General features: G+C 39.0%; 26 protein-coding genes, 1 long non-coding RNA gene and 2 pseudogenes across 38 annotated transcripts in view; 8 read left to right on the plus strand and 21 right to left on the minus strand.

Moving 5' to 3' along the window:
- LOC144642793 (uncharacterized) overlaps window positions 1-55,267 on the minus strand; it is a 59,427-nt gene extending 4,160 nt beyond the window's left edge. Inside the window, exons 1-11 of one of the 3 annotated variants that reach the window (XM_078501872.1) lie at window positions 55,079-55,267; window positions 50,864-50,936; window positions 33,355-33,381; window positions 32,998-33,041; window positions 32,754-32,810; window positions 32,611-32,664; window positions 32,465-32,518; window positions 32,306-32,359; window positions 32,125-32,178; window positions 12,351-12,579; window positions 11,517-12,190 (exon numbers count right to left, since the gene is read on the minus strand). In XM_078501872.1, coding sequence (XP_078357998.1) covers window positions 11,565-12,190; window positions 12,351-12,579; window positions 32,125-32,178; window positions 32,306-32,359; window positions 32,465-32,518; window positions 32,611-32,664; window positions 32,754-32,810; window positions 32,998-33,041; window positions 33,355-33,381; window positions 50,864-50,936; window positions 55,079-55,171 — 1,365 coding nt within the window. In that variant the 5' untranslated portion in view covers window positions 55,172-55,267 and the 3' untranslated portion in view covers window positions 11,517-11,564. Of the gene's footprint in view, window positions 1-11,442; window positions 12,191-12,350; window positions 12,580-28,577; window positions 29,354-30,165; window positions 30,395-32,124; window positions 32,179-32,305; window positions 32,360-32,464; window positions 32,519-32,610; window positions 32,665-32,753; window positions 32,811-32,997; window positions 33,042-33,354; window positions 33,382-33,487; window positions 33,561-40,480; window positions 40,571-50,863; window positions 50,937-55,078 lie in introns of those variants that run through there. The other 2 variants (XM_078501871.1, XM_078501874.1) reach the window with 2 other exon arrangements.
- Window positions 1-70,026, minus strand: part of LOC144642787 (uncharacterized) — a 74,094-nt gene extending 4,068 nt beyond the window's left edge. The window contains exons 1-9 of the mRNA XM_078501859.1: window positions 69,926-70,026; window positions 69,675-69,747; window positions 69,562-69,588; window positions 69,036-69,062; window positions 68,616-68,668; window positions 67,412-67,640; window positions 39,175-39,218; window positions 37,954-38,182; window positions 25,905-25,948 (exon numbers count right to left, since the gene is read on the minus strand). Of these exons, the coding sequence (XP_078357985.1) occupies window positions 25,905-25,948; window positions 37,954-38,182; window positions 39,175-39,218; window positions 67,412-67,640; window positions 68,616-68,668; window positions 69,036-69,062; window positions 69,562-69,588; window positions 69,675-69,747; window positions 69,926-70,006 (807 nt within the window). The 5' untranslated portion in view covers window positions 70,007-70,026. The remainder of the gene's footprint in view (window positions 1-25,904; window positions 25,949-37,953; window positions 38,183-39,174; window positions 39,219-67,411; window positions 67,641-68,615; window positions 68,669-69,035; window positions 69,063-69,561; window positions 69,589-69,674; window positions 69,748-69,925) is intronic.
- LOC144642849 (uncharacterized) lies at window positions 1,146-4,885 on the minus strand. The gene is made up of 11 exons (XM_078501948.1): window positions 4,776-4,885; window positions 4,549-4,621; window positions 4,405-4,431; window positions 3,562-3,614; window positions 3,335-3,391; window positions 3,179-3,232; window positions 3,034-3,087; window positions 2,889-2,942; window positions 2,737-2,790; window positions 2,400-2,628; window positions 1,146-1,878 (listed from the first exon to the last, which is right to left on the minus strand). The coding sequence occupies exons 1-11, from the start codon at window positions 4,854-4,856 to the stop codon at window positions 1,250-1,252; spliced, it is 1,365 nt and encodes a 454-aa protein (XP_078358074.1). The 5' UTR covers window positions 4,857-4,885; the 3' UTR covers window positions 1,146-1,249.
- LOC144642838 (uncharacterized) lies at window positions 12,767-22,224 on the minus strand. 4 transcript variants are annotated; one of them, XR_013568786.1, is made up of 8 exons: window positions 22,087-22,224; window positions 21,671-21,743; window positions 21,535-21,561; window positions 21,015-21,058; window positions 20,656-20,878; window positions 13,321-13,393; window positions 13,197-13,223; window positions 12,767-12,828 (listed from the first exon to the last, which is right to left on the minus strand). XR_013568786.1 is itself a non-coding variant. In XM_078501939.1 (7 exons), the coding sequence occupies exons 1-6, from the start codon at window positions 22,177-22,179 to the stop codon at window positions 13,359-13,361; spliced, it is 495 nt and encodes a 164-aa protein (XP_078358065.1). In that variant the 5' UTR covers window positions 22,180-22,224; the 3' UTR covers window positions 12,851-13,223; window positions 13,321-13,358. The 4 variants fall into 4 exon arrangements, 3 of the variants coding, with proteins under 3 accessions (XP_078358065.1, XP_078358064.1, XP_078358063.1); XM_078501939.1 differs by lacking the exon at window positions 12,767-12,828 and having other exon boundaries at window positions 12,851-13,223; XM_078501938.1 differs by lacking the exon at window positions 12,767-12,828 and having other exon boundaries at window positions 12,851-13,393.
- On the minus strand, window positions 23,710-26,710 carry LOC144642839 (uncharacterized). The gene is made up of 3 exons (XM_078501940.1): window positions 26,642-26,710; window positions 24,697-26,557; window positions 23,710-24,501 (listed from the first exon to the last, which is right to left on the minus strand). Exon 3 carries the CDS (start codon window positions 24,419-24,421, stop codon window positions 23,873-23,875), a length of 549 nt encoding a protein of 182 aa, XP_078358066.1. The 5' UTR covers window positions 24,422-24,501; window positions 24,697-26,557; window positions 26,642-26,710; the 3' UTR covers window positions 23,710-23,872.
- LOC144642801 (uncharacterized) lies at window positions 42,157-45,107 on the minus strand. 2 transcript variants are annotated; one of them, XM_078501884.1, is made up of 8 exons: window positions 44,983-45,107; window positions 44,756-44,828; window positions 44,635-44,661; window positions 44,223-44,275; window positions 43,855-43,911; window positions 43,704-43,748; window positions 43,048-43,276; window positions 42,157-42,898 (listed from the first exon to the last, which is right to left on the minus strand). In XM_078501884.1, exons 1-8 carry the CDS (start codon window positions 45,061-45,063, stop codon window positions 42,270-42,272), a joined length of 1,194 nt encoding a protein of 397 aa, XP_078358010.1. In that variant the 5' UTR covers window positions 45,064-45,107; the 3' UTR covers window positions 42,157-42,269. The 2 variants fall into 2 exon arrangements, with proteins under 2 accessions (XP_078358010.1, XP_078358009.1); XM_078501883.1 differs by having other exon boundaries at window positions 43,048-43,309.
- Window positions 47,537-50,712, minus strand: LOC144642828 (fibrinogen-like protein A). The gene is made up of 4 exons (XM_078501918.1): window positions 50,367-50,712; window positions 49,397-49,450; window positions 48,676-48,898; window positions 47,537-48,471 (listed from the first exon to the last, which is right to left on the minus strand). The coding sequence occupies exons 3-4, from the start codon at window positions 48,815-48,817 to the stop codon at window positions 47,843-47,845; spliced, it is 771 nt and encodes a 256-aa protein (XP_078358044.1). The 5' UTR covers window positions 48,818-48,898; window positions 49,397-49,450; window positions 50,367-50,712; the 3' UTR covers window positions 47,537-47,842.
- Window positions 52,592-61,184, minus strand: LOC144642797 (uncharacterized). Of its 2 annotated transcripts, none has more exons than XM_078501877.1 (10): window positions 61,078-61,184; window positions 60,849-60,921; window positions 60,708-60,734; window positions 60,358-60,401; window positions 60,111-60,167; window positions 59,942-59,995; window positions 59,799-59,852; window positions 59,651-59,695; window positions 58,909-59,137; window positions 52,592-53,448 (listed from the first exon to the last, which is right to left on the minus strand). In XM_078501877.1, the coding sequence occupies exons 1-10, from the start codon at window positions 61,156-61,158 to the stop codon at window positions 52,817-52,819; spliced, it is 1,296 nt and encodes a 431-aa protein (XP_078358003.1). In that variant the 5' UTR covers window positions 61,159-61,184; the 3' UTR covers window positions 52,592-52,816. The 2 variants fall into 2 exon arrangements, with proteins under 2 accessions (XP_078358003.1, XP_078358004.1); XM_078501878.1 differs by lacking the exon at window positions 52,592-53,448 and adding an exon at window positions 57,994-58,801.
- A 1,516-nt stretch (window positions 70,027-71,542) lies between the features above and the next one.
- LOC144642803 (uncharacterized) lies at window positions 71,543-75,490 on the minus strand (annotated as a pseudogene). The gene is made up of 8 exons (XR_013568784.1): window positions 75,387-75,490; window positions 75,151-75,223; window positions 75,030-75,056; window positions 74,266-74,318; window positions 73,191-73,247; window positions 73,031-73,084; window positions 72,514-72,742; window positions 71,543-72,292 (listed from the first exon to the last, which is right to left on the minus strand). The product of XR_013568784.1 is annotated as an uncharacterized LOC144642803 (transcript).
- A 1,229-nt stretch (window positions 75,491-76,719) lies between these two features.
- LOC144640829 (ectonucleoside triphosphate diphosphohydrolase 4-like) lies at window positions 76,720-90,597 on the minus strand. Its single transcript, XM_078499901.1, has 6 exons — window positions 90,553-90,597; window positions 87,655-87,827; window positions 81,751-82,057; window positions 81,066-81,148; window positions 78,623-78,784; window positions 76,720-77,292 (listed from the first exon to the last, which is right to left on the minus strand). The coding sequence occupies exons 1-6, from the start codon at window positions 90,595-90,597 to the stop codon at window positions 77,052-77,054; spliced, it is 1,011 nt and encodes a 336-aa protein (XP_078356027.1). The 3' UTR covers window positions 76,720-77,051.
- A 4,583-nt stretch (window positions 90,598-95,180) lies between these two features.
- On the minus strand, window positions 95,181-98,784 carry LOC144642806 (uncharacterized). The gene is made up of 7 exons (XM_078501887.1): window positions 98,420-98,784; window positions 98,184-98,256; window positions 98,060-98,086; window positions 97,638-97,690; window positions 97,272-97,328; window positions 96,155-96,383; window positions 95,181-95,994 (listed from the first exon to the last, which is right to left on the minus strand). Exons 1-7 carry the CDS (start codon window positions 98,498-98,500, stop codon window positions 95,369-95,371), a joined length of 1,146 nt encoding a protein of 381 aa, XP_078358013.1. The 5' UTR covers window positions 98,501-98,784; the 3' UTR covers window positions 95,181-95,368.
- A 1,020-nt stretch (window positions 98,785-99,804) lies between these two features.
- Window positions 99,805-108,520, minus strand: LOC144642783 (ectonucleoside triphosphate diphosphohydrolase 4-like). The gene is made up of 10 exons (XM_078501853.1): window positions 108,320-108,520; window positions 106,725-107,146; window positions 105,742-105,996; window positions 105,207-105,272; window positions 104,268-104,377; window positions 103,316-103,488; window positions 102,344-102,650; window positions 101,514-101,596; window positions 100,499-100,660; window positions 99,805-100,123 (listed from the first exon to the last, which is right to left on the minus strand). The coding sequence occupies exons 1-10, from the start codon at window positions 108,328-108,330 to the stop codon at window positions 99,883-99,885; spliced, it is 1,830 nt and encodes a 609-aa protein (XP_078357979.1). The 5' UTR covers window positions 108,331-108,520; the 3' UTR covers window positions 99,805-99,882.
- A 96-nt stretch (window positions 108,521-108,616) lies between these two features.
- LOC144642731 (T-complex protein 1 subunit eta-like) lies at window positions 108,617-122,808 on the plus strand. The gene is made up of 10 exons (XM_078501778.1): window positions 108,617-108,709; window positions 108,887-109,040; window positions 109,146-109,252; window positions 111,754-111,879; window positions 112,051-112,103; window positions 113,582-113,918; window positions 117,680-117,813; window positions 120,123-120,275; window positions 121,475-121,815; window positions 122,380-122,808. Exons 1-10 carry the CDS (start codon window positions 108,704-108,706, stop codon window positions 122,598-122,600), a joined length of 1,632 nt encoding a protein of 543 aa, XP_078357904.1. The 5' UTR covers window positions 108,617-108,703; the 3' UTR covers window positions 122,601-122,808.
- LOC144644959 (5S ribosomal RNA) lies at window positions 110,772-110,887 on the plus strand (annotated as a pseudogene).
- A 2,128-nt stretch (window positions 122,809-124,936) lies between the features above and the next one.
- LOC144642732 (guanine nucleotide-binding protein G(o) subunit alpha-like) lies at window positions 124,937-138,645 on the minus strand. Of its 2 annotated transcripts, XM_078501780.1 has the most exons (8): window positions 138,512-138,645; window positions 133,684-133,970; window positions 131,049-131,239; window positions 129,662-129,825; window positions 127,818-127,946; window positions 126,747-126,876; window positions 126,007-126,160; window positions 124,937-125,404 (listed from the first exon to the last, which is right to left on the minus strand). In XM_078501780.1, the coding sequence occupies exons 2-8, from the start codon at window positions 133,823-133,825 to the stop codon at window positions 125,220-125,222; spliced, it is 1,095 nt and encodes a 364-aa protein (XP_078357906.1). In that variant the 5' UTR covers window positions 133,826-133,970; window positions 138,512-138,645; the 3' UTR covers window positions 124,937-125,219. The 2 variants fall into 2 exon arrangements, with proteins under 2 accessions (XP_078357906.1, XP_078357905.1); XM_078501779.1 differs by lacking the exon at window positions 138,512-138,645 and having other exon boundaries at window positions 133,684-134,108.
- A 5,147-nt stretch (window positions 138,646-143,792) lies between these two features.
- On the minus strand, window positions 143,793-144,292 carry LOC144640842 (uncharacterized). The gene is made up of 2 exons (XM_078499909.1): window positions 144,271-144,292; window positions 143,793-144,136 (listed from the first exon to the last, which is right to left on the minus strand). Exons 1-2 carry the CDS (start codon window positions 144,290-144,292, stop codon window positions 143,793-143,795), a joined length of 366 nt encoding a protein of 121 aa, XP_078356035.1.
- Window positions 144,293-145,341: 1,049 nt separating this feature from the next.
- On the plus strand, window positions 145,342-216,438 carry LOC144642857 (uncharacterized). 2 transcript variants are annotated; one of them, XR_013568804.1, is made up of 3 exons: window positions 145,342-145,560; window positions 145,726-145,816; window positions 215,607-216,438. It is a non-coding gene; the product is annotated as an uncharacterized LOC144642857 (long non-coding RNA). The 2 variants fall into 2 exon arrangements; XR_013568803.1 differs by lacking the exon at window positions 215,607-216,438 and adding an exon at window positions 196,649-196,779.
- Window positions 146,674-148,783, plus strand: LOC144642734 (uncharacterized). 2 transcript variants are annotated; one of them, XM_078501784.1, is made up of 2 exons: window positions 146,674-147,478; window positions 148,675-148,783. In XM_078501784.1, the coding sequence occupies exons 1-2, from the start codon at window positions 146,675-146,677 to the stop codon at window positions 148,765-148,767; spliced, it is 897 nt and encodes a 298-aa protein (XP_078357910.1). In that variant the 5' UTR covers window position 146,674; the 3' UTR covers window positions 148,768-148,783. The 2 variants fall into 2 exon arrangements, with proteins under 2 accessions (XP_078357910.1, XP_078357909.1); XM_078501783.1 differs by lacking the exon at window positions 148,675-148,783 and adding an exon at window positions 147,834-148,152.
- On the minus strand, window positions 149,206-152,278 carry LOC144642735 (uncharacterized). Its single transcript, XM_078501785.1, has 4 exons — window positions 152,148-152,278; window positions 151,292-151,514; window positions 150,872-150,918; window positions 149,206-150,560 (listed from the first exon to the last, which is right to left on the minus strand). Exons 1-4 carry the CDS (start codon window positions 152,256-152,258, stop codon window positions 150,261-150,263), a joined length of 681 nt encoding a protein of 226 aa, XP_078357911.1. The 5' UTR covers window positions 152,259-152,278; the 3' UTR covers window positions 149,206-150,260.
- On the minus strand, window positions 152,257-155,899 carry LOC144642733 (uncharacterized). The gene is made up of 4 exons (XM_078501781.1): window positions 154,561-155,899; window positions 153,492-153,819; window positions 152,687-153,114; window positions 152,257-152,381 (listed from the first exon to the last, which is right to left on the minus strand). Exons 1-4 carry the CDS (start codon window positions 155,852-155,854, stop codon window positions 152,314-152,316), a joined length of 2,118 nt encoding a protein of 705 aa, XP_078357907.1. The 5' UTR covers window positions 155,855-155,899; the 3' UTR covers window positions 152,257-152,313.
- Window positions 188,916-190,544, minus strand: LOC144637766 (uncharacterized). Its single transcript, XM_078496845.1, has 4 exons — window positions 190,185-190,544; window positions 190,009-190,119; window positions 189,365-189,831; window positions 188,916-189,327 (listed from the first exon to the last, which is right to left on the minus strand). The coding sequence occupies exons 1-4, from the start codon at window positions 190,542-190,544 to the stop codon at window positions 189,138-189,140; spliced, it is 1,128 nt and encodes a 375-aa protein (XP_078352971.1). The 3' UTR covers window positions 188,916-189,137.
- LOC144637776 (uncharacterized) lies at window positions 199,903-200,809 on the minus strand. The gene has a single exon (XM_078496859.1). It carries the CDS (start codon window positions 200,807-200,809, stop codon window positions 199,997-199,999), a length of 813 nt encoding a protein of 270 aa, XP_078352985.1. The 3' UTR covers window positions 199,903-199,996.
- Window positions 216,439-219,633: 3,195 nt separating the features above from the next.
- Window positions 219,634-222,576, plus strand: LOC144642736 (hematopoietically-expressed homeobox protein HHEX-like). Its single transcript, XM_078501786.1, has 2 exons — window positions 219,634-220,892; window positions 221,552-222,576. The coding sequence occupies exons 1-2, from the start codon at window positions 220,601-220,603 to the stop codon at window positions 221,839-221,841; spliced, it is 582 nt and encodes a 193-aa protein (XP_078357912.1). The 5' UTR covers window positions 219,634-220,600; the 3' UTR covers window positions 221,842-222,576.
- Window positions 222,577-237,549: 14,973 nt separating this feature from the next.
- Window positions 237,550-257,439, plus strand: LOC144642798 (glycerol-3-phosphate acyltransferase 4-like). Its single transcript, XM_078501879.1, has 15 exons — window positions 237,550-237,686; window positions 238,009-238,054; window positions 239,860-239,984; window positions 240,505-240,547; window positions 241,414-241,468; window positions 242,833-242,898; window positions 249,501-249,575; window positions 249,951-250,040; window positions 250,629-250,722; window positions 251,603-251,718; window positions 252,252-252,307; window positions 253,098-253,183; window positions 253,785-253,913; window positions 255,035-255,114; window positions 255,917-257,439. Exons 1-15 carry the CDS (start codon window positions 237,555-237,557, stop codon window positions 256,002-256,004), a joined length of 1,281 nt encoding a protein of 426 aa, XP_078358005.1. The 5' UTR covers window positions 237,550-237,554; the 3' UTR covers window positions 256,005-257,439.
- Window positions 242,955-244,645, plus strand: LOC144642791 (uncharacterized). The gene has a single exon (XM_078501869.1). It carries the CDS (start codon window positions 242,993-242,995, stop codon window positions 244,529-244,531), a length of 1,539 nt encoding a protein of 512 aa, XP_078357995.1. The 5' UTR covers window positions 242,955-242,992; the 3' UTR covers window positions 244,532-244,645.
- LOC144637786 (uncharacterized) lies at window positions 246,033-248,113 on the minus strand. Its single transcript, XM_078496870.1, has 2 exons — window positions 247,872-248,113; window positions 246,033-247,698 (listed from the first exon to the last, which is right to left on the minus strand). The coding sequence occupies exons 1-2, from the start codon at window positions 248,051-248,053 to the stop codon at window positions 246,033-246,035; spliced, it is 1,848 nt and encodes a 615-aa protein (XP_078352996.1). The 5' UTR covers window positions 248,054-248,113.
- Window positions 257,440-258,179: 740 nt separating the features above from the next.
- On the minus strand, window positions 258,180-270,150 carry LOC144642817 (dehydrogenase/reductase SDR family member 7-like). Its single transcript, XM_078501905.1, has 7 exons — window positions 269,877-270,150; window positions 267,538-267,662; window positions 264,862-265,054; window positions 264,176-264,222; window positions 262,224-262,343; window positions 261,333-261,508; window positions 258,180-260,619 (listed from the first exon to the last, which is right to left on the minus strand). Exons 1-7 carry the CDS (start codon window positions 270,148-270,150, stop codon window positions 260,541-260,543), a joined length of 1,014 nt encoding a protein of 337 aa, XP_078358031.1. The 3' UTR covers window positions 258,180-260,540.
- Window positions 270,151-271,218: 1,068 nt separating this feature from the next.
- On the plus strand, window positions 271,219-278,679 carry LOC144642819 (dehydrogenase/reductase SDR family member 7-like). The gene is made up of 7 exons (XM_078501906.1): window positions 271,219-271,525; window positions 272,927-273,051; window positions 274,461-274,653; window positions 274,886-274,932; window positions 275,359-275,478; window positions 276,093-276,268; window positions 278,026-278,679. Exons 1-7 carry the CDS (start codon window positions 271,252-271,254, stop codon window positions 278,084-278,086), a joined length of 996 nt encoding a protein of 331 aa, XP_078358032.1. The 5' UTR covers window positions 271,219-271,251; the 3' UTR covers window positions 278,087-278,679.
- The window catches only part of LOC144642802 (alpha-(1,3)-fucosyltransferase B-like), a 2,955-nt gene continuing 238 nt past the window's right edge, over window positions 278,655-281,371 (minus strand). The window contains exons 1-2 of the mRNA XM_078501885.1: window positions 280,860-281,371; window positions 278,655-280,014 (exon numbers count right to left, since the gene is read on the minus strand). The exon at window positions 280,860-281,371 is cut by the window's right edge and continues 238 nt beyond it. Coding sequence (XP_078358011.1) covers window positions 278,776-279,987 — 1,212 coding nt within the window. The 5' untranslated portion in view covers window positions 279,988-280,014; window positions 280,860-281,371 and the 3' untranslated portion in view covers window positions 278,655-278,775. The remainder of the gene's footprint in view (window positions 280,015-280,859) is intronic.

Below are 281,371 nucleotides of genomic sequence, written 5' to 3' on the forward strand. Positions count from 1 at the left end.
TCTGGGGACGAGTATATGTTCTCCGCAATCCTTTCTGCCAGAATTCCAGTCAAAAAGAAAAGAAGAAGCAGATCGCGGTACAGCAGCCAGGAGTTATTATCTTACAAGGGAACAGCCAGACAAAAGTGAGAAAGAAAAAAAAGAAGAAAAAGAAAAGAGAGAAAAAAAAAAGAAAAAGAGGGCAGAAAAAGAGAAGAAAAAGAGAAGAAAACTGAGAGAAGCCTCGAGCCAAAGTAGTCCATACTTACCGGAGCTTATCGCGGTTTCTGTAGCATTAACCGGCTGGAATATTTCTATTCCCCTCTGAATGGGATGCTAGTCCATCGCATGGTACCTCCCAGCATTATGCAGCCGGTACCCATTTATACACCTGGTTTGAAAAAGGCACAACACAACGCAATGTTCCCGGCCAGGGCTCGAACCTGGACCACTCGATCAGGAGTCCGGCACATGTACACTAACCATTAGGCCACTGCGCCTCTCATTGATTAAAAATAAAACAATATTTTTTTTGCCACTCCGGCAAGAAAGCGTTCGCGGCATCACTGTCATTGATCATTCTTGCCATTCCGTTTTACCAGTTGTTGTCAGTAGTTACCACACAAATGTGGCCTTTGTACGTTTTTACATTTCACAGTTTTCTCTACACCTTGACACCGCATCTTTAACTTAACTTTGTATACACTATATCATAATGAAACTAAACTTACAAGAGAAAGTGTTGCTTACTTGTGACGATTCAAAAACGTTTTTAGTTGCTAGAAACTGAACTAATCTTTTTGATTTATAAAACCAAATTGCAATAAAAATAAAACTATTTTGCCCATTAGACGCTTATCTCCAAATTGATGGTCAAGGTAACTCGAATGTTAAAAAGGAGAACTTTCAAACTCAAAGGAAGCCTTGCATAGCTCTGATAGTAACGGCCCCTGAAAAATAGGGATCTTTTTTTTTTTTAAAAAAAAGTACGAGATAAAATTTCACTGTCTTTAGCAAATTCGAAAGGGCTTTCGCTATGGTGGCGATCTTCCAAAACTAGTAGCGACCGCCAAACGCGACTCGAAGTGTTATAAGAACCATGGAAATAAGTGGAAAGATAAAAACAACAAACAAGTAACTGTTGAAACAGTTTTATTTCATCCGGCTACAGAGTTAAAGCATCCTTTAAATTGACCAAGCTTGTTCTTCTCACTTATCTCAACCCCAACACCTTTTTTTACTCGACTTGGGTTTAGTTTTCAGTTTGTTTTTATCGCACCATCACCCAGATTGGTTTGTTCAGATAACAGTAGCCCGCGATACACTTGGTGCCACGCGCCTTGCTGTCGTCAGAAGTGACGTAGTTATTTGTGGGGTCGGGGCCGTTCTTCCACATGTCAAGCCACTTGTCAGAGTCTGCGTGATATTCCGAAATCCCGCTGCTTGAATAAATAGCCAATCTGGATATTGTACCAAATCCCACAGCGGGACTTTTCTTGTTATGATCCGCTGGGCTGTACTTGTAAAACCCATACACGTTCTTTGTCAACGAAGCAGATTTTCCCATTAAGAACTTTTCGAACTCTGTTTTGTCGTTTTGTGGTGCGCCTGCTTTCCTGTTGTAAATGACCCGGATGGTGTTGACGTCAGCAAACCGGAACATAACTTCTTTCCAGTCCCCCATGTCAGGGTGGATATGACTCGCGGCATCTGCGTACTTAGTTTTAGCGGCCAATGTTGAGAAACTAGGTTTAATGAATGGGAAGCTTGAAGAGACCTTTGTGGCGACTAGGGTCCAACCTCCACGCTCAGTTTTCATGTCGCAAAAAGCTTGGAACGAGTCATCTGCTGAGCCACCGTTTGGGTCGATCCAGTAAAGTCCACTGCCACGACTCTGACCTGAAATGAAAGAAATTTTGATTAGAAGAAAACTTCATCTATTATGGCTGGCGACTGTTTTAGTGCAATTTTGAATATAAAGAAATAAATAATAAATAAATATGAAATGGGATTATTTTGGTTTGTGTTCGGTAGCTCCCGCATTCTCGTCCCCATAGCCCTTTCGTTTCTCTTAGCCGGCTTGGCACGAGAAAACGAAGGGCTCTGGGGACATAGGATTTTTGAATTAATTCGAATTTTTTGACTGGCTGTTTGGAACAAAGAATTCCTAAACGGAAGTCGAAAACCAAACGACTCTCTCATACATTCTTCTGAAACGTCATGACTGCATACATGAAGACCGGAAGTCCTAGAATCTAGGACTGGAAATCCTGTATCCCCAGAGCCCTTCGTTTCCTCGTGCCAAGGCCCAGTCGGCTAAGAGAAACGAAAGGGCTATGGGGACGAGAATGTAGCTCCCGATGGCAAAAACAACACTCATCTTGTTTTCAAATTTCGTTGTTGCTCCATTTTAAAGTCACCTGAGTTCAAAACATCCCTACAGTGACGGCCTGGGTTAGAGGCCACGTGACCCTTCCCAGCAGTCAGCATTGGCAACCAAACGCGGCCATCGCAGAGTTGTAAGGCCTTCTGGGAGGTACTGTAACGAACGGTGCCGGCGATACGGTGTGCACATTTCTCAGCGGTGTCAGTAAACTTGATTGCACCACGTGGCGGTTTGGCAGATGAACCAGCTTCGCCTTTTTGGCCCTGAATAAAAAATGAAACAACGAGCTTTTAACTCCATCTCCTACAAAGTCAAAATTTCAATTTGACACTAACAGGTTTTGCCGTTCTGTAATGCAGAGATTTACCAACCTTTGCGCCATTTATCCCGTCATTTCCTCTTAATCCTCGCGGGCCTTTCTCCCCCTAAAAGAAATAAAAGGTAATTCTGCGATAGTTGAATCATTTCTTATATTATAAAGTTTTTAATTCAACTCAAACCAAAAACAACATCCTGTACCAACCTTTGTACCGTTTATCCCGTCATTTCCTCTTAATCCTTGCTGGCCTTTCTCTCCCTAAAACAAAGAAATGGTAATTTTGCGATAACAGAATCATTTCATATAATAGAAAGATTCAACTCATCCAAAACCAACATTGTGTACCAACCTTTGTACCGTTTATCCCGTCATTTCCTCTTAATCCTTGCTGGCCTTTCTCTCCCTAAAACAAAGAAATGGTAATTTTGCGATAACAGAATCATTTCATATGATAGAAAGATTCAACTCATCCAAAACCAACATTGTGTACCAACCTTTGTACCGTTTATTCCGTCATTTCCATTCAATCCTTGTTTACCTTTTTGTCCCTAAAATTAAAGAAAATGCCGTCCTTTCCGTACCTTAATAATTTCATGGAACAAAAAATTAAACTTTTACAACAACTGATAAAATGCAAGAGATTCACCAACCTTTGTACCGTTTATTCCTCCGTTTCCTTGCAAAATTCCTGGCTTTCCTTTTTCTCCCTAAAATAGAGAAAAAAATTATCACTTGCACTGCGATTCAATTCTACAGATTTCTTCAAGAAATTAAGATATTTGTCCGTGGAGAATAAGGTCCACAAAATTTTTGATCATTTAGAATCTTTTTTAATTCTCCATCTTTAAATTAACAACATTCAGTTTTTTTTACCAACCTTCACTCCGTTTCTCCCGTCGCGTCCGTCACGGCCCCGGGGGGGGCACTCCCCTATATGGCCTATACGGGGACGTGCCGCTGGATAGGGTATGGTTTTTGACTCCTCCGGTCCTGAACAGGGTATATAATTTCAAGCTCCTCTGTCCTAAACAGGGCCTGAAGCTGTCCTAGACAGGGTATGGCTGCAAGACTGTCGTCCATGTATTTACATTGTTTTCGCTTTCGCTTCAATAAAAAGCATTATTTTATTCGGCCGGATAGGCGCCCGGGGATAGGCGTTTTTGCATTTCAATGCTTCAAACATCGCGTATGGGACGCAATCACCATAAAGCGTAAATGATTGTTGATGTTGTCCTTTGTCCTAAATAGGGTCTTAGAATAGGGGGTGTTGTCCTACACAGGGTAGGCATTTTAAGTTTTTATTGTCCTAAACAGGGTCAGGGTTTCAAACCTCCAGCGGCACCCCTATACCTAAACTTAGGTCAAGTACCCCCCCCCCCGGGGTCACGGCCATCCTTTCCTTGGATCAAGACAAAAGAAAGAAGATTGTTTAGTTCTTTTTCCTTTTATAATTATGAACAACGCAAGCATACTAGCAGAAAAAAGTAGAGAAAACCTGGAGTCTTCGCCTGCTTTAACTGACTAACAATTTTTTGAGCAGCTTTCAACAAATGATTTATTAAAGATTCTTCGATCGAAAACTGAAACGAACAGCTTGCTAGAACTCGGACTAAAAATTAACTGCTTCAGTTGCCTAACTTATCGAAACTGAACGAAAATTATTTTTCGACTTCTGACAAAATTCCACTGTTGTCAATATTGAAATTTTTATTTCTGATACCATCTTTGCCATCCCGACCGTCTCTACCTGAAAAAAAAAAAAAGTAAAAATGCTCAAATTAGCTAAAAATTCATACCCAAGAAAAGCGTGATTCAAAGCAACTGAATAATACAGGATTCTGAAAGCAATATTTCCCGCTCTCACCGTCGCGGCAGTAGCAGCATTCTTTTAAGGACGTCTTTCCACACTGGTTTTGCTGTGCCCCGTTTACAGAAGCCTAAAAAAATTAACCCTGTTGCATTAATATCGATAATGTCGGAGCTTCAAGAGCAAATCGAACATTTTTTGCAAAGCGCGCAATGTAAAATTGCCAAAAGTTTCCAGTTGTAATAAATGCCCTTCAACTTTTTAGAGGTCAACTTTCAAATTACCTTTTTAGTCGATTGGTTCTGAGTGCTTGCAAAAGAACGCAAGATAAAAACCAAAATTAACACAAAAAGCAAGCGAAACATTTTAGCTTCCTCTCCTTTGTAAAAGTTGTGCTTACAATGAAACAACTTGGCGATAAATGAATATTTTTATGTCGGAAATTATGTTTACTCTATAGAAAAACGAGAAAAAACGGCATGAGCAAGTAGCTAGACTATCTTTATTATGATAATTTAGTTGATGCGTTTTTTCAGTACAAGAAACAATCAAAGTTTTCCTATTTTAACTTCCTTTTTTACTAGTCTCTCATTTCTTAATTTATATTTCTCATATAGGTGTGAATTCAAAATTATCGAAGTGGATCTGGCGTAATTTTCGCCAAAAAATCCTCTGTTAATATAAATACTCACTCCACTGTTTATTTGGATTTGCTATGACATTTGTGTGACTTGATGGTTGACAGTAGAGTTGCGTTACAAAGATGTCACGCTTTCACGTGTCAATCTTTCTGTGGGACGGGAGGCGACATGAAATCACAGCATCCCCTTTCACCTCGCGACCCGTATCGCGGCTCGCGCCCACGGCCGAGATCGCGACTCGCACTAGGAAAGCTGAAGACTGGTCCTAGTCCCCTGATCCCTGTGCTCAGCATTCTCGTTCCAAGAGCCACTTGTCGTTTTTAGCCGGCGAAGCCTGTGCACGAGAAACAAGTGTCTCTGGGGACACATAATTTGATTGCCCAAATTTAAAAAAAAGAAGTAATCAATCAAATGACCCGTATTAAAATCCCTTTGTTCTACGATAGTTTGAAACGGTTGACTTGATTGGCTAAGTTTGAAACTCCCTTTGTTCAAATCTAGCCAATGAAATCATGTGTCCCCAGAGCCACTTGTTTCTTGTGCACAGGCTTCGCCGTCTGAGATGGACAAGCGGCTCTGGGAACGAGAATGTTCTCCACAATACTTACTGCCAGAATTTCTGTCGGAGAAAAAGAAGCAGATCGCGGTACAGCAGCCAGGAGTTATAAGCATCACGGTCATTGATCATTCTTGCTATTCCGTTTTACCAGTTTTTGTCAGTGGATACCACACAAGGGCGGCCTCGATCAGTACGTTTTCTCTATTAATTCGCAGCTTTTTCTATACCTTGACACCGCATTTTTAACTTTACAGTGTATACACTATATCATAATGAATCTAAACGTACAAGAAAAAGTGTTGCTTATTTGTGACGATTCAGAAACGCTTTCAGTTGCTAAAGACTGAGCTTATTAATCGGGCGTGGCCGATTTATAGTTTACCCTTTGGTCGTCCTAGAGCATAGTCTCCTGTCGGCCAAAAAGACGGGGATAGCTTGGGGTTGCTACAAAACCGCTACGGATGACGCATACCGCAATGGTTTTCATTTTAGTTTTGACAGGAAATCGTTTCAGGCACACTTGGTCGACTTTTGGGTTAATGTGTAATCAGGTTGTGTTTTTTTGCTTCGGCGGAAGGACAGAGAAAAAAGCTTACGGGGCAAAGTACAGTATGGGGCCCAGTTCTCGGCCACTTTTGACGTAAACTTGTATTTCTTACCTCAGAAGAACCGCAGGAACTTGAAATTTCTCCCAGAGCTAGCTACATTATTCATCTTTTTGGTGTAAAGCTATCGACCGGTCAAAAATTAATTTGCCCGAGCAATAATAAAAATAAAAGCTCCATTTGTGGGCCCAGTTCTCGGCCACCTTGGCCCAGTTCTCGGCCACTAAAAAGCTTGTGCGTAATTATCTGTAAAAAAAATGCTCAATTAATTTTCACAGTCATAAAATCACTCTGTAAACCTATTTATGTTATATCGATCCCAAATTATTTTTATGAGGCTTTGTTTTACTTTAGAAAAGAAGGATTTTAACGCGCCTAGTTGCCTATGTGCAGGTTCTGGCAAAACCGCATTGTGTGACCCGTGCATTTAGATGGTTTATTTTGCAGTGAAAAGGTCTTGAAAGATTTAGGTGTTGTAGAAATAATAGACAAGACAAGAGTCAGCTCAAAACTTAGAGATAAGATTGAACTTTATTTTTAAAACATTTATTTCTTTCATTCTGGCAGCAGCAGATGAAATTATATTAAAAACCAAGCGCTAAGCTGTGATAGCGAGCAGGGTGGCCGAGAACTGGCAAATACGCAAACGTCGCAAGAAAAAATTTCGAAGTAAATTAAGACCAAAAAATACAACGGTTCAACGAAAAGTTAACTAAAGCAGAAAGCTGAATTATTCTACGTTTCACATGCCAAAAATTAGCTCGTATGGTGGGGGCTTTTGGATAAAATACGAATTTAACTACATCCATGAATTTTAAGGAGCCGTAAACAAACAAATTTTTCGGGAATGCAAATTCACCTACCTCCGCGTAAACTCGACGTGTGAGCTTTCTATATCGAATTGAACGATCAAACTCAAGATACTTAAAGCACATGAATCAGTCTATCGTTTGAAGGAAATACCTTTTTCTTTTAATTCAACTGGAGTGTGAAAAAACGCGTTAAACACAAAGTGGCCGAGAACTGGACCCGGCCGAGAACTGGGCCCCATACTGTACTGATATTCACCATTGTGAAATTGCACTTACTTTGACAAGTTAAAGTTATTTTTGTAAATGAAAAAGGTAACGTCATTGATGTCACGCAGTGTTTTTTTTTAGCAAACTAGATGGTTTGCTGGTTTCTGACTATGAATGGGGGTGTGATCTTGCGGTATATTTTTTGAGCCTGACTCCGCCGTAAAACTTTTTTTTTATTTAGCAAGAACTGTGTCGATTTTCACTCTGAACAATTGGTCGTCAAGTCGTTTGTCACAAAGAGTAGAATGTTTGTACAGCATGTTTTGGAATTATTTTAGATTTGGTTAGTAAGACGCTTCTGAAGACCCGAGCAAAACATTGGGAATGTACAGTATTAATAGGAACTTGAATGGAATTTTTCACAAGTTGGATAAAGGTATCAACTGAAAAAAATGGAATTCAAAATGAGAACTTGGATTTTGTTGTAATTAAATTTTATCGCGGATTGGATGCATAATATCACGGCTTTGAAAGTCTTCAAATAATTAGAAAGGTTCCTTTCTTCCTTTTGATCTTATTGTTATTTTCATGTATTGATTATTCGAAAGTGGTTTTCGTTGATACGAAAAAAAAAACGGGTTTTCACTGAATTGCTTGAAGTATTTTTAGACGTGATAATATTGGCTTAATCAAATTACATTGTGCACGAAATATTTGTTATTCTTTTGTCTTGAAACTTTGAGGAAATTGAAATTTTTGTTTGACAGTAGTGTATGAAAGGCATTTTATAGAACTGAATAAAAAATAAGAAACATTGATAAAGGTTATTTCAAAGATTTATTTTGCCTGATTTTGAAGGGTTTCAGGAGTTTTAAAGAGTGCTGGTAAACGGCTGTATGTTGTTTGTGATTACAGATCTTATTTAGTTTCGAACGCTCTAATTTTTGAAAGGTTAAAACAGGTTAAAACCGGGCGGTTTCATGAGTTTTTTGGGTAGAAAGGTACGGTGGTGGTCAAAAAAAATGTTTAGAAAGGAATGACTGTAGTAGCACGTAAGTCGGAGGTTTGCGTGAGTCACGGGGTATAGTATGCGTGAGCTGGATTTCCGGCGTCATAACGGCATGTTTTGTTTACTGAAAGATACACTCGACGTTTAGTTAGCTTAGTCGGCTTGGGAAACTATTTTAAAAATGAATGTTGTAATAGTTAATTAATAGTAATCTAGAATTAACCCACTCTCGATTGGAGTCTGTTCTGGATTCGCGCTACCTTTTCGCCGCGAAGGAATTTTATAAAATTTCGCTAGTGGAAAGAGGTACTGTAAGAACAGTATCAATAACTCAAAAGGAGGAACTTCTTTGTAGCTCTGAATTAAGACGTATGATAAAATTTTAGAATAAGAAACTTTCGATATATGGTTTTCATATTGTTTTTGTCAATTTCCTTTTGTGGCAGATTTTTTGAGAATCAGCTTTTCTTTCGTGTGATGACAGACACAGGACAGAACGAGAGGTGGATGAGAAAGATGCCGAAGATGAATAGGCACCGAAAAACGACAAGAACCGTCAAGGACTTATCTTTAGAGGGCGGGGAGTTTTGGCATACTGTATTTCGAGGACTGGACTGGACTAGTAAAACGCGGACTAGTAAAACGCGGACTTGTAAAACGAGGACTAGTATAACGCGGACTAGTAAAGCGCGGACTTGTAAAACGAGGACTAGTAAAACGCGGACTCAGGTAAAACGCGGACTTGTAAAAGGCGGACTAGTAAAACGCGGACTAGTAAAACGCGGACTTGTAAAACGCGGACTAGTAAAACGCGGACTTGTAAAACGCGGACTTGTAAAACGAGGGCTTGTTAAGCACGGACTTGTAGAACGCGGACTTGTAAAACAAGCGCTTGTAAATCGGATAAAACTAAACGGTTTAGCAAGCGAAACAATTTGTGTTTGAAGCTCTTGTGTGTTTCTTCGACGGCATATTTCTAGCTTTTTTGAGCACTCTATGGTCTGTTTTAGCGTGGAGATGTTTTTGCAGTATAGCACATGTTCGTTCTGCAAACCCCTACTAAAACAACGGGATTGATGCTATGAGTTGTGTGCATATGTTTCTTTCTTTCCACTACTTGACGTCTGTTGAGTGCAGTCGTTTGTATTGCTCGCACGAGGTAGAACGGGGCCCGTCCAGAAATCAACAGTCAATGGTAAATAAAGGTGACGGGCCTACACGACTCCTACGTTCGTGACATTAGAATATTTGCCGTTAAATGTTTAAATTCGGTCTTTCGACCTTATTTGCTTCTGACTTCTTTCTGAGGGTACTGTTTTAATTTGGGGGCAGTATGTGATAAATAAAGGTGACGGGCCTACACGACTCCTACGTTCGTGACATTAGAACATTTGCCGTTATATGTTCAAATTCGGTCTTTCGACCTTATTTGCTTCTGACTTCTTTCTGAGGTTACTGTTTTTTTGAGACATTATGTATTGTAGAGAGCCGTAAGATGATTGTGGCTAAGGAAGTGTCTAGAGGCGTTTTACAAGTCCGCGTTTTACTAGTCCGCGTCTTACTAGTCCGCGTTTTACCAGACCAGTCCAGTCCAGTCCACAACTTAAAGACACATCAAGACCACCCCACTGTGAATTGCCATAGCACAGACAAAATTATAGTCAATATCTTATATGTTTTTAAGAGAATTACATAAGAACCAAGGCATGTCTTGTCTTGCCTTACATTGACATGCAATAATTTGGAAATACTAAGCTCGTAACAGTTTAAGACAGAATCCATCAGGAATTTGAGTAACATTAATTTTAGTTACGCAAAAATTGAGCACCAGAATAATTTAAATCCTTGTGTTCTTTCATACCTTGTTAAAGGCTTGACATGTGATAACACCAACATAACACCAACAACAGTTCTTTATCAGTGGGGATTGAAGAAAAAAATGGAAACATCATCACACAGTTGACCCCCATGCAAAAACACTCCAGGATGTCACGGGACTGTTTGGTGTCCGTCTGCCAATTTCTAACTTCAAATTCCAATGTTAAATTCACATTAAATTTTCAATATTTCTTAGTTGTCTAAATTTTACTAATTCTTTTTAAAAAAACTATCACCTGCCAAACATCCCCAAAAATCACTCAAAAAATTACAAAATACCGCAATACATAGATACATGGGATGAGTGAAGTTTCCTTGGATTCCTTGAAACACCAACAAGATATTTCCGTTTAAGGTGGCTGATAATGGGTTTCAGTATTTCCCAGTCCTTAGTTCAGGACTAAAAGCCTTCATCAATTGCTATTACAGTAATGGTATGAAACAAATGTTCAATCATTCATCAACAAGTTGTGATCATTTTCTTGACAATAGTAGTTCCCCGTTAAACAGTTGTAGTACTGTCCCATCAAAGTGCAATGCCTGGAAAATACCGAAAAGCACACGACCTTCAGGTGAAACCGCACCTTACAGTATTACCAATACACTGCACTTTGCTAAGTCTTAAAACTTTACATTTTCTAGTCGTCTACTTCAATCGTTTATTTGTATTGTGTGAAATACATTTATAAATTGAAACCATCATGTCGTTAAGTAATAATGCAATCTCGACAACGTTCTAGATATTATATTATGCACACTAATACAGCTCATGCAAGCCCTGTGACTTACACAAACACAGTCGGACTGAGTGCTACTTAAGTAACTGCTTCGTGGTTTCTGCTGTACTGAACCCTGCCTTTCAAGGCAAAGCGCCCGATTTTAAGCTTCTCAAGCTTCTCAATGTTCTTGTCTTTTATGAAACCAAATTGCAATAAAAAAAGACGATTTTGCCAATTAGACGCTTACTTCCTAAATGATGGTCAAGGCAACTCGAATGATAAAAAGCAGAATTTAAAAACTCTCAAAAGAAGCGTTGTATAGCTCTGATAGTAACGGCTGTCTTTTGAAAAAATAAGTCACTGTCTTTAACAAATCCGGAAGGCCTTTCGCTACCGTGGCGACCCTCCGAAACAAGTCGCAACCCCCAAACGCGACTTGAAGTGTTATGAGAAACATTGGAAATAACAGATACATCTTAACCACATGGGAAGATAAAAAGAACAAACAAGTAACTGTTGAAACATTTTTATTTCATCCTTTACATTGACCAAGCTTGCTCTTCTCATGATCACAATTTGTTCTAATCCCCAACACCTTGTTTTAACTTGACAGCACCTTAGGCTTAAAGTTTTCAGTTTGTTTCTATGGCACCATTACCCAGATTGGTTTGTTCAGATAACAGTAGCCCGCGATACACTTGGTGCCAAGCGCCTTGCTGTCGTCAGAAGTGACGTAGTTGTTTGAGGGGTCAGCACCATGCCACATATCAAGCCACTTGTCAGTGCCAGCGTGGAGTTCCCCAATCCCTCTGTTTGAATATAAGTGCAATCTGGATATTGTGGCGAAACCCACAGCGGGACTTCTCTTGTTATTATCTGCTGGGCTGTACTTGTAAAACCCGTACACGTTCTTAATGAACGATCCAGATGTCCCCATTAAGAACTTCTCGAACTCTGTTTTGTCGTTTTGTGGTGCGCCCGCCTTCCTGTTGTAAATGACCCGGATGGTGTTGACGTCAGCAAACCGGAACATAACTTCTTCCCAGTCCCCCATGTCAGGGTGGATATGACTCGCGGCATCTGCGTACTTAGTTTTGGCGGCCATTGACGAGAATACAGTTTTGATGAAGAGGAAGCTTGTGGAGACCTTTGTGGCAACTAGGGTCCAACCTCCAAGCTCAGTTTCCATGTCGCAAAATGCCTGGAACGAGTCATCCGTTGAGCCACCGTTTGGATCGATCCAGTAAAATCCGCTGCCACGACTCTGACCTGAGCAAATTTAAGATGAAACAGTGATAAAAGTAAAAAAAATTATAGTGGAATGGAAACACATTTCGGTAATAATTTTTGCCTAAATGAATAACGAATTTAATGAATAACATTATTCGATGTATGTTTGAGCGCGATTTCAAATTACGCGTGAACTCACCTAAATTTAAAATATCTAAACAGTGACGGCCTGGGTTATTGGCAACCTGACCTTTCCCAGCGGTCACCAATGGCAACCATGCGCTTCCATCACAGAGCTCTAGAGCATTCTGGGAAGAATTGTAACGGACGGTGCCAGCGGTATGCAGTGAACAGTTCTCAGCGGTGTCACTAAACTTGATTGCTCCATGTTGGGGTTTTCCTGGTAAACCGCGTTCGCCTTTTTGGCCCTAAAAAAGGAAAAAAAAAAAACGACAAAAAATTCTAACCCCGTAAATTAAAAAAAAAGCAAAACAAACTAAGCCTTGGCCACTTTCAACTTATTCAGTTTGGAGGGAAGGGGGTGGGTTGGGATTTATTATTTAAAAAGATTTTACGTTTCAAAAGTTTTCTGGGGCGTATTTATCCAACAGAATTTTTACCAACCTTCACTCCGTTTCTCCCGTCGCGTCCATCACGGCCATCTTTTCCAGGGAGACCTTGGATTGAGAGAAGACTGAATAAAAATCGTGAATACCTCTAAAGGTTTATTCTCGATAAAACGCTCTTCGGCGAAATAGTATATAGTCTTAGCCAAAACTGCGATTTTCAAGAATCTTAAAACATATGCAAAATGATTTATTGAATTGTTCTAGGCGATTTTTCGATAAACTGAGGTTACTCAGGCAGTTAGAAGATCAGACTTACAGTTATCTTATGTTTGCCACTATTGAAATATATTTTAACTGCTTTGTCGAGTTTGGTTATCTGAGCGAGACGCCTTTTGGAGTTTCCAGTTTACGAAGCGTGAGTCATCTTCCGCGGGTCTTGAAATCGAAAAACTGCGTTAGTAAATAACTATTCTCACCGTTTTGACCATCCCTACCGTCTCTACCTAAAATAAAGAAGGAAAAATTGCCATAGGTACGAAAACACGAGGAAAGGTGAAAACATCGAGGGTTCTAATTAAAAGCATTATTTTTTGTTCTCACCGTCGCGACCGTTGCAGCATTCTTTCAAGGTAGACTTCTTACACTGGTTTTGCTGTGTCGCGTTTGCAGAAACCTAAATAACCAAAAAATGATACCGTAAAACCGCCAGAAAGCATATTTAACGCGCTCGGAGTTCTAGAATTCACAGTGAATAATGAAAGAATGAGTCGCGAAATCGAATCGTCTACAGAAAATATGCCCGTTAACTTTTCGGCTACAAACTTGCCTTGTTGGTCGATTCATTCTGAGCGTTTGTCAAAGAACGCAAGGTAAAAAACAAAACGAAAGTAAAAAATAAGCGAAACATTTTAACTGCCTTTTCCTTCGTCAGGATTTCGCTTTAGTGAAAGAAATCAATATTTTCTATTTGCTTACCGTATACTCACACTCGAACACGAAAAAACGGCACGACCAAGTAGCTAGACTTGATTTGTTATGGTAAATCGAATGCTAAAAACAATTAATAACAATCACAATGGATAATAAGTGAGGCGTAAAGAGGCTTGTTTCGGTGAAAGAACTATGAGATCTCTATCTTTCCTTTTTTCACAAAATGTGGCAGCATTACTTGAGAAGACGACAAATTTTACCGAATTCTGACCAAAAAAAAACACAGAGCAAATGGGGAGAGGTACATTGAACAAATAAATTCACTCGGTCACACATTAAGATTCACTGTATCGCTTCTTTATTTATTCAATAAGCTATATTATGACCAAAAGTCACGCACCGTGTAAGTTTCCATAGCAATGCCAACCCAAACGCGACCCCACGCCAAAAAGCCACGCGCAGAGTCAAAAGTCGACTTGTGGAAAGTCTATCTCGTTTTCATGTTGACATGCCAAAAAAGCAACGCCGAAAAGCAACGCGCAATTTTGTAAAAGAATTTTCGTAAAGCCTTTTCCACTAATATTTTCCCATTTGTTAGTATCCTCTTTAGAATCATGAAATCTCTTTACTCGGAGCAGAGTCGAAGATCGTCCGTGTGGAAAAAACTATCTCGTTTCCATGTTGACATGTGCTAGGATGGTCTAAGTTGCCTGTGCATGGAAGGAAAGATCCATTGAGCGATCTCTTATGCGAAGTTACAATTTAGTGTTGTGAGCAGAAGAACGCAGCAGCAAGCGAGGACGTGGCGGAGCGCGGAATGGAAAACAAACCGACAGCCCTGTCGACGACTAGCGCGCAGTTCTTAAACGCCGTTGCGTTCTGGTTGTGACGTGGAACAACGCAGAACGCGCGAATGCAGAAAGATCTCCGCCTGTTTCACGCCGCTAAACGGCATGAAACAACAGCTAGAAATCCTTGTGCAGGCTGGAAATACTTTGGGCCCTTCTTTCATTTCTACTTCTGGTTCTGACATTGTCAGATCACAGCTGCATTTTGCAACTTCCACGTCGCGACAAGAACACAACGGCGTTCAAGAACTGAGCGCTAGTCGCCGCTTCATCTTTTCCAAATCTGCTTGGTGTGCATGCATGAAGCTGGGACACAACTGAGTGTGCCTTTATTAAAGATTTTCTCTTACTAGGGGGTTAACAATTTAAAGTTGTCTGGGGCTAGGACCACAACTTGAGTGTGCTCTTACAGTAAGTGTTCCATTAAGGCTGGTTTTAACTGCGCAAAGCAAAAAAAGAAGAGCATAATAAGGAATACACTCTGACTCTTATGCCGTCCTCACAAGCCCCAAGCATAGGCACGAGAGAACAAACAATTCTGTTTTCGCATTTTAAAGTAGCGTGACAGTGACTGCCTTTCTTTTATTTTTTGGGAATTGCATTATCCAGTGACATTTTAAAACTTACTTCCTTCGAAACTTCAGAAAAACAACAAAACGTACAAGCCAAATTAAAAAAAGAATCAAAATCAAGGCAAAAAACCGAAATATTTTGACTCGCTTTCCATTACCCGGTTTTTGTTGTTGCTTATTTTCTTTACACAAAACCGAAACAGGAAAAATACGGTGCGACCGAGCTAGGAGATCTTTGTCATAATAAATCAGTTGAATGTTGAGCAGTTCTATTTTTATACATATATCGTCACAATGAATGTCAAGTAAGGTGTAATGAATACTTTGTTTTAGTGAATGGGCAACCGACTTTATCGTCACTCACAAGGCTAGTCCTAGTCCTTTAATCCCTCTTCTCCTTTGAAGGGAATGGGACGAGTACAAGACTGAAGTCTCGGGCCGCTTGCCATTGAAAACAAAGGCTATGTATATATATGTTCATTTGGGAAAGAAGACATTACAAATGATTTTTTTCACCTTGTATCTGTTTTAAAAGTCTTGTTTACTAAATTAACGCCGATAGTGAACAGCTCAGAAATACTAGATAATATGTTCAGTAAAAGGTAAAGTCTGTCTCCGAGCCATGAGGCCCATACAGCCGGAGCTTATCCCGGTTTCCGTAGCATTAAGCGACTAGGAGCATTGCTACTCCCCCCTGGATGGGATGCAGTAAATTCGCCGGTACCCATTTATACACCTGGGTGGAGAGAGGCACTATGAGAGTAAAGTGTCTTGCCCAAGAACACAACGCAGCGCCCCGGCCAGGCCTCGAACCCGGGCCGTTCGACTCGGAGTCGAGCGCGCTAACCATTAGGCCACCGCGCCTCCCACAGATAATATGTTCAGTACTCGAAGATATTTCCTTATTGATTATGTCCAAGTTCTTTATTTTTATTCTTCTTTTAATTTTAAATTTCATTTCATTAAGGGTGCAAGTAAAGTGGCTGTTGTTGTCTGTGTTGTACTCTAGCTTTACTGTAAGTTTAAATTGATCACCAGTATTTCTAAGCTGTTCACTATCGGCATTTATTCAGGCAAGATGTCCCTCTGGTTTATTTAAAAAACACCTTCTCCTTTTATAGCTGATTGATTACTCAATACCTCAAACTGTTGTTAAAACGTTAACTTAAACGGTCTTTTGTTAAAATTTTATTAAGGAAAACTAGTCTAGTCCTTACGCAAAAAAAAAAGCACGGAGAGCGTGATGAAAAACAGCTGAACAAGTTTTTATTTTTTCCAGATACAAAAGTTAAGGATCCCTTAAATTTAACAATTTGCTTCAAATATTTCATTATTTTTTCCTTACGTTTGCTATATCGTTACATCCCCTTACACCTTATTTTAACCTGAAAGCGTCTTTCCTAAGTTTTAAACTAAAGTTTGTTTCTATCGCACCATCACCCAGATTGGTTTGTTCAGATAACAGTAGCCCGCGATACACTTGTTTCCAACTGCCTTGCTATCGTCGGAAGTGACGTAATTGGGTCTGTCATCAAGACCAGTCCACATGTCAATCCACTTATCAGTGCCATAATGCCATTCCGAGATACCATAGTCTGAATCGAGTGCCAATCTGGATATTGTGGCAAAACTCACAGCAGGAGTTCGCGTGTTATGATCTGTTGGGCTGTACTTGTAAAATCCATACACGTCCTTAGACTTCGGATGAAGTGATTTCCCTCATTAAGAACGTCTCGAACTGTGTTTTACCGTTTTGCGGTGCGCCTGCCTTCCTGTTGTAAATGACCCGGATGTTGTTGACGTCAGGGTGGATATGACTCGCGGCATCTGCGTATTTAGTTTTAGCGCTCAGTTTCCATGTCGCAAAAAGCCTGGAACGAGTCATCTGTTGAGCCACCGTTTGGATCGATCCAGTAAAGTCCGTTACCACGACTCTGAACTGAACGCCGAATGAAAAATGAAATTGTGGTAAAAGAAAATGTTGAATGTTTTTTTGCGCACGCAAAAGTTGTTATTCAAATTTTTTACCTGTGGTGAAATAAATAAAAAAATGCGCTTTATCATAAGTAAGATTACGTTACGTTTTACGTGGAGTCAAAAATCCCCCAGAGTTTTTTGTCGTCTGGATTATTGGCTAATTTCGAATAATTTAAACGATCTTGTAAAATCAACTGATATAGTCGCTGCCATAAGAACAGATCATGACGCAATTGCCTTAGAATTTGAAGAGATAGATAAAGAGCTTAAAGGCCCTGGTTTTTAGAAGATGAACTGTTCCTTTCTTACAGATAAAGAATATGTAGATAGTGTTACGAAAATGATTCCAATTTGGACGGCAGAAGGACAAACAGAACTTTCAGACGACCGTAGCGCTTGGGATTGGATTAAATATAACATTAGAGCGCATACTATATTGCATTCGAAAAAGAGAGCGAAAGAAAGGGTCGAGAAAGAAAGAAATCTTCAAAATGAACTCGACAAGGCAAAGAAAACATTAGATAAAACGTTAAGTGATTCCAACACTTTTCACTATCACGCAGCTCGGGAAAAACTAGAAGCATTCTATGAAGAGAAAACAAAAGGAATAATTATACGTGCACGTGCCCGATGGCACGAACATGGTGAAAAAAGTACAAAATATTTCTTGAACTTAGAGAAAAGAAATCATGTCAAGAAATGTATACGAAAATTATACATTAATGGTGCAATTAACACAGATCCGACTTACATTTTAAGGGAACAGGAACGTTTTTATTGTGATTTATATAAAAGTGGCAATAACGATCCAGACATTGCCCTAAAAAGGTCCACCTTTTTAGGTGATTTAAATATACCAAAACTTTCCGAGGAACAGAAAAGAGCGTGTGAGGGTAAAATCTCGCTAGAAGAATGTTCTTGTCTCCTTGATAGCTTTCGCGATAACAAAACACCAGGAAACGATGGCATTCCTATTGAATTCTATAAAAAATTCTGGCCTCTAATTGGCGACAGTTTTATAAGATGTGCAAATGAGTGTTTTGAAAAAGGTGAGTTGTCCTGCTCCCAAAAACAAGCGGTGATCACTCTTATCGAGAAGAAAGGAAAAGATCGCTCACTCCTTGAAAATTGGCGCCCAATTTCCCTTGTTAATGTTGATACGAAAATTATGTCAAAAGTAATAGCTTCAAGAATTAAAAATGTTTTACCCGAGATTATTCATCACAACCAGACAGGATACGTCAAGGATCGCTTTATAGGCGAAACTATTCGATCTATTTACGATGTAATGGACTACACTGTCGAAGAAAACATCCCAGGCCTCATGATTTTTATTGATTTCAAAAAAGCTTTTGACAGTGTAGAGTGGGATTTTCTTTTGAAATGCCTAGAAGCTTTTAATTTTGGCCCAGACTTCATTCGCTGGGTCAAAACGTTTTATAAAAACATACAAAGCTGCACCATTAACAATGGTACTGCTTCACGATATTTTACGCTCGAGCGAGGTGTCCGGCAGGGAGATCCACTCTTCCCTTACCTTTTTATATTAGTCGTTGAAACTCTGGCAATCGCTATGCGTCAAAACAAAAGTATTAAAGGAATAATGATCGAGAACGAGGAAACTAAGCTTTTACAATATGCAGATGATACAACTGCAGTGCTCTCAGACATTAATTCAGCAGAAACATTGTTTGAGTTATTGGATAGTTTTAAAGCGATTTCGGGACTTGAGATAAACTGTACAAAAACCGAAGGCATGTGGATTGGATCATCTAAGGAAAACAAAACGAAACCCTTCGGAATCAAATGGCCGAATGAACCGATTAAGGCCCTTGGAGTGTATTTCACTTATGATCAGAAACTGCTTAAAGAAAAGAATTTCATTGAAAGATTGGACAGCATCAAAAAGCTTATCAACATTTGGTCCTCAAGAGGCCTATCAATTTACGGAAAGGTGACAATTATAAAATCATTTCTCAGATTTCTAATCCCAAAATTTGTTTACACATGCTCGCTTTTGCCCACACCTAACGAATTGGTTAAACAATTGAATCAATTGCTATTTAAATTCCTGTGGAAAGGAACAGACAAAGTAACACGCTTGTCAGCAATAAATGAATATGGGAAAGGTGGCCTAAAAATGATCGACCTAGAGAGCATGGTTAAATCTTTAAGATTAGCATGGCTAAAACGAATATTTTATGGCAATGATGGAACATGGAAGCAGTACTTAAAACACCAATTAAAATCCATTGGGGGTCTTTTCTTTTTTAATTGTAACTACGATGTTAACGATTATACAATCTCTTCCCAGTTTTATCGTGAACTGTTATTGTGGTGGTCGCAATTCCGCGAAAATTTTGCTACCGAAAGGAACTGGCAAAACATCATTTGGAATAACAAAGAAATACGAATAGACAACAAGCCTGTTTATTACAAAAATTATGTTGAATCTGGAATCATCTGTATAAAGGATCTGCTATTCAATTTAAACAATATTGACTCCTTTGACCGCGTTTCATATAAAATAAGTAAAACTAATTTTTTACAATGGGCAGGCCTTCGCCACTCTATACTCAACCTTTCAAAAGGTAGATATGCATGCCCGCCACTTACATCTCCTTCATTTTTCATTGACCACAACATCTTCGACGTGAAGAAAAAGAAATCAAAAGATTATTATTCGCTTCTTGTTATGAACAAAGCACAGCCTCCTAATATTGTTCATAAATGGAAAAGCGATTTCAATATTTCGGATGATCAACTACGAGAATTTTTCACATTACCTCATTCCGTTGTACTCGAATCATATGTAAAGGCCTTTCAGTACAAACTACTTAACAATATTCTTTACACGAACACGAAATTACACAAAATTGGTTACAGAACAAATGATTTATGTACTTTCTGTGAGGCGGAACCAGAAACTTTGTATCACTTTTTTTACCAGTGCTCCCGCGTCAGGCAGTTTTGGAATGATTTTGAATCTTACTGGTACCTCTTATCAAATCAAGCAGTTCGTCTTACTTTGCAAAACGTTTTGTTTGGAATAATATCAAAACAATGCCCTTCACTTGATTTACTAAATTATTTTATTATTATTGGAAAATTGTTTTTGTGGGACTGCAGAAGAAACCAAACATATCCTAAAATTCAAGGTTATCAGAACAAAATACTTACTAAATATGAAACTGAAAAGAAAATTAATAAGAAAAGATATTTCGAAAAGAAGTGGATATATTCTCCCAGATAATAAGTAAGGAATTATAGTGCTAGATTCGCTTTTTTTTTTTCGTGTGTTTGTTGCTTATTTCTTTTTGTTGCGTGTATTAATTTCGATTATTAAAAGTCCAAACTATTGATGTAAACTTGCTATATGGAAAATATTATCATCTGTTACTTAATTGTAAATTAACACTTGTTACTTTTTTTTATTCCAATCACCTATGTAATGCTAAGTGTGTAAATATCAATAAAGGAAAAAATTAAAAAAAAAAAAAAAAAAAAAAAAATAAGTAAGATTATTTTGGAGCTTATCTTTTCGCGCGAATTTTGGCGGGACATGAAGTACATGACCTTATCTAATTCGTATTCTATTTGAAACTCACCTGATTTTAAAATATCCAAACATTGACGGCCTTGTTTATTAGCCACGTGATCCTTCCCAGCAGTCACCAATGACAACCAAGCGCTTTCATCACAAAGTTGCAAAGAACTCTGGGAATTACTGTAACGCACAGTGCCAGCGGTACGCATTGTGCAGTTGTCAGCGGTGTCAGTGATCGCACCATGCGGTTGTTTACCTGATAAACCAGGCTCACCTTTTTGGCCCTGAAAGTGAAACGTTCATTACATCCAAGTTAGTTTGCGAAACGATGATTTCTTCGATTATTTATTTTCTTGTGCTTAGCTAAGGAAGTTTAAAAACAGAAACAATGAAACTCGACGTTCATGTTTTGTCACCAACCTTCACTCCGGTTTTTCCGTCGCCTCCATCATGGCCATCTTTTCCTTTAATCAAGAGAGAAATAAAGGAGATTCTTTCACTCTTTTTTTATTTATTAGAGAACTTAGTAGTAGCGAGCTCGAGGTCAACAGAAAAAAGTCAAATTCTCGCCTGTAACTTAAGCTGAGTTGCGATGGGAGAAAACTGAAACATTTTTGTAATTTTTATCTTGGGAAGAAAAGCCTGGAAGAAATTCTTAAAATGTAGACTGTTGATTTATTTTCTTCAATCGAAACTATAATAATCACATTACAACAAACTATATTATATAGCAATATTATGTATATTATATATATTATATTACATTACAATAAACTATATTAACTATATTACAAACCGTATAATGATCACATTACAACTTGGAAAAAGAAAGCTGAGTTAAAAAGACAATTGCCTGCCACTGAAAAATAATTAATTTCTCGAACACTGCGGATAAGCTTCAACTCTTGCCAACAATACAATATTTATTTATTTACGATACCGTTTCTGCCATCCCGACCGTCTTTTCCTGAAAAAAAAAAAAGGAACAAGAAAATATACCAGAGATATAAAACTCAACGCGAGAAAACACTAACTAAATAACACTGGATTCCAAAAACATAATTTTTCGTTCTCACCGTCGCGACACATGCAGCATTTTTTCAAGAAAGGCTTTTCACACTGGATTTGCTGTGTGCCATTTGCAGAAACCTTAAAAATAAACCCGCTCTATTAATACCAAGGCTCGAAAAGACAGTTGAACATTTTTAAGATCCCTTGCGGAAATGAAGTATTGCAACAAAATTTATTTAAGGCTGATTTTCATAAGGACAAGCTCAAGCTCAAGCCCGAGTCTAAGCATAAGTGAATAAGAAGGCAAACACGCTCATTATTTTTATCCTGTTTCCCAGTGCCACAAGCACAAGCACACTTCGTTCTTCTTGTGCTTGCTGCTTATCCTTATGCCTTGTAAAAGCCACCCTTTACAAGAATAAATCAACTATAGACAAAATAATTTGCCCCTCAACTTTTCATAGGTCAACATTAAACTTGCCTTTTTAGTCGACTTGTTCGGTGTACTTGCAAAACAACGGAAGATAAAAACCAAAATCAGCAAATAAACCAAGCGAGTTATTTTAACTTCCATTCCAAGTGTCTGCTACAGCGAAAGAGCTCATCGATAAATCATTGGTTTTAACGCAAAAAAATAATATTTATACTTAAAAGGGTTACAACAGCATGAACCAGTGGCTAGACTGTATTAATGTTTCCCCGTATTTGGAGTTGCGTTTCAGTATTAGCGTCTTACACGATGTTTCAGTTTTTAAAGCTATAAGCAGTGCATGTTGTAGGTTTCAATATCTCATTGAGGCTCTCGCTGTATTTTTTCATAATATATTTGTGGTTATGAGAAATGCTTCATTGTTGGTAAGTTTGAGTTTGTCGTCCTTGCTCCGGCGGGAGGGTTTTTATCCGAATTCTTCGGTTTTCCTATATACAAAGACCACCAACTCTCCAAATTCCAGCTCGATCACGATGCATGCACGCATTCTTTTAAAGGGTATCTGCCCCTGTGTGACATGGAAAAGTAAAAATAAATTTTCATTTTTTCCCGCCATCAAGGTTATCATTTTATTATCAAGGTTATTATGTTAGAGAATTTTTCAACAAACTGCTTTAATTGAAACACAGAGGATAACAACAAGTGTACCTCTGTGTACTTTGCATGACCATAATACAAACAGTTTTGCAAAAGCAATAAAATAAAAAGGAAAACAAAGATATATAAAAAAACTGAGGGCTTGAGCGATTACGACGACTCAACTGAGATCAGTCTCAAACTAACAAAAGAGCGTAGTTACATCCCCAGCATTATAGCGCTCAACTTCTTCTTAGAACTTTGTGGGAATAATATAACAAGAGAAAACATCATAGTACTGGCCCTAAAAGGTACAATATAACAGAATTATATAGAACGCACAGAAATAGTCATTTAGAAGTGTTAAAATTCAATTTTATAATAAACTGTACTGGCAGTTTGGCGAATAGATTGCCTGTAATTTGCGGGCTTCGCTCGACAAAGACAATTTTCCACAATTAAATTCAGTTTGCCACCTGAATTCTTCTTCTAATTTCTGTTGTTTCTCTTGAACAAGCTGAGAAAATTTAAATTTTTCTTTCTCGGTAGGTTTAATAGCCATACATTTCTGACGCTATGAAGATAAAATAAATGTGAGAAGTTGAAAGCGCTTTTATTCAAACGGCGCTTGAAGTGCTGAGAGCAAACAATGAAAACGGCGCGAACAGTTGAATGGTATCCAGTTTTGATTGACTGTTTTCGTTATTTTCTTGTTTCTGATTGATTCACGGCAGCGGGTTAAAATATATTCTAGCCCGCTGAAGTTCTTATTTTAGCCCGCAAAATACGCCACAATACCCGATGAAGCGAGGAGTTATTGTCTTGAGCTCTAGAACATTTATAATAACTGTTTGATAGAAAAACGGAACGCCTAGTAAAAAGTAAAAAAAAAGAATGGAACAGATTGCAGCACTTCGAAAAAAAAGTGGAAAAAGGATAATCATAAGTGATTAAGTAAAATTAGGAAAGAGTTATTTTCTCTTTAAATAATAACAGAATAAAAAATATCTCAGACTAGAATTGTTAAAAAGCCATTTATTTCGTAACCAGTAACACAGTTTTTAAAAGCATTTTTACTAGCTCATGTTGCGATACAAAAGCGACTTGATAGTCTTCTCTATCTTTACACATTTTACTTAAGACACCTTCACCTTATGTTAGCTTGACAGTGCATGGCTTAGTTTTCAGCTAAAGTTTATTTCTATCGCACCATCACCCAGATTGGTTTGTTCAGATAACAGTAGCCCGCGATACACTTGGTGCCACGCGCCCTGCTGTCGTCGGAAGTGACGTAGCTGTTTGAGCCGTCAGCATGATGCCACATGTCAAGCCACTTGTCAGAGTCCGCAAAAAATTCCGAAATTCCACGGGTTGAACCGATAGCCAATCTGGTTATTGTGCCAAACCCCACAGCGGGTGTTCTCTTGTTGTGATCTGCGGGGCTGTACTTGTAAAATCCGTACACCTTCTTGTCCATATAGGTAGCAGATTTTCCCATTAAGAACTCGTCAAAGTCACTTTTGTCTTTCTGTGGTGCGCCTGCTTTCCTGTTGTAAATAACCCGAATGGTATTGACGTCAGCAAAGCGAAACATAACCTCTTCCCAGTCCCGCATGTCAGGGTGGATATGACTCGCGGCATCTGCGTACTTAGTTTTGGCGGCCAATGTTGAAAATCCAGTTTTGATGAAGGGGAAGCTTGGGGAGACCTTTGTGGCAACTAGGGTCCAACCTCCACGCTCAGTGTTCATGTCACAAAAAGCCTGGAACGAGTCATCTGTTGAGCCACCGTTTGGATCGATCCAGTAAAATCCGCTGCCACGACTCTGACCTGAACAAATGGAAAACTAACTCTGATTAAAAAAATAATTATAGCGGGATGCTGGTTTTTACTTATTTCGTCTTAATTATGAATAGGTTTCAATAAAAATTTGCATCTATAATGAATGTAAATATTCTCGTTAGTAACATTATTTGATGATTTCAAAAGGCGCGTGTTTAACTTTCTGCTCCATTAGAAACTCACCTGAATTTAAAATATCCAAACAGTGACGGCCTGGGTTAGAGGCCACGTGACCTTTCCCAGCAGTCAGTACTGATAACCAAGCGCTTCCATCACAGAGCTGTAAAGCATTCTGGGAAGAACTGTAGCGAACCGTGCCAGCGGTATGTAGAGAACAAGTGTCAGCGGTGTAACTGAACTTGATTGCACCATGGGAAGGATTTGATGATGAGCCAGGTTCGCCTTTTTTGCCCTAACATGAAAGTATCAGCAAACAAAGAATGCGTTATCAGTAAAAAAACAGTGCATGTTATTAGCGAGTCACTGAATATTTCTCGGAAACCTCATTTTAATCTGCAGAAGAATACCAAGAATTATTCTTGTCCATGTTCCGAGAATAAAGCCGGCTTTTCTTTTGCAATGGTAAGCACTCACTTTAAGTTCAGAAGCTGTAGAATTAGGGTACTGTGTTACATTTGACTGTGAACGGTTTGTCAAGAACAAAATAACAGGAATTAAAAAAGTACAACATTGGCGAATGGATCATCTCGTTCATGAAATCTACCTAGTACATCAATATAGAGATATAAAGTAAATTTTCGTTGAAGGAAGAAGGAAGCCATTATAATTTCCAGGTGTTTTTCCTCTTCACAAGGACAAAACTTGAAAAAGTCAGCCTGACTTTTCAAGTTGAGATCTAAAATTTCTGATGGCATCACAGTCATCTCTTCAGTACACTTGCATGGTGATTTTTAACAAAATTGGACCGCTATTCGTAGTTTCCATCATGAGAGGATCTCTCTTGTTTCCATATATCTTTAGGCTCTTGAGTTTTTGAAGTGAAACTGGTGACAGTGTCCCTTTGAAAGACTTCACTCTGATCTTCAGCTGCTTGGAAGATTTTGCTGCCTTCACCGTCACATCTCAGTAAATTCTTCAAAAAATATCGATACATTACCCTGCAGACATGTGATTAGAAAAACGAAAATCATCAACTAGGAGAGATTGTCTTGGTGTACCATAGGTTTCTCACATTTATATAAATCCGGAAGTTTATAGAAGTGATGTTTTCATTTTGAGCCTGAATAGCGTCATAAACGCATTAATAGCTAAGATTTACTGTAACTCAAAGGAAAAGAACTAGTCTAACTTTTCTATGGGGCAGGTTTTCATAACGTAACGTTAAATATATCAGTTCTTTCGTTTTACAACATCTCAGTGTTATTTCCAACCTTCAGTCCATTTTTCCCGTCGCGTCCGTCACGACCGTCTTTTCCTTGAAGACCTTGGTACAAAAGAAAAAAGTCGCTGTTTTGAGCTTAGTGTAAAAGACGTTGATTAAGCAGAGTTCAATAAATAAATATTTTGCCATTGAATGTCACTGACTGTCTGTTTATTCGAACGTATGCATGGAGCATCTTAGCAGATTAAAGTCCGAATCAATACTGAAATTTTTCTTCGATCGAAAACTGAAATGAAGAAGTTTGTAAAACTTAGAAAATAAATGCCCATCCCGACCATCTTTACCTGAAATAAAAAGAGAAATGCTCTTGTCAGTAAAAATACTTCCAGCTCAAAAAGGAAGGGGGTGAATAGGGGTACAGAAACCTGCTAAGTCCGTCAAATGACCACTATTACTATGTACTATCCGCGATCAGAGATTCCTGACATGAAAAGTCCGAAATCCGCGCCAAAATTCTAATCTAATCCGAGATCTACAGTATTTTCGAAATCCGTGAATCCACTCAATGACTCGCAAAAATTCGCTTTCCGGGCGCGCTATTAGACCGAATCCGTCGATCCACGAACCTTTACACCTCCCCCTAAAAATAGACTATCTCAAATAATTATTGCTTACCGTTTTGCCCATCCCTACCGTCTCTACCTAAAACGGAGAAGGAAAAAATATTATTAGTCTGCAACACAAGCGTGAAATACGACAAAGATTCTAAAAGCATTTTTTCCTCACCGTCGCGACAATTAAAGCATTCTTTCATGGTCGACTTTCCACATTGGTTTTGCTGTGTCCCATTTACAGAAGCCTGAAAAATAAACCCCTGTCGCATAAATATCGAGAATGTCGGAGCTCTGAGAGCAAATTGAACATTTCTTACAAAGCGCGCGGCAATGTAAAATTGCCAAAATTAAGTTTCCAGTTGTAAGACCAAATCGTCCACAAAGAATAAATGTCCTTCAACTTTTAAGAGGTCAAATTTCAAATTACCTTTTTGGTCGATTGGTTTCGAGTGTTTGCAAAAGAATGCAAGATAAAAACCAAAATTAACACAAAAAGCAAACGAAACATTTTAGCTACCTCTCCTATGTAAAAGTTTTGCTTACAATGAAAGAACTTGGCGATATAGTATATTTTTAAGCCGGGAATGATGTTTACTCTATAGTCAAACGAGAAAAAACGGCATGAGCAAGTAGCTAGACTGTCTTTATTATGATAATTTAGTTGATGAGTTGCTTCAGTACAAAACAACGATCAAAGTTTTCCTATTTTACCTTCTTTTTACTAGTCTTTCTCATTTCTTAATTGATGGGCTCCTGATATTTCTCATATGGGTGTGAATTTATAAAAATAATCGAAGCGGATCTTGCGTAATTTTCGACAAAGGTAATCCTCTAAGAATACAGAGTCAATAGAAACGTGTTCGAATAAAAATATTCACTCCAAGGTTTATTTGGATTGGCAATGACATTTGTGTGACTTGAAGGTTGACAATAGAGTTGCGTTACTAAGATGTCACGCTTTCACGTGTCGGTTTTTCTGTGGGACGGAAGGCGACACTGGATCAGCATCCTCTTTCACCTCGCGACCCGTATCGAGACTCGTGCCCGCGGCCGGGATCGCGACTCGCACTACTAAAGCTGAAGACTTGGCCGAGTTCCCCGATCCCTGTTCTCGGCATTCTCGTTCCCAGAGCCGCTTGTCTCTCTAAGCCGGCGAAGCCTGTGCACGAGAAACAAGTGGCTCTGGGGATACATGATTTGATTGGCTGGATTTAAAAAAAAGAACCAATCAATTAAATGAACAGTTATAAAATCCCTTTGTTCTCCGAGAGTTTGAAACTGTTGACTTGATTGGCTAAGTTTAAAACTCACTTTATTATTAGCTAGCCAATCAAATCATGTGTCCCCAAAGCCAATTGTTTCTCGTGCACAGGCTCAGCCGGCTGAGAGGGACAAGCGGCTCTGCGGACGAGAATATGTTCTCCGCAATACTTCCTGCCAGAATTCCAGTCAAAAAGAGAGAAGAAGCTAATCGCGGTACAGCAGCCAGGAGTTATTATCTTACAAGGGAACAACTAATCATTGATTTAAAATAGAATATTTTTTTTGGCAGCGAGAAAGCGTTAGCATCACTGACATTGATCATTCTTTCTATTTTCTTTTTCCAGTTCTTGTCAGTGGATACCACACAAGGGCGGCTTCTGCGCGATTTCTCTATCATTTCACAGTTTTCTCTATACCATGACACATTGTATACACTATATCATAATGAAACTAAACTTTCGGAATGGTAAACTTTGGTAAATGAAACTTACAAGGAAAAGGGTTGCTGATTTGATACTATTCAAAAACGTTTTTAGTTGCTAAAATCTGGGCTTATCTTTATGAAACCAAATTGCAACAAAAAATAAAACGATTTTGCCGATTAGACGCTTATCTCCAAAATGATGGTTAAGGCAACCCAAATAAGCCCCCGGAAAGAAGCAATCTTTAAAGAGTACGGGAATAAATTTCACTGTCTTTAGCAAATCCGGAAGGGCTTTCGCTACGGTGGCGACCCTCCAAAACTAGTAGCGACCCCTAAACGCGACTTGAAGTGTTATGAAAAACAATGGAAATAAAAGATACATCTAAGCCAGATGGAAGGATAAAAATAACAAACAAGTAACTGTGGAAACAGTTTTATTTCATCCCGTTACAGAGTTAAAGCATCCAAGGTTGCTCTTCTCGCTTATCATATCACAGTTTGCTATAAATCCCAACACCTTATTTTAACATAACAGCACAGCACCTAAGGCAAACTTTTCAGTTTGTTTCTATCGCACCATCACCCAGATTGGTTTGTTCAGATAACAGTAGCCCGCGATACACTTGGTGCCACGCGCCCTGCTGTCGTCGGAAGTGACGTAGTTGTTTGTGGAGTCGGGGCCGGTCCACATATTAAGCCACTTGTCTGTGCCAGCGTACCATTCCGAAATCGCATGGTTAGAATAGAAGTGCAACTTAGATATTGTGGCAAAACCTTGAGCGGGACTTCTCTTGTTATTATCTGCTGGGCTGTACTTGTAAAACCCATGTACGTCCTTCATCAACGAAGCAGTTTTTCCCATTAAGAACTCTTCGAACTCTTTTTTGTTGTTTTGTGGTGCGCCTGCCTTCCTGTTGTAAATAACCCGGATGGTGTTGACGTCACTAAACCGGAACATGACTTCTTCCCAGTCCCCCATGGCAGGGTGGATATGACTCGCGGCATCTGCGAACTTAGTTTTGGCGGCCAATGCTGAGAATCCAGTTTTGATGAAACCTCTGAAACTAGGAGAAACCTTGGTGGCAAATAAGGTCCAACCTCCACGCTCAGTGTCCATGTCGCAAAAAGCCTGGAACGAGTCATCTGTTGAGCCACCGTTTGGATCGATCCAGTAAAGTCCGCTGCCACGACTCTGACCTGAATGAATTGAAAACGAAATTTTGATTAAAGCAGCTATAGCTGGATGCTTTTTACTTATTTCGTCGTATGAATAGGTTTCAGTAAAAATCAATTTAAATGAATAAATAATCGTATTGCTGGTTTTCACTGTCACGCAATCAAAAAATAAATTCGAAACCATTCAACTACATAAGCTATGAATTTCAAATACACTAGACGATAAATAGATAAACAATTTCTCCAAGTTTCAGGTCTGTGCGGTGTACCGTTCGCAAGTTATTTGCCGAAGCTTTCCACGCAAATTTATAAAGCTTAGTATGGAGATACCATAAATGTACATGTGTCCTTTCGAGGACACAAATATATGGCCGCCGTGATGTCAGAGAAACCATCTGGAACTCAATTCTGTTTACAACAGCGGCAATCTTTGGCTCATGAGCTAGTACAGTTTCACATGAACACCAATTATTATATCTGAAATGTTCAATCTGCTGAAAAAGGAAAGGAAAGGCCTTTTTTTAAACATAACAGATTTGTCACGGCACTCAGCTTGATATCACATACGACGGAGAACTCAAATATTCAAAATGCTCCGTTTAAAAAACGAATGACACTATCGATCTGGAAATTTGCAAAAAGATATATTTTTAGTTTATCTTACGTCTAATGACAACGAAAATTTAGTAGGCCTAGTGATTTTTGATTTGAGAATTTTATGACGTAACATGAAAACCAAGAATTACAAACATAATTTGGTGTGTGTTTAAGTGCGATTTCAAAAGGCGCGTAATCAACTTTCTTAATTTGCTGCTGCTCTTTTAAAATTTTACCTGAATTCAAAATATCCAGACAGTGACGGCCTGGATCATAAGCCACGTGACCTTTTCTTGCAATCACCAAGGGAAACCAAGCGCTTCCATCGCAGAGTTCCAAGGCTTTCTGGGAAGTATTGTAACGGACGGTGCCAGCGGTACGCAGTGAACAATTCTCAGCGGTGTCACTAAACTTGATTGCACCATGTGGAGATTTTCCGGGTAAACCACGTTCTCCTTTATGGCCCTGACAAAAAGAAAAAACCATCAAATGACTAAATAAATGACTAGATAAATTATAAATGACAAGGGAGGCTCTGAAAAATAAATGGCAAAACAATTATTTCTTTCAATATGTCCTTTCTTGAGTTGCACAACACTTGTGAAGGTAAAAGTGCCCGTTTTTCGTTGGCAAACAAGCATGAGAGGACTCTTGGCTGGACGTTACGAGTGATAAGAGAAATTACAGTAATCAGAGTAAGCCTGGTGATCGTTGAAATTCATGTTTATTACTTACGAATGAAGATTGGCACGTAACTTTTTTAGAGCGCTACAACTAACTGCACTATAACTGTTGAGCACATTTTTTCGAAAGGCACATGTACGGGCATTCCAACAAGCAAATTGTCGGAAAATGTGGTAATTTGGAACACTCTGCTGTAAACTGTTGATGTATGAGGAATTTAAAAATCCATACACCCACTTTTGCACCGTTTATTTCAGTCATCTCCTATCACAGTCGGGGGAATAAGTGCCAGTTCTGTTAAATCTTCGCTGAAGCACTCGAAGAGTTTCCGAATTATTTCATCCAATCAAAAACTAGCGCGAGCGCTCACGAGTATTCCGAAAGCAATCGCGCAAGTAAATACGTTATGTTGCCGAAACCGGCGGGCTCAGTCACTTCTCGGAGGAGTGATGTCGCCATCTATTGGCACTTGTTCCCCCGACTGTATTAATTCGTGCTCGCCTTTGACGACCTAAAGCCCGGACCCTAAAGCCGGGTTTACTCGGGTAATTTTCATATGAGAATTTTTATGTGACAAATATATTTGATCGTGTAGTTGACACAACAATTATTTGTCAGCAGTTCAAAGTTAAGTGCGCCAGTAATGACCATGGACAGCAGAGACACGCACAGAGATATGCGCGCACAGTGCCCAGTCGAAGATTAAGTGGGAGATTGAGAGATTGGGGACCACATATGCTGACGCAATATTTGCCACATTTTTTGTGACGAGTCGTCTACACGAGCAATTTTTTGTGTGCGCAGAGACCCATATTAAGTTTTTTTTAAAAAGTGTACCTCCCTATGATTCGTATTTTACAAAGCGTTTGCACATTCGTTTCCATTAAGTACCATATTTGGAAAATCGCGAGAGAAAACTAATCAAAATTGCAATGTTTTGGATTTTAAAAAATCAAAGCGCGCACTAGCTCGCGCTCGATGGCGTAATCTTGTAAGCTTGGTTAAATAAAGTTAAATTTTGGTTAAATTATCCTGTTTCATCATCGTTAAGTAGTCTGGAGAACTTCACTTGGATACACTTAATGAATTTCTTTAGTTTCCGGTACGAACATTTGCGGCGCTTAGGTCGGAATTCAAGTAACTCACCGCAAAACCGAAAATGTTGTTCCATGAAGCATTTGCGTACAAACTCTTCGTGTTTCCAAATTTGGTACTTTACTTGGCAAAAGTGAATATTTAAACGCTGTGAACGCGCGTTACACGTTTCAACCCCTATGACTTTCTGGTATGTGACAACTTTTATTTGTCACATAAAAGCGAACACGCCAGCTTTCAGCAAATATATTTGTCACATAAAATTGGACAATTTTCCTCTACACGAGCAAATGAAAATTGTCACATAAAAATTGCTCGTGTAAACTAGCCTTAAAAGTAAAAAAATATGTTTTTTATACTTTATCTTGCAAAAACTAGATCATTGCTTGGAAAATAATAACGAAAGATTCACCAACCTTTGTTCCGTTGATCCCGTCACTTCCTCGAATTCCTTGCTCGCCTTTGACACCCTACATAAAAATTAACATTAGTTTTTTTATTAATTTTTAATAGGAATCAATCTTTAGCCAAACGTTGAATACAAGGACTTAAAAAACTGACCTTTTACAATAATAACGCACAAAAAGATAAATTAACCTTTGTGCCATTTATTCCGTAATTTCCGGTTAAACCTCGCTCGCCTTTCTCCCCCTGCAATAGAAAACAACAACGAGCTTTTTACCCCATCGCGTAAAAAGTCAAAATTTCAAGTTGACAAACAGATATTGTCGTTCTTCAATGTAGAGATTCACCAACCTTTGTACCATTTATCCCGTCATTTCTTCTTAATCCTTGTTGGCCTTTCTCTCCCTAAAACAATGAAAATAGAATCTTGTGATACCACAATCATTACACGTAATATAATGTTTCAACACGAACCAAAAACAACATTGTGTACCAACCTTTGTACCGTTTATTCCTTCATTTCCGTTCAGTCCTTGTTCACCTTTTTGTCCCTAAAATCAAAGAAAATACCGTCCTTTCCGTAACTGAATCATTTCATGGAACAGAAATCAAACTCTTACAACAAATAAAAATAACCAACCTTTGCACCGTTTATTCCTCCGTCTCCTTGCCAAACTCCTGGCTTTCCTTTTTCTCCCTAAAATAGAAAAAAGAATTATCACTTGCACTGCGATGCAATTCTACAGATTTCTTCTACAAAATAAGATAATTTTAGATGAATAGAAAGCTCAAATACTCAAAATTTCCCGATTAATCCATCTCTCCATCTCCATCTCCATCTCTCTCTTTTCCTTTATTAACAACATTCAATTTTTTTTACTAACCTTCACTCCGTTTCTCCCGTCGCGTCCGTCACGGCCATCCTTTCCTTCGATCAAGACAAAAGAAAGGAAATAGTTTAAACTCTCTCCTTTTATAATTATGAAATAACGCAAGTAAACTAGCACAGGTAAGTAGAGAAAAAGTGGATTTTTTGCCTGCCTTAACTGAATTACAATTTTTGAGCAGCTTTCAACAAATGATTTGAAAGTTTCTACGATCGAAAACTGAAACAAACAGCTTGCTAGAACTCGTACTAAAAAATAACTGCTTCAGTTGCCTAACTTATAGAAACTGTCTTGGCTTGTCCAGAATGAAAATTATTCAACTGTTGCCAATTTTACAATATTTATTTTTGATACCGTTCTTGCCATCCCGACCGTCTCTTCCTGAAAAAAAGGAACAAGAAAATATACCAATGAGATGAAATTCAACGCAAGAAAAGCGTAAAACACTAACTGAATGGATTCTAAAAGCATGATGTTTAGCTCTCACCGTCGCGACACATGCAAAATTCTTTCGAGAACGACTTTTCACACTGGATTTGCTGTGTGTCATTTGCAGAAACCTGAAAAATAAACCCACTCTATCAAAATCAAGGCTCTAAAAAAAGACAGTTGAAGATTTCTAAGATCCCTTTTGGAAATGTAGAATTGCAACGGTGTTGAGTTAAGGCTGGTTTTCACTAAGGACAAGCACAAGCTCAAGCACGAGTCTAAGCATTAGCAAATAAAAAGAACAAACACACTCATTCTTTTTATCCTGTTTCCAAGTGCCACAAGCATAAGCACATTTCGTTCTTCTTGTGATTATGCTTATTCTCATGCCTCGTGAAAGCCAAACTTTACCAGACTAAATCATCTATAGACAGAATATATGCCCTTGAACTTTTCACAGGTCAATTTTAAACTTGCCTTTTCAGTCGATTTATTCGGTGTATTTGCAAAAGAACGGAGGATGAAAACCAAAATCAACACACAAAACAAGCGAGGCATTTTGACTTCCTCTCGAAGTCTTTGCTACAGCAAAAGAGCTGAACAGTAAATGATAGGTTTTAATGCAAAGTAATATTTATACTCAAACGGGTTACAACAGCATGAACCAGCGGCCACACTGAATCAATGTTTCCGTATTTGGAGTTGTTTTTCAGTATAAGCGTCTTACATGATGTTTCAGTTTTTAAAGCTATAAGCAGTGTATGTTGTATGTTTCAATATCTCAGTGAGGCTGTAGCTGTAATTTTTCATCATATATTTGTGGTTATGAGAAATGCTTCATTGTTTGGTGAGTTTGAGTTTGTCGTCCTTGCTCCGAGGGTTTTTATCCGAATTCTTCGGTTTTCCTATATACAAAAACCACCAACTCTCCAAATTCCAGCTCGATCACGATGCACACATTCAAAAGTAAAACTAAATTTTTCGTTTTTCTCGCCATCAAGGTTATTATTTCAGAGAATTTTTCAGCGAACTGCTTTAATTGAAACACAGAGGATATAAACAACAAGTGTACATCTGTGTACTTTGCATGACCATAATACAGACAGTTTTGCAAAAGCAATAAAATAAAAAAATAGGTCACCAAGGGTGACATGAGTCTAATGCCGTATGGCATAGTGATACAGATTGCGCGGTTTTCGTAAGCCGGTTAAAATTGGTTAGAGGTTTGTGTTCGGGAGTTAAATTTAAAATGCTTATAGCAAGCTAGGGGCATCGTGGATGATTATGGATGAAAAAAAAAAACAGTCATAAATGTTATATGCTTCACAAAATTTAAAGTATGAACAGGAGTTGATGTTACTTCTTCCGTATTGTCCGTAAAAGCAGAAACGATTAAACATTTGGACAAGATTGCGTGACGATTTACAAAAAGCATGTTCATTACAACAAGGGTTGAAGAACTTCACATCGTTTTCTTTCAGATTTTTCACCATTTTGATGATGACTCTTGAAACAGATTTTGCAATAAAAGCACTTGAAATAGTGACTGTTACTCCATTGTACTGTAAGCACTTAGTGACATATTTTTCTAAAAACGGGTGTAAATGCTCACGTCAATATAATGATGACCTTTTGAACGCTGAAAACTAGGCAATTATTATCGAGCTACCATACACAGGAGCGAAGACTGTTTATCATGATGTACAAATTTCGCGAATCATCACTTCCATATCAATGTAACCATTTTATGATTTTTCTAGCTGTAAGAAGAACTTAAGATCTCTGAGAGTCGCAAAAGCATGAAATTCGATTTCAGTGTATGGCAAAGGCCGGGACAGTGTAATACTGCAAAGCGGCCAAACAAACGCATTTTGATTTAGTCGCGTAACTTGATTTACATTTATCCATGTACATCTTTTATTTTTGAAGGTTTTTGTTTGCACTGTAAAGAAAAAATTGGTCAAAATTCGAATGACTTAAATACAAAATACGAGGTAAAGTTTTCTATTTTTTAAAACAAAATAAATATTTGGTCGCATTGTGTAAATAAACGCGAGTCGCCGTCGAAATATTTTTTCTCAAAGACGTCTTGCTTTTTAAGCAAGACGAAAACACAAGTGCTTAACTGAACTGAAAACGAAGATTTGTTTTCACAAAAAGCTTACAAATGTCTTAACTGGAAAATTATTACGTCCTGTTCAAGTGTTGAATAATCGTGACTTGAGAAAGAACTTTTAATTATGCGTGGGAACACGTGTCGCTGATTGGCTGTTTTTAATTGAAACTAATCGTGCGTGTCCGTACGGAGTCCGTTCTTGCAGCTGATCATTGTTTTCTACATTACAGCGAACGATTATCGATCCCGAACCATTCCCTTGGGATTGCTAACAGCTTTTTTCATATAACAAAGAGTCTAATGCGCATGCGCAAAGCGCACGCAAGCATTAGACTCAAAAAAGGAAAACAAAGATATATAAAAAACTGAGGGCTTGAGCGATCACGACGACTCAACTGAGATCAATCTCAACTAACAAAAAAGCGTTGTTACATCCCCAGCTTTATAGCGCTCAACTGCTTCTTAGAACTTTGTGGGGATAATATAACAAGAGAAAACATCATAGAACTGGCCCTAAAATGGAAAAAATACAGAATTAAATAGACCGCAAAGAAATAGCCATTTAGAAGTGTTAAAATCCAATTTTATAATTAATAAACTGTACTGGCAATTTGGTGTATAAACTGCCTGTACTGAGCGGGTTTCGCTCGACAAAGACAATTTTACACAATTAAATTCGGTTTGCCACCTGGATTCTTCTTCTAATTTCTTTTGTTTCTCTTGAACGAACTGAGAAAATTTAGATTTTTTTTTCTCGGTTGGTTTAATAGCCATGCATTTCTGACGCTATAAAGATAAAGGAAATGCATGTTAGAAGTTGAAAGCGCTTTTATTCAAACGGCGCTTGAAGTGCTGAGAGCAAACAATGAAAACGGCGCGAACAGTTGAATGGTATCCAGTTTTGATTGACTGTTTTCGTTGTTTTCTTGTTTCTGATTGATCCACGGCAGCGGGCTAAAATATATTTGAGCCCGGTGAATTTCCCATTTTAGCCCGCAAAATACGCCACAATGCCCGATGAAAAAATTAGCAATAGACAATTGACAGGGGCCAGGTAATTTAAAATTATAAATTGGATGGCACTTTCCAAAACCGATGTAATCCAAATTATCCAGTTGGTGCAATTACTGCTTTACAAATATCGTTAAAAATAATACAGCTCCATGAACAAGATGTAGGGGATTGATAGAAGCGAGGAGTTATTGTCTTGAGCTCTAGAGCATTTATAATAACTGTTTGATAGAAAAGCAAAGCGGAACGCCTAGTAAAAAGTGGAAAAGAATGGAACAGATTGCAGCACTTCGAAAAAGTGGAAAAAGGGTAATCGTAAGTGATTAAGTAAAATTAGGAAAAAGTTATTTTCTCTTTAAATAATAACAGAATAAAGAATATCACAGACTAGAATTGTTAAAAAGCCATTTATTTCGTAACCAGTTACACAGTTTTTAAAAGCATTTTTACTAGCTCATGTTGCGATACAAAAGCGACTTGATAGTTTTCTCTATCGTTACACATTTTACTTAAGACACCTACACCTTATTTTAGCTTGACAGTGCCATGGCTTAGTTTTCAGTTAAAGTTTATTTCTATCGCACCATCACCCAGATTGGTTTGTTCAGATAACAGTAGCCCGCGATGCACTTGGTGCCACGCGCCCTGCTGTCGTCGGAAGTGACATAGTTGTTTGTGCTGTCAGCACCACTCCACATGTCAAGCCACTTGTCGGTGCCACCATGGTTTTCCGATATCCCATATTTTAAATAGACGGCCAACAAGGATATTGTAGCAAAACCTACAGCGGGAGTTCTCTTGTTATGATCTGCTGGGCTGTACTTGTAAAACCCGAACACGTTCTTGTCCATCGAAGCAGATTTCCCCATCAACAACTTTTCAAATTCCTCTTTGTTGTTTTGTGGTGCACCCGCCTTCCTGTTGTAAATAACCCGGATGGTGTTGACGTCAGCAAACCGGAACATGACTTCTTTCCAGTCCTCCATGTCAGGGTGGATATGACTCGCGGCATCTGCGTACTTAGTTTTAGCGGCCACTGTTGAGAAACTAGTTTTGATAAAGATGAACCTTGAGGAGACCTTTGTAGCTACTAGGGTCCAACCTCCACGCTCAGTTTCCATGTCACAAAAAGCCTGGAACGAGTCATCTGTTGAGCCACCGTTTGGATCGATCCAGTAAAATCCGCTGCCACGACTCTGACCTGAACAAATGGAAAACTAACTCTGGTTAAAAAAAATAATTATAGCGGGATGCTGGTTTTTACTTATTTTGTCTTAATTATGAACAGGTTTCAATAAAAATTTGCATCTATAATGAATGTAAATATTCTCGTTAGTAGCATTATTTGAGGATTTCAAAAGGCGCGTGTTAAACTTTCTGCTCCATTAGAAACTCACCTGAATTTAAAATATCCAAACAGTGACTGCCTGGGTTAGAGGCCACGTGACCTTTCCCAGCAGTCAGTACTGATAACCAAGCGCTTCCATCACAGAGTTGTAAAGCATTCTGGGAAGAACTGTAGCGAACCGTGCCAGCGGTATGAAGAGAACAAGTGTCAGCGGTGTAACTGAACTTGATTGCACCGTGGGAAGGATTTGATGATGAGCCAGGTTCACCTTTTTTGCCCTAACATGAAAGTAACAGCAAACAAAGAATGAGTTATAAATAAAAAAAAACCAGTGCGTGTTATTAGCGAATCACTGAATATTTCTCGGAAACCTCATTTTAATCTGCAGGGGAATACCAAGAATTATTCTTGTCCATGTTCCGAGAATAATGCCGGCTTTTCTTTTGCAATGGTTAGCACTCACTTTAAGTTCAGAAGCTGTAGAATTAGGGTACTGTGTTACATTTGACTGCGAACGGTTTGTCAAGAACAAAATAACAGGAATTAAAGAAGTACAACATTGGCGAATGGATAATCTTGTTCATGAAATCTACCTAGTACATCAATATAGAGATATAAAGTAAATTTTCGTTGAAGGAAGAAGGGAGCCATTATAATTTCTAGGTGTTTTTCCTCTTTACAAGGAAAATTTGAAAAAGTCAGCCTGACTTTTCAAGTTGAGATCTAAAATTTCTGATGGCATCACAGTCATCTCTTCAGTACACTTGCATGGTTATTTTTAACAAAATTGGACCGCTATTCGTAGTTTCCATCATGAGAGGATCTCTCTTGTTTCCATATATCTTTAGGCTCTTGAGTTTTTGAAGTGAAACTGGTGACAGTGTCCCTTTGAAAGACTTCACTCTGATCTTCAGCTGCTTGGAAGATTTTGCTGCCTTCACCGTCACATCTCAGTAAATTCTCCTAAAAATATCGATACATTACCCAGCAGACATGTGATTAGAATAACGAAAATCAGCAATTAGGAGAGATTGTCTTGGTGTAACATAAGTTTCTCACAACTAACATTAAGGTAATGTCCGAAAGTTAATAACGACAATTAATGTTTTCATCTTGAACCGGAATAGCGTCAGTAACGCATTGATAGCTAAGATTTACTGTAACTCAACGGTAAAGAACTAGTCTAACTTTTCTATGGCGCAGGTTTTCATAACGTAACGTTAAATATATCAGTTCTTTCGTTTTACAACATCTCAGTTTTATCCCCAACCTTCAGTCCATTTTTCCCGTTGCGTCCGTCACGACCGTCTTTTCCTTGAAGACCTTGGATCAAAAGAAAAAGTCACTGTTTTGAGCTTTGAGTAAGAGACCTTAATTAAGTCGAGTTCAATAGATAAAAATCTTGCCGTTGACTGTCGCTGTCTTGATTTGCATGAGAGTCTGACGTGTGTGTTTATTTGAACGTATGGAGCATCCGTGAAGATAAGAGCTTGCTACGCAATTTTATACCGAATCAATACTGAAATTTTTCTTCGATCGAGAACTGAAATAAAGAAGTTTGTAAAACTTAGAAAAATAAAAGGACAACTATATGCCACTGGAGAGATATTTCAGAACGAAACTGAATTAATTTCTCGACAACTGACTGAGTTGAATTTTTGTCAACATTAAAATACTCGTTTCAGATACCATTTCGACCATCCCGGCCATCTTTACCTGAAAATAAAAAAAATATGCTCTTATCAGTAAAAAAACTTCCAGCTCAAAAAGGAGGGGGAGAAAGGGGTACGCAAATCCGCCGATCCGTTCTTATTTTTTTGGCTAAATCCGTCAAACCCCCCTATTTTCGTTCAAAAATAAACCGAATCCACATTACTTGCCCTTTTTTGTGGTATATTTTACTGCAACGAACACTAGATGCTTTTTTTATGCCAATTTGTAAAAGAAGCGTCGTTTTGATGCTTATTTTGCGACAACTTCGCCAACATACCCGACCAAAATGATCCGAACTTCGTTTCTTAGTACAATCCACAATCCGCGCCGAAATTCTAAGCTCAGTCCGAGATATACAGTATTTTCGAAATCCAAGAATCCACTTAATGACTCGCAAAAATCCGCTTTCCTGGCGCGCTTTTAGACCGAATCCGTCAATCCACGAACCTTTACACTGCACCCCCCTAGAAACAGACTATCTCAAATAATTATTGCTTACCGTTTTGCCCATCCCTACCGTCTCTACCTAAAACGGTGAACGAAAAAAATATTATTAGTCCGCAACACAAGCGTGAAATACGACAAGGATTTTAAAAGCATTTTTTTCCTCACCGTCGCGACAATTACAGCATTCTTTTATGGACGTCTTTCCACATTGGTTTTGCTGTGTCCCGTTTACAGAAACCTGAAAAATTAACCCCTGTTGCATAAATATCGAGAATGTCGTAGCTCTAAGAGCAGAGTGAACATTTCTTACAAAGCGCGCGGCAATGTAAAATTGCCAACAGTTTCCAGTTGTAAGGCCAAATCGTCCACAAAGAATAAATGCACTTCAACTTTTCAGAGGTCGACTTTCAAATTACCTTTTTAGTCGATTGGTTTTGTGTACTTGCAAAAGAACGCAAGATAAAAACCAAAGTTATCACAAAAAGCAAACGAAACATTTTAGCTTCCTCTCCTTTGTAAAAGTTTTGCTTTCAATGAAAGAACTTGGCGATATAGTAATATTTTTAAGCCGGGAATTATGTTTACTTTATAGTCAAACGAGAAAAAAGGGCATGAGCAAGTAGCTAGACTGTCTTTATTATGATAATTTAGTTGGTAAGTTGTTTTAGTACAAAACACGATCAGAGTTTTCCTAAAATTTTTTTTAACTAGTTTTTCTCATTTCTTAATGTATATTTCTCATATGAGTGTGAATTTAAAACAATTAAAGCGGATCTGGTGTAATTTTCGACAAATAAATCCTTTAAGAGTTAATAGAAACGTGTGTAAATAAAAATAATCACTCCACGGTTTATTTGGATTTGCTATGACATTTGGTTTACTTGATGATTAACAATAGAGTTGCGTTACAAAGATGTCACGCTTTCACGTGTCAATCTTTCTGTGGGACGGGAGGCGACAGGCGAGCGTTCCCGTTCTCCTCGCGACCCACATCGCGACTCGCGTGACAAAAGCAGGAGCCTGGTCCAAGTCCCTCGATCCCTGTTCTCCGCATTCTCGTTCCCAGAGCCGCTTGTCCCTCTAAGCCGGCGAAGCCTGTGCACGAGAAACAAGTGGCTCTGGGAACACATGTTTTTATTGGGTGGATTTTAACAAAAGAAGCAGTCAATCAAATTAACCGTTTTAAAATCCCTTTGTTCTCCAAGGTTTGAAACTTCCTTTGTAAAAATCTAGCCAATGAAATCATGTGTCCCCAGAGCCACTTTTTTCTCGTGCACAGGCTCAGCCGGCTGAGAGGGAAAAGCGGCTCTGCGGAGGAGCATATGTTTTCCGCAATACTTCCTGCCAGAATTCCAATCAAAAAGAGAAGAAGCTAATCGCGGTACAGTAGACAGGAGTTCTTATATTACAAGGGAACAACTAATTACTGGTTAAAAACTAAATATTTTTCTTTTGCCCGCGAGAAAGCATTATCATCACTGTAATTGATCATTCTTTCTATTTTCTTTTTTCAGTTCTTGTCAGAGGATACCACACAAGAGCGGCCTCTGTACGTTTTCTCTATCATTTCACAGTTTTCTCTATACCTTGACACCGCATTTTTAACTTAACATTGTATACACTAAATCATATTGAAACTAAACTTACAAGAGAAAGTGTTGCTTATTTGTGACGATTCAGAAACGCTTTTAGTTGCTAAAGACTGAGCTCATCTTTTATGAAACCAAATTGCAACAAAAAATAAGACAATTTTGGCGGTCAGACGCTTATTTCCTAGATGATTGTGGTGTCAAGGCAACTCGAATGAAAAAAGCATAACTCAAAAACTCTCAAAAGAAGCGTTGTATAGCTCTGATAGTAACGGCCCCCGGAAAGAAACGATCTTTTAAAAGTACGGGAAAAAATTTCATTGTCTTTAGCAAATCCGGAAGGCCTTTCGCTACAGTGGCCACCCTCCGAAACAAGTAGCGACCCCAAAACGCTACTTGAAGTGTTATGAAAAGTAATGGAAGTAAAAGATTCATCTTAATCAAATGGGAAGATAAAAAGAACAAACAAGTAACTGTTGAAACAGTTTTATTTCATCCCGTTACAAAGTTAAACCTTCTTTTACAATGACCAAGCTTCCTCTTCTCACTTATCATATGACAGTTTGTTCTAATCCCCAACACCTTATTATTATATGGCTTAGTTTTCAGTTTGTTTCTATCGCACCATCACCCAGATTGGTTTGTTCAGATAACAGTAGCCCGCGATACACTTGGTGCCACGCGCCCTGCTGTTGTCGGAAGTGACGTAGTTGTTTCCTAAGCCATCACCAGTGTTCCACATGTCAAACCACTTGTCAGTGTCTGCGTGATATTCCGAAATCCCACGGTCTAAACTGATAGCCAATCTGCCAATCGTGTCAAATCCCACAGCGGGACTTCTTTTGTTTTGATCTGCCGGGCTGTATTTATAAAATCCGTGCACTTTCATACCACTTGAAGCAGATTTCCCAATTAGAAACTTCTCGAACTCTGTTTTGCCGTATTGTGGTGCGCCCGCCTTCCTGTTGTAAATGACCCGGATGGTGTTGACGTCAGCAAACCGGAACAAGACTTCTTCCCAGTTCCCCATGTTAGGGTGAATATGACTCGCGGCATCCGAGTACTTAGTTTTGGCGGCCATTGTTGAGAATCCAGTTTTGATGAAGAGGAAGCTAGACGAGACCTTTGTGGCAACTAGGGTCCAGCCTCCACGCTCAGTGTCCATGTCGCAGAAAGCCTGGAACGAGTCAGCTGTTGAGCCACCGCTTGGATCGATCCAGTAAAGTCCGCTGCCACGACTCTGACCTGAACGAGTTGAAAATGAAACTCTGATTAAAAGAAAAAAATATAGCGGGATGCAAACACATTTCGGTAATAATTTTTACTTAAACTAAATAAAGAATCTCATTATTCGTGTGTGTTTGGGAACGATTTCAAAATGTGCGTCAACTCACCCGAATTTAAAATATCCAAACAGTGACGGCCTGGGTTATTGGCAACCTGACCTTTCCCAGCTGTCACCAATGGCAACCATGCACTTCCATCACAGAGCTGTAGAGCATTCTGGGAAGAATTGTAACGGACAGTGCCAGCGGTATGCAGTGAACAGTTCTCAGCGGTGTCACTAAACTTGATTGCACCATGTTGGGGTTTTCCTGGTAAACCGCGTTCGCCTTTCTGGCCCTGAAAAAGGCAGATGACAAGGCAAAAAAATGCCTTGAAAGTAAGTATCTATAATTTCGTCTAACACCATAAATTTCCAAAAAGAAGTCCTGGCCACTTTTAACTACTTTTGGGAGTTGTGGGGGGGGGGGGGGGGGGGGCGCTTATTACTGAAGAAAACTTGTGTCCCAAAAGTTGTTTGGATCCTATTTTGTGCCAGAAAAGTTTTGGTAAAATAGAAGAGTAAAACACTCCCGCTAAACGTCTTAAACTAGCAGTACAATCGCTGAATGCACATCAAATATTTGTGAACTGACTTAATCAGTGTAAACAAGCTCTTGAGTAGGATGGTGATCACTGGAAGAAATTATATCTCTCTTTACGAACTATGAAACTTGACAAGGGCAAATCGCCTGATGTTAGCAACATTAATAAAAGATTCGCCAACCTTTGTGCCGTTAATTCCTCTTAAACCTTGCTCGCCTTTTTCACCCTAAAATGAAGAATAGGTTAATCTTTCCATCACAAAAACTAGTGTCGATTATAAACTTGAACTTTCCTCGAAAAAAATTTAGTCTAATAAACAGAAATCCACAAACTTTTGCACCGTTTTCTCCGCCACTTCCTCCAAAAAACCCTGTGTCGCCTTTATCACCCTAAAATAAGGGAAACATCGCACTGAATTAAGATTCCTGACTTCACTTTGTTTTCGTCCGATATCTAAGATTTTGTAGTCGAACCTTTCAATAGCACCTTTTAAACCCACCTTAACTGTTTTTCAATATCTATGCATTTTCAGGCAGGCGGATGATAGGAACAAAGAAAACATCAACTAGCTAGAAGACACTATCTTGAAATCCACTGAATTCTCTAAACTTACTTATGTTTCAAGTTAGTGCGTTTTGGTTAAGAATTGCGCGATCTTTTTTTAAGGTAATAAAGCAACAATTCGCGAATTTTTACAAACCTTCACTCCGTTTCTCCCGTCGCGTCCATCACGGCCATCTTTTCCAGGGAGACCTTGGATTAAGAGAAGACTGAATAAAAATCGTGAATACCTCTAGAGGTTTATTCTCGTGTACGCTTGAATCGCTCGATTGTTGGCGAACTAGTCTTAGCCAAAACTGCGATTTATTGAATTGTTCAAGGCGATTTTTCGATAAACTGAGGTTACTCAGGCAGTTAGAAGGTCAGACTTACATTAATCTTATATTTGCCTCATTGAAATATATTTTAACTGCTTTGTCGAGTTTGGTTATCTGAGTGAGAGAACTTTTGACAGAGACAGTTGTTGGTGCCTGGCGTTTCCAGTTTAAGCGTGAGCCATCTTACGCCGGTCTTGAAATCGAAAAACTGCGTTAGTAAATAACTATTCTTACCATTTTGACCATCCCTACCGTCTCTACCTAAAATAAAGAAGGAAATATTGACGTGAGAAGGAAAACAGGAGAAAAAGGTGAAAAACTACGAGGATTCTAAAAGGATTAGTTCTGTTCTCACCGTCGCGACCGTTGCAGCATTCTTTCAAGGAAGACTTCTCACACTGGCTTTGCTGCGTCGCGTTTGCAGAAACCTAAATAACAAAAAAAATGATACCGTAAAACCGCTAGAAAGCATATTCAAGGCGCGCGGAGTTCTAGAATTCACAGTGAGTAATGAAAGAATGAGTTGCGAAATCGAATCGTCTACAGCAAATATGCCCGTTAACTTTTCGGCTACAAACTTGCCTTGTTGGTCGATTCATTTTGAGCATTTGTCAAAGAACGCAAGGTAAAAACCAAAACGAACGTAAAAAATAGGCGAAACATTTTTACTCCCTCTCCTTGGACAGGATTTCGCTTCAATGACAGAAATCAATATTTTGTATCTGTTTACCGTATACTCAAACACGAAAATACGGCGCGACCAAATAGCAAGACTTGATTTAAATAATACTATTAAACAATACTATTAAAAACAATTAATGTAAACCACAATGGATACTTAATGAGGCGTTAAGAGACTTGTTTCAGTGAAAGAGCCAAAAGATCTGAATTTTACTCTTTTCTACATACATGTAGCAACATTACCTATTAAACGATTACGAGTTTGACCGAATTCTGATAAAAAAAAATACAAAGCGAATGGGGTGGGGGAACTTTGAACAAATAAATCCACTGGGTCACACATTTAGATTCAGTGTCGCTTGTTAATTTATTCACTTCGCTTTATTATGACCAGAAGTCACGCGCCTTGCGCTTTTCCATAGTAATGCCAACCCGCACGCGAGCCCACGCCAAAAACCCACGTGCAATTTCGTTAAAGAATATTCGTAATTCGCTTTGCACTTATATCTTCCCATATGTTAGTTTTCTCTTTAGAATCATCAAATCTCTCAACTCAGCGTAGAGTCGAAGGTCGTCTTGTGGAAAGACTCCCCATGGCCGGGGAGGAGGGGCACTCCCATATATGAGCTACATAGGTATTTGCCGCTGTGCAAGGTTTTCAAGCAGTTTAGTCTGGGAAAGGATATAAAAATCAGAGAGATTTGGTCTAGAGTGAGGTATCATTTTCGGGAAACTGATCAGTGGTAAGAAGAATTAAGTCCAGAATAGGAATAGAAACTCAGAAAAGAAAAAGGCTTTCCTAAACGTAAATAAAATCATCACGGCAACGTTGTTGACAGGTTTTAATTTCCTTTAAAAGCACTAATAGTGATACAGTTCTAAAACAAACCAGGTCTGGGATAGGGTAGGGATTTTCGATGTCTAGTCTAGTGTAGGGTTGCAAAATCAGCTGAACATGGTCTGGTATAGGGAAAGGGCTTCAGGGTCCCAGCGGCACACCCCACGCCCCAAAAATAGGAGTGTCCCCCCGGGGGTTCCCATGTTGACATGTGCTAATTTGGTCTAAGTTGCCTGTGCATGGAAGGAAGGATACATTTAGTGATCTCTTATGCGAGGTTACAATGTACTGTTGTAAGCAGAAGAACGCGGTGTAAACAGAAGACAAAGCGGCGCACTATCGACGACTAACAGTTTTTGAACGTCGTTGCGTTCTGGTTGTGACGTGGAACAACGCAGTGCTCGCGAACGCAGAGAGATTTCCGCCTGTTTTACGACGCTGAACGGCATGAAACAACAGCGAGAAATTAGTGTGGGGGCTGGAAATAGTTTGGGCCCTTCTTTCATTTCTTCTTCTGGTTCTGACATTGTCAGATCACAACTTCATTTTGCACATTCCACGTCGCGACAAGAACACAACGGCGTTCAAGAACTGTGCGCTAGTCGCCGCTTCATCTTTTCTAAGTCTGCTTGGTGTGCATGCATGTAGCCGGGACACAACTGAGTGTGCTCTTACAGTAAGTGTTCCATTAAGGCTGGTTTTAACTGCGCAAAGCACAAAAAGAAGAGCATAATAAGGAATACACTCTCTGACTCTTATGCCGTCCTCACAAGCCCCAAGCATAGGCACGAGGGAACAAACGATTCTGTTTTCGCATTTTAAAGTAGCGTGACAGTGACAGTGACTGCCTTTCTTTTATTTTTTGGGGAATTGCATTATCCAGTGACATTTTAAAACTTACTTCCTTCGAAACTTCAGAAAAACAACAAAACGTACAAGCCAAATTAAAAAAGAATCAAAATCAAGGCAAAAAAACGAAATATTTTGACTCCCTTTCCTTTACCCGGTTTTTGTTGTTGCTTATGTTCTTTACACAAAACCGAGATAGGAAAAATACGGTGCGACAAAGCTAGGAGATCTTTGTCATAATAAATCAGTTGAATGTTGAGCAGTTCTATTTTTATACATGTATCGTCACAATGAATGTCAAGTAAAGTGTAATGAATACTTTGTTTCAGTGAATGGGCAACCGAATGTATCGTCACACGACTGAAGTCCAGCGGACCGGCTGCCATTGAAGGCTATGTGTATGTGTTAATTTGGGAAAGAAGACATTACAAATGATTTTTTTTCACCTTCAATGTATCTGTTTTAAAAGTCTTGTTTACTAAATTAGCGCCGATAGTGAACAGCTTAGAAATACTAGATAATATGTTCAGTACTCGAAGATATTTCCTTACTGATTATGTCCAAGTTCTTTATTTTTATTCTTCTTTTAATTTTAAATTTCATAAGGGTGCAAATAAAGTTGTTGTTGTTGTTGTTGTTGTACTCTAGCTTTACTGTAAGTTTAAATTGAACACCAGTATTTCTAAGCTGTTCACTATCGGCATTTATTCAGACAAGATGTTCCTCTGGTTTATTTAAAAAAACACCTTCTCCTTTTATAGCTGATTGATTAGACAACACCTCAAACTGTTGTTAAAACGTTAACTAAAACGGTCTTTTGTTAAAATTTTATTAAGGAAAACTTGTCTAGTCCTAACGCAAAAAAAGCACGGAGAGCGTGATGAAAAACAGCTGAACAAGTTTTTATTTTTTCCAGATACAAAAGTTATGGATCCCTTAAATTTAACAAGTTGCTTCAAATATTTCATTATTTTTTCCTTAAGTTTGCTATATCGTTACACATTTTGATCCCCTTACACCTTATATATTTTAACCTGACAGCGTCTTTGCTAAGTTTTAAGCTAAAGTTTGTTTTTATCGCACCATCACCCAGATTGGTTTGTTCAGATAACAGTAGCCCGCGATACACTTGTTTCCAACTGCCTTGCTATCGTCGGAAGTGACGTAATTGGGTCTGTCATCAAGACCAGTCCACATGTCAATCCACTTGTCAGTACCATAATGCCATTCCGAGATACCATAGTCTGAATCGAGTGCCAATCTGGATATTGTGGCAAAACTCACAGCAGGATTTCTCTTGTTATGATCTGCTGGGCTGTACTTGTAAAATCCATACACGTCCTTAGACTTCGGATGAAGCGATTTCCCCATTAAAAACATCTCAAACTGTGTTTTGCCTATTTGTGGTGCTCCCGCCTTCCTGTTGTAAATGACCCGGATGTTGTTGACGTCAGCAAACCGGAACATAACTTCTTCCCAGTCCCCCATGTCAGGGTGGATATGACTCGCGGCATCTGCGTTCTTAGTTTTGGCGGCCAATGTTGAGAATCTAGGTTTAAAGAATGGGAAGCTTGGGGAGACCTTTGTGGCAACTAGAGTCCAACCTCCACGCTCAGTTTCCATGTCGCAGAAAGCCTGAAACGAGTCATCTGTTGAGCCACCGTTTGGATCGATCCAGTAAAGTCCGCTGCCACGTCTCTGACCTGAACGAATGAAAAATGAAATTGTGATTAAAACAATTTGCAATTTTTACTGTCTTATGCAAACGTTTTGGATACAATATTTTGTTGAAGTCAATTTTTCAACCTGTTTTATCATATTTAAGATTATTTTTGGGATCATTTTTGTGCGCGAATTTAAGTGGAAGATGACCTTATCTATAAATTTGTAATCCTTTTGAAACTCACCAGATTTTAAAATATCCAAACAGTGACGTTTATAAGCCACGTGACCTTTCCCAGCAGTTACCAATGACAACCACGTGCTTCCATCACAGAGTTGCAAAGATTTCTGGGAATTACTGTAACGCACAGTGCCAGCGGTACGCATTGTGCAGTTGTCAGTGGTGTCACTAAACTTGATCGCGCCATGTGGTTGTTTAGCAGATAAACCAGGTTCCCCTTTTTGGCCCTGAAAAGTGAAAAGTTCATTGCATCCAAGTTAGTTTGCGAAGCGATGATTTCTTCGAATATTTATTTTCTTGTGCTTAGCTCAGGAAATTTTAAAACATAAACAATGAAACTCGCCGTTCATAATGGAGAAGGATGCGAAACCGGCTTTGCATGTTACGAGTGATACACCCAACTTTTGCGAGCTCTTCCTGATAACTTTTTGCCAAGATTTAGCGTTAAGCACAATTTTCTACCCGAGAAGCCAACCAAAGGATCCGAATTAGCAAACATTTAAAAGTGTATTTCGAACATTTTGAGCACTAAGTACATCTTCAGTAAGGTTTAAAGAAATTGAAAGACCATCCGCCCACTTTGGTATCATTTGTTTCATCTTTTTCTCACATTTCCACGATTGATTTGTAATTTTAAACACTTGCTTGCTTTGGCACCCTAATATAATTGTTTTATCTTATAATTAAATCATTTAGTTGAAGATAATAGCGAAGTATTTACCAACCTTCGTACCGTTGATCCTGTCTTTTCCTCGAACTCCTTGCTCGCCTTTGACCCCCTGTGTAGGAAATATCATTTTTTGGATTATTTTATAAACGGAATCACTTCTGCCTTACGTCGAATACGAGGACATTAAAAACTAAATTTTTACACGTACAATAATAACAGGAGATTCACCAACCTATTTGTTTGTTTATAAAGGAAATGAAACTTTCCAAGGATTGGCTCAGCTTTAAGTGGTCACGTGACTGACCACGTCCTTAATTGTAAAAAATATGAGCACGTACAACAAAACTCTTGTTTTCTCTCTCAAAACCTTTACCTCACCTGGCCAAACGTCCTGCTAAACGGGGATTCTGAAAAATGTTTATTGCTTTTTCGACATCATTTCGTTTTTTGCTTAGTCCCATTTCCTCTCCAAAGGAAAGACGTTGTAATTGAAACATAAGAAATAAATTTGTAAATTTCTGATTAGTTTTCTATACTTGGTGGTTACAGACATTCGCAGAAATCTAAATTAGTCAATCGTTACATTTGCAAGTTCTCGTAAACTTGGATTGAAATTTCTATCAATAATTGGGTGTGGTATGTCAAGTGACCGAGCAGGAATGTCCTTTTTACCAAAAAATGAAACATTTCGTACAAATACTTCACCTTATGCAAGTTTATCAACGATAGTTGAATACATTTTAGATTAGACCAACCCCTCCAAAATTTAGCCTGACCCTTGCCTTAATTCACTTGAGCAGTGTCGTGCCAAGGAAGGCAAAAGGGGTTCAGATGTATAACACAATGTTTAGAACCAATGTACTGCTTATTAATTCGCTTGCTTGGTGTTTTTGTTGCCTTCTCCGTCGTGGTTTACTTAACTCCCTTATTAACAGAACCCTCTTCCACCACAAGCTTTTTTGATTAATCAGGATCTAGTCCTTTTATCTCTTTTTCTTTTACAACCTGTCAGTTTTATCACCAACCTTCACTCCGGGTTTTCCGTCGCGTCCATCACGGCCATCGTTTCCTTGAATCAAGAGAAAAATAAAGCAGATTCTTTAACTCTCTTTTTCTACGAGAAATTAGTTAAGTCGAGATCAGCAGACAAGGGGAGATTCTCGCCTTTAACTTAACCTGTGTTGATTTACATGGGAGAAAACTGAAGACGCTTTGTAGTACTGAAGACGCTTTGTAGTATCTTGCGAAGAAAAGCCTGAACAAAATTCTTACAATGTAGATACTCTTTTTTTTTCTTTTCTTTAATTGAAACTGAAAAAATTACTTTAGAACTTGGTAAAAGAAAGCCGGGCTGAGGAGACAATTGCCTGCCACTAATGATACCGTTCTTGCCATCCCGATCGTCTCTTCCTGAAAAAAGAAACAAGAAAATATCCCAGTGAGATAAAACTCAACTGCGAGAAACTAACTGATGAATAACTGAATTACATTGAATTCTAAAAGCATGATTTTTGGTTCTCACCGTCGCGACATATGCAGCATTCTTTCGAGATAGACTTTTCGCATTGAATTTGCTGTGTGCCATTTGCAGAAACCTTAAAAATAAACCCACTCTATTCAGTAACACCGAGGCTCGAAAAGACAGTTGAACATTTCTAAGAGTCCTTGCGGAAATGAAGAATTGCAACAAATTTTAATTAAGGCTTGTTTTCATAAGAACAAGGACAAGTAAAAGCTCAAGCACGAGTCTAAGCATAAATGAATAAGAAAAACAAACACACTCATTCTTTTTATCCTGTCTCCAAATGGCATAAGCATAAGCACATTTCGTTCTTCTTGTGCTTATGCTAATCATTATGCCTCGTGAAAGCCAACCTTTACAGGAATAAATCATATTTGCATATATAGACAGAATATATGCCCCTCAACTTTTCACTGGTCAACTTTAAACTTGCCTTGTTAGTCGATTTGTTCGGTGATAAAAACAAAAATCAACTCATAACACATGCGACGCATTTTAGCTTCCGTCATAGGTGGGTTGAGTTTGTCGAGTTTGAGATTTTCGTCCCTACTGCAAGGGTTTTTTTCTCCGTATTCTCCGGTTTTCTTACCTTTTACAAAACTGGACCATTAACACTCCAAATTCCAGTTTGATCTCGCGAAGCATGCTCACTTTGTAACGCGTTCTCGGCTTTGGATCTCCCCCGGGTGACATGGGGAAGCAGTAAAATTACATTTTCATTTTTTCTGGCCTTTAAGTTTATTTTAGAGGATTTGTTTACAAACAAACTGGCTATAAAATCGGGAAAACTGGTATTGAAACACATAGAATAACATCGAGTGTACATCGGTGTACTTTGCATGACCATAAAAAACTGAGGGCTTTTGCGATTACGGAGTGCGAAAGATGACTCAACTAAGATTAGACTCAACTAACATAAGAGGGTTTTTAGATCCCTAGCTTAGCGCGCAACTGCTACTTAGAACTTCGTGGGGATAATAAAACAAGAGAAACATCATAGTACTGGCCCTGAAAGGAAAAAAATACAGAATTTTATGCACTGCAAAGAAATATTCAGTTAGAAGGTGTATTGAAATGTATTGTACAATAAACTATACTAGTAGTTTGGCGTATAAATTGCTTGTAATGAGCGGTTTCGCTCGACAAAGACGATTATACACAATTAAATTCAGTTTGCCACCTGAATTCTTCTTCTAATTTCTGTTGTTTCTCTTAAACGAGTTCCTCCTCGGTAGGTTTAATAGCCATGCATTTCTGTCGCTGTGTAGCTAGAATAGTTAGAAGTTGAAACCACTTTTATTCAAACGGCACTTGAAGTGCTGGGAGCACGCAATGAAAACGGCGCGAACAGTTAGGTGGTTTACAGTTTAAATTTGCCGGCGTCGCTATTTTCTTGTTTCTAATTGGTTCACGTCATCAGGTAAAAATATTCTAGCCCGCAGAATTCTCCATTTTAGCCTGAAAATGCCTGATGAAATAATAAAAATAATAATGGATGTTTTGTCAGGGGCTTTTTTGAAATCACAAATCAGCTGGCGCTCTCAAAAACAGATGTAACCCAGTTGATGTAATTAATGTGTTACATCTTTTTTAAAAAGTAACACGGTTCCATAAACAAGGGTGGGGATTAATAGAAGCGGAGTGTTAAAGAGAAGAATAGAACAGATTGCAGCACTTCGGAAAAATGTAAAAAAACAATCATAAGTGATTGAGTAAAGGTGGGGAAAAGTTATGTTCTTTAAAGGAATAATAAGTAGTATACAGAATTATGAATATCAAGGCTAGAATTGTTAAAAATCCATTTATTTCGTGACCAGTTACACAATTTTTAAAAGCATTTTTACTAGCTCATGTTACGATTTAAAAGCGACTTGATAGTCTTCTCTATCGTTACACATTCACCTTATTTTGACTTGTCAGCGTCTTTGCTAAGTTTTCAACTAAAATTTGTTTCTATCGCACCATCACCCAGATTGGTTTGTTCAGATAACAGTAGCCCGCGATACACTTGGTGCCACGCGCCTTGCTGTCGTCAGAAGTGACGTAGTTGTTTCCGTTGCTGTCAGCACCAGTCCACATGTCAAGCCACTTGTCAGTACCTTCGTGCCATTCCGAAATCCCATGACTTGTATAGAAGTGCCAACCGGGATATTGTGGCGAAACCTTGAGCGGGATTTCTCTGGTTATTATCTGCTGGGCTGTACTTGTAAAACCCGTGCACGTTCTTAGACTTAAGAAGAAGTATTTTTCCATTAAGAACTTCTCGAACTCTTTTTTGTCGTTTTGTGGTGCGCCTGCCTTCCTGTTGTAAATGACCCGGATGGTGTTGACGTCAGCAAACCGGAACATGACTTCTTCCCAGTCCCCCATGTCAGGGTGGATATGACTCGCGGCATCTGCGTATTTAGTTTTAGCGGCCAATGTTGAGAATGTAGGTTTAATGAATGGGAAGTTCGGCGAAACCTTTGTGGCAACTAAGGTCCAACCTCCGCGCTCAGTTTCCATGTCGCAAAAAGCCTGGAACGAGTCATCTGTTGAGCCACCGTTTGGATCGATCCAGTAAAGTCCGTTACCACGACTCTGACCTGAACGCCGAATGAAAAATGAAATTGTGGTAAAAGAAAATGTTGAATGTTTTTTTGCGCACGCAAAAGTTGTTATCCAATTTTTTTACCTGTGGTGAAATAAATAAATAAATGCGCTTTATCATAAGTAAGATTATTTTGGAGCTAATTTTTTCGCGCGAATTTTGGCGGGACATGACCTTATCTAATTCGTAATCTATTTGAAACTCACCTGATTTTAAAATATCCAAACATTGACGGCCTTGTTTATTAGCCACTTGACCTTTCCCAGCAGTCACCAACGACAACCAAGCGCTTCCATCACAAAGTTGCAAAGAACTCTGGGAATTACTGTAACGCACAGTGCCAACGGTACGCATTGTGCAGTTGTCAGCGGTGTCAGTGAACTTGATCGCACCATGCAGTTGTTTACCTGATAAACCAGGCTCACCTTTTTGGCCCTGAAAGTGAAACGTTCATTACATCCAAGTTAGTTTGCGAAACGATGATTTCTTCGATTATTTATTTTCTTGTGCTTAGCTAAGGAAGTTTAAAAACAGAAACAATGAAACTCGACGTTCATGTTTTGTCGCCAACCTTCACTCCGGTTTTTCCGTCGCCTCCATCATGGCCATCTTTTCCTTTAATCAAGAGAGAAATAAAGGAGATTCTTTCACTCTTTTTTTATTTATTAGAGAACTTAGTAGAAGTGAGCTCGAGGTCAACAGAAAAAAGTCAAATTCTCGCCTGTAATATAATTTAAGCTGAGTTGGTTAAGATGAGAGAAAACTGAAACATTTTTGTAATTTTTATCTTGGGAAGAAAAGCCTGATAGAAATTCTTAAAATGTAATGATTGTTGATTTATTTTCTTCAATCGAAACTATAATAATCACATTGCAACACACTATATTATATTACAATATTATGTATATTATATATATTATATTACATTACAATAAACTATATTAACTATATTACAAACCGTATAATGATCACATTACAACTTGGAAAAAAGAAAGCTGGGTTAAAACTGCCTGCCACTGAAAAAATAATTAATTTCTCGAACACTGCGGATAAGCTTCAACTCTTGCCAACAATACAATATTTATTTACGATACCGTTTCTGCCATCCCGACCGTCTTTTCCTGAAAAAAAAAACAAAAAAAAAACAAGAAAATATACCAGCGATATAAAACTCAACGCGAGAAAACACTAACTAAATAACACTGGATTCCAAAAACATGATTTTTCGTCCTCACCGTCGCGACACATGCAGCATTTTTTCAAGAAAGGCTTTTCACACTTGATTTGCTCTGTGCCATTTGCAGAAACCTTAAAAATAAACCCGATCTATTAATACCAAGGCTCAAAAAGACAGTTGAACATTTCTAAGATCCCTTGCGGAAATGCAGAATTGCAACAAAATTTATTTAAGGCTGATTTTCATAAGGACAATGAATAAGAAGGACAAACACGCTCATTATTTTTATCCTGTTTCTCAGTGCCACAAGTATAAGCACATTTCGTTCTTCTTGTGCTTGCTGCTTATCCTTATGCCTTGTAAAAGCCACCATTAACAAGAATAAATCAACTATATATAGACAAAAAAATTTGCCCCTCAACTTTTCATAGGTCAACATTAAACTTGCCTTTTTAGTCGATTTGTTCGGTGTACTTGCAAAACAACAAAAGAAAAAAACCAAAATCAACAAATAAACCAAGCGAGGCATTTTAACTTCCATTCCAAGTGTCTGCTACAGCGAAAGAGCTCATCGATAAATCATTGGTGTTAACGCAAAATAATATTTAAACTCAAACGGGTAACAACAGCATGAACCAGCGGCTAGACTGTATTATTTAAAAATGTTTCCGTATTTGGAGTTGTGTTTCAGAATAAGCGTGCTACACGATGTTTCAGTTTATAAAGCTATAAGCAGTACATGTTGTATGTTTCAATATCTCAGTGAGGCTGCAGCTGTAATTTTTCATTATATGTTTGTGGTTAGGGGTGGACCATTAGATTTTTGATGGGGGGGTTGTGCAAATCCCAAAAAAAATATCGAGCATGTGCTTCTGGTTTAAAAAAAAATCATGCAGAATTGTTAAGAAGGAAAAAAATATCGAGCAGCCGTAATCAGAGCGTGGCAAAGGATTTTTGCGTGACGCATGACGGCCCCTGAAGTAGCTGTGAGTCACACTGGGCATCGCATATTTTAATGCGTGATTTGGTATTTTGCAAGCGCGTGACGCGTGATTTACCAATTAGATTTCCTATTAAAGTGAACCCTCTGATCCAGAAGGGCATTATGATTCAAAGAGGTTCATGCATTCAGATTCAAAACATCTTTCCGAACATCCACCTGTTGTTGCGAATTGCATGTACAATTCCAGTGACATTAGCAGACAACGAGTGCTCAAACAGCACTCTAAAACTAGTCAAGGGCCACCTTCGAACGACGATGACAACCGAGACTCTCGGGCCTGGCTTAAATGAGTAGCCATTACGAAAAGCCTGTCGATTACGATGCTATAGTTCAGAAATTTGCCGAACAACAACCTCATAGAATGTTACTCGTTGATCCAATTTTTGAGAAATAGCGAAGACAAATATATTACAGTGATTTCAGTTTCATTTTCTAAGAGTCAGTTGATCTTGTACTGTAAAGTCTTAAACGTAGTCCTTGTTTAATAAAATTTAAACCGTCCACAATCACCCCTCAAAAAGCTGGAAACCGCATTTCCGAGGACTTCAATTTCAAAATTTCCCGGGGGAGCATGCCCCCGTACCCCCCTAGAAGGGTCTGCCTTCGGTGGCCCATTTTTTGAACCCCCTTGTTAGAATCCTGGATGCCCAAGGAGTTGGAACCATTACATGCAAGTCTGGAGGCTTTTCTGAGTAGCGTTACGTAATTAGCAGGAAAAAACGTTCGCTTGCCCAGTGGGTAAGTGATGCATAACATCCACTAGCCTGACAGTAAAATCCACTAGCCCCAGGCTAGTGGAGATGCATTTCTTTGTACATTGAATAAAGATGAAACTTTTTACTGCTTTGAAAAAGATGTAAACTTTAAAAGGCATTGCGTGTTAAGTGGTTTTTAATAGGGTGAATTATGTCAATTATGAGTGGCTGGTGATGGTCAAGTTAACTTCAAAATTTGTGTTCCAAATTTCCATTAAAAAAATATCGTGCAAGAACCTGAAGATTAAAAAAAAAATTCTGCAGGGCTGGAAGAATAAAAAAAAATATCTAGCAGCCTAAAAATCTTGCAACCCCCCCATCAAAAATCAAATGGTCCACCCCTTATGAGAAATGCTTCATTGTTGGTAAGGTTGAGTTTGTCGTCCTTGCTCCGGCGGGAGCAAGGACGGTTTTTATCCGAATTCTTCGGTTTTCCTATATACAAAGACCACCAACTCTCCAAATTCCAGCTCGATCACGATGCATGCACGCATTCCTTTAAAGGGTATCTCCCCCCGTGTGACATGGAAAAGTAAAAATAAATTTTCATTTTTTCCCGCCATCAAGGTTATCATTTTATTATCAAGGTTATTATGTTAGAAAATATTTCAGCAAACTGCTTTAATTGAAACACAGAGGATAACAACAAGTGCACCTCTGTGTACTTTGCATGACCATAATACAGACAGTTTTGCAAAAGCAATAAAATATAAAAAAGGAAAACAAAGACATAAAAAACTGAGGACTTGTGAGATTACGACGACTCAACTGAGATCAGTCTCAAACTAACAAAAGAGCGTTGTTAGATCCCCAGCATTATAGCGCTCAAATGCTTCTTAGAACTTTGTGGGGATAATATAACAAGAGAAAACATCATAGTACTGGCCGTAAAAGGGAAATAGTACAGAATTATATAGACCGCTAAGAAATAGCCATTTAGAAGTGTTAACATTCAATATTATAATAAACTGTACTGGCAGTTTGGCGTATAGATTGCCTGTAATTTGCGGGCTTCGCTCGACAAAGACAATTTTACACAATTAAATTCAGTTTGCCACCTGAATTCTTCTTCTAATTTCTGTTGTTTCTCTTGAACAAGCTGAGAAAATTCAAAATTTTCTTTCTCGGTAGGTTTAATAGCCATACATTTCTGACGCTATGAAGATAAAATAAATGTGAGGAGTTGAAAGCGCTTTTATTCAAACGGCGCTTGAAGTGCTGAGAGCAAACAATGAAAACGGCGCGAACAGTTGAATGGTATCCAGTTTTGATTGACTGTTTTCGTTATTTCTTGTTTCTTGATTCACGGCAGCGGGTTAAAATATATTCTAGCCCGCTGAAGTTCTTATTTTAGCCCGCAAAATACGCCACAATACCCGATGAAGCGAGGAGTTATTGTCTTGAGCTCTAGAACATTTATAATAACTGTTTGATAGAAAAACGGAACGCTTAGTAAAAAGTAAAAAAAAAAAAAGAATGGAACAGACACAGATTGCAGCACTTCGAAAAAGTGGAAAAAGGATAATCATAAGTGATTAAGTAAAATTAGGAAAGAGTTATTTTCTCTTTAAATAATAACAGAATAAAAAAATATCTCAGACTAGAATTGTTAAAAAGCCATTTATTTCGTAACCAGTAACACAGTTTTTAAAAGCATTTTTACTAGCTCATGTTTCGATACAAAAGCGACTTGATAGTCTTCTCTATCGTTACACATTTTACTCAAGACACCTACACCTTATTTTAGCTTGACAGTGCATGGCTAAGTTTTCAACTAAAGTTTGTTTCTATCGCACCATCACCCAAATTGGTTTGCTCAGATAACAGTAGCCCGCGATACACTTGGTGCCACGCGCCTTGCTGGCGTCGGAAGTGACGTAGTTGTTTGTGGGGTCAGCTGTGCACCATATGTCAAGCCACTTGTCAGTGTCTCCGTGATATTCCGAAATCCCACGGTCTGAGCCAATAGCCAATCTGCCAATCGTGCCAAATCCCACAGCGGGACTTCTTTTGTTTTTATCTACTGGGCTGTATTTATAAAATCCGTGCACTTTCAAGCCAGTTAAAGCAGATTTCCCGATTAAGAAATTCTCGAACTCTGTTTTGTCGTTTTGTGGTGCGCCTGCCTTTCTGTTGTATATAACCCGGATGGTGTTGACGTCAGCAAACCGGAACATAGCCTCTTCCCAGTCCCCCATGTCAGGGTGGATATGACTCGCGGCATCTGCGTACTTAGTTTTGGCGGCCAATGTTGAGAAACTAGTGTTGATGAAGAGGAAGTTTGGGGAGACCTTTGTGGCTACTAGGGTCCAACCTCCACGCTCAGTTTCCATGTCGCAAAAAGCTTGGAACGAGTCACCTGCTGAGCCACCATTTGGATCGATCCAGTAAAGTCCGCTGCCACGACTTTGAGCTGAACAAATTGAAGATGAAACTCTGATTAAAAGAATTATTATAGCGGGATGTAAACACATTTTCGATGTCTGTTTGAAGGCGACTTCAAAATGCGCGTGAACTCACCTGAATTTAAAATATCCAAACAGTGACGGCCTGGGATAGAGGCCACCTGACCTTTTCTTTCAATCACCAATGGCAACCATGCGCTGCCATCACAGAGTTCCAAGGCTTTCTGGGTACTATTGTAACGGACGGTGCCAGCGGTATGCAGTGAACAGTTCTCAGCGGTGTCACTAAACTTGATTGCTCCTTGTGGAGATTTTCCGGGTAAACCACTTTCTCCTTTTTGGCCCTGAAAAAAGAAAACAACCAAAAATCGATCACTCAATCAACAATTAGAATATGTACTTTTCTTCAGCTGCACAAAACTTCTGGAGGAAAATAAGTGAACTCATTTATGTTGGTTGACTATTGCAAACAAGTTAGTGAAATCTCTTGAGTGGAAGTAACAAGTAATAAAAGAAACGGCTTCCCATCTAATTTGTCGAATTTTAGTAACCAGGAAAAGTGATCCGTGATCGGTGAATGTGCTTGCGAATCGGATGATTACCACCCAACTGTTTTAAGCATTGCAGAACTTCGTATCTTTCAATAACTTGATCAATAAAACAGGGAATGATCCACCAATTTTCAGTGCACTAATGATCTCGTAGATTCATCTTTCCCGTCGATTTCCTCCTTTCGAAATCTTTCCGCGCCTTAACCTTCTACAAAGGAAACATTATTTTTTTAAACGGAATCCCTTCAGTCTTAGGCGAATGCATGTGAAGAACCTACTGAACTGAAAATGAAGAGATAAACTAACCTTTATTCCGTAATTTCCTGTTAAACCTTGCTCTCCTTTCTCCCCCTACAATAAAAAAACAACAAGCTTTTAACTCCATCTCCTAAGAAGTCAAAATTTCAATTTGACAAACAGAAATCGTCGTTTTGTAATGTAAAGATTCACCAACCTTTGTACCATTTATCCCGTCAATTCCTCTTAATCCTTGCTGGCCTTTCTCCCCCTAAAACAGTGAAAAAAAATTTGTGATGCCTCAATCATTACACGTAATATAAAGTTCAACTCAAACCAAAAACAACATTGAGTACCAACCTTTGTACCGTTTATTCCATCATTTCCATTCAGTCCTTGTTCACCTTTTTGTCCCTAAAATAAAAAAAATAAATAAATAAATAAATACCGTCCTCTCCACAACTGAATCATTTATTGAAACAGAAAATCGAACTTTGACAACAAATAAAAATACAAGAGATTCACCAACCTTTGCACCGATTATTCCTTCCTTTCCTTGCAAAACTTCTGGCTTTCCTTTTTCTCCCTAAAATGGAGAAAAAGAATTATCACTTGCACTGCGATTCAATTCTTCAGATTTCTTATTAAAAAAATAAGAACATTGTCGATGAACAGAAAGCTGAAATACTCGAATATTTGAAATTAATCAACATCTTTTCTTTATTTTCCATCTCTCTCTTTTTCTTTATTAACAATGTTCATTTTTTTTTACCAACCTTCACTCCGTTTCTCCCGTCGCGTCCATCCCGGCCATCCTTCCCTTGGATCAAGACAAAAGAAAAAAGATAGTTTACTTCTTTCTTCTTTTATAATTATGAAACAACGCAAGCATACTAGCAGAAGAAAGTAGAGAAAAACTGGATTTTTCGCCTGCTTTAACTGACTTACAATTTTTGAGCAGCTCTTAACGAATAATTTAAAGTTTCTTCGATCAAAAACTGAAACGAACAGCTTGCTAGAACTCGGACTAAAAAATTGCCTAACTTATTGAAACTGAACGAATATTATTTTTCGACTTCTGACAAAATTCCACTGTTGCCAATGTTGAAATTTTTATTTCTGATACCGTCTTTGCCATCCCGACCGTCTCTACCTGAAAACAAAAAATAAAAATGCTCAAATTAGCTAAAAATTCATACACAAGAAAAGCGTGATTCAAAGCAACTGAATAACACCGGATTCTGAAAGCAATATTTCCCGCTCTCACCGTCGCGGCAGTAGCAGCATTCTTTTAAGGACGTCTTTCCACATTGGTTTTGCTGTGTCCCGTTTACTGAAGCCTGGAAAATAAACCCCTGTTGCATAAATATCGAGAATGTCGTAGATCTAAGAGCAAACTGAACATTTCTTAGAAAGCGCGCTCAATGTAAAATTGCCAAAAGTTTCCAGTTGTAACAAATGCCCTTCAACTTTTCAGAGGTCAACTTTCAAATTACCTTTTTTGTCGATTGGTTCTGAGTGCTTGCAAAAGAACGCAAGATAAAAACCAAAGTTAACACAAAAAGCAAGCGAAACATTTTAGCTTCCTCTCCTTTGTTAAAGTTTTGCTTTCAATGAAAGAACTTGGCGATAAATTAATATTTTTAAGTCGGGGATTATGTTTACTCTATAGTAAAACGAGAAAAAACGGCATGAGCAAGTAGCTAGACTGTCTTTATTATGATAATTTCGTTGGTAAGTTGTTTCAGTACAAGAAAACAATCAAAGATTTCCTATTTTAACTTTCTTTTTACTAGTCTTTCTCATTTCTTAATTTATATTTCTCATGTAGGTGTGAATTTAAAATAATCGAAGCGGATCTGATCTAATTTTTGACAAATAAATCCTCTGAGAAAACAGAGTCAATTGAAACGTGTGCTAATAGAAATACTCACTCCACTGTTTATTTGGATTTGCTATGTCATTTGTGTGACTAGATGGTTGACAACAGAGTTGCGTTACAAAGATTTCAGGCTTTCACGTGTCAATATTTTTGTGGGACGGGAGGCGACACGCGAGCGTCCCCTTTTTTCTTGCGACCCGAATCGCAAATCTCGCCCGCGGGCCGGCAGATCGCAACTCGTACTACAAGTAAAGCCTTGTTCTAGTCCACCGAATCCTGTTCTCCGCTTCTGAACGATACTTTCGGCTGGAATTCTAGCCTAAAAATTAGAAGGAGCAGATCGCTGTACAGCAGCCAGGGGTAATTATCAATGATAACAAATCTGTTAAAACTATAGTTTTTTTTGCAGAAAGATCCTTCTTGCCATTTCGTTTTTCCAGTTCTTGTCATGGATACCAAACAAGAGCGGCTTCTCTACGTTTTCCCATGATCATTTCACAGTTTTCTCTATACCTTGACTTGTAACACAATTTTAACTTAACAGTGTATACACTAAATCATGCGATCATATTAAAACTATAAAACTTACAAGAGAAAGTGTTACTTATTTGTGACGATTCAGAAACACTTTTAGTTGCTAAAAATTGAGCTAATCTTTTTTGAAACCAAATTGGAATAAAAAATAAGACGATTCTGCCGATTAGACGCTTATCTCCAAAATGATCGTCAAGGCCAACTCGAATGATAAAAAGCAGAACTCGAAAACTCTCAAATGAAGAGTTGTATAGCTCTGATAGTAACGGTCCCCGGAAAGAAGCAATCTTTTAAAAGTACGGGAAAAAAATTCAAGTTCACTGTCTTTAGCAAATCCGTAAGGGCTTTCGCTACGGTGGCGACCCTCCAAAACGCATCATCAAATGAGGACGCGGTGGAGCGCGGAATAGAAGACAAAGCGACATCCCTGTCGACAACTAGCGCACAGTTCTTGAACGCCGTTGTGCTCTGATAACGACGTGGAACAACACGGAGCCCGCGAATCCAGAGAGATTTTCGCCAGTTCAAGCCGCTGAACGGCATGAAACAACAGCCAGAAATCCGTGTGCTTTCATAAGCTTAGAATTGTTTGGGCACTAATTGTTTTCCACTTTTTCCACTAATTTGTTTTTTTTCGGTTCTGTACAGGCCCGCAAATGATCCCGGCCCGCAAATGATCCCGGGACAGCAAATGATCCCCAAATTGGACCGCAAATGATCCCAGGACCGGAAATGATCCCCAAATTGAACCGTAAATGATCCCTTGACCGGAAACAGTCGCCCGACCGTAAACAATGGATTTGCGTGGACTAAAGAATCTGGACAGGGGATTTAACATTTATTTGAACCAGTTTTTTTCTTTATAATACAGCAATAACAAAAACAATTAACGCCAGAGAATGTTTCGTATTTGAACGATTTTAATTCAAAACTGATATATCGATATAGCTGCTACATATGTACTGATTACTGAACTAAAACGCGACATAAAGTTTAACAATCCAACCAACAGAAATAAGAACTCTCTCTAAAAAAATATTTATTGCAGCGAAATGCTTTTAGCTGATAGCCATTCATTCACACGCATCACGCAGCGTTTAATTAAAGCGACAATGTCTAGACGAAAAGTCACGGAAAAGTCTAGAAGAAATTTGAGTTTTGTTGCTTACTGCAATCACCTCCGCCTCTTGTTCTTGAGCTACTCTCTTTCGAAATCTGTGGTTTATTTTTTCCTTCAAATGTCTTTATCAGGTCACTGAAATAAATTCTGACACAGGATTTGAGCTACGGTTTCGCGTAACTTTCAGTGCAGGGGCGGAGATGATTGACAGTAAGAAATTTGCACGTGCAAAAGTGACAGCTCTACGTGTGCGGTATGCAAATAAATCTACCCAGAGACGCTGTGATAATACCTCAATCGCTTACTGTAATAACTTAATATTTGCAAGAGCGAATTGTGAAGGAAAATGTGTTTTCAAATAATGGCTTATAAACTACAGGTGTGTCATAACCTCCGAAATTCGCACGTAGAAATTTTGTGCGCTTCCAAGGAAAAGGAAGCTCGTGTTTACCTTGGCAGCATTGTACAGGAAAAAATTCAAAGTGATTAATTAGACAGCAGAGACATCTTCGAAGATTCATGTATATTTTTGCGATGCATTTTCTAAACGAAAAACTTAAATTTTCACATGTTAATTAATTTCGCACGGTATTTTTACCGCTTTTTATCGTTGCGTTTTTGCAACGGCGCTTGTCTTTTATAAATATCACCATCCGTAGACTATTTATAAAGTCCACGCCATTCTGAATATTTTGTTGTATCATTTACACGAATCATTTCCGGTACTGGGATCATTTGCGGTCCAAATTGGGATCATTTGCGGTCCCAGGATCATTTGCGGGCCGGGATCATTTGCGGGCCTGTACAGTTCAGACATAGCCCGATCACAACTTCACTTCAACTTCCACGTCGCGACAAAAACGCAACGGCGTTCAATAACTGAGCGCTAGTCGCCGCTTCACCTTTTTAAAATCTGCTTGGTGTGCATGCATGTAGCCGGGACACAACTGAGTGTGCCTTTATTAAAGATTTTCTCTTACTAGGGGGTTAACAATTTAGAGTTGTCTGTGGCTAGGACCACAACTTGAGTGTGCTCTTACAGTAAGTGTTCCATTAAGGCTGGTTTTAACTGCGCAAAGCACAAAAAGAAGAGCATAATAAGGAATACACTCTCTGACTCTTATACCGTCCTCACAAGCCCCAAGCATGGGCACGAGGGAACAAACAATTCTGTTTTCGCATTTTAAAGTAGCGTGACAGTGACTGCTCTTCTTTTATTTTTTGGGAATTGCATTATCCAGTGACATTTTAAAACTTACTTCCTTCGAAACTTCAGAAAAACAATGCAACAAAACGCTTAAACGTACAAGCCAAATTAAAAAAGAATCAAAATCAAGGCAAAAAACCGAAATATTTTGACTCCCTTTCCTGTATCCGGTTTTTGTTGTTGCTTATGTTCTTTACACAAAACCGAAACAGGAAAAATACGGTGCGACCGAGCTAGGAGATCTTTGTCATAATAAATCAGTTGAATGTTGAGCAGTTCTATTTTTATACATGTATTGTCACAATGAATGTCAAGTAAGGTGTAATGAATACTTTGTTTTAGTAAATGGGCAACCGACTGTATCGTCACACACAAGGCTAGTCCTAGTCCCTAATCCCTCTTCTGCTTTGAAGGGAATGGGACGAGTACAAGACTGAAGTCTCGAGCCGCTTGCCATTGAAAACAAACGGCTATGTGTATGTGTTAATTTTTTCCACCTTCAATGTATCTGTTTTAAAAGTCTTGTTTACTAAATTAGCGCCGATAGTGAACAGCTTAGAAATATTAGATAATATGTTCAGTACTAGGCATAAATAGATTGTGCTCGGCAACTTTTGAGCAACTTTTAGCGTTTTGAGCAACTTTTTGTAGTACCAGCAACCTAGGGCAACTTTTTCCTTCCTTGGCATACTTTCAGCAACAAATTGATATAAAACCGATCCAAACCATAAAAGGTAATTTACGGATTTGATTAAAACTGTTTTAATCAAAACTGATTTTATTAAAACTAAGGAAATACAATAAAATGACAATAAAATAACACTTGCTTTACGCCCACGAAATCTAGACAGCGGCTATCTATCTAACGGGCGCTTAAACCCAGCGGTTATTCGCTGCAACATAGAGTCTGCCGCCGGCCATCTTAGACCATTTTGGTATTAACTGAAGTGCGAGTCACTTATGGCATCGCAATCAGATGAAATTTCAGACGAGGAAAATGGACATAATTTAGACATTGACCACATTGGGGTTGCCATAGACGCTGTGGCAACTCTTAGTAAACCTGCAAGTGTTTCAATTTTCTAAAAAACGCAAAATTCACTCTAGAGAGCAAGCAACTTTTCTAAATTGTGGTGGCAACTTTTTGATATTTGAGCAACTTAAGAGCAACTTTTGGGTATATTGTGAAGCAACTTTTCCTGAATTTACTAGCACAATCTATTCATGCCTATTCAGTACTCGAAGATATTTACTTATTGATTATGTCCAAGATATTTATTTTTTTATTCTTCTTTTAATTTTACATTTCATTTCATTAAGGGTGCAAATAAAGTTGTTGTTGTTGTTGTTGTTGTTGTTGTTGTACTCTAGCTTTACTGTAAGTTTAAATTGATCACCAGTATTTCTAAGCTGTTCACTATCGGCATTTTTTCAGACAAGATGTTCCTCTGGTTTATTTAAAAAACACCTTCTCCTTTTATAGCTGATTGATTAGACAACACCTCAAACTGTTGTTAAAACGTTAACTAAAACGGTCTTTTGTTAAAATTTTATTAAGGAAAACTAGTCTAGTCCTAACGCAAAAAAGCACGGAGAGCGTGATGAAAAACAGCTGAACAAGTTTTTATTTTTTCCAGATACAAAAGTTAAGGATCCCTTAAATTTAACAATTTGCTTCAAATATTTCATTATTTTTTCCTTACGTTTGCTATATCGTTACACATTTTGATCCCCTTACACCTTATTTTAACCTGACAGCGTCTTTGCTAAGCTTTCAACTTTAGTTTGTTTCTATCGCACCATCACCCAGATTGGTTTGTTGAGATAACAGAAGCCCGCGATACACTTGGTTCCAACTGCCATGTTATCATCGGAAGTGACGTAATTGTTTCTACTGTCCAGAGTAGTCCACATGTCAATCCACTTATCAGTGCCATAATGCCATTCCGAGATGCCATAGTCTGACTGGATTGCTAATCTGGATATTGTGGCAAAACCGACAGCGGGAGTTCTCTTGTTATGGTCTGCTGGGCTGTACTTGTAAAATCCGTACACTTTCTTGTCCATCGAAGCAGATTTCCCCATTAAGAACTCGTCGAAGTCGCTTTTGTCGTTTTGTGGTGCGCCTGCCTTCCTGTTGTAAATAGCCCGAATGTTGTTGACGTCAGCAAAGCGGAACAGAACTTCTTCCCAGTCCCCCATAGCAGGGTGGATATGACTCGCGGCATCTGCATACTTACTTTTGGCGGCCATTGTTGAGAATTTAATTGCGATGAAGCAAAAGCTTGGCGAAACCTTTGTGGCAACCAGGGTCCAACCTCCACGCTCGGTTTCCATGTCGCAAAAAGCTTGGAACGAGTCATCTGTTGAGCCACTGTTTGGATCGATCCAGTAAAGTCCACTGCCACGACTCTGACCTGAACGAGTTGAAAATAAAACTCTGAGTAAAGAAAAAATTATAGCGGAGTACTTTCTGACTTATTTCGTCTTATGAACAGGTTTCAATAAAAATTTGCATCTATAATGAATGTAAATAAAAAATAACACGCAAAGGCCATCGCAACATTGGATAAAAACTCTTTGTTGGCAAAACACCATATGCTTAACGACCATCAAATAGATTTGGAGAGCGTCGAAATTGTTGACAGGTCAACGGTGTGGAAACAACGACTAATTCTTGAAGCTTGGCATTCTGTGCGAGATAGGAACGCTATAAACGAACACATAGCGCCACCTAACGTTTACAATAGCATTAAGAATTGATAGACTCATTAAGAATGCTCTAGAGACTTTTGTTGCACTCGGAAAGTTCATTTAGTTTTTATCACACATTCGTTACATATTTTAACAGGACGCCGTTGAACATTTGCATTTTTATCTTGCTGAAAAAGACAACAGTAGGGGCCAAAATGTCCAAAAATAATATTTTTAGCCAGTGTCAACTTATTAATTCGAATTTTTAACATGCCTGGCTACAACCCGAACATTTTTAACATAATTTCTAACATGATTTGGTGTGTTTGAGCGCGATTTCAAAAGGCGCCTGATCAGCTTTCTTAATTTATTGCTCTTCCATTTAAAACTCACCGGAATTTAAAATATCCAAACAGTGACTGCCTGGGTTAGAGGCCACGTGACCTTTCCCAGCAGTCAGTACTGACAACCAAACGCTTCCATCACAGAGTTGTAAAGCATTCTGGGAAGAACTGTAGCGAACCGTGCCAGCGGTATGAAGCGAACAAGTGTCAGCGGTGTAACTGAACTTGATTGCACCGTGGAAAGGATTTGATGATGAGCCAGGTTCACCTTTTTTGCCCTAAAATGAAAGTAACAGCAAACAAAGAATGCGTTATCAATAAAAAAGCCAGTGCGTATTTATGGTATGATGAATTAACAAAACGAGCGTTCTTTGTGTTATGTTATTGCACCTCCTGGCAATTAAGGGGTAACTTGACAAGGGGTTTTTTGGGGGTTATTTTTGGTCCTGGGATTTTTTTGGGTAATGTCGGAAGACTTAGGGATTTTTTTGGGTCCTGAGTTTTGCCTCCATTCGATCATCCCCGTCATTTACAAGCCGGAGTACCCCCCTGGGCCTCGTTCATGAAATCTACCTAGTACATCAATATAGAGATATAAAGTAAATTTTCGTTGAAGGAAGAAGGGAGCCATTATAATTTCTAGGTGTTTTTCCTTTTCACAAGGACAAAACTTGAAAAAGTCAGCCTGACTTTTCAAGTTGAGATCTAAAATTTCTGATGGCATCACAGTCATCTCTTCAGTACACTTGCATGGTTATTTTTAACAAAATTGGACCGCTATTCGTAGTTTCCATCATGAGAGGATCTCTCTTGTTTCCATATATCTTTAGGCTCTTGAGTTTTTGAAGTGAAACTGGTGACAGTGTCCCTTTGAAAGACTTCACTCTGATCTTCAGCTGCTTGGAAGATTTTGCTGCCTTTACCGTCATATCTCAGTAAATTCTCCTAAAAATATCGATACATTACCCAGCATACATGTGATTCGGAATAACGAAAATCAGCAATTAGGAGAGATTGTCTTGGTGTAACATAAGTTTCTCACAACTAACATTAAGGTAATGTCCGAAAGTTAATAACGACAATTAATGTTTTCATCTTGAACCGGAATAGCGTCAGTAACGCATTGATAGCTAAGATTTACTGTAACTCAACGGTAAAGAACTAGTCTAACTTTTCTATGGCGCAGGTTTTCATAACGTAACGTTAAATATATCAGTTCTTTCGTTTTACAACATCTCAGTGTTATTTCCAACCTTCAGTCCATTTTTCCCGTCGCGTCCGTCACGACCGTCTTTTCCTTGAAGACCTTGGATCAAAAGAAAAAAGTCGCTGTTTTGAGCTTTGAGTAAGAGACCTTAATTAAGTCGAGTTCAATAGATAAAAATCTTGCCGTTGACTGTCGCTGTCTTGATTTGCACGAGAGTCTGACGTGTGTGTTTATTTGAACGTATGGAGCATCCGTGAAGATAAGAGCTTGCTACGCAATTTTATACCGAATCAATACTGAAATTTTTCTTCGATCGAGAACTGAAATAAAGAAGTTTGTAAAACTTAGAAAAATAAAAGGACAACTATATGCCACAGGAGAGATATTTCAGAACGAAACTGAATTAATTTCTCGACAACTGACTGAGTTGAATTTTTGTCAACATTAAAATACTCGTTTCAGATACCATTTTGACCATCCCGGCCATCTTTACCTGAAAATAAAAAAAATATGCTCTTATCAGTAAAAAAACTTCCAGCTCAAAAAGGAGGGGTAGAAAGGGGTACGCAAATCCGCCGATCCGTTCTTATTTTTTTGGCTAAATCCGTCAAACCCCCCTATTTTCGTTCAAAAATAAACCGAATCCACATTACTTGCCCTTTTTTGTGGTATATTTTACTGCAACGAACACTAGATGCTTTTTTTATGCCAATTTGTAAAAGAAGTGTCGTTTTGATGCTTATTTTGCGACAACTTCGCCAACATACCCGACCAAAATGATCCGAACTTCGTTTCTTAGTACAATCCACAATCCGCGCCGAAATTCTAAGCTCAGTCCGAGATATACAGTATTTTCGAAATCCAAGAATCCACTTAATGACTCGCGAAAATCCGCTTTCCTGGCGCGCTTTTAGACCGAATCCGTCGATCCACGAACCTTTACACTGCACCCCCCTAGAAATATTAGACTATCTCAAATAATTATTGCTTACCGTTTTGCCCATCCCTACCGTCTCTACCTAAAACGGAGAACGAAAAAAATATTATTAGTCCGCAACACAAGCGTGAAATACGACAAGGATTTTAAAAGCATTTTTTTCCTCACCGTCGCGACAATTACAGCATTCTTTTATGGACGTCTTTCCACATTGGTTTTGCTGTGTCCCGTTTACAGAAACCTGAAAAATAAACCCCTGTTGCATAAATATCGAGAATGTCGTAGCTCTAAGAGCAGAGTGAACATTTCTTACAAAGCGCGCGGCAATGTAAAATTGCCAACAGTTTCCAGTTGTAAGGCCAAATCGTCCACAAAGAATAAATGCCCTTCAACTTTTCAGAGGTCGACTTTCAAATTACCTTTTTAGTCGATTGGTTCTGTGTACTTGCAAAAGAACGCAAGATAAAAACCAAAATTAACACAAAAAGCAAGCGAAACATTTTAGCTTCCTCTCCTTTGTAAAAGTTTTGCTTTCAATGAAAGAACTTGGCGATATATTAATATTTTTAAGCCGGGAATTATGTTTACTCTATAGTCAAACGAGAAAAAACGGCATGAGCAAGTAGCTAGACTGTCTTTATTATGATAATTTAGTTGGTAAGTTGTTACAGTGAAGGAACGATCAGAGGTTTCCTGTTTTTGAATACTTTTAACTAGTCTTTCTCATTTCTAAATTTATATTTCTCGTATGGGTAAGAATTTAAAATAATCGAAGCGGATTCGGTGTAATTTTCGACAAAAAAATCCTCTAAGAATACAGAGACAATAGAAACTTGTGCAAATAAAAATACTCGTTCCAAGGTTTATTTGGATTTGCTATGACATTTGTGTGACTTGATGGTTGACAACAAAGTTGCGTTACAAAGATGTCACACTTTTACGTGTCAATCTCTCTGTGGGACGGGAGGCGACACGGGATCAGCATCCCCTTTCACCTCGCGACCCGTATCGCGACTCGTGCCCGCGGCCGAGATCGCGACTCGCACTAGGAAAGCTGAAGACTGTTCCTAGTCCCCCGATCCCTGTGCTCGGCATTCTCGTACCCAGAGCTGCTTGTCCCTCTTAGCCGGCGAAGCCTGTGTACGAGAAACAAGTGTCTCTGGGGAAGTTTGATTGCCTAAATTTAAAAAAAAGAAGTAATCAATCAAATGACCCGTATTAAAATCCCTTTGTTCTACGATAGTTTAAAACGGTTGACTTGATTGGCTAAGTTTGAAACTCCCTTTGTTCAAATCTAGCCAATGAAATCATGTGTCTCCAGAACCACTTGTTTCTCGTGCTCAGGCTTCGCCGGCTGAGAGGGACAAGCGGCTCTGGGGACGAGAATGTTCTCCACAATACTTTCTGCCAGAATTTCTGTCGGAGAAAAAGAAGCAGATCGCGGTACAGCAGCCAGGAGTTATAAGCATCACGGTCATTGATCATTCTTGCTATTCCGTTTTACCAGTTTTTGTCAGTGGATACCACACAAGGGCGGCCTCGATCAGTACGTTTTCTCTATTAATTCGCAGCTTTCTCTATACCTTGACACCGCATTTTAAACTTTACAGTGTATACACTATATCATAATGAATCTAAACGTACAAGAAAAAGTGTTGCTTATTTGTGACGATTCAGAAACGCTTTCAGTTGCTAAAGACTGAGCTTATCTTTTATGAAACCAAATTGCAATAAAAAAGACGATTTTGCCAATTAGACGCTTACTTCCTAAATGATGGTCAAGGCAACTCGAATGATAAAAAGCAGAATTTAAAAACTCTCAAAAGAAGCGTTGTATAGCTCTGATAGTAACGGCTGTCTTTTGAAAAAATAAGTCACTGTCTTTAACAAATCCGGAAGGCCTTTCGCTACGGTGGCGACCCTCCGAAACAAGTCGCAACCCCCAAACTCGACTTGAAGTGTTATGAGAAACATTGGAAATAACAGATACATCTTAACCACATGGGAAGATAAAAAGAACAAACAAGTAACTGTTGAAACATTTTTATTTCATCCTTTACATTGACCAAGCTTGCTCTTCTCATGATCACAATTTGTTCTAATCCCCAACATCTTGTTTTAACTTGACAGCACCTTAGGCTTAAAGTTTTCAGTTTGTTTCTATCGCACCATCACCCAGATTGGTTTGTTCAGATAACAGTAGCCCGCGATACACTTGGTGCCACGCGCCTTGCTGTCGTCAGAAGTGACGTAGTTGTTTGTGGGGTCAGCAGTATACCACATGTCAAGCCACTTGTCAGTGCCAGCGTGGAGTTCCGAAATCCCTTCCTTTGAACGAAAATAAAACGGAGATATTGTGGCAAAACCCACAGCCGGGTTTCTCTGGTTCTTATCTGCTGGGCTGTACTTGAAAAACCCGTACTCGTTCTTTCCCATGTTCGCATATGTTCCCATTAAGAACTTCTCGAACCCTGTTTTACCGTTTTGTGGTGCGCCTGCCTTCCTGTTGTCAATTACCCGGATGGTGTTGACGTCAGCAAACCGGAACATGGCTTCTTCCCAGTCCCTCATGTCAAGGTGGATATGACTCGCGGCATCTGCGTACTTAGTTTTGGCGGCCATTGTTGAGAAACTAGTTTTGATGAAGAGGACGTTTGGGGAGACCTTTGTGGCAATTAGGGTCCAGCCTCCACTCTCAGTGTCCATGTCGCAAAAAGCCTGGAACGAGTCATCTGTTGAGCCACCGTTTGGATCGATCCAGTAAAGTCCGCTGCCACGACTCTGACCTGAGGGAATAGAAAATGAAATCCTGATTAAAGAAATAATTAAAGCGGGATGCCTTTTTACTTATTTTGTCTTTTGTTAAGGTTTTAGTAAAAATTTTCATCTAAAATGAATAAACAAATAAGTAACGTCATTTACTTTGTGTTTAAGCGCGATTTTTAAAAGGCAGCTAAAGGCGCCTGATTAACTTTCTTAATTCAATGCTGCTCCATTGAAAACTCACCTGAATCTAAAATATCCAAACAGTGGCGGCCTGGGTTAGAGTCCACGTGACCTTTTCTTGCAGTCACCAAGCGAAACCATGTGCTGCCATCACAGAGTTCCAAGGCCTTCTGGGAAGTATTGTAACGAACGGTTCCAGCGGTTATCAGTGAACAGTTCTCAGCGGAGTCACTAAACTTGAATGCACTTTATTGGGGTTTTCCTGGCAAACCGCGTTCGCCTTTTTGGCCCTAAAAAAGGAAAAAATAGTAATTTCTTCTAACCCCGTACATTAAAAAAAAAAAAACAAGCTAAGCCTTGACCACTTTTAACTTGTTCAGTTTGGAGGGAAGGGGGTGGGTTGGGGTTTATTATTACAAAAGATTTTACGTTTCAAAAGTTTTTTCGAGCGTATTTATTAAGTGCTGATAATAACAGACTCGTTTCTTCGAAGTAGAGTATTGACCGAAATGAAGCATGAAAAGAGCAAAACAACTGACGTAAGCTGCAATAAGCTGTAGTACAAAAAATTCATCAACCTTTGTACCGTTTATCCCGTCATTTCCTCTCAAACCTTGCTCGCCTTTTTCACCCTAAAATGAAGAATAGGTTAATCTTTCCATCACAGCAAATAGTGTCGATTATAAACTTGAACTTTCCTCAAACAAATTTTTGTCTAATGAGCAGAAATCCTCAAACCTTTGCACCGTTTTCTCCGCCATTTCCTCCAGAAAACACTGTGTCGCCTTTATCACCCTAAAATAAAGGAAACATTGCACTGAATTAAGATTCCTGACTTCACTTTGTTTTCTTCTGATTTCTAAGATTTTGCAGTCAAACCTTTCAATAGCAAGTCTTAAACCCACCTGAACTGTTATAATAATAATAATAATAATAATAATAATAATAATAATAATAATAATAATAATAATAATAATAATAACAGACAGGAAAATAACAGCCAACAGACCAGATATAGTGATTAAAGATCACAAAACGAAAACCTGTAAATTTATTGACATGGCAGTACCATCAGACAGAAACACATCCGTGAAATATAAGGACTCGGAAATCGAAACAGGCCGAATGTGGGGCATGAGAACGGAAACGATACCAGTTATCATTGGAGCACTTGGAGCTATCAAAAAGGGACTAGAGAGTTGTATTGGAAGAATCCCCGTCCAAATAAGCATCAGTGAACTACAGAAGCTAACCTTGCTGGGTACAGCGCATATTTTGAGGAGGGTGTTGTCAAGCTAAAAACTGACTACCCTTTAGTGCCCCAGGACCATGGTTTGGTCCCGGCGCTAAGGACTTTAAGCAAACATTACGTAAGGAACATAATAATAATAATAATAATAATAATAATAATAATAATAATAATAATAATAATAATAATAACAACAACTTTATTAACGTGTCAAATCTGTAGTAGCTGAGGGGAAAAGTCCCCTCTACTAATTGTGGACACCTAACCTGCCTAACTAAAAACGTAATTAATATATATAAAATAGAAAATATTTATATACATTTAAAAAAAAAACCTAAGTACAAATATATTAAAATTTTTCAATATCCGTACATTTTCAGGCACGCGGATGATGGGAACAAAGAAAACATCAACTAGCTAGAAGACACTATCTTGAAATCCATTGAATTCTCAGAACTTACTTATGTTTCAAGTTTGTGCGTTTTGGTTAATGGTTAATCTGGCTTGCGAATCGCGCGATCATCTTTTAAGGTAATAAAGTAACAATTTGCGATTTTTACCAACCTTCACTCCGTTTCTCCCGTCGCGTCCGTCACGGCCATCTTTCCCAGGGAGACCTTAATTGAGAGAAGAGAGAAATAAATTTGTTTAGCCGTATCTGTATTTTTATGTAAATTATCCTGGGAATTTTCCCGACGGTAAACAAATCGTCTCAGTTGAATTTTCCCGTGACAGAGGAGAGTGAATTAAATTCGTGAATATCTCGAGAGGTTTATTCTTGTTAAAACTCTTGAAATCCAGGCCCCATTGTCGGCGAGCTGGTCTTAGCGAAAACTGCGATTTTCAAAAATCTTTGTACAACATAACACAAAATGATTTTTGTGAAAAACTGCCTCAGCATTAAACGGACGGTGACACTGCGCTCTGAACTGCGCCAAAAAATAATTTTGCGATAAACTTAAAGTTTATTTAAACATGAGGTTTTGAACCTGTAGAAATCTTGCTTATTACTTTGGGCAAAATGTTAGGATTTCGTAAAACCTTAAGAACGAATATTACTGTCATTGAAATATAAATCCCTAAATTGTATTTTTCAAGGCGATTTTTCGAGGTTACTCGTGCAGTTAGAAGATCAAAGTTGCAGCTATCTTATGTTTGCCACTATTGAAATATTTGTTAACTGGTTTGTCGGGGTTGTTTATTCGAGTTAACGTGAGAGAATTTTTCACAAAGATGGTTGTTGGTGATTCGCGTTTCTAGTTTAGGTGCGAGTCATCTTCCGCAGGCCTTGAAATCGAAAAACTGCATTAGTATATAACTATTCTTACCATTTTGACCATCCCTGCCGTCTCTACCTGAAATAAAGAAGAAAATATTGCCGTCAGTACGAAAACAGGAGAAAAAAGTAAAAAACTACGAGGATTCTAAAAGCATTTTTTCTTTTCTCACCGTCGCGACCGTTGCCGCATTCTTTCAAGGTAGACTTCTCACACTGGCTTTGCTGTGTCGCGTTTGCAGAAACCTAAATAACCGAAAAAATGATGCCGTCAAACCGCTAGAAAGCATATTCAAGGCGCGCGGAGTTCCAAATTTGCAGTGAATAATGAAAGAATAAGTTGCGAAATCGAATCGTCTACAGAAGAAACTTTAAAATATGCCTATTAGCTTTTCGGCTTCAAACTTGCCTTGTTGGTCGATTCATTTTGAGCGTTTGTCAAAGAACGCAAGGTAAAAACCAAAACGAACGCAAAAATCAAGCGAAACATTTTAACTCCCTCTTTTTAGACAGCTTTCGCTTCAATGACAGAAATCAATATTTTGTATCTGTTTACCGTATACTGAAACATGAAAAAACGGCGCGACCAAGTAGCTAGACTTGATTTGTTATGGTAAATTGAATGCTAAAACAACACTTTTAAAAACAATTAATAACAATCACAATGGATACTAAGTGAGGCGTAAAAAGGCTTGTTTCGGTGAAAGAACTATGAGATCTGTATCTTTCCTTAATATTTTACATGATGTAGCAGCAGTACTTGAGAAGATTACAAATTTTACCGAATTCTGACCAAAAAAAAAAAAAAAAAAACAGAAACAGAGCAAATGGGGAGAGGTACATTGAACAAATAAATTCACTCGGTCACACATTGAGATTCACTACATCGCTTGTTTATTTATTCACTTTGCTTTTTTATGACCAGAAGTCACGCTCCGTGCACGTTTCCATAGCAATATGCCAACCCGCACGCGACCCCACGCCAAAGAGCAACGCGCGGTATCGTTTCGCCTTGAATTTTTGTAAAGCCCTTTCCACTAATATTTTTCAGTATGTTAGTTACCTAACATACCTCAAAAATCTTGTAACTCGGCCCAGAGTCGAAGGATGTTGAAAGTCTATCTCGTTCCCAGCCGCGATTGCCATGTGTCGAGTTGCCCTTGGGAGGAAGGCAGGATCTATTTTGCGATCTTTCATGGGAACGCGAACGCGGAGAGATTTTTGCCTGTTTCAAGCCGCTGAACGGCATGAAACAAAACCAGAATATCCGTTATATTCGCCGGCTTGGAATAGTCTGTGGTTGAAAATTCTTGTGCACAACTTAATTTCGACTTCCGGGTTTGACGTGGCCAATCTCGCCACAAGATTGATCACAACTACACTTGTTTGTGACCAGAACGCAACGGCTTTCTAGAACTGTACGCTTGTCGTCCACAGGGCGTCGCTTTGTCTTCGCTCAATCTGTTTGGTGTGTGGACGGGACCACAGCTTAGTGTCTCCATATACAATGCGTTTCCTTACTGTATAATTTCTGAGACTCGAACACAGCTCAGTGTCCCTTATGGAGAACGTTCCTTGTGGCCCTGCTAAGAATGCGATGCGATTTGGAATGTGTGTGTGTGGGGGGGGGGGGGGGGGGGAGAGGAGGGGGGGGACGCCGCATAAATAATCTCTGCTGGGGTAGGTTTAAAGACTGGTAGGGCAGTTTTCACTTGAGTGTCGAAAGTAATTCGCGTTTGCATTGCTACGCTTAGTAATAAGTTTAAAACTCTCGCGCTACTTTCTCAGCTAATCAGAAGTAAAACCAAAACCAATCGTGACTCACTTTGCGCACTTTTTCCCGCGCTTCGTGCCGGATACATGTATTTGCTTCGAGTTTTGATTGGTTTACTGGATTGTCTGAGTTCTTTGTGATTGGCTTAGATTACTTTGGTTTTTGTTTTACGACACTCAATTAAAAAATGCTCCAAGGCATAGTAACCATCAACCATTGCAGCTTTTTTCTTCTTTGTACAATCAACTTTATTTTTCTATAATAATTCTGTTTAAGTCTCTTATATTATCTTGTATTCTCTCATCTCGTAGGAATCTTTTCAGTGTTTGGAATGACGTCAACATTATACAGCACTGGTGTCGAGTCGTAAGGCCAGAAGCTAGACGTTTTGCTCATGCGCCGTAGACGCCTGCAGTAAAGCAATATGGCGGCCAGTACAGTCACACTACACACGAGGAAAATGATACGAAACTGTAGCTCACTGACGTAACTCCAGAAGGCGTGATAAGAGCTCTTGTACTGCGAATGCAACTGGACTTCCCTGTAAATAAAAACACACAAAGATTATTGAGATCTAAATTTCACTTTGGAAACAACAGCGAAACCTTACAACGGCTCCCCTCTTCCTTTAAGGCCCGCTAATACAGGCAACATTTTTGTTCAACTTGTCTCGCAACATTGTTGCATTGCAAGTTGAACGAGTTGTTGCCCGTATTACAACCGCGCGCTCAACTTGTCTCGCAACAAATTTCGATCTTGCAAGTTGCAGCAACATGTTGCACAAAGTACAACCGAGTTCTACTTTTTGAAACATTTTTTGTTTCAAATTGCAACACCGAATTTGTTGCGAGACAAGTTGAGCGCGCGGTAGTAATACGGGCAACAACTCGTTCAACTTGCAATGCAACAATGTTGCGAGACAAGTTGAACAAAAATGTTTCCCGTATTACCGGGCCTTTAACAACAATTTACAGTGTACTTAGTTTATATCTGCATCTTGATGTTCTAGGTGCATTTCACGTACGAGCTAAAGTCATAGTGCCTCGCCAATGTTTGTACTTTTCCCTGAAATGCAGAAAAATCCCCGTGACACCGCTCCTCTAATTTAAACCAAGTTTAACAAAGTGAAAATCAGCAACAGAAAACTGGAAGACTGAATTTTGCATAGGCATTAGGATTCAAGTAAGCTCTTATTTATGTTTTTATTGTGATACATTTGAAGAGGACAAACCTCAGTTAGCAAACAAAACAGCCTTAAAACATGTTGGTATGAATGGGGTACAAAATTCAAACCCAAAGGACAAATGCCACGAAAACAATAGCAGAAGTTATACCATTGATAAAAAGTAATAAATAAATAAATAAATAAATAAATAACCTTTATTTAGACAAGGTGAGGATTAACGATCGAATACCCGATTCCCTCTATAGCGCGCGCCTGCAGGGAATCACGGTAGTTGTATTCATCAAACCATGCGCGAGACTCAGCAGTGATGCAAGTTGCTGAGCCTCGCGTATGGTTTGATTAATACAACTACCGTGATTCCCTGCAGGCGCGCGCTATAGAGGGAATCGGGTATTGGAATTTGTAAGTGTTGGTTTTTGTGGAGCAAGGACGATAACCAACAACAGACTCCACCCACATATGACGCCGGGGAGGCGAGCACTCTCATCACTGCGCCATCTCTGATCGTACCTTGATGAGCAAAGGTGCTAGTCGCTTTATATGGAAACACCTCAGTTACTTCATAAACCTAGAGATTCCGGTTCCATCGCTACATTACGCAAGAAATCTTTCTGAGAAAACCATGATCGACCATCAGAAAAATCACAGGGGAGATCCTGGTAAATGTTACAGTTAAGTACTGTACCTTAGGGGAAGAAACCTAGTGCGGTAGAGGATAGCACCAAGTGTCCACTGTACTTCCTTATCACCGATGTAGAAGGCAGAGCGAAGATTGCTGTAGTTTTGAGGAAATTTAAAACCTTGGTGAAGAACCGTTGTCATCCAAGCAGCTTTGAAACACTGAAACCTAAAAACAAATCATAACAATTTCACTTAAGAAACCAACAGCAACAGTCTTTGTTTGCAACTATCTGCAAAATTATTTTGTTTGCAAATATCCAATTTATAACGATATAAGTCAACTCTCGCCTTGCGGACACCCCGCTATTACGGACGCTCGATATTTCGGACAAAATTCAGATCCCCGGCGAAAGTTATAGAGGTTTGACTGAAAATGACTCCCGCTATTACGGAATTACGGACACTTTCGTGGTACCAAAAGAACAATTTTATTGTTTTGACTCTCGATAAAGCGGACACCATGAACTTCTCACATAACGTTATCACGGAAAATTGCAGTGTGTTAAATACTATTTGTCGAAACACACTTCAGAAGTCTTCTGCAATAATTATTTTTGCATCAATTGCTTCAGTAGCTGTACACCAGACTTTGCTTTTTCACTTCAGCTTGCGCCCTTTTCTTCCAGACAACTCCTTTGGAGAAACCAAACCCTCAAACCCTCGACCATTGTCATTCTCCATACCTAACGACTACTGAGTTGTTTCACGACTGTTGATAAGCTTGTCATAACCCATACTATTTAAGGTCATTGCCCCGAAATAAAACTGAACATAGATTTTTAACCAAACTTCGCCTACTGGTTTATTACTTCAAGGGAACTTAAATTTTGAAATAAAAAAGGGGGGTCACCAGATTCGTTTAGGAGCAGGAAGACCATGTATATTCCATATAATTCCTTTATAATTCCTCTGCGAGTACTGGCAAAGTACACTTTTTTGCGATAATTTATTTTTCAAACACATGAATTGATCTGTTTTCATTTTACAGAAAGAATTTGATCGCTACACCCAAAATATGAGAAAAAATTGATAGGTCACCAGGCTCGTTTAGGAGAAAGTGACAATTTACTTCTCTCGCGGACTAAGCCGCATAGAAAAAAGCCGCCATTTTGTTGATGTGCTCGCGCGCGCGCGCGCTAATTACGCGTAAAATTCTGCGCAGTAAGGATGCGCAATGCAAAACAGGGCAATGACCTTAAGGTCGCGGGGGACACCTTAGGCTTATCATTGTGCATTTATTTAAAGCGTATGCACGAAGTACAACGACTGACATCGACAACTTTACGAGATATTTATGACTGGATAAAAATATGGGCGCGTGCGCGTGATTTGTAAAAAATTCCTGTTTCTTTGATATATTAACCAATTTAAACAACACTTAGCGATATACGTTCATATAGATTGTAGGAAGTCTTTAAGCTTATTTTCATTTTAATTTGAATATTTCTGCAACTCAGAGTAATCACAAAATATTCGGCATAAACAATCGTGTCCTATTAAAAACGCATTGTTCTCGCCGTAAAAGCGTGGAATATAATTACCATAATTACATCTCTCCTTGGCAAAATGATCGTATTTAGGTCGGGACACCTTCGGAAATCTCAAAGTTTTGACTTTTCCGACAATTTTGTGGCAGAGAATACAGCACGGATACAGAACTTCATGACTTGCCACTGCAGATAGATAAACTATGAATACTGTAGTGTGTCATAACAGAAGCGGAATTTTAAAAGAGCGCTTTTAGAAAGAGGTAGAAGACATTAAATTCAAATTTGCGCACTTAAACCGCCGTAATTTGCTGGCAAACTTTAAATTTTAAAATCCGCTTCTGTTATGACACTCTAGAGGTATTGACTGATTAGTTTTTGACAAGATCCCAGTGTGCTGTCTTCTACTCGTTCCGCAAACTCTGCCACAAAATCATGTTTTTCCCAATTTGGCACTCACGAGGCTATAACATCGACGTTAAATGCAATCTACCAGATAAAAGACGACATTCACAATCTTTCATCAATTCTTTATGTCTCTGTAAAATTTGAGCTTAATCGCACCCATAACAGCTTAGAAATAAGCGTTTTAAAAGATGCAGGTCAAGCAAAATTTCCCTTCATGAATTTATTCATGCAGTTGGTATCCCCCGCGACCTTAACCTTTGTTAACGCCATTTTTTCCCTCACACCCCGCTATTACGGACTCTCGCTATTACGGACACTAAACGAAGTCCCGAGCGTGTCCGCTATAACGAGAGTTGACTGTAATTATAAGTGCATCTATGCTAAGTATCCCAATTTTAAATTAAAGGGACAGTGTCATGAAAAGTCAACTTTTCCCCTAAACGTATATTCGTCCTCCATATTTTTATCGAACCCAGTATGTTTACGACAGAGGAACTACATAACAAAATACGTAAATTTCACGTAAATTATTCGAAACAAAAAGTGTCTTACTTGAGTCTATGAGCGTCTGCAAAAGGGTAGAGCCCCTTAGAATGACGTGACACAAGAACTGACCAACGAGTGCTGCAGAATTCCTGAAAACAGAAAGCATTTGACAAATAAGAGATGAAATGACCGAGCACGCACTCTTATAAACCATCTAAACGCAATTCTTTGCGACGAGGCTAAGGTTTAACGGTTTTCAAATAAATGTGATACAGCAGTTATGAAGTCACAGGCCAGGGATGCAAACAATAAATTTTTTCGTTGATTTGCTCAATTGAACAACAGTAATATTTCATTTTATATTTTTAATTTTCTTTTTAGGTTTCCTTGTTTCCTCAACAAATGTTGCGTTATATTGTAGCATGACATCCGATAAATGACATACGATACGCGAGAGCAAGCTTAAGGTCTTGCTCACAGCGACCCTGTATATTAAAAGATTTAAGAAATTCCCATCAACTAAATCTAATCGAATATTATTAGTCCCTTTCGTTTATACATTGAAGTATTCCTTTTTAACTGCGCGGGAGTAATTGACTTTTGCGTTCTACACAGCGATTTCTTGTTAAGTCAAACTTGATTTCTGTTCGATCGCACGAAACAGACAACAGAAAAAAAGATTCTGTCCATCGCCTCATGACATGAAGCGTTGACTAACGTCATCGCTTAAAAATAATCTAACAAATCTTACCTCTACAGCTTGTTTCATGTCACTTGCACTGTACTGTCCCCCAATTCTCAGCACGTCGTGCATGGAGTACCAGTACTCCGAAAAGCCATAAAATTCCACGTTCTTGTAATCAATACGAGGCTGATAGACTGCGTTAAATGAACACGGTTTCTTTGGACATGGCTTGGTGGTGTTGAGAAGAGGAAGAATAAGCTTTTGACATTTGAGATATTCCCCTGTTCCTAGAAAGCTGTACTGTTTTCCCTTGTGTGTTCCTTGCTCTGTGCATTCACTTGGCAAACAAGGGTCGAGATAAGCACCTGATGAACTGTGTACACAAAATTAAAAAAGAAAAAAAAATTAATGGTGTTGTGGAGTTTGGGGGTGTGATGGCCTAATGGTTAGTGTGCTGTGTTCTTAATGTGAAAAAAACCTCTCACCTTCCGCCCCAAAGCAATTTCTGAATACGCTATAAGTACATGTACATTTTGTATGGGGGCAAATGGGGGCATTTGAGCATAGTGGCCCATAAGTAGTATTAGTATTTTTATTAATTTTAGGGCCATTTAGTAATTTAATTTTTATAAATATTGTAATGCGCAAGTGAAAATCCTTGATTGATACTTGCACAATATAAGTTCATTAATTATTACTATTAAGGCCAGTGCATATCATCGGTTACCATAGCAAGTCCAGCACATTGACCATAAGGCCTGCCACCATGCCTTCCTAGGGAGTTCTATATTTTAGACGGTTTTTATTCAGACAAGAGTTATCACAAAAAAAGTTGTGAAGGCTATTTAGTGCATCTAGGCCCGCACTTTCTTACCTGTGGTTACCACTAGTTTATTTCTTTTCATAGAATGCCCAATTCCCTCTATGGTGTGTGACTGCAGGGAATCATGGTAGTTGTATTCATTGTTGCTAAGTCTTGCGTTCGATGAATACAATAACAATGATTCCCTGCAGGCACGTTCCATAGCGGGAATTACTCAGCCATACAATAAAGGCATGAATTACAGTAATACTTATTTTTACAATACCATATTTTCTCGTTTAAATGCCCCCGGCGTTTATTTCAAACTTGGCCCGATAGAGCCGGCGTTTATTTGATTCCAGGAGTTTGTTCAAGCCCTATGTTTCTAAAAAATGATTTTTATTCATTATTTTTGACAGCAATACATTTAGACATTATTTGTAAAGCATGTTAAGAGTGTGCCCGTGAGAGAACAGGGCAGAACCAGGTAACAAGTGATACAGCTCATATCACCGATTTCGCCCAAACTTAGCATAAATGTTGGGTATGGTGAGCTATTTACTGTGGCAAAACATCAACTCAAAATATTTTATTCCCTTCAAGTTATGGCACCTTTTGAAAAAATGGCCATTTTTCACTAATTTATGCATATTTAATTAGCTGACTTTGATTGACCAGTTCCACAAGAAAAAAAGACTTCTGAAAATAAAATTCACTGCGTTATATTCTGTGGTTATTAGGCTTTAAGTGCAATAATTCACTTCAACCGTCTGATTTGATTTCTTCTCCTCAAACGGTCTTTTGGAAGGTACACATTTCGTACAGTTGGAAATAGCCTTTAACTAGTGCCCAATATCTCCCATGAGCAACAACTTATATACATTATTCTTACATGGGTAATGAAATCCATCATTAAACTTCACAAAAATGCCACAAAATGTCTGGGGACTTCAATATTTTATTAGTAATGAGGAACTAAACACACGTGACTTAACGATTTCTTGCTATTTCATCAAAATTCACCGAAACACAAAAGCCATTTATTTGCCTCAATTTGGCATAAAATCGGTACGAAATAGCTAATCAAGCATAAATCTATAGATAACAATCAAAATATTGGCGAAGAAAAGGCAGTTGGGACATTTTTCGGAGCGTTTTCAGAGCCATATAATTCGGCAATGTTGTGATAGCAAATGTAAAAATAGCAGCGAAAGATTTTCTTCACAAGCTCGCTCAATTCAACATTAGGCACATCAAAGTTAAGAAACAAGAAAGTAATACTACATACATGCCACTTATCGACACACAGATGCTTCCTTTTGAAGAATTTGTTCTTCCTCGCTGCACTTCGATTCTTCGATCGATCTCAATTGACATGTACTGTTGCTTTGAGGCGCGATGAACTTAGCCAATACATCGTGGTTCATTCTTCGTGAAAGGTGTAAACAGGTTGTCAATAAAGTCATTCAAAGAGCTGTTCAAAGTTCACGGAAGGACACTTGTCTCAGCCAGTTTGCATGAAATAAATTTAACTAGAAAATAAACAGCCGCCATGTTGAATTTCTACCTTTGAGCCTGCCGTTTCAGTCAGCGGTACGGCCGTTCACTGGGTATCACGCGTCCATCACGCGTGACCACACGCGCGATCATTTGCTTTTCCTCCGCGAGTGTTCGTTGGATGCGTTTGTGATGAAAATGAGAATATTTTCAAATTGTCGTAGGGAAAACAATTTCCTCCGCTACAGCTTGACGTGTTTATCGCAATGTGATGCTGAACGAACTCTAGGGTGCTTACCATTTGTTGGAGAGAACCGGTTGGAATGACCACTGAAAAATGGAAAGGCTTCTTTCCAAAATTAGCAAACTAACCGAAATAGATGTCGCTTACCATTTGTAGCTCAGTTTCCTGTTATTTCTTTCCGTTGTTGGGAGACTTGAAGGATGGGAGACTAGAACTGGGAAACCTTACAAATGGTAATTAAATTTCTGACGTTCCGTCAATTTCCGAAGAGATTTTCCAGAAAAAAAACTGTTCCATTTGACTTTCACCGAAACAGGGTTCTTGATTTTTTGTTCAACGGTCGGCATGCACGAAAACCAAATCAAAATAATGGTTTATGTTCCAAAATGACGCTAAATGGCGGTATTAAACTGCTCCGACGTCTCGGCAATACTGCCTTTTTTTGGAGTGGCACCCTGAAGAAGGCAGTATTGCCGAAACGTCGGAGCAGTTTTATACCGCCATTTAGCGTCATTTTGGAGCATAAACAATTATGTTTAGCATAAAAGACGCTACACATAACTCAACAATGCACGAGGAGAAAGTTTTTATTTCTTTTATGAAATGTTAAAGAAATTGCGCGCGCTAAAACTCGTGACGTAAGCAGCGTGCATTATATACTACTTATTAACCGAGAGTGAGGTCATTACAGGGGAATCTCAGACCGAGACCTTGATGTATTGACCGAGCGATAGCGAGGGTACGTTTTTAGCGCCACTCTAAACTGAAATATCTAAAAAACACCGAGGTGAAACTCGCTCTCGCTCTCTGTGGCTCTCTCGTCGCTCATACTAAAGAAGTATCGGTATGCTAATATTTTTCTTTCAGTTGTTGAAAAGATAGTTACATTTTGTCGGAATTTTTTGTCGTTCTCGCAATTGCGCTAGTAGCTTTTACTCACAACTCAAAAAACCATATAAAAACCGCCGAGCCAAGAAAATTTTTAATAATGCCCGGTCATTACAAGAAAATAATGCCCGCTCAGCAGCCAATCAAAGCGCGTACTATTGTAGCCATATAATAAAACTCGATAAAGCACGCGCGTGACGTATGCAGCGTGCTTTATTGAGCTATAATGAATTCAAACTGACCAATCACAGCGCGCGCAATTACTCGGACATTTTATAATTAGTTTTAATGCGGGGTTTAAGCACTCTACAAAAGTCTGCATTCGCGTCTTTGTAACTCACATAGCCACTTGAATTGAGTCGGTGATGAAGAAAATTATCATTTGAAGCCGCAATTCGTCACTTGCAATGTGGGCATTCAAGAGGAAAAATTTGTCCCCATAAAAGCCCTTTTCTAAAACAAAACTGCCGTAATGACGTTTATCGGTAAATGGACAGATGGAGAACTTTGTGGGATCCCGAAAAAGAGAGTGGGTACAAATTCAGTCTCCTAGCTACCAAAGTGTAATATAATATAGACGATTTGAACAGAAGGAATAGATGTACACAGGCCAGGCTAACAACCTGACCGCCATTTCTTCGAATGTCCATATTCACCCCCTCCCCCACCTCCTAAAAAAGACAGAAACAACCAAAAAAACAATAAACATACTAGTTTTAACCTGATATAAGATGGAAAAACTTGCTCTGATTATTTAATGGTTTCCGACATTTCAGAGCTCAATTTCAGAGCATCAAAACCGATTGCATCGCATACATTACACTGCATCCAGTGTATTTCTCTTCAACTATTTAGCAAAAAAATTCAATGGAGAAGTTGAAAAAATTCTCACTTTTACAAGAAACGTACACTACTTATAAGGCTAAGATCAAGCCCCGGTTGTTCAGAGGGTAGATAACGCCATGCGCTACTTATTCCGACGAAAACAAACATTTGCGGAGGAAAAGCAAATGAACACGAGTGTGTATAGCTGTGTATAGCTGTGTTGGGCTATGTATAGGCGTGTATAGCTGTGTAGGGCTAGGCTATGTATCCCTTCTATGAATATCCCTATATAGGATTTAGTAAAACAACTATATGATGACTACACTACGTACTTGCCCCAGTGAACGCCCGTACCGCTGACTGAAACGGCAGGCTCAAAGGTAGAAATACAACATGGCGGCTGTTTATTTTCCAGTTAAATTTATTTCATGCAAACTGGCTGAGACAAGTGTCCTTCCGTGAACTTTGAACAGCTCTTTGAATGACTTTATTGACAACCTGTTTACACCTTTCACGAAGAATGAACCACGATGTATTGGCTAAGTTCATCGCGCCTCAAAGCAACAGTACATGTCAATTGAGATCGATCGAAGAATCGAAGTGCAGCGAGGAAGAACAAATTCTTCAAAAGGAAGCATCTGTGTGTCGATAAGTGGCATGTATGTAGTATTACTTTCTTGTTTCTTAACTTTGATGTGCCTAATGTTGAATTGAGCGAGCTTGTGAAGAAAATCTTTCGCTGCTATTTTTACATTTGCTATCACAACATTGCCGAATTATATGGCTCTGAAAACGCTCCGAAAAATGTCCCAACTGCCTTTTCTTCGCCAATATTTTGATTGTTATCTATAGATTTATGCTTGATTAGCTATTTCGTACCGATTTTATGCCAAATTGAGGCAAATAAATGGCTTTTGTGTTTCGGTGAATTTTGATGAAATAGCAAGAAATCGTTAAGTCACGTGTGTTTAGTTCCTCATTACTAATAAAATATTGAAGTCCCCAGACATTTTGTGGCATTTTTGTGAAGTTTAATGATGGATTTCATTACCCATGTAAGAATAATGTATATAAGTTGTTGCTCATGGGAGATATTGGGCACTAGTTAAAGGCTATTTCCAACAGTACGAAATGTGTACCTTCCAAAAGACCGTTTGAGGAGAAGAAATCAAATCAGACGGTTGAAGTGAATTATTGTACTTAAAGCCTAATAACCACAGAATATAACGCAGTGAATTTTATTTTCAGAAGTCTTTTTTTCTTGTGGAACTGGTCAATCAAAGTCAGCTAATTAAATATGCATAAATTAGTGAAAAATGGCCATTTTTTCAAAAGGTGCCATAACTTGAAGGGAATAAAATATTTTGAGTTGATGTTTTGCCACAGTAAATAGCTCACCATACCCAACATTAATGCTAAGTTTGGGCAAAATCGGTGATATGAGCTGTATCACCTGTTGCCTGGTCCTCTTATGGACACATTCTTAAACCTTTAATTATTGTTTAAGGGGTTTATTTTCAAATACAGCTTGGAGACCCGGCGTTTATTCGGGGCCTGGCGTTTAATCGAGAAAATACGGTACACTGTATATAATGGGATTGTTATAGTTAACAATAATTATTAGATAACAAGATTGAGTTTTCTGCAAGCGATAGTCAATGAGTGATAACCAAGTCAACTTTGCTACCACTAATATTTCATGTATCATACTTACGGATCAATCTGCAGTGTACCATTCCGAGTGATGACAAGTTCTGTGTATCTGTCCCGTGCAGCATTACCCCCAAACCCAAGAAATGTGGCAACATAGAGATGGTAGTTGTGTATAGTCTGGTGTGAGTCACAGCCAAGGTTAACTTGTGCACTCAGCTCTGATGGAACCCATACCTGCCGCATAAGCAAAAATTTACAATTTTATAATGAAGACAAGTAAAACTACTTACAACCTAAAGCAAGGCAAAAATAAACTAATACCGGTAGCTAGCATTGTAACTTATAACTGGCTCTGCCACTTATTACTAGCACTGCCATTTACCAAAATTACTTAAAACTATGTGGTACAGTTCTTGATAATGTGTTTTTGTTTTTAACAGTCAAGTCAGGGACCGCGGAGGGGGAGGGACTGGTAGGACTATAGCCCTACCACTTTTTTGGTCGGGTTGATATTTTAGGGCTCTGGAAGAAAAAGATAATAAAATTATAATATATGGCTACAGGTAAGCCTAAAAGCGGAGCTCAACGTTAACATTTATTTAAAAATAGGTCACCAAGGGTGACATGAGTCTAATGCTTTATGGCATAGTGATACAGATTGCGCGGTTTTCGTAAGCCGGTTAACATTGGTTAGAGGTATGTGTTCGGGAGCTTAAAATGCTTATAGCAAGCTAGGGGCGTCGTGGATGATTATGGATGAAAACGAAACGGTCATAAATGTTATATGCTTCACAGAATTTAAAGTATGAACAGGAGTTGATGTTACTTCTTCCGTATTGTCCGTATAAGCAGAAACGATTAAACATTTGGACAAGATTGCGTGACGATTTACAAAAAGTATGCTCATTACAACAAGGGTTGAATAACTTCACATCGTTTTCTTTCAGATGTTTCACCATTTTGATGATGACTCTTGAAACAGATTTTGCAATAAAAGCACTTGAAATAGTGACTGTTACTCCATTGTACTTTAAACACTGAGTGACAGATTTTCCTAAAACCGGGTTTAAATGCTCACGTCAATATAATAATGACCTTTTGAACGCTGGAAGGCAATTATTATTGAGCTACGATACACAGGAGCGAAGACTGTTTATCATGATGTACAAATTTTGCGAATCATCACTTCCATATTACTGTAACCATTTTATGATTTTTATAGCTGTAAGAAGAACTTAAGAGCGCTAAGAGTCATAAAAGCATGAAATTCGATTTCAGTGTATGGCAATGACATGCAAAGGCCGGGACAGTGTAATACTGCAAAGCGGCCAAACAAACTCGTTTTGATTTATAATTAGTCACGTAACTTGATTTAAACTTATCCATGTACATCTTTTATTTTTGAAGGTTTTTGTTTGCACTGTGAAAGAAAAAAATTCGAATGACTTAAATACAAAATACGAGGTAAAGTTTTCTGTTTTCTCAAAATAAACATTTGGTCGCATTGTGTAAATAAACGCGAATCGCCGTCGAAATATTTTTTCTCAAAGACGTCTTGCTTTTTAAGCAAGACGAAAACACAAGTGCTTAAGTGATCTTTAAACGAAGTTTTTTTTTTCACAAAAAGCTTACAAATGCCTTAACTGGAAAATTATGTCGTCTTGTGCAAGTGTTGAATAATCGTGACTTGAAAAAGAACTTTTAATTATGCGTGGGAACACGTGTCGCTGATTGGCTGTTTTTAATTGAAACTAATCGTCCGTGTCCGTACGGAGTCCGATCTTGCAGCTGGTCATTGTTTTCTACATTACAGCGAACGATTATCGATCCCGAACCATTCCCTTGGGATTGCTAACAGCTTTTTTCATACTACAAAGAGTCTAATGCGCATGCGCAAAGCGCACGCAAGCGTTAGACTCAAAAAATGACCTAAATTGCAAACCTTGCCCACACGGAATCTATCAAAACTGCGTTTAGAAAGTAAAAACATCATGAAATTTTCATTTTCTGTCATAAAATCAGGCTCAGCAATATTCAGTAGAGGTTGTTAGCTTGCATCAGGGTCCTGTCTTTTTCTTCAGCGGACTTGATCTATGTAGTGCTTAGCTTTGTATTAACACAATCATTTGCTAAAGTTATTGTATTCTTGATGATGACAGCCGCAGATTCAACAGCAAACATCAGGCAACAGAAACAAGCAAACTTGACTTGCACAAGGAATATCATTTTAAAATTTTTCGGGTCTCCCCGCAAACAATTTTCGTTTTCCAAAATTTCACGGACTGATATAAATGACTTTAGAGGGCATCGTGGGAGAAAGCAAGTTCTCTGTCGCTCTTTTTACTCGCATTTTTATTTAGCCTACACAGTAAACACCGCGCAACAAATTTCCCGCGCCAGTTTTCATATCATAACTTCGCTTAGATCTAACTGAACCGTCCACATCATCCAGTCGATGGAAAATTACGTCAATTGCTTGCTGTACGAAAAATGCCACCAGAGACCAATAAAACTAAAATTTCACCGTGTAGCGATTAAACGAGCCACAATTTTTTTGCGTAAAGGCGCATCAAGGTTCGATACACTCACACTTGAAAAAAGACAAACAAAATAGAGCAGTTGGATAATAAACCTCTCAGATCTTTTGCTGTGCAGTGTCGCTGAGAAATTTTACCCGTTGGCCACATTTTGTCTTGCCCTGCGAGCTTTATTTGCTGCTTGTAATTTCCTTTCTTTTCTTTAACCACAGGCGAGAAACCTCCTCGTCCTCCTCTGGCCTAATCCGTGCTTACGTACAGGGCTGGCGGCGACCCGCAAAATTTCCGAAGGCGCGCTCGGGAGCTCCGCTATGAATTTCACCTGATAAATGGCGGAAAAGTGACCCCTAATGTCTTAACCAGCTTTTTAGCCCTACCACTTCAAAATGGTCTCCGCGGTCCCTGCAAGTACAAGTACTTACAGACTTTCCAACTTCAAAAGCAATTTGTGCAGACCTTCCGCCCATGTCAAGGGATCCCACAGTACTCTTTCGACGAACATCGGAAACACTGTTGTTCAAACCTAGTACATCTGTGATACAAACATACAGAAAAGAATACAAAATGTATTTCATTACATGCACATAATAATTATATGCCTTAAGTATTGTTACTTATTTTCAAGGGTCTTTATTTTTGGCGATTTTCACGATTTTGAAAATATCACAAAAATTAAAGTCCCATGAAAATTTACTCTTAACGTTTCTGATATAATTTAATTGTTTTAACATATTTTTGGCCTAACTGCGAAATTTAAGTCAGTGAAATATACCCGTTCCATTTATGCAAAATTATGCTCCAACGAAAATTTAAGTAACAATAAGGTAGCATTATATGTGAATTTCTTCCTAACGCAAGGGGATCCAGCCGTGGATGCAAATCAGGCTAAAGCAAAAATTAATGAGAAGCACTTCCTGATAAAGTTTTTGCTTTTACCAGTACATTGTGATTTCTGAACTCTATGAAGGGACTTGAAGGAGTCTGAAGTTGAAGGAAAGTACAATACAGCTCAGGGTGAACAATGCAGATACAGTACCATAATACATACATGTACTGTAGTAGGGTGCATTTATTGAAAAAAATTAAAAGCAAATTACTTAATATTCTCATACCTTTGGAATCATGAGAATGATAAAATCGTCCTAGCTCGAAATTAACACCAATCCATAAATAAATACCTGTGAAAACCAAAGACTCTTAGACGTAGTTTATTTTCATTCCAAGAGAATTGGAAGTGACCTGTTCATGTTCCATCTAGCAGATCAATCATCATGTAACTGCAGTTTCTCTGGCATAAAGTAATGAGGAACAAGGAGCATCGGAACTCCTTTGGAATGGCATGACACAGTACCACTGGTCCAATGTAAGTAGACACCTTCGCACAAGGTCTATGCATTTTGCATCTCGAGATATTAGATTACCATGAGACTACTGAGCCTGGGCAATCTCATCTCAAAAACCATGACATCTCTCAAGAGGCCATCATTTTCTCCAGCATCAAATAACTAGGGCTATGGATTATTGGTACATGTATGTTGTCCTGGGTGGCATGCTATAGTACTGGTCAAAATTAATGTAAGTCATTGACACCTTCCAACAAGATGCATCTCTTGCCTCAAGAAATGGACTTCTTCTGAGAAAATTGAGAAACAATTCATGAATGAAGAGACAAGACAATATTAACTCAAAGAGGCCATCGAAATTTGCAAAATAATGTCCATTACAGAGTGGATACGCAGTGGTTGCAGGGTGGATACGCAATGGGTGCAGAATGGATACGCAGTGGATACAGCGAGGATACGCAGTGGATACAGAGTGGATACGCAGTGGGTGGCAGAGTGGATACGCAGAGGATACAGAGTGGATACACAGTGGGTGCAAAGTGGACACGCAGGGGGTTAAGAGTGGATACGAGGTGGATGCAAAGTGAATACGAGGTGGATGCAAAGTGGATACGCAGTGGGTGCAAAATGGGTTCGCAGTTCATACAGAACGCAGTGGGTGCAGAGATGCAAGATGGATACGCAGTGGATACAGAGTGGATACGCAGTGGGTGCAAAGTGGATTTTGTGGATACAGAGTGGATACGCAGTGAATAAAGAGTGGATACGCGGTGGTTACAGAGTAGATACGCAGTGAATAAAGAGTGGATACGCGGTGGTTACAGAGTGGATACCCAGTGGTTGCAGGGTGGATACGCAATGGGTGCAGAATGGATACGCAGTGGATACAGCGTGGATACGCAGTGGATACAGAGTGGATACGCAGTGGATACAGCGTGGATACGCAGTGGATACAGAGTGGATACGCAGTGGATGCAAAGTGGATACGAAGTGGGGGGCAGAGTGGATACGCAGTAGATACAGAGTGGATACGCAGTGGGTGGCAGAGTGGATACGCAGTGGATACAGAGTGGATACGCAGTGGGTGCAAAGTGGATACGCAGTGGATACAGAGTGAATACGCAGTGGGTGCAAAGTGGATACGCAGTGGATACAGAGTGGATACCCAGTGGGTGCAAAGTGGATACGCAGTGGATACAGAGTGGATACGCAGTGGGTGCAAAGTGAATACGTAGTGGGTGAGAGTGGATACGCGGTGGGTGCAGAATGTATACGCAGTGAATGCAGAGTGGATACGCAGTGGGTGCAGAATGTATACGCAGTTGGTGCTAAGTGGACACGCAATGGGTCGAAAATTGGATGCGCAGTGGGTGAAGAGTGGATACGCGGTGGGTGCAGAATGTATACCCAGTGGATGCAGAGTGGATACGCGGTGGGTGCAGAATGTATACGCAGTGGATGCAAAGTGGATACGCAGTGGATACAGAGTGGATACGCAGTGGATACAGAGTGGATACGCAGTGGGTGCAAAGTGGATACGCAGTGGATACAGAGTGGATACGCAGTGGATACAGAGTGTATACGCAGTGGATACAGAGTGTATACGCAGTGGGTGCAAAATGGATACGCAGTGGGGGCAAAGTGGATACGCAGTGGATACAGAGTGGATACGCGGTGTGTGCAAAGTGGATACGCAGTGGAAGCAAAGTGGATACGCAGTGAGTGCAGAGTGGATACGCAGTGTGTGCAAAGTGGATACGCAGTGGAAGCAAAGTGGATACGTAGTGGGTGCAAAGTGGATACGCAGTGGGTGCAAAGTGGATACGCAGTGGATACAGAGTGGATACGCAGTGGATACAGAGTGGATACGTAGTGCGTGCCAAGTGGATACGCAGTTTATACAGAGTGGACACGCAGTGGATGCAAAGTGGATACGCAGTGGGTGCAAAGTGGATACGCAGTGGATACAGAGTGGATACGCAGTGGGTGTAAAGTAGATACGAAGTGGATACAGAGTGGATACGCAGTGGGTGCAAAGTGGATACGCAGTGGATACAGAGTGGATACGCAGTGGATACAGAGTGGATACGCAGTGGGTGCAAAGTGGATACGCAGTGGATGCAAAGTGGATACGCAGTGGGTGCAAAGTGGATACGCAGTGGATACAGAGTTTATACGCAGTGGATACAGAGTGGATAGGCAGTGGATGGAGAGTGGATAGGCAGTGGATGCAGAGTGGATACGCAGTGGGAGAAGAGTGGATACGCAATGGATACAGAATGGATAGGCAGTGGATGCAGAGTGGATACGCAGTGGATACAGAGTGGATAGGCAGTGGATACAGAGTGGATAGGCAGTGGATACAGAGTGGATACGCAGTGGTTGCAGAGTGGATACGCAGTGGTTACAGATTGGATAGGCAGTGAATACAGAGTGGATAGGCAGTGGATACAGAGTGGATACGCAGTGGGTGCAGAGTGGATACGCAGTGGATACAGAGTGGATAGGCAGTGGATACAGAGTGGATAGGCAGTGGATGCAGAGGGGATACGCAGTGGGTGCAGAGTGGATACGCAGTGGATACAGAGTGGATAGGCAGTTGATGCAGAGTGGATACGCAGTGGGAGAAGAGTGGATACGCAATGGGTGCAGAATGGATACGCAGTGGATACAGCGTGGATACGCAGTGGATACAGAGTGGATGCGCAGTGGGTGGAAAGTGGACACGAAGATTGTGAAGAGTGCATACGCGGTGGGTGCAGAATGGATACGATTTGGATATATAGTGGATACGCAGTGTGTTTAGAGTGGATACGCGGTGGATATAGGGTGGATACGCAGTGGATACAGAGTGGATACGTAGTGGATACAGTGTGGATACGCAGTGGATACAGAATGGATACGCAGTGGATGCAAAGTGGATACGCAGTGGGAGAAGAGTGGATACGCAGTGGGTGCGAAGTGGACACGCAGTGGGTTAAGAGCGGATACACGGTGTGTGCAGAATGAATACGACGTGGATACAGAGTGGATACGTAGTGAATACAGGGTGGATACGTAGTGGATACAGAGTGGATACGCAGTGGGTGAAGAGTGGATACGCAGTGGGTGCAGAATGGATACGCAGTGGTTCCAGAATGGATACAGAGTGGATAGGCAGTGAATAAAGAGTGGATACAGAATGGATACGCAGTGGATACACAGTGGGAGGAAAGTGGATACGCAGTTGTTACTGCGTGGATACGGAGTGGATACAGAATGGATACGCAGTGGATGCAAAGTGGATACGCAGTGGGTGAAGAGTGGATAAGCAATGCACATTGCTGTCAGACAAAATTAAAATTTGATGAATAGATAACTCCAAAACAATTCATAAATAATTGCCTACAATTGCTTTTCTGTCAATGAAATGTTTTTTCTTGGCACCTTGAGAAGGGAGTCGGGGGTGTGGGGGATTGATAGAAGCGAAAGGTGATTGAAGACTTACTTGTTGAGAACTAGACCATTAACGGTAACTGTCTAATAGAAAAACAGAACGCCTAGCCAAAAGTGGAAAATAATGAAGCAGAAAAAAGTAGATAAACGAGAGTTATGCCTGATTGGCATGAGTAAAAGTAGCAAAAGGTAATAATCTTCAAAGGAAACAAGGAAAAAAACATCACACACTGGAATTGTCAAAAAACCTATTTTTTTCTTGACCATTTACACCTTTTTTAGCATTTTTTTAAAATTGATCAGTTTTGCTGTTCAATGTTCTACTAGCCGTATGTTACGATACAAGAGCGACTCGATAGTTTTCACTATCTTTTACAGTTTGCTATAATTTTATATTATACCCATGCACCTTGTTTAATTTTGTCAGAAAGTTAGGCCGAATGTTTTAAACTGTCTGTTTCTATCGCACCATCACCCAGATTGGTTTGTTCAGATAACAGTAGCCCGCGATACACTTGGTGCCACGCGCCTTGCTGTCGTCAGAAAAGACGTAGTTGTTTGTGCGATCAACAACGTACCACATGTCAAGCCACTTGTCAGTGCCAAGGAAACTTTCCGCAATCCCAGTGTTGAAATTAATAGAAAATTGACCAACAGTGCCAAACCCCACAGCGGGACTTCTTTTGTTATGATCTGCTGGGCTGTACTTGTAAAACCCGTACACTATTCTGCCAGTTGAAGCAAATTTCCCCATAAAGAACTTCTCGAACTCTGTTTTGTCGTTTTGTGGTGCGCCTGCCTTCCTGTTGTAAATAACACAGATGGTGTTGACGTCAGCAAACCGGAACATGAGTTCTTTCCAGTCCACCATGGCAGGGTGGATGTGACTCGCGGCATCTGCGTACTTCGTTTTGGCGGCCAATGTTGAGAATCCAGTTTTGATAAAGAGAAATCCTGGGGAGACCTTTGTGGCGACTAGGGTCCAACCTCCACGCTCAGTTTCCATGTCGCAAAAAGCTTGGAACGAATCATCTGTTGAGCCACCGTTTGGATTGATCCAGTAAAGTCCGCTGCCACGACTCTGACCTGAGCAAATGGAAGATGAAACAGTGATAAAAAGAAAAAAATTGAGCGGGATGGAAACACATTTCGGGAATAATTTTTACCTAAAATGAATAAAGAATCTCATTAATAAGATAATTCGATGTGTATTTAAGCGCGATTTTAAAAATGTGCGTGAACTCACCTGAATTTAAAATATCCAAACAGTGACGGCCTGGGTTGTTAGCCACGTGACCTTTCCCAGCAGTCACCAATGGCAACCAGGCGCTTCCGTCACAGAGTTCCAAGGCTTTCTGGGAAGTATTGTAACGGACGGTGCCAGCGGTATGGAGTGAACAGTTCTCAGCGGTGTGACTAAACTTGATTGCACCATTTTGGGGTTTTCCTGGCAAACCGCGGTCGCCTTTCTGACCCTAAAAAAGATGACAAGGCAAGGAAATGCATTGAAAGTAAGTATCTATAATTTCGTCTAACACCGTAAATTTCCAAAAAGAAGGTCTGGCCACTTTTAAATACTTTTTTGGGGGACGGGGTTGACGGGGGGGGGGGGGCGCTTATTACTAAAGAGAATTTGTGTCTCAACAGTTGTTGGTTGTTAGGATCTTATTTTGTGTCAGGTTTTGGTAAAAAAGAAGAGTAAAACACTCCCGCTAAACGTCTTAAGGAGGCTCGGTGTGGTTTCTTTATCCCTAGGGTGGTTGTTTTTAAAATGAAAATTATCATGGAACCCAATCTTCGATTTTTGCCAAAATACACCATAATGATCAAGTTAATTTGACCAAAGTTTAATTTTTTACTGGTCACTTAGTCACAAAGGTTACCATAGCAATCATTGTCGTTTTCTTTTGTTTTCAAACAAGCCTAATTTTCTCGAAATCTAGATTGACACTAAGTATTAAGTTTTTGATATGTTAAAGTTTAGTAGATTAACTAACTTTTGACGAAATTTTAGAAAAATCTGTAAGAGCGTTTTCAAGTAAATCAAGAATGAAGTTTTAAGAAAAATCCCGTGTTAATGTGAAATAGGCGCTTTTTTATTGTTTCATAGTATTTGAACGCTGTCATTCAAAATGAAATATAAATACTTACACCATCAAAGACCGTTAACTAAAAGAGAGAGAGTTTTTGCTTTGCTTTTTTTCAAATATATCGCCTGCCAATTGTAGGAAACTACGAGAAGTTACAAAAAACTTTATTCTTGATTTACTCTTAAACGCTCTTACAGTTTTTTCTAAAATGTCGATTATAAACTTGAACTTTCCTCGAAAAATTTATAGTTTAATAAACAGAAATTCACAAACCTTTGTACCGTTTTCTCTGCCATTTCCTCCAAAAAACCCTGTGTCGCCTTTATCACCCTAAAATAAAGGAAACATCGCACTGAATTAAGATTCCTGACTTCACTTTGTTTTCTTCCGATTTCTAAGATTTTGCAGTCAAACCTTTCAATAGCACCTTTTAAACCCACCTTAACTGTTTTCAATATCTATGCATTTTCAGGCAGGCGGATGATAGGAACAAAGAAAACATCAACTAGCTAGAAGACACTATCTTGAAATCCATTGAATTCTCTAAACTTACTTATGTTTCAAGTTTATGCGTTTTGGTTAAGAATTGCGCGATCTTTTTTAAGGTAATAAAGCAACAATTCGCGAATTTTTACCAACCTTCACTCCGTTTCTCCCGTCGCGTCCATCACGGCCATCTTTTCCAGGGAGACCTTGGATTGAGAGAAGACTGAATAAAAATCGTGAATACCTCTTAAGGTTTATTCTCGATAAAACGCTCTTCGGCGAAATAGTATATAGTCTTAGCCAAAACTGCGATTTTCAAGAATCTTAAAACATATGCAAAATGATTTATTGAATTGTTCTAGGCGATTTTTCGATAAACTGAGGTTACTCAGGCAGTTAGAAGATCAGACTTACAGTTATCTTATGTTTGCCACTATTGAAATATATTTTCACTGCTTTTGTCGAGTTTGGTTATCTGAGCGAGAGACCTTTTGGAGTTTCCAGTTTACGAAGCGTGAGTCATCTTCCGCGGGTCTTGAAATCGAAAAACTGCGTTAGTAAATAACTATTCTCACCGTTTTGACCATCCCTACCGTCTCTACCTAAAATAAAGAAGGAAAAATTGCCATAAGTACGAAAACACGAGGAAAGGTGAAAACATCGAGGGTTCTAATTAAAAGCATTATTTTTTGTTCTCACCGTCACGACCGTTGCAGCATTCTTTCAAAGAAGACTTCTCACACTGGCTTTGCTGTGTCGCGTTTGCAGAAACCTAAATAACCGAAAAAATGATACCGTCAAACCGCTAGAAAGCATATTCAAGGCGCGCGGAGTTCCAAATTTGCAGTGAATATTGAAAGAATGAGTTGCGAAATCGAATCGTCTACAGAAGAAACTTTAAAATATGCCTATTAGTTTTTCGGCTTCAAACTTGCCTTGTTGGTCGATTCATTTTGAGCGTTTGTCAAAGAACGCAAGGCAAAAACCAAAACGAACGCAAAAATCAAGCGAAACATTTTAACTCCCTCTTTTTAGACAGGCTATCGCTTCAATGACAGAAATCAATATTTTGTATCTGTTTACCGTATACTGAAACATGAAAAAACGGCGCGACCAAGTAGCTAGACTTATTTGTTATGGTAAATTGAATGCTAAAACAATACTATTAAAAACAATTAATAACAATCACAATGGATACTAAGTGAGGCGAAAAAAGGCTTGTTTCGGTGAAACAACTATGAGATCTGTATCTTTCCTTTTTTCACAAAATGTGGCAGCATTACTTTAGAAGATGACAAATTTTACCGAATTCTGACCAAAAACAAAAAGAGCAAGTAGAGAGAGGTACATTGAACAAATAAATTCACTCGATTACACATTTAGATTCACTGTATCGCTTGTTTATTTATTCACTTCGCTTTATTATGACCAGAAGTCACGCGCCATGCACGTTTCCATAGCAATGCCAACTCGCACGCGACCCCATGCCAAAAAGCCACGCGCAATTTCGTTCCTATAGTTTTTGTAAGTTTTTTCCACTAATATTTTCCCATATGTTAGTTTCCTCTTTAGAATAATGAAATAGTTGTTCATAATCTCGTAACTCGGCGCAGTCTTAGGTCGACTTGTTGAATCGAAAGTCTATCTCGTTCCCAGCCGCGATTGCCATGTGCCAAGTTTCCCGAGGAAGGGAGGGACGGAGGATCCATTAAGCGATCTCAATATAGTGTTGTAGGCAGAACGCAACATCAAGCAAGGACGCGACGGAGCGCGAAATTAGTTTAGCCTTTGAACGCAAAGAGATTTCCGTCTGTTTCGAGCCGCTAAACGGCATGAAACAAAACCAGAATCCCGCCTAAAGGCTCGTGTGTATACCGAGAAAATACAAGTGACAAGTGGGATTTGCCATAGTATTCGCCTGCTTGAAAGATTCTGAAGCTGCCAATCTCACTACAAGATTGATCACAACTTCACTTTGCGAGCAGAACGTAACAGCTTTCTAGAACTGTTCGCTGGTCGTCCACAGAGCGGCGTCGCTTTGTCTTCGCTCAATCTGTTTGGTGTGTGGACGGAACCACAACTTAGTGTCTCCATATACAATAAGTTCCCTAATAGGGAGGTAAAAATGTAAAAATTTGTATGTAGCTAGGTACACAGCTCAGTGCCCCCTTACGGGAGGTATCGCCCTACTAAGGATTCGATGCGATTTGAACACATTTCGCTACAACAGGGTATTTTAAATGGGAGAGGGGGTGGAGGGGGGGGGGGGGGGGGGCATAAATACCTCTGTGCTGGCAAAGTAAACACCAGTCATTACAGCTTTTTTTCGTCTTTGTACAATCAACTTTATTTTTCTATAATAATTCTGTTTAAGTCTCTTATATTATCTTGTATTCTCTCATCTCATAGGAATCTTCTCAGTGTTCGGAATCACGTCAACATTGTACAACACTGGTGTCGAGTCGTACTGCCAGAAGCTAGACGTTTTGCTCATGCGCCGTAGACGCCTGCAGTAAAGCAATATGGCGGCCAGTACAGTCACACTACACACGAGAAAAATTATACGAAACTGAAGTTCGCTGACGTAACTCCAGAAGGCGTGATAAGAGCTCTTGTACTGCGAATGCAATTGGACTTCCCTGTAAATTAAAAATGCATAAAGATTATTGAGATCTAAATTTCGCATTATTTTGCATCATTGACACATTGATAAATGCAAAGCAGACAGACGTTATATCGTATAGATGGTAAGAAGAAAAAGCATGGACATGGACAAATGCCACGAAAATAACAGCAGTAAAAATTAAGAGAAAAAGAATTATACCAATGATAAGCAAAGGTTCGAGACGCTTTTTATGGAAACACCTCAGATACTTCACAAACCTAGAGATTTCGGTTCTATTGTTACACTACGCAAGAAATCTTACTGGGAAAACCGTCGACTATCAGAAAAAACGTCGGGAAATCTTGGCGTGTCTCGTTAAATATAGAAATGTTACAGTTAAGTACTGTACCTTAGGGGAAGGAACCTAGTGCGGTAGAGGATGGCGCCAAGTGTCCACTGTACTTCCTTATCACCGATGTAGAAGGCAGAGCGAAGATTGCTGTAGTTTTGAGGAAATTTAAAACCTTGGTGAAGAACTGTTGTCATCCAAGCTGCTTTGAAACACTGAAACCTAAAAACAAACAACAATCTTCACTTTAAAAAAATCCACTCTTTAGGTAAACTTCAGCAAACGTAGATTCGTTCTCTCTTCATATTTTGATTGATCCCAAGCATAGGCGTACGGGCAACTTCGGACCTGGGGGGGGGGGGGGGGAGAGACCTAATTGCCCGAAAAAAAAATGACATGCATGGACAACGAAACGTGCATTGAAATAGTTGTGTACAAACCTCAACTTGCCTGCTTGCTTCAAGGAAACGATAGTTCTTTTATTAATTTTCGTGGCGTTGCCCGAAGATGTCAATGCACTGTATCCTTTTTCTTCGGAAATATTTTATTTATCCACTCCTGAGTTCAGCAAAAATTAACGAATTTTTGGGCAGCCATTTTACATTGTTTTTCTCTCACTTGAAAGTTACGTAAAAGCGTGTCGATTAAATGGATTAAAAAACATTTTGTTGAAAGTTTTGAGCTAGCCCTTTTAACATTTGAGTCAAAGAACTAGCTTTATCACATTTGTAGCAGCTTTGTTTCAAGGTGTTACACTGGATCCACCGCGCGCAAACGCTCGAGCTACGGAGAAACCTAACTTTTGGTCGCCCTCGCCAATTTCCTTCTTACTTCAAAATGATTGATTGCAACTGAATCAAACTGAGGGGTCACACAGAATTTGCGAGAAAAACATAAAGGAATGAGAAATAAGTTAGACTTTTAAACCACGAAGTTATATTTCCAATACTTTTTTTTCTATTGATGTAATTCGTTTCCAACGTAATGTTGAGATCCCAAGGTTTATGATAAAGGGACCAATTACAAAAAAAAACATGAACTTAACGTAATTATGCGATACATGAAATGTTCTTACTTAAGCCTATGAGCGTCTGCAAAAGGGTAGAGTCCTTTAGAATGACGCGACACAAGAACTGACCAACGAGTGCTGCAGAATTCCTGAAAACAGACAGCATTTGACAAATAAGAGATGAAATGACCGAGCACGCACTCTTATAAACCATCTAAAAGTAGACTACGAGCAGTCCCTATTTTTTCGCAGAGTCCGTCGAGCTTGAAGCGAAATTTTTTTCGATTTTTTCGCCTCAAGCTCGACGGACTCTGCGAAAAAATAGGGACTACTGCTCGTAGTCTAATCTAAAAGCAATTCTTTGCGACGAGGCTAAGGTTTAACGGTTTTCAAATAAATGTGATACATTAGTTATGAAGTCACAGGCCAAGGATGCAAACAATACATATTTTCGTTGATTTGCTCAATTGAACAACAGTAATATTTCATTTTATATTTTTAATTTTCTTTTTAGGTTTCCTTTTGTTTCCTCAACAAAGGTTGCGTTATATTGTAGCATGACATCCGATAAATGACATACGATACGCGAGAGCAAGCTTAAGGTCAAACGGTGTCTTGCTCACAGCGACCCTGTATATAAAAAGATTTAAGAAATTCCCATCAACTAAATCTAATCGAATATTATTAGTCCCTTTCGTTTATACATTGAAGTATTCCTTTTTAACTGCGCGGGAGTAATTGACTTTTGCGTTCTACACAGCGATTTCTTGTTAAGTCAAACTTGATTTCTGTTCGATCGCACGAAACAGACAACAGAAAAAAAGATTCTGTCCATCGCCTCATGACATGAAGCGTTGACTAACGTCATCGCTTAAAAATAATCTAACAAATCTTACCTCTACAGCTTGTTTCATGTCACTTGCACTGTACTGTCCCCCAATTCTCAGCACGTCGTGCATGGAGTACCAGTACTCCGAAAAGCCATAAAATTCCACGTTCTTGTAATCAATACGAGGCTGGTAGACTGCGTTAAATGAACAAGGTTTCTTTGGACATGGCTTGGTGGTGTTGAGAAGAGGAAGAATAAGCTTTTGACATTTGAGATATTCTCCTGTTCCTAGAAAGCTGTATTGTTTTCCCTTATGGGTTCCTTGCTCTGTGCATTCACTAGGCAAGCAAGGATCAAGATACGCACCTGATGAACTGTGTACACAAAATTCAAAAAGAAAAACAAATTAATGGTGTTGTGGAGTACTGGCCTAATGGTTAGTGTGCTGTATTCTGAAAGTGGAAAAAAAAACTTTCTCTCCCAAAACAATTTCTGAATGTACTAGTTACAAATAGTTTGTTCAGGGTATTTGAGACTTGTGGCTCATACAGCCAGTGCATGTCATTGGTTTCTGTAGCTTAAAGCAGCATTTTTAAGGTATTTCTACTGCCTGCTTGATGGGATGCCAGTCCATTGCAGGGTTACCCCCAGTACCCATTTATACACCTGGGTGGAGAGAGGCACTATGAGAGTTAAGTGTCTTGCCCAAGAGCACAACAGTAACCCCAGTCACAGCTTGAATCCAAATCACTCGGTTTAAAGTCCAGCCCATTGGCCATAAGGCCACCATGTACCTTCCAAGGGGGTTCTATGGGGCTGGATTCGGTTTTGTTGATTTTTCTTTCCATAAAATTAAGACATGACAGCATTTTACTCAGGCATCCATAAAAGCATGAATTACTAATCCTTGCAATTATTATGTAATGAAAATTATATAGTTAACAATTAGATAACAAGCTTATGTTTTCTGCAAGTGATGGACAATGAGTGAAAACCACGTCATCTTTGCTACCACTAATATTTCATGTGTCATACTTACGGATCAATCTGCACTGTACCATTCCGAGTGATGACAAGTTCTGTGTATCTGTCCCGTGCAGCATTACCCCCAAACCCAAGAAATGTAGCAACATAGAGATGATAGTTGTGTATAGTCTGGTGTGAGTCGCAGCCAAGGTTGACTTGTGCACTTAGCTCTGATGGAACCCATACCTGCCGCATAACACAGAGAAATGTTACACACTGCCTCATGGCCGCGTGGGTTGGACTCTTTACATGGCACTGACAGAGGCACTTTATTCAAGTTGGTACTGCTTAGGGTTTTCCATTCCAAATTTTCATATTTGTCTTGTAGTTTATTTTTATCTTCAGTTTAAAATTTTTCAAACCACTTTGATTTTTATCCACCTTTGTTTCAGATTACGATAATGAACGTAAGACAATAAAAAATAAATATCAAACTGGTTTGAAAAATTTAAAACCGAAGATAAAATTGAACCACAGCATTTGCATCATATTATGTCTCCTCTTATGGTACATATTTTTCAAAGTAAACCACAAATAAATAGGAGCTAATAATTGTCAAGAAATGAAATATACAGCAATTGCATTTGGTTCTTGTTCTACATGTACCAATGTCACTTATCATCAGCAATAAATTAAATTCTACTTTCAGGGTAAAATATACTCAAAAATAATAGCCATATCCCGAAAAGTGGATTGTGGAACCATTTACACTGTAGAAATGTTTTGTCAAAATTAATTACATCCAGGTACCCTCCCCTGGGTCTATGTCAAGCAAAAATTTACAATTTTATAACGAAGACAAGAAAAATTACTTTTAAAAACAAGGCAAAAATAAAGAACTAGCACTGCAACTTATAACTGGCTCTGCCACTTATAACTAGCACTGTCATTTACCTGAATTACTTAAAACTATGTGGTACAGTCCTTGATAAATAAGTTGTTTTTCTGACCAGTCAAGTACTTACAGATTTTCCAACTTCAAAAGCAATTTGTGCAGACCCTCCACCCATGTCAAGTGATCCCACAGTACTCTTTCGATGAACATCAGATACGCTATTGTTCAAACCCGGTGCATCTGTGATACAAACATACAGAAAAGAATACAAAAATTAATGTATTTCATTACATGTACATAATAATTATATGCCTTAAGTATTGTTACTTATTTTCACGGGTTTTAATTTTTGGCGATTTTCGCGATTTTTTGAAAATATCGCAAAAATTAAAGACCCATAAAAATTTACTCTTAACGTTTCTGACTTATTTTTAATTGTTTTAACATATTTTTGGCCTAACTGCGAAATTTAAGTCTGTGAAATATACCCATTCCAGTAATGCAAAATTAAGTTCCAACAAAAATAAGTAACAATAAGGTAGCATTGCATGAGAATTTCTTTTTTTTTTTCTTTTTAAACCGGTACAGAGTATTTTTTTTGCAACACAAACACACACAAAAAAAACATAATTACATACTTAAACTACTGACAATACTCACAATACTTATGTTATCAAGGACGATTTTAACAACATTTACAGTATAATTGCTTCCGCTACTTACAATACTAAGACGTCTCCTATACGTTACATTACAATACAATACCGCTACATTACTAATATATCTTCTCTCTTCCTAACGCAAGGGGATCCAGCCATGGATGCAAAACAGGCTAAAGCAAAAATAATTTAATGGAAAGCACTTCCTGATGAATTTTTTGCTTTTACCGGTACATTCAGTGATTTCTGAACTCTATGAAGGGACTTGAAGGAGTCTGAGGTTGAAGGAAAGTGCAATACAGCTCAGAGTGAACAATGCAGAGATACCATAATAAATGTTCATGTAGTAGGGTGCATTTAATGTAAAAAAAAAATAAATAAATAAAGCAATGAAATAACTCATTCTCTACCTTTGGAATCATGTGAATGATCAAATCGTCCTAACTCAAAATTAACCCCAATCCATGAATAAATACCTGTGAAAACAAAAGACTCTTAGTGTAGTTTAATTTCATTTCCAAAAGAAATGGAAGTGACCTGTTCATGTTCCGATAGCATTAAGCGGCTAGGAAAATTTCTACTCCCCCCTGGATGGGATGTTAGTCCATCGCAGGGTACCCCCCCCCCCCCAGCATTATTTCACTGGTACCCATTTACATGTATACATCTGGATGGAGAGAGGCACTATGAGAGTTAAGTGTCTTGCCAAAGAACACAACACAGTGACCCTAGCCAGGGCTTCAACCTAAACCGCTCTATCCGGAGTCCGGCGCAGTAAACATTAGGCCACCATGCCTCCCATAACTTGTCAAACACAACACAACAACTCCAGCCAGGGTCAAACCTGACGCTAAACAGAATAAGGACAATTTGCCTTTCCAGTAACAGAGTATCAACAAACTTCAACTATAACTGGAGCAAAAGCACTTTCAGTAAATTATATACCTTCTTGCTTTCCTGTGATAACCTCAACATGTGAAGACGTGAAATGAAAGTTATATTTTAAAGGAATGTCCACCCTCAAGTCATCTAAAATAGCTTCCTGGTCTGCGAGGGAAAGCATTCGCATTCCAGCAGTAGCTAAGACATAAAGTGGTGTCTCTTTGTGTTTGTGTTCCGGAATTTGTTGCGCAGCAAAAGACAGGAGTGGGTCAATGTAGGAAGAAGCTTCTGATGGCCGATCAACTTGACTGGATATCCCTTGAATCAAAAGAAATATATTCCATTATGAGACCCTGTTTGGGAAAAGCAGGCTTTATGAAAATAGCATGTCACTGGCGTTTTTTCGTTGCAAATGCATTTTCATTGTTTTGAAAATGCATTGAAGAACATTTCCAATTTCTTTTAAAAAAAGGTTGGCAAAATCATTTTGAAAAATTGTCAATGTGTTTTCAAACATTCAAAAACAATGATTAAGGCATTCAACGAAATTTCCAAGCATTAAATTAGAAGCATTCACGGGACCGTTGCTTCACTGTACCAGTTTTTGAAATTTGTCTATGGCATAATATATGGCAAAGGAGTAATAAAAAAGCAAACATTTAATTAAGAATGGTTCCAACTGATAAAGATGAGAACAAATATTTTCAAACGACAATTTTTAAAACAACTTTGCCATTTTTTTCAAACTGTGTTGTCCATGACATAGCTCCTTTAAACCCTTTTGCTTTAAAGTTATCAAAAATAGCTTCATTTCACTGACTGTTGCAATAAAACAACATCAAAAAATAAATATACTCATAGGCGACCAGCTCTAACCACGACCACTTGTTCGAATCCCAGCGTGGTCACCTACGAGAGATTTGTTTTTGTTGCCTTGGGTGTTTTATGTAGAATCCTTCGTTTTTCACTTAGTCCGTACCTTGTGCAATATTTTGTCAGTACAGCCCTTGCTCTCACTTCTAAGAAGTATATCTTAGAGATCATACCTGGTTTAATCTTCATTCGCACTGCATTTCCCCTGGAATCTTTCATTTGTTTAATTTGAAGCAACTCGTCTGGATTGCCATTATGCGGTGGCCAGTAATAAATAAAAACACGAGATCCACTGCTCCCACAGTCAATAACAATTCCATAGTGATAATGTGAGTCTGCTCCATGTTCATAAAAATCTGTCGAGGTGTAACGTCTAGTTCTATTGTGATACCAGCTAAAGTTTACCATGAGGAAAAGACATCCCAATAAAATAACAACAATAAAGCCGACAAGAATAAAAGAACGCAGTGGACTTGATTGAGTTCCAATGATGTGTGAAAATAATCTTTTTGTTGAAGAACAAGTATTGTCAGTAGTGGAAGATATTATTCCTGGTCTCAAAAAGGAAGGAAAGCTGGTCCAACGAATTGAGATCCTAAAAGAAAACAAAACATGTAAAAATCTAAATGTTGCATTTACGACAGAAATTTTGGACATGCTTGTTGCGACATTAAAGTAAATCTAATTTCTCACAAGTCATTTTATTACAATGGATTGACGAAGTTTCTCCGGTCAACCATTAATTAAATTCGTTTCTTGTACACCTTTGTGCACCTATTAAGGTTATTTACGTGTTACAATTCAAGGTTTTTCTCTTTCTGTACTGTATACCACAGTGCCTCCAGATATCAAAATCAACGGTCTAAATATACAATAATTATTATTTCTTAGAAGATATCACAAGGAATAGGGAGTTACAGTGGTACCTCGATTTAACGAACCTCTATATTATAACGAAGTCCTCGGTTTAATGAACGATATTCTTCAGCCCGTCCAAAGTTACAGTAAAATGTATGGAACTTACAGTACCTCGATATAACGAACCTCGATATAACGAAATCCTCGTTATAACGAACACAATCCAGAAGCTCAAACGTAAAATGTACCTCGATATAACGAAAAAATGTCAACACTCAACAAAATATGAATCCGAAATAGACTAACATGGATAGAAATCCTTTAATCCTGTAACAAGGGAACAAGTTCAAATACATATATGTCCAAATCTATGTGCATATTTTATGCATTGCATATTATGCATTGCAAATGTTATTTTCCAGCAATGCTGGGTACGTAGTGCAACGTAACAGCGTTGAAAACTTATTAACTTTACCTCGATATAACGAATATTTTGGTTGTTTTTCCGCATATTCGTTATATCGAGGTTTTCGATATAACGAACCCTCGATATAACGAACAAATTTCATCAGTCCCTTGGCACTTCGTTAAATCGAGGTTTCACTGTACAAATAAAGTATCTTATATCTGTATTTACACACCAAGTTAAGGGAGTTTAGTAGAATTATTTCTATGAATATAAAGCACATGGGCAGTAGCCATTTTAAAACCAAATCATACAAAACCAACATCATCAATATACAATTTGTACATCTTATAAATTCTTAGTGTTATATAAATTAAGTTAAACACAGATTTTAAACACACCACTGCTCTTCGTGGTATTAGGTTTTAGCTTTACATACATCAATGTTGTTTACATCAGACTCAATAATAAACTCGAGTTTAGTCACAAATTAAAAACACTCACCGGCCAACCATTCTGTCATCTACACGATATTACAGAAAGATCGCCGTCACAAAAGCAGTTATTTATGAGACTAGGTGGGTAATAACACCAGAATCTCTTCATGGCTCCATGCACAAATTGATTTCAAGCATTATTTTGAAGAAATTAAACACTCGATTAAACGCAAATACACCGCTTCAGAGAGGCCGCCACGTCTGTGCAAAAATTTTGCGCAATAATTTCTGCGGTTTACCTCTGGAGCGATTGTTACTTCATATAAGATGAATAAAGATGTACAAATGAGCCGTTTTGAGCAGCGGATGTTTCAGCGCACTATGCGTGTTAGGTTATGGAAAAATTTATGTCTGCGCAAGGGTTTGGAAAGCCATCGCCTGACAAGAAAACATGATGGTGAGATAGGCATTGAAATCTTTTTCCATCTTGTACAATTAAGCCGAATTTTAGGATATCGTTTTAAAACTGAGCAGAGCAAAGACATATCTTGCACTCTGTGATCATTTTATTTGGCTTCGTTTCGTTGAATCGGTATGTTTCCACTGACATGTGCGACATTGTATTTTTTGACAGCAACCGGGTATAATTTTACTGAAGGAGGGTACGGACTCCTCTCAGGGTGTTCCACAGCTCATCAGCAACATAAACGCTTGTCAGTTTATTGCTGATGCAGTGCGAACGACTCTTGGACCGAGAGGAATGGATAAATTGATAGTAAATAATCAAGGTAAGCTTAAGATTGTACAGAACGAGAAACTTCGTACAAAGTTGTGTCATTTTAGGTCAAAAAGTCCTAGAGAGGTCTTGAACTGAATTTTGCTTTGTTTTGTAGGAAAAGCCACAATATCCAACGATGGTGCTACAATTATCAGTCTTTTAGATGTTGTTCATCCCGCGGCGAAGACTCTAGTTGATATCTCGAAGTCGCAAGATGCTGAGGTTTGTAAAATTGTTTCATCGTTCATGCATTATAATATGTGACAGATACAATGTATATGTAGCACTGCTATGACTTTTAATTTTTGTTTAAAGTGAAACGATTTAATGCTCGGTTTTTCTCAGTAATAGCTTGGTAGGGTACTGGTTACACCCCTTCTTGTGGTCAAATTACTCACCCCACCCCTTTTGGGGAAATCTAATGCACCTGTCAATGTTAAGCCCCAGGGTAGGGATTTTATACTAGTTTCTATTTTTTTATAATGTATTTTAATTATAATTTGTCGCTTTTAACATGAGCCTCTGGATTTAGAGGGCAACCTCATCCCGCGGATGACATTAATAAATTGATTGATTGATCTAAAATGGTCAGCTGGTTTAGAAATTTAAGAGGAGATATGTGAAATTTGACATTCACTAGGTGCCCAGGGGTGGGAAATTCGACTGTAGGTTCCAAAAAATCTCAAAGTCCCCTGGGTCTGCCCCCCCCCCACCCTGGGACTTAACATTAACAGGTTCTTTATTTGCATGACTCTTGTCAGTCTTCTCAAAGGATGAATAACGCTATCCACCTGATAAATCACTGCCCTGTGGGTAACAGTTTGTTTTGTCAACTCTTATCGACTAGATAGTGATTTTTCTGGTGGATAGTGTTAACCAACCTTTGAATGGCCCAGAATGCAAAGTGGAAGAGACTTATACAATGTGTGTGATGCATGATTTGAGGGGTGACCCTATTCGGCGGAATGACGGAACGGCACGGCGGAATGGTGGAATATCCTAAAACGCGGAATGACGGAATATCCTAAAACGCGGAATGGCGGAATATCCTAAAACGCGGAATGACGGAATATTCTAAAACCGAATTGTGAAACATCAAAAAAAGAAGCAACAACAGCAACAAAAACAAACAAACAAACAAAAGGAACATTATAATTGCTAACTTTCTTTCTAAGAATGTCGCTAAGAATGATTCAGGTGTACTTAAACTTACATGGATATTCGTTGCCGTGACAGAAAAACCAACTTGTTTACAACGGCTGCTAGCAGTAGAAAACCAGTAAACAGTAAATATACCCTATAAACGAAGGGTTCTTTATATATCTTCTTAATCCTTCGAAGGATACTCAAGTGATCGAGGGAGGATTTCGTTATTTTACAGAGTTCTCGTCCCATTCGAGACAATGAAACGTATAAAGCTGAAGTACGCTTACAAAGCCGTTAGAAAGAAAACGAAAGGGCCTGAAATTAACTGAGTTTGTACTGACATATTAATAAAAAGGAAATCCACAACAAGGCCAGGGGTTTCCAGATGGTCACCCATCCAAGTACTAACCCCGCCCAACAGGGCTTAACTTTGGCGATCGGATGAGAACCCGTGCTTTCCATGTGGTATCAGAAAGAGCGCGTAAATCAGCTTATAACAGTCTTAGTCCAGTTAAATCATCGTTCAAAAGATCCATTATAACCAGGTATTTCTGTTCTTTATTTGCATGACTCTTGTCAGTCTTTGCTTCGTCTGAGACTGATACCACAAGGAAAGCACTGGTTCTTGTCTGATCGCCAAAGTTAAGCCCTGTTGGGCGAGGGTTAGTACTTGGATGGGTGACCATCTGGAAACCCCTTGTTGTGGGTTTCGTTTTTTTTTTTAATTTCTCAGTACGAACTAAGTAAATTTCAGGCCCTTTCGTTTTCTTTCTAACGGCTTTGTTAACGAACTTCGGCTTTATACATTTCATTGTCTCGGGCGGGACGAGAACTCTGTAATTTTACGAAATGCTCCCAGTCGATGACTCGGGTATCCTTCGAAGGATAGCCTTATTATCGCCGTCTGAGAAAGTTGGCAATTATAATTTTCCTTTTGTTTGTTTTTGTTGCTGTTGTTCCTTCTTCTTTTTAATGTTTCACAATTCCGCGTTTTAGGTTTTTTCGTCATTCCAAGTTTTAGGATATTCTGCCGTGCCGTGCCGTTCCGTCATCCCGCCATTTCGCGGAATAGGGTCACCCGATTTGAGCAAAAAAAGGCGTGACATGTAAAAAACAGCTGAAATGTGGCCATGATCCTAGAATTGGCAGTCCAGAATAACTTGTGATCTGCTTTATCTTAGAACCCTAATTCATGATTCCAGCTGTACCAAAATTGATAAACAACGTGAAACAGGAAACTAAAGCTGGATTTTGTATGGAGGACATAATATATTTTCTTGGCTTGATTTGTGCATTTAAGGATTTGCCTTGCACTGCGAGAGATCAAGTCTTGCTACAAGGCTATTGAGAGATAAATGCCGCACAAGTTAACTTCTCAGTTAAAGCTCATTCTCTTCGATGGAAATTAGGCTTGTGATTTATGTTTGGGACCCCACTTTACAAACCTTAAAATGTGATAGGCTTCTTTCAAAATTCAGTGAAATAGATTTGAAAGTAAAAGACAATGTATCAAAGGGGTGAAGAGAGAAAAATTTAAGCTACATGGTTAAAAAATCTTTACAACATCACAACTGCAGGTTGGTGACGGAACAACCACAGTTACTCTTCTTGCTAGTGAGTTTCTCAAGCAAGTGAAGCCCTTTATAGAGGAAGGTGTCCATGCACAAGTTGCGGTAAAAAGCTTTAGGAAGGCAGCAAATTTGGTAAGTAAATACCCAGGAAAAGTTCCCAGGAACGGTATGTGGGAATTTTTTTCCTGTGAAATCCTCTGCTACCTTCAAATTTGATTTACTGACCAGGATCTGCTTTCTCTAATGCACGATTCAGGGTAGAATGTCGAGTTGTGAAGTGTTGTTTTTGACTTGTGTTTTCAGGCTATGAAGAGAATACAAGAGATTGCTGTACACATCAAGAAAGATGATCCAAAGTAAGTAACAGTCTCCACAGCAGTAATAACCTCTAACTTATAAGCAATAAGGTAAAATAAGGTAAGTCCTTACTCAAATAGCCCATGATGCTACAAAGTAAACTTTCGGGAGTTTGTTTTTAAGTCATCACTTTGTCATTATTTTAAAAACAAAAACAAAAATCAAAGATCTCTTAGAGATTTACCGATTATTTGCATGAAGCATGAGTAGAAATATAAAAAGACGGAAATGGATTATTTTACCTATGTTGTAGCGTGAATCACACAATCCATTGTTATGAAAATTGGTGCCGGTGTTTAAATATAAGCGGACTTTTAGATAGATCGCCTTTCAGAAACACTTTCATTGAGTCTTGTATTGCAAAATACCTAGTTGTACGGTACAAGTTTGGGTTTTTAAGAGGCTTATGCACTTATCAATGTTAAGCCTGAGAGGGGGGGGGCAGATGTGGGGCATTTGGCCAGTATTGCCTTCCCCATCCTTGGGATTTTGACTAAGAGTCCAGGCCCCAGGGGGGGGGGCGAGGAGGAATGAGACCTAATCGCCTCTTCATGTGTGGTCGTCAATGTGGCCACACGTAAGAAAATACTCGATGGCAGGAGCTCTCTTTGCTTGAATGCCACCTCAACGAAGCGGCAATGTCTGGAATAAATTACGGCAATTATCTTACGAGAAAACGATTAATCTCTCGCGAGAGTTTTGGTAAATTAAAGTTCGAAGCCACGGACGAAATGATTTCGATTTAAAACATACAACTTTGAATAAGACTTTTGCTTTGGAATACAATCAATATTCGGGGAAGAAAGAACTCGCTTGAATGGCCGACAAATCAAATGTTACATCTGCTTTCAACCACAGGTAATCTTTGCTAGGCGATGTTCGCTCGCTTATTGTTTCTACATGTATGGTTAACAAAGGGTAATTAAAATCTCGAAAAAACTTAGAGCCGTGAACTTGCAGTTTTTACAAGCGTCTCGCAAGAGGGTGGTAACTTACTTTTGAGGGGTACTGTACAGTTAATTTTTCATGTTAAAAGGATTTAAAAGGATTTAAAATGGAAGTGGCTAGGCTGACATGCCTCTCGTCTCTGCCAAGAGACTCATCAAAGACCTTTTGGTGAAGCAAACTCATCAAACATTCTGTTCAAAGTCCCGCTAGCATTAATATTTTAAATTACAGTGGCAATCTCGCATTTTATCTCATAAGGGACTTAAAAGTAAAAATGGACAGTCAAAATAATAGATTTCTTCAAAATATTTCCCTCAGAATATGGAAATGGGTCAAAAAGCCTTAGAGGAAATTACAAAACTTGGCAACTTATATCAACCATTCACAAAATAAACACAACAAATGCGATGCTTAAAGGGTTATTCTTTGCCCAGGGTGGGGGAATTTGATTTGATGTGACTCATTTTTCGGGCCCAAACCATAGAGTATACGACTTCTTCTTACTGGGAACCATTTCCTTATCTTGCAGAGAAATGAGAGGATTGTTAGAAAGATGTGCAGCCACTGCACTGAGCTCAAAACTGGTTTCCCATCACAAAGAATTCTTTTCCAAGATGGTTGTGGATGCAGTTATGCTTCTTGACGATCTTCTTCCACTCAGTATGATTGGCATGAAGAAAGTGAAGGGGGGTGCACTACAGGATTCGCGGCTTATTGCCGGTGTGGCCTTCAAGAAGACGTTTTCTTATGCTGGTTTTGAAATGCAGCGGAAAAAATACAAGAACCCCAAGATCGCTCTGTTGAATGTGGAGCTGGAACTAAAAGCTGAGAAAGAGAATTCCGAGATTAGGCTAGACAATGTTGAGGTAACTGATGCAACCAATCTGTTTTAGACAGTGGGAGTAATTGTAACATGTTAAACTTTGTTTGACGCTTACAAAATAAGGAACTTTTTTTTCTATGGAGGGTTCTTTAACTTGTCTGATAACCTGATAGTAAATTTTAGGGGATAAATAGCATGGTTATTAGACCAGAAGGTTGAAACATTTTAGAGAAAGCTTTTCTTTTTCTTCTGTCAAGTCCTGTATATGAAACTTGACTTTAAAAAGGGGAATTGTGAACTTGGCTGGGATCAAATCAGGGGCACCCAACAAGAAAATTTTACTATAGGTGTTGGAACACCGTTTTTATGTTAATAAGTGTCCTTTTTGTGTGATTTAAGGTATCAGCCACCGTTAAAAGGTTCAGTTTTTCTAAATTTGAGATTTTGTGATGTTCAGATAAAGCTCTTCAAAGGCGTTCTTTTACAAAAAAGTTCACAAAAAAATCTTATTTCTGCGCGAAGTTATTGCGTGATAAAGTTTTTGCAAGGTTAATTATGTTAATTGCCCGTTAAGATGTCCTGTCAACGCGTCACGAAATCCCAGATCCATTGTTCACGCAAGAACATATTTGCAAGAACAAGCGGTAAAGCGCCGAATGCGGGCAGTCGGTTTCCGCGCCAACAAATGAAAGCCGATCGTAAATTCATGTTGAAGAACCGGTTGAAGATCAAGAAAGTGGTCACACTGAATAGAAGACGCGCTACTGTTCAATGGAAACAGACACGCATACCGGTAAATATTGAAATAAAACGACAGTGACGGTGGATACGGCCTGCCTTGTGAAACATTTAGGGTTTACAATCGACGATATTTGTTGTCTGAAAATATGTAAGCCTTAAATCAAATTTATTCTTACCCAGCTAGAACTACTAGTCTCATTTCGGCAAGCCTGTTTTCTTTTGTGTTGACCGAACGTTATTTCGAGGCTTCACCTTCACTTTCAGCAGCTATCGCCGTTTGTTAGCGGCTTTGTCGCGCTTTCGATGAATCAGCACACAACCAAACTCGAAGCATGTCAAATTATATAACATAAATGCGGCTCCGTATGTGGAGCGAAAATTTTGAATTTTCTATAAACTGTATAAACCTCGATTTGTATCCGGTCAGAAGATAAAAATATATCGCCACGTTCCGCGTAAATGTTTTGCCTGTTGAATGTAACCTGTCAAGCATCTATTGTTAGAGAAGGATGACCCTTCCTGGTAAGCATCAACCTTGACGTTCCAGGCGTTATAATCCCATTATGGGTAAGACTCCGCAAAAAATATATTTGGCTTTTTTCTCGGAAAGAAAATTTCGACAAGTTGAACGTACGTTTTTAACTCCAAGTCGGCAGCCCCTGAACCGATTTGGCTGAAATTTGGCCAGCTTATTGCCAGATAGTTTTTCTCCAAAACCGTGTCTGCGATTTTTGTTTTCTTTTCTCGTTTTCGAATAATTTATATTTTTCCACAGGAAGTGGCGATGATTCGTCTCCCCTAACTTCATCTGCGCATTACAAAAGAACAAACGCACTTGTCAAAAATCTGAGACACGGTTTTTTAGAGAAAGGTGTTAAGAGGCAAACGCGATGTTTATCGTTTTCTTCCGCTTATTTTCGGCGGGCCTGGAGCTTGATTTACACAGACATATACTTTCGCAAAAACGTCTCAATTTTGCGTTTATTTTAAGTTTTCGTCATTTTTAAAGGAATAATTCATAATCTGGAACTATTAAGCTTTCAGAAAATGTGTGGTTTGTAGGGGTTTGTATTAAAAACAGAAGCGCTGGAGCGATCCGGGCGCGGACGGTCCTGAAGGGTGGCTGATACCTTAAAGCCTTATTTTAACGCTAAGAAAAGTGTATGTATCTTTTTGGATACGCTAGCTGGACTTTCGAATTTTAAAAAAAATTTTAGGGAACGAAATATTATTACAGTATTGTGAAAAAGTAATGCACCCGAAAAGCGCGAATTTCGTTCTTTGTTCTCGCGAAATTTCGCGCGAAAAGTCGCGCAAAAAGTTCGCGTCACTTCGAGCGAAATTTCGCGAGAACAAAGGCCGATATTTCTTCGAATTTTCTTTACCTCAACGATAATTCGCGATAATTCGCAATATTTCGCTACTCACTAGAAGAAAATTCGCGTGCAGCTCAACAGTAGTTTGGTCCCCTTCGATTAAAGTTCTCCGCGTGATTGATACGATCGCCTGCTCATGTTACTTGACACAAAATATATCTTGGTTACCGTTCTTTTCAATTCGATGTAGCGTGAACAACAACTGTTCCATATTAAGTCTAAATAACACCACAACAATCTTGAGTGATAAGAATAATTTATTACTTACCAAAAATTCCAAGTTCATAAAGGCAAACAGTGTGTTCGCAACAACATTCACGGAAAGATCGCGCTGACATCGAAAGCAAAATTCGCTTCAGATGTTACTAATTCTCGCATATTTTTCGACCCTTTGATCCAGATAAAAGACAAGCATTGCAAGGAACCTTTCCATAGACTTTTTCTTCTTCACTTAGGCGTAAAAAGGTCTCAAAGTGTACGATTTCCACACATCAACATCGCAAAAACATTCAGGAATCGTCTTGTCGAATCAACCTTGTGCCCAGGACACTCCGCCATTGTCATAGCAACCGTTTGGCCCCAGATCCTCCGAGTGTGTGCATGTGTTCGTTCGCTCGAAAGTTGATGCTGATCGGCAGAATATTGTTATAATTTCTGGACTTCTGTGCTTTCTTGGACACCAAGAAGAGAAAAGATGAGAAGAATTACTATATAACTAACCAATGTATAGATTTAACCGTCGAAAGGAAAGGACTTTAAGCTGTAACTTGTTTAGTTGTTATGTGCCAGGCGCCATGTTCGATCGACATGCAGTTGTTCTGAGTTGTTTTACGCTATCAGGCTGCATGGAATCAGGCTATTTTTGTTTCATTGTCGGTTACAGGTAAATGGCTTTGTAGCTGTTTGAATTCCAATGCGTTTATTACATTTTTATGGTCTGGATAAACTTTCCTGTTTTCTTTCCTCCGTGTTCGAATTTTAAAAACAACACCTAACGCGTTTTAGCCATGTCTCACAACAACACAACAGTTTCGAAAAGAAAACGATCAAGATGAAAGATCTAAATTTCGTTCACGGCAAGTTTTGCTTGAAACACTTATAACTGCCTCGAAATATCGCCACGAAAGTTCAGGATCAAGCGAATTATCGCGTGAAAGTGCCTGAAAATTCGCGAAAGTGCGCGATAATTCTCGACAAATTACCGCACACAGCGAATTATCCTTCGAAATTTCGCGTGGTTTTAAACAATAGATGTCACGAAAATACGACGAAACAGCGCGAATTGTCGCAGAAATATCGCTTCAAGCGAAATTTCCTCGAAAAGCCCCGAAAAGCGCGAATTTCGCCGAATTTCGGGTGCATTACTTTTTCACAATACTGTACCTGAATTTATGAGCCACTGTTGCCTTCTCAAAAATCTTAGCTGACCTTTTTTGTATCCAAAACGACATTTTTCTCTCTCAGGAAACAACAGGCATTACTTTACCCATGTTACGATAGTTGAAGCTAAAGAAAATTCTGTTTTTCATCACACTTTAGTCCAAAAATCGTAGGTGATTATGGGTCGTCCGAACAGATATTCATGGAAATGGTCTGTTGGGTGCCCCTGATCAAATACAGTTTATAGTGTTAGCATCAAGGAATGATGTGATCCTAATTTCTGTCTTGGCTTGTTTTGTTTGTTTAGGAATATCAGCAGATTGTTGATGCCGAGTGGGACATCCTCTATGACAAACTGGACAAAATTGTACAAAGTGGTGCCAAGGTTGTCCTCTCAAAGTTACCCATTGGAGATGTTGCCACACAGTATTTTGCTGATAGGTGAGACTCACTAACGTTTTTTATTATACATTGGTGTCACCAGCTTGATTTTGATTGGCTATAAGCACGCAGCTAATTCTTGCTTGCTGTTTCTCTTACGTCATACCTACAGACATTAGATTTTACATATGTAGAAGTGACGTCATACCTACAGACAATAGTTTTATGCAATCAGATTTTGCAGATTTTGTGCAGATTTTGTGCGCGCTCTTGTCTTTACAAGTGCAGCTCAGGAATGTGCATAATAAAACAATTATTGGATTCGGTTTTCGCATGATAGCGATAATTATCAAGGCCTCAGTTTCTGTTATCCGCCTCAGCCTTCGGCTTCGGCAGATAACAGAAACTTTGGCCTTGATAATTATCGCTATCATGCTCAACCTCATCCAATAATTGTTAAGTAGTCGTCTTCTGACCTTGTAACAGCTTTCATGCTAGGTCCTACATGTAAAAGTGAATCACTGTATGCAGTATAGCAAACAGTTTGATATGAAAGCACTGCTCAAAAGCTTGCATTAAATGGTCACACACTAGGGTTTCATCCTCAATTTCTAAAGTTAGAACCAACTTGAAGATCATAATAAACAGTACCACACGAAAATACTGCTCAATAGCTTTTATTTGAATAGTCATGCACTGAGCTATCATCTTCAGACTTGGAAGTTCAAACCATCCAGCACAAGTAATAAACAGTACTCATGAAAGTACTGCTCAGTACCTGACTCGTCCCCAGTCGTCTTTTATGCGAAAATTGCAAGACGCGAAGGATGATGGGAAGGAAGAAAGGCGAGAGACGACTGGCAGATCCTGTTTCCAAGATGGCGGACGGATTAATGGCGGTGTTGAGATAAAAATAGGCACTATAAATTAGAACGCTTTCGGGCGCTTTAAAACGCCACAAACTGCTCTTCCACGATATATCTAACAATCGGAGATTTTTTTATCCATATCACACGGCTAGTATTTGCCCATCACACAACTCGACCCGTACGATTGCCCAATTACAGATCACTACAGTGTAATTAATCTTTCCCGCCGGGGAAATATAGAGACCTCAATTTAACTAAAACGCTTCCAGTCTAATTGAAATACCGGTAAGCGTCAACAGACTTGTCTACATTTCTTTTTATGGTGAGAAAGTCAAACTCAAACTGAAAAATATTTAAAATGTCTGACGGTTTCCTGTTGAAAGTGTTATAATTTGGGTCAAGGGGTCACGGCTAAACAATTCAAGTGCCGCCGTCAGATTATTCATTTATAAAGCTCGGACTGATCAAAGACGCACTTCTGGCTCTTTTCATATCCCTACAATCATGTTGCAACATATCGTTTATGAAAACAAGCTACTCAGTTTTTTCATGGAATAAAACACGGGAATAAATGTGCTCACAGCATTCGCAGCATGATTATGTTCAGTTATGTTGTAATTTTTTAAACTCATGCGGAGAGAATTTTATTGACTCACAAACGATAACATATCAACATTGTAATCGAGAATTATAGGGATCCATACCTTGCAATGATTACAAAATGATACTTGTGATTTTTCCTCTCTTTGAATATTCTGCTTATCTACCATCCAGAAGATGTCAACATAGCGACAATTAGAGCGGTTCCGAAATCAGCGACAGCGGCAAACGCGTACAAGCCGATATTAAAGCACAAAAAGCTACAACTGTTGAAAAAAACTGAGTGATGTTTGAGCAATACAATATATTTCTTCTCGTAAATCAATTGAAGCCGCCTTCTACCGTCCTGAAAACTCCTTGGCCTTTGTTGTGACGGACGCTTGACGCGATCTCAGTGCGATAAAGAAACGCCGTTAAAGGTAGAATTCTAGCCGCCAAATACCTCTGAAATTTCGCCTGGTACGACAATTAGGGACCCTCAATGTATCTAGCTAAAAATATATCCGAAAAACGGCCAGTGCACACTTTTCGACTTTTCAACACACTTTTCAACTCACGATCTGCCTGTCATCTCCTTCGCTTCTTCTCTTCCTTCCCATGATTCCCTCCGTGTTTAGCAGTCGACTCAAGACGGACTCAAAAGACGACTGGGGACGAGTCAGGCTCAGTACATTGTAGCTTTCATTTCGAAAGTTACACTTTGAGATTTTCATCCAAAGATCCAAAGTTATGTGCCAACCACATAACATGACTCAAATCAGGAAAAAAAGAACAAGATTTTCATTGATCACGCATGATAGTATTATAAACTATTACAGAGGTACTTAAGTCTTTAATCAGCCATCAAATGAATTAGGTATACTTGGCCATCTTACAGTAAAGTTTGTTTGGTTTTTTCAGGGACATGTTCTGTGCTGGTCGTGTGGTAGAAGAAGATTTAAAGAGAACCATGAAAGCATGTGGTGGTGCTATTCAAACTTCAGTGAACAACATGACTGATGATGTTCTAGGAAGATGTGAATTGTTTGAAGAGGAGCAGATGGGTGGAGAAAGGTATCTTTGCAATCTGTAGTGAAACTAAAACCGTTTTAATTGTTGATACCGCTAAGATTTACTTACATTAGAGCGGTTTTCACTTGAGTGTCGAAAGTAAATTGCGTTTGCTTTGGTTTTGCATTACTGCGCTTAGTGATTGGCTTAAAAATTTCGCGCCACTTTCTCAGCCAATCAGGAGTAAAACCAAAACCAATCGTGACTCGCTCGCGCACGTTTTCCCGCGCTTCGCGCTTCGAGATTTGATTGGTTCACTGGATTGTCTGTGTCCTTTGTGATTGGCTAGAGTAATTACTTTGGTTTTGGTTTTCAACACTCAATTGAAAATTGCTCTATTAGTAGAGGGATTACTAATGAGTTGCCACATTTTTATTTTAGGTTAGAAAAAGGAACAATGTAAAAGAATGCTTTTCTTTTCAGTAGCATCAGTCCTCGTTAAAATGTGTTGAGTTTCCCATTCTCTCCTAGTTTCATTGCTTTCCTCCCATTTAGTTCTCCACTTTTCCTCCTTAGTTTGGTAGGCCAGTGCAAAGCTTGCTCCATTTATTCTCTCAATTTAATTTCCTTGCTGTTGCCCACATTATCAACAACAACAACAGAGCTTGTTTTGATGAACTGGTCATCTATAGTGGGGGAGACCAAACTTGCCGCACACTTACACCCGCTTTCAGTGTTACGTGCATAGCAGCTTTCTATAGACATCCATCTTTCCACGTGCTTAACAAACAAGAGGGATCGAAATCCTACAATCACAGCCCACTAGTATGACCTTCTGCACTTGTGGGCTCATTTGCATGAAACCAACACCGATATGCATCGGTTTTAATTGGCTCTTTTCAAACAGCACGTCGAAAGATGGATGAAGAGAGAAAGCTATGCACATAACACTGAAAGCGGGTGTAAAGTGACATTTGTTTTTATCTAAATGCAGTTCCTTTATACATTCTACATTTATCCCATGTTTCTTTTACAGAGAGACTACAGTAAACTCTCTCTAAAATGGACACCGTCCTGACTGGCTCCAACCGTCCATTTTAGAGAGGTGTTTGTCTTATAGGGAGTTTAGTTATAGGAAAATGACTGAAAAATGGAAGGAAAAGGTGTCTGTCTTAAAGAGGTGTCCGTCTTATAGAGGTGTCCATTAAGAGAGTGTTGACTGTACATACCGGTATACATAAATTATTCTTGTGTTGCTTCAGGTATAATATATTCACTGGTTGCCCTGAGGCCAAGACTTGCACGCTCATCATGCGAGGCGGAGCTGAACAGTTCATTGAAGAAACAGAGAGATCTCTCCATGATGCCATCATGATTGTGAGACGTGCAATTAAAAATGACGCTGTGGTAGCAGGAGGTGGAGCGATTGAAATGGAGCTTAGTAAATACTTGCGAGATTATTCACGATCAATAGCTGGAAAAGAACAGCTTCTGATTGGGTCCATGGCTAGAGCTTTAGAGATTATTCCCAGACAGCTCTGTGACAACGCAGGATTTGACGCAACAAACATCTTGAATAAACTGAGGCAGCGGCACTTTCAAGGTAAGAGACCTGTTTTATCCCTCAGAAACAATAACCTTGCTGGATCTCGGGAAATATCAAACCTTCTAATGTAAGCTTAGGTGTTATGTTTTGATCACAGCGTAGTTCCGACATGCGCTGCGGGGTGAAAATTTAAGATTGTGGTCTCACTCGGGGTGTTCTGGGCAAAACACCAATATTTTCAGCCATCTCACTTAGGGTTGCACCCTTCGAAACAGAAATAATTTGGTATCTTTTGGGGGTCAAAAAAGGTTGGTCGCCTTTAGGGGCTAAATTCAAATTTTTTCATGAGCATCTCCACCCGTTTCATATGGGAGTCCCCCACCCTACCTTTCACCCTGTTGAAGTTCATGACACTGGAACCTCTGATGATTGTATTTGAGCAATATTACAAGAATTGCTAAGTAAGCTAATCTTTCTTCAGGTGTAGCAAAACACTCGTATCATCTTGGGGAAAAACATTTTCTAGCCCCTTTCTCGAACCATAACCACCTACTTTTTAGCCTCTTGTGCGTGATACATGTATTCGGTTAACTCATTGACAATTTTGTTCTCTCACTTCAGGTGGTATGTGGTATGGTGTTGACATCAGCAATGAAGACATCACTGATAATTTTGAGGCTTGTGTCTGGGAACCAGCTGTGGTGAAAATCAACGCTATTACAGCCGCCACAGAGGCAGCTTGCCTTATCCTGTCAGTAGACGAAACCGTGAAAAATCCCAAGTCAGGGGGCGATGGACCTCCCCCGGGAGCCATGGGACGTGGGCGTGGTCGTCCCAGATAAAAATAGGACATATACACTTTACATCGTGTGATTGGCAATAATGTGGAAAAAGATAACTTATATTGCACTTAGGACATGAGAAATCCCATCGCATTTGACATTGATGTTCACGCATTGTTTGGAGGACAGACCAACGAAAAGAACTGTTCTCTGAGTGAAAAAGCGACTAGGAACAACAAGAGTAATAAAAATTTCACCACCGTAATAATGATCGTTTGATGTTAATGTTGTGATTTTCGTTTTCTGCTACGATGTACTTGTTTGAAGTAGGGTGGATAGAGCAGTTTTCAGTTGAGTGTCATAAAACCAAAACCAAAGCAATAATTCTGACCAATCACAAGGGACACTTACAATTCAGCAAACGAATCAGAACTCGAAGTAATTGGCTGAAAAAGTGGTGCGAAAGTTTTGAGCCAATCAATAAGCATAGTAATGCAAAACCAAAGTAAAAGCAAATTACTTTCGACACTCAAGTGAAAATTGCTCTAATGGTATTCACGACAAAACGCACAAGCGAGTGAAATCGAAGAAAGGAAAGCGACTTGTTATGGGCGCTTTGCAGCTCACGGTTACGTGGCACAAAATACGTCATGCTTGAGGGCAAGCTACGCTCTGAAGCATTCAAACAAAGGAAAACTAAGCATGTCTGATTGAAGTCGCTTTGTTTTGGATGTCCCAGCGAGATGTTCCTTTGTACTACGTCATCGTTAGCTACAAGGACCTTTTTTCCCGTCCATCAAATGTGACCAGCATTGCCCCCCCCCCCCCCCCAAAAAAAAAAAAAAAACAAAGCAACAATAAGAAAATAACTTGCCTTATTATAGGAAATTAACGCGTCATGAAATTAACGCGAATTTCACATTTTCGCGGTAATTACCGCGCCGTTAATAAAGTGGAGCGTTAATTTCCATGACGTTAATTTCTATTATTTTGGTCCCAATTTTTCGTTACAGTCCAGATGTTCTTGAATCCAAGGAAAAAGCATAATTTTATCTTGCCACTATCATTGATACTGCGAACAACACTCAAAGTGGGAAAAGTACCACGAACATTGTTTTCGTTTAAGATTATACGCCTACAAGTGTTGAACTAAACTTGTCCCTGTTGTTTACGTCGCGTTAATTTCCTTTATTTTGAAATGTTACCCCCTCTTTCGCGTTAATTTCCTTCAATTCGCGTTAATTTAAGTCGCGATAATTTCAAATACCTTAATTAACACAAGCGTTAATTTCCTATAATAAGGTAGACGAGATCCCAGAAAGGAGCCACGCCCTATGAAAGGAATGCTGATGCATGAACATCACAGGTTCCCGCATTATTCTGTCAGGTTGCCCGATATTTGCTACCAGTAATGAGTACCCATGTTACTCCAAGGTGGAGAAAAGAACTGTGAAAGTTACGTGTCTTGCCCAAGAAGGTAACACAATGAGTTCAACCTACTAACCATTACGTCAAAAGAACTTCAGACACTCGGTAGACTTTCAGTAAAGTCTTTCCGTCGTGTTCATGACCCGCCGGGACCTCTCGCGACTTCATCGCTCGCTTGACCCGTGAGGTCGACTTGTGGTAAGTCTAGACACTCGTTAGGGGCGGATCCAGGAAATCGTGAAAAGGGGCCGAAAAAAATTGTAGCGAGAGCGAGATCGAGCGCCCGATCGAGCGCTCTTGGTTCGAGCCCTGATCGGGTTCATTGTGTTGCGTTCTTGATCAAGACACTTGAATGCCACAGTGCCTCTCGCCACCAAAGTGTATAAACGGGTACTCGCGAATTAAATTCTTGGGGAGGGGAGAGGGATAACCCTTTGATGGACAAGCATAGTACTGATACTCCTAGTCGCTTTATGCTGTTGAAACGGAATGTTACTGCCGACCTGATGGGCCACAAGGCTCAAATGCGGAGCCCGCGGTGCTCGTTACTCGTTTCAATATGGTATGAAAGGTCACTGGCAGTAAGGCAAAACATATTGGTGCACGGCATAAACCCGGCCCCTATTGCAACATTTGTCTTATGTGGACGGGTGTTAAGCGATGGTTGCGTTATATATCCAACACTCGAGAGAGTGTTTCACCACATTTTTAAACATCGAGAAGAGATTTGAAAATGCAACGCGCAGCGAAGTATTTTTAATGAGCTTCGCGAGGTGTTTAGAACTGTGACAAAGCACTCTATGGAGTGTTTAAAAAAATATATCTCAATCGAAACCAAAACTAAAGAGTAAACAGAAAAAAATAAATTCGTAAAAAATATAACGAGTTTGAGAACCATTTTTCACAAGTCGGGACGCAACGCCGTGGCCTGCAAGGCTTTCGACAACAATTTCATGGACACCTAAAAATTCTAGAAAACAATTTATTTCTCTTCAAATATACACCACTTCTACGTTGGAAGTGATATTATTAATAAAGCAAGAAGTTAAGATTTCACCGACAAAGCAATACTTACACCATACTGATACAATTTAAAACTATTTTTGTATAAAACCTTTTACTGAAATCATAGTTTTCAAGCAATTCTGATTCCGCTTCTAAATCAAACGGGTTTTCTTCGGTAATACACTTTCAAGTTTTGTACAGAGCGCAAATATAGTTAAGAAATTGCACTATTTAAAGTAACATTGGCTAAAGCGTGGATAGTTTCTTAAGGTTTATATCGACTAGAATCTCAAATACATCCTTAAGCACCGCCTTCATGAGGTCAGTGTCTGTTGCGCATGTCACGTGCAAATACACATGTTTGTCAGCGGGTTTCTTGGAAAGGAATAAGTCCCGGATGTAATTAAGAGCTCTGTCGGGATCTGGACCGCCTGAAACGAAAAAATGCATTAATTCAAATGTTATGCACGGTTTACTATTCCTGACAATTATGCTTTTAAGTAAGTCTGCGAAGAAAGGCATTCTAGGGACGTTTTAGGAATACCATAATGATTTGATTTAGCGCCCGGGGCGCTTATTTACTTTTGGCACCTTAAGGAAGGGCGCATATTCGAGACAGGGCGCAGGGCGCTTATTCGGGACAGGGCACTTATTTAATATTTTGAGAAATAACCAAATGTTCAAAAAAAGGTTTAATAAATATTAAAATAACTAACAATAACAGAAACTATAACAGTATCACATTGTTGAACGTTCAGTTACTTTTTAAAAATTGTTCATTTTAGCAGTAAATATATACCTGTACGGTACGGTGAATGTTCATGAGTTAATCTATTCGACGTCGATGACTTCAGTAGGGGCGCTTATCCACATTAGGGGCGCTTATTAGAATAGGGGGGGGGGGGGCTTATAAGAATGGGGACGCCAAGAGGGGATATTTCTTGGGACGCTCATTAGAATGGGGGTGCTTATTGGCAAAAACACATTTGAAGGCGGGCGCTTATTCGGAAAGTAAAAAAAAGGAATCGCTTACCATCATAATCGGGAAAACACGAAGAGAGATTCGACGTCTTTAATTTCTCCACGAAAAGGTCGTGTTTATTGAGAAACAGTATAAACTCTGTGTTTTCAAGGAACCCATTATGGCTGATCTCTTCGAATAATTCCAAGCTATCCAACATCGCATTCTGAAACCCAAAGGTGTTAAAAGTCAGAAAAAAGTTAGGACAACGGGTCAAAGGACTATGTCACGGATTTGAACAGATTTTTGAACGGCCAAAATTGTGTCCTAGGAAACTTAAAAATAATCGTCCATTTTAGAGCACTCAAACTATTTAAAAGCGCGTTTGGCTGCGGATGGCTCGGATGGAAATGGATTGCAATTTGAAAACGTTAGCCAACGTTTTCAAGTTTGTTTCAGCGCGCCTTAAAAAAATCGATTTTATAGCCGAAGTTTGATTTCTATCCCCAAATAAAAGTTATATATATCTTCAGTTAAATCTTCAAAGATAATGTTTTTCATGGGTAAAGTTGCCTACCACTTATTTCAGAACAGTTAAGACCAAAAATCTGCGAAATCCCTGTGACATAGTTCCTTTAAATGGGACGAGGCAATCTCCACAATTGAGCAGATTTTTGTAGCTTGTAACTTGTCAGTTAACGAAACCATGTGATTTACACTGGACATTAAAAGCTTCCAATTGATACAAGTAGCAAGCATTCGGGAATCTTCGGAAATATTCGGACACGCGAATTAAAAGAACGAAGACTTACCGAGTTTTCGTCCTCTTCCACGAACTCATCATAGCTGCTTAATGGGACGAAGAATACGACTGCTGTTACGCCCTCAAAGAAATGAATCCATTTCTTCCGCTGATTCTTTTGTCCGCCAACGTCTATTACTCTGTAAACAACAAAAACAAACATGGCACGCTTATTGTACAGAGCTCTATTTATCTACCTCCTCTACCCAGAAAAATGCAGTTTAATAGAGTTTCTACGACAGAAGCAAACTAACAACAAACTAAAGTACTGGTTTAAGTGGCTAAACCGACAATTCCTGAAATAACCCTTTGCAGGAGAATCTGTGTTTCTGTTCATGCATATGGTATGGTAAAGTCTGCGTTCGAGTCTAGCGGCCCATCAGTATTTCTACTCCCCCCTGGATTGGATGCTAGTCCATCGTAGGGTTACCCCCCAGCAGTAAATTGGCCGGTACCCATTTATACACCTGAGTAAATAGAGGCACTATGAGAGTAAAAGTCCCGGGGGGGGGTACTCAAAAATGTTTTATACGGAGAGGCTCCACCCCAAGTTCTAACCCCTACCCTTTATATACCATTTTTGACAGAAATGTACCCCTTCGTATACCTAACTGAAAAAGGTACCCCTTTCATATACCTAAGAGACATGGGTGGACTTAAAATAGGACGTTTTCTTGTCATTTTTATGTAGCGCTCAATAAATTAAAATAATACAGCCATGAATTGCGTCTGTTCGAAATTTTAATTAAAGGCCCTGAAAAGCCAATGACAGATTCCATACCCTTTCATATACTTGAACTCGGAAATCCCTACCCTTAATACTGAAGCCAAAAAGGACCCCCGGGCGGAGCCCCCGTATAGGCCATTATGGGAGTACCCCCCCCCCCCAGGGTAAAAGTGTCTTGCCCAAGAACACAACGCAGTGCCCCGGCCAGGGCTCAGACCCGGACCGCTCAATCCAGAGTCCAAAGCACTAACTATTACGCCACCGCGCCTCTAACTCATGAATATCTGTATATTGTACATATATGTATATTCCCCGGGCCGGGGATGGGGGGGGGGGGGGTGTGGTGCGTCCTACCTGTAATTGTAGCTATTTACAGATATCCTTCTCTCCTGGACTCCTTGTGTTTGTTGTCTCGCGTGAAGAATATCCTCGTGCGTTGGGATATAATTCGGCTGTGACAATCGTTCAAGATTCTCAAAAAAGCTAAATAAAAAACCGAAAGAAGAATTTGATAATGATTTTCACAGTTTCAACTTGGCAAGGAGAGGAGATGAAAAAGTGAACAAAATATTAAGCCCACCAAATATTAAGCGTCCCCTACCTAAAGCGGCTAGAGTTTAAGACGGAATCCACCAGGAAGTCGAGTAATATTTATTTAAGTTGGACAAACTCAAAGTACCAGATATTTAAATCCTATTGCGTTATTTCCTACCCTTAATAAAAGTTAAAGATGTAATAATTATCCGTGATAACACCAACAACAATTTTTTATCAGAGCCTGAGAAAATGAATTTCAAATTCACAAGTATGGCAAACCTCACATCTTTTAAGCGATTCATGGGATTTCAGTGGAACAATTTTTTCGATGTTTGTGTTAGAAAAGATTTCTTTGATAAGATATTTGAAGCAGTAACACAAAAGCTTGCAATCAGGTGTAAATAGTTTTGGTACATATTTTGTCCAATAACTACTCGAAGTCCTGGCGGATTTTCTCTTAAAGTTTTCTATATAGATATGTGTGGCGGCTAAAGGTCATGGGTTTCGAGTCGTTCTCATCAGAAATAGGATATAGAATTTGAACCATTTTGGTCTAAAATGGGGTATGGTTTGTGCACTCTAGTCAGCAATTTGGTTAAACTTGAAAGAAAATTTTAATCATTGTCTTATATTCACCTCTTTGGAAAAGCGATTTTATTCATATCCTCGCTAATTTGAAGCCCTTATCAAATGTTTACAAACTTTTAATTATTTATTATTCACCTCTTTAGTGTTTTTTAACATCGAATTTATCCAAACCGATGCAGTTCCAAAGTTTTATCTGAAATAGAGTATCAGTTTTCTAGTCAGGTCTAAATGGAGGGGCATCAAATGGTGTTCGCGAACATGCGAATACAGCGTTTTCTTTGCGAGCACAAGCATTGACCAAAGTTAGCCATGTGAGCAACGAACACTTTTCAAAAAGCTGCCTCCACTAAAAACTGAGCATGCGAGCACCTGTAAAAGCGACCACGAGCAAACGAGCACCACCTAACATTTGCGAGCATCCGAGCAGAAGCCTAATTTTGCAAGCACTGCAAAATTTTGAGGGACCATTCATGATCCTAAATAGGATAGGAATGGCAGTAATCATTATTTTATTACTTATTATTAAAATTCTTTCAAAAAATTAACATATATGTTACAATTATTCAAAATTATTGTACTGAACAAAACATCAAGTGCATTTCCAGCCCATGCATAGTTCTAGCCCTAACACAAGTACAAAGGGCACGTATTGAAATTATACTAGTATTTCTTCGGCTTGAGAATGTACAGAAAAATATGCAAAACTCGTTGACAAGTTTCTTAGCCCTTTTTGCATCAACAGTTAGTATGTTATCATTATCACCTTATATCATCTATCACTATTTCGCTTGGAAAAATAATTTGCTGGCCGCAGGAGGTAAAAACAAAAAAAAACACGCGGAGAAGGGCCGCGGCCGCAAGAGGCGGCGGAAGAGGAAAAAGAGCAGACTGACAAAAAACGAGAAGAATGTGGCCGCTAATGGAGGGTGGCCGAAGAGGCGGACGAGGGAAAAGGGAAGGGCAGGAAGGAGGACGCAGACACCCAACAGTTTAGGGGAGCCCCTCCCACCTACGGGCGGACTCTTGATCAAATCATTCTAGTCAGTTATTTTCTAACAGCAAATAAGACTTACTATTTAGCAGAATCGTCAATGTAAAACAGATTTCTTTGATCGTAGCAGGTCTGTACTGAGGCGTCGTTCCAGAATGTTTTCAACAATGGAACTCGGTCTTCAAGCGAAAAATTGTTGTTTTCGTTATCCTCTGAGTCAGCGTGTTGCAATAAATTGCTAAAATCCTGGGTAAAAAATCAAAACAAAAAACAAACAAACAAGTAGTATGTTGTCACTACTATTCGTTTTTATTTCAGGACATTTCTGTTGTAAGTACACACACGATTCCAGTTTGGGGTTTACCTCGGTGTAAGAAGAACCTGTGATATTTTTCTTTGTTTTGGAGCTTTTGTTTTCCTGCTCTGTATTGTTTTTGACGCTCTTTGTTGCTTTGTTCGTTCTTTGCTTTACGTCACCGGTGAGTTTCACAGGTTCTTACACCGAGGATGAGCTCCAGATTGTATCGACTTGTGAAATAATTGGGCCAGAAACTGTACGCAATAGCGTTGACCTTGCGTCCATTTTGACCGAAATAAGGATTTCACTAGTCTCCTTCGCAGCCGCTTTCGTCCCAAAAAGCGGCTGCAAAGTAGACTAGGATTTCATAAAAGTCGACGCATTTTTTTTTTTTTTAACTTTTGGCCAAAGAAGAAGGCCTTGATGTTCACTTTACATGAGCATCGAAAGTAATTCGTGTTTGCTTTGGTTTTGCTTAACGACGCTTAGTGATTGGTTTAAAAATCTCGCTCCACTTTCTTAGCCAATCAAAACTTAAACCAAAACCAATCGTGTAACATGCACGTTTTCCCGCGCTTCGTGCTGGTTACATGTACTAGCTTCGTGTTTTGATTGGTTTACTGGATTGTCTGCGTCCTTTGTGACTGGCCAGAGTTACCGTATTTATTCGATTGAGCGCCCTGGGCGTATATTGGACGAGAGTGGGCGCATTCGAGGTGGGCCAGAGCGGGCGCTTCCCAAGAGAAGAGGAAGAAAAAAAAGAAAAAAGAAAATGTACAAACAGACTGAAGAGACAAGAACCGCGGACCGGACGCCAATCTCAATCAGATCACTCTTGTTGTGCACTCAGGTTTAGGGGTGGGGGTGGGCGCTCGAGGCTGGGCGCCCCACCCGGGGGGCGCCCCACCTACAGGGTGGGCGCATTCGAGGTGGGCGCATTCGAGGTTGGGCGCTTAATCGAATAAATACGGTATTTCTTTGGTTTTGAGAACTTATCTACGTGACAAATTTGTTTATTGATATTTTCTTAGCAGAGCAAAATGGAGATAATTCTTAAAAAAGTAGAAGAGAGTAAAGCGTCGTCCAAAAGCATTTATATAAATATGGTGTCTCCCTAAATATGCAGTTTCACTTAAAAATAAAAAAGTAAATAAATACAAATGGAACACACCTCTGTTTTTAATTCTTCGTTGTCAAAAGTGAGTCCTATTTCTTCCATTGCTTCGAGAATTCGGATCATTGCTCTTCTGACATTAGTGTAGATGATTGGTTTGAATTCTCTTCTTTCTTTCACTGTGTAGCCATCGCCATACACAATTCGCAGTTGTTTCAGAAACGTTGTTTTCCCAGAGCAACCAGATCCTAAAGAGAGAGAAAAACACAGCTGTGAGCGCTAATAAATGGTTCTCATATAATCGCCCCGATCGTTTCTTTCGCCTCTGTCACTTCAAAAAGTTTTTCTTACGATCGGGGCTATTATATGAGACAGAACATTACGATCGCTAACGTCTGCGGTGATTGGGGCGATCACGATCGCTTTGATCGCCCGTACTTTATCCTTCTACGCTTCGCCGTAAAACTGCAATAACTGAGAAGATAGGAGGCCACGAGTTTTGCTCTTTCATTGAAGGCTGCCATTGTGTTGGATCATGGGCTAAAATGATTGCTTTTTTTGCAGGTCTTAGCTTATACCAGGCGATCGGGACGATCATATGAGAACCTCCGATCGCTTAGTATTTGCAAACGATCAATGCGATAGAAACGATGGGGGCGATCATATGAGAACCAACCTTACCGTGATGGACTCAGAATCACGGTTGATTTTAAACTGCAAAGTGGAACAAACCTATATTTTGTATATGACGATAAACATTGCACGAAGTTGAATTGTAAACATTTGATCTACTTATACGCTCCTCGTATTGACGTTTCTTGCGTTGTTTTGCTTTGAGGTCACGTTTCACTTTTAATATCTGCAGTGATTTCAGCGTTATCTGAAATAAGCCAAGCTACGTCCGCCACGATTATGAAAAAAATCAAATGCCAACACTTATTTTAGTTGGGTTTACATTCTCTTAGTTCTGCGATTGGTTCAAAAGAATTCGTGCAACGTGCTAGCCTATCCGCGCAAACATACTCGTTTTTTAAGCCAATCAGCAAAGCCCAAAATAAGTCGTGAATTTGGACTAAGCACGTTTTCCCGCGCTTGGTGCCAAATAAGGCAAGCAGTTTAAATTATTGTCGCTTTATTTTAATTAAATCAGTGTACTGTTTACGCAAAAAATATTAATGTCAGATCGCTTTCTAAAACGTGTTAATACGGAAAATCTCGAACCTCCAAAGGAAATGAGAACTGCTTCGAGAAATCAAGAAATTTGAGAAATCAAGTGTACAATTACAGAGTACTATCCAAGAGAAACGAAAATTGGCTCGAGAAATCGGGAGTTTTGAGAAACCGAGAGTTCGAGAAATTGGGATTCTTACTGTAGAAAATTACTTTACGGACTAGCTTTTTCACTCTAAACACAGAATAATTTTAAGTTTTTTTTTTTTTTCACCGTTATTTGTCTTCAAGCATTACATCATAATCAATCGACCGATCATTCAATCGATTTTAACAATAATGACAATTATTTCTTTATATATGCAAGTAATAACCGTGAAATTTTGGATGATAAAGAGGGAAGGTTTTAGCTTGTAGAGAAAATGGGTAGGGAATGAGAGCATACAATCCACACACGAATTTTAACCCTCTTTGGAAACGTTTAAATTCGATACTAAATTGAATAAAAATTAGACGTACCTTTCGAAAATGTTTATGATAAAATGGAAAGAAATTGAAATTAAGATTTCGAAAGATTAAGCTTTTGGGCGGAAATTTGTTGCCAATTTTTTAGCAGTTTGTACAATAAATAATGTATTTTAAAACTTCATTAGGATTTATACTACTTTTTATGCAAAATATAAAATACAATCTGAGCACATTCAGTAAATATTTTGTAAAAGTCCAGATGTATTTAGATATTTTACTTTCGTCCGTTCCGCGTAGTTCAAATCTCTCTGTGGTTTTAGCATCATTACTAATTTAATATCGCAGATGTCACTGTCAAAATGTGGAAACCACTTTTGATTTTCATTTAAATGGAAAAACATTGATTAATAAACAGCCCGATGCGATCCGGAGAAATTATAAAATGCGCTTTGAATGATTTAGCGGTGAGATCCAGTTCAATCATTTTATGACAACGTCACAGTAAAAATTCGTATAGAAATCACTTTGATGCGAAGTGGTGATTTGATGTCCCGTTTGTTTATCCAGTAAAAGCTTTTTTCTTTTTATTTCAATTTCAATAAACGCTTTCTAAAAGATTATATTTAGCATAAATCTTTTTGTTGATTAGAATGGTTTTGTCGTTGAAATGGAATACAATCCGTCCAAATCAGACAATCATTGAAATGTCACGAATAAATAGCTCTTTGAATCAGTCATTTATAAAACATCATGACTTGGAATTTGATTTTTGAGAGAGTTTTGTTTGCTATGAAATTTTTGTGTCGTTGTTTACTTAAGAGTGCGCAAAGAAATATTAAAAACATTGTGTGTTTCGGGGACGGTTTCGCTTGTTCCTGCCACAGGCTGTTGTTTTTATAGTGTTATTGTTTTCCTGGCTTGCTGGTATCGCAAAAAAAGTGAAAAAGGGGTATAGTTAAAACAATGTTGAAAAATAAAAGATGAAATATTTATTCGCCCAGTAGTTGGCCGAAAATGGCAACTGAGGAATTTACTAGACCTGAGGCATGCTTACCTAAAATCAACAGCTGAACTTCTCTCTCTTTCAATTCTCTTTCCTCGTCCAATAATGCGTCGATATCTCTGCTTCGCTTAAATGCCGCCTTGAGTTCGCTTGGTTTAAGGTTCGAGTCGAGCCTTTGCAGTTCTTCAGCCATGGTCAGCCGGCAAGGAAATTAGATTTCACACGGTCAATCGCATATCCATCGCAAGCTGTCGTCGATCCGTGAAAGGTCCAACTGAGCGCGTCGTACGGTACTCAGATAATCAAAGGAGATATTAACAATTTTGACTTCGGAGTACCTATACAAAACAAAAAAGAACAGAACAGTCCTTCTCTTTACTTGAAAGCAGGCCCAAGTTCGAAGCAATAGCAACCATTTACAGCGTTTCAAGTTCGTTTTTAGCGTTATTAATTTATAACTTGGACGAAAGAGCGACAAACGTTCAGTACACAATTTGAATAACAAAGTCACCCGGAATCGAGCGGTCCAATCAACAGCAAGATGCGATTAATGGTGGGTTTTGTATTCTTTGTGGACCAGTCGAAATTCATTAACAAATGTTTACAAAAGAGGCTTCCATTTCCTTAACACGTTCTTAAAAGCTTTTTAAATCTTATATAGGACGATAAAAATAAATTCTGTTTTGGTCGCGCGAGAGCCTGCAATAATCATTCATACTTGCTGCACTTAATAAATACTGTATTTTTTAACCAGTCTTTACTCATAAAATAAGCGACCATTTCTGCTTTTACCAGTAACGGTACTATATTTGTAAACACCAACTACTTTTGTACAAAAGGTACAAAATTAACTTTTTGTGTACGACAGGCAAAAAAAAAGATGCTTTCAACTGGTTAACTCCCTTGCGACATGTATTTTGTTTTTGATGATTTCATATGACTATATTTTTTGTAGCTATTTCGGGATTTCAAGGAAAGAAATGCGTGACCGGCCTGACACCATTTTTTGGTTAAGAACCAAATTCTCCCATCGAATATTACAAAAATGGGTGGATTACAGTAAGGAGAGTTTTAAAACCGATATTTAAGTATCTCAATCATTTTGAATGCAAGAAAACAAGCGCTACAGCAGATTATTGGAAGAACCCAGGTGTTGATTATCATGAAATAAACCGGCGACGGTTTTGTTTTTGGCTTTCAATACATATTGTCATTTTGTTCACACTAAACACAGGTTTAAAAAAGTAACAGTCCAGGATAGTTTTGGCCTATTATTTGATGGATAAATTAATATTTTTGTACTCAATAACTTCTATAGTCAGTGTTGGCTATTTTTTGGTCAATTTCGCCTTAAAATCATTATAAATTTTAATTTATTCGTCTACTGTTACATGTAAAAATTAACTTTAATTTTTAACAGTAGACGAATAGGCACCATGTTTTAATTTCGGGGATTTCGGATTTAACACTAATGCAATGTGTTATGTCCTGCTAAAGAAGTCCGTTTTTATCATGTTTTATCAGACTCAGTGACGTTTCTGAGAAATAAACTGAAATAATTTCTTTCTGTGAGCTGCTCAATACCACCACTCTATTCAGTTTTGCTTTGCCTTTTTGTACGTTGTTTTTATTTTTGTCGTTCTAAATTCCGGATAAACGATTTGGCCGGACTTGAAAGTTTAAATAACGGAATTGACACTTTGCGTAGAAAAGCTTTAACTTAGACACGAAGCTGGAAGTTAGAAAAATATCTCTAAGGTAAATTTTAAATCGAAGGTGAAGTAACCCGGACTTTCCTAACCTTCTGAGCGTTAACCCTTGAAAAAAATTCAGTTTAATTAAATTAATACATGTATTAATCACTGTTGCTCTACCTACTAAGCTGCGAGGCCAGACGCGAGCAAGTCATGGGTAATTACATGTAAGATGGTAATTCGTTGGACTGTTCACAGCCCTCCATTTTTTCCGTATTTTTTTGCGTTTAAAAGTCTAGCTGTGGACAGTCTATAATTTGTAGGAAATTGGATATTTCTTAGGTCACGTAGCCTCTCTGATATAAAGCCAGAAGTCTATATTTAGTTCTTATTTTAATTAATTGAACGACTTTTTCTGTTTTTTGTTTTGTTCATTGTTCGTGAAGGTCAACTAGTGATGAAAACCGATAACTAAAATTCTTGGAAAAAAATAAGTCAATGTTTTAAGAGGGGTTGAATGGGGGTGCCGAAATTTTAGGTATCATGTTTCAGTAAAATTTTCGGCCATTTCTTAGCTATCAGTTAAAATTTCAGCCCTTTTTTTGTCGGCTATCAGAAAATTTTCTCAGCCGTGAAATTTTAATGTTGACAAATTCCCAGCTATCATTTACACCCAGGCTATCCAGACACTCTTTCTACTTCAGAACAAAGCAAACTTGGACAGTATGATTTTTATTCGATTTTTCTTAACACAGAAAAAAAGGCCGTTGAAAATGATTAGCCATTGCGCGCGATCGGTCCGAATGAAAAAACAAACAAGCAAACAAACAAACAAATTCCTTGTTAAAGGTGTAAGAAATGGGTAATAAAGGCCAAAAAGATTAAAAAAAGACGTTTCTGGCAATAGCCTTTCTTCGGTGGTAAACGTCGCCAAAGAAAATGCGACAAACATTTCGCATTTCTTTGGCGACGTTTACCACGAGAAAAGATGAAACTCTGTTTTAAAAAAAATTTTTGCACTTTTACCCATTTTATTACACCTTTTTTAGTGCCACGCAGTAACTTTGGAACTTTTGTTCTTATTATCAAATTCAGTTAACTTATCAGATTGTGTGATTCAATTCATGCGGCCCACACGGAGCAGTACACTGTAAAAACTACTGAAAACGCATGGCAGCATCTGCGGAGAAGAAAATGGCAGAAAATACGCAACTTTCCTATTTCGATCTCCATAAGTAAAGTTTCCGAGTCTCAACAAGTATAACCTACGTTAACAAACGTCCCCCGGGTCCTTCTACCAGAGGCCTTTTGTGAAATGGGCCAGCGCAAGGGTGGAAGGGAAGGCGAAAGGAAAAATTTCACCCCTCTCTTTCCGTTTTCCGTAGGGCCTCGTGCTTCGCGCTCGTCACCAGTCGCTCGCGCAGTCGCGCTTTGCGCTCGACTTTGTTATTGCAGCGCGGAAAAAAAGAAGCGCCTGAGGAAGAGGCTGTCCCCTATGACGAGACAGCTGCAGAGGCTTTTGCGGTGTCCGGACATGTGATTTTAGTACATGTAGTACCGCTGTTTATTATATAGACGTGTCTCACGAGGACTGGGAACTACCGAATTTGATTGGCTATAAAAATCGATGTTGACCGCGGCCTAGACCCATTTAGACCAGCATTTAGACTGGTTACATTTGTAGTGAGAAAGTTACAAACAAATGTACAGAAACAATGACGTATTTCGGCTAAACATACTAAACGGAAGAGCCACGAACTTTGACAAGAATACAAAATATAGAGAGCGAAAACATTTGGCAAATTTAACTAAGCTCGCATGCAGTCAAAATACCAGCTACAGATGAAATTGCGAAATATTTGCAACGCCAGAAGTTAAAAGTAGTCAACACCAATAAAAGCCAATAAAAGCGTTCAAAATTCCTGTCAGTCAATGAGAGAGGCTAGAGAAATTGAAAACATACCCGCCGGTAATCTCGACCTTCTCTTGTCCAAATGTTTCATTGCCGTTCGCAAGCAGAATGTCCGTAAGTACGAACCGTTTACATTTAAAAGCAAAATGGCCATATAATAATGGCCATATAATAAACATCTTATTAACCAAGCTTAGTCGGTCTGTATGGGAGAATCTTCCAGTCCTCGGTCAAGATTCTCCCATACAGACGTCCTGCTCGGTTAATAAGAACTAAATATTTCACAAGTCTTGTAGTTCGTACAGCAATTCTACACTCTGTAATGTCTAATAAGAGATTTACTAACCAACCTTTTTTTCGTTTTTGTTTTTTTAAATCCTAAATTTTCCACCGTTCTTTTAACTTTTGCGCAAGCAGAATCTAGGTAGCTTGCGTAGCAGGCGCCTGTGTAGTTTTGCGCGCGTGTTTGAAAAACACGAAAGGCGCGAGACAGCCACCGTCTCGCCCCTTGCGCGTTTCCCAAATACGCGCTAAAAAGTAACACAGGCGCCTGCTACGCAGGCTAGAAGCTAGGAATAAAAGCACTACACGAAACCTGTTTAAATGGTCTTGTGGAGTATAAATAGCGTGAGGTATTTGTACTCGTTTTGCGCGTTTTTTTACTCAACGAAGCTGAGTGCCAGAGTGCTTTCTCAACCGGAGAAATATCAATAAAAGTAAATATTGAATTAAAAATAGGGACGTCTTTACTCTGGCTAAGATGCGAGACGAGAAATCAATCAACTGTTTAGCAACAGTTTCCTCTAGTCGAGTAGAGCGTTTCTCGATATAAAATAGCCAATGTATGAGCGATACATACATACATATACACTGTCTCTCTTAATAAATGGCATCAGTCAACTATTAATTCGACTTTTGCGGAAACAAATTGATGATGTCCAACTTTCCACCTCTAAATTCCTCGACTTTCGATCGAACATCAACCGAATTAAAACACTTTTTGCCGATTGTTCTTAGTATAATGCCAGTAAAATAGGCAGGCGCTTCGAAGCTAGATAGGAGTAAATATCGAAACTGAGAAACAGAAAAATTCACAATGGCTTAGCTGCGCAGTTGTTCCCTTCGGGAACAACCTTGGTATAAAAACAATGCAAACTTACGGACAGCTTTCTAACCTTGACGACAACGCGTCGAAAATTAAACGTTCGGTTCTTATTATATTTTTGTAGTTTTTTAGCCTCGTATATAAATCAAACAGTATAAAAAGACTTACTTAAATGCCGGCTCCAGCTTAAGCGGTCATTTCGTAGACTTTTAATTTCCCTAACTGCGGTAGACAAAAGCGCCTCGCGAGACATTAGATTTTAGAATCATGGCACCCTGCGTCAAAGGTTGACAACATTTGAAGACTGCTACCCAATCAATACACAACACTTGTGGTTTTTATTACATATATTGCTCCTTTTTTTAAAAGTTTCTCCTATTTTTGTGTATATGTATTGTTGACGTGTTTTCATTGTTTTCCATCGAAAGGCTGCAGTCCGGCAGCTGATAGCTCGAAGCGTTTGAAATTACACATATGTACATATGTACATCGCCAAACAACGTGTAGCCTAAATTTTTATTCATTTTATTAAAGCATCATTAACTTTTTTCAACGCGCTATAAACGTGGGCAAAATTTTCCCTTCTTGGCCACTTGTCGATACGAAACCCCAGTGTATTGTGCTAATATAATAAAAGTGTCCTCTTAAAAATAGAAATCGTCGTTCACTAACCGCTGATATTAAGAGAAAAGAAAACAGAATTGAATAAAATATTCAAGTAAATTCTCTAAAGAGCGGATCGTTCAGTCCATGGCGAAGCGAAGGATCGAAAGCCAAGAGGGCATGGTTTATGCTTTTGTCGCCCATCGAATTTTCGAGTAGCTGGTCTGTTTGAAAGGTGTATTTGCTCATTTCCTTGTTTACATATTTCCTTTTGGCGATATACATGGTGCATGTATTAATAAAAGACGTATGATGACGTCAGCCGGACGATCGTCCCAGACATAATGGTCTTTCAGGCCTAGTTCCAAATCCGCCAGGTGATGATTTTATTTCGGCGACATGTTACACAGGCTTTCACGAAAAAACAAAAAAACAAAAACAAAGCAAAACAAATGTGAGGAAATAATACAAAAATGACGCCAGCGAAAACTTCAAAACCGTTGTTTAATCTTTTTAAGTAAAAAGATTCTCATTCTCATTCTCGTCCCCAGAGGCTCAGCCGGCTAAGAGGCACAAGCCGGCACAAGCGGCTGTGTTTAGGGACGGACCATTATGTTTTTAAAGGGCGAGGAGGGGGAAGTATGACAAATATTGACAAAATTGTTTGCAGGGCCTAGAAAGACAAAATAAATTGTTTGCAAACACTCGCTTTTCGTGGGAGGCGCGTGGGCCGGGCTATTGAGTAATGGTTAGTGCGCCGGACTCCGGATCGAGCGGTCCGTGTTCGAGCCAGATGGCCGGGGTCATTGTGTTGTGTTCTTGGGCAAGTCGCTTTACTCTCAGAGTGCCTCTCTCCACCCAGGTGTATAAATGGGTACCGGCGACATAATGCTGGGGGGTACCCTGCGATGGACTAGCATCCCATTCAGAGGGGAGTAGAAATATTCCTAGCCGCTTAATGCTACCGAAACCGGGATAAGCGGTCCGGCAGTATGGGCCACTTGGCTCGAGGCTTCCTTTATTTATATATAAACACGCGCTATTCAGTCTGATTGCTCCATTTAATTTCAACTTTATTTTTCTGCGAGTTAATATACTAGATAAAAGTTCCAGCTTCACTGTCTTTGTCGGCACAAGCTCTCATCTTGCAAAAATTTACTGTCTACAATTAAAGTTTCATGAAAATTTGTTCATTGCACAAGCCTTGGAAGTATTTTCCTGTTCAAAAACTGTGCTTTACGGATTTCTTCGAAAACCGTTTTGCAATCTGAATTTGAATCGTTACGCAAGTTAATTGGAACTTGCAAATTTATCGAATAAAGAACACGACATTTATGGATTTTGCACTGATTAAAAGATACATTTTCAAAATGCTTCCAAATTATTTTGCTTTATAGTCATTAGGAAAAAGGGAAAGAGTGAAACAGAAAAAAAAAAGGGCGGGGCGTACAGAATTGAAAACGAGGCTGCGTGCCTCACTTGCATGCGCACGTGCAGCCAATCTGGAACGCGTCAATTGGTAATAATATTTGCGTCACAATTAAAAAAGCAGAAAGAGTTTTTTTTTCTTCGAGAGTAGACTTAAGTAATCATGGGGAGTTGCAGTTCAGTGATTTGCTCAGATAGCACAGTCAAAAAAGTCGGGAAAATCGAGAAAGTCGAGAGAAAAGAAGATATTGAGGAAACGCCCGTTGTTGCAATCCACATTCGATGCCCTTCAAACACGGGTTCATGGGAATCTCCGCTAGAATCAAGACAAGACACCGGGTCTGCCGCGGTGGTATCTGCTAGCGTTGACGCTCTTGGCCATGAAGCGGACGATGAGTTATCATCAGATACTCTGACATTTGTGTCGGAAGACGAGTGTGATGTCGCCATCTCACAAGGAAACACTTCGGATAAAAGGGTGAAGACTTGCTTACCTAGGAATGTCCGAAATCACGGACTTGGCCAACAAAATGATGACCAGTCTGATGCGTTAGCATCGGTGGAGAATCCGGTCTTTTCTAGTTCGAAGAATGGGCGCCAATCGAAAGAAGCAAGGAATGGTGGAGATGATGCGAGAAACTGGGCAAAGGAGCGTCCTGGGCCATCCGGACTCCACAGGGAATTCAATATTTCATTGCCGCCACCGCGCCCTTCGAAATGGAAACATGCTGTGTACTCTAAGAATCTCAAGCAAGAGGAACAGCTTGCCGAAGAAAAACTGAAGAGAATACCACAGCGCGTCCGCAGCCAAGGGGAAGAAATTCACGCTAACAAACTACGACTTATTAAGAAGATTAAAAATGCCATCAAGAGAAAGTTTGCGCAGGAATCCGACAGCGATACCGCAGTTCTGCCAACCGATGAAACCACCGCGCAAATTTTTGGCGTGGCTTTGGAAGACTGCCGTGACAGCAACTCAAACAACAGCTCAAGAAGCTGCAGCCCTGCAAGTACAAGTACATCCACTTCCAGTTCGTGGGACAGTTCCATTACTTGTGATGAAGATATTGAAGAACCAAGAACTGACCTTCACTTCAGAGAGGTTCAAACAGTTTCGGAAAGCGCGTACAACCAGCGCGAAAACGGCGCAAAAACAAGACCGCGCGTCACTGTCTCACGAAGAACTTTCACCATATCGAGAAGAGATCTGCAGAAACCAAACATTGGCCTTCCTGCCATCGACGGGGTCAAAACAACTTCAGAGAGCTTCGAAAACGGTCAAAATAGCGTAGAAACAAGGACTCCTTCCACCAACAACTTGAACTGGGATTCCTGGGATAGTTCGACAACTCTGGATAAAGAATTGGAGGAACCAAACGTTGGCCAACAAGACACGGAGGAAAAATCAAACTCAGAAAGCGCGGTAAATGATCAAAGGAAGGGAACGAATAGTCCTTGTTCTATTAACTCATGGGACCTTTCCACATCCTTGGAAAGCGAGGATGAAGTAACATTGGAGTCGGTCAGCCCATGGGAAAGTCCCCAAACCCCTGTTGAAGAGTTCCAGGAGCCAAGCACGCCAGGAAGTGAAAAGAACGAAGCGTGGGATGCCAGAACATGTTCTTCACGCGACAGTTCAAACATCGCTGGTGAATATATCAAGAAAGAAACCTTGGAAACTGCGAACAATGAACAAAAGAAAGCGAGGAAGACTCGCAAATGGTTTCGATTTAAAAAGAACAAGGTCGCTCCTATGTAAAGGAGTTGACGAAGACTACACGTCCTGGGGCAAAGCGTTATGGTATAGAATGAAGTAAGTTGTACATGAGAGGGGATAGTTAAGTTGCGTTTAATCCTTATGCTTTGCGCTCAGTGTACGCAGTATATACCATGCAATTCTGGCAATGAGCCTGCCCCCTTTACGAAATCAAATAATCTCAAACAAAAAATTTCTTTCAATATTAAGCCTTCCCGACACTCAAATATAACCCCATAAACCCGCAATTTCCTTCCGATAACAAACCCCTGTATCCTACTCCCCTACCCTACCAAACCCCCTCCTCAAAATAATCCCCCAAAAGCCCCCTACCCCACCACATAATAGACAACTCCAAAATAAATTCACCCCAACCCCCTGATAACTCACCCCAAATATATACTCACCTCTATCTTCCCTTTGCATAGCACCCCCCCCAAGCCACCTCAACATTACACTCATGATCACACCACTCCAGCAATAACGTCACCCCTTCTAATTCCCACCCTGTAATATGCTTCTCTGAGAGATTGATCACCATCTACTCCCGCACTCCTACTCAATAAAAATAAACCAAACAAAACAAAAATACATTTTTGAATAAAAAACAAGCCCAGGGCTCTTTATCAGCATTTTATGGTATATATTGTGTGTGATGAGCACAAGGCACAGGACTTCTGCAAAACTTAACTATTGCCTTTGACTTGTACACTTAGTTTCATTTTACCCCAAACCGCTTGGTCCCAGATACACTCTTAAAACAAAACAAAAAAACAACAAACAAAAAACAACAACAAACAACAACAACAAAAAAAGTACACTACTGCTTAGAATTAAAGTACTGAAATACTTTTTTGTATTAATAAGAATTGAGACAAACAAGATATATGCTCCTGTACATGATGGGGAAATACTGAACAGAAAAACTCTCCAAAAAGGCATTATGGAATTAAAATACTGTAAAATACTTTCAATGAACTGTACGTATACTTTATTCTTTGTCCACATAACAACCAAAATAAAATTCTCAAAACACTGTTCTGATAAGCTTTTAATCTTTGAGAGACAAACTACTGAACTATAGAAAAAGGTTTTATGTAAAAAAATAAACTACTTTGAATAATTCAGACTCAAACTAAAAAGACTCCAGTTTACACTCCAGTTTACAGTGTCTTTTATGAGTAAAATTAGTTAATTTAAAGTATCACCAATGACTTCAAAGCAAGACAACAAGACAGGAAGATATGAAAAGTAGCTTTTTTTACTTTTTTACTTGCTTTACTCTTAGCTCTCATGTGTGACTAGCCTGCATGAGTGTATGAGGTCTATTAATAGTTACTTGGGGGAGCAGCAGCATTTGGGTTAAGACTTGCGAGCGAAGAAAATTGCTCCTAACTGAATGTCTGAATGTGTGAACCAATTACAGCATCAGCCTGTTACTATGGTAACCATAAAGTTGTTATTTAGATCGGTTGTCACGCAACTCGTCTTTGGTGAGAAGTATTGTGTTACCTAGACTTTCAATAACTCGCGAGGTCGACTTGTGGCAAGTCTATGTGTTACCGTACAGATAATGCTAGTAGACCACTGGGTAGCATGACTGAATGCCGCTGAAAATCGTTCTGCGCCTTGGGCCCCTGACAATGTTACTACCTTCTTTTGTTAATCGTTGTCAGATATCACAAAATATGGAACACCAGATATCTTCATTTGAGATTTTGCACAAGAATCTTCAGACAAAATCAAATCCAAATCACGCAATGATTTGAGGTAATCCCCAGCACCTTCTAAACTCAGCTCTTTGGCAGCCTCAATCAATGTGTCAACATTACTGACGTGTTTACCATCTTCATAAATCATACGAAACAGAAGATCTTTAGCTTTTCCCTGCCCTTTAGGTCCTTTCTGTATTCCAGCTAGACGGTAGCCATGTAAGGAACTCAGCCAGGGTTTCCAGTTTTTAAATTCCAGTCCGTCTTGTTGTCTTGCTTCTTGATCCTGTCCACCTTAAAAAGCAAAGAAATAAATCAATGGATTGATTGATTGATTGTTTGATTGTTCGGTCCATCAATCAATTGATCAATCAATCAATCAATCAATCAATCAATCTAGCAGTCAATCAATCAACCTCTCTATCTACAATAAATCAAGCCAGCAGTCATATAATCAATCAATCAATCAACCAATCATCCAGCCAATCTGTCAATCAATCAATCAATCAATCAATCAATCGATCTTTAATTCAGTTATCCAATCAAGTAATCAGTTAATTAATTAATCACACAAGCAAACGATCAGGCAATCTATCAACCAGTCAGTCAGTCAGTCAATCAATCAATCAATCAATCAATCAATCAATCAATCAATCAATCAATCAATCAATCAAGCAATATCAGTCGGTTGAGTAATCAATGTACTTGCCTATCTTCCTGTATTTCTATATCTTTCTAGCAAGGAGGAAAAGAAGCATTAATCGCCTGTCTAACTGGCTCCCTAGAAATCAGTAATTTACTATTCAAACTCAGGGCCGTACCTAGAGTGGGGGGGGGGGGGGGGGGGTGTTTGCTCCCACCAGAAAAAACTAAAAAAACTATGAAAACTAGACAAAAAAATGAACTAAACAAAATCCAGTTTGCTCCTGCCAGGAAAACTTGCTCCCGCAGACAAAAAATTCTAGATAAGCCCTGAACAACATATGCATGTATAACGAAACATAAAAAAAAAAAATGTTTGCAAAGGAACATTTTTTATGCCCTCTCTCCAAGAAAATAAAAGAAACAAAGGCTGGATGTATTCTTTCGCAGCCACTCCTTATATTGTTATATATGGCATAATATTCGCTTAAAAGGGTGAAAATGATATATACAAGGCTAAATTAAAATGAGCCGAACGTTTTCGACATGTGTTTGTCATTATCAGGGTTGATTTCGAAAACGTTCGGTTCATTTTAATTGTTTTTATCCTTTTAGCCTTGTATATATCATTGTTTTATATGTTAAGTTTTTAACTTTTCAAGCTATGAAAAATGTATCGTTAAGCATCCCATTTTCAGAGACATTTTTCAGCTTCTTGTCCGTGACGTAAACATACTGTGCGTGACAAGAACAAGAATACCGATTGCGTGACAAGCTGAACAAAAATCTGCGTTTGCGCACGACGATTTGCACACGTGACCCACGTGACACACGCGTCTTTGTTGCACGCTCGACTAACTGTTTTCAGCTGTAAATGTAGGACATGTAGGTTGTTTTCGCCTGTGTCTGACTAAAGCTATGACCTAAGGAAGGCTGAAAACGCATTTTGAGTGGCGTTAACTTCCCTGATAGACGAAGGAAAACAGATATCCTTTGAAATGCCCAGATTCAGCTATTTCAAACCTGGCACAAACTTGCCGAGGACGCGACAAGATACATGAAGAAGGCATCGTTTGGTGTGTTTTTGTTTGTTCTTTCTTATGTTTTCCAACGTTTTACATATTTAACATTCAGCTTATACTTAATACCTTAAACACTACGCGTTTACGAGTAGTTTAAGTTCGAAATTATCGAATTTTAGATGGTTAGCTTGTAGTGATTTTGAATCCATTTATTTGCAGGCGTGCATGTGACTCGGCCATTTGAAGTCTTTGAGACGCGTACGAAGATGAAGCCAGTTCGCAAGAAGTCGAGAAAATCCGAGAGCTGAAGGTATTTTACGTCTTAGCCCTGAATGGGAATTCTTCCTATGATTTGAAAGTAAAATATTCTAATAGTGTAAAGAAGCCTTGTATTGAAGATTTTAACGAGACCGCCGGCGCGCACCTCGTTTTGTGAAGAACGTTAACCGTTTGCGCGAAGGAACTCGAATTCTCCGTCTGTTTCATGCTGAACTGTAGTCCGGAAAAGGGGCTGCAATATTGTTACGCTTGCCTGACAAAGTTTCAGCTCTGGCGCTTAATTTTAAATGCAAACAAAGAGTCACTTGCACCAGAAAACCAAAATGGCGCCAACTTTTATGGGTAACCGGTCATAACGCCCCCGAGATAAAACGCCCCCGAGACATAACGCCCCTTATAAGACATGACGCCCCTATAAGACATGACGCCCCCTATTGCGATATCAGAGAAAGATGAGAGAAGAGAATGCATGATCCGGGGAAATAATAAATCAATAAATGATATGAACTACTGTAGTTTGCTGACCTGTTTGCATTGCGATTCATCCGTTAATGGCACTTGTGATTCTTCTGTTTTTGTTACTCGATCGGTTTCGTGGTTACACTCGCTAGTTTTTGGTATTCGCTTCCTTTAGTTTATATTAACGTTTTAACATAGGGTAAACAACTAAGAAATAGTTTGCGTATCAACAAATATGGCGATTTAGAATTGGTATCTAATATGGCCCTCGCTTATGGCATAGTGAATATGTATAAACAGAAGCATATCACCTCGAAGCGTCTAAATTCTCTTTATATGTTCGGAACAATGCTGGGGGTTTTTAGCCGACCAATCAGAAGCACGGAAATGCTTTTGCCCAAATATGGAATCAGAGGATTGAAGGCAAATAATGGCGGCCGCTCTTGGAAAGGCTGCCAGAAAGCTCACAAGAACGAAAATTCGAGCAATATGCCTTGCCGGGAAAGCGCTGTTGGAGGAGGACGTCTTTGAAAGTGTCTGCAGAGAGGCTCGAGGAACTTTTTCATTTTATTTTGAGTCGAGCTTGGCGGGTGAAGCGGACATGCTTGTATCGAGTGTTTTGTTTCGTGGATTTGTCAAGCGCTGCAGTGATACCTTTTTTGATTTCTTTTGCGAGAAAGGGAAAGGTGGATCGTGTGATAAGTATGCGGTACTACAGGTGAGATGGTACGAGTTTGTTCGTCAAGTGTTAGGTAGTCAGGAAGTGAGTGAAATCGTCAAGGACATGTCATCGCAGGGTAAGAACGTTGTATCGTGTTTTCTGGAGAGTGTCTTTATTGCTTGTGTTAAGTTTGTTAGAGAAAGACAGGAAGATAGTTCAGGTAGAATTAATGTGGTGACGGAGAGAATGAACATTGTTGAAGACGATGTTTCCATGTTAAAGCTAGGTTCGGCTGCGGTGTTGAACCTTAAAAAACGTTTACGTAAGATTGCCCGGCAACTGTCTGGGTCAAAACAAAGCCTTAAGAACATGGTGTGTAAAGAAATCGAGGTTTTAGAGAAATTGGAGGATGCCGAAAAGAGAGATATTCCATGTTTCTTACGAAATTTAGACGAGGGAAACCTACTTGTGCTGAAGGTGGAAATAATTCCCTTCTTGAGGGCGTTTGCGAAGGTGTTTGGAGACGTCGTGAACCAAAATGGATATCATTTGTTTGGCAGAAAGCTCTTTAAGGTTAGTTCTACTAGAACGTACCAAGACACATATCTTTCAGATGGTGTTTGGCCTTCACATATAAGATAATAAATCTTTTTAAATTTACCTTCGCAGTTTTATCTCAACTTATGCACATCACCTGTTGACATGATGTCGATTTTTATTTCCTTTAGCCAGGTGTACAAGTACATGAAATACATAAAATCGGAATACCTTACTTTTTTTATAGTGGAGTTTATAGCAACTCTGTTCAACTCTTTCCTTCCACATACACACATTCACTGTATGTAGGGATTACTACACATTTGGAAACTAGTGTGGTCTAGATAACTAATAACTTGTATCTTGACCAGTCATTCATTTACCAATACAGGTTGCCGAACAACGTGTGATGTGTAGCACTGGGCTTAAAAAGAAATTTTTTCAAGCAGTTAATTGCCTTGGTATTAAAATATTCCCGAGCATCAGATGTGATCTGTTCAACAGACTTTTACGGAAGATCTATAACATAAGGTGCAACGAATTTGTACGATCACAGAAATGCCTGGAAGAGCACAACGACAAACAAACACAAGACAGACAAGTTATGTTGCGACACAAGCTTAAGGCAGCTAAGTAATTTACTGAATGTAATGTACATGGGGGAGTTGGCCCAGGCAAAGAAACATGTTACTTCCCTTTATGAAAAGAGGCCCTCAACTAAAAATTATAAAAATAACCACTTTTTATTCAAATCAAGTGGCCCATCAGGCCAGAGCTTTTCTCAGTTTCTGTAGCATGAAGAGACAAGGAGTACTTCTACCCCCACTCCCTCCCCAGAAAGGATTTAAACACCTGGGTGAAGAAAGGCACTGTGTGAGTTGAGTGTCCTGCCCAAGAACACAATGCAATGTCCCTGGCCAGGGCTCAAACCCAGACCGCTTGATCTGGAGTCAAGTGCGCTAACCATGAGGTGACCACGCCTAACACACAATTATGGTTTAGAGCCACCCTAATAGACCAATTTCGATATATTAAAATCCAGCCTAAAACAATAGACCTCAGGACGAGGCTCCGGGGACTACACTATAGAGTTTGTGGGGTTTATTCCCCGGAGCCTTGTTGTGATTTCTATTGTTTTAGGCTGAATTTTCAAATATCGAAAATTCGGCTATTCTTCAAATATTTAAGAATCGATTGTTTTTAAGCTTTAACTACATTTTCATCCAATCCAGATGTTGTATACCAAAACCCATGGTCTGGTTCCTCAAAGTAACATCAAGCTGTTACATGACAAGGAAAAATTTTACTTGGTTTTTTATTTGTGAAAATAGGAAAGAAAAGAGTGCAACTGTAGAGTGCTTGTGTACAAGAAAGTGTGGAGTAGGGATGAGAGGGTAGGCAGAGTAGAGTAGTATAGTATCTAGAGTGCTGAGTACTTGCCAAAAAGCTAGAGTTAAAGAAGAGTAAATTTGATGAGTACTAACTTAGAACTACGGGTTTGTAGTTATTTGTGTAGTTATAGAGTAGGAAAGCAGTTGACAGGGGTCGAGTAGTGGAGTAGAGTATGATGTACAGTTGTTGAAAATGCATATCAAAGCATGTTTGCTAGGGGCCTAGTCAGGGGCCTAGTCAGCCCAATCAGCTCCGAGATTACCGGTTAATAAATTTTATTATTGATTGATTTATCATCACAATTTAACTTAATTTAGCACATTTTGCTGTTATGTTAATCCTAAGAAAATAAATGCATTTTTAAATACAAGTTCCTGCTTATGCATTGTTCATTTTTACTCTTGCTGAACAGATCATAATGTTACTCTTGATTGTTTATTTCAGCTTTCACAGCCAAATTCATATTAATCTGAGACTAATTGGTGACCCAGATATAATTCTGTAGTGAAACACCATAAATACATTATGCCTTGGAAAAATCCTTGACAGATACAAATCTGTCTTCAAATACTGATATTGTACATGGGGGTCTTAAACAGAAGTATATTTAAAGTCTAGCAGTTAATTTTGAACATTCTGAGTTAACCTGATAAATTATCATTTATTTGTTGATGCACATACCCCCCGGTACTTGAGTGAATTCGTACTTTACGACCACCCCATGAATATGATCACCTCATTTTTATGGCCACTTTATTCTGGCCTGAGCAAAAGCTCTGTAAATCTTTCACTGTGTGTACATTAACAATGAAGCAAATCTATGTTAAACAATGGTAGACATTACGCATTCTGTGGATGTGACAAGTTCATATCCGCTTTGCCTTAATGTTATCAATAATCTATATTTAAGTCTGCCGAGATAGTTCAATTATCACACCTCCCAACTCAAAATGTTTTCTGGTTGTAGGAAAGCCTATCATGGGTCAAAACTCACTGACTCTCTAGGGAGAACAAAACTCACTACCTCTCTAGGGAGAATAAAACTCACTAACTCTCTAGAGAAACAACTTGAACTTTCAACACATACTTGATCAGGTTGTGCTCCTGGAAACTGCAGCAAGTTTTTGTGCCAGCTGGCATCAAGCAAATAATGTTTTTGCAGTTTATTCTATTTTTGAGGTAAGAGGTATAACAACACTTAATGACTGACCCCACAGGAACCAGTGAGTTTTGTTTCTCCTTGACCCTCAATGTTTCCCTTCACTTAACCTTGGGGTCTTGGGGAAAACAAAATCACTGTTACCCTTCTGGCCAGTCAGTAAGTGCTTAGTACTGTATAAGGGTGCTCAGATTAAAGAAATACACTGTGAGATACCCTGAAGATTACCACAAATTATTTACAGCAATGAATCAAAACAACAGCGACTTATTTTACACGCGATTTTCTTTTAAGTGGAATTTCTCTGACGTATAAGGGTGTTTTTCTGTAAACAAACTTTCCCCTCCTCCCATGAATGCGGCGTTTCACCTTCAGGGTTGTCAGAGCTGCAGGATAGTTGACACTGGATAGTTGGCCATTCATATTGAATTTAAGCTGGCTGAAGATTGTTTCCAGAGCACTCCCATTCAAGCGAAGGGGCCAGAGGTAATATCCTGGAAACTTCTCAAGGAAGTATTTGGAAAATTCCGTGAAACCGTAGTACATGAGCCTTGTCAAATCCCATGTCTAAAAAAAACAGCCAAGTTCAAGTTATTTTCATTGTATAGTCCTTCTAATTTGAACATTAACAGCTTGAAGAATAAACTGAGAAACATTCACCTAGAATTGGGTTAATGACAAAAATGTATATTAACAATATTATTTTTTTCTTGATAAAATGTGTATTAACAATACCATTTTGTTATGTCCCTCGAGTGCATCCAGCCAAGAACACATAAATTTGTCAACAAATTTGACATGATAATTATATAACATTATTAGTCATTCATACCAGGTACACTGATGACATTCATGTACACTGTAGTACAGGAACTGACCTGCCATGCTAGGAATCCTTTTTGTCTTGATGCTGTCAAGTTGGGTTCTGAAAATTAAATAAGAGAGAATTATATAATCGGCTTGCTGTTTATTAATAATTTACAGAATGTAACACTTGAAATTCAAAGGCACACTACGAGTGCATTGAACTTTTACTGAAGCACACGTCGATGGCACTTTTAGTGATACAGTAGTATCTTCTAACATGCCATTTGGACAGTGCAATGGATAACAGGTCCAAAATAATAATATATTTAGTAAACATTCCAAACCAAAAATTTTTTTAGAGTTGCCACAAGTACTGTCAGGAATCAGATATTTTTCCAAGGTAAGGGAAAAGTCAGGGAATTTTGTATCAGGTCTGAGACATGCATGTATAACTCCTTGTTAAAAGCTAGTGAAAAGCCACAGAATTTTACCTTTCTCCCAGGCATAGTCAGCCCAACCAACGAAGAATGCATACCCTTCTGACATGTTTTGTAAAACAATGCTTTGATCAGTTGTAACCTTTTCATGGCTCAGTATCCCTCTCTCGAACAGGTGACGACAAGCATCAAGGTACTCAATTGCTTTTTTAACATTTTCGGCATCTGCTGGATTGTTGTGAGTGTACTCCGATAGTTCAGCAATGACTGCATTTTGCTTCAAAAGACACAAAAAAAAATTGTTAGTTTGTGTTAACTTTAACAAATTGATGTGAGTTTTTCAGGCATCTTTCCTGTTAGTGATCAGGAATTTTTTCAATTGACAATGTTATGACAAAATTCATTGTCTATAACAGCATCGCAAAAATTATAAATTCATGTGTCTGTCGGCTTATTAACAATGAAAATCAGCCAGAGTGCACAAGAGTTTCTGCAGTTATCAATTTTTTTGTGTGTTCAATTAAGTTTAAATTTACTTGACAAGAGTCTTGTTTTGAAATTCTTGATGAAAAAGAAAAAGGAACAAAATTATTTAGCCATTAATATATCATATACTTTACATATATAATGTAACTTTCAGTTATAATGTAGACATTGAAAGAAGTAGTACTAATTCCTGAAGCTTCTTTTTGGCCACATATATATATGTGAGCATTCAGGGGGGAAATTTTTTAAAAATCATGGGAACTAAGTCATGGTCAAACCAAGCTGTATTCCAGGAATGCAAACTTTTTGCAAAATGTGTGGTTCCAGAAAATATCCATACTCCCCCCAAAAAAGTGATTGGAAATTCCGGGAAGGGGGTTTCTGGAACTTCACGATGGTACTTTTTTCATGTTGTTATACCAACCTGCATGATTTTTGCTGGTTTTACATTTAGTCTCGTCCAGCAGTCTCTGTAGATGTGTCGGTAACATAGCTCTGGCACGCGTCTCATTTTACCAGCTTTAGCTCGTGTCATTTCTCTCCTCCACAGATCTTTTAAGGCTTGCCAACCAAACTTAACTTCATACAAATCAAATTCTTTTCTTTGTTGACCATTTGCTTGACGAGAGGAGTGCAATGCTGCTATAAGGCTTTTCAACTTGAAAGGAATTCAACACAAAATTTTGTTAATTATAAGAACTGAAAAAGAAATAACATTTGGGTAAATCATCTAGCTACTTCCTATACAGAAGGAAAGATGAACTTCAAAACAAGACCTGGCACAATTAAAATTCAAAATATGAGAAGGGGTATTAACAATAATCAAAGTTATGTAAGAGTTACAAAATTAATAAGTTTTGCAACTGAAACAAAAAAAAATTGATCTCAGTCTCCTATGGTTCAAGAATTGCACTCAAGCTCATTGAAATTACACAACAAAATTCAACATAAATTTATAAAAACCTGATGTGATGGACAGGGAATGAAAAAAAAGCTTTTCATCTGTCCAAGGATTAAGCATCCATGTCTTAACATGGTGAGGGTCGTCCACTTGGGGATCTTCATTTATTCCATAGGCTCCACTTTTCCCCATGGTCAGGTACTTAATTGCCTTCAAATTTGCACTTGCCCCATCACAAACCACTGCAATTGTACAGAAACCATAAATGTGGAACGCCTGAATAGTTGTCATGAGGCAAGACATGATAAATTTGCACTCTAATCCTTTTCCACTGCTGAAATATGGCCCGATTACATCAAAATCGCTTGTCAGATCACGCCAAAGAAACTGCATCATATAAGAAGCTTTAACTGTTTGAGGGGCTTTCAGCTCTTGATAGACATCATGTAGTGACACCATGTCATCAGCTGTCATCGCATGCCCCACAAACCTAAATTAAAAAAAAAATACATATGCATTTGAGAATAAATACTTTTTACAAGTTTAAACTTTCCAACCACTTAATTTATTTGTTTTATTTTTTCAAATCCATGTACTCGCTGAAAAAAACCAAAGCAGCCACAGTCTTCGTCATGTAGGTATTAAGTCTACCATTGATATGTATTTTTTCATTCAGTCCATGTCCTGACCTTCAATGCTTTAGGGGGTTTACTAATATAAATTGCTGAAGACTTGCTTGACAATCTTATTTCCATTCCAAGTGATAGTTATTATCAATAATTATGCAAGAGACCAACATGCATGATCTAGTCTAACTGCATGCTACCGTAATATGTTAAAGTATAATTTATAGGATAATTATTTTACCCATTGTCTGCACTATTCCAGTGGACCTTCATCACCACTTTCACCTCATCAAAAATAAGGACACCATTGTTCTTTGGCTCCAGAAACCCCTGTTCTTTCCGTTCCACTTTGTATGCAGTGTAGGTTTGTTTTGCATCATGAAGGTGAGGAAAGTTCAACCCAGGAGCCTGTTTGTTCGCTGATGTGAACTGCTTCAGTGATGCCACTGATGGTAGATTCAAAATCTGGTAGCCCTTTAGTGCTTCATAAGCTGCTGGACTACGAGTGAATATTGCAAGTGCAATTCTGTAAGTCACCATGGACCATCTGTTCCCTGTCCTTCCTTTTCCTGTCCACGAAAAAGAGATATCATTACAATAATAATACCTATAAGGTGTCAGATTAATTATTCGCAGTAAATTTACTCATGTCTAACTTTTTTTGTGCTAGTTAATTGCAAACAAACAAAAACTGAGCATTACAATAGGAAAATTATCATGGAACTGGTCTGGAAGAAAAATTCCCTAATTCCAACCTCTCTCCCCACCCCCACCCCCCCCCCTTGCAATCCCGCCTTCTCTGGAATTTTCTGGGTCTTTGATCCCCCACCCCTCGACCACCCTCTGGACTTTCCAATGCCGTCCGTGGGGGTATGTATATCTTCTGGAACCACTCAATGCTATAAAAGTTGATGGTCTCATCAGTAATTAAATATCCATAACCCAACTAAAGGGATTGAAAATTCCAGAGGAGACGAGTGAGGATAAGTATTACCCTCTAAGTTTTATTATGACATAATAATTATTAACAAATGAAGTTAAATTATACATTATATATACATATTGCTGACTTACATAAAGAAAAAATAGTTACAGATATTTTTTAAGCTCCATCCACTTTATAGGAGGCAGTTACACAGTAATCAGTATCTGAATGGCTTGTCAGCATAATGAAAAATATGCAAATCAGATTATAGCAGTACAATTTTAGAAAGCTTATATAAACAGTCATACAGAAGTATGAAGAAGATGGTAAGAACACGATATGCCGATTTTTTTTAAATACATAAAATCATGTTTTGAATGCCTACCATTCTGGCTCTGATCTTTCCAAAATGCCTTCTTCTCGTCCACGTCTTGTTGCCACATTGCTTTCAACAGCTTTCCATTTCCCTTTGTTTTCACTTCTGCCTCCTCGAAAATGCCGTCCAAATCTTCATGAAATTGCGAGGAAATTTTGCTGGTGATCTGCTCCATCTGATCAGATAATTCTGAGTTCAGAGAGACTTGGACTTTCTTACTCAGTCGTTTCACGTCTTTCGACAGTCGACGAGCATCAGACGTCAAATTGTGGAATCTCTTTTTCGCACTCTTCGGACTTAAAAACCTCAAGTTGCATTTTGAGGATTTGGACACACGATTTGCTTCATTTTTTCTGCGTTTCTTACAGAGATAGTTGAGTTTCTGGTAGAGTTTCTTACAATGCTTGCAAACGTTAAACAAAACAGAACCAGGAATTTGCTTTTTGTTGGCCGGTAAGTGAAGCAATAAACACTTGTTGCTGTCGATTCGCTCGAAGGGAAAACCCCAGGTTCGTTTAGACGCTGAATTTGCATTTGGCACTGATTTAAGGCCAGGGCAGACTTCACAATTTTCCATTACTGCAAGCAAGGAAGATATATCTTCCTCCTCCTTTAGTGTACCTCTCCAAGTGGTGTCACGAAAGAGAACTTTAACGGCGTAGTTTCCATCCGCAGAAACGTGTAATGACACTGGAGCAACACCCGGGACTAACACCAGCCTTGAATCGTACCGTGACAAATCAGTTTTCGATATTGTGCAGTAATCGCCATCGACAGACTTCCATGAACTGACTTTAAAATGAGGAGCTTTGGACGAAATAAAAGTTTTCACTCGTTCAATCCAATCGATCTTCAGCCTGTTAGACGAAGTTGTTGAGAACACGTACGATCTCTCCACTGGTGTTTCAACTGGTTTTGGATTCTCCATTAGCTTTTCGGTAATGTTTTCAAGAGCGTAAGCAGAGTTTTGAAAAGGAAGAATAGACTGCTGAATTGATGTTCGGGACGCTGCTGGTCGCGGAGCAATAAATCGATATGCTTGAGGTTGGACTTGTTGGTGAGTTGCGTAGCTTCGGTCGCAAACCGTTGTTGGAATTGTGTTTTCTTTCCCTTTTCCGTTCCTTTTATCTTGTTCATCGGAAGCAAACCTTGGACGTTTAGAGGATAAGACATTTCCACCTTGGTCAAATTTGACGACATGAAACTGCAGTTTCCTCTTGCAGCCCACTATTGTTGACATTTTTCCGACATTTTTCCCTGAGCACTCGCGTGACAAGTTCACGCGTGAGCTTAATAACTCCATATTAGGAAGTAAATTTTGATTGGTCCGCTAAAAAACCCCAGCATTGGAACGGAGTTAATCGCTTCTAGGTGATATGCTTCTGGTATAAAGTATAAGAACCTTGGATCGGTAGAACCCGCTCACTTTATAGGGGGCGTTATGTCTTAGGATAAGGGGGCGTTATGACTCATAGGGGGCGTTATGTCTCAGGGGCGTTTTATCTCGGGGGCGTTATGACCGCAATACCTTTTATGATGGTCCTAAGGAGGGGGGAGGGGTGGGGGAACCGGTGTAATGAAGCTATCAGCGGCCATCATGGGGGGCCAAACACTGGCTGAAAGGTGCGGCATTGCAGAAAAAACAGCACGTGCTCATTTGCATCTAATAAGATAACAAAAAAATAACAAAGCACCACATTTGTTATATGCCTCGTTCTTTTATTCACTGAATTTAACCACAGGAATTTGTCAAAACAGCTTTGACAAATGCTTATTTAAAGCCTCTTGGATGGAGTGTATCCAATATCCCTACCCCCAAGGCTGTGCTGCATCCCAGCAAAAAGCACCACAGATTTCAAAGGACTTTTTCCTGTGATCTTGAAAGACAGGACAAAAAATACTTATGGGTTAGAGCTTTAAACAATACAGTTATAAATAAGAAGTTAGTAGTACATAATTACATGGGATTAGATCAATTATATAAAAATCACAAATAAGCTGTACAGAAATAAAGCTTAAAATGGTCATTCTTAAATACAGTGAGTGAGAAGCTTGTTCAAAGCAAGTTGAATGGCTTTCACAATCAAGCAGCAAGCAAGTAAATCGCACACAAAAATGTATGTTGAGCTTCAGTTTACCTCTGAAAATGGAAGCACTTCAGGTTGTTATCCTCTTCGATTTTGTTTGGTATTGGATCGTTGATAATTTGAGGAATATATTTTTCTTCCACTTCTGCAAGCCTTGAGGCTGAAGACAATTTTTTGCAGTCCTATAATGAATAGACATACCATTTCCTTGCTTCTGTTTGAAGTACTCTCAAACTTGAGCTCTTCTCTTCTCTGCCAAGAAATTGCAGCAATTGCTGAAGCATTCCTTTAGATGTCACCTCCACAATCTTCTCACGAGTGCGTCAAGCATGAATCTTTACACCATACATTGGCATGTGTGTTATAACATTAACAATGTGCTGGAAAATATTTCCCTGCAGTCGTGAACTAAACTCAATAAACCATGGGTGGCAATGCTTTGCTGTAAGATGTTGCCTTTGCAGAGGGGGACATGGGGGGACCCTGAACACCGCAACACTGCAAAAATAATACACAGACACCGCATCACCACAAGAAAATTTGACGAAACACCCTCACCGCAATACAATCAAGTTACTTTTCAATGAAAATGTCTTACGATTAGGTTAAAGATCAACTAGACACTATTTGACTGTATTTTGTTACAAATTAAACATATGGTATGTGTTTTGACAAAAAAGGACGGATTAACGAAGATAACAGAGCTAAATGTAGTTCTGATAGTGTTAGACAAGAAACCGTAAGGCCGCTAATAATTTCATTTCACCGAACACTGTAGGTTCGAAAACACAAACATCGCACACTGCAGGGTTTGAGATCACCGCAACACTGCAAGATAGGATTTTATTTACTGCAACACCGCATAAAAAAATTAGCAACACTGCAAACCCCCATGTCCACCTCTTTGCATAATTGCCTTCCTCCATTGTATTTCACTGCCGGCCATGTCATGCAAGTCACTCTCTCTTTCACTTTTCTCTGGGGTTTGACTCAGAGTTGGCTTTCATAGTTCACTTTCACTTTCATAGTCCACTTGTAATCAGATGAAAACTGGGCAAAAATCCCCAGTGTGTTAGGTACCAAGAACAGCAACTGAGTGATTGATTCCACTAGCCTTAACAAATATGAGAAATGATTACCCACAAGTCCAAAGGCGCCTTCACTGAAGTGTCTGACACAACAGATGCTGGCTTTGATAAAGTGATCTAATCATGTTATCTGTATTGTCTCTTCTCTTTCTGGCTCTGGTTTGAGTTGCTGCTTTAGCTCCTGCCTTTCTCATTTCTGTTGTAAGGGCAATGTGCTCTACCCAAATTCACACATCTGTGGACAAAAGAGCTGTTTTGCACAAATTGTTGAAGTCAGCCTCTGTCCATCCCTTCTGTTTTAGGGATTTCAATTTGGCTGCTGTAATGTCAACTTCTTTCAGCAATTCTTTAGTCAGTTTGTGCAAGGGTTTTTCATGTATCCCTCAAGAGAAAATATGTGAAGTAGCATTGAGAGCGCCTAGTCTGTCTGGGGAGTTCTGGTCAAATTGACTTGCAGTTGGATGAAAAGGTCTCTCCACACATTTCTATACAAATCGTTGTAACTTTATTTTTTCCTTTGCTGTGATTGTCACGAAGGCAGATATTAATTTTTGTATAACGAGGAAATATCAAGGAGTCGACAAAGTTCCATTTAAACTACCTAAAAGTGTTTCACAAGGCGGCCATGACAGCATACAGAAAACGAACATGTGTTTCTCGCGTGTTACACGAACCATATCGAGTAAACACAAACCGCTGACCACAACTCGCTCGATTACAAATAACAATAAAATATCGTATGAAAATGTATTTAGAATGTTCACTTATTATATTCTCTAAGTTTCTATGACAGTGCTGTTATAATTCTTTGACAAGATTTTGTTTCAGTTGACTTCCATATTTCATCAATGGGTTGAATCGCCCCTTATTATATGGAATAACACATTCCTATAATCCAGCAGAATTTTATTTTATCAATTTTCTATTTGCTTATTTACTTGCATATAATTACTATAAATTTGCAAATACCCGATGGGAAACTATTTACAACAACACACGCTTTATTACCAAAAAATAAATAAAATATACAATCCAAACACAAGAGAGAGATCTTGAATTGGTGTCAGCCATGCTGGCCTAAATTTTTCTTTTTGTCTGAGCCACTCAATATCTTTGGGCCACTTGATATCTTGATTTATTCTGTGGATGGGAATTGAGTGCTGACAGTATTTATCTGCATTCCATGCTAGATAGGAATGTATCCATTTCATTGAGAAATACATTTAATATCAACGAGCATTCTCACTTAAGAATGACGAGAACATGTAACACAAACAACGTGGTACGAACGACTCGTACCAGGCCCCTATCGGGCAAATCATACTCAGTGTCCAGATCTCTATCTCTTTTTATAGCGTTCTGCTCTACTGTACATGCCTCTTTTTGAGGACACGTACATGTATACAAATCTATGGTTGCTTGGAAGGAACAAATTTCCATATTGTTGTTGTGCACCTGGGTAATCATAATTATTATGTGGAACTGGAATAGAAATATTTTTTTGAACAACTTAACACAAATGATCAGTTGTTGGCATAATGGGATGCTCACTGGCATGATGTCCTTGAGTGGTTGAATTCAAACCACAACATGTGTAACACAATAAAAAATATATAAATTTGTAGTCTTTGACTTCTGAGAATCTCTAATGATAATTAGCTTTGTTGTGAATTAACAAAATTATATTATAATTATTATTTGATTTAAAAAATTTTCAATCCATTATAGTATTATTACTAAAAAAATGTATGATGATACGTTTCAGTTCTCTAACCATTTTCATAATCACTTTCCAAGATTGAGGCTTTTCATCATCCTTTCCAACAACCTTTTACAGCCCATCTTTTCCATCAAAGTATATGACATTCAGGTAGCGTTCCATCATAGTGTACACACCATACATTGCACTGAAACCAGGTGAATCCATCCTTCCATCCCAACAAACCACAAACACATCATGTTCAAAAGCTTTCCAAATCACTTCTTTCATTTTACTCCACATCTCTCTGATGCTAGCCAGAGCATACAAACTCTGTATCCTTGAAATAGTTGTGGAAGAAATAAAATGCAATTAAGTTTTAATTAGTTAATAAATATATAGTTCTTATGCATTCCACAATATTCATCATTTATTATCCATGCTCACATTTATCAAAGCATTACCATAAATGAAACAGAAATAAAAAAGTTTAAAAGCTAAAAAGTTTGTCCTGTTGTGTAGTGGCATGTAAGGGATGATGTACTTGTAACTCTTGTGGAACTCGCTGAAAGCCACTGGATTATCATTCTCTCACACTTGGCTCTTGTTGGGTTTTTGGCCAAACTTCCCCCACATGGAGTTCAACATCATTTTGACCAGTGCGTACAGATCAGGTCTTTCTTGATGTTGGCAGGGTTGAGATGAATTCTCTCTTGGGTGTAGTAGTCTTCCATGTACAGCCTCTGCTTTTCCAGGATTATCACCCACATGGGAGTGCCAAGTTGAAACGGGCTTTTATGCACTTCATGATAAGGCAATATTTTTTGGCTTTACTAAACACCGTCCGCCATTTTGGATTTATTTTTGTACATTTTCCTATCTATATGCTGATTGGTCAGCTTCCTAATAATTGCACTCATTGTCATGTAAGCTCCTTCTCATCCTTCGCTTTTTTCGTCAGTGAGACCCTCTTTAGATATTTGCAGATGTTCCATATCCACACACTTTTTCAAGAAGTTCTTAATCTTTTCTTTTTTTTTTCTCCACTTTCTTCATATTGCTGTTAGCAGCTTTCGAAAGACCTTGCATAAAACAAGACTAATAATTAATGTATAGACACTCGCCACTTCATTTTTTGCGATAAACTTTCCATCCCCTTCCGTTAGGTGGCTAACCCACTCAAGGCCATAGTCCTCACAATTTACGACGTTGTCATCCCGGTTGAGAGCAAGGCTAGCTAGCATTCAAGCACCATATCGGCTATCCTCTGCCATTAATATTCCTTCCAAAGACCGACACTACTCTTCTGGCATCTCTGTCGTCCTCTAGAATGGTAGCCTCATCTGCCAGTTTCGTTAGTAGGCTTTCCAGGGTTGCATTATTTACGTTTAGACTGAATCTGCATAAACCACCAACTCTGTGGTTAGTATCTTTGTCGGAACCATTGATATTCCGAAAGTTGGAGAGGTGACAGTAGAACTCACTGAATAAATGATTTGTTATAGTTTGAGTTCGTGAAAAAGGGAACATTAACCCTTTCAGTGCTGAATTTCTCCAAAAACTGGTTTTTTTTTTACCGTTAAACTGAATTTTTGATGCTACGATCCTGAATTTCCCTTAACTTTACTTAAAAAGCACTTTTCCACAATGCAGCAAGATTTTGAGGAAGATTCCATTAAAAAATGTACAAAAATGTACTTTGGTGCATGCGCATAAGCCAAAATTTGGACTTTTTTTTTTTTTTTTTTTTCTTTTTTTTTTTGCGAAATCGTTTCCATTTTTTTTCTTGCTCCTTTTCCTTTCGTTTCTCTTGGCTTTGTTATTTCCACTTCTTTCTACTGTATCCGTCCTTCCTTTAGACCAAAAAAGTTTTGATAAAAACATTGGTAAACCCTGTCAAGAGGACCTCGATCTTTTACAGGTGTTTTGGCCTTTTTAAGCACCGATTTTGCACTGAAAAGTGATTGACTTTTTCTCGGTTAGCTCTGTTAGGATGCGACCGATACGCAAAATGAATAGTTCTTTGAAAAGGTCAAACCTAGCTCTATCAGATGCTTATCCCCAAAATCTGCTGACTTTTAAATTAATGACGTCACAAGTGGTTCATTGACTGCTCCTCCAAATGTCGACAAAAGTCGACTTTAGCACTGAAAGAGTTAAGCAAAAGTACCCAGGATTGCTTTATCGCCGATTTTTGCTTGTTTCACATTGCTTTTGCTCCATAAATTGGATTTCAATGGAAAAAAGCACAATTTGAATGGAATTACTCTTTTCAATTAACCCTTTCAGTGCTGAATTTCTCCAAAAACTGGGGTTTTTTTTACCGTTAAACTGAATTTTTGATGCTACGATCCTGAATTTCCCTTAACTTTACTTAAAAAGCACTTTTCCACAATGCAGCAAGATTTTGAGGAAGATTCCATTAAAAAATGTACAAAAATGTACTTTGGTGCATGCGCATAAGTCAAAATTTGGACTTTTCTTTTTTTTTTTTTCTTTTTTTTTTTGGCGAAATCGTTTCCATTTTTTTTCTTGCTCCTTTTCCTTTCGTTTCTCTTGGCTTTGTTATTTCCACTTCTTTCTACTGTATCCGTCCTTCCTTTAGACCAAAAAAGTTTTGATAAAAACATTGGTAAACCCTGTCAAGAGGACCTCGATCTTTTACAGGTGTTTTGGCCTTTTTAAGCACCGATTTTGCACTGAAAAGTGATTGACTTTTTCTCGGTTAGCTCTGTTAGGATGCGACCGATACGCAAAATGAATAGTTCTTTGAAAAGGTCAAACCTAGCTCTATCAGATGCTTATCACCAAAATCTGCTGACTTTTAAATTAATGACGTCACAAGTGGTTCATTGACTGCTCCTCCAAATGTCGACAAAAGTCGACTTTAGCACTGAAAGAGTTAAAGATTGCATTTTTCCCGTTTGACCTAACTGCAATATACTACAAAACGTATTGAAAATTTCAATAGCTCACAGAGGTGCTATATTTTATCTTACTGCAGATTTAATTACAGCTTGAAAGCAGCAAATGTGTTTCTCAAGCCACGATACCTAGAATGCAATGCATGTTGCCATCTTTAATCTTACTGCAGATTTAATCACAGCTCAAAAGTAGCAAATGCATTTCCAAATCATGTTCTTCCAGAATGTATTTTATTCTTCACAGATTTCTCTAATAATTCTAAGATGAATTGATACCGCACAAAAACACAACCTTGGATAAACTCTAACAAGTTCATAAGGTAAATTAAAAAATTGACATAATGATTAGTAAATTGAACCTGGCGCTGCAGCAGCTATGACTTTGTTGTTAGCAGCTGATTGTTCCATTACCTGTTTGGTGAACATTGTTTGCATTTGTGCTAAAACAGATTGTGTATCTGAAATGCCCTGACTGTTATTGACAATGTCCTGGGTGCTCTGCTTAGCAGGTCAACTGAAAACTCAAAACATGATTTCAAATTGAGCGTTGAATGAGGGCTTACCATTACACCTGCACAGTGCCAGGACGTTTTTGCATTGCCATGTTCCTCATTACATCCTCTCTTAAAGGAATTTCTCCTTCTTTTAAAAAATGATGGAATTTTCAATTCCACTTTGATTGGATTTAGAAGCTCGCATGTAGTAAAACAATGATCGGCCAATACCAAATTATATGGTTGAAGGTGTTTCATAATGCCACGTTCAGCATTGTCTTGGTAGAATAGTGAATAACTGCCCCACACACAGAACCACTAGTGACATGCACAAAATTCCCCCTTTAGTTCCATAAGCTTTTCTGCGGACACTATAACACGCATCGTGCTGTGAAGGGCAATAAGTTGCTGGAAGTCACTGACATTTATAAACTCAAGGAATGGCAATGCTTTTGCCAATGCCTGCAGTACTTGGTAATGTTCTGCTACCGTATCACTTGGTGCTACAGAGGCTGATGTGCTCACAGTACATTTCATCATTGTACTCGAATGGCAAAACACAACAGCCTCCTTCTTCTGTTTGGACGGTGTTACAACCTAAAAAAATAATTATTATTAAAAGAATTAATTACCCTTCCCTTTGTCAAAGCGGCAGTTTGTCGTTGAATTTCTTCGCTCTGAACTCTTATTGCACTGTCTATCGTGTCGATTCTTTGTTGAAGTATCCTGTTGTGTTTTTGTATGTTTCAACGTTCCCTCTAGCCAATATGTGGTCTTTTTATTTCTAGCTGAATGGATCCGCAACTATTTTCTGCAGCTTGGGCTCTTCTTCAATGAGCGTAAACAGGCACTTGGAATTTTTTTTTTGGTAGCAAGTGAAAGCAGAGTGCAATGCTGACACCCGCTAACCGGGAAGAGGGTCCACAAGGACGTCAAAAATCAACTGAGCAGTGAACTCGGTTTCTCCCCAGGCCAGGTTACACACACAGAACACAGATAGACAAGACCACGGGCAACAAATGGAAGGATAGGAGACTTCACCCTGTCCACAGATGAATCTCTACATGGAACAACACATTGTACAAGATAACATGAAGACATTACTATAGACGTGGACATAGATTTTTTTTGGATTTTTCTTCTTCTGGACTTTCAACTATTTTTCTTTTCTCTCCTGCAATTTCCACTGCTTCATTTACATTGACAGTCACACCTTCATCGTCAAATTGTTCTTCATGCAAGTCATTTCCAGTTGTTATCGCCTACTTAAGGACCTCTCTCCAAACATCAGGCAACACCAGACATTGCCTTGGGACAAGGAGTCCTTTTGATGCGACTTGCCCAAAAAGCAAACAAATGAATACACAGGTATAATGCTTCCATTCCTGCCTCCAAACATATATTTGCACACACTACCCACGTGACCTTCTTTCTTTGGTTCTACAAGCACTTGCTATCTGAATTGTGGCAATAGTTCTTGACTTTTTGTTGAGGGCATTGTAGCCGTATTCATGGATAATACATGCTTGGTTCAGGGGACAACCTTTCAAGACAATAGCAATGATCTCCACATCTTTAAAACATCCATTACAGGTCACTCGGAAATGCTCTCCACTGCACGTGTCACGTCTTTGTGTAAAGTCAAGGGAAAATGTTACCACAGCTTGGGCAAATTACATGAAGTGGAGTCTCCTTGGTACTGTATGATAAAAAGGAAAGTTCCTTGAAACGTGATCGATGCAAAATCTCTTTGCCTTTTACATTTGCTACTTTCAAGTTCAATCATTCTCCCTTTGCTTTCTGATGCGCTATGTGACAACAGGGAGCCCAGGCTGACAATGGGACGACTTGGTCAAAATGGTGGTGGTAAAATCATAAGGATTTGTACTAAACTTTATGGGCAAAATTGATATTGAAAGGAAATGTAATAAACAGGCCGGAAGGTTTACATTTGACAATTATAAGTTAACTTTAGCAAACTCTTACCAAAAATATTACAAGAGAAAACACTTGCTACACTTGACGCACTAGACTGCCTGACAAAAGGACCCCCAAAATTGTCTTTGGTCTGTCCCACCTGTCCAAAAACCTCACAAGGGTGTAGTTTGAATACTTAACTCCCAAATCAGCAATTAACACCTGCGTCGCACATGGAGGTTGGGTGCCAAGGAATTTGGGGACAGGAGCTGCCGACCCCAAACCCAGGTAGCAAGAACACCCCGAAAGCCTGCTCTAGCCACAACCCAGCCACGAGCCCCACCCGCCACACCCAGCCCCATCCCAGCACCCGTCACACTGAATGAAATGGAAAAAAAAATATTCCAAGTAAGCCAGAACGCCTCGAGCACTAAACTCAGTGAAGCTACGCGACTCAGTGAAAAACTACTAGCATGTGCAACGGCGCACGCATAAGAACGCGGCAGGTAACCGCTGACCACAAGAGCGCCGGAAGTTGCCCACAGCGCTTTGACCAGAAGTACACGCCCATGCATAGGAAATTACCAGCCCGCCAATGTACGCTAATAAACGCCACGCCAACGCCACGCTAACGCCAGACAACTACAGAACAGCCACAATTAGCTCCTAGACATTAACTAAGTTAAATAATATATTTAACCTCATCGTGCTTCCTTCTGTGATTAAGGAATACACACTTGGGACTTCAAGGGTGGAGGAATGATCATTCTTACCTTTAATTGCTGCCAATACTGATTTCTTTAAAGGCATTTTTCCATTGGTTCTCTTGATGTTTGAAATGCGTTGAACCTCTTTTGAGATAAGATTATCCAAAAGGTTCAACTTAAGTGCTGGAGATGTTGGAGAGTGCTTTATTATGTTATCAAAGCACTCTCTGTTTGTTTTTATTCCATACTTTGGATCTCCAATTATTGCTGGTGAGAGAAACAAGAGCATAATTAACATAAAGAAACTTTTTGAAAATGTATAAAATGGTAGAAAGCTAGGGCACACGCATTTCACAATAAAAATCAGCAGTAAAATTGTGCGAGGTTTTGACCACTCTTCGGTCATTATCAAGCTAGTTGTTGAGAAAGTAAAATTTGCAAAGATATATATAGTGACAAAATATGTGAAAAATATTAATGAAGTAGAAATTGTAAAAATATATATAGAAAGAATTTACAAAGTGGTTGTTAAAACCAACAAGCATGCAATTAAACTAATTGTATAAAGTTGAAATGGAGTGAGGAAATTGATTCCAAATGAAACACATAATCCAACTAATCTTGACTTGCATGCAGAAAAACTAATACATGCAGAGTCCCTACAAAAATATTTATATGTATCACCACAAGGTTACCTAATCCCCAATGGAAGTCACTGACATTTACATATGTATAAACTCAACGAATGGCAATGCTTTTGCCAATGCCTGCAGTACTTCTTGGTAACGTTCCACTGCATAGGCTGATGCGCTCGCAGTACATTTCATCATTGTACTCGAATGGGAAAACACAACAGCCTCCTTCTTCTGTTTGGACAGTGTTACAACCTAAAAAAATTAATTATTATTAAAAGAATTAATTGTTATAAAAAATTAATTAATTATTAAAAAATGTAAAAATTGAGTCAAAAGATGACTCATACAATTTTCATAATCAATGAAACATACAATTTTTTGTGCACTTGGCGATTTGGCGATGTGGCTGCCCCCGAACGTCGCACTTGTTTGCCTGCGAGGAGTTTCGACAAACGAAATATCCGTAGCACAAATATATGGATTTCATATACCTGATTGAAAAAACGTTGACCCATGAAAAGCAAAAACCGTGAACGATACGACACAAATCTTTACTGGGAAATGGGAAAAATAACCGACGTCTTTGACAGAATAAACATGGTAATAAGACAGGTTGCATAAATCATGCTCTTGAGACTCAAAGAAAGAAAATATCTTGATTATTAATAAAAACGGAAGGAATGCGGAAGGAATTTGTAATTGATTGCTATACAGTATACATTGGGGAGCAACCAAAGTAAGCATGGTTCCTTGGCAGTGGAATGGCAAAATTCCTCCGAACGCAAAACTTGCTGCTGCCATGTTGACCTATACAAAGGTACTGATAGAATTTTTAATTCCACTTTGAGAGGATTTAGAAGCTTGCACGCAGTAAAACAATGATCAGCCAATACTAAATCATATGGTTGAAGGTGTTTCATAATGACACTTTCAGCATTTGTCTTGGCACACACGTCACCACTAGTGACATGTACAAAATGCCCTCTTTAGTTCCATAAGCTTTTCAACAGGCACAAAAACACGCATTGTGTTGTGAAGGGCAATAAGATCCTGGAAGTCACTGACATTTATAAACTCAACAAATGGCAATGCTTTTGCCAATGCCTGCAGTACTTCTTGGTAATGTACTGCTGCAGAGGCTGATGCGCTCGCAGTACATTTCATCATTGTACTCGAATGGGAAAACAAAACAGCCTCCTTCTGTTTGGACAGTGTTACAACCTAAAAAAATTAATTGTTAGTTATGTTAAAAAATATTATTATTAAAAAAATTAATTCATTATTAAAAAATGTAAAATTGAGTCAAAAGATAGCTTATACAATTTTCCAATCTCGTTGATTGAATCAAACATCACTTTTTCCTTAGTTTAGGCGGTACCTCTGTTCTTTTCAAAGCATTTTCTTTGTAAGGACACAAAATCTTGATGTAATGCTGAATCCTCTCAATTTTATTGAGGGAGCACAGCACAACCACGCTGTATCCACGTACATGTACAGGATAGTCTGTTGCGGCAGTTGACTGCATTTAGGAACGCTCCGATAGCCGCAATCTGTTCCTCCACCCAATGCTGTTAGAAGAAAGAAAAAACTACATGTTACCACTTCACTTTTATATTGACATAACTTAATAACAACTCAAAATCCACAATTTAGGACATTTGCTTTTTTGTCAGATAAAAAATTATTTCTATACAGTTGTCTTTGAGATTACATGTGGAAATGATATTGGCCTGCCAAGTCATAGTAAATTATCGCACCAGAACATTTTGAGAGTTACCCTTTCTTATGTGCCCTCTTTTAAGAGAGTTGCAATGACAAATCACAGTAATTTCAACCATTTCATCTAATAAAAAACAATTTTGGTTTCAGCTAAGCTTCGTGACCATATTGACGTGACGGTAATCTTAAGTCGTTTGCTTGGTTAAAATCACAACTTACAAATTTCTTGAATTTCCAATATAAACAAAGAGGCCCCCGCAAATTCTTTTAGTTGACCTTCCATTCGCAGAATATTAGCTGACAGCTCAAGTCCAAGACTGAACACTGTCAACGTGACATCAGGAACCAAGAGGAGGAGACAGAAACCGAATGACCGTTGTTCTGCACTAGCATGTGGTTGAAGAGGACAGAAAACATCCAACTTATCCTGCAAGCAAATCAAATATACATGCCCACACACTCAGGTTAATCTAATACATGGAAACAAAAAAAAAAATTTACAATTTGAGCCAAAATTCAGTGTGCCGTTTAGTTAACTTCTGGTCCAAGTTACCACTACCCGGCTCATTTGAGATAAATAAATATAAAACAGAAGTATGATATTATACTACACTTTAAGCCATTGAGGTCAAGAATTATTCATTGCCAACTAGTTTCTCTCAAAAATTGACAAAAAAGGCCAAAATAAAGTTTATCCCATACAGAAGTACTAACGCCGTTATTTGTAAACAGATTTTCTAGCTTTTTAAAATCTTGAACATAGGAGTAAAGAGTAAATACATGAAAACGACCGTTTGACAATATTACCCATTTAGAGTATATAAAAATGCCATAAATACAATGTTCGTTATTTAAGGTATGGGAGAAACCATCTGATTTATGATCAATCCTGCTAAAAACTTCGACTTGATTAAGTCCATGTTTAAATGATCAAGTGTTATGACTATTTATGGCATGAATGGCATGAGGACCTAGAAGCGTACAGCTCTCAGAAATTTATATATTAATATAAGGGTGCGTCCAGTTCCATAGCTACCTGCTTATGGAACAACACAATGACACATGTACATATGATGTATGTACAAATCATATACTTATAACGGAGGTTGTAATCTTGACTTCTTCCCCATATCCTTTTGGTAGCCTCTAATTCCATACGTGGGCTTGAACCACCATAATTGCCATCACATGCATGCTGCTCTTGCCATGCATTAAATTTTTGCAAGCACTTGTTGCAAACCTTTGAAATACACTGGTAGACGAGTACTTTTCCAAAGCAGATATCAGAAAGCTGATTCCATGATAAACTGTGAATCCTCTCTTAGACCAAGTGCCATCAAAACTAAGTGGCATTTGCTGCTAACGTAGTGTCATTTTTATCCACACCATCTTCCTCGAGATGAATATTTCATGCTTCCTCTCTTTTCCTCTGGCCTTCTTTAATAATCTCTTGTAATTTCTTTCCTAATTTCGTTGACTTTGTCTATACCATATTTCTTTGCGCATGTTCTTTATGAGAGATGAATGATGGATGAATAATTCTTTGTCACCTTTGCATGTGTTTTTTATGTGAGATTTGATGAATTCTTTGTCCTTGTTGAATGGAACTTTCGTTATGATAGGTCTTGGGTATGGCTTCTTGTCGGCAGGCGGCCTTGTTGGTATCCTATGAACTCGTTTGAACTAGATCTGAACAAAACCTGGCAGATGTAAATCTACCAGGTACAAGTTTTTCATCCCAAAGACACAAGCAATAAAAACTGTGGAAGGAATTTGTAATTAAATTGCTATACGGTACTGTAGCCATGTAAATGTTGTATCTTCAACACTCACACCTTCATAGTCAAATTATTCATCGTGCAAGACATTTCCAGTTGTTATCGCCTACTTAAGGACCTCTCTCCAAACATCAGGCAACACCAGACATTGCCTTGGGACAAGGAGTCCTTTTGATGCGACTTGCCCAAAAAGCAAACAAATGAATACACAGGTATAATGCTTCCATTCCTGCCTTCAGACATATATTTGCACACACTACCCATGTGACCTTCTTTCTTTGGTTATACAAGCACTTGCTATCTTAATTGTGGCAATAGTTCTTGACTTTTTGTTGAGGGCATTGTAGCCATATTCATGGATAATGCATGCTTGGTTCAGGGGACAACCTTGCAAGACAATAGCAGTGATTTCCAGATCTTCAAAACTTCCATTACAGGTCACTGGGAAATGCTCTCCACTGCATGTGTCATGTGTTTGTGTAAAGTCCAGGGAAAATGTTACCACAGCTTGGGCAAATTACATGAAGTGGTGTCTCCTTGGTACTGTCTGATAAATAGGAAAGTTCCTTGAAACGTGATCGATGCAAAATTTCTTTGCCTTTTACATTTGCTACTTCCAAGTTCAAACATTCTCCCTTTGCTTTCTGATGCGCTATGTGACAACAGGGAGCCCAGGCTGACAATGGGACGACTTGGTCAAAATGGTGGTGGTAAAATCATAAGGATTTGTACGAAACTTTATGGGCAAAATTGATATTGAAAGGAAATGTAGTAAACAGGCCGGAAGGTTTACATTTGACAATTATAGTTAATTTTAGCAAACTCTTACCAAAAATATTACAAGAGAAAACACTTGCTACACTTGACACACTAGACTGCCTGACAAAAGGACCCCCAAAATTGTCTTTGGTCTGTCCCACCTGTCCAAAAACCTCACAAGGGTGTAGTTTGAATACTTAACTCCCAAATCAGCAATTAACACCTGCGTCGCACATGGAGGTTGGGTGCCAAGGAATTTGGGAGCAGGAGCTGCCGACCCCAAACCCAGGTAGCAAGAACACCCCGAAAGCCTGCTCTAGCCACAACCCAGCCACGAGCCCCGCCTGCCACACCCAGCCCCATCCCAGCACCCGTCACACTGAATGAAATGGAAAAAAAATATTCCAAGTAAGCCAGAACGCCTCGAGCACTAAACTCAGTGAAGCTACGCGACTCAGTGAAAAACTACTAGCACGTGCAACGGCGCAGGCATAAGAATGCGGCAGGTAACCGCTGACCACGAGAGCGCCGGAAGTTGCCCACAGCGCTTTGACCAGAAGTAAACGCCCATGCATAGGAAATTGCCAGCCCGCCAATGTACGCTAATAAACGCCAAGCCACACCAAGAGATTAACTAAGTTAAATAATATATTTAACCTCATTAAATAATATATTTAACCTCATCGTGCTTCCTTCTGTGATTAAGGAATACACACTTGGGACTTCAAGGGTGGAGGAATGATCATTCTTACCTTTAATTGCTGCCAATACTGATTTCTTTAAAGGCATTTTTCCATTGGTTCTCTTGATGTTTGAAATGCGTTGAACCTCTTTTGAGATAAGATTATCCAAAAGGTCCAACTTAAGTGCTGGAGATGTTGGAGAGTGCTTTATTATGTTTTCAAAGCACTCTCTGTTTGTTTTTATTCCATACTTTGGATCTCCAATTATTGCTGGTGAGAGAAACAAGAGCATAATTAACATAAAGAAACTTTTTGAAAATGTATAAAATGGTAGAAAGCTAGGGCACACGCATTTCACAATAAAAATCAGCAGTAAAATTGTGCCAGGTTTTGACCACTCTTCGGTCATTATCAAGCTAATTGTTGAGAAAGTAAAATTTGCAAAGATATATATAGTGACAAAATATGTGAAAAATATTAATGAAGTAGAAATTGTAAAAATATATATAGAAAGAATTTACAAAGTGGTTGTTAAAACCAACAAGCATGCAATTAAACTAATTGTATAAAGTTGAAATGGAGTGAGGAAATTGATTCCAAATGAAACACATAATCCAACTAATCTTGACTTGCATGCAGAAAAACTAATACATGCAGAGTCCCTACAAAAAAATTTATATGTATCACCACAAGGTTACCTAATCCCCAATGGAAGTCACTGACATTTACATATGTATAAACTCAACGAATGGCAATGCTTTTGCCAATGCCTGCAGTACTTCTTGGTAACGTTCCACTGCATAGGCTGATGCGCTCGCAGTACATTTCATCATTGTACTCGAATGGGAAAACACAACAGCCTCCTTCTTCTGTTTGGACAGTGTTACAACCTAAAAAAATTAATTATTATTAAAAGAATTAATTGTTATAAAAAATTAATTAATTATTAAAAAATGTAAAAATTGAGTCAAAAGATGACTCATACAATTTTCATAATCAATGAAACATACAATTTTTTGTGCACTTGGCGATTTGGCGATGTGGCTGCCCCCGAACGTCGCGCTTGTTTGCCTGCGAGGAGTTTCGACAAACGAAATATCCGTAGCACAAATATATGGATTTCATATACCTGATTGAAAAAACATTGACCCATGAAAAGCAAAAACCGTGAACGATACGACACAAATCTTTACTGGGAAATGGGAAAAATAACCGACGTCTTTGACAGAATAAACATGGTAATAAGACAGGTTGCATAAATCATGCTCTTGAGACTCAAAGAAAGAAAATATCTTGATTATTAATAAAAACGGAAGGAATGCGGAAGGAATTTGTAATTGATTGCTATACAGTATACATTGGGGAGCAACCAAAGTAAGCATGGTTCCTTTGCAGTGGAATGGCAAAATTCCTCCGAACGCAAAACTTGCTGCTGCCATGTTGACCTATACAAAGGTACTGATAGAATTTTTAATTCCACTTTGAGAGGATTTAGAAGCTTGCACGCAGTAAAACAATGATCAGCCAATACTAAATCATATGGTTGAAGGTGTTTCATAATGACACTTTCAGCATTTGTCTTGGCACACACGTCACCACTAGTGACATGTACAAAATGCCCTCTTTAGTTCCATAAGCTTTTCAACAGGCACAAAAACACGCATTGTGTTGTGAAGGGCAATAAGATCCTGGAAGTCACTGACATTTATAAACTCAACAAATGGCAATGCTTTTGCCAATGCCTGCAGTACTTCTTGGTAATGTACTGCTGCAGAGGCTGATGCGCTCGCAGTACATTTCATCATTGTACTCGAATGGGAAAACAAAACAGCCTCCTTCTTCTGTTTGGACAGTGTTACAACCTAAAAAAATTAATTGTTAGTTATGTTAAAAAATATTATTATTAAAAAAATTAATTCATTATTAAAAAATGTAAAATTGAGTCAAAAGATAGCTTATACAATTTTCCAATCTCGTTGATTGAATCAAACATCACTTTTTCCTTAGTTTAGGCGGTACCTCTGTTCTTTTTAAAGCATTTTCTATGTAAGGACACAAAATCTTGATGTAATGCTGAATCCTCACAATTTTATTGAAGGAGCACAGCACAACCACGCTGTATCCACGTACATGTACAGGGTAGTCTGTTGCGGCAGTTGACTGCATTTAAGAACGCTCCGATAGCCGCAATCTGTTCCTCCACCCAATGCTGTTAGAAGAAAGAAAAAACTACATGTTATTTCTATACAGTTGTCTTTGAGATTACATGTGGAAATGATATTGGCCTGCCAAGTCATAGTAAATTATCGCACCAGAACATTTTGAGAGTTACCCTTTCTTATGTGCCCTCTTTTAAGAGAGTTGCAATGACAAATCACAGTAATTTCAACCATTTCATCTAATAAAAAAACAATTTTGGTTTCAGCTAAGCTTCGTGACATTATTCCCCTGACGGAAATCTTAAGTCGTTTGCTTGGTTAAAATCACAACTTACAAATTTCTTGAACTTCCAATATAAACAAAGAGGCCCCCGCAAATTCTTTTAGTTGACCTTCCATTCGCAGAATATTAGCTGACAGCTCAAGTCCAAGACTGAACACTGTCAACGTGACATCAGGAACCAAGAGGAGGAGACAGAAACCGAATGACCGTTGTTCTGCACTAGCATGTGGTTGAAGAGGACAGAAAACGTCCAACTTATCCTGCAAGCAAATCAAATATACATGCCCACACACTCAGGTTAATCTAATACATGGAAACAAAAAAAAAAATTTACAATTTGAGCCAAAATTCAGTGTGCCGTTTAGTTAACTTCTGGTCCAAGTTACCACTACCCGGCTCATTTGAGATCAATAAATATAAAACAGAAGTATGATATTATACTACACTTTAAGCCATTGAGGTCAAGAATTATTCATTGCCAACTAGTTTCTCTCAAAAATTGACAAAAAAGGCCAAAATAAAGTTTATCCCATACAGAAGTACTAACGCCGTTATTTGTAAACAGATTTGCTAGCTTTTTAAAATCTTGAACATAGGAGTAAAGAGTAAATACATGAAAACGACCGTTTGACAATATTACCCATTTAGAGTATATAAAAATGCCATAAATACAATGTTCGTTATTTAAGGTATGGGAGAAACCATCTGATTTATGATCAATCCTGCTAAAAACGTCGACTTGATTAAGTCCATGTTTAAATGATCAAGTGTTATGACTATTTATGGCATGAATGGCATGAGGACCTAGAAGCGTACAGCTCTCAGAAATTTATATATTAATATAAGGGTGCGTCCAGTTCCATAGATACCTGCTTATGGAACAACACAATGACACATGTACATATGATGTATGTACAAATCATATACTTATAACGGGGGTTGTAATCTTGACTTCTTCCCCATATCCTTTTGGTAGCCTCTAATTCCATACGTGGGCTTAAACCACCATAATTGCCATCACATGCATGCTGCTCTTGCCATGCATTAAATTTTTGCAAGCACTTGTTGCAAACCTTTGAAATACACTGGTAGACGAGTACTTTTCCAAAGCAGAAATCAGAAAGCTGATTCCATGATAAACCGTGAATCCTCTCTTGGACCAAGTGCCATCAAAACTAAGTGGCATTTTCTGCTAACGTGGTTTATCCACACCATCTTCCTCGAGAGCAATATTTCATGCTTCCTCTCTTTTCCCCTGGCCTTCTTTAATAATCTCTTGTAATTTCTTTCCTAATTTCGTTGACTGTGTCTATACCATATTTCTTTGCGTATGTTCTTTATGGTAGATGAATGATGGATGAATTCTTTGTCACCTTTGCATGTGTTTTTTATGTGAGATTTGATGAATTCTTTGCCCTGGTTGAATGACACTTTCGTTATGATAGGTCTTGGGTATGGCTTCTTGTCGGCAGGCGGCCTTGTTGGTGTCCTATGAACTCGTTTGAACAAGATCTGATTAAAACCTTGTAGATGTAAATCTACCAGGTACAAGTTCCCACTACTGTTGCACATCAGGAACAACACGTTCCAAAATCAAAGGGGATATTCCAAAGTTAAAGAAATTCAGCTAGTATTTGCTAATTGTTAGTGTTTTCGGAGGAAATTAGCAAATCCGTCTGAAATTTCATAAAACAGTGTCATTTTAGCCGGATAAAAACTGCTTTCGGCTAAAATAACTGTAATTAATCAATTCTTAGAGAGCTTAAAAGTTTTTCCTTCAACGACTGAATTTTGGTCTCAGAAATTTCCGAGTCCATTTCCCATTTATGAAAGTGGCATCGGAAAATTCAGAAACCATTTTTATTTGCTACGATTTAAGATATTACGAAACATGAATCCCGTGGTTTTGGAAATTTCTGAAGCCATTTCAAATTGCTTGCAGCTTGAAATCAAACTGCCAATGCTGACACAATAAAGTGGCTTCAGAAATTTCCGAGTCTATTTTAAATGACGTATGCATGGATTTGGAAATTTCCGAGACCATTTCGTACATACATTGGTATCCAAATATATCAGTAAACGCGTTCCATACTATTTTCAGTTTTTCCAAAATCAGTAATTTCGCCAAAGACTAGAAAAGACGGACATCGATTTTTAAAGGTTTTTTCACAAATTGTCCGCGAAAATTTGTGGGGTGACTCACGGACAGGCGTTCTAAAAAAATACTTGATACACAGCAGTCAGAAATTCTTTTTAAAGTACGCCGAGGCTGTGAGAATTCGATTGTCCACTACAAAACCAAAATATTAATATTTAGAACCTAATGAGAGTTAAATGAGATATTTTCGTGAAAATTCTATGAGAATTTTAGACTGCTGGGTATCTAGTTTTTTTAAAATACATCCAGGCTGCTGGATATTTTAGTCGGGTTCAAATAAAAGTCACAATTTGAATAAACACCGGCAACCAGGTCGTTTATTCCAGAGCCCGGCTTTAATCGAGAAAATACGTCATACGTTGGTACAAAAGAATAAGGGAAATAACAGACATTCGCAAAAATGGGCTCCGCTCCCGGCTCCGCTCAAGACCAGCTAACGTTTATTCGAAAATTAATCAAACATGAATCAAGCCGTGGTAAGTTTTATTTCATTTAAAATTAGAATAGAGTTAATTAAGATATCTTTTCGCTTCGTTTACATTCACGTAGACATCCAGCAGACTGGCAAGGACTCAACAAATATATTCACTAATCGAGAAACGATTCCAACTTCTAAAGCGCGTCGAAACGTTAATTATTTCTTCATCACCACAACGAGCGGAATATCAGAACTCATTTCACTTACTTGCAAACCATTCTCTATAAACTACCTTACGGGGGTTTGTCTCTCAATCTTCTGCATGTTCTAACGGTGAAACAGCCGTTAAATCAATAATCCTAGCATGTAATCGTCCTTCCATACTTTTACAGACATCCTTTCCTTGAGCAGTATACAACTTCTAAATCGTTACATGTCTTTTGACTGTTTTGTACCGTTTTGGCGGATCTCTACATGTCCGTTTAACCACAAGACCGTCACCTCCCATTACAGGCATCAAAGGAATGCCATGGTTAACCGATGGGTTTAGATTTGCCGGATATGCAAATGTATTTCGTTTTTTGACGAACCTCGATTTGGTCTGGTTTTACAGTTAGCAGCAAGAAAGGTACTGAGGATATCGAAAGTATATCAAAATTAAGTTGTGTGGTTGTGATTAAAAGTGTGCTAGATTGGAAATGCCCCCGATGATACTATTCAAAAATCTCCCAACTGGCCATAATAATTGCATGTGTAATCTGTGCGGTAAAACGGAAATACCAGGCATTTCCCCCTGTTGTGTTGCGTGAGTCGCACTGTGTATTGATGTGTAGCTGTTGTTCAAAGGCACTAACGGGCGGTTCAACCGATCAGAGTTAAAAACTTCTACACTGAACTGGCTTAACCGATGAAAAGCCTTTAGAATAAAGGAGACAGCGAGTTGCAGCGGACTCGGTTCAGTCCTTCCATCTGCAGGTAAAATAATTTACTTTGCTTAGTTTTGAAAGAGCCGAATACCGGCAAAATAGTTACAACACGAGGTCGCAAATGCATCATGTAACGCTACTTTTATTATTTGGTTGATGTACGTCCTAATTTGCACCATTTTCGTAATGTTAGTAAAAGCTAAGTGGCAGCCTAAAAATAAATGTAAGTCTATAGATTTCAAGGTTTGTTAGTACATTAGAATCCAGCGGAAACTAGCGGGGCCAATATTTTGTGTGGTACTTATACTTCAAAATTTTAATCTTGAATTACTCCAAACCTGCGAGCAGCTAGCCTGCGAATACAGCCGCCTCTCATCTCTCCCGCTACTCTTTATTTGCGTTTCGCACGTACTATCGGGAACGGTGAAAGGCGACTCTATTCGCAGGCTAGCGAGATAGTCAGCTTATGAACTATATCCTTAAAAGATTTCCAACCGAAATGGGGTTATCTCACACGAAAAATGTGCAACGTGGTGGTGTCATGTTTATCAACCATTTGAAAGTCGTGTTATTGTTTTCGCGGTTTGTGTTGCAATAAAACTGATACAATCCTTTGTGTTGGGCCAGCGAAGCTGAGATTTTTCTTTAATGTGGAAGATTCGTCGTAAAAGGAGAAAACAACAAAATATTTTTTTTTATAAATATATTTTATATCAATGTAGTTGTTCTCGGTTCTGTCACAGCTTTGAAGAATTCGTTGCCCTCGGTCTTCAGTAGTTCACATTTATTATGATATCATCAGTAACTGATGCGACTGAAACTGAGAAAGCTAGAAAATGGTGCATGGGTGTTTTGATAAACTCTTTATTAAAGTGAGTAATTGATTGCATCTTTTCGGATTTTTTGTAGGAATACACAGGGTGCTATATATCAGAACCGAGACCAAGCTAGTATTGTCGCGTGTTGCTGAGGTAGACAACGACGACCTCATGGGATCTGTTAAAAACGATGCATTCGAATTCGTTTTCGTACGCATATCAAAAACTGCAAAAACGTATCAGTTATTGGCAGGATAGTCCAAGTCAATGGTGACGTGTGTATTCTTGCTTCAGTATTGGAAAGGGAGTTTGAGGAAAGAATGGCATGCAGCCCGGATATATAACTTAAGCGGATAAAAACATTTCGGAAGATAAACTGGCCAGTTTTTTTTTTCAAGTTCTTGTTAAATTTAAACTGGGCAACCAAACAGTTCGATCAGCGACGTACAAGTATCTAAAAGAGAGGTATATCAAAGCTTACTAGTAAAGGATGTTTAGTTTTGATAGAAGTCTTTTAATTGGCAAGACAATGTTAAACAGTTGTAGAACAATGGACGTTTAACTTGAAATATGTAAAGAAAATATTTTTTTATTATTCTAAAAATACACACAGTGGACCTTTCTTTCGTTTTATGCCGTGGAATTGAATATGAAAAATGGTCATCAAAGCAGTAAAACAATTGATTTTTCAATAGTGTAATTGTGCTACGTGGGCAAAGAGGTGAATTTTCCCAAATTATTTAAGTAATCCATAAGTAAAATGCATGGTTTAAAAAATTTCTGGACCCATTCTTCCAAATGGCTTCAGAAATTTCCGAAACCACTTTATTCATATTATGGAATGGCTTCAGAAAATTCCAAAACCACTCTATGCTTTTCTCTATTTACGCCGGACCAATAGTGGTTTCAGAATTTTCCGAAACCAATTCTGCTGGACGTCTTTCGTAAATGTTTTAGACTATTGTAGCAAAATGGATTCAGAAATTTCCGAAACCATTTAGTGGTATGTTTCTGTTTCGGAAATTTCTGAAACTATTTATGTTAAGGTTTCGGAAATTTCTGAAACCATCCCAAGAGCCGGCAAATTCCTCTCGGTTTAATATACTTTTAGCCTTCTCGACCAGCTCTATGTAATGTCGTGCGGTTTTGAGACGGCTAAAAATGCCTTCCGCTGAAAACACATACATATAGCATTATTTTAGCTGACTTAAGTCAGCTGAAAAGGCATTTAAATTTGTCTTCTAGCCCGAACGTCTAAAAACGGTAAAGAAGGAGGAAAACTGGACGAATTTCCGACTTAAAAGAAATAGACTTTTTCGGCAAGAAACCGCTCATTTTATCCCAAAAGTAACTGAGCCGGGAAAAATAACAATAGAGGGCCACAAATCAGCTGAATTTTCAGAAGAAATTCAGCTAAAATAACCCCAAATGGGCATTTTCAGCTGAATTTTAAACTTTAGAATATCCCCTTTGATTTTGGAACGTGTTGAACATGGTCCTTCCAGAAGAGAAAAATAAGTGTCGGCTTGGTTTTGTTTTTTGTGACACTTACCCTCCCAGTTGCTCTCGTGCTCATTTCTGCAGCTGTAGCCTTCTCCTTTCTCTCCTTCAATTGCCTTTCCTCTTCTTACTCTAATACCCTCTTGTGAATTTCTGTAGCTGTCTTGTAGTTGTCATCATACTCGACATCTACTCCACTTGCTTGTTTCTCTTCCCTTTCTCACTAGCATTTGTAAGAAAACAATAGTCACACAAAACGTTTTGTAACAGATGCAACTTTTTGCCAATTTTTTTTGGCATTTTTGCATGTTTCCAGCCTGTACTTGTGAAAACCTGTGGGATATGTCAGGGGTCAAAGAAGGCAGGCGAAACTTGAAAGATGATGGACGCTGAAATTGGAGGGGTGGGGGGGGGGGGTGGAAACTTATTTCATCACAAAGACACAAGCAATAAAAACTGTGGAAGGAATTTGTAATTGAATTGCTATACGGTACTGTAGCCATGTAAATGTTGTATCTTCAACACTCACACCTTCATAGTCAAATAATTCATCGTGCAAGACATTTCCAGTTGTTATCGCCTACTTAAGGACCTCTCTCCAAACATCAAGCAACACCAGACATTGCCTTGGGACAAGGAGTCTTTTTGATGCGACTTGCCCAAAAAGCAAACAAATGAATACACAGGTATAATGCTTCCATTCCTGCCTTCAGGCATATATTTGCACACACTACCCATGTGACCTTCTTTCTTTGGTTATACAAGCACTTGCTATCTTAATTGTGGCAATAGTTCTTGACTTTTTGTTGAGGGCATTGTAGCCATATTCATGGATAATGCATGCTTGGTTCAGGGGACAACCTTGCAAGACAATAGCAGTGATTTCCAGATCTTCAAAACTTCCATTACAGGTCACTGGGAAATGCTCTCCACTGCATGTGTCATGTGTTTGTGTAAAGTCCAGGGAAAATGTTACCACAGCTTGGGCAAATTACATGAAGTGGTGTCTCCTTGGTACTGTCTGATAAATAGGAAAGTTCCTTGAAACGTGATCGATGCAAAATCTCTTTGCCTTTTACATTTGCTACTTCCAAGTTCAAACATTCTCCCTTTGCTTTCTGATGCGCTATGTGACAACAGGGAGCCCAGGCTGACAAAGGGACGACTTGGTCAAAATGGTGGTGGTTAAATCATAAGGATTTGTACGAAACTTTCTGTGCAAAATTGATATTGAAAGGAAATGTAATAAACAGGCTGGAAGGTTTACATTTGACAATTATAGCTAATTTTAGCAAACTCTTACCAAAAATATTACAAGAGAAAACACTTGCTACGCTTGACAACACTAGACTGCCTGACAAAAGAAAAAAATTTGTCTTTGGTCTGTCCCACCTCACAAGGGGGTAGTGTGATTAAGGAATACACACTTGGCACTCTTGGGACTTCAAGGGTGAAGGAATGATCATCTTACCTTTAATTCCTGCCAATACTGATTTGTTTAAAGGCATTTTTCCGTTGGTTCTCTTGGTGTTTGAAATGCGTTGAACCTCTTTTGAGATAAGATTATCCAAACAGTTCAACTTAAGTGCTGGAGGTTTTGGAGAGTGCTTTACTATGTTATCAAATCACTCTCTGTTTGTTTTTATTCCATACTGTTTAAAACCCTGCAGTCCACCGTCATGTTGTGAAGCAACATGAGACATAAAGGACTTGATTGCATCCTTCGCGTAGGCATTTGCCCACTTGATTTAAGGCAGGCTTGGCACAAGTGAACTGTAAACCGGTTTCTTGTCACTGTGGCTTTCCGGTTGAGAATGGTCTTTTGTCATTTGGCAGTCTTTGAGAAATAGTGGAGCTGTCTGCTGTAGTGGCTTGCCTTTCATTTTTCCTCAGATGCCAATTGCTGGTGAGAGAAACAAGAGCATAATTAACATCAAGAAACTTTTTAAAAATGTATAAAATGGTAGAAAGTTAGGGCACACGCATTTCACAATAAAATTCAGCGGCGAAATTTTGCGAGGTTTTGACCGCTCTTCGGTCATTATCAAGTAAATGTTGAGAAAGTAAAATTTGCATAGATATATGTAGTGACAAAATATGTGAAAAATATTAATGAAGTAGAAATTTGTAAAAATATAATTATCACCACAAGGTTACCTAATTCCCAATGGAAGTCACTGACATTTACATGTGTATAAACTCAACGAATGGCAATGCTTTTGCCAATGCCTGCAGTACTTCTTGGTAATGTTCTGCTGCAGAGGCTGATGCACTCTCAGCACATTTCATCATTGTATACTCGAATGGGAAAACACAACAGCCTCCTTCTTCTGTTTGGCCAGTGTTACAACCTAAAAAAATTGATTATTATTAAAAGAATTAATTATTATAAAAAAATTAATTAATTATTGAAAAATGTAAAAATTGAGTTAAAGGATGACTTATAATATACAATTTTCATAACCAATGAAACATACAATTTTTTGTGCACTTGGTGATTTGGCAATGTGGCTGCCCCCGAACGTCGCACTTGTTCGCCTGCGAGGAGTTTCGACAAACAAAATGTCTGCAGCACAAATAAATGAATTTCATATACCTGATTAGAAAATCGTTGACCCATGAAAAGCATAAACTATGAACGATACAACAGAAATCTTTATTACTACAAATTGGCAAATTACAGGGAGTAGAGTCTTTGGTATTGTCCCAAAAAAGGAATGTTCCTTGAAATGTAATCTCTCTGTTCTTTTCATTGCAAAATGCAGAGATTCTATTGGCTGCAGAAGCACTGTTGTCATATTCTTTTTGTTGTCCGTGCAGCACCACATTCTTCTCCTGCAATTTCCACTGCTTCATTTACATTGACAGTCACACCTTCATATTCAAATTATTCATCACGCAAGTCATTTCCAGTTGTTATCACCTACTTAAGGACCTCTCTCCAAACATCAGGCAACACACCATACAATGCCTTGGGAGAAGGAGTCCTTTTGATGCGACTTGCCCAAAAAGCAAACAAATGATTACACAGGTATAATGCTTCCATTCATGCCTCCAAACATATATTTGCACACACTACCCACGTGACCTTCTTTCTTTGGTTCTACAAGCACTTGCTATCTGAATATTCATGGGTAATTCATGCTTAGTTCAGGGGACAACCTTTCAAGACAATAGTAGTGATCTCCACATCTTCAAAACATCCATGTCACTGGGAAATGCTCTCCACTGCATGTAACATGTCTTTGTGTAAAGTCCAGGGAAAATGTTACCACAGCTTGGGCAAATTACATGAAGTGGAGTCTCCTTGGTATCTGTCTGATAAATGGGAAAGTTCCTTGAAACGTGATCAATGCAAAATCACTTTGCCTTTTTATTTGCTACTTCCAAGTTCAACCATTCTCCCTTTGCTTTCTGATGCGCTATGTGACAACAGGAAACCCAGGCTGACAAAGGGACGACTTGGTCAAAATGGTGGTGGTAAAATCATAAGGATTTGCACGAAACTTTATGGGCGAAACTGATATTGAAAGGAATGTAATAAACAGGCTGGAAGGTTTACATTTGACAATTATAGTTCATTTTAGCAAACTCTTACCAAAAATATCACCAGAAACACTTGCTACGCTTGACACACTAGACTGCCTGACAAAAGGACCCCAAAAATTGTCTTTGGTCTGTCCTACCTGTCCAAAAAGCTTACAAGTGTGTAGTTTGAATACTTAACTCTCAAATCAGCAACGTTTTAACCCACATGCTTCCTTCTGTGATTAAGGAATACACACTTAGGACTCTTGGGACTTCAAGGGTGAAGGAATGATCATTGTTACCTTTAATTCCTGCTGATTTGTTTAAAGGCATTTTTCCATTGGTTCTCTTGATGTTTGAAATGCGTTGAACCTCTTTTGAGATAAGATTATCCAAAAGGTTGAACTTAAGTGTTGGAGAGTGCTTATTATGTTATCAAAGCACTCTCTGTTTGTTTTTATTCCATACTTTGGATCTCCAATTATTGCTGGTGAGAGAAACAAGAGCATAATTAACATAAAGAAACTTTTGAAAATGCATAAAATGGTAGAAAGTTAGGGCACACGCATTTCACAATAAAAATCAGCTGTAAAATTTTGCGAGGTTTTGACCGCTCTTCGGTCATTATCAAGTTTAATGTTGAGAAAGTAAAATTTGCATAGATATATATAGTGACAAAATATGTGAAAAATATTAATGAAGTAGAAATATGTAAAAATATATATAAACAAAGAAAAATGTAAATGGTTTCACACAATCGTACGAGTGCTCGATACAAATACATGCAGAGCGGGATACTATAATTAAAAAGATTGAGACTGTACGGACAGTTACTTAAAGTTTCACGCACGAGGCGATCATCAGACTGTGCCGTTAATAGCATTTTAATAGCATTTTAACGGCACAGTCTGATGATCGCCTCGTGCGTGAAACTTTAAGTAACTGTCCTTACAGTCTCAATCTTTTAATTATAGTAAAAATATATATAGAAAGAATTTGCAAAGTGGGTGTTAAAAACAAAAAGCATGCAATTAAACTAATTGTATAAAATTGAAATGGAGTATAAATTGAATGCTGTTCATCCTGATGTACCATGTGACAACAGGAAGCCCAGGCTGACAAGATTACCACTTGGCCAAAATGGTGGTGGCAAAATCATAAGGATTTGTACCAAACCTAATGGTTGAAATTAATATCCAAAGAAAATGTAATAAACATGCAGGGAGGTTTACATTTCACAGTTTTAGTTAATTTTAGCAAACTCTTACAAAAATATTACAAGACAAAACACTTGCTATGCTTGACTTAATTACTAGACTGCCTGACAGAAGTTCTTCAAAATTGCCCTTGGTCTGTCCCAGCTGTCCAAAACTCTCAAATCAGCGACGTTTTCACCCACATGCTTCCTTCTGTGATTAAAAAAGTACAGAAAATACAACCTTTCACTTTTCCACAGTATCTCCTCTTCAGCGGTTTCTCTTTGTTCAATGTAGTTTTCTTGATGATCTTCTTCTGCGCCCGTCAATGCTGTTGCTTTCAACTAAATTTCTACGCGCCTTTTGCAGAGTTGGGTGAGTTCCCTTAAGCAATAATTTCTCCCACAACTCGTCTGATTTGCACTTGTTGATAACCTGATCACAAATAGGCTCATCGATATTTGCATTGTACCGATTGCAATTTTCTGCTTGGCGTAATCAAGTATTAAATTGATCGACCATCACTCTTTCTTCGTGTTTGGGGTTTCTCAAGATGTGCGTTTGTAGGGCTCATCTAACTGCGTGCTGAAATGAGCATCGAGTGTTTGCCAGGCTTTCTGATATTCATTGTAGTTCATCCCTTTTAAGCAAAGACAGATACCGGTACTGCGTCTTCTGTGATACAGTTCCCTGCAGATCATTGGTTGCAGACATTTCCTTCACATTTCGTTCCTTAGCCTTATTCACAGTAACTTTTACATAGTTGTTGTTTGCTTGTTTCAAAGACATTCCTTTAAGAATCATACCCTGCCCTTAGAATGAATTCCGATGGTATCGTAAAGGGGACTTAGAATTTCCAGAAAAGAAATTGTTTAAGAGAGGCTTACCACTATCTTCACTTTTTTAGTGGAAACATCTGTAAGCAACGAAGTCTTTACTACCGGGCATGTCCCCTGAGCATCAACTTCCTTGCCCCATTCCATTTAACTTAATTGCCTTGCCCAGTTGCCTAGCACTTTAAGACTCTTTCAATAACAGTTGGAATGAGCTTCTGCCCCAACTAGATCTTTTCACTTTTCCTCAATTTGTCGTTTGTCTGACATCGTCGATTTCTGCTTTTAACTCGCAGCTCTAGGTTTATTTCTAAGTGTGGAGGTTTGAGAAGTTGTCGTTCATTCTACTTTCTATTGTGTTTAATTCGCGGATTCTATTTCTTGTTCATCCAACATCTCTTTGCGGTTTCACATCTGTGTCGGCATTGAGTTGGAGCTTGAATGAACGTTCCTGTCGTTTAGACATTTAAGTTGTAGCATATATTATCCATAAAAGTTCATCAAAGAGTTGTTGTGACATCGACTAATACTATTTAAATAAAAGTCAGAAAGAAGATTCCATCGGGCTTTATCAGAGGTTAGGTCACAGAGCCGTCTTTTTTATCTATTTCTTTTTACCGAATTTTACGAACTCGAAAACGATTGTCGCACTGTAGATAGAAACTACATAATACTTTTGCTTCTTGGTCGTTTAAAGAGGAAATAATGTTTCCCGCAACGATTGCTTCTCCCTCAATATTACAGTCGCTATCTGCTATCCACAACAACACGTTAACAAGTTCCCTCCCCTCCACATGTTTAAACTTCATCTTCATCCTCCTTTTCCTCAGTTTTTTCTGTTAATGATTTATCGGGAAAGTCATCTGTTACGTCCTCAGCAAGTATTAATGGAGATTGGAGAAGTCACAATCCCTGGCGACCACCATATTAGTCAGGGAAAACCCTAAAAAAAACTAAAACCACTTCCTCACTGCCTCAAAACCTCTTGATTTACATGTTACAGCGGGGCTGGCAAAAAGCTTCCGCATCAAGGCTCGTTTCAATGCCCTCTCTCCTTCTGCCCTGGTGTAACCACATAATCTAGACACCCTTTGGCTTTCACTTTGACAGGTAAGATTGGGAAACCAACAACTGAATTTGTAGATCCATCGAATCCAGTGAACCCATTACTGACCAGTGTGGCTGCACCTTGGGGGCCCTGTTCAGGGAGATTGCTTTAATCTTTACTTTAATTCTGACTGGAGGTGGGGGATGCAATAATGACGAATTAAAAAGGGGGGTTTTGCTCTCAGGACAGGCACTCTGGAAATGATCCAACTGGCGAAAATATAAACACTGCACCTAACGAAAGGTGTAACCACCACAACCCCTCAAGGAAAAGCGAGCAGCCTGGAAATAGAAGACCTCATTGATTTATCCACTTTTGAGGTCTTTAGCGCCCAAAAGTAATTCTAGATACTTTTTGAATTGATCTTCCAGTACTCTGGTCTTTCCTCTCATAGCTTTGAGAACCGTGTCGTAAAACCCCACCTTAGGAAAGTTGATTCTTGGCCACCATCCGAAGCAAATAATCTAAAGCTTGGTCTTCACTTAACATTTGTAGCCTTGATCAAGAGCCTTAACTCGTTCAAAGAGGAATCTACAGTGGCTTTCTGGGAGTCTTCCATCTTCTTTATCCTCTCCAAGACTACATTAATATCTTGAACCTCCTAAAATGGAATAAGGGACCAAAACATTTATAGACAATTACCAATAAACATGCAGCCTGTTGAGTTTCACAAGGTCGTCTATACAAGTCAGAACAAATAACTTATCTCAATCTCACCAGCCCTTCCCTTTGCGAACACAGACAACTCCTTCCACTGTAGAGTTCTCAAATTTTAAATTGTACTCTCAGACTGAAGCTCCTTACTCTTTAAAAACAAAAACTATCTCAAACATGGATGCTCTTATCTGCTTGCTACAAAAGGCACCCGTGTTAGCCTCCTAAAATATTCTCTTTCTCTGCCACCACCACAAGCAAATCAACGTTTTCTTTTCTTTTTTCCTGCCACACACGCAATTTTACAGCCTCATAGGAAACTTTCACCCCCATTGCCTTATCTAACACCATCAGTCTATTCAGTTCCATCTCTTCCTTCATCTGTTTTTAATGTAAGACTATGGAGTCATAGGAAAAGATTTTCCACTGCACATACTTTTGTGCAGTTATCTAAAAAGGGTTAGCCAAGGCTCCTCCTTCAGTGTCATATATTAAGTTGTTTTTCATATTTTTATTCCCATTAATGTATTTATATTTTTTTAAAAAACAAAAAATATATTTAAGTGTGGTAACTTTTGGTATGTAGTGAGTCAATTAAAATATACATATCATTTATTTCATCTCTGTCCCTGTGGTAATCAGGTTATCATAAGAAATCAATTCTTTATCGTTCTTTCTTTTTACAATGCCTTTTTCAAACACAGTACGGCCAATGGATTCTAATACAGCATTTTTGTTTGACTTTTTTGTAAAAGGAATACAGAATTCCTTGCATGCTGCCTTAAGGTTGGTCATGGTTGTATCTGAGATTGATTTGGTCTTCAAATAATGAAGAGCAACAATACCAGCTTCTTTTGATGGAACCTAAGGGAAAAAATCAATGAACAAAATAATTAACATATAGACCACAGGTTAAATTTCAGACTTAATTAAATAAAACATTGTCACAAAGCAATTAGTTTTGACTGTTAATGACCACTTTAAAGTGAACATTCTCGTAGCAGCATATGATGAAATCAGGAACAGTGGATAAACAGATCAATTAAGTTGATTGCAACGGTGTTGAAGTCTGTCTTTGACATTAAAGGGACTGTGACACGGATTGTATCCAATTTTAGGCATGGGAAATGACCATTAAATTCGCTGAAATACACAAATAATCTCTTAAAACAGTGAAGGAACATTTCAATAACACAGCTAATACAAAAGATGGTACGGATGGCTTAAAGTGACAAAGATTGAAACGGATTGCGAAATGCGTTTTTGAAATATTGTTGGACTGAACAGTTTTCAAAGCTAGTGCATTTCCAGAAAGTAAGGCACCAGTAGTTGGAACTCCAGACCATTTTGGAGACTAAGTTCTTTCCATGGCACTTCACTGTGGTATCGTTTTCCAATCTCTTGAGCACAAACATACCTCTTCAAAGCCTTTCAGATGCTTTCCACTGACCATTTTTCCTCCATATCCTTGTACTCTTCAATCCAGGATACCACTGTCTTTGGCAGCTTTGAATTAATGAGGAAACCAAAATGCGGCTGCTCTACATTTTCACCAAGGGAAGGGGGCAGCCTACCCTTATTTTGACACTTTTTGCAATCACATAGTGCTAGCTTGCTTTTAAAGGAATACCCAACATCTATCAAATTAAATTGCACGAAACACTCTATTAAACTATGTAAACAGAAATTCTCAATTGTTTAATCCCTATGAACTATCCGGAAGTGTATCTTTATCCCCCACCGGCAAACACACTTATTTTGTGGCAAATGTGCAAAGCACAATATTCTACTCAGGAGACCAAGTGATATCTTCCATAAAGACAAAAGAAATTAATGTTCAATGAGTGTCTTTATATCTGATAAAGGCACGGCTAAACTTTACGTCCAATTTTCTAGGCCAAAATAACCCCAAATCTAAATATTAGTGCAAGAATGAGTTGATCTACATCAGAAGATTTTTAAGCCGTTCAATAAATTCGCAGTTTGTGTTTTATCAAGTCTAAAACACTGGGCTGCACCTCGTGTTTTAAACTTGATAAAACACTGATGCTCATTTAATAAACATTACATAATCTTTTCAATTTCAAGTCATGGTTTCACTGTGCAAACTACCAGGACCGTAATTGGCTACACAATACAACATTCTAACTACTAGCAATCTTACACTGCAAAATTGAGGCCAAATTTGAGGTTCATTGGATAGGAAATTTATCACAGATTCTTAAAGTATATGGTTTGTGGGGTATTATACAAAAAGCCACAAAGTTACAGTTGCGAAACGATTGTTGTTTTCAGAAAATACAAAAGAAACTTTGAGTAAGCAAATGTTAATAGAAAGAGTCTCAAAATCCTCCAGGAACATAGGTTTCTCCCTCATTATCAATGTGTTTCCCCTCCTGGTGTCTACTTTTAGTTCTTCTTTGCTGTCTTGCAGCCAGAGCACCTTCCCCATCCTTCTTTCTGCATGACGTATGCGCTTGCTATCCTCCTTTTCTGCCCTTTCGGAAACGCATCTTCATGGATTTAGCCCACAATTTGTTATGATGTAAACTGATGTGTGGGAACCATCATTAAAGCGACTTACAGCCATGGCACATGCTGTCTCGACAGTTGTAAGGCCAGCAAAGCTTTCTTTCGGGCACAAGCTCCAAACTACGGAGTTCAAAGACTCATTCTGATTTTGGGTAGCTCCTTCAAGACACATTCTAACAGTTTATCAGCTGACAGGTAAACAATGTTGGCTTTATGACCTCAACAACAGCTGGTGCTAATGGAGACTTGTGCTTGTAATCATTGGTCCTTTTAACTTGGTCTCGCTGCCAACCACAGCAGGAAGTTTCTCCTTCAGGGCAGTACTGGTGCTGTGGGTTATCCTCAGATGACGCGGAATGATATAAAATAGCCCATATTGCTCTCTTCATCTCTTCATCTCTTCCATGTTTTTGTTGCTTCTGGTGGCTTTCCCGTAGAGTTTTTTGAAATAGGTCAATTCGTTTGTCTGTCAAGCGGTCTTTGCCACCGAGAGTCTTCACGTCAGGAAGTTTCCTACCCTTGTATGCATTTTTCAGATCTCTTAGCCGCCGACCTATCCTTTTCTGGAGATGACCAACACAGTCCTTTTTCAATAACCATATGGTTTCAGTTCCACAACACTGCAGTCTCGATCTGAAATCATGGTCAAATAATGCAACTTGTTTTGTTGTACAGATCTAGAATAGATATCCATGGTGCGTTGCATCTATAGAATTTGACGAAGCTTCATGATTATTGTCACAGACATGGTTTGCCCTACAAGAAATACGGTCCAGCAACGGTATGTTGTCTTTCTTATCCCAGTAGGTGCACTCAAAGCAAAACTTAGATTGTGTTATTGATAACACATGTACAGTGTTATCAATAACCTTGCCAGTTTGCCAAGAAAGGGAGCTGTGTCCTCTCTTCATCCACGTGCCATCGATTGTGATGGAAATATCTGCCATTTCATCTTCTTCACCTGTCTGATCTCATCTATAGCAGCTTTCATACTTTCTTTGGCCTCTGAAACCGCTGCATCCCTTGTTACCTTTGAGTGTTTTTCAAAGGTCCGTTGGGCCATGGGGCCTGGGATGTCCAGATTATTGCAAAATTTTGATAATGCTGTATATCCACGGCCAATAGACTTTGCAGCAAATACAGCACTCCGATTGATTGGGTAAAACCGTCCTGTTTTTCGATCTGTGCTAAATTCAGTTTCCGTACCACATGAAACGCTTTGAAAAGTCATCTGACTAGCCAATCCCATTCTGCCTTCCTCGCGGAGAAGCAGTGTTCCTTCCTTGCATTCTTTACAAACAGCAGCTGTTTCGATCGCCGAGACAAGGCTTTCTATGTCAACGATTCGGCGACCTGAACACTCGTCTTCAAGATCACAAAGTTCTTGCATTCTTGATAGGCCTTTTTATGCTCTTTTGGCTTACGGTCAAGAAATGTAGCAAAACGGCTACAAGACTATCTTTGAATAACTGTTGCAATGAGCTTCTGCACCAACTAGATCTTTCCACTTTTCCTCAATTTGTCGTTTGTCTGACATTGTCAATTTCTTCTTTCAACTCTCATTCCAATGTTGATAACTGCGTGTGGAGGTTTGAGAAGTCGTCCATTCTACTTTCTATTGCGTTTAATTTGTCCATGATCATTTTGAGTGACATCGCGGATTCTATTGCTTGCTCAACCAACATCTCTTCGCAGTTTCGCTTTGGTGTCTGAATTGAGTTGGAGCTTGAACTTGATAAACGTTCTTGTGGTTTAGACATTTAAGTTGTAGCGTATATTATCCATGACAGTTCATCAAAAAGTTGTTTTGACACCGGCTACTACTATTTAAAGTCAGAAAGAAGAACCTATCGGGCTTTTTCAGTGGCTAGGTCACAGAGCCTTCTTTTGTATTTATTTCTTTTTACCAAAACTCGAGAACGATTTTTACATCATGTGGAGAACTTTCTCACGGTCTTTACCTTCTAGATACTTTTTGAATTGATCTCCCAGTAACTCTGGTCTTTTCTCATATAGTTTCCAGAAAGAACCTTGTCGTAAAACCCGCCTGACGATGGTTTGACTCTCAAATGTTATTAAAATAATCTAAAGCTTGGTCTTTACTAAACGTTGGAGCCTTGACCAAAAACCTTAACTCGTTCAGAGAGGTGCCACCATCACACACACCATATACAATTTTGATGAAACCATTTGAAACTTTGTCTAATATTCCGATTAAGGGCCATACCATGTTAGAAGTTTTTCGGCAGTAACACTGTATACTGGAAAGGATGCAATGGGGCAGGAAAAGTCACCTTCCACACTAATAAAAAAAAACTGGCAAACACTTCTGGCAGATTTTGTTGTGTTATCACCCATACTTTCTTCATCATTATTTTCATTTTCACTGTCAAAACAGTCCTTAGAATAAACACTCTGGTAATAATCATCCTCCGAATCCACAGAATTGTCTGCCTTCACCAACATTTGAACAATTTATCCAGTCAACACGTTTATCAATCGGAGGCTCTTCAAACTCCAATGTTACCCCATCTCTGATTTTCATTTCATCCCAGTGCAAACCAAAAACACCCAAAATATTTATTTGCTGAATTTCCTTCCAAACACGACTTATTTGGTTTATAACAATAGGGTTTTGATTGAAATATTCATTTCGACACTTCTGAATAAACCGTCAAGTGGAAAGGGGCAACCACTTCCTCACTGCCTCAAAACCTCTTGATTTACATTTTACAGCGGGGCTGGCAAAAAGCAACCAGTAAATTTCAAATGAGACTTCTTTGAGTCAGTTTAAAGGTAGTTACATTTTTGTGCTCTGACGGGAATTTTTATGCACAAGCCCAAAAACCTGATAAGAAAGCATGACTGCCACACCCTGCCACCTAATGCTGTTTTTTTTCCTAACTTTAACTTCGTGTAAATGGAAACCTCCCAAAAGCGAACAGCTAAGCTTGGTTCTAAGGGTGCCTTATTACAGGCCTTATGACAGTAACAACCTTGTACCAGCTTGTCAAAATTCTCTTTAGATTTCTTAAAATTCTGAGCCAGTATGCCGCCATGTTGCCATACTTGTACTCTTTTTTTACTTCTTCTAGACAAGCATCCATGTGTTCTTCCTTTTTCTGGTTTCCATACCTGCTGATTGTGGTGTATTTAATACAGAAAACAGTGTGTAAACTCCGAGTTACAACACACACATGGCAAGAACTCAACTAACTCGATCGTACACGGCCTTCTTGTCACGTGACGACTCTACTAGTCCCAGGACTCCACATTCCTCCCCCCCCCCAAGTTCTTAAACAAGCAAGAAAACAAACGTCAACGAGAAAAGAAGAAAAAAATAACGCCTCTGCCCTAAAACTTTAAACTGTTCATGGGGGAGGGAATGAGTCCATTAGTAAAAACGCTGCGGGGGTTTCTATTCCTCGCTGGGTATCGCCTGACAGGGGTAGTTGGCCCCGAGTCCCGAACCATTGTTGCACTGGGTGGTTCTCTGTCTCCATGGGCAACCTCGGGGTCATTTACATCAGGTACGATTATCTCTGGATCCACACCTTCCTGCTGCAATGGGCTAGTAATCGGTAATGTGACACCAGGGTTGAAACTTTCTGTGGGTCGAGCAACTAGTTGATCGTGGTGTCTTCGAACCACAGTCCCATCTTCCAACTCAATTCTCGCAGACAAAGGACCAGTTTCCTGGATGATAGTTCCTGGAATCCACTTGGGGCCTCTGGAGTAGTTTCGAACATTCACTGAATCGCCGACTTCCACTTGACGCTTTCGGCTATGCTGATCATGCTGTATCTTCTGTCTTGACTGTGCTGCATGTACCCTTGCCGCTACATCTGGTCGCAGCAGATAGAGATGTGACCTCAGACTTCGTCCCCAGTGTAACTGAGCAGGAGACTCACCCGTGGTGCTTAGGGGGGTAATACGATAACTTAATAGGAACCGAGCTAACTTGGTCTCGACAGTACCATCACCTTGCTTCTTCATCCCTTGCTTAAACGTCTGCACCGCTCGTTCTACGAGGCCATTTGATGATGGGTGATAAGGAGCAGAGGTAATGTGCTTGATGCCATTTTTCTGTAGAAATGACTTGAACTCGCTGCTAACAAAATTGGACCCATTGTCTGACACTGCAATCTCTGGTAGGCCGTGTGAAGCAAAGGTTGTCCTCAGCTTTTCAATGGTTGCGCTGGAAGTGGCAGAATTCACACAATGTATATCCATCCATTTAGAATGCGCATCAATAATTAGGAGAAACATCTTGCCCATAAAAGGACCGGCATAATCTACATGTACTCGAGACCAAGGGCGGCCTGGCCATTCCCAAGGGTGCAACGGTCAACTGGGTGGCTTCTTTTGGTGGCTTTGGCAGGTAACACAGCTTTTCACCTTTTCCTCCAAACGTGAGTCCATTTTCGGCCACCACACATAGCTCCTAGCTAGGCTTTTCATTCTAACAATACCAGGGTGGGACTCATGTAGTATGTTCAACACTTCCTCTCTCCCCTGTGGGGGTATCACGACCCGGGATCCCCAAAGTAGGCAGCCAGCATGTACACTCAATTCCTCTCTTCTAGCAAAATAAGGCTTCAGGGCTTCTTCTTCGACTACCATGGGCCATCCATGAAGGACGAACTGCAGAACTTGAGAAAGTACTGGATCACGGGCTGTCCACAACTTCACTTTAGTGGCATCCACTGGGCTGGTGTTGATGGTCTCTAGAAGGTGTACAATGTCCCCTGGGATGGGCGTGGTCTCTGGAGCAACTGGAAGGGGTAGACGACTGAGGGCGTCTGCGTTTCCATTCTCTTCACCAGGGCGATAAATAAGGTCATACTAATACGCAAGCAAAGTCAATGCCCATCGCTGCATCCTACTTGAGGCCATTATAAGTGTGGCTTGTTCAGGGTTAAGCAGCCCCAAAAGTGGTTTGTGATCTGTGTAGACCTTGAAATGACGTCCAAAAAGAAATTGATGGAACTTCTTCACGGCAAAAACTACAGCTAGTGCCTCTTTATCTAGGTGGCCATAGTTCCTCTCTGCTGTGGAGAGTGTTCGTGAGGCATATGCAACTGGTTTCTCTGAGCCATCTTTCATAACATGGGCCAGCACTGCCCCAATACCATAGGGTGAAGCATCACAAGATACCACCAACTCTTTCTCAGGATCATAATGCACGAGTACATCTGATGATTGAAGTCGATTCTTGGCCTTATCAAACACCTCTTGTTGCTCTGTACCCCATTTCCAACAGATATCTTTCCTGAGAAGCTCGTGCAGTGGCTCCAGGGTGGACGATAGGTCGGGCATGAACTTGCCATAGAAGTTAAGCATCCCTAGAAAGGACTTCAGCTCAGAGGGATTGGTTGAGGTTGGGGCCTCCTTGATGGCCTTCACCTTTGCTTCAACTGGATGAAACCCTTCTGCATCAATGCGGTGCCCCAGGCACTCCAAAACGGGCTTCATAAATTGGCACTTTTCAGCTTTGAGCCGCAAGCCGGCATCAGAAAGGCGTCCCAAAACTTTCTCGATGTTGTCTAGGTGCTCTTCCGTGCTGGGCCCTGTGATGAGGATATTATCTAGCAAGACTCCTGTCGAAGGTATTCCTTGCAGCAAACCCTCCATGGTTCTCTGGAAGATGCCGGGCGCTGAAGAGACCCCATATGGAAGGCGGTTATATCTAAAAAGGCCTTTATGGGTGTTAATTGTCAAAAACTCCCTTGAGTTCTCATCCACAAGCATCTGCTCATAAGCATGGCTCAAGTCTAACTCAGTAAACGTTTGACCCCCAGCCAACTTTGTGTATAGATCATCAAGCTTGGGGATAGGGTAGCCATCCAATTTCGAGACCTTATTGACGGTAAGCTTGTAATCTCCACAGACTCTTACTGTGCCATCACTTTTGATAACTGAGACAATGGGTGTGGCCCACTCGGAATATTGAACGGGTTCAATGGTTCCTGCCTTCTCAAGTCTTTCCAGGTCTTGCTCAATTTTCTCCCTGAGAGCATATGGCACTGGTCTGGCTTTATGGAAAATGGGGGTGGCTGTGGGGTCCACGTGGATCTTGGCCTTTGTCCCCTGTAAGTTCTCCAGACCCTCCCCAGATAGCTGTGCATGTTTCTGCAAAATCTCTCCAAGTCGCTTGTCATGCGAAGTAAGTTGCTTAATCCTTGGCCAATTTAGCTTAATTTCTTCCAGCCAATTCCTCCCCAACAGAGCTGGGCCTTCTCCACTTACAACTAACAATGGCAAGGAGTATTCGCCCCCTTCATAATGTACAACAACTGTACACACCCCTTCGGGCTTGACCTCTTCTCCAGTGTATGTACGAAGGACAATTCCTGATTTCTCCAGTGGCGGTGCCCCGTTTTGTGAGACAAGGTGTTTGCAGGTGCCTTCACTTATCACTGACAATGAAGCCCCTGTGTCAACTTCCATTTCTAGTGCTTGCCCACCAACACTCAGCTGTACTTTGTATGGCAAAGGTCGTTTACCGCCAAGGGTAAACAAAGAATATGCACCCACACCCTGTTCTCTCCCCATTGCCTCCTCTCCCCCCTCTAGGAGATGGGTATCCTGCGGGGTGTCTGACTTCTTATTAGTACTAGGAGGTGGTAGTTTCCCTTTCTTTTTGTTCTGGCACACTCGAGATAGGTGACCCAACTTTCCACAAGCATAACATTTCGCATCCTTAAAATGACAGCTCTTGGGGTAGTGATTACCGCCACAGCGATAACAATGAACTTCGTCACCCTTTTCCACTTTAAAATCGACTTTGTTGAGCGAAGTATCCTCTTCCTGAGGGTCCCCCTTTTGTATCTCCGAGGCATCCTTATCCGCGGCCTCAATGGCGAGAGCCAGATCAAGCGTTCGCTTCAGGGTTAATTTCGGTTCGGCTAGTAAACGACGCTGTATTCTGATGTCGTGAACACCACACACAAGCCGATCACGTAGCATTTCATCTAATGTTGCCCCGAATTCACAGTGTTCGGTCAGGTGCCTCAACTCAGCTAAAAACATGGCAATTGTCTCACCTGGTTGTTGAGTGCGAGTGTTAAACTTGAATCGTTGTACAATAGCGGAAGGCTTTGGCATGAAATGTTCCTAGGCGAGTTTCGCTAAATCCTCATAGGTTTTGGTCTTCGGGTCTTCCGGAGCGACCAGACTTCGTATAAGCTTGTAGGTTTTGGCTCCCACGCTAACCAGGAAAATGGATCTTTTTTTGTCCGGATCGGTTATCTTGTTTGCTTCAAAAAAGTGGTTAACACGCTCAGTGTAATGGCGCCAATCTTCCGTTTCGTTACAACATACACATGGCAAGAACTCAACTAACTCGATCGTACACGGCCTTCTTGTCACGTGACGACTCTACTAGTCCCAGGACTCCACACTGATAGATTCTGTCTCTTTCACAAACTGGGAGAGTTTTAAGGGGTAGCAAGCACGTTCAATGCTGTAATTTCAATTTTTTGCCATTTTCAGGATGAAGACTGCGAATAGCCTCACTTGCCAAACAAGTGAAGAGAGAAATTGATGTTTTATTTTACTTAATGGAAAAGAAGCAACTGGCCATGAAAAATCCCCCTCTAATGGAGAATAGAGGAATTGGCAGATGTTATTGGTTTTTACTAAAATGCCTCCAAACATCTGGATAACACTTGTACATATGTTGATAACCCCCCTCCCCCTTACCAAAACAACTATTTCCAGTGGTCGTTTTTTAGGCTGCTGGTTGCTGGTTTTGTGTCCTGATACCAGCTGTCAAACCAAAGCATTATAGATAGTAGCTGTTTATAGCACGAAGGGGCAAGTGCTGTATTGTTAATTATTCTTGACAAATTGTAGAAGTGTTTTAAATGTTACAATTGTATCCCCAGGGAGAAAAGTATCCTTGTGGATGTCTATTGCCACATCAAGCAAGCAAGCGGTACTTTTTACTCTCATTTTCGTTCGAATCACTGAGGAATTGTCAGCATTATTGTACTCCTTGTCATTGTTTAAATCATGTCGATTAATGTTGAGTTCACAAATCTATTGCTCTGCATACGGGGTATGTACAGTGTTCCTTAACTGGAAAGTACCAAAACAAATACGGTATTCCTTGCATGCTGCCTTAAGATTGGGCATGCTTGCAATGTGTCTGAGATTGATTTGGTCTTCAAATAATGAAGAGCAACAATACCAGCTCCTTTTGATGGAACGTAAGGAAAAATGTACAAAAAAATTAGAATATAGACCACAGATTAAACTTAAGACTTATTGAATAAAACATTATCACAAAACAGTTTGTTGTGACTGTATTTTAACAATTTAAACGAAAAATCTCATAGCAACATATAATGAAATCAGGAACAGTGGATAAACAGATCAATAAAGTTGATTGTAACGGTGTTGAAGTCTGTTTTTGACATTAAAGTGGAATTTAATTCCAAAATTTCACTTTTTTCTTCACACAAACAAAAAGGTTATAGAAAGATATGACAATTTCAGCGTCCAAAAAGGATTCAAAATCTCTGACTGACAATCTTGTCTGAAGGATTTAAAATATTGAAAAGCGGCAGTTGCCATCTTGGAGTAACGTAGAAGCCTGCTGTGTGTGACGTCAGAGTGCAAGACTTACTTAGCTTTTGGAGCTTAGTTTGTAGTAAATGATGCCGCGTAAACAGACACTTAAAAAAAACAAGGCAATAAAAATTAACAAGTGTCAAGTTTTTGAACATGTTTAAACTGCCTGCCAAACTTTAGGTTGAGCTATTTTACAGGCAGATTGGGATAAAATGTCTGCGTTAATTTCTCTTCCATAACTTCCCACGTCAACTAAGACAAAACAGTACTTTGCATCACAATATTGCAAGAAGTATCATGCTGTGGAAGTTTTTGTAGTTGTTAAAGGAAGACCCAGCATTTTTTGGACATTCCATGCAGATATGCTTCTCATACGAAGCACCAAGGCAGTTTAGAAAGTTCCATTCAAAATCGTTTGCAATGCTCAACCATTCCTTTTTCTGTTTGTGGAGCTTTAAGATAATCTTTTTTAGTCCCATCCAAATTGCATTTCTCGTCTCTTTGACAATCTTACATACGATTGCTCTCCCATTTCTAAATGTAAATGAAAGCGCTGTTGAGATTCCCGTGTTGCCAAATGCCTGATGCACAAACAGTCTCTCGCTGGCTGGAAATTGGGGTTCTTTATCCGCAATGCTGCTTGATCTTGGAGAACACCAAGCTTGCTATGAAGCACTTCAATTATTATTCTAGCCAACCCGTCGCCACATGCAGTACTCCTAATAAGTTAAAAACGCACCAACCTCACTTTCAATTCCCACTCATCTACGAAGCGCAGTAACAATACCAATGCTTCGTATTTCTCGTTTAAACGCCCCCGGCGTTTATTTCAAACTCGGTCCGATAGAGCCGGCGTTTATTTGATTCCAGGAGTTTGTTCAAGCCCTATGTTTCTTAGAAATGATTTTTATTCAATATGTTTGACAGCAATATATTTAGACATTATTTTTAAAGCATGTTAAACCCTTAATAATTGTTTAAGGGGGTTATTTTCAAATACAGCTTGGAGACCCGGCGTTTATTCGGGGCCCGGCGTTTAACTACCCGTCTTTCTCCAGTGACACTGGGCTCATCTTCAATAGAAATAGCTACTTGGCTCCTCCGCTGGCTCCACCATGTTTGAAACTTACCTCCCTTAGAATGATTGGATGCATTAGAAATAGGAAACACCGCTGCACAGTTGGATTGCAGTCTAGCAGTCACCAATTAGTAAACAATAGGACAAAATGTTCATTTCATAGGAGTTTTAAATAACGCGGCAAAGAAAACAAAACAATTTTTCTTCCAAATCATCTAAAGCCCCCCCCCCCCACGAATCCCATTTTTCTCAAACCCCCAAAATTCCTTAATATATCCTGATGCCCTAAAAATCTTTAAAATGAAAATCCAGCTTTTTGCGTCTAGGTCTAGCCTATAGGGGTGCATAAGCCTGTAAATTTGCGCGCTGTTTTGCACGCGCTGCGTGCAAAACATCTTAGTATCTGCCTCTTCTTGCTCTGTATAAAGCTCTGGGACTGCCATTGACAAGACACGACCATCGCTTGCCGTAAGTCTTGTACGCAAGGAAACATCTGTGACGTACACAGCACGTCCTCCTAGCTTGTGAGAATACTCGTGAATCTCTTGCCCATTTACAAGCGAGGAATTGTAGCAGGCAAGTCTTGTTCTTCCCACTGCTCAGAGTTTCTTGCACTGTCGTGAACAACGTTGCCGTGAGCTACTAAACTCCACAACAATCTGTCCATCCCGACTGCGCTTGCTTCTTTCAGCATTTTTGATTGAAATTACAGGGTACTTCTCCGTTGACAAAGCAAATTCTTGTTACGTACATCGTTTCCTGCTAGTGAAATGATTCTATTAAGAACTGTTTCAGCTAATGTACTAAATTTGTTTGGTACACTTGTCATTGCCTGAATCACAGCCGTGGCGTCAATGTTGGCACATGTAGAAAGTGGTAAAGTGGACAACACTGAAACATTCTCCTCCAGTAGCGAAGGCAAGATTGCCTTGTTTGTCTTTGCCAGTGTCCCATCAAGTGCCGCTTAAGACTGTCGAGTTATTTGGGTCTAAACTACACTTCAGTGAACTACACGTGTTTGCTTCAAGACGCCATCTTTAATAACCAACATGCATTGCGTCCGTAACTATAACAATACTTCATGTAAGCTAACACAACATCTCCCCCTTTTTGTTAGAGAGTGTGAAATCCAAGTCAAACACATTGAGTATGACAAAAACTATATGAAAACTTACAACAGTGTCATCTCATGCTAAACGTAGGTTCTCTCTAACTTTGAGTAATGGTCTTACAATTCTCTTAGGCCTAGTAGCAAGAATAGGTGTTACAGGGGGTACTTGAATGTCTCTCCTGATAGCAGGATTGTCCTTTTGAACAGGAGTTGCAGGTTTGTTCGCTGCCGGAACTTGGTCCACTACTGGTAAGGGTCGATGTTCCTCCTGCTGGTTCGGCAGTGGAGTTAGGTGAACACGGTTCCTTCTTATCGTGCTGGTTGGTGTTTCAACTTGATATGACCGAGGTGTTGATGCTGCTTCAATGACTTTTCCTGGTCGCTGAAGGTCCTTCACAAAGACTTCTGTACCCGGTCCAATTGGAGGCAAGGGCTTGGCCTTGTGCCTGCTGTTGAACACTTTTTCCTGCTTCAACTTGCTAATGCTCTCTCGTGCACGCAGGTTTTCTAAATCGGGCCACTGCGGATTTAGCTGGGTATGGAATGCCGGAACACTGTTCCTAATCTGCCTTCCCATCAGTAACTGTGCGGGAGAGAACTTGCATCTTAGTGGTGTTGATCTGTAAGCAAGTAATCCTTTAGTGGGGTCCTTTTCTTTCGTAAGTAGATTCTTCACTGTTCTAACACCACGCTCAACTTCTCCATTAGATTGGGGAAATCTAGGACTACTTGTGGTATGCTTGAATCCCCATTCCTTAGCAAAGTAGGAGAACTCTGCGCTGTCAAATTGAGGACCGTTGTCGGAATGCACTTGTTCTGGGGTCCCATGTCTGGCAAATATCGACTTGAGGGCTCTAATAACCTCGCTTGACTTTGTCGTCTTCTGCATGGCTGCTACTTCGGCGTATCTTGAGAAGTAGTCTATAACAATAAGGTAGTCGATGCCTTTTAGCTGGAAGAGGTCTGTGGCTACAACTTGCCATGGACGGTCTGGTAAGGGTGTCGTGATAAGTGGTTCGGGTTTGTTGTCCCTGTGTAGAGCGCAGACTCTACATTGTTGCACCAGATCCTGGATTTCTCTGCTCAGTCCTGGCCACCAAACAGAACTTTTGGCCCGCTCAGGCACTTAGTGATCCCTTGATGCCCCTCATGGATCTTATCCAATATCTCAAGACGCATGGAAGAAGGGATTACGATCCTGGATGCTTTAAGAAGAATGTTCTGTACCACTGACAATTCACCCCTGCTTGACCAGTAGGGTTTCATAGCATCATTTAAAGAATGCTTGTCAGGCCATCCTTCATAGCAGTATACTTTGATCTGTCTGCAGACTGGATCCTCTTCCTGTGCTTCCATGATCTGCTGTAGTCTTGTGTCTGAGGCAGGCAGTGATGAGATCACGCTTCCAATGTGTGCATACATTTCGTCATCATCGATTGTAGACTGAACTGCTTGGCTTCGGACTTGGAGTCTTGAAAGCGCATCGGGTATGTACATCTTCTTTCCAGGAACATGCTTGATCTCCTTGAAGTGGAACCTCATTAGTCGCATTCTGAATCTCTGGATTCGCGGCGGAAGTTGGTCTCGAGTGTGCGTACTCAGAAGTGGCACCAGGGGTTTGTGGTCAGTTTCAACGGAGATCGACTTCCCCACGATGTACTCCCAGGATCGTTCGCATGCCCAGGTGAGTGCTAGGGCTTCTTTTTCTATCTATGCATATCTGGTCTCGGTGGGAGTCATCGCTCTTGATATGAATGAAACTGATCGCCAGGAGTTGTCTGGTTGAAGTTGAAGAACTACCCCGCCTAGGCCATAGGAGGAAGCATCAGCTGCACTTTGGTTTCCTTGTTTGGATCGTACAGTGCCAGTACTGGGACTTGTGTGAGGTCAGCTTTGATCTGCTCAAATGCTTTCTGTTGCTCACTTCCCCATACCCATTCGTTCCCTTTGTGAAGAAGGTCTCTGATGCTCTTTGTCTTGTCAGCAAGGTGTTCGGAAAATTTGCTCAATTGGTTTATCATGCCAAGAAATGTTCTTACTTCTTGCACATTCTGAGGTGGCAATTGCAATTGCAATTGCTTGCAGCTTTTCAGGATCTGTCTCAATTCCACTAAAGCTTATGACGTGTCCGAGGAACTTAACTCTGTCTGTACTGAACTGGCACTTGTCGAGGTTGAGTGTCACGCCAGCTTCGACTAGACGCTTGAGTACTGCTTCCAGCCTTTCATCATGTTCTTGCTGATCCTTACCACGGACTAATACATCATCTATGTTGCACTCCACACCATCTAATCCCTGGAGGATCTGACTCATATTCTTCTGGAATTTCTCTGAACCAGAACCGATACCGAAAGGCAATACATTGAAACAGTAACGGCCCCGTGGAGTAATGAATGTTGTCAGTGGCCTTGACTCCCACGCTAGCTTTATCTGCCAAAATCCCGAGTTTGCATCAAGTTTTGAAAAGACTCTAGAGCCTGCCAATCTTCCAAGGGTTGTGTCTACTGCTGGAAGTGGGTGGTTCTCCCTCTTTACGTACTCGTTTAGCTTGCTCAGGTCCACGCACACCCGGACTTTACCATTGCTCTTAGGAGTAACAACCATGGGAGCACACCAATCAGTGGGCTGGTCAACTTTGGATATGACACCTGTCTCCAACATTCTGTCTAACTCTTCCTTAGTTTTCTGATACAGAGGGAAAGGCACTTTCCTTGGTACTGTTACTTGAAAAGGTTTGGCATCTTCTTGGAGTGTGATGCAGTAACTGTCCTTCATAACACCCAGTCCCTTGAACAACTTGGGGTATTTGTCTGCTACTTTACTCTTGTAGTCCACACTGCTTAGGCTGTCAAGTCTGCTAATTAGCTTTAGATGTTCAGCTGGCTCTCTTTCTAGCAAAGGTCGCTCCAAATCTTCTATCACATACACTTGTTCCTGAGTAACCTTGTCTTGAACTCGCAACTTAGCTGTGAAAGTTCCTAGGCAGCTCAGTTTCTGTTTACATGGACCCATGAGTACCCTGGTTGTCTTGCTAAGTGATGGAGTTGGTTTCAGGCTATGAAATAAGCTTGGCGGAATAACTGTTACATCTGCACCAGAATATACTTTGAACTCCATCAGTTGTCCATTCATCGAGACGAGTGCTTTCCATGAATCTCCTGCCCCTCCTTGGACAGCAGATAGTTCAGTGAGTTCACCCAGGAATAACTCTCCTTCATCTTGTCTCCCAGTGAAATTCACTTCAGCCACTCTCTTGTCTGGTAGAGACTTACAAGCCTTTGCCCAATGTCCTACTTTAGAACACTTCATACATTTTGATTCTCTGGCTGGACATTGTCTCTTTGGGTGTGATTGACCCAGGCACCTTGAACACTGTGCTTCAGGAGTCTTCCCATTTTTAAACTTGGGTGGCTTGGGTGGTTTCTTTTTCTTCTTCATGTCTTCTTTAGAATCTTTTCTTTTTCCTTTGGATAAGTGGTCCACACTGGCTGGTACAGGAGGCTCAGACTTGGCTTCCTTTAGGAAAGGTTGTTGCTTCTTAACTGTCTCTGACTGCCTGGCTTTTGTGATTGCTTTCTCCAAAGTCAGCTTTGAATCCAGTTGCAGTTGTTCGGAGAGCTTCTTGTCTTTTATCCCTACAACGATTCTATCTCTGATGAGTTCGTCTCTCAATGTTCCAAATTCGCAGTATTAAGCAAGGCAATATAAACCTGTTATGAAATTATCCACTGACTCACCATCCTGTTGGCTTCTCTGGTTAAATTTCGCTCGCTCAAATATTACATTTCTCTTTACCACGAAATGAGCTTCAAACTTGCCTTTCACGACGTGATACTGCTTCGGTTGATAGTCCGAATGCAACCATGATGTCGTCAGCTTCTTCGCCCATCGAATAAATCAAAGTGTTTACTTGGCTATCGCCGTCCTTTTGGTCGAGTCCGGTCGCTTTTCGAAATCTCTCAAAACGCTTGATCCAGCGTGGCCATTCTTCGGGCTTAAAGTTGAATTTTTCCGTTGGTGGAACTTGGTAATTTGCCACGGATATTTGTTGAACCATTTGTTGTTGTACCGGTGCTTGTGGTTGTGCAGGCTGTTGTGGCGGAGCGCCGGCTTCATTCGGCTCGTCAACTACTAATTGCTGTTGTTCAGCTGGAATTCCAGCTTCGCCTGGAGCTGGGTCTCCCATATTGTCGTTTTTTCTGATTCTTCTTCAGTTTAAAGCCAATTGGGAACTTCCCGCTGCCACCATGTCGAGTTATTTGGGTCTAAACTACACTTCAGTGAACTACACGTGTTTGCTTCAAGACGCCATCTTTAATAACCAACATGCATTGCGTCCGTAACTGTAACAATACTTCAAAGACCAAGGTATAGCAGGCCCAGCTCGTGCAGGCCAGGCTTGTCTCAGATGTCCACCTTGCGATTCTCATCTGCACAGGCACATTGGTCACTTTCTCATGTTCTGCCGGTTTAGAGAAAAGGAAGAGAGGAGAGGAAGGCTTTCTCTTTTTTCTATCGGCTCTTGCCACGTGATCTTTATTTATGTATGCTTGAAAGCACCTCTTGTGATATCCTCCCTTAGGCCCTTCACTCCAACGTCCTTCAATTGCAGTCAACTCTCTCTTAACGGACACCTCTATAAGACGTACACCTCCATAAGACGGACACCTGGTGTGGGTCCCTGCCGTTTTTCAGTTATTTTACTTTAACAAAACTCTCTGTAAGACGGACACCTTTTTAAGACGGACAACGGACACTTTGAAACCGCCAACGGACACGCACAAAAAGATATTTTTTTAGTGAGTAATACTTGGTATCGACATATAGCATAGTAAGTCAGCGCCTTTGAATACCAAACTTACCAAAAACAATTCGCTTTAACGTATTACTTCTCTGCGTATGGGCACCAAAGAAGGAGTTTAATACTTACAGTATTGCCGTTTGTAATGAACAAACGAGTCGAATTTCTGATAGTATTTTTGTTCCACTTTATAGGTTTTGTAGATAATGATCAAACTGGATTTCTCAAAGATAGGTTTATCGGGGAGAATATAAGACTCTGACAGCATAATCCATTACGCAATGGCTAACAAAGGCCCTGGTCTTCTACTTTTTCTTGACTTCGAAAAAGCATTTGATACAGTAGAGTGGCCGTTCATTCAAAAAACATTTAAATATTACAACTTTGGACAATCACTAATCAACTGGTCGACCTTATCGCCTGAGGAAGACTAGCAGTGTGCAGTCGAAACGTCGCGATCTACATCACAAGTGACACTACGTCGTGAGACAAACGAAAAAATACTTTATTATTATTGGATTAAACTATGCTACCATAACACAGAAAGCTGCATTCTCAATAACGGATGGGCCAGCCACTTTTTTAAGCTCGAAAGAGGAGTAAGGCAGGGCTGCCCCCTTTCTCCGTATCTTTTTATTCTCTGTGTTGAGGTTCTAGCGGATGCAATCAGGAAAAACCAAAATGTCAAAGGCATCTTTGTGGATGGAAATGAAATAAAAATTAGTCAATATGCGATGACACCACTTTAATACTCGATTGTTCCAAGGAATCTCTTACATCTTCTCTGCATATATTGGATAATTTTCAACGGATATCTGACCTTAAATTAAATAACAAAAAGACGGAAGCCCTTTGGATTGGTGCTAATGCTGAAAAAGAAGACAAATTATGTCCAGAAAGAGACCTAAAATGGGTTAAAGGAAAGACGAAAGCTCTTGGAGTGTGGTTCTCGACTAATCCTGACCTAACCGCAGAGCTGAACTACAACGAAAAATTGATAAAAATAAAGAATAGCCTCAGCTGTTGGGAGTGACGTCGACTTACCCTTTTTGGCAAAATTACTGTTCTAAAAAGTTTAATTGCGTCCCAACTTGTATACATTTTGTCTCCCCTCACAACTAATCACCGTGTCTTAAGGGAAATCAATAGGCTCTTCTATGATTTCTTATGGAACGGCAAAGGCGACAAAGTTAAGAGGGAAGTAATGATTAATGACTATGAAAAAGGCGGCTTAAAAATGATTGATATTGAATCCTTCAATAAAGGATTGAAAACTATCTGGGTCAAAAAATATACCGATGTAAACAATCACGGAAAATGGAAATATTTTTTTGACTTAGAACTCCGGAACTACGGTGGCAGAGCCTTTTTCAGCGGCAACCTTAGCAAAAGTGACCTGTCAAAGTATGTCAATTTATCCTATCCATTTATTGTGGAAATCTTAAATATCTGGTCTGAAATCACTTACGAGAATAATACGGACCATTTTTGCTCTCAGAGCCTCTGGCACAACTCCCTTATAAGAATCGATAACAGACCAATCTTCTACAAAAAATGGCAGCAAAAAGGGATTTAGAGGGTTTCGCATTTGATGAAAGATTCAAATACTTTCCCATCCTTTTCTGAATTCAAAGATCGGTATGGTATCACTGAAACAAATTATCTTGCTTTTTACGGGCTGTTATCCGCTTTAAAAAAAATCAAAGCAGCCTTACACAATAATTAGTCCGGCGACTTAGCTCGAAATTTTGGGTAAATTGTGCACTTCTTGATACAAGCATGAAACTTGGCACACAGATAGAAGTCATCAATACAATTATTTTCAGATATAGTGCCAAGCCGAAATTACGTCAGTTTCCATAGAAACCGCAATTTATTAAAATTTATGAATTAATTAAAATTCTTAGTTTATCAGCAGATACTATCATTTCAGTCAGTGGTACCAACTTGTTTACTATATACATTTTGTTTATCCCACGCCACTAAACTTTAACTATGCGTTGCCATGACAACGGTAAGCTACAATTACAACGATCATTGAAAATAAATGAAAGCTTTGCGTCCCATCGATGAGCCTATGGTTGGATTGACTATTACATACAATACAAATTATGGCTTTGCGCACAACTTCGTTGCCTAGATGATTTCACATTTCCGTAACAGAATACACTTAGTTGCGAAGGCACTGTCCATCACCGTCACACAAAGCGGGGTGCATGGAAGATCTGCTTTAACACATTTACATCTTTTGCTGCAGGTCTTTTTGCAGCCACAGTGGACCAGCTCTTTACAGCTGACAGCCGCTGCTGGTAGGGTAACCCATAATGGTTGCATCTGTCCTTCTTTGCTGACAGTCCAGCCCCAATCTGTGGGGTTAGGAAGCACAGGCATTGGAATGGTTGCTTGTCCCCACACGTGTTCTCCTTGATATGTGGTGCGCTTTAAGTGTTGTTCGAGAGCATCATGGGTGGGTGGAAGTCCTTCCAATCCTCTTCCTTTCTTGGTAAACAAGTACTTTCGGGCGTCGTTGATCTGGAACACATAACGAATTGTAAATACAAACGTACACGACCTGAAAAAAAGTCATCAAAATCTATTCCTTTATATAAACACACACACACCTTGTTGAGGTGGCTAGTCCTGTCGTATATCAGGATGACGTATCTCTCTATAATGGACAGATTCTCATCGGAAATAGCAGAGGGAGCGCTTGCCAGTTCCAGAAACGTACTTGTAACTTCTGGAAAGTTTTCCCATGCTGTTTTTTTTTTTTTTTGCCGTACCCAGCAAAGAAAAATGCCGTGTCGCACCCTGTAAGGGCGTGGAACACAGAGAGACACTTCGATTTAGATTGACCAAGAGCCTTTGCAAAGAGATGCGCGGGCAGGATCTTGTGGTTTTTCCTGTCCCAAAGGACACCCAAAGTTCCTTTAGGTCTAAAGTAACAACAGTAGCAACCGCTAACACAACCACACCAGTGTCTGCTGTTCGAATCATGACTGACTGCATCAGCTAAATGAACCATCATTCTCGTGTCCGCTTCTTTATGCGAACAGACTGACAGTTTATTGCTTGCTGTCGCAGGTGGAGAACAGACCACCTCTGTTCCGTGTGTGGCTATATATGATCTGTTTTCCCTCGATCGCAAACACATTGCAGTAGCGTCGTTGTCCTCTGAAGAAGCGTCAGCAATTAGCGTTCCTATTTCTTCATTAAACACCAGTAACACGTCTCTACCTTTGGAATGAGCAGTCAATCCTGGGATTGCTTCTGTAAGCGTCTCCTTAAGACGAGTGGAGTGAATCTCTTGTGTTTCCACCGTCACACCATGTTGGGTTAGCCTTTTGCAATACTCCTTTTTCAAATCCGAGAGCTTGAACACGGCAGCATGTGGTTGTCCCGTCCTAGAATTTTCTATCTTGGAGATCAAATCAGCCAGAGCATCACTATGGACCATGACTTGACTTCTCTTTTCTGATGACAATTCCTTGCTATGCTCTCGCGCGCGGTTATACAGCGCTGCTAGGCACCTTGCGTGATATTTGGCTCCAAGGGCTATCATGTCACCGCCGGTACTTAGCTTAGATATTAAATTGAAATCGCCTATTTCATGAGCAACAGATCGGACGCGAGAGTCGTTATCCTTAGTAAGCGGCTTTCTTAAATCACCCTGGTGAGCTGATTCCTCGCAAAAGAAACACACTGGACGTTTTTCGCCGTCTGGAAAAATACTTTACCGTGTCCGTTTCTTGCTTATCAGGCCATGAATGTCTGCAGGGAGTTTCCGTTTTAAAACACGTTCCAAAGTAGGCGACTTAAAACAGACGTGCATTCGTTGAGCATAGCTGTTTAGCTTTATCGTCTCTAAATTTCTGGTGTCAAGTTACCTCGACTCTCTATAAGGCGGACACCTCTCTAAGACGGACAGTTGGAGCCGGTCCCGACGGTGTCCGTCTTCGAGAGAGTTGACTGTACTCCAAAACTTCATCTTGCCTCTGATTTACACAGGATTCAAATTTTCTCCATGTCTTATCGGTGAATAGACACAGATTGCCCTTAACATTTTTGACGTGGCAAAGGCGTCTACCCCAGTTTGGCTTACTACCATTGAATGATTGAGCACATGCATTTTCTTTGAGTAATATTTAGCTGTCATTATTGTGTACAACAGTAGAACTACTACGCAACAAACTATATGGTTCATGTCGCTACATTGTGGGTACGAGATATTTCAAGCTTCTAAACAACAATAAAGGCACTCGAAACCCACGAAACAAAACCCGCACTCAAGGTAACGATACTCGAACATTGTGCAAATGGCATGCACTATTGATGCTGCATAATGCCATTACCTTATTTTAAAAATATAAGCGCCAAAAAACCTCGTTAGATACCGTATTTTCTCGATTAAACGCCCCCGGCGTTTACTTCAAACTTGGCCCGATAGGGCCGGCGTTTATTTGATTCCAGGAGTTTTTTCAAGCCCTATGTTTCTAAGAAATGATTTTTATTCATTACTTTTGACAGCAATATAATTAGACATTATTTTTAAAGCATATTAAACCTTTAATAATTGTTTAAGGGGTTTATTTTCAAATACAGCTTGGAGACCCGGCGTTTATTCGGGGCCCGGCGTTTAATCGAGAAAATACGGTAATTGCATAATTATAGTATGGACTAATTAATACCAATTCTGGTACGTGCAAAGGTGTCGGGAAAAAAACTACAGATACAGAATAATGTTAAAAAACATTGGGACCTTATTGTAGGAATATAACGAAGCATTTTAACAACGCGAACAAAATTTTCGCGTAATAAAGTTAACGCGAATGAAGAAAAGTTCTGGTTAAATGCTTATAGTAAACGTGTTTACATCAATAAAATTAACGCAAATTTTAAAAATTCGCGTTAATAACATGTATCGTTAATTTCTTATAATAAGGTGAGGGAATCTTATTTCTCTGTTTATAATATATAGTATAACAACTTACTATACTAGTCACCCATGAAAAATGAGTGTTACTGTAAGTATTGGACTGCAGCCCTTGAGAGTGTCTACCAAAAGAATAAGACTGCTCCCCAAGGCTAAAGCCTGTTGTCGCACCAAGTTGTTCATCAGGCCGGAACTTTTCCGGTTTCTGTAGCATTAAGCAGCTAGGATTATTTCTACTCTCCTCTGGAATGCTAGTCCATCGCAGGGTTACCCCCCAGCTGTAATTTTGCGGTACCCATTTAAGTGCTACCGACTGGAATTTTTGAGAAAAAAATTTCAAAACTCCGAATTCGCATTTCTTCATATTCAGTCAAAAGAAACCCTTTGGTGAACTATTTACAAAAATGACATTTAAAATTTTCAAAGGGTTTTTATATTTGAGAAAATCGGCAAAAGGTTAAAAGGCCGTTTTCGCGTCCCCGCCGCCATAAAATTTTGTCGAATTTTTGTGGGTATTCAAAACACTCGTACGGAAAGAAGGTTGAACGTATGAAATTTATCTTTGGCAGGTATGCGGGGCATCCAATATACTACACAGAAACCTAAAAATATTGCAAAACGATGCAATTAAACAGATCTTTTTTAAAGCCCGAAAATTGGTATTTTGAGCACTTTGGTAAACACTTGAAACAAGGGTAACTTTGGTGGCAAAAATCGTGTCCTGGTACATCGAAATTTGGAATAAAATATAGATCGGCGTCAAGTACTATTATGGTACTGTAACATATAAAAAATCCAGCCCGGGTAATTGAAAAACCACCCGTTGAGAGAAGTAAACGCATAGTGAACATTTCATGTATTGACTACAAAAATTGTCACGGTCACGCAACACTAGTAAACACATTTCGATCTGATTTATTCAATGTGTTTTAGTTTTGCTCACTTTGGCTACAGTTTATGCTCGAAAAAGTCTACCTATCTTATGTATAATTTACTGTTTTGTATTAATATAAAAATTAATTGTAGAGGATGGGATAATTGATCTGACCGCAAAAATACAAAGGTCAAGTTTCGTGTCACATTTACCGACTTTGCCGCTCACACTGTGTAACTCGCACTGTGAAAGAAATAAAACAATTCAAAGCGAAATGTCTTCACAAAGTAGTCTCGAAGCGTGTCATATTTTATTCTGGTGGTTCTGTTTCATTAAATTACTAACTATTTAACACTGGTAAAAGTTATTTTTAGTTCCGGCTGTATCGATTCTGTAAAGTTTTTCGAATACCTCAGTCTGTGTGTCAACAACATGAATTTTGCAAATACAGTATGTGTTCATAAACAAGATGATGATCTTATCGACAAGCGTATCTATAGGAGAACATCGCAAAATGAAGTAGCTGTGTTCAACTGCTTGTATATTTTCCTTTTAAGAGTGCGGGTCCTCGACTTGATATGATACGCCAGAACTGATACATGTACATGTTTACCAAGAACTGCAAGAACTGGAATTAGATGTCTGTCTGAATGTCTGTTGATTTCCTGTTTAACAATAACAATAAAAAAAACACTCTTGGCTATAAAGCAAAAGATACTATACCACTAGCAGCAGCTTACCATACATGTCCAAACATAACAAGTAACGATTCTCGGCTGGTTGAGCAAATACCAAACACATTCGAAAAGGCGAACTCCACAGCCGTTGTCAGCCGTCGTCACGCTCTCCCCTTCGCTCAACTGTTCCCAAGCTGTCTGCCTTTCTCCCGTTTGCAGTTCTCTGTCTTTTTACTGCGGCATTCACAACCAATCTCGACTCCCTCTTTGTACCTCCAGACTCTTAAAATCAAATTCCATCCTTTGGATAGCGGGGAAAGGGAAGGTATTATACGGGTGTTGGGCGGGGGTAGGGGGGGGGGGGTAGGGGGTCAAGGTTTATTTTGTCATTGATCTTATTGTCCCACAAAGTGACTGACCAGATTACCAGAATTGCAGAAGTAATCGTTACCTTAAGGTTGCTATTTTTAGGGGCTACTTATTTAAGCCATTTTTCTGAGCAAGATTTAGTGACCATTTAATTTAGCGATTTCAGAATTTGTTTTTTTAGGCCAGGCCCTTGTGTGGGAAATGGTCCAGGCAAACTCTCTTTCGAAGAAAAATCTGTGGCAGCTACAATTCTTTTGCAATGAACTTGGACTAGCTGTTCCTGTACCACAAGTGAGGAAAAGGGCTCTTTATGTGGTCCTGTTGCAAGAACTTGTCCAGGAATGTAGTTGCATGAATGCGGGACCAAGTTAAAATGCTCTGTGTTCTGTTGCGTCTGCAACTATTAAAAACAGTGGCGGATCAAGGGGAGAAGCCATTGGGCCCTGGTCCCCATTATTTTTAGGCTAAACCGAGGCCCACGGGACCAAGAAAAATCATCTTCAAGAGCTTATTTCAGGTAAGGGTGATTGGGGGCCCTACCTACCTAAAGGTCTGGATCCGCCACTGTTATAATTAGTACACATAAGCTAGCTCCTAATAAATTGTCCAATACTAAGTGTCGTCGTACTAGCCGTGCATTTAAAATTACTGTTTTATACACCTCGAGTGACTTCTAGTACACGCATCTCCAAGCTACGTGAGATCCGACAAAGAATTGTGCCAAAGTCTTCCTAACGTTGTGTGGCCCTCTGCATTTAATCGTCCCACATATCCTAAAATAAGGCAAGGGGCAAACCTTCAAATACTGAGAAGTGGAGACAGGAAATGATTTCCGACCAATTTTTTTCTGCAAGGTTTGTCCTTTTCTTCTCTCTACTACAAGGTTTTTTGTCGCTGTTGTTTTTTTTTTAAGTTAAACCTCTCTTCCTGAATTCCTGTCCACCTCAGTATCTGAGGGCTGAGGGCCAACCCTTAGCTAGTTCCCAGGCTGCTGTCAGTACAACATACCTCAAGGGTGCAATTTTTAACGGCTTCTAATTTTAGTGATTTAAGCGAGTAGCACGAAAATCGCTAAATTTAAAAGTACTCGCTAAAATTAGTCTTCGTCAAAATTAATACTCGTTAAATTTTAGTACCTCCCTCCCCCCTCCCCAAAGGAAAATAAATTAATCATAGTCGACATCAAAAATTCTTTTAAGAAATGGATATCGAAACTTTGTTCTTTCTGACAATGCCGTCTAGTGATTCTGTTCTTTTACTGAACATTTATTTCCATCTTAGCTATTACTTTATGAAATACTGGTTTACACTGGGTATCTTTTTTTCTAGGGCCTGCTGTTTTCAGTTTTTAAAAAAAATCTGATAATCGCTAAATTACATTGTCGCTAAATCTTGCTAAAAAAAATCGCTAAAATTACTACCATCTTAAACCTTAAGGTAACTGATTACACCAGGTAATCTGGTCAGTCACTTTGTGGGACAATAAGATCAATGACAAAATAAACCTTGACCCCCTACCCCCACCCCCCACCCCCCACCCCCCCACCCAACACCCGCATAAAACCTTCCCTTTCCCCGCTATCCAAAGGATGGAATTTGACTTTAAGAGTCTGGAGGTACAAAGAGTGAGTCGAGATTGGTTGTGAATGCGGTAAAAAGTCAGAGAACCTGTGTAAAAATTGCAAACGGGAGAAAGGCAGACAGCTTGGGAACAGTGGAGCGAAGGGGAGAGCGTGACGACGGCTAACAACGGCTGTGGAGATCGCCTTTTCGAATGTGTTTGGTATTTGCTCAACCAGCCGAGAATCGTTACTTGTTATGTTTGGACATGTATGGTAAGCTGCTGTTGGTGGTAGAGTATCTTTTGCTTTATAGCCAAGAGTGTTTTTTTTATTGTTATTGTTAAACAGGAAATCAACAGACATTCAGACAGACATCTAATTCCAGTTCTTGCAGTTCTTGGTAAACATGTACATGTATCAGTTCTGGCGTATAATATCAAGTCGAGGACCCGCACTCTTAAAAGGAAAATATACAAGCAGTTGAACACAGCTACTTCATTTTTCGATGTTCTCCTATAGATACGCTTGTCGATAAGATCATCATCTTGTTTATGAACACATACTGTATTTGCAAAATTCATGTTGTTGACGCACAGACTGAGGTATTCGAAAAACTTTACAGAATCGATACAGCCGGAACTAAAAATAACTTTTACCAGTGTTAAATAGTTAGTAATTTAATGAAACAGAACCGCCAGGATAAAAATATGACACGCTTCGAGACTACTTTGTGAAGACATTTCGCTTTGAATTGTTTTATTTCTTTCACAGTGCGAGTTACACAGTGTGAGCGGCAAAGTCGGTAAATATGACACGAAACTTGACCTTTGTATTTTTGCGGTCAGATCAATTATCCCATCCTCTAAAATTAATTTTTATATGAATACAAAACAGTAAAGTATACATAAGATAGGTAGACTTTTTCGAGCATAAACTGTAGCCAAAGTGAGCAAAACTAAAACACATTGAATAAATCAGATCGAAATGTGTTTACTAGTGTTGCGTGACCGTGACAATTTTTGTAGTCAATACATGAAATATTTACTATGCGTTTACTTCTCTCAACGGGTGGTTTTTCAATTGCCCGGGCTGGATTTTTTATATGTTACAGTACCATAATAGTAATTGACGCCGATCTATATTTTATTCCAAATTTCGATGTACCAGGACACGATTTTTGCCACCAAAGTTACCCTTGTTTCAAGTATTTACCAAAGTGCTCAAAATACCAATTTTCGGGCTTTAAAAAAGATCTGTTTAATTGCATCGTTTTGCAATATTTTTAGGTTTCTGTGTAGTATATTGGATGCCCCGCATACCTGCCAAAGATAAATTTCATACGTTCAACCTTCTTTCCGTACGAGTGTTTTGAATACCCACAAAAATTCGACAAAATTTTATGGCGGCGGGGACGCGAAAACGGCCTTTTAACCTTTTGCCGATTTTCTCAAATATAAAAACCCTTTGAAAATTTTAAATGTCATTTTCGTAAATACTTCACCAAAGGGTTTCTTTTGACTGAATATGAAGAAATGCGAAATCGGAGTTTTGAAATTTTTTTCTCGAAAATTCCAGTCGGTAGCACTTAAACACCTTGGTGGAGAAAGGCACTATTAGAGTAAAGTGTCTTGCCTAAGAACACAACGCAGTGCCCCGGCCAGGGCTCGAACCCGGACCGCTCGTTTCGGAGTCCGGCGCACTAACCATTAGGGCACCGCGCCTCCCAATCTACATTTTCTATGAGCGATAGTCAACTTAGCTGTGCCTCCTTGTCTCATAGTCTATTTGTTTAAAATTGACAAGCCGAGCCAAATAAAGGGATAACGTTGACTCAATTTATCAAATAGAGTAGTTGTTAATGGAGGTTTTGTTGTCTTTTGCAAACAAATAGTTGGTGTCGTTACGTTGAGAAAGTGGGGAAGCCCGGGCATGTTCCGTCAGAAAAAAATGAATTTACAGAACCTTTAGAATGCTTTTTGGGGCTTTTTGGCAAGATATTGCACTTTACCATCATCATTATTAGTATAATTATGAGTATTAATTTTCAGTGACCTCCCTTTAAGATCCTATCCCCCACCCCCCTTGCTTGATGCCATCGTTTTGGCATAGCCCCCTTACGTCCCACCAACAGCCCCTCACCCACCCTCCACGGCCACAAGAGCCCATCCTGACGGCCATAACAAATTTTATGTATCGAAATTGGTCGATTACGAGCCAAGATGCACGAAACAATGCCAAACGTGAAGTGAAGAAATCCTCTATCTAACACCAAGGGGGTCTTTTTTTAGAGGGGGTACTTTCTTGAGTACATGAGCTAATCTTCAGCATTATTATTTCTTTTGGCTATTAACACTGAAAACAGTAAAATTGATTACATTGATATTTGACTCTCTCTCACCTTTTTGTTTGTTATAAAACAATGAACTATTGCCATTATTATGGCTGTACTTCTAAACGGCTTGCTTATTAGGCACACATCATTGGTAGGCTTAATTAAAAGGAAAGGGGCGCCTGAAGAGACGGGATTTACGTTAATCCAGATCAAGCAAAATCAGGATAAACGTATGAAAAAAGGACAACTGATGTCAGCCGATTAACAATGAACGCTAATTGTGCTGAAGACAGACTTCAACTAAATATCGTCTGATAAGTCAGTATGCTGATGTCAAAAAGACGAGCAGGAATCCACGCGCAACCATGAAGATAACGTGCTTGAAGCGAACTTTTTCTTATCAGGGTATTCTAACCAGACAAACAAATAACAATATCTCTTCAGATGTTTGTCATGGCCGGAAACATCACGGACGCACACTAAATGTTGTAGATCGTGTATACACGCCTGTACGCTAATTCTAGCTGTTTTTCGCTGAGTTTTGCTCGATCTGAGAAACAATTTACGCCCGCATCTAAATGAGTTTTGAACAAGCAATTGTAGGTGGAGTGCTGTCTTGCCAACAAGCTCAATTTCTGTGTTATTAATAAGCCCTGAGGCTGATAAACTCCAGACCTTTATTAACTCGTAACGGAAGCTGTTTTCTTGTTGAGGTTTCAGCACAATCTTCACCCAATAATCTTCGGTCAAAAAGCGCCTTCCTTGTGAAGCATCGAGAATAAACGGGTTTTCCTTTCTTTTTGTTAACATTTGCGCTCAAAACTTGAAACATTGAGGTTGTCCCGTTTAAGTGCATTTTATCTCGTTGAAAATCTCGCAACAAAAATGTGGTTTTGACGCACTTTATCACGTAAAGTGAATTGCTACAAACAACTTTTCACATTTTTAGAATGTCTCTGTTATCGCTTACTTTATCGCTATTAAAAGTCCATCAGAGTTGATGCAGTGTCAGGACTAAATGGAATAGTTCTTTACTCATTTGACAAGAATTTCGACACGTAGCAAGAAATGAATTTGCTAAATGGGAAAAGAAAGTGAAGTATAACTTTGTCAATGATTTTGAAGTCTTTGAATGCCTTTCTTTTGAAAGAAATTCTCCTTGGTTTTCAACTATGAAAACGCATCATTTACGTCATGGGAAACGTCTTTTCTAAGTTTTCTATGAGAAAGTATGGTAAGTTAATTAAAAAGTGAACACATCTGAGTGTTCTCGTTAAATTTCGTAGCTTGATTAACGTCTTTTTTCTCCTTACAATCTCAGTGCATTCTTAGAGCTAGTTAGATGACGAGAATCACGAAATTCGTCAACTGGGAAATGTCGGGTACGTTAATGCTCACCAACCAGGTTTTAAAATTCCCTAAATACACACACTAATGTAAATGTAAAAAGAAATAAAGAGTTGTTGAGCTCGAATATTCGAGAGTTAAAAAAAGATATTTATAGTTATTGCTTGCATGCACTTAGCGAAAATATTTCCAGTATTATCGTTAATCAGGATAATCCGAGGGAAATAACCAAAAAGGAGAGTTTATGCGGATTACTTTCGCACAAAGCCGTTTTTGACCTAAACTTAGGTGTGGGCATGAAGGCTTAATCTTGACAACTGCAGCCAGCTTTGTATTAATCTAAGGGAGGTTGATTGAGCAATGCACTGCTGTTAGTTGAAACAGAATCATAAAAAACCCTCAGCGACAGAGTTTCTGTACGTAATTTGTAGTTTCTGTTGTTGTGTTATGGCGCGCCACACATTCGCAAGAACGGTATATATTGATAACAGGCTTGAAGTTTCGCGACGATAGAAAAACGGAATAGCACTTGACCTAAGCACAATTGCTAGAAGAGAGTGAAATTATATTCCACAGCGAACACAGACTGCAGATAAATAACCCAACAACAACCTTATCAGTAACACTATACGATAACAGAAACATAATTCAGTGACTGAGTGCTTTCATTAACGTCGTTGGGGTGAAAGCCAAAATTGACCCATGTTGTTGCTTTTACTTTTTTTTTACAGGGTGTGAGAGCGTATCACTGATTTTATAGAACTTCCAGTTAAAAGCGTTCTACAAAGTACGTGAGTTTCACACATGTCATCTGTATGTTGAGCCTTTCGCTTTCGCGGATTAATGCTTACGCTTAATCGCGTATTTATCACGCGCTATAGGTTCACTTTGCAAACAGAAGGATAACTCTTGACTCATTTCTGATCTTTGCCCTGAAGACTGAAGTTTATTCTCATTCACGCCACCACGATGACAGAACCAAGGAACAAATCAAAACAGAAATAATAATTATGTTTCAGGAATTGACTTGACAAAATCAGGGTTTCCTTACATATGTTCTTGTAGCCGGACAAACGCTGTCTTGCAAAGTCTATCGAAGATTCAAACATTACGAGACTTTCGCAGTATGAATTCAGATTTGTCTTTCGACATAAGAACGATGCCCCACTCGCAGTTTCAACAGCGTAATCCAATTCATTCAACGAGGAAGATCATGAACATCCTTCATGTTTTGCAACTAATATTTCTGCATCTCTGTTTATTGTAAAATTCGTGATTTAGATTGACTGATAATTCTTACCACACGGCGACCTCCCCTTGATGTTATTACTACGGAAATAACATCACATCATTAACAGACCTACACCCAGGTTTTTTTTTGCTACAGTAACAATGCACTAAAAGCAGCCATCTTCAACAAGAAAAATTCCTTTAACGTGCAGATATGTGCACATTCTTTTCAGTTTTTAAAACAAAGTGTACTCAACATGTTGTGCGTTTTTCTGCGATAAAATAAGCATTCTTCCGCAAAGTGCTTATAAATTACCTTGGCTCGAACACTAACTCTCATTCCTTGAATAACTTCCCCACCCAGCAATTTATAAATGTACAATATTTATACACGCGAAAGACAACATATAATAAACATACCGACAAAAGGAACAGTTTTGAATCTTTTTCTCACGAAAAAAAAAATTGAAAGTGGGCGCGAAATTTTTATTATCACTGATGAAATACTGATTATTTATCATCGAGAAATTGCGCTAAAAACCTTAGAGAAAGGAGTATCCAGATCAGATCCCAAGAGGATAGGATCACAATAGGAAAATGCCAACCCTTACACGCTTACGGTGTTGCTAATCCAGAACAGACCACTTGGACGCTTCTACGGCGGTGCTGGCGTTTACATTTTCTGGGCGTCGTCTAATGACGTCACAGCTGGCAGGTGGCAGGGTTTGAAGGCCCATAATAAAAGACCAAGATTGGCTGTTTACTTAAGTTTTGAAATAAGATACTCGGTCTTGAGAGAGCTGTGAAATTGCCATGTTTAATGGGCAAAGTTATCACAGATTTCATCTAACCTCGTGTTAAGGAGACAGGCAAGAGAAACATCTCTTTTTCCATCGCACGCTTTTGTGTTATTGTGTTACATCGAAATATGCCACAAACTGCAATTTTGGCACACGTTTGAACATAAGCAATTCATACTGTAAACTCATTTCTCGATTCCTAAAAAACCAATGTTCGTCAAATTAATTGCTCTTTATAAGTCCAGCTTTCTTATAGGGTTTTGCTTACCAAAATTGATACTCATTTCCATTCGGCCCGATCGGGCACTTAACATATTTGAGCGCGTGTCTTGTCGATGCCTACAACTGAAATAATAAAACCATGGCTTTAGATAAGCTTTTCCATAGCATCTTTTGCCTCTCGACAAGCACGTTAAAACACTGCAGATTTCTGTAGCGAAGATAATGGCCGTAAAACACCTGGGTCTTAAGGCACCCTCTTAATAGGCTTATTGTGTTTCAACTGTGATTTCAAGCGTGTTTCGTAGTGGCATTGAAAGATATAAATGACTTTTGAAAGGGTGCAACTTTTAGCACTAATGTGCTATTTCTTGTGAATGGATAATTTTGCTCGAATCATTACCACACAGCACATTTGTTTATACGCATAAAACTCTTTTTTGTTTCATGGATATTTCCTTTACGATTGCTTATTTGTTTTATTCTTTCGTGTGTTAGCTTGGAATATCGCGCTCAGATCTTTAAACTCGAGCGAAATATTTTTAAAGTTTTACTGCTACGTTTTTTTCTATCATCACTTAGCAATTCTGTGTTCGCGCGAGTAACCTCAGATCAAGAAGCTTCAGCGAATTACTTGTGGATTGCGCGTATCATATATGTGATCACATCTAGTCTGTTAGCATATCTGCCCTGTGAACACACTGATATCTGAAGATTATTCTTACTTTACAATGCGGCTTAGAAATTATCACGGCTCGCTTTTCGCTCAGTATCATTCAGTTCGGGGTATTATTTCAACTTGTTTGGGTTTTAAATTAGAATTTGATGAGCAGCACCTGTCCGTATAGTGTCTCCTCCTTGGGCGAACAAAGCAATTTTGTGAATGTTGATTACAAAAATAAAAGCGTGGAATGTTGTAAAATGTCTGCTAATTAATTATCACTAATTGATAACACCCTCTATTGTCAACCCAGGTCCGCAGGGCGCCTAAGGGTGTTACCATGTCCATTATCAAACGCACTCTTGTAAACCTCGTAAACGAACTAATCAAATCGCGACCAAACACTGTTCAATTCACCATTAACCTTGACCAACAAAGAGTCAGATCATAATCCCTTCGGTTTTGTGTCGTGTCTGAGGCGAAGCTTCCCGTCTCGAGTCCCATTAAAAAAAGCTCTATGTAAACTCGCTGTATATGTTTTTTGTTATCAAGTGATACCTGTACGGAAACGAACGCTGTCGTCTCCTATGACAGCCAAACCATACGGGTCAATTTCTTGGCTTTGTCACTCATTTGCTTATCAAACGGAACATCTATTAATATGTCAAACAACCAATCACAGACGCGGTATCTAAATTGCGGTCATTAGTTGCTAATTCAACATTACACAGTTGTTTCAGTTTGTACGCGCACTGGAGACGAGCTACAAATAACAGCGCACAGAGGCCAACAGGGACAGATAGCTTTAACGATCTGTAGAGAGAACAGCCCCAAAGGAATTGCTCCATCTTGAAGCAGCGAAGGCATCGTTAAATATGCAGCATTGCGAGTGGAATAGAAGTCTCAATGTCTTTCCGCCGTATAATTCGTCGTCGTTTTATATTGATGATATTCTGAGCTCGGGATCTCAGCGACCTCAACCATCTATCTGCACTTCAACAATGTGCGAGGTACCGAAACCACCGTGCCTTTCACCAGCCTTTCATCTGCCTCCTCCAAGAAGCTACACTAACTTGAGCAGCCCATTTACGCCCTACCATTCTCCGAGGAGCTTCGGTTTCCATGCACCAAGTATACCCAGTGTTTATGAGGCTTACAACGATCACAGTAAGTTACAGTTGATAACTCTACATCCAGTCAGTTGAATAACAAAGTTTGAGTGTAAAATGCTGCGCTGAGGTCACTAGCATCAAGTGATTTCTTTCGTTCAGTCAGATATCAGAATCGATTAGCGCTATCGAGTTTTGTTTTGTACTGCCGATGAATTTGATTTCTCTCGGCTGTCCCTCAATGGCGCTCTCAGTAGGACTGTGGGATTAGCGAAGCAGTTCGTGCTGGCTTTTGGCAGCCACGGCGCTTTCCTTTGGCTGTGAAGTAAGTGATAAGAGCATAAGGTCATTAGCTGAAGTTTTCTTGCTGCTCAGTTGGTTAAAATACTGTACCATTTCGCAGTTTACTTGACGCTTTTTAATCTGGTGTTGTTCTTTCTAAAACTCGCGCTTACGACAGGCCGAGACGTATGGAATACCATATGAAGGTCACAGTACTTCCTGAAACAGCGTGTGTTCGTCCCAAACTCGGAATCTAGAGATATCGCTGTTAAAATCCCTTTTCTTTTAACTTCAAAACAAGATTTACAGAAGTGGAAATTAGGGAGTAAAGCTTAACGGAAATGCTATTGCAGTATTCGCACCCAACTTGGACCTCAATTTAACCCGCAGAAATTACTGCATCTGTAATCATTTCCGTCGGTTTTCTACTTCTAGGTGCCTGGAATCTGTTTCTACCAAAGCCGCAGAAGAAGAAAGGTGGCCAGGTTCGGTTCTCCAACGAGCAAACGATGGAGTTGGAGAAGATTTTTGAGAATCAGAAGTACTTATCACCTCCAGAGCGCAAGCAATTGTCGAAGGTGCTTGGTCTAACAGAGCGTCAAGTGAAGACTTGGTTCCAAAACCGCAGAGCGAAATGGAGGCGCTTTAAACAGGAATCCCAAGGCGACAAATCGGAAAGATTAGAGACAGAAGAGGCAAAAGCGATAGAAAAGCCTTCTTCGTAACTAAGAAAGGCGCTTGAAACTATCGTACGCAGAACGCATGCAATTGAAGACTGTCGCAGTGCGAAATATGACAGACACGAAGTTTGGTTCAGTTCCGAAAATTCAGCACTGAATGTTTTGAAACTAAGACATTTAAGAAGTTGCTAAACGCTGGTTTTACAGCGTTTATAACTTAAGACATTGTATAAAATCGTGCCATAAGCAAAACATTGAGAATTTTACTCGCGCTGGTCGTTGAGTATGAGACCATGTTATGACAAGAGTCTAAATCAGTCGCTTGCGAAACTTTGCTTCACATTAGTTTAGTTGACTACCGTGGAAAGAACTGTTCTTTAGTCACAGAACTATTTCATTTAACAAGAGGAGGAGTCCACTATTAAGCTATAGAAAAAGTTGATTTTAACGTCGGCTGTTAAATGTAATCAGTAACAAAACTATTGTAAACTCGTCTGCTAAGTCATAAGTGTTAGCGAATTACACGTTAAAGCGAAATTAATTGCCGAGTTTAAATAGAAGTGTTCCGAAGCAAGACTGAAAGAGCCATTCGCGATACATGTTTTGTATATAATGAAGAATACCGCGAAAGTTTGAGATTTGATTTTGTTTTCAACGTGGTTGCTTTGTAAGAAGAAGCAAAAGAGTGTACAGAATGGTAAACAGTAAATTGAATACTGTGTAATAGCTTTGATTTCCAATTAGTCATTTTTACTGAGAATAAACTTACTCAAACGACAATGTTGTATATGTTTATAATAAATGCTTGTCTTTTTTCTCAAAAGCTAAGAAGAAGATTAAATAACGGCAACACAAAAGGCAGAATTAAGCCGCAAAAACTTTTTTGTATCGATTTTGGCAGCTGAATACAATTTACTGCAGTTCGAAGAAGATGCCTTGGATACTTCGAAGGCAATTTTGAGAGTCTTATGACATGAGATAATTGCTTGGTTTGATCTCTGACATTTCTTACGATAAGATTGACATAGTCTTTTAGCGAATTGCGCTTTCACTCTCATTATTACTCTTTTAATTGCTCTATAGACAGGATGTGTGCTTCCAAACAAGTTTTTCTCTTTCTTTTGAAAAGCTAAAGATCATTCCTTCAGCCCGTATTTATTTCGCAGTTCAGTAAGTCCCATTTTTCTATCAATTTGTCGCTATTGTCGAAAGGGACGCCCAAGTCGCCGGACGCAACGATTTGTCCCACCATTAACGATTCCTAATTGGTACTGTGTCAAAGGATAGAAAATTATTTGTTTATATTATGGCGACAAAGGGCTCTTGCGACGGCGATAAAGTGGATTCAATCTATAAACCTAATCTGATGGCTTTCCTCGCCCTGAGCGTTTTGCCCGTGCTGCATGCTTCGCACGCTTTCCCTGCGTTGCTTTTCAAAAACGCCATAAGTGAATTGTTTTCATACGCAACGACAGCCGTAGTGAAATTAATTGCAAAAGCTTTCTTTTTCAATACAAAGGTGTGAAATCCGATGTGATAAAATAATTACCATGGACTGTACTGTTTGCAAAACGCACAAAGAGTGTTTTAGAGTGGGATTGCGAAAAGCCATTGAGGTCTTTCTTTTCGAGGAGGTCGCCTTTTCTCTAATTGAAGGGGGTTCCTGCTCTTTTGTCATCAATCTTGAATTAGTTATCAATTCCTTGCTTTGCCCTCCCTGTATCCACAACAATGGATCTAAAAGACTATTAAACACATCAGCCCCATTGTAAATGACGCTGTGATCAATTCTGTTTGTTCTTTTTGCACGTTTGCGAAACTAAGGAGAAAAAAACTATCGAAAAGGCTTCTAACAGTTCGCTTTTAATCAGAGATAAAGTATATGAGGATGAACACGTTTTGAAAAAGGCCACTAAATAGATTGCGTGTGTGGCCGGAGAAATTTGCGGGGAGGAGAGATAACCCTTGTCACATTCCCTATTCATTCGTTGTAATCCAAATTCAAAACAGCGTTAATCAAGATATACGTTTAAACCATTAGGATCCTCAAAGGCCTGTGTAACTTAACACTAGAACATGTTTTGTCGCTAATACAGGGCAAAAACGCAGATTGTCAACAGATTAGCTTGTATCTAATTCGTGTTTGTAAATTGTTTTTAGCTGGGGAGTTTTAGCTCTTTCAATGTACATTAGAAGTTCTGACGCGTTAGCATTCTCGCTTTCTTGATCGACTTTCCGGTCTTTTGACGCATTTAGTTTTCGCCAATTAAAGAACAGCTGTTTCCTCTATGGAGCCGAAATAACTAGCACGAAACAAAGCCAAAATACACACGAGTTTGGCGTCTGTCTTCTCTAAAGAGCCCAACTCGTTTTTTTTTAGTTCCAAAAGAGTTTTTACTTGTTATATCAGTTGCTACAAGCTATACAATCGGAATTGAAGACCGGGGCTTTGAACAAAATAAATAAAAAACTTTTGCTGTAAAAACTTTTCACGATGAATACTTACAAAGACGTAAAGTTCTGAGATTCAAAGATGTGGCAATTGTGTTTTATTTCGAAGAATACACCGAACGAAAAGTGGACATGATATGTCAGGATGTGTTCACGGAGTTATTACAGATCATTTGCTCTCCTCTGTTTGAATAGGGAATTACTTCATGAGCGGAAAATAAGATCAAGTAGACGTAATATTTAAGGTGCTTCAAAGGAAGGGTGAAATTAAAAGCCTGTTAGGATAATTATAAGCTAAAGAGCTAATTAAGACTCCCTTTTTGTGCCCAAAACTGAGTGAAAGTAAGAATGCATTGGTACAAATCTCGCGAGTATACACAACTCTTATTAAAATTTCTGCCTTAGTCTCATGAAAATAATTTTCAAAATAATTCAAAAAGTGTTTCATAAATGATTTGACCAAATGCAATGCCACTTTGAACATTAAGTCATATTGAAAGCTAATTTAGTGGAATTTAAGCTAACGCCAGCCTTGATCGAAAAATGATCAACTTTTCTGATAAATACAGAATTATGTTTGTTACAAACTATCTTAGAACATATGATTGAAATATTTAGATCGATAAAATCCATTGATTTATCTTATTCGCAGCTATTTGCATGCCAAACTTACTATTCATATCGATATTTTCATGTGAATAACCCAATGGGTTTTGTAACAATCGATACAAAAAGATATACAGATCTATACCCCACGGTTTCCATTGGTGAAATCATTACTGAAAAATTTAGTTTTCCCGGCCATTAAAAGGTATCAAACCCCGTTTTCCTGCCGTTTTACTTTGTAAGCTTAGAAAACATAATAGATATCTCTGTAAAAGTTTATGAGGTAGACCTCAAACATGCCAATATTTCCAAAATGGTAAATCGCGGAATGAGCCACTAAATTTGATGGCTTCCCTTCGCGGATAACCAAACGAGCATTGAAAGCAACTGATAACATTGTATTGCATGTCCCTTAGCCGAATAGGCGAGGGGGGTTTTCCCGGTATTTAAGAGTAATTCAGTGTCTTTGAGCGCATCAATATGCCGAATTCTATTCTTTTTTCAGTGTTTTAGCCTGCGGAAATATACCTGAAAGTCGAGTGAAGGAATTCAACTAAGTTATCCTTACAAATGGACCAAGCGCCCGTTTGTCTACCTTCTGTTTTATGAAGTTAAACAATAAACGAAGATATAGCCACGCGGGCTTGAAAGGGTTATAGATTTAGTTTCTGGCTGCTTTAGGGCGGAGAAATTGTCTTTTATACGAAAATGTAAGGCTTTGTTGCCGACGATATAACGACCTTGAAGACAGATAAACGAAGCTATTGCTTGGACATGTAATGAAATATATAGTGATCAAAAATCCATTTAACACAACACACCAAACATTTTTCATTCAGTGCAATGTTTTTTATTGAACTTAAAACCTCATTGTATCAGCTTACAGCCTCGCTTATTCTCATTTACATTAATATACATACATGGACGGCGCTATCTTCTCGAAACTTCATTTTTATATACTAATCTGTATAAATGACTGAGAGTAGCAAACACTCCTTTCTCCTCCTGTTTTTTCAATCCTAAAGAAATAAACCAGCTTTACCTCCTATAATTCTACACGAAACTAGACTAAGCAATGAAGCTAACATACTTAGAAAAGGCGAGTAGAACATAAGCTCCCTTAAAAATAACACAATTCTAAAGCAAGTATTTCACTGATATGACTAAGTTTCTTTAGTTATCTACTGCGAGGGCAATAAGCTTATAGTATGGCCACTGTATGATGAAATCCGTGCAATGGGTATGATACTCTCATTGGCTCGCTCTGGTTTAGTAATGATACCATACTAATCTAAATCAGCAAACGAAAAAGACCCTACTCCATTCAGCTATTATTGTTAGAGTGGTTACTAAATTGTACTCATGTTCAGCTACTCAAAATGTTTCCCACCCATTAAAAAAATTTAAATTCCACACTTAATTTGTATTAATCACTCAAAGTGAACCATGTACAGTACAGGGGAAACTATATTATTAAAGATAAAAGCCATTACATGGTTTTTGCTCAGTGATTTCATCAAGCTGAATTAGATCAGTTAAATATAGTTTAATGAGTATTTTAGGCTGCTGAAAACCACAAGAACTGGTGAAGACGTTTAGATAGAAAGCAGAAACTAAATGAACTCAAATAAACCATGTATCTGAAACCTTTTCCAAAAGTTTCTAAATTTTAACTTTGTTTTATTGTTTCAATTGCCTCTACTATATAATGACAGTATGAACCTAACAATGTAATTTTTTTATATAAGAAACATGCTTTTGCTAGTGATTTTAGTTGTTAATTTGGGCGGTCTGTTCTATGAAATTTGTCATTGGGTTATGACTATAAACCACTGATATTTGTTCTAAATTAAGGTACTCTGCTTTAAAAGACTCCTAATGGCTTTAAAGCTTTATAAATCTGTGACGAAATTTCTCATCTAAGATGGGCAAAATACCCAATAATGTGACCATCTGATTTCAGTGATTTCAGTATAGTGAAAAGAAATCTAAAGAAGTTACGGTTATTGAAAATGTTACAACTTCTTATCATTGAGTAGGCATACAGCTCTAAACATCTTTATGTCAATGAAGGACAAAATTAAGTCAATTAATTAAAACTGAAATAGATCGATGCACGGAGGAATTAAAGAGCAAAATTACCAGATGAATTTAGTTACAATACATGCACACATGAACCCTATTCAACTAAATCTTGTGTTATTTTATTTTTCGCAAGAATACACGTTTGTTTATACATGTGTACAACTGAACCACTTGTCTTGCATGCAACTCAGAGCAGTCGCTTCTGTTATCTCTACTCTAGATTTTCTGTGCACAGTTAAAAGAAATTTATCATGTGTTTTAATCTGTAATCAATAAAAATAGGCTAAAACCATCGAAAGAACTGAGTTTGCTCTCTTAGTTTATTGTTTCGGAAAGGTTCGAGTTTTAGGAATAAAAATCATAATATAGTATGCTGTCATACTTTTACATTTGAGATAAAACACCTTGTAGTGTTGTGTTATAAATTTATCTAAATGAACTTGTTTTGTGGACAGAAATTTCTAAAATAGTTCCAGTATTCCTTTTCCAATATATCTTGGGTTATTAAGCTAGTTTTAATTAGAACGAATGCTTCTAAAATGTTGCGTGCGAGAGGAATAGCACATAGTTCAACATGTCTTTGCTCAGAAGCTCACATTTGACATTCTAATTTGCGGCGTTGATTAATGCTTCATCTCTCTTACGAATAAGAAACTGCAAAGTAACTGATAAATGTATATTTTCCTTCCTAATTAATTGCCAAACTTTTTCCCTTGCTGGAATGCTCGAAGGCATATTTACTCGCGCTTTTTCGTTCTTCATACCTCAAGACACGCCCCACGGAGGAAGAAAATTGCGTTCGTTCATTCCAAACCTTTCCCGGTGAAACTCTCTAAACCAAAGCATTCCTGTGTGGAATTATGGTGTCAACTGGGCAAACCTCATTAGCTAACACGCCCACTAGATCATTGAGCTGCCTTCTCTATGCGTTAGTAAACATTTTGTGTCATTTCTACAATGAGTGTGTTTACCCGGTGGTGCCGTATAGTCGAGGGGTCTGTGTGCTATGGTGGTCCATTATCGAATACAGGAAGCTTAGCTATTCGATGCCACTTGAGTAGCTTTCCGGAGCGCTGAACGAGTGAGAGATTCAATGAAATAGAAGACACGCTTTTGCAGAATGAGTGGGTCTAAGAACCGGAAATTTTAGCATTTTGATTCACTCGTTGTTTCTGATATCTGCATGATCGGTAGATACGCGGGGCTGATATAATTGCTGATACAAGAAAGTATTTTTCCACTTCCTTATCAAAGACTTGGTAAGAAATGATTGAGTTTGCTAAGACCACATGTAAAATAGTTTATAAAGTCTTTGTGAGAAGTCTTTTTTGTGTTGTTTTGAGTAAGAAGAACGCTTTGCAACTGAAACAAACTTGGTGTTTTCATTTTGAGAAATACCTTGGGCACGTTTGGCTATAGATAAGTGTTATGTACAGTAAATTGTTCAACATTTTAGCGAGAAAACCAAAAGACCCGCTGGGATTTAAATTTCTTGAGGGAAGCTAGGGCAACATTTATAAAAGAGATGAATTAAAGTGCATCTGAGGCCATTAGACTATAAAACATTTAATCCAACAACAAGAAGCCCAAAACGCCAAACGAAGAGTAAACACATGAGGCATACAACAAAATCTTCATCTTTTTGGATTTTTTGTTCTTTTGTGTACGAAATTTGGGCTATAAATACAGGAGAAAGGGTACTATTAATGTAAAATCCTCGTCATAATTATGCCCCGTGCGCCATTATAAAAGGGCTTAATCCATCAATACAACAATCACAGCACAGATGGCTTTCCACTTTACCTTTGGGTCCCAAAAAAGTTCATCCAGAGCTTTGTGTTAGCATTACATGATGCACGTAAGAGATGACTTATGTTTTTCAAAAGATTTTATAGAGAAAGTAAAATTGTCAGATCTTGTCAGGTTGTGTAGTACCTCAGTTTCTTTTGGGTAGTAAATGGAAACTGAAGAAAGTTTCTTTATGGTAAAAATATTGTGAATGTCCACTTCACTGTAGAAACACTTCCAATTTATGCCCTGGGGCATATTTCATTTGTTTGTTAGTGGAAGGATTAATGGGTTTCCAAAGCTCATCAACTTTATGCGAGGACATCATTTCGAAATATTACTCAGAGGAGCCCTAACAATTCATCAACTGAGGTTTTATAGTTTCGTATTACCCAATTAATATAGCAGGAAAAAAGGCAATTTGCTGCTTTCAAATTGAAACTGTTTCTTAAACAACCTTACTTGTCTTATGATAATATTTTCAAAACATAGAAAATTACTTTGTGCAAATTCTCGCCGCTTACTCGAAAAAAAAAAATGGCGCTTAAATTGCGTTACAAGTATTCCATCGTGATGACAGTTGCGTTACATTGCTGCAACCATTAAAATCCCCAACGCATGTTGTACTGTGAGCAACATTTTTTTGTCAATACCATGTAATTCCAAATTGGATCCACGTTTTTCTTATTTATTAACTTTGCCAAGATTTCGTTCTATATCATGAGAGAATAAAGAAACGAAAACTGCATGAAGGTTGTGGGAAAATAAGTGACTTCTTGGCCTATTTAGTACCATGTTTAAAAGTGTTATAAAAGTGGTATTGCGTCTGAGATACAACATGCAAACCTTCATGAAACAAAAGTCGAATTAAAGCTTACAAGAGAGAATAATAAATAATAACAAATATTTTCTTTGAGTTTATTACACGAACCTCGTAGAAGTTTTGTCTGGTATATTGTAGATTGCTCTTTGCATGTTTAGTGATAACTTGTTTTGCTATTTTTGCAGACAACGAGTTGGAAGACGAAAGCAGGAATTTCCTGTTTAAGCTCTTGACACGACTAAATGCAAGACCTACTGGTCTTTTTTATATCACAGATCGTAGTAGATAAATACTACCCTTAAGAAAACGAAATAACTTTTAAAAGTCAACTTTCCAGCAATGGTCTATAGCGACTATAGGAGAAGAGAAATTTTCGATACTTTAGTGGGCGCCTGTGTCTGAGGTTAATAATTTGGAGGTGTGCTGTGTAATGGCTGTGGCAAAGCAATTAAGAAAACAATTAGTCACCGCAATTAGCGAGCTGTCCGCAAATGTACTTTATGCCCGACATAAGTATTTTGCTTTCGATAACTATCAACACAGTAATATGCGTTATTGATGACCGAGAACCCGAATACACTAAGCAGTTTATCACGGAAAATAACGTTTAATACGTCTTTTATTTCACATGGCGCGCTTGGTTTCCTCGTGAAATATGAACAGATTACTTTTTTGCGCTTTGACACGTATAATTGGACGCCGGCGAGACCAAAATCCCCGTGCTAAGGGCGATTACGAAAGCAATTATCGCGCTGGGAAAATTGCCCACAGAGTTATTTCCTGCCGGCTGGGGTCGGTGATATGGGGATCTAAGATATTCAATTGCTTAATGGATTTTTGGGGGAACGCCTCTTTTTTTGTAAATAAACAAAACAAAGAATCTATCGCAATTCTATGATCTCGTTTGTTTTTACACCTTTGATACACCGTGGAAGCTGAAACAGCCGTTGCTGAAATGCGTCTAAGCGGATTAGGACATTCTTTTCTGATATTTTTAACGCCGAAGGTGCTAAAATTTTACAACATACATCAACAAGTGCTGAATGTGGGGTACTTCATGGATGATTCACGAGATGTCCTCGAAAGACAGTCTCGCCCAAAGGCTTCTCTCGCGCGCTGCAGCGGACGGTAGATTTAAGCGCTTAAGAAAATAGAAAAAAAAAGTGTGTGGCGGCTAAAGGTCTGCAAAAAAAAAAAAAAGAAAAAATCATTAACACAGTTCAATTGTCTTAATTTATTAGCGTAAATTTTAGCACATTAAATTTCGCGACAGTGAAAATCCACCTTTTTGACACCTTTAGAATAGCCTCATATAATTGTAAAAAGGAAAAAGTCGAGGAGATTTTTCCTCTTAAAATAGTTCTCCTTTCATTTGTGGGCAAATCGCAAGTTGCGAGTTCATTAATTAGGGTTTTCAATGGAAACTTTATTGCTGAATAACAGCGTAATTCTGGCAAAATCAGTTTTACTACGTGTAATCGTGAACTTGGGCTCCTGCGAAGGCAGCATTTCATACCTACAACTGCGTACAATTTATTTTTCGTTTTTTATGGCGGGGGTATACTCGAATTTGAATGGAATCAGTTTAAGAGTTTAGGGAAGGGGTGAAGAAAAAAATGAAAACATCACCAGACAGTTAAGTTGACCCCCGCATAAGAGCACTCAGGGTTGTCAGGGGGGACTGCCTGGTGTCCGTCTACCAATTTTTAACTTTGAATCCTAATTTTAGAATTAAATTAAATCTACCATTTTTCTTATTTCTTCAAATTTTACTTATCCTTTTAGAAAACGATATTCTCCCAAACATCCCCAAAAATCACCCAAAAATATACAAAACACCGCAAAACATAGATTAGTGTTTTAAGCATAGAGTTTTTGGATTGCTTAAAACGCAAATGAGATAGTCCCATCAATTCCAAGTTGAGCGGTGGATAAACGGCCTTCAGGTGTACCCCCACCTTAATCGGCCAAAGAAGATCACTCAGTTCACCTTTAAAATAAAATTTAGTTTACTGCAGTTGGTCTGAAGTTTGGCTCTAGATGGGAGGAGTGTGGCATATTGGTTAGCGCTTAGCTAGCATCCAATTCCGGGGCCGGCAGTAGCAGTAGTCCTAGACAATTCATGCTACAGAAAGGGGGTTTTAGGGTCGGCAGTGATTTAACTTAATATTTTCTTCTTTGGATTAAATGGATTATGCTTTTTGAGACTCACACAATAATTTGATTGACCGCTTGAGTTTCTGTCCAAAGTAACGAATTAAAATTTCTAAGTAATTTTCCTCACCAGGTCCTTGGTCCGGACACTGACGGCAACCAAATATAACTTCAAACTTCAGAAGGTGGCAAGCTAAATAATACTGAAAGAAAAAGAGTCTAACAAAATTTACACCTTTCGTTTGAGTTCTAAGGCATATAAATAAACTTCAGTTTACATCAATAAAACTAAAACGAGAAGTTTTAATGAAAACTTTGCAATTCACGCTTATCAGTGTGATAAGCGCTATAGTGATATTCACTGTACTTCTTGATGAGATGAAAAAAGCTTTCTTCCCTAAAATTTTTATTTCATTTTGCTGAATTTCACTTAAACATATTAAAAATGTGCAAGAACCTTCTTTAGATTAGATTTTAAACAATTGTTGCGTAAATTTTGCGTGCTGTCCGGACCAAGGACCCGCTGTCCGGACCAAGGGCCGTCAAACCGAACCACCGTTTTCGATATAACAGAGTAATCGAGTAAGCACTGAGAAGCTGTTGTCTTTTCACATGTTAGCTGGATGACACGGTAACTTACAGGACAAATCTCAGCTCTCTGCTCTTTTTCTAAGCTGAGAAATACACGTTCGCGTCTTTTTCGTCCGGACCAAGGGCCACATACTGTACTCGCATTCCTGATGGATTCCGTCTTAATAGAACTTGCTTTCTGGCTGATGATGACATGCCATTTGAGACAGAACTTGCCGTTGTATTTACGATTAAACATAAGCAAATAAATAAATAAATGATAACGCATTAGTAAGTAAATAAACTAGAGCTATCGAAAAGGGTATTTTACACCGCGTGCACGAGGATCGCAAATATTTTTGCCCTCTGGGTGTAGAATATAGGAAGAAAAGTTGTTAAAATAACTCGTCAAGTAATCTTTACTTCGGTAAAAGAAAATACGAATTTCCTCAACGATTTCCTGTGTTGTGAATGCTCTTTCCCTTACAGTAAAATGATTTACGAAAAGTTTAAGTGGAGGCCAAAAATAGATAAAGCGTCAACAGCGATGAAAAACAATCACTGAAATATCTTCGCGATTGCCGCTGATTAAAATAATTGCCTCCAATTTCCGTTCAGGAAGAGAATTTGCGTCATACGTACGTCATAAGAGGGTCGAGATTTATTTTGGACCACTCTAATGATGCGCTTAATTCATGCTGTGAACCTCGCCGCAGAGTAATTTATAATTCAAGAGACTGATATTTGTCAAAGCTTTAATTCTTAGGTGTGGTTATAAATTGCAGGGTTGATAAATTGCTTTAATTTTTTGTTGAAAGGCAACACGCGAACCTGCGTAAGTTAACCAGATTAAACAGCCGAAACTTGAATTTTCTGTATTTTCTGAGTTTTGTTTTTTCTAATAATAAACTCTTTAAGTCTTTGGAAAAGTCTTAATGTTCCCACTCTACGAGATAAAATACTTTTAGATTCTGGCAGTTGATCTGTTTTATTGAATTATCACTCCATCACTCGAAATAATTCTGCGCCGGTTTATTTTGTCACTGAAGGAAAACAGGCGATGGTCTAAAAAATTCCAGGTAAACCAATTATGGTTGCTAATTTCAGTGTATAACAGCTTGAACACGGAATTTAACGGATGTAAAGTAAAGATTTGTTCTCCTGCAATGCCGCTTGCTTACGTAAGCAGCCCCATGGGTGAAAATTCCTTTGATGGGCAGGGCCTTTGTAAATTAAATTGTCACTAGACTGCATGCGAAACCATGTGATGATACTCTTGAGAATTCTTGCTTTCAAATTTTCAAATAGTCGCGTGTGTATGAATGAATAAATTTTATGTGGACAAAGGGAAAATTCTCTAGAGAACATCACGTCTGTAATGGAAAAAAGAAAACTGCCCAAGCGCAAAAGGTCTATTAAAAAGTGTATTCCTTTAAGGTTGGTTCTCATATGGTCGCACCGAGATCGTTTCCTGATCGCATCGATCGTTTGCAACTACTGAGACGATCGTAGGCGATCCAAGCGATTGAAAGCGATCGGGGGTTCTAATGTGATTGTCCCGATCGCCTGGTATGAGCGAAGACCCACGTGAAACAATTAAATTAGTCCTAAATCCAACATAATGATACCCTGGGTTTCAAAGGTTTTTTTTTTCTTTTTTGCATGAAAAACACTATTGTGAGCGGAGAAGCTGCGATCGTGGAGTAACACAATGACAGCCTTCAATGAAAGAGCAAATTCATGGCCTCCTATCTTCTTGGTTATTGCAGTTTTAAGGCGAAGAAGGGAGAGAGAAGCTAGGATGGAACACGGGCGATCCCAGCGATCGCGATCGCCCCAATCACCGCAGATGTTAACGATCGTCTGCGTAACTGTTCTCATACAATCGCCCCGATCACAAGAAACCATTCAGTCAGAGGCGATATAAACGATCGGGGCGATTATATAAGAACCAGCCTTTAGGGACAGCTGCTGGCTGCCCTGAATATCCATAGGGTTAAAAAATACATGGCTGCTAATTTATCTAAACAAGGGGGAGCAAAGGGGCATTTTTTTTCTTTTTCGTTTATTTTTCTCGTTTGCACCGCTTGTTTATCTGAGAGCCTGGTAATCACCCTGTACCAAATATAGTTCCGAATACAGTCAACTCTCGCCTTGCGGACACCCCGCTATTGCGGACACTCGCTATTACGGACAAAATCCAGATCCCCATTGGACAAGGTTTGACTGGAAATGACTCCCGCTATTACGGACTCTCGCTATTACGGACACGAAACGAGGCCCCAAGCGTGTCCGCTATAACGAGAGTTGACTGCACAATGCCTTTACTCGTTTCTTTCGGAATTAGTAGGACTCTACGTTTTGGTAAACCATGCGTGTCAAACGTAAAAACTATATACACGCAATTTTATTTAAACTGTTAAAACGGTCCCTTTTGATTTTTTTGTTTTCGAATAAATCTCTGTTTGTTTGTTTGTTGTCCCATTTTAGACCATGGGCCAAATTCGCGCGGGATCATTCGGGACAATACCCGGCCCAGTACTTAGAAACATATTAGCATTGGACCGGCAGAGGAGCAATTTGACTGGTTAATTTTAGTTTTTGGCCCTTGACTTCCTTAATCGCGTGATAAAATGATGCGGGCAAATGCACAGGCGGCCCAAGTTTACTGCGTGAGTTAATTATTTATAAAGTGTAAGCGAAGCGAAGCTGGCTGGTGGTGTTCCACTAAGAAAAAATAATTTTTTCTTAGTGGAACACCACCAGCCAGCGCAACTCGCCGAAAACGCTTTAAAACGACCTGAGACGCAGGCAGACAACAAAGAATACAACATGGAAACAAGGTAGGTCGAGTTTATTTGTAAAATATTTAATTTTATACCTTTTGAATCAAAATCGCCAAGTTCCCATACAAACCCTTATAAATCGCATCTTTGTAACACAACACCGCTTGGGCCACCTGTGGCAAATGCCGAGTATATTTTAGCCCGCTGCCGTGGACCAATTAGAAGCAGGAAAATAACGAAACCAGCCAATCAGAACTGGAAACCATTCAACCGTTACGTCCTTTTCTTGCTGGCTGGCAGAACTTCAAGCTCCTGTTGAGTTGAGGCTCTTTGCAATTGCAAACTCTATTTTTTAGCCTTAGGAACTGGTAAAAAAAAAATGAGGGGGAAGCATTTAGAAATGTCCAGGGTAAAAAAACAAATGTCCCAAACCTACTTTTCGGCACAAAATTAACTGGTCCAACCCTCATATAAGTGAACACTTTTAACTTGAGAAAGTCTGAAAGGGCCAACGGACAATACAAAGAACCGGATCCTGGTGGATCTGATCAGCAAATTGTATGAATACGAACAAATTAAAAAACAGAAAGGCTGACCGTACGGTGGAGGGATTGAACTTGTATATTTCCTTCCAATATTTCGTTAGGCACGGCCTGATTTCATCAGGAAATGAACAACTTAAAAAAAAATCGTTACAATTTAAACAACCAAGACTAATATGTTAATGTGGCCCAAGCATTAAATTCATCATCCTTTGAGTTTCTGTTTGATGGCAACCACAAGAGCCGTGGGGAGACTAAGAACGACTTGAATGAGGACAGTGGAAAGAAGGAAGGTGAAATTCCCGGGGGGCGGGGGGTGGGGGGGGGGGGGTGAAATAGAGTGACCTGCCAGCGGTCCTATTAAAAATCTCAATTCTCTTTTACTTTGCACCCGTTGGTTGGCATCCGTCAGTCGTTTTCGACTACGGAAAAGCGTCATGATCTCGAGTCATGAGGGTTTGTTGAGGAACATTTTCTTGTGTGGCTGTAGAGGCCAATCCTAGATTTGCAGTCTCTGCTGCAGCGCTGCCATATGAAAACAGATGCAGGTGGTGGATCTTGATGGACCTGCTTGTGACAGGCTATTCTTCTGGCCCTTTTTCATCGTTTTTGTCTCGGATTGCAGCCTCGTTACTTTTCAGCCCTTGTGATACTTGCTGCTTTAATTTCACAGGTTTCTGTCGTCTGCAAAGCTTCCCGTGACTTGGTGTCAATGTTGCATGCTTTTATACGTTCTTAAAGCGTAGATGGGGGCGGCCTTTTTCCCAGTAGCAAGCTCGCCGTAGAGTAGATCCTAGGGGATACGTTTATCAGTCCCAGCCAGCATAGACGGTGGAGGGGGACAGGGGGCGGGAGCCCGGGAGAAAAGGGGCGGGAAGCGGGAGTAAAAGGTACCGGAGGCGGGAGGTTCAGACCCCCCTGTCCTCCCCCACTAGACGGCGTTGACGTAGAATTGTAAACTTGGATGGCATATCAGCTCTTGAGCGGACATCGTTGTTACGCACCTTGTCCTGTCATGTAATTTCACAGATTTGCACCCGTGATCATTATGTTATAACTAAACTACTCAAACTTTAACAGAATTGAAATGCATGTTTAAACATATAAACAACGAGTTCGAATCGGTCATGGGAGGCGTAGTGGCCTAATGGTTAGCGCGCCGGACTCCGGATCGGACGTTTCGGGTTGAGCCCTGGCTGGGGTCACCGTGTTGTGCTCCTGGGCAAGACACTTTACTCTAATAGTGCCTCTCCCCACCCAGGTGTATGAATGGGTACCAGCGAAATAGTAAGGGGGCGGGGGGGGGAGGAATACCCTGCGATGGACTAGCATCTCATCCAGAGGGAGTAGAAATATTCCTATCCGCTTCATGCTATCGTAACCGGAATAAGCTCCGGCAGTACGAACCACTTGGCTCGAAGCTGCCTTTTTTTTAATCGTTTGGATCGGTAAAAAACAATCACTTGGTTCCCGGGTGTGCATACAATAGTGTTTCCACGTCCCTGGAAAATAGTGCAAAGTACAATGATTTTTTTTTTTATAATTTTTGTGTAATATGTTTTGTTATTAGCTGTGTTGAAAGGCCATGCAGTGGCCTTTTTTTAATTTCACATTATTGTCTGTAAGATCTGGAAGTCAAAGTCCGCAGAAAACTTTAGAACTGAGAACTGGTCTTTCTGTCTCGGAGTCGGAACTCGGAAAACGCCTTCCTCGTTCAAATTCCCGGGAAATTTTTGCCCTACTGCTAGCCAATAATACGATTGTCATAAAGATCTGAAAGTAAAAGTCTGCATAAAACTTTAGAAACTGAAAACTGGACATTTTGGTTCGAAAGGCCTTCGAATTCCTCTTTCATATCAAATTTGCCTTATGCTAGCCAGTGGAATTGTGGGTAATCGAACACAAAACAGGTCTCTTGTCAGCGGTTATTCGATCAACAGTGAAGAAATCAAAATGGCGATATGGATGATCTTTTTAGCGTTCTATTTGGCCTTTATAATCCTGTTTATGGCCATTCCTGCGTCTTTGGGGTTTTCGTTTGGAATCCGAAATCTTTATTTAGCCACTTTATACAAAGTATTTGAGGTAAGCTTTAATTACGCTGTTGTAAATCGTTCGCTAATTGTCCATAGAATCGAAGATTATTTGTACAGTACCGCTATTTGTAAGGACCTGTTCTAACTCAGTGATACCACTTAAGGTTTTGATCGCCGCAATTCTGCACACAATCGTTAAACGCAAAGAGAACCGCAGTGTTTATCTGATCTTATACGAGTTTCATGTATAGCTTAAACAATTTAAATTTATTTTCTAAGTTTTGAGGCTGGTGCCCGCGCGCTGCCCAATTGTTTATGCATCAAACACAATGTAATTGTTATAGATTTGTCTGATGTGCTTTTTCTTTTAGTTTGGAAGGCAAACAATTCAGTCAAAGCAAGGAGTCAGATCAAATGGTAAAGTACCGTTCGTATACCGAGAAAACACAATAAGATCTGTTGTACATAACGTATAATGAAAGCTTTAATAACCAATTCCATGTGCTCTTTTTGATGTCTGTTAGTGCAACCAAATTGTAACATTCCTCTTAATATGAGAGATATGAACTGCACCGTGCTTAATTGTATACTCAGTTTTTTTTTGTTTGGATCTCTCACACATGAATTGAAAAGGCTGAAAAACTATACCCTTAAAGTTCTTTGCCCATATTTTTGGAAGAGATCACATCCACAAATTTAAAGAGGATATGTAAAGGTGCACTTGTCTGGCATCTCTTCCAGGGGCAGGTAGATGGGTAGGGGGTGTTGGTAGAGATTCTAAGAAGTAACAAATGTGCAGGGCTGCAAAAAAAAAAAAAAAACAGTCGGACATCGAACACTGGCCAACCACAATTTGCCAATGTCTGACGAAATTCCAACTGTGGTCGGACAGAATGTCCAGACAACTTTTTCTTGCTTTTCAGTGCAAACACCAATGTTCTTTGTGGACAATTAGATTAGATTAGATTAGCATTAGATTAGCAGGTTCACTTATCGAGTACTACTGTAATTATGATGTCAGACCTCACATACACTTTTGTTTTGTCCGATCAAAATGGTGATTTAGTTGTACGCATGTCCTTTTAAGGAAAAAAAATTATTTGCAGCTTTGAAAGCGGGTACTATTATTTGGGAAATTTTTGCAGAATTTTTTGAGCCTTTAACAATCTGAGTTTTATGCTTGAAAAACAGTCTACCAGACATTTTCCCTGTAAAAATAGCATTACTTTTGAACATCTGAAGAGCGACATAACTGTAATTTGCGGAGAGAAATCACATCACAGCTATATATATATCGATTTCTGGAGTCGCGCAGAAACAACTTCGATTCTAGCTATACGCAGCCAAAGATGCTTGTAAACAGTTTCGGTGGTCTAGTATAGCAATTGTTAATGAAAATGGACCATTATTTTTAAATTTCCTACGACACATACTTGTTTTGGGTGTTCAAAAATCTGTTAAAATCCATGACAAAGCCCCTTTAAAGATCAGGCAGACAAATTAAATGCATTTTGGGTTGGCTTTCAATAATGATTTCCCAAGGAATTTGGAAATGTGTGAAGATCCTAGCTAGCATGCACAATGAAAACATACTCTGCAGATTGATCCAAATGGTTGGCACATAATTTAGACATGTTAGGTAATCTATGAACTATTGGTTTTCCTGAAGGTTACATGAGTTTCAACCTGAATGTAATACTCTTACAATCACATAATACCATTTGAAAGTTCTAATTATTTGGGATTTCTTTCTAATAAGTTCAAATTGTGGTCATTGTGAAGAACAGCTCCCTGTAACCGCCTTTCGGCCGTCTGTCGGCCGACAGTTGGCCGACATCGAAGCTAAAACCTGTCAGCAGGTTGTCGGTTGACAGACATCTGACAGTCGGCTGACAAACGTCCGACAGACGGATGTGAAACGGCCGATTGTCGGCCGACAGATGACCGACAGTCGACCAACAGTCGGTAACGGGGAGCTGTTCTTCACAATGACCCAAATTGTTTTTATTATTGTTTTTAAGAGTGTTATCTTCAGACCTGTTGGAAGAGATTAATCTAGGTTATGAAAAAATATAACCTGGTGCAAGGATATCATTGCCTCCTGTAGTACTTGTAGCAGTTGCAGGTTCTTATGAGTTCATTAATGTTTTGTTGGCTTGAACAGCTAGATACAGACTGGATAAAATAAACATTTAATAGTGCCTTTCTTGTTCCATTTTTAGTCATTGACAAAACACGTGTAGCAAAGCTAGCAAAGGGTAACCTACCCAGGAACAGATCATTTGGAACCTTCCAGCGAGAATTTCACATGGGTGATACCATTGGGTTCTGTGTTAATGGGGTTGAGGTAGGTAAATGTATGTGGCCACTCTACAATCTGCCAGCTCTTATACAGTCCAAATGGATTTTATTGTTTGCAAGTTGTTTAAGATTTAACAATGTTCAAAAAAATTTTTTAGACATTCATCTCACAAATACTGTTCCGTAGGATGCTTTTTAATTCCAGTTATAGGCCAAGCCCCCCTGGTAATAGGCTCATCTACCTGAGAAAACCAAAAAATACATTGGGTTATAAGTCCCTGGATATGAGCCCACCTCTAGTGGATGATAGTACTGAACAGGGCTAAATGTTGCTTTCTTATTTTTAACATAAAAAACGTATTTTAATAAACACTGCCATGGCTTGTTCTATTCAATGCTCCAACCCCCCCTCCCCCCTTGGATGTAATACTAGTCCATTGCAGGGTTACCCCCAGCATTAAATTTGTCATTACTACCCTGGCAGAGTCCAGCGCACTAACCATTTGGCCACTGGACCTCCTGTAATAGGTTTTTAGTTTGGAACTGATGTTATATTTCTTCTGTAGGCCATCATAGATGATGAAGTAACCAAGTGTTTCTCTGCAGAAGGTATGTAGTACATGTTCTCAGTTACCAGTGGCTTCTAAAGCGTCTGAGGGCTGAACTTAAAAAAGTCTGTCCATCAAAACCTTATTCATGCATAACTCATTATTACACCCCTAAAATTGCTTCTGGGCACTAGTATTAATTAAATATTAGTAATTTTTAACAAAACAAGACCATTACTTTTATGATTCCATTTACAGTATTTATTCGATTTACCGCCCTGGGCGCTTATTAAAGTTTTGGACCCTGAGAGTGGGCGCTTATTCGAGGTGGGCGCTTATTCGAGGTGGGCGCTTATTCGAGGCTGGGCGCTTATTGCATTTTCACCATTTTTAGCAACTGGTTACTTTAGTTTGCAACAAAACAATGAATGATAATGAAACGTGAAGATGTACCAAGGCAAAACTTTAACTGTTTATTGAAAGTTTTTCCAGAAAACTTGGTCTTCGCGCAAGCCTTTTAGTAGTACTTAGTCGATTTCAATCGCAATTTCAATAATAATCAACACTCCTCATGTGTGTTCATAGGGTTTTTCTATGAGGCAGGTAGGGGTGGGTGCTTATTCGAGGCTGAGCGCTTATTTCCTACCTAAAGGGTGGGCGCTTATTCGAGGTGGGCGCTTAATCGAATAAATAGCTAGGGTATGTACACTTTTTGCTGGGTTTTTAGTTAATGCAAATGCAGTTCTCCTTTATATTATTCAATGTAATATTAATTTTTCACTTTTATGAATATTTTATTTGCACCCAAAGCACTACATTAATACAATAAACATAACAAAAAAAGGAAAAATAACACTTGTCTGGTAACTTATAATATTATAATATCTTTTTGTCTGACATTTTGATATTAACTTTCTTTAATTTTAGAATTAGAATCTTGGAATCTTCTCACTAGGACCAATGAGAACTACCACTACATCAGGTAAACATTTAAGTTTGAAGACTAAAATATTTCTACATTAATCTTGTGTTATAATTACAAAGCATTAGTACAGTCAAACCGCTTTTATTAGTGCAAAGAGCAAGAGACCGAGCAGAGTGTCCCTATTATCAGGGTTCGTACAGGTCCTGGAAAACCTGGAAAGTCCTGGAATTTTATTGCAGTGGCACTTTCCAGGACTGGAATGTCCTGGAAAGTTCTGAAAATCTGTTAAACTCAAGTAACAACTAAATTCTCAGAACTTAGGAATTTATCGCATACAGTATTAAAGGGGAGAAATAATATCATTTAAGATCTTGGAAGTGAAAGGGTTAATTGAAGTCCTGGAAAATCAATCTGAGTCCTTGAAAAGTCCTGGAAAAGAACTGGAAAATTGCTTGTGAAAAAGGGTATGAACCCTGTATTATTGGACAGAGATTATAGGAACTCTAGTCTCTCTGAGACTAAGGGAACTGTCCACTGATGGTGTAGAATTAAGGACGTGTCAGTAAGGAGGGGTTTGACTGTGCAATATTGTTAAAAGAGTGCATGTTGCTGAAGCTCCAGAACTGGGAACTGGATGACAAAAACTCTGAGAAGTACAACACTCCGGATCCTTTGTCATTTTTCTATTAATCCTTTAACTCCCATTATTATACATTAGAATTACTTTAAAACATGTGATTGGTCGAGAGCATTCAGTCAATATACAGTAGCATGTGAACTTGACATGATAACCCAATATCTGCAGCAGATATTGGGTTATCACGTAGAGTTCAAAGTCTGCCTAGTTTCCAAGCCCCTCGTCCGTGTAGTGCTGTCAAACTTTCGAAAATATGGCTGAGCGATTCGCCTCCGATTCCGAAGAGGAATTGAAAGTTTTGATCCAGAACAAAGATTCTAAAAACACGAAGAGAAACAACAAAAACAAGTGTAAAAATTCTGAATGATTATTTGAGAGAGAAGAACGTGGAGGAACCACAAGATAAAACCGCTTTGGCCAATATTCTGACGAAGTTTTACGCCGGCGCTAGAAAAAGTGATGGCAAATTGTTTAAAAATGTATAATAAAACAATTATTGAATTCGGTTTTCGCATGATATCGTGGATTATCAAAACCTCGTGTCTGTGCCGAAGCCGGAGGCTGAGGCAGATACATGTAACACAGACCTCGGTTTTGATAATTCACGATATCATGCTCAACCTCATCCAATAATTGCTTAATATCGTTCCGGGATAAACAGTACATCATTGTGCACATTCTATTAAAAGTAGGAGCTGATGAGAATAACTAATTAAAGGAGAATCAATATTGGAATTTAAAAAGACTGACGTGTATCAACTTGGTTCTCGTGTTTTCTTTGTAGTCCCAAGTTAACCGTCATGTGGATGTTAGGCTTTTTTGTAAGATACATCATTTTGTTTCCCATGAGGTAAGTTTCCTGTGCGCTAAGTTTATTATAAATCTATTTATTAAATAAATATGGCGGATGTTTACGAGTAGGTACGGAAACTAGACAACTCAGCATGGGAAAACGGAACTGTTGTGTACCAAACTGCGTAAATTCTTGGCGAAATTCCCCTGAAGTGAAGTATCACTCTCTGCCTAAAGATAAGACACTCTTAAAAGAGTATAAGAGGCTTATAAGGAACGATAATCTGAAAGAGTTTTCGGCTAACACCAGAATTTGTGGCAATCACTTTCCGGGAGGAGAAAGAATGTCCCGTACACAATTGCCTTCGATCTTTCCTTGGAAAACCCCCAGCAAAAGTCGACGTGAAATATTCAAATACGAGTTGCCTGCAAAACGTAAGAAGCCATCAGGTGATTCTCGAGCGGAAGACAACACAAGCAAGGTGCCTGCTACGGCTGAAGTGAGTACTTCTGATCATGCTATAGTTGTTCAAGAAATTTCTAGTGGCAGCAACGTTAACTGCGGTGTAAGTGAAAATATTCCTGTCATAGCAAGCGTTGATGCTGGTAAAATTCAAAAAGTGCAAACTACATCTGCAGAAACTCAAACAGAGAAAGCTGATGAAATTCAAATGCTGGAAAATGAGAAATTAAAAATGCAGGAAGAAATTGACAAGTTGAAGAAAGAAGTGAACAAACTAAAACATACCTTAGAAAAAGAGCCACAATTTGATATTGATGACTTTAAAGATAATGATGCAGACATTGCCTTTCATACTGGTTTCCAGAACTATGACACAATGATTCTATGTTTTAATGTGTTGAAAGAAAAGGCAGCCAACCTCAGCTATGGAAATCATCAGCGTGTAAACTTTGATTCTAAAACAAAAGCTGGTGTAAAGAGGAAACTGTCACTTTGGCAGGAGTTCACCCTAGTGCTACTTAGGCTCAGACTAGGTCTTTTTGAAAAGGATCTAGCAAATAGATATAGAGTATCTGTATCCACTGTGTCTGATATTTGCCGTACATGGATCCGTTTTATGAAATCTGAGTTACAGCCGCGGTGTATTTTGTGGCCAAGTAAAGAGCAAATCAAGTGTTACATGCCGCCAGTTTTCCAACAGTTTTATCCAGAACTTGTTTCAATCATCGATTGTACAGAGATACGAATGGAGTCGCCATCAAGTTTGGACAATCAGTCGTTGTGTTACTCCAGTTATAAAGCACACACCACAATGAAAGGACTCATTGGAATCACCCCAAATGGTGTGGTCTCTTTTGCAAGCGAGCTATACTGTGGGTCAATAAGTGACCCAGAGATTGTGGAGAAGTCAGGATTTTATGATCATTTGCAAAAAGGTGATGTTGTCATGGCTGATAAGGGCTTCTTAATAAAAGATCAACTGGCTAAAGTGGGGGCACGACTGGCAATGCCTCATTTTTTAAGTGATAAAGGGCAATTTAATCCACAAGAATGTGAGTGCAACAAGAAAATCGCTAGTTTGCGAATACATGTGGAAAGATACATGGAACGTCTGAAGAATTGGCATTTTTTTGATAGGGTAATTCCCATCAGCTGTGCAAATATTGCTTCTGACACATGGATTGTTGTCGCTTGTTTATCTAATTTTTTGCCCCCAATAATATCTTAAATGGGTAAGAACTACATATCTGTAATTACTTTATTACATGAAATTTTTGTGATATGTTCATTTTGCAATTTTGAGGTTTGCACATTTTGTATCACGTAAATTTTGCATATTTCCTTGGCAGTTTTATTAAAAACAAGTATGTGAATTAAATGAAAAGGAATTAAAAAGTTATACACTTCCACTAACTTGAAGTTCTTTGAATTTTTTCTAAAACATTATTCGTATGATGGTCGACATTAACATATTCAAAGTTGAGAAACTCCACTATTTACTTGCTTTTGGACCTGCGACTTGTTGTAATAAAGTCAGTGATCATAGTCATATTTTCTTGATTATCAACATAATGCATCACTTTTGTGTCACTTTGATTTCGTGATTTTTAAAATTTGCAAAAAATGGTGTCACAAAAATTTCATGTGATAAGATAGCTTGAAAAAAAGCAGTGGACTGTGCCTGTAATTTGACCATTAAAAGGACCCTGGCTAGCCAACCCTTTGTTTTTGTTGACATGTGGATTTTTCAGTATATTTTTATATTTTATTTTGTCAGTGAATAAATTATTCACAGAATATTTATAGCATATTCTTTTTTGACAGTGACAGGTTTTAAAATGCAAAAATTATCGAAGGAGTATGCCCCACCCATTTCACCTTCCCAAAAATAAATCAACATAGCCATGAAGATAATTTTCTATTTTATTATTTCATAAATCACAAAACATTGGTTTAGTTTTTAAGTGGCAGATGTTACTCAGGACTCATTACTTAGGATTGTTTGAGAGATGGTATAATATTTGATTAGAATTTTTTTAGATAATCTGAAATATAATTTTATGCAAATTACGTGTACCGGTATTTTGTTTTTGTCATGTAAATGACAACTGATGCTTTTTTAGGGATGCTCAGTAAAGTGTCAAGTGTATGTATGCACCCCCTTTCTCATGTTAAAACTGTAGACAAGTAATTGCTGGTAATCAGTGAAGCATATTACCCTATTTTGTTTACATTTAAAACATTAAACTGGTATCTAGTTAACTGCCACAGTTTGTGTTTGTATGTGTGTGTGTGAGTGGGGGGGGGGGGGGAGTTACGGCTGGAACTTCCTTATATGCCATCGTGATCAATCAATGAAACCGATAATCGATAACAAGCAAAATCGATGACAAAAAATTTTGTGACTTTTAATTTCATCAATTATCATCGACTTTCATTGATTATCTTGTTCATTTATGGATTACGTAAATCTATATCCAGACATCTTGGCGATGATATACGATCACTGTCATTACGCTGCAAAAAATCGTGCAATCAATAATAAATTTCATCTCTGACTATTCATTTGTCATCGATTGACCGATACCAATCGATTCCATTAACTAATTATTGATTGATCACGCTGGGTTATATGACATACATGGACATGTAGGTGGATAGGGTATATTTGCTGGGCCCTTTTCCCTGAATAGGTAAATACAATTTCAAGCAGGTCTGCCCTACAATCCCTACAATCTGATGGGGGGGAAATCTATCTCCTTATTCCAGCGAGTTTGACCATGGAGAACTCTTGGATAGACCACTTCGGGGAAAATGTTTTGAAGGAAAAATTTCTCAAGTTTTTGAAGTGTGCTATGCCAGAAAGTGTTGTCAAATTCAACTTCTTCATGGTTCAACCAAACTCCATTTGACACAATAAAATGTGATTCTTTGTAGTTACTGCAGAAAAGTTGTTGCTGAATTTGGTAAAAGTACTTGTGGTTTTTGTTCAAAACAATGTTATTATTCATTTGTTTGTAAATACCAAGTCTACATAGGGTATCCTCCATGGATTCCCCTTCTTTTGAAGTTACTTTTTTAACTTCAACTAAACGTCCTCTCTCAGTAATACCATCTGGACTTGCCCCTAAAAAGGGGTGGGTTTCCGAAAGAAAAAATCCACATTTCCTCACAACATTTCCTGTTTCCTTGCTGAACTGTTCTATAATTTTAGGTTCCATCTCAATTCCCTCCTTCATGAGTCTGGTTTGAATGATTGGCTTGTACATAAGAACCTCTGAAATGGCCTTTGTTGGGCTGGTAGCTTCCCTCAAAAGGCATCTTTTGCACTGTGATGCTGTTATTCGTGGCTGACGAATGTTGTACCACAAGACAGAAGTGTGTTGATCCCTTGTTTCTTTTTCTATTTCATTTCTTTCACTTGCTGCTTCAAATAACCTTTTCTTTACTCTCTCTGCCTTGAGGGATATATCACCAATTGACATTGGATGAACTTTGTCAGGGGAAACTAGTTTCCACTTTTGTAAAATGTTAACATCATTGTGAGGATGCTGTGTCGCTGGCTCTTGACTATTACTCTCTGGAAGACTATGAGGCAATATGAAACTGAGGCCTATTTTTTTACCAGTTGCCAGCTCAACCTTTTTTACCTGATCATGAAAGTCCTTAAGCTCACTATCGGTGATTGTCCTTTGATGAGGAGCTCTACCATCATCCTGACCTCTTGCAAAATGTTTCTTCTCCTTTTTACCATACTCATGTTTCTGAAATTTTAGTGATTGGATTGGCTCTGTATCCAATTTTCTTTTCTTCGGTAAATTCCATTGACATGGTTGGGAGGTACAAGGTACATTGAGTTGTTCCTGACTTTCAGCACTATTTGTATCATGAGGAACATTGCTCCATTGATCTTCTATTGCAAAAAGGGTTGCAGCCAGGTGGTTACATCGGCCATCCACACCAGCAGGGCAGCCACAACATGCCTTAGCAATATCTCCACTTTGATTAAGTACAACTTTTACCGTGTACGCAGTTCCTTTTTTCATTGATGGCAGAACAATGCTTTTAATGAAAAATTTTTCTCCTTCTTTTTTTGAAAAAATTTGGCGAACATGGCCAGATTTATAAAAATTATAACCTTTTGCAATCGGCTTTTCTGTTGCCAACTTCTTTCTTAGTTCAACTTCTTCAATTAAATATTTCCAAATGTGGCTAAAGGATATCCTTGGCAGTACAGCAATACCACATTGAAATCCACCGCTAGGAAAGTTTTCGCTTACTTCAGGATCGACAACTTCAGCGACTCCTAATAGTTTTCTTTTCTTGGCTATATTTACTCCACCATCTGGGTCGACAATATCTTTGTCCATTCCATTTTTTATATAATCATTTACCCTAAAAACAGTAAGATAATAAATTATTGTCTTTCTTTAAATGAGATTTGATACTAGGCTTTATCGAGAACGAATATTCAGCAGGAAAGCTTTTTGAGGACATTTTTAGCACAATAATATGAACGTGAAACGTGTTTTTTTTTTCACCGGCTCAAACAAAAAACTTAAGCTTACCTTGCGACTAGATCTTCTCTCTTTCCAGTAACTTTAGCTCCTCTACATGACAGCCAACGTTTTAAAACTGAAACTGTGCACTGCTCCGCAGGTTTTGTTAATTTGGCTCCTGGAATATCGTTTTCATTAAGTTCAATAGTTTCTTTTTCTTTATCAACAGACAGAGGCGATACAGCAGCCATTTTCTCTCGCGCGCGTCCCCCAAAACAGCCCCAGCATTCAGCGCGAGCCAAACTAGTTACCAGGGCTATTTTGAATTTCGGAACGGGCAATCCAAGGGCAAAACCATAAACTGGTCAGCGGTCATTTTTAAAAAAAACACATGACCTCGTTGAGTTCGACACCAAGCCCGCGGTATGGTCATGTGATACTGGTCAGTGGATACCTTGCTTTGACAGCTGTTAGTTGACCATATGGATATGTTCAATATCGTTAACCTTTTATTTTTCATTATGCCAGGAAGTACTGGTATGGTTATAACTGGAATAAGGCCGCCATGCTGCGTGATGTACGCATGCGCCCGCGAGTAATGCTGCTTGCCATGATGACCACGAAAAAAATGCATAGGTTTCGTATTTCTATGCATGCATGATTGTCCCTTTTCCATGCCATTATGGGGCTCCACTCTGCAGCCCTTAGGACCACTGGGGAGCTCTGCTATAAAACAGAATTAATTGAAGAGGTCAGAGAAGCAGGAACAAGAAGTTAAAATAATGAGCTGACGATCAGCTTGATCTTGGAAAACCAGTTCTTACAGAACTTCAAGTTATATCTGAGTGTGTACTTCGCACTTGGGCCATATATTGATGGGTGAAATGCTGGCAGTCTGTATCTTTCAGAACAGATCAAAGTAATGCAGTTTATATAATTACATAAAGCACACAAAAGTGGCTTAATTAATTCTAACAACTTATTTAACCTTTACTCATGGAGCGATTTAATACGCAGTATCAGAGCAACCTCTACGTTAAAACCACAGGTACCTTTAATTCCCGATTTGAAATACATGAAGTATAAATACCATTCCAATTCGGAAAACATCTTTTTTTGATTTGTGTAGTTCTGTTCAGGTCAGTATTATTATTTAGTATAATGCGAAACTTCAGCAAAAAAGAACGTGCACGGAAAAACGTCGAAAGGTTGGTAAGAAGGTATTTCATTCGAGCGCGAAACAGGGAAAACAACGTGACAGATCTGTTTTCATTTTGTCTCAGTTAATTGACCCGTCGCTATCATATCTTACAAGGGTACTAAGAAACTAAATAGAAAAAAAAAAATGGCAGGCAAAACGGTGGAGATGGCAGGTCCTTTCCTGTCACGCGAACAATGACGATTCGACGAAATGCAAAAGTGACTAACTATTTTCAATATTTTGACGGTCAAAAACGACACGTGACCGAGCTAAACTGGGTTTGGACGGTCAACACGACCGGCCACTATCCAAAAATTATTTTGAGCCCTGACCTGGGACTTCAAGCCTGTGATCCTATGCATAATCCCCCTCTATTTTTGTAGCCCCAGCCTCCTTACAAGTATTAAGGCTTTACTGAATGTGAGGGTGAAGGTGAAATAAGTAACAGTTAAACTTTTTTTAGTATTTATTAATAATTGTTTTTTGTTTTGTTTAAGGTTTATCTTATTTCTTCTTGGCATGACGTTGTTAATCTCCTCAAGGATCTTCATTGCACAGCTTCCAAAGTCCCGGTAACTTATTTTTTTAAGCAGAATTCATCTGTTTTATGACGTCCTCTGGAAATAAAATTAAACCTCATTTCTCTTTCAACCTTGGTTTTTGCAACGCAAATACTTAAATTAAAGTAATTTTACAATGTTAATTGATTGATGTGTATAGTTTTAAACTAAATTCTGTCATATTCATTGTATTGCAGGACAGAAGTTAAGTTTAAAAAAGTCGTAGTATTATTTTACGATGTTAATTGTGTTGTTGTCTTGATTGATGTGTATAGTTTTAAACTAAATCCAGTCATATTGATTGTATAATTTGCAACACAAAAGTTAAGTTTAAAAAATCTAGATAGCACAAGATATAAATGATTCCCTATTAAATTTGTCTTTTAGCTTCAGAAACTGGCTTGATACCAAGTGCATGCTGGTTTCATTTAGAATTTTTGCAAGATCTGTGTCTGCTGTAATAACATTTCACAACAAGTAAGTATTGTAGTTTTGTTGTTGTTTCTTGTAAATACCGCCAGGGCAGCAACCTCTTTGGTCTGAATGCAGCATTTCCCTTTTGTAAGCCAACACATTCTCGTCCCCAGAGTCCATGATCCATCTGGTCTGCGACCTCTGGCGGTCCCGATTTGTGCGCATGTGCAGAGTACTCTTCTGTATTTTCAGCCAGTCAGATTTGACAATGGGTCCGTAAATTGCGGACTATGGGTGTTGGGGTTGCCCAGAGGTCTCAATCCCTGGCGCAGACGAGAAGGATTGTGGACTCTGGGGACAAAATTGCAGCCAACAGACAATAAATCTCAGGGGTGTCATTAAGGGCCGTAACACCTGAACATTACATTTGAGTTCACTGGATTAGTGCTTAATGTACCAGTAGTTAACACTTGTGTACAGGACCAGGTGAAATGCTATAGGTGATAACTTCAATGCAACGGCTGCTTAAATACGGCTTAATGACAGCCCTGGACCATACCATGTTATCTTAATAGAACTGCATTTGAAATTATTTTGTTTTCAGTCTTTTATGTCACCATGTAGTGAATTTTTCTGTTCTTGTTCTTTTAGGGAGAACTTGGCTCATGGTGGTGGTATTTGTGTAGCTAACCACACTACACCTATTGATGTGCTGATTTTGATGTGTGACAGATGCTATTCTCTGGTAAGGTCATATACTGCAAGACGTGCAATACATCTCCTTGTTGTTTCAGCTCTCAGTACATTTTTTTTTAAAAAATCAGGTCTGTACGGTATTCCATACTTTTTTTTTTCTTTTAATAATGCTTACAACAATGCTTACAACAATACAAAACACACAAGGAAGGAAAAAAATTACAAGGTAAACAAATAAATGAAACAAAAAGAAACGATGTATTACAAATCTCTACACTACTTAGCCATAAGAAAATAATAAACACAGAACATGGGTGATACCTGCATCCCACTAACAATTCCTGATTCCCTCTATGGTGTGCGCCCATGCACGAGACTTAGCAACAATGAATACAACTACCATGATTCCCTGCAAGCGCGTGCCATAGCAGTCGATGGAACAAGTGCAAGTTTTGGCAAATCTTCGTTGAAGCACTCGAAGAATTTCTGAATTATTTCGTCCAGTCCAAAACTAGCGCGAGCATTCACGAGTACGCCGAAAGCAATCGCGCGTACAAATACGTCATGTTGCTTAGCAACTTCTGGGACGAAAACCGCGGGCTCAGTCACTTCTCGGAAAAGTGATGTCGCCACCAACTAGCGCTTGTTCCCTCGACTAATAGAGGGAATCGGGCAGTAAGGGGGCCCTCTCTGTAGTAGAGTCTTTCTCAGTGCATTCAATAAGAACAGATGGCAAAGGGTCAGCTTCTTTGCTCTACCTTGTTTTACTTTGTTTTACTTTGCTTAGAGAAGTAAGCTCCTTTTTCCCCAAGCCTGGAATTGAAGTAAATAGAGAACTTCAAGATTCTTTCAAACTGTCAGTAACTCTTATCAAACCCAGTGCATATTTCTAATTATTGAAACCCTTACTGATTTGATTGCATCCAAAGGTTGGACAGCGGCAGCCTGGGTTGTTTGGTTTCTTGGAGAGGACACTCGCGAAGACTCAAGATCATATTTGGTTTGAGAGAACAGAAATGAAGGACAGATTGATTGTGACAAGAAGGTACCTTGAAATAATTTTCACTCCTTTTCTTTTTCCTTCACATCTATTGCTTAGTAGCAGCTTTTTAACCTTCAGATCATTTTTTTTTACTATTCTTTAATTTATAGAGCTGCAATTATTTCCTTGAAGCTCTTCAATTTTAGGCAAAAGTGGGAAAAGAGAACGATGGTTATATCTGTTGGCGTAGGTGAGGGGGGAGAGTTTGGACTACAACCAGTACCAGAAATGTTAGACCTACTTGTATAACAAGGGATTGGGGTTGGGTTAGGGGTAGCGTGGGGTGGGGTGTATGAAATTTTTTTGAGTGATACATACTTGGGGCAAAATGGAACGCCTTCTTGTACCCAGTAACAGACTGTGGGAAATATCTCATTGTCAAGTGACTTGACCTTTTTCAATGTACATGCTAAACTTTAGGCCAGTGCATATGGAAATCTGGAGCTTTTTATTCATGTACATGTACAAACAACGAAAGTTGGAATCATTGAAGTTTGACATTCATAATATACTATATACTATTTTACTTCGCTTAGGTTAAGAGAACACGTTGAAGATCCAAGTAAAAACCCGATTTTAATATTTCCAGAGGGTAAGTAGGTTTCGGCTTGTTACACCTGTAATAGAGTGACTACCGATGACGCTAAGTTCATGATTTTCTCATTCCTTTCCTTGTTTAAGTCAGGTTTACATTGGTAGTTTTTATGTGACAAATATTATCTGGTCGTGTAGATGACACAACAATTATTTGTCAGCAGTCCAAAATTAAGGGCGCCAGTAATGACCTTGGACAGCAGAGATACGCTTAGAGGTACGCGTGCACAGTGCTCAGTGGGAGTTTGGGAGACCGGGGACCACATATACTGGCGCAAAATTTTACATTTTATGTGACTAGTCATCTACACGAGCAATTTTCGCAAGTGACAACTTTTTTTCGCAAGTGACAACTTTATATGTAGGGGTATGAATGGTCCCTCAAATTTTTTTATTTGCTCGCTCCTTTTTTTTGTGTTTTTACCGTCTCTTTTCTCTCCCCCTCAAAAATACCTTCCTCTCCTCACCGTATATGTCACATTAAACTGAGCTAACACGCCAGCTTGTCAACAAATATATTTGTCACGTAAAAATTGGCAAATTTTTCTCATCTACACGGGCAAATAAAAGTTGTCACATAAAAATTCCTCGTCTGAACCCGGCTTTAGTTGTGAATTTTCGCGCGTAAGTAACAACCAATCAGAAACATTCCACGGATCTACGTAGAGCTACGTCATCAGTATGGAATTTTTCTGGGTTGACTCTCAGGGAGGGGGTAAAATTGAGTTTGCGAAGAGTGACGTATTTTTTGAAGAATTAAAATGCTGATCTCTGTTGTTTATCTTCAGGAACATGCATTAACAACACATCCGTGATGATGTTCAAGAAAGGCAGTTTTGAGATTGGTGGAGATATCTATCCTGTAGCGATAAAGGCAAGTCTTTACAAGAATTCATTTCCTTTTAGTGAGTACACTTTAAAACGGGCCACGTTTTTCACATTTAATCCTTTGAAATCAGTTTGCCGACGGTTTTTACCGAAATTCGGCATCGGCCGTTTGTAAGCTTTTACTGTCCTGTTATCCTACGATATCGAGTCACTAACTAACCTGATAATAACGATATTGTGGACAGTTTTAAAAGGAAAAAACAAAGTCCGCACATAACTCATATTTTTGTTTTTTTTTTAAAAAAAAAAGCAATTGGCAAATGTTGCAAACTCGCAAAACACGATGAAGATGTAATTTCTTTGACGTAGGAAAAGCGTGCGAATTTTTTTCGCGCCAAAAACGCGGCTGCTGCGTCACTTGCGTTACGTCACAGACTCGCTTTTATCTTGAAACAAAAGTCAATCTTTGAAATCAAGAGAAAATCTCTTGTTGAAATTAGTTTTTTAAAAACTTCTGATTTAACTATTTATTTTTATTAGAAATCTCTTCTCCCACACTTAGACGCCCATTCAGCCTTCAATCTCCTTATAAGCTATCATCCGATGCAATATATTTGTTGTAATTGCTGTTTTTTATTTATTTGTAGTATGACCCAACATTTGGAAATGCATTTTGGAACTCAAGTGCTGAAGGATTTGCAATGTACCTGTTTCAACTCCTGACGAACTGGGCACTAGTCTGTGATGTGTGGTATCTTCCGAAAATGACGCGTCAGGTAATAGAGAAAAATAGCTGAAATTTGACGATTAAAGATGAATTCCAGTCCGTACTGCGCAATCTCGGCTGCAATGTTTATGTGAGCATCACACGAAGGAATGTTTACAAGCAAAACTCAAAATTCCGTGACAAACTTACCTTTTTGTTCATTATTAAGGCCAGATATCCTTGCAGAACAAATAATAACGAGTAGAAGAACCTTGACGCTGTTTCAAACCGACGTTTAAGTTCATCGGAAATTCTTGAACGAAACGAACTGTAATGGCAGACTAAAAAACTTCATGTATGCTGTCACCGAAGTGTAACGTTTCAACGAATTCAAAACAAAAAACGAAAACAAACCCCGAGTCTGCGCAGTACGGACTGGAAATCAGCTTTAAATGAATGTGTCACGGCTAAGTTATTTGCCAAATACTTGCTATGAAACTTAATGTTTGCAAAGAAATTACTTCTATGTATCTAAATGATAAAACCAAAGTTTCATTTCAACCAAATGTGTCTCCCGGGCGTTATACTTTAAAGTAACAAGCAATTAAGATTAACTTTGAAAACTGTTCAGCCCAACAATAATTTATTTCAAAAACGCAAATCGCTATCCGTTTCAATCTCCGACACGTTTGGCCATCCGTACCTTCTTTTGTATTTGCTGTGTTATTGAATTGTTCCTTCAATGATTTATTATAATATTTTTATATTTCTAAGAATTTGATGGTCATTTCCCATGCCTAAATTTGACTGAAATCCGTAAGACAGTCCTTGTAACACGATACTAACTTGTTTGATGCATTTATATCGGAACGACAGTCGGCGAAGTTGTCGAGAGTCAAAACTGTGGATTTTTGGTCGATTTAAACCTACTCTTTTAGCAGCAAGTTCTTGTTAAACTTCCCGAAAAGTTACCGAAGTATATTTCATTATCCGATTCTTATTGTCCAATCAGAATGCGCCCGAGCATTCCGAAAGATATCACGTGAGGTTGTCGCCATAAAGAGTTGTCAAGGTACTTAGCAACGTCCCTGCCAAACACCAAGCAACGTTCCAACAGAACAACTTTTATGCCCCCCCCCCCCCCTCCCCTAGTACAAGTGAGGTATTTAAGTTGTATTTTTTTATCTTCAGGAGGATGAGAGCGCTGCACAGTTTGCGAATCGTGTTAAGACAGAGATCGCACGGCAGGGAGGACTTGTTGACCTTATATGGTAAGTGTTTGTTTTCCGTACCGTAAACGTTTAACAGCAACAACCCCCCTACGCTCCCCCCACCCCCACCCCCACTTAAAAGCAAATCACTGAAGCTCCCAAATTTCCAGACGGTAGAGCATGTTTGCATTTATTTTGATTGGTACGGTACGTTTGGAGACATTTAGATGTTTAACTGAAATCTTTAGAGCTTGTGCTGTATTTCATATCGTTACATTTAAAGAGTTTAACAATTCGGCGCGGTGGTCAAATGGCTAGCGCGCTGGATTCTGGATCGAGTGGTCCGGGTTCGAGACCTGGCCGGGGTCATTCTGTTGTGTTCTTGGGCAAGACATATAACTTTCATAGTGCCTCTCTCCAACCAGGTGTATAAGTGGGTAACTGGCAAAATAATTCTGGTAGGGGGGGGGGGGGGGGGGGTTACCCTGCGATGGACTAGCATCTCATCGAGGGGGGAGTAGAAATACTCCTGGTCGCTTTATGCTACGGAAACCGGGATAAGCTCCGGCTGTATGGGCCGCTTGGCTCGACGCAGACTTTACTTTACAATTCGGTTTGTTATGTGTGAGTTATGGATACTCCAAACCTATTTTGAAACGCAAAGTTCACATGCAAGAGTTAACGAAAATTTTACACATCCGTAATCATGTTGATGAGAATGGTTTTCCACGTCACAAGTTTAATAGGGAGATTCTTTCCAAACGAGGGCAATGTTTTGCTCTCTGAGTCTACTACTATTACTTATGCTGACAGATTTTCCTGGGTCAAGCAAATTGTCGTCAATTTATTTTCTGTTTTCCAGGGATGGACAACTTAAGCGAACATCTGTGAAACCTGAGTTCAGACAACAAAGGCAAGAAGACTACGCCAGCACGCTAAAGATCGACTAGATATTCCAACATGTGAAAGAAAGAGGGAAACGTTAATGCACGCTACAGGAGCGGCCAGGAATGCTTGACTTGGGAAAAGAAATCATATCTGAGAATCGTTTCAATTCCAAACAGAAAGCTGAAAATATCGAAATGTTAATTCTCCCAAGTGATTTCCATACAATTCTTTTAATTTGAGTTTGGAGAATTTGGTGATACAGCAAGGGAATATCCCCTAGTTGAGGATTGTTTTGTTTAAATCAACGACTGCTCAACATTGTGCCGGAGAATATAGCTATTGGTCATTTGGAAATGTCGTGTCGGGTGGGTTGGGGTGGGTTGGGGCAGGGCTGGGGAAAGATTTATAAAAAGTTCTAGTTTTATAGACAGATACTTTGGGAAAGTGACGCTTATACGAAGATAATTTTTTTGCTAGCTGAATATTTCAATATATTCAACAAATTGTCACGATACCCATATATAGTAAAAAAAAGCATTGTTATCTGTCATCCGTACATAAAAGATAATCACAATACTTTTAACTGTAGAATATTTTTCGTTGACAGTTTGCTGAATAATAAAACAATTATCTTGATCAGTCTTGTGGAATATCGTCCGATTTTAGCCAACTTGGCCAACTGCCCCGTCGGCTAAGTATCAGGCGATATTCCGCGCGATCCCGCAGGGTAACTGTTGAATATGATATTGGAAAAGTTGTTAGTTCAAAATACGTTTCGGTCATATTTTATGGATCAAAAATTTCTTGGAATCGATTTTACCATATACGCCAAATTGAAGATACGTTAACCCTTTGAAAAGCATAAACCATGAACGATAAGACCGAATAGGATTCTGGGTAAACAGCATTGGTAAGCTTAGTGATATTCCATTATGTAATCTGACGCCTGGAACAGGCGAGTCTTGTTATAATGTTCATTCGGTCACAGTCGATTACTTTTTTCCGATTTCCTAGTAATCATTTGAGTCGCATACGTTTATGGTTTATGCTTTTCATGGGTCAACGTTTCTTCAATCAGGTGTGGGACCTTAAAAATGGGACCTGAAAAACTTGCACGGGACTGTTGTCAAAGCGGGAAAAATCCACGTGCGCCCAGGCAAGTTGCATCTGATTGGTGTAGAAAACTGAATGTTTCTGATTGGATACACCACATTGCACAGATTTAAACTGGTATTCAGTTTGCCTGTTTATTCAGGAATCAACTCTTCATTATTTCCGTACTTCTTTGAGTTAAGTTTATCTTAGAATTTAAATTCTACATTAAAAATGCGTTCATCGTCTACTTATCAGTAACTATATTCATTTCTTATGAGGTGAATTGCAGGCTGAGTCATACTAATATTTGATTCACATCTGAGGCAATGTGAGGCTTCCATCCCACGGTCCGTTCCCAAGGCGAGAATAGATATTTTGAAAAAAAAAAAAAATAAACAAAAATATACAAATCAAGAACAGTGAGAACTTTGACAAATAAATGGCTTGATTGCTTTTGCCATTTCGCGTTAGAGCGGTTCTCAATTGAGTGTCGAAAGTAATTGAAATCTGCCTTGATTTTGATCTCGTCACTTTCTCTTCCAATCAGAAGTAAAACCAAAATCAATCGTGACTCGCTCGCACGCGTTTACCCGCGCTCGACACAGGCTACATGTATTTGCTTCAATTTTTGATTGCATTGTATTGTTTGTGGCCTATGGTTTTGGGTTAACGACACTCGATTGAAAACTGCTCAATCGTAAAGCTTTTAACGGATAATTAGTTTGTTTTGCTTTTGTAATTTCAATACTACTCGGAAATATTAATATATTGAAGGAATGCACAGAAACAATAACTTGGTTTAAATCATGTTTCCGCGAGGCGCCGTGAAAAGCATCGTGTTGTAATGTGTAAGTTCAGATTTTTCTGAAATGATAATTATCTGGATGTGAACTTGTCTCTCCTGCCGTTATTTGGCCGTCACTCAACTCCTTTTCACGAAGCGTTGCGTGACCTAAGTAACGGTTGCGAAGAAGACTGGGCAATTACCTCACTTGTATTATGTTGATAGTTGTATATTTGTTGTGCACGTACCGCACGGTAATTGAATAAGTTTGTTAAGGTGGTGGGGACTCAATGTGGAAGCTGTAAATGCAAATAGTAATTACCATGGTTGGCTCAGTGGCTAAATAAATTAAATTTGAAATATAAGCCAATCTTTCCTGTATTTCTTTTTCGCTCAGTCTTTGCATCGGGCCGATAATTGGGGTTGTCACGGAACACTTTGGCGACAAGGAGCTTTGCGTGACGGTCCTGGTAATGGTTGTTGGTTTTCTAACCTCAATCAGATTTCACAACGACACGAACAAATTTTCGACTGGCCAAGCAATAACAGAAACCAGCACTATGCCAATGCCAGTGCCGATGGTATAGCCGTTTTCACGTTCCTTTCCTACAGTTTTGCAATATGTGAAGTCGGCTTTTGTGAGCTCGAAAGAGCGGAGCCCAATAGCTAAGAAAACATGGTAAACCCATCCAGCTCAAAAACATAGCTGTCACGTTATTGTCCGTACGTTTGCTGTTGTTCCTGCACAGTCAAACATAAACAATATGAACGAAACATTTCTTAGCCCTGAAAATGGAATCATCGCGTAAATTCAAAGTTAAATAAAGGGCAAAATAAGTCACTGTGGAACTTCGCTTACAAAAACCGAAGGAGACGATAAAAGTAGTACTGAAATAAACCCCGCAGGTATGACAATATAAAGACGAGTAAATTGTGCCTCGTTCGCTTTGACTCGCTTTTCATTCAACTTTCACAGTGGAGATCGTGGAAAAAATTTTGCCTTGGGACTCGCCTTCCCCCTCCCTCTCCCCCAGTCTGTACGGCCGTACGTATACGCTGACGTAAGAAAGGAGGTCTGGGACCGAATAATTATGTCCTCATAACTTAACTTGACAGCGGGTTAAGTTTAGTTCAATGGATTCGTCACCAAAAAGAAAATTTAAAACTACACTACAATGGAGCTAACAACAATAGAGGACATAATGGACAAATATACAAAAAATCGTAATCAAAACGGGATGTGACGGGGGAAAGAAAGAGAACTAGCGTCCCAATTGCGATCTAACCCCCTGTGAGCTTATAACTTTTTTCAAGAATTTCACTGACTAGATGCATTCAGTTTGTAAAGGGGTCAGTACTATTATCGCAGGAAATGTAAACGCATTGTTCGAATCCGAAAAATTCTACGTCGCAGTTCACGTTCTCTAAAAAACGCAGAATTTGGAGATTTCGTGTTACTTTTTAGCACTAAACTGCAAAGGTGTGTTCCACGATTTACAAACGCACGTGGGGCTCATTCTCGGTGTAGGAACCTGTGAAACTCACTAGTTACGTAAAACAAAGAACCTCCAGACAATAAAGGACAGGAAAACAATAGCTCCAAAACTACGAAAAATTTCACAAGTCCTTACACCAAGGTACATCCATTTCACAATGCACCCACATCCCTTTCACACGGGAGTCCACCTGGTCAAACCGTTTCAAAAGACCAACGCCTTCTTTTTTCTTCTCAAATTAAAAATAATATAAACCAGATGCCCATGTATTATTAATAAATTATATTAGCCATTTACAAGGTATTCATTAGCTTTGAAAATAGGTTACAAGTTTATAAAATGTCACGTCATAATTTTCGTATAAAGCAGATATGCATTTATGCTTAGTGGAAAGTTGAGGACAAGAGAAGTTTTTACTTCTTGCATGTAACCATGGTATGATCTTTTATAACATAGAGCAGTTTTCAATTGAGTGTCGTGAAAACCAAAACCAAAGTTATTACTCTGGCCAATCACAAAGGACACAGACAATCCAGTAGACCAATCAAAACTCGAAGCAAATACATTTAGCTGGCACGAAGCGCGGGAAAACGTGCGCGAGCGAGTCACGATTGGTTTTGGTTTTACTCCTGATTGGCTGAGATTTTTAAGCCAATCACTAAGCGTAGTAATGCAAAACCAAAGCAAACGCAATTTACTTTCGACGCTCAAGTGAAAACCGCTCTAGCTACTGAGAATGGACAGAAGCAAGATTTTTGTTTGTCGATTGATAATCGGCTCGCTCACTTGAGAAGACAGTGGGCACATTTTTTAGCATATCATATTTTTAATTAATGATTTTAATCTAGGATGAAATAGTTAGTTTCTTATTTTTTGTGAGTGGGTTGGAGCATTTGTATATTTTTTTTATTGATATTTATATCTTAATTTACTTTTTAATATTTCAATAATTAACAATTATATTAGTTCCCCTTGATTTTATGTACTTAATTTTAATTACTGTCATGCGCTTTATACATGAGCCTCTGGCTCGGATAGGGAGGGCAACCTCATCCCGCGTTATGCCTCTAATAAATTGATTATTGATTGATTGATTTTGAAATTCTTAATACAACGTTTGAGGTTGTTATTGTTAATGACCATTGTACTGATTCAAGTCCTTTCTTTCGTCATAAAATTGCCTCAGTGAAGTCACACTTCACACTTCAGTTTTCCAAAGTCTGTCACTTGTTGGTTTCTGATGAAGGCTTTTTGTTCGCGTAAATACTCAACAAGCCTTTCACTACGAACTTCTTGGAATACCTAAAGATGGAAAAGAAAATCGACAGAGCAGTGTTGATAGAACTGCCACAATGTTGAAACCAAAGGTACAAGTGGCCTAGATCTGCAGTAGGAGCGTCCCCAGGGGAGGGTTCCAGGGGATCCCCCTTTCCAGTTTTGGGGTGACTGATTTCAAAAAGGCTGGGGACGCCCCTGTCTAGGTCCTAGCCACAATGACCTCAGCCAGAGAGAGGCACTGTGAGAGTTAAGTATCTTGCCCAAACACAACCATTGAGTTCAATGTATAGCATTTCTTTTAAGAGGCAATCAAATTTGCCGCTACATTTCGCGATGATGTGAAATTGCTCGATGAAGCGTTCAGGCATTTCGGAATTGTGTTGCAGGTTTATTCACGTTTAGGAAAGCCTCTTTTCTCTTCCGAGTTTCTATTTCTATTCTGGACTTAATCCTTCATACCAGTGATCAGATTTCCGGCAAATGATACCCTATTCTAGACCAAAACTCTCTGATTTCTATACCCTATCCCAGACTAATTAAACTGCTTGAAAACCATACCCTTCACAGCAGCACATACCTATATAGCTCATATATGGAAGTGCCCCTCCCCCCCTCCCCCCCCACCCCCGTGGCCGGGATACCTACAAAGTCACTCAAAAGTAACAGACCTAGAAAATGATCAGCTATAATTCTTGAAGTTTTACCAAAACAAATTTGTTATGTTAAGTGACACATACCATCTAAAGAGGGTCGGAAAGTACTGGTTTGTGTAAGTCATTAATAGGCTTGGGTTCTCTGAGATCCAAACTTCATCCAAGTTGTTTGCCATGCCAACTGCCATTAACTTTGCACAGCGCTTAGTTGACATCATTGGTATGTTAACTTTGGAGAAATTTGGTGAATCTTTAAACTCCTGCAAGAGCAACAACCTTGAGTGAATGGAAATTATTTCCATAATGCGACAAAAACTAAACTAGTCTATGAACAATAGCTGTTGGCGGTAGATGATGATGGTGGTGGTGGTGATGATGATGATGATAATGATGATGAATGACGACGACGGCGATGATGATGATGGCAGCAACGGCTGTTATTAGTAACAGAGACAAATTCCTCTTAACAACCACCTCTTCAACATAAACATGCCAATTAGTCTCTGCCTGCACAGCTCTTGAATCAAAGGCACACGCTTCCCTACTTGGCAGACACCTCTCTGGCAAAGGCAAAACACCTTGTTAAGAGAGACACTTCTCTAAGATGCATGTTGACACTTTTCTAAGGCACTGACACCACTTGAAGGCAGACACCCTTCTTTAGTTAGCTTAATTAAACACCTCTTAAAGACACATACATACTGAGTCACCCACTGTACTGCAAATGTCTGATTTAGATAGAGCTACAGAGATGCATGTTGAACTGTGAATCCACCCTGTAATGCAACTCTGAAACTACATAATACACTAATGCACAGGTATGGTATTTGTATAGGAAAACCTACATTTACCAGTGAAATCTGTTGTGCAAGCATTGGGTTAGTAAATTATTTATAAATATTTTTTTTATTAGCCATGAATCCCAATATTATTAAGTCCTACAGTTATCAATTTAAAGAAATATCATTTTCTTACAACATTGAGGTTCTCAGTAAAAGAATAAGCCATGATGTTTGACTGCACAGGTCCTGGAAGGACAGTCTGTACATGAATGTTGTGTTCAGCCAACTCCAGCCGTGCAGTATCAAAGTAACCCTGGTAAAGTAATAAAAAAATGATGATAATGAGCACTGTAAGTTATTCAAGGCAGAGTGTTATTTGCTATAAAGCTATAGGCAGAACTGAGGAAAGCATGGACGATTGAGGGGAAACAAAACTGTACTCATTTTCTAATATATGAAAGAAATATACAATCATGTAACTCTGGTTTCCAAATAAATTATTTCTTTAAAATCATTCTCGTTGACAATGCCCATCAAATTTCCCTGTCTTTTGTGGACTTTCTTTAAATCATAAAAAATTTGACGAAAAAAGAAAGTGGAAACAAATTCTACAAATTCACAAAAATTATATAAGTATCATGAAACTTTCATGTAAGGGACCGGTCATAAATTAGAAGGGGGGGGGGAGGGCTGGTGCAAACATGGGGAGGGCTACTGTATTCATGCAAGCACTAAAGGGAGGGTCAAACAATTTGGTGCATGTCATTAAGGGGGGGGGGGCATTATTATTTATGCAAAGTTGCTGGGGTCAAGGAATCAATCTAGAATTCTTTTGAAGTCAAAGTCATTCTTCTGCAAATATGATACAGAACACGTTCTTTATTTGATGACTGTAGAATATTAACATGGATTTTTAATAACACTTCTTGGTCCTATGTCTAGATTCTCTCCTGACTTGAACATTCAGTTCATTTTCAACATAGATTGTAAATAATTAATATATCTTTTTACGATTAATAACTGGTTTCTTGAAGTGATGTAAACTAGTTACTGGGGAGGGTGGGGAGGGTGGGTCATTATAAATCATGCAAACTGTTTTGGAGGGCCAACAGTTTTTCTGCACTGGAATGGGGAAGGTCTTCCCAAAACTGGTAGGCCAACTAAAATATGCACCAGCCCTCCCCCTCTTATTTATGACCAGTCCCTAATAATGTGGTGAGCTAGCTGTGTTCCCAGGGGGGTACTCCGTATTTCAAGTGACGGGGATGATCGAATGGGGGCAAAAATCAAGACCCTAAAAAATCCCTAGGGCTTCCAACAAAACCCAAAAAAATCCCTAGACCAAAAATCAACCCCCAAAAAAATCCCATGCTGAATTTCTGACCCATTAAATTTTTTAGAAAGGGAGAATGGGGAGAATGATCTGAAGATATAACACAAAGAAAAACATAAGAAATGAGTTTAGTGTTTGTTCTTTATTCACAGAACTATGTGGCCAAGGCACTACCACGAATCTTTAGATTGTTTTTAATACCCCAAAAAAATCCCTTTTTAAATCAAGCCACCCCAAAAAATACTTGTCAAATTTTTCTACCCAAAAAAATCCCGGAACCGAAAATTTCAAACCCAAAAAATCCTTTGATCATCCCCGTCACTTGAAATCCCTGAGTACCCCCTCCCCCCTGGGGCTGTGTTCATTTGCAGGCAGAAAAACATTAAAATTTAATGAAAGTTATATGCCTTGTGATTCAGCCATCGATCTTTACAACTCAAAAATTGTAATTCCCAATATTTTGTTTATATGTCAGCTGCAAAAATATAAATTCCCTCTGTTCTTCAGTGTTAAAATCTCAGAATTTTTCCGAGTTTGCTGTGCACAAACAATGAAAATATCAAATGACTGAATTTTCTGAAACCGTGCGGAACTCAACTTTTTTGTTGGTTTTTAATTAGCTGGGTTGTCATGGTAACATAACATGGTCTTACGCGACACACAAAAAGTATGAAATTTCAATGTAGTAGCTGCCAAAATTTGAGCTCGCCAGCTGCAATGGTTTGGGCGTGAGAGCAATATATATAGGATTACATACTCCAAAGATCAGAAAACTGTGTTCAGCCACCCTAATATTTTGATCCAGAACATACCTGTAGTGCATATTTACTGGCACAATATGTAGCCCGGAGAGGAAACCCTGTGAAGAATAAAATTAAATTGTTATGTTTTTTAATATTTATGTTGTACATAGCAGTTTAAAATGAATTTCAGGTCAAAATGATTTCAAACTAGTTTGCTTTGTATTTTGGTTAAACTGTAAATCCGGAACAAAGGAAAATACCCAGTGAACTAATCAAACTACAGTTTTAAGAGATTCATTTTAAACTTAACAATTTATTTAATGTTTACTACAGTAGAAGCCCGTCAAAAATGCCTCGATCATTTAGGGTAAGGTAAGGTAATCTTTATTTTTACACGGATAAATTATCAGCTTTTAAAAATACTACATATAATCCGAATTTACATTATTTTATTTAATACTTAAAAACACACCACAATAATTAATTGTTCTGTACATTAACTATTAACAATCTAGCAATTAATATCAATGAAGTAGTCAATCAGCAAGTCAGTCAGTTAGTAGTCTCCCTCGCAGCTGTTTTTTGTGTCGTCACGCAACGCTCCTCCAGGAGGAGCGTTTAGCATGACGACACTAAAAACAGCTGCGAGGGAGACTAGTCAGTTAGTAAACGTTCTCACAATTCAGTTTTATTTTAAAACAAGTCTCATAATTAATAATTAATGAATAGTACCACTAAATTAATGATCTGATTACCAAACTTTCCCAGGATGCTGCTCACCACCACAATCTGTCCTTCATGACGTTCAATCATATGAGGGAGAACTGCTTTGGTCAAGGAGATGGTACCCAACAAATTTAAATCTAAAAGAGCTCTGTCCACCTTCAATGGTGCTTTTTTCACCAAAGATACCTGTGACCTACCACCATTGTTCACCAAAATGTCAACCTAGAAAAAAATTAATAATTTCTTTATGGCTTGTTGTTGCTATTTATCAGTTTTCACAAGCTTCTTCATTTCAGTGATGATGGAATTCTCAGGGCACAAGAGAAAGCGTTCCTTTTCTCGTTTCGGAACTTACATGTAGTTAGTCTGGAATAATATTACACCGGCCTAACGAGACAAACCTAAAACAGTTTTTTGGAAAACAATTTGTAACTCAATGTTTAATTTACTTTTAGCTGAGGATGACTATGTGGAAAAGAATACAATCCTAAACTACTTATTAATAAAAATCTTTAGCTTAATTTATTTTTATTGCTATTTATTACTATTAATTGTTATTGACTATTATCATTCTTAACTAGTACAATTGAAGGCGTGAGCACAAGAGACGCACTTTGTGTTTTGGCCAAATTGAAAATTGTCACAAACAACTCCAAATTTCGCACGCAAGTTCGTTTACGTGTGCTCAACACTGCCCTGTATTTAATTTTGCTGGTCTTTCCTTCGTTTTCGAAAAATAACACATGCGAAAAGACAAGGTTTTTGCTTGCGCGGCGTCTTTTGACTTTTCTTTTACAAACGATAAACAAAGGAAACCTTTTGTTTCTCAAGACGATGAAGTCAGCTAAATTTTTAGGGTTACAGTCCTAGCCCTAACGCAAAAGGTAACCCCAAGGCCGTAGGGTCGGGGTTAGAGTTTCAGATTAGGGTTACAGACTTAGCCCTAACGCAAAAGCCTAGCCCTAACGCAAAAAAAAAAAAAAAAAAAAAAAAAAAAAAACAAAGTTTAACACTAACCCCAAGGGATTAGGGAGTTAAGCCGTTTCAAGTAAAGTTTAGGATCAGAGTCAGCCTCAACCTTTTATAGATCGCACTTTTAATGCAGTAAGCTTTCACGCCAGTTTGCTTGCAGCTAGCTTTTCTGCAGTCTGCTTGCGGTTAGCTAGTTTTTGTTGTTTCGGGCAAGACTATTTTACTCTGTTTAGTGTTACCGTTAGCTGTAATTTGCCGAGGTGAAAGTGAAATAAAGACTGATTGTTGATTGAATACGTTTGCTCGTGTTGTCACATTATACTAGTTTTGCTTTCAGTTGAGTGCCGCCGGCTTGCTCTCACTTCTATCTCCACTCCTTACATCATCACACATCTACAAAATCCCGCCAAAACAAGATAAACTTACGAGGTTTTCGTTTGCACGAATCGATAGATTGATTGATGAATATTTAATGAGACACAGAAAATATTTTGCGAAGGGAAGGTGCCCTGGGGAACACATAAATAATTTTTTAAAGTCTAAAACCAGGTCACTTCTCGGCAACTTTGTCGCGGCAGAACCCAAGCGGACCCTGTAAAACTCACGTTGACGAAGTTCCCGGCAAGAAACCTCTTGTTTTAGACTCTCTGTGCGGCCAGGCTCAAAACTACCTTGTTTGCAACGTTTTTTCCGAAGCGCTAAACAGCGCTGTTGTACAAAACAAAGGCAGAAACATCACTCAGTTCTTCGAGCGATGCTGTAAACTTACGGGTATTCAGACTTAATGATGTCCTTCAACCACCTGGCAGCCGCACTTATACGCTAAAACTAACCAAAGGCTTCAAATGATTTTCAGGAACAAACGGCCATTTTTTTTCTCTCTTTCCTCTCACGTGACACCTATCAGGTGACATCGCGTCACAATGTGTTATCCAGTCCTTTTCGTAAAGCGAATCCTCAAAATGGTGGCTAGGAACTAAAAAGCATGGCTCTGACACGTTCTTCAACCTCCCCGGACAGTTAAATAACGCTAGAAGGAAAGATTTACACGCGATGTGTCGAAAAACTCATGCTGCTGGCTGACTGTGGAGAACGTAAGCTTTGCAAAACGCCTAAGTTGTTCTTTGCATACGTAATTTCTAAAAAACGAAGCTAGGTTCAGCGAATTTGAATACAGATCAATGTTAAGCACACGTAAACGAACTTGCGTGCGAAATTTGGAGTTGTTTGTGACAATTTTTTAATTTGGCCAAAACACAAAGTGCGTTTCTTGTGCTTAAGCCTTCAATTATTCTGTTCTTTTCTTTAATGTAGATGACTTATTACCATTTTGTAATTTTTTTTCTTCTTCATTTTCTTCTTCACCTCCCACCTCAAATAGCTACAGCTGTAGGCTAATTGCGGGAGGTGAAAGACATTATAATTATTCATAGTATGATTGAGTGAAATAAAGTTTGTTGTTGTTGTTGTTGTTGTTGTTGTTGTGTTGACATGTTGGAATCAAAGCAAAGCAGCATTTAATTCTTCTGTATATTTATTTGGGTCACGTGTGCAAGAACCTAGTTAAATGCTCAGCCAATCAGCATGCGCCAACAATGCTATCCACTGTTTTAGATAGTAGTAGAGAGTTCTTTTCCTGTAACCTTTGAATGCCATGCTATAACTTAAGGATACTGGTGTTATATACTGGTAACTATTATTCAGTATTATAATTATTAATTGTTATTATTTACCTTTCCAAAATGCTTGAGGACATCTTGGGTCAGTTTTTCATGTGTGCCAAATTTCTGCAAGTCCAAAGGAAGAACAAGAATATCTTGATCTTTATTAAATGAGGAATCAAGACCAGTGGCAATGGCTGCATGGTAAATAAAAGTCAAAAGCAAAACAGTAATGGTATTTAAGAAAGGCATTGGAAATTTGCCAATACACTGTATTATATACCGGTAATTGCAATACATGGGGCCTATTAATGTGCTACAATTAATAATGGCAGAGAAAGCCCGGGGTGTCTTTTACATTTTTGAGGTCCTACGGGAGGCGTTAAATAGATATGAGGCGTTTATTAGAGAGAGGCGTTTATTTCACTTTAACTGTAACAACGTCAACAAAACAAAAAGGATTCATAGTTTGCTAGCGGAGTAAGATAAAAGACAGAGTAGATGAGTAGGAGGCTAATATAAGCTGCGCTAATGCAAAGCCTAGAGATGTCGTTCATAGCTCGATATCGATGTTTTCAGCGACATCGGGGTCAAATATATTGGTGTTGTTGGCCTCTGCCATGTCCGTGATTTTACTTTATGGAGCACTTCCTTGGTTTATTTTGAGGTGATTCTTGGAGGGGGCGTCTATTAGATACGGGGCGTTTAATAGAGGGGGGGGGGGGGGGGCGTCTAATCCAAACTTTACACTTCAGGAGAGGCGTTTATTAGATACAAGGTGATTATTTGAGAGTGGGCGTTTATTAGATCATTTATGGTAAGTTAATTGCAATGTAACTTTATTTATTAAGACTTATCATATGTGTATCGACTTGTGGGTGGTCTGGAGAGAGAGACTGTGAGAGTGAAGTGTCTTAATTGCCCAATAACAGAACATAATGAGCCCAGCCAGTACTTGAGCCATTTGATGCAGATAGCTCGATCCAAAGTCTAGCATGCTAACCTTAAGGACGTTTGCGCGAAAATTTTCTAGTCGATAGATTTTTTTAAAATTTTTACAGCAGTCAGATAATAAGTTACTTGTGTCGGAAATGCAAAAAAAAAGCGGGGGTCACCGACTTCGTTTCAGAGATAAAGCGTGTGGAAAACTACCTTGATTCTGAAAAATTGGCAAACGCAATTCAACATGGTTTACAGGTTTTATAGTTAAAAATATTGAAGATGAGAAAAAAGAGGCAAATGATCTTAGTCATATTTTGTAGAAGTGGGTCTGTTGCGTAAAAAATTCTAGTGTTGCCAACTTTTTGTAAGAGTCTTAACCCTGAAAGCGGTATTTGAACCCGTCGTTCAGTAAAACGAAAGCTCAAAAAGAGGCATTCGAACGTACGTGGGATAAAAAAAATCGAACTTTTAATCGATAGATTTTTTTCATTTTTACGCAAAACGTAGATAATCGTCAACAAAAGTGATCCGTTCAAAAAAATGTGGGGGACACCGACCATCTAAGAGAGTTAATTGCAAGCAAAGTTCACGCGACGAATACCAGCCCTATATGTGCTTAGAAAATTTCTTTAGCGCGCGTGCTCGTGCATGACGTGGCGTGGCGTTGCGACATGAATTACGTGCGCAGTAAGGGTGCGCATAAACAATTAGCACGAACGTCCTTAAGCCACTGCATCTCTTTGCAAATGAAATGGAAAAATGTATCCATTTAATGTGAAATATTGATGGCATTTATTAGAAAGTGATGGATGGATGGATGGATGGATGGATGGATGACCTTTAACAGATTTTTGAACAGCCAAAATTTACATTTAATATATAATGGTCCATTTTTATTAACAATTGCTATTTTAGAACACTAAAACGGTTTAGGGACCGGTCATAAGGTACAGGGGGGGGGGGGGTAGGCTATGAAAAATTGGGGGTGGGTCACTATTTTTCAACATGTACAAAAGGGTGGGTCAGGAAAAATAATGCACTTCATTAGGGGATGGGTCATGGTTAAATTATTCATTTAACGGCATCTATAACAGTGCAAAAATTCAGAATGCCTAAAACAGCGTTTCTGAGGTTCTAAAAATCTAAATTTTCCCGGGGGTGCATCCCCCAGACCCCCTAATTTCACAAGATGTATTTGTAGCATCATTAACTCAAAACCACCAACTATTATTATCCCTTTGGCTGCATGGCATTTGAAATAATGTAATACATATTTAAATTTATGCCACAAGTAAGCTTAACATGTGTGGGCTTGAAGCTCGCTCGCTCTGTTCAAAAGTATCTTCATATTATGATCCATTTCTATAGCTAAGTGTCCAATAATTTTTCGCCAGAAGGTATCAACGAGATTTGTTCAACTCCAAGGATCTTGAAGACACAAGTCTATTTGCACAAGTTCTTTAGCTTACTTGCACATTTTTCTTTGACTCTCTCTAATTCTGCCTTCCTTCTTGCAGACAATACTAATTTGCAGCCATATTTTGCCAGTTGATAAGCCAAATATTCACCGATACCGCTGGAAGCGCCAGTAATCCAGACCACTTTCCCGCGTAACGCAACGGCCGGATCTTGACCGATCTTCTCGTAAATCAGCAACGTAAAATCACCATCTTGGAATTTGTCAAGTAAGAAACATACAACAGGAACAAGAACTACGAGAATAAAAAAATTTCGCCCCACCATTGTCCGACCTCGTCCTAACGCAAGTCCCGGTTAAACACGTGACCCGTCCCAGCCTGTGACAAAAAGCGAAAATAGCGGTATTGCAATAGGACTCACGAACAAGGACGGGAAAACATTGGATTTTAAAATAGAAAGCGTTTAAACGCACAGAAGCTGTGTTTTTTATAACTTTAAACTTAAAAAATGCGAATGTTTATTTTTTGTTATACAAGAACTTTGAGTATATAGATGCTAGAAGGTGTTTGGTCGACAACTTGAATGTTGGATTTCATGCTAATGACCGTTTTTATGTAGAGACGATAAAGTCGTCTAGACGTCTTTAACGTCTAAGACGTTAAAGGCGTCTGGTATAAAAACGGGACGCATTTAGTAGACGGCTTTTCAGAAAAATAAAAAAAGACAAGGTTCTACACTCGGAGGACACTGGACACGAAGACGTATAAAAGCCATCAGACGTTAAAGGCGTCTGTCTTATTTACCGTTTTTATACTAGTTAACGACGTCCCGATTTTATACTAGACGGCTTTAACGTCTGAGACGTTAAAGCTGTCCGATAAGAGCGTCGTTCAGACGCTCTTACGAAAAGACGTTAAAGCCATCAGACGTTAAAGGCGTCTGTCTTATTTACCGTTTTTATACTAGACGTTAATGTCGTCTCGAGACAGCTTTAACGTCTCAGACGGCTTTAACGTCTCTAGCATAAAAAGGGCCAATCTATTTTCTAGCTAGACTAGGTGTGACCAACAAAAACAAACAAACAAAACAAAAAGAAATCGGTAGTGTCTATAGTTCAGTAAATGAAGAATCCTCTAAAGATGGTCAAAGATGCTGCTCAGAACTCGTCGAAAGAAAAGTGAAACATCTAATATATATATTTTTTGCATAACGAAAATTAAAATTATTATCCGCATATATAAAAACACACGTTTTGTTTGTCTAAACGTTCTCTTGTTAAACCCAAAGTTCCGCCCTTGCTCGCTGTTCCTCATCTCGCTCCCTTGTCCTTATCCCTGATTCCTATTCCAGATTTTAGGTCACGTGTTTAACCGGGACCGAAAAAAAGAATCACGGGCGCGTTCGTTTGATTCGAAAGGTCGGATCATGGTGGGGCGAAATTTCTTGATTGTTGCAGTTCTTTTTCCTCTTGTTTGTTATTTACTTGTCAAATTCCAAGACGGTGATTTTACATTGTTGATTTACGAGAAGATCGGTCAAGATCCGGCCGTCGCTTTACGCGGGAAAGTGGTCTGGATTACTGGCGCTTCCAGCGGTATCGGTGAATATTTTGCTTATCAACTGGCAAAATATGGCTGCAAATTAGTATTGTCTGCAAGAAGGAAGGCAGAATTAGAGAGAGTCAAGGACAAATGTGCAGGTTAGTTAAATTGCGATAAAAGAACTTGTACATATTATATAGGGTTAGCTGTGATAGCACTAGCTTGTACCTCGACTACGCTACCTCCAGAACATAAATTCTTGGAGCCTAGTGTACATGTCAAAATGTGAAGGATATTTCAAGGACCGCGGAGCATGTTTCTTATTTTTTCGGAAATGTTGGGGGCGCTATTAAAGCCTCCCCAGCCCCCCTGCTCCATGGTCCCCGTATTTGTAACCCGGCTATTCAGACCGGGCAAAATTACTGCAAAGTACTTAAAATCAATAAAACTGTGCTTAAAAACCATAACAAAGTAAAAATAATTGCATTAACGTTATTTTTCATTAATAGAAACACGAAAAAATTAATTACAAATTTGGGAAAACATGCCTGTCAAAATGCCATTGCCATGGTGACGTCAAGTTCCTGACACAACAACCTATCCAACTAAATTATTCCCAAATATATTTTAGTTAAACTTGCAAAGTTTGGCAGCGTTTGGTTGAATCTTGAAATAGTTCTAATTAAGTGTTCAAAGTCAGTGTGGGCACTTTCTTCCCCACCCCAGTCTGGATTAACGTTGATTCATATAAATGGATCGATATTGTTCACCTGTTTACACCCAACCCCACCCTCCTCTCCACCTCTCTACCACCTGGGATAAGCTGCATAAATTGTAAACCACAGTCTTGGAAAATTGCATTGATCACCATAAATCTGGAGTACCACTCCAACGCAAGTCCTCTGGGTAGTGGCAAGACAAAACTCTTGTTAATTCGATTTGTATTAAAAACAGAAAGGAAACTTGTCAGACTATGTTACCCCCCTCGGTCTCCATAAATAGATGGGATGGTAGTTCATAACGGGGAATCCTCCAGGTGATCCAGCTAGGGAATCCTACACATGAAAGTGCGCTGTCTGACATTTGCAGACTGCAGACTTGCAGACTTGCACTCCGGTTTACCTACTATTCACTCCGATTGATCTGGTTAGCCTGAATAGCACTTCAGATAGCCTTTTTACAGTTAGCTCTCAATATTGGTAATGGTAACATAATAAAGTCTCTTAGTCTGCAGTCTTAAAATGTAAGACACTGCCTGAAAGTGCACCTCCCCAGTTACAGTCAACTCTCTCGTAATGGACACCTCTGTAAGACGGACACCTCTTTAAGATGGACACCTGGTGTTGGTCCCATCCCTGCCGTTTTTCAGTCATTTTACTGTGAATAAACTCCCTATTATAAGATGGACACCTCTCTAAAATGGGCAGTTGCAGCCAGTCCCTACGGTGTCCATTTTAGAGGGAGTTACTGAACTGTACGTATCACAATTATCTTTGCTAATATCCAATATCCTTTTATACTTACCATTACTGATTTTGCTTCTGATTTTTATTTACCAGCAATTGCCACTGGTCTTGACTCCTCTTTTAATAAAGATCAAGATATTCTTGTCCTTCCTTTGGACTTGCAGAAATTTGACACACATGAAAAACTGACCCAAGATGTCCTCAAGCATTTTGGAAAGGTACGACATAATATTATTATAATAAGAATACCGGTAATGTAATGTACCAGTATCGAACATTCAAAGCAGTTACACTTTAAGGGTCTATGTCACACAATTTTGGGCAAATTTGGCACTGACCAACTGGTCATAGAATTTTATAACTTAAATATCACAATAACAGCTCAAAACAGTAACTGTAGAAGAACTCAAAAGAAACACAGAAAGGCCAAAAAGGGGCATGGATGGGCAAAATTCGAGGAGATTAAAACAAATTGCATTCGGGTAAACTTGAAAAACCTTAGCCCGACTTTTTTCAAGTTTACTATATTTCAATTTGTACGAAAGTGTCATTCACAATGCTCGGAAATCATACTTGTTTGTTATGTGGCCGTGTTTTTTCCAATAAAAGACTTTTGCTCTGCCAATTTGAACTTTAGAGCTCTTAATTAATGAAAATACAGTCGAACCCCTATTAATTAAGCAGCCACCCATTAAGCGGCCACCCCCTATTAAGCGGCCAGTTACTAAAGTCCCGATAATATTGTCAGTATAATACTGTAAATAAAACCCCTTTTAAGCGGCCACCTCTATTAAGCGGCCGCGGCCACCTTTCTGCCGTCCCGATGAGCGTTCTTCTATTGTTTTTACCTCTATTTAGCGGCCAATAAGAATGTAATATACGATATTTAAATAAATTTCCAATGAGCTCAGATCGTGACGGCCGATAAAATCATTCAAACACAGGTTTATTGTCGTCTTCATGTGATTTCGTTATTCCTTTTCACCTTATTTTGTATTGAAATAATGTAACCTTCTTAAAAGACCTTATGTTAATTTCTGACAAACCCCTATTAAGCGCCGACCTCTATTAAGCGGCCAGTTGCCATTTCCCCGAGGGTGGCCGCTTAATAGGGGTTCTACTGTAAATAGAATTACCTACAATACCATGACATTGCCCCTTTAATAAAAATTAAATGAGCAATTAAACAGTAGAATCCCGATTTCCCAAACCCTTGATTTTTCAAACCTCCTGATGACTCAAACCACTGATTCCCTTGAATGTAATGCTTTACTTTGTCAAAACTGCTCTCCCACCCTGATTTCTCAAACTGCAGATTTCTTGAACCAATTTCATTTCCCTTGAAGGGATTAGAAATCATGTTTCCACATACAGGGCTGCAAATAACAGTTGGTCATCAGACATTGACCGACTAAAATTTGCTCATGTCCGACAAAATCCCAAGTGTGGTTGGACATGATCTCCGGACAATTTTTTGATTATAAATCACTTTACGGTAAGGATGAATAATAATATGTCCGACCAAAATTTTGTTTTGTCCGACCAAGATGGTGTTTAGTAGGACACATGTCCTTTCAAGTGAAAAAAATTATTTGCAGCCCTGACATAGTTTTCTTTTTGCTTACAGGTTGATATTTTGGTGAACAATGGAGGTAGGTCACAGAGAACTTTGATGAAAAAGACGCCATTAGAGGTCGACAGAGCTCTTTTAGATTTAAATTTGGTTGGTACCATCTCCTTGACCAAAGCAGTTCTCCCACATATGATTGAACGTCATGAGGGACAGATTGTGGTGGTGAGCAGTCTACTGGGAAAGCTTGGTAATATTCATGAACTTGATTATTAATTAACATGAACCTACCAGTAATTGTGAATTAAGCAATATAGGAAAATTTGGATTACGTAAAATAATAATCTGTGTGTTTCGTAGAACTGAACAAATTTTGATGACACTAGACTGGACAAGTATTTTGTGAGAGAATTTGTGGTTTTGATAATGATAGTGATATTGTGATAATGATAACGATGTCATGAACAATTTATTCTCCGCAGGGTTTCCTCTTCGGGCCACGTATTGTGCCAGTAAACATGCACTACAGGTACGTTCTGGATCAAAATGATATTGATAAACAAGCACAGTGCTGTTGTGCAAAATAAATATTGTACTGTATTTTTTGTGATTTTCTTGCAATTTAAACACCTGAGAAATACATTTTATTGAGTTGTCAAGATGGCTGAATCACCAAACAATATAACTTTTATAGACTTTTATTGTTTCGTTTTTTCTTTTTAAATAAACACAGTTTACCAAGTTAATTATTAAATTACATAAATTTTGAAAAAAATAGTTTTTGTGAATTTGTAGAATTTGTTTCCGCTTTCAGCTCTTTTTTCGTAACATCAATTTTTCATGATATAAAGGAGAGGTCACAAAAGTTTTGATCTTAGGGATCACAAATGCTTGAGCCATGCCCAGATTGGTCTCCAACTCACAGTGCTCATTATCATTATCATTACTTTAACAGGGCTACTTTGATACTGCAAGGATGGAGTTGGCTGAACACAACATTCATGTACAAACTGTCCTTCCAGGACCTGTAAAGTCAAACATCACTCTTTATTCTTTCACTGAGAACATCAATGTTGTAAGAAAATGACTGTTCTTTTATTGGTTATTCTTTAATTGTATGGCTTGTAAGGTTAATAAGTGTGCGCATTAGAGAGTTGTCAACTGCACCTTAGAGTAGTGTTTGCTTAAGAAACTGAGGTGTTTGCTTTAGCTAGAGAGGTGGTGTCTGCCTTCATGGGGGTGTGTGTCAACTGAAAGAGGTTTCTGTATTAGAGAAGTGTCCACATGCATCTGGAAAGGTTCTGCCTTATAGAGGTACCTCTACAGAGCTGTCTGCCTTGGGGATGTGCCTGTCTTAGATCTTAGAGAAGTGTCTTCCTTAGATTCATAAGTGTGTGCCTTCAAGAGGTTTGTGGCTTTGAGAAGAATCAGACTGCCTAAGAAAGCCGTTACTGCATGTTAGAGCAATGGCCACCTTAGAAAGGACTGTCTGCCTTAGACAGTGTCTTCCTAATTAGACAGTTGTCTACTCGTTGTCATGATCATCATCATCATCATTACCATCATCATTTCCTTGCATGCCATAAGGCACATAAGTGTTGTTCAGTATTGTATTATTATATAGACTTTTTTAGTTTTTGTCACATCTTGGCAGGAATTTCCATTAACTCAAGGCTTTTGCCCTTGTAGGAGTTTAAAGATTCACCAAATTTCTCTTCATCTAACATACCAGTGATGTCGACTGAGCGCTGTGCAAAGTTAATGGCAATTGGTATGGCAAACAAGTTGGATGAACTTTGGATCGCGGAGAACCCAGCCTTAATAATGACTTACACATACCAGTACTTTCCGAACTTCTATAGATGGTACGTGTCACTTGGCGTAACGAAATTGTTTTCTGTGATACTAAAAGAATATACTAGATCATTTCTCTAGGTCTGTTGCTATACATTTTCAAGAGTGACTCTGTAGATACTATAATATCAGTGAGTCACTGACTAAAGGCCTGGCAAAACGAGGAAACATGTTTCCAGAAACATTTGTAGCATGTGCATGTTTCCCAAATGTTTCCCAGTTTTGCCAAACGGGAAGCATTGCTTCCAGCATCAATTTTTGTCTCCACGAAGCAAAATTTGCCTCTGCTACACCGCAGAAACATTCCGTGTTCTGCGCTGCATGAAACCATGGCACAACGAGGAAACAATTATGGAAACATGGTTTGGAAGCGGAAGCACAAGTTTCGTGTCGACAACTGATTGGCAAAGATGCCGCAAAATTTTCTCACCTCTTTTGAAGAAAACGTCCGCGAGTCAGTCTCAGTACTCAAGAACTCTAACTTGTATAACCTTTTTTTACATTTTCAAATCTTTTACAACTGATCTCAGTTTGCATTTACTTCAATCTATGACAAATCTCGGTTGTGACTGAGTCTTTTAGTCTCTGATTCTTCTAAGATAAGTGATGATTGTGACCAAGTCTTTCAGTCTGTTGTGATTTGTGTCTGACAAATTGCGGTTTATAAGTCTTTCAATCCAGCGAACTTATCTTAAATCAACCAGTTTTACGGGGAAAAGACTCTTAGACTTCTACATACTATTCTCCTTCCAGACGTTTTGAAATCAAAGAAGCACAAATCAACTCGAGGTCTTTCTTGAAATCTATCGATTTGCTCATTGTATCCTTGGCTGTAATCTGTAGTAAACTGGTTCTTCACAGTTCACACACCCTTGTCGCTTGACTTATCATCATCACCCAATCAGAATACGAGGTTCAACAATCTTACGTCATTATTAACCAATCGTCAAACAAAGATTTTATCGCACCTCCCAATACTCCGTGCGCGCCCAGTCCCAAGACTATTAGCGCGCCCACTTTGATCAAAATAGAGATTTTTTCTGTATACGAAGGAAAAACTTAAGCCCTATACCTTTATACGTGGGGACTATAAGGACACCTCGGGTTTCGGCCTCTGGGCCTTTGGGCCGAAACCCTGCAGGGGGCAATGAATTTGATTTACAAGAATTTTAACTTGCGAGTAAAAATCATTTTTAATAGAACGGTGCCGCCTTAGGCGTTATTTATTTTCATCAGAGTCAAAAGGCAATTCCAAATAATGTATTGAGAATAGGGGGAGAGTGACAGTGTGAGAGCTTTAACGTCTTGCGTTTTGTTCTTGGACAAGGCACTTAAAGGGAGTTTAGTCTATTTTATTGAGTTTTGCCAAATACTCGCTATGAAACTTAATGTTTGCGAAGAAATTACCTCTATGGGTCTAAATGACAAAACCGTATATGTCTCCCGCGCTTTAAAATTAAAAATTACAAACGAACGAGATTAACTTTGAAAACTGTTCAGCGCAACAGTATTTCAAAAATCCATATCGCAATCCGTTTTAATCTACTTAAATTTTTGTCCGTCGCTTCCCTCCTTTTTTATTTGCTGTGTTGTTAAAATGTTCCTTCACTGTTTTACGTAATTATTCAGTTTTATATTGGTGGCATTTTTATGTCTAAATTTGGCGAAAATCTGTGACACAGTTCCATTAACTCTTACACTGCTTCTCTGGGGATCTAGGCTTGATTTAAACTTTGCAGCAGTTTGTAATACCTTTTTTTATCTCTAGGTGTACCAAGAAGTTCTTAATGCAAAGAATGACGAGTATTAACGCAAGAAAGAAGTCTTGAAAGAAGCCAAAATGAAGTTGTTAATCTTGCGAATTAACTTGAATCAGTGTATTGGGAATAACAACGGCAAACTTTCGGTTAAGAATTTCAATGAATGTTATAAAAGATCGAGTGATGTTACGTATGTATGTATACGCCGGAAGGTAAAACTTCTATTGAGCTCTCCCATATTCACAGCTTAATCCAATTAAGTGCGCATACAAACATTTAGATTATGACATCTTTTTACACGTGTAACCTATTTTTAAAGCTAGGCTAGTGAATACCTTGTAAAAGGTTATTATTATACATGGGTATTGGGTTTATTATTTTGAAATTTGAGAATAAAGGCCATAGGACTTTTAAAATGGTTTTCCCCACGGAAGTGGGTTGGGGGGTGGGGTGGGGTTGACGGAAAACTTAATTAAATCCTTAAAGGAAACCTGCTCTGGGCATGGCTCAAGCTTTACGTGACCCGTAAAATGTACCATTCTAAAACCGATGAAAGCATCGAATGCTTAAATAACTATGTTAGGCGACTAGGTGTCAATGTAGAAGTTTCATACGAAAACGGGAATGCCGTGGTTGACAATAAAATTGAATTTGACATATCAGCCATTGTCATGTGATTGAATTTTGTCCCTTACGCGTAAGGGACAAAACGCGTAACATAGATATATTTCTAGTGTTTGACCGTTAAAGATAGTTTGTTACAAAATTGTGTAAAACAGCATTAGCCAGCCCCAAATCTCGACCCCTCTTTTCACACGGAAGCTATGAGATCCTGATGTTATTCCCCAGTCTTTAAACGTCCTTGCAGTACAGTTGTCAATTTGAAGACCTTCGTCGTGCACTCGCCCTTCGGAAAGTGCAACACACATTTGGCAATACAAGGGATACTTTGGCTTCCAGTGATTTCCAATTACAGTTCCAGTAATATTACCGATTCCTTTCCACTTCCACTCCAAGTATTTATTATATTCAGTCTCGTTATTGCTTACATTTTTCAGATGTTCAGCCAGAAGTTTTGGGCTTTTAAAATTGCGTACTTTTATGACGGAATGTCGCAGATTACCGGGTAGAAACTCGTCAAGTTTGTCCGTGCCCATCACCACGGGAACAGAGCCGGCATCCAAAGCGTGGCTCAGTTGATCATCGACAAAGTAATCACAGTCCTGGTTAAAGAATACAAGAGTAAACTTGTACTTTCTAGACAGTTCTGTTTTGAGCTGCTTAAAGTCTTTGCCGTTTGCTAAACCATACCTTCCAACCAGAGCATTTTTGTTCTTAAGACAGTCTCCATATGAATCGACTTGCGCATACTGCATCAATTGTTTTAAGTATTCAGTTCGCACGTCTTCACAATGCGAGAATACCGCCATAATGAACCCGGTTTTTGCCTTAAATGGAGCTGGCGCAGTTAATGCAGGCATGGTATAAGTGGGATCAGGAAAGTCAGAATCCAAGCGATAACTGCTTAGCAACTTAAATCTGGACATAAAGGAAGGATTTCTTAACACAGGCGTGTAGACTGGATTTTCTTGTGTGTAAAGAATCCAAGGGACATATTCGCTAGGCGGTGTCATATGTGAATCTCTGGCGTGAACGATGAAGCCATTCGCCTCGCTTGCTCGTGAACGGTCGCTCGTGACTTCACAGGGCACGGGGCATTCTCCTGGCTTCCACTCAAGCTGTAGTTTTAGATGTTGTCCAAAATAGGTTGACCAGTAAACGATAAGCCAAGGTTTGGTGTAGTTATCTGATTCCTCTATATTTCTTTTCTGTGAGTTGGTCATACCAAATTTTTCAGCTGAAGCATTTTCGTCTTTAGAAAAGAATGTTGATTCAAGTTGCCATAAACACACGCTCAATAATGTTAGACCAAGAAGAAATTGGAAAATATGCTTGTATATTGGATACATCCAGCAAGTTGTTCTCTATAGAAGTACCTGTTGATAAATCGTCTTTATTTAAGTTACGTACGAAAGGCCAAGTAAAAGAAAAACAAATGTTTCTCATCCCCACCCGCTTCATTTTTTGGGACCGCCTCTCTTTTTCATTATTTGTTATTGGAAAAGTTAAAACGAACAAAAAACCAACAGGCGTTACTCCTCAATTAAGTTCAAAGAAAATTCTGTAAGACATGGCTTTTGACTGCGTTTTAATACAAACACAGGCCAAAATTTTAAAGCCTCAGCAAGCTAGGTCCGTACTGGATAGCTATAGGTCAATTACCCTGCAGGATTTATTTTGCAAGTTCGCTTCTGGAAAATTTGACGATGAAGGAAATAACAAATAACAAAATAAAAAGCGCCCGCCCGCTCTCTTTTTTATAGAAATCCGGACGAGAAACATTTTTTTTTTACTTGGCACTTTATACGGAGTGATCAAGTCTTAATTTCGTCCTGTCATACCAGTTCTAGTGAGGAGAATAAAGATTATCAGCTAAGAGGCATTGTTTTGATTACCACCAAATTCTTAGAACTAAAAAAAAAACATTACAGTCGAGTCTCTTTTGACCGTGATGTCAAGGTGAGTAGCAAATCCAGCTATAGCGTGAATGTGTTTAGTTAGGTGTTATACGTTTGTGTTAGAATTTCGAGATCAAGTTCCCAAGACAGACATTTGTGGTCCGATTTTTAAGAAAACTGTCATCATCATCATCATCATCATCATTCAGATATTATCATTTTCTGGGTAAGAACCTCCGTTTATGACAATATATTTTAGGCATTTAAAAACATAACTTTTAAACTATGTATAGGGTAAACATGAAATATAAGGTTGCCCTTACCTAGAAATGAAAGCCAGCCAATCGCAGGCTAACTGGAGTGCTAATCAGACCAACTGGTGTGCAAATTAGGATAACCAGAATGCTTGAACGTAAGCTGTCCTGAATAGGGACCTTAAGATCGGAGTATGAGTACGAGATCGACTACGAGTACGACTTGTCAATTTTAATCCAGTTAGGTTCCCAGAGCCCGCACTCCTCCCTGTTGCTGACCAGTTAAAAAGAAGACTATCGGTACGAAATTTATTTCAAATGTGATGATCAAAAGCGTAAGCACAGGTCAGTTTGAAAAGTCGCGTACTCGTTCTCAATCTCAATCTGGTACTCGTACTCCGATCTGAAGGTCGCTAATACAAGTCTGTACCGTATACAAGACACGTCCTTCAGGAAAACAATAATATGAATGAATTCTTTTGATCTCAGTCTAAATTCTGCTCGTCAGGCCGGTAGCTGCAAATTCTGGTTGATGGTGCAGTTATATAAACCTGTCAATCGCTGGCAGCAAGCACACAGGA

The sequence above is a fragment of the Oculina patagonica genome, chromosome 2 (genome assembly GCF_052425735.1).
Source record: "Oculina patagonica isolate OP01 chromosome 2, crgOcupat, whole genome shotgun sequence".
In the NCBI taxonomy this organism is placed as follows: domain Eukaryota; kingdom Metazoa; phylum Cnidaria; class Anthozoa; order Scleractinia; family Oculinidae; genus Oculina; species Oculina patagonica.

Bases quoted from the DNA above. Each gene is read 5' to 3' on its own strand.
- LOC144642736 (XM_078501786.1), top strand. From the start codon at position 220,601: ATGCAGCATTGCGAGTGGAATAGAAGTCTCAATGTCTTTCCGCCGTAT. The intron at 220,893-221,551 runs GTAAGTTACAGT...TTCTACTTCTAG, and splicing joins TGAGGCTTACAACGATCACA to GTGCCTGGAATCTGTTTCTA.
- LOC144642828 (XM_078501918.1), bottom strand. From the start codon at position 48,817: ATGCGTACCGCTGGCACTGTGCGTTACAGTAATTCCCAGAAATCTTTG. The intron at 48,472-48,675 runs GTGAGTTTCAAA...TCATTCGTTCAG, and splicing joins TTTGGATATTTTAAAATCTG to GTCAGAGACGTGGCAGCGGA.
- LOC144642783 (XM_078501853.1), bottom strand. The intron at 102,651-103,315 runs GTAAGTATGACA...TTGTGTACACAG, and splicing joins GGTACAGTGCAGATTGATCC to TTCATCAGGTGCGTATCTTG. The intron at 100,124-100,498 runs GTACAGTACTTA...TTTAATTTACAG, and splicing joins ACTAGGTTCCTTCCCCTAAG to GGAAGTCCAATTGCATTCGC.
- LOC144642838 (XM_078501937.1), bottom strand. From the start codon at position 22,179: ATGGAAGTTAAAATAACTCGCTTGGTTTATTTGCTGATTTTGGTTTTT. The intron at 21,059-21,534 runs GTATCGTAAATA...TCTTGATTAAAG, and splicing joins CGGTCGGGATGGCAGAAACG to GAAAAGATGGCCATGATGGA. The intron at 20,879-21,014 runs GTTGGTGACAAA...TTTCACTTTCAG, and splicing joins ACGGAAAAACCGGAGTGAAG to GGCCAAAAAGGTGAGCCTGG.
- LOC144642732 (XM_078501780.1), bottom strand. From the start codon at position 133,825: ATGGCTGAAGAACTGCAAAGGCTCGACTCGAACCTTAAACCAAGCGAA. The intron at 131,240-133,683 runs GTAAGCATGCCT...CTCTCTCTTTAG, and splicing joins AGTTCAGCTGTTGATTTTAG to GATCTGGTTGCTCTGGGAAA. The intron at 129,826-131,048 runs GTGTGTTCCATT...TTTTTTACCCAG, and splicing joins ACGAAGAATTAAAAACAGAG to GATTTTAGCAATTTATTGCA.
- LOC144642797 (XM_078501877.1), bottom strand. From the start codon at position 61,158: ATGTTTCGCTTGCTTTTTGTGTTAACTTTGGTTTTTATCTTGCGTTCT. The intron at 60,168-60,357 runs GTTGGTAAAAAA...TCTCCATTTTAG, and splicing joins ACGGGAGAAACGGAGTGAAG to GGAGAAAAAGGAAAGCCAGA. The intron at 59,853-59,941 runs GTTGGTACTCAA...TCACTGTTTTAG, and splicing joins ATGGAATAAACGGTACAAAG to GGGGAGAAAGGCCAGCAAGG.
- LOC144642801 (XM_078501883.1), bottom strand. From the start codon at position 45,063: ATGTTTCGCCTATTTTTTACGTTCGTTTTGGTTTTTACCTTGCGTTCT. The intron at 44,829-44,982 runs GCAAGTTTGTAG...TTTGTTATTTAG, and splicing joins AAAATGAATCGACCAACAAG to GTTTCTGCAAACGCGACGCA. The intron at 44,662-44,755 runs GTGAGAACAGAA...TCTTTATTTTAG, and splicing joins ATGCTGCAACGGTCGCGACG to GTAGAGACGGTAGGGATGGT.
- LOC144637766 (XM_078496845.1), bottom strand. From the start codon at position 190,544: ATGCAAGAACTTTGTGATCTTGAAGACGAGTGTTCAGGTCGCCGAATC. The intron at 190,120-190,184 runs GTAACAAGGGAT...AGATGAGATCAG, and splicing joins CCTTTGAAAAACACTCAAAG to ACAGGTGAAGAAGATGAAAT. The intron at 189,328-189,364 runs GCCAACATTGTT...ATAAACTGTTAG, and splicing joins GCTGTTGTTGAGGTCATAAA to AATGTGTCTTGAAGGAGCTA.
- LOC144642849 (XM_078501948.1), bottom strand. From the start codon at position 4,856: ATGTTTCGCTTGCTTTTTGTGTTAATTTTGGTTTTTATCTTGCGTTCT. The intron at 4,432-4,548 runs GTGAGAGCGGGA...TTTTTTTTTCAG, and splicing joins ATGCTGCTACTGCCGCGACG to GTAGAGACGGTCGGGATGGC. The intron at 3,392-3,561 runs GTTGGTAAAAAA...TCTCTATTTTAG, and splicing joins ACGGGAGAAACGGAGTGAAG to GGAGAAAAAGGAAAGCCAGG.
- LOC144642733 (XM_078501781.1), bottom strand. From the start codon at position 155,854: ATGGAGTTATTAAGCTCACGCGTGAACTTGTCACGCGAGTGCTCAGGG. The intron at 153,820-154,560 runs GTAGGCATTCAA...TTTCGTGGACAG, and splicing joins GAAAGATCAGAGCCAGAATG to GAAAAGGAAGGACAGGGAAC. The intron at 153,115-153,491 runs GTAAAATAATTA...TTTTTAATTTAG, and splicing joins TGGAATAGTGCAGACAATGG to GTTTGTGGGGCATGCGATGA.
- LOC144637786 (XM_078496870.1), bottom strand. From the start codon at position 248,053: ATGGCTGCTGTATCGCCTCTGTCTGTTGATAAAGAAAAAGAAACTATT. The intron at 247,699-247,871 runs GTAAGCTTAAGT...TACTGTTTTTAG, and splicing joins AGAGAAGATCTAGTCGCAAG to GGTAAATGATTATATAAAAA.
- LOC144642791 (XM_078501869.1), top strand. From the start codon at position 242,993: ATGGGAAAACGGAACTGTTGTGTACCAAACTGCGTAAATTCTTGGCGA.
- LOC144642819 (XM_078501906.1), top strand. From the start codon at position 271,252: ATGGTGGGGCGAAATTTCTTGATTGTTGCAGTTCTTTTTCCTCTTGTT. The intron at 274,654-274,885 runs GTAATATTCATG...TATTCTCCGCAG, and splicing joins CAGTCTACTGGGAAAGCTTG to GGTTTCCTCTTCGGGCCACG. The intron at 276,269-278,025 runs GTACGTGTCACT...TTTTATCTCTAG, and splicing joins TTTCCGAACTTCTATAGATG to GTGTACCAAGAAGTTCTTAA.
- LOC144642817 (XM_078501905.1), bottom strand. From the start codon at position 270,150: ATGGTGGGGCGAAATTTTTTTATTCTCGTAGTTCTTGTTCCTGTTGTA. The intron at 265,055-267,537 runs GTAAATAATAAC...ATTTTTTTCTAG, and splicing joins TCCTCAAGCATTTTGGAAAG to GTTGACATTTTGGTGAACAA. The intron at 261,509-262,223 runs GTAAGAAAATGA...TTGCTCTTGCAG, and splicing joins TTACTGAGAACCTCAATGTT to GAGTTTAAAGATTCACCAAA.
- LOC144640842 (XM_078499909.1), bottom strand. From the start codon at position 144,292: ATGACTGCTGGCTTGATTTATT. The intron at 144,137-144,270 runs GTAGATAGAGAG...TTGCTTTTTAAG, and splicing joins GACTGCTGGCTTGATTTATT to GTGGACAGGATCAAGAAGCA.
- LOC144640829 (XM_078499901.1), bottom strand. From the start codon at position 90,597: ATGGGCGGAAGGTCTGCACAAATTGCTTTTGAAGTTGGAAAGTCT. The intron at 81,149-81,750 runs GTAAGATTTGTT...TTCTGTTTTCAG, and splicing joins ACATGAAACAAGCTGTAGAG to GAATTCTGCAGCACTCGTTG. The intron at 77,293-78,622 runs GTACAGTACTTA...TTTTATTTACAG, and splicing joins ACTAGGTTTCTTCCCCTAAG to GGAAGTCCAGTTGCATTCGC.
- LOC144642731 (XM_078501778.1), top strand. The intron at 109,253-111,753 runs GTTTGTAAAATT...TCACAACTGCAG, and splicing joins CGAAGTCGCAAGATGCTGAG to GTTGGTGACGGAACAACCAC. The intron at 120,276-121,474 runs GTATCTTTGCAA...GTGTTGCTTCAG, and splicing joins GAGCAGATGGGTGGAGAAAG to GTATAATATATTCACTGGTT.
- LOC144642735 (XM_078501785.1), bottom strand. From the start codon at position 152,258: ATGACACGAGCTAAAGCTGGTAAAATGAGACGCGTGCCAGAGCTATGT. The intron at 151,515-152,147 runs GTTGGTATAACA...TGTCTTTTGAAG, and splicing joins AACCAGCAAAAATCATGCAG to CAAAATGCAGTCATTGCTGA. The intron at 150,919-151,291 runs GTAAAATTCTGT...TTTAATTTTCAG, and splicing joins TGACTATGCCTGGGAGAAAG to AACCCAACTTGACAGCATCA.
- LOC144642806 (XM_078501887.1), bottom strand. From the start codon at position 98,500: ATGTTTCGCTTGATTTTTGCGTTCGTTTTGGTTTTTGCCTTGCGTTCT. The intron at 98,087-98,183 runs GTGAGAACAAAA...TCTTTATTTTAG, and splicing joins ATGCTGCAACGGTCGTGACG to GTAGAGACGGTAGGGATGGT. The intron at 95,995-96,154 runs GTGAGTTCACGC...CCATTTGCTCAG, and splicing joins TTTGGATATTTTAAATTCAG to GTCAGAGTCGTGGCAGCGGA.
- LOC144637776 (XM_078496859.1), bottom strand. From the start codon at position 200,809: ATGCAGAAGACGACAAAGTCAAGCGAGGTTATTAGAGCCCTCAAGTCG.
- LOC144642734 (XM_078501783.1), top strand. From the start codon at position 146,675: ATGGCGGCCGCTCTTGGAAAGGCTGCCAGAAAGCTCACAAGAACGAAA. The intron at 147,479-147,833 runs GTTAGTTCTACT...TTACCAATACAG, and splicing joins TTGGCAGAAAGCTCTTTAAG to GTTGCCGAACAACGTGTGAT.
- LOC144642839 (XM_078501940.1), bottom strand. From the start codon at position 24,421: ATGAACACTGAGCGTGGAGGTTGGACCCTAGTTGCCACAAAGGTCTCC.
- LOC144642798 (XM_078501879.1), top strand. From the start codon at position 237,555: ATGGCGATATGGATGATCTTTTTAGCGTTCTATTTGGCCTTTATAATC. The intron at 237,687-238,008 runs GTAAGCTTTAAT...TTTTTCTTTTAG, and splicing joins CTTTATACAAAGTATTTGAG to TTTGGAAGGCAAACAATTCA. The intron at 240,548-241,413 runs GTATGTAGTACA...CTTTAATTTTAG, and splicing joins CAAGTGTTTCTCTGCAGAAG to AATTAGAATCTTGGAATCTT.